The sequence below is a fragment of the Desmodus rotundus genome, chromosome 7 (genome assembly GCF_022682495.2).
Source record: "Desmodus rotundus isolate HL8 chromosome 7, HLdesRot8A.1, whole genome shotgun sequence".
In the NCBI taxonomy this organism is placed as follows: Eukaryota; Metazoa; Chordata; class Mammalia; order Chiroptera; family Phyllostomidae; genus Desmodus; species Desmodus rotundus.
This window is the reverse complement of record NC_071393.1, coordinates 98,111,744-98,385,087: the sequence shown is the minus strand read 5'-3', so window position 1 is coordinate 98,385,087 and position 273,344 is coordinate 98,111,744. Positions and strand designations below refer to the sequence as shown.

The 273,344-nt window shown below is 40.3% G+C and overlaps 3 protein-coding genes and 1 pseudogene across 8 annotated transcripts; all 4 read left to right on the top strand.

Moving 5' to 3' along the window:
* Positions 1–38: 38 nt before the first annotated feature.
* On the top strand, positions 39–39,749 carry L2HGDH (L-2-hydroxyglutarate dehydrogenase). Of its 3 annotated transcripts, none has more exons than XM_045201350.3 (10): positions 39–242; positions 3,726–3,841; positions 4,491–4,642; positions 11,113–11,244; positions 15,179–15,341; positions 16,542–16,576; positions 22,842–23,009; positions 23,902–24,059; positions 25,178–25,309; positions 37,701–39,749. In XM_045201350.3, exons 1-10 carry the CDS (start codon positions 103–105, stop codon positions 37,894–37,896), a joined length of 1,392 nt encoding a protein of 463 aa, XP_045057285.2. In that variant the 5' UTR covers positions 39–102; the 3' UTR covers positions 37,897–39,749. The 3 variants fall into 3 exon arrangements, with proteins under 3 accessions (XP_045057285.2, XP_053784754.1, XP_071078091.1); XM_053928779.2 differs by lacking the exon at positions 37,701–39,749 and adding an exon at positions 25,847–25,964; XM_071221990.1 differs by lacking the exons at positions 3,726–3,841; positions 4,491–4,642 and having other exon boundaries at positions 113–242.
* Positions 39,750–45,607: 5,858 nt separating this feature from the next.
* SOS2 (SOS Ras/Rho guanine nucleotide exchange factor 2) lies at positions 45,608–155,327 on the top strand. Of its 3 annotated transcripts, XM_053927616.1 has the most exons (23): positions 45,608–46,310; positions 80,625–80,750; positions 83,070–83,201; positions 84,442–84,606; positions 91,667–91,870; positions 95,908–96,051; positions 98,572–98,682; positions 106,295–106,393; positions 117,622–117,749; positions 118,202–118,857; positions 119,232–119,313; positions 121,773–121,895; positions 125,852–125,955; positions 128,071–128,293; positions 131,091–131,210; positions 131,366–131,528; positions 140,755–140,872; positions 141,865–142,037; positions 144,563–144,679; positions 146,240–146,501; positions 147,007–147,048; positions 152,166–152,275; positions 153,613–155,327. In XM_053927616.1, the coding sequence occupies exons 1-23, from the start codon at positions 46,224–46,226 to the stop codon at positions 154,120–154,122; spliced, it is 3,999 nt and encodes a 1,332-aa protein (XP_053783591.1). In that variant the 5' UTR covers positions 45,608–46,223; the 3' UTR covers positions 154,123–155,327. The 3 variants fall into 3 exon arrangements, with proteins under 3 accessions (XP_053783591.1, XP_053783592.1, XP_053783593.1); XM_053927617.1 differs by lacking the exon at positions 147,007–147,048; XM_053927618.2 differs by lacking the exon at positions 152,166–152,275 and having other exon boundaries at positions 153,613–153,777.
* Positions 74,687–75,932, top strand: LOC112310994 (NKAP-like protein; annotated as a pseudogene).
* A 122-nt stretch (positions 155,328–155,449) lies between the features above and the next one.
* Positions 155,450–163,609, top strand: VCPKMT (valosin containing protein lysine methyltransferase). Of its 2 annotated transcripts, XM_024567422.3 has the most exons (6): positions 155,450–156,220; positions 156,309–156,419; positions 156,588–156,660; positions 157,437–157,556; positions 158,567–158,671; positions 161,951–163,609. In XM_024567422.3, exons 1-6 carry the CDS (start codon positions 155,805–155,807, stop codon positions 161,963–161,965), a joined length of 840 nt encoding a protein of 279 aa, XP_024423190.2. In that variant the 5' UTR covers positions 155,450–155,804; the 3' UTR covers positions 161,966–163,609. The 2 variants fall into 2 exon arrangements, with proteins under 2 accessions (XP_024423190.2, XP_045057272.2); XM_045201337.2 differs by lacking the exon at positions 158,567–158,671.
* Positions 163,610–273,344: the final 109,735 nt, after the last annotated feature.

The following is a 273,344-nucleotide window of genomic DNA, read 5'->3' as shown; positions in this document are numbered from 1 at the left end:
GCTAGAGAGCGCGCGGTGGGGGGGGCGGGAGGGGGCCCAGTAGTGTCCTGCTCTAGTGACCCCTCTGGGGCTGAGGCTGGGGCAGGGGAGGGGTTGCAGGCGATGGTTCCCTCGCTGCGTTACCTGGGCAGTGCCTGCGGACGGGCCCGCGGGGGTTTCCCCGGGGGCTTCTCCGCGGCGTGCGGGCCGGCGCTGGGGAGGCCCCGGCCGCTGTGCCAGTGTGGCCGCAAAGCCAGCACTAGGTGAGTAGCCGCTGGCCCGCCCCCGCCACCTGTGCAGCATCTTCTCCCAAAGGTGCCCGGTGCTGGATCTATGCCCCTGTTCTACTGCCCTGTCCCAGGCGTGAGAAGTCGGAATCCTGTGGAGCACGGGCACCAACCTCGGATCCCCAGAACTACCTGCGGGATTTATTTGTTGTGTTTGTAGGCGGGAAGAAAAGAATAACAGAGCAGTCTTGAGTAGAGGTCTACAGTCTGTCTTTGAAAACAGGCCCTCCACTTCCTATTTAACTCTGGGCGGGTTAACTAAAGCTCCCTAAAGGCTCATTTGTGAATGGGAAACTCATCTCCCCCGCAGGTGATCGTTTTGAGCGTTAAATGACCTAGCACACTATAAGCAATCGAATACACTCTTTGTTAGCTGGCATTGCTGGTGTTACTTGGAAAATCTCAAACCAGTCTTAAATCAGTTCCAGGCGGACACTGCATAGAGTTACCTCAGGGAGAAGCAGCTCAGTTGCTAATTAAAGCCTGCAGAATTCAGCGTCCTGTGATTTAAGGTTTAGAGGTCACCCTGGAAACCACTGTATTTCTCTGCTTTCTGTAAAGATGATGGTTTATGCGAAGCTTTAAAGCTGGGAAGTTTGGCTGTTTCTAGAACTAGAGGGTGACTGGAGCTTAGCTTCAGAGATGGTGTGGAATGGCACCAGGAGAGGGGCTGCATCACGGCAGGGTTTTTATTTTAACTACACATTGCATTTTATTCTAAGAGCGTTGGAGGCTTTTAAAAGGGTTTTTTAAGAAGAGTAGTAATTAAATGCTGATGTTTCAAAAATTTACTCTGGTTGCCGTGTGTTAGCGTATTGGAGGGGGATTAGAATGGAATAGGATTTGTAATTCATCATGGGGTATGTAGACAATTCTTTTGGGAAACTTTTCTTAAGAAAAATAGGGTTAGTGAAGGTTCTGTTTATACTTTGTATTTTGAAATAATTATAGATTCATAGAATATTGCAACAAAGTAGAGATCTTATGTACTTTTCACCCAGTTTACCCCCATGATAACATCTTACAGAATTATAGTGCCATATCAAAACCAGGAAATTGACGTTGGCTCAAGCCATAGACCTTGTTCAGATTTCATCATTTTATATGCACTCATTTCCATGTGTGTGTTTTCATTCAATTTAATCGTGCGTTAACTTGTGTAACTACCACCATAATTCAGAAACAGAGATGTTCCATCAGTACAAAGATATCCCTTGTGTTACCTACTGTGTTACATTAACATCCCATTTCTATACCCTTCCTAACGACTTCCTAACCTGTGGCAATCACTGATCTATTCCCCTAAAAGCTCTGTTATTTTGTCATTTTGAGAAAGTTCTATAACTGGAATCACACAGTATGTTATCTTCAGAGATTGTCTTTCTTTTACACAGCATAACGTCCTTGAGGTCCATCTAAGGGGTTACCTATGTGGATATTGGATTCCTCGTAATTGTTGAGTAGCATTACATGATGATATACATGTATCACAGTTTAACCATTCACCAGTTGAAGGATATCTGGGCCATTTTCAGTTTTGGCTATGAATAAAGCTACTATAAACATTTATGTACAGGTCTTTCTATGAACATAATTTTTCCTTTCTCTGGTATAAATGCAGTCACGAAGACCTGTTGTAAGCACATGTTTAGTTTTCTGTTGTAAATGAAGACTTTATTTATTTATTTTTAGAGAGGGGAAAGGAAGGAGAAAGAGAGGGAAACAGCAATATGTGGTTGCTTCTCATGCGCCCCCTACTGGGGACCTGGCCCACAACCGAGGCATGTGCTTGGGAATCAAACTAGTGACTCTCTGGTTCACAAGCCGGCGCTCAATCCACTGAGCCACACCAGCCAGGGTACGTGTCTAGTTTTTTAAGAAACTGCCATATTCTTTTTCCAGAGTGACTGTACTATTTCACATTCCTACCAGTAATATGTGAGTGATCCATTTCCTCTCCATCCTCACCAGTATTTGGTGTTAATCACTTTTTGTTTTGAATTTTAGTCATTCTGATTGAGCATAGTGATATCACATTATAGTTTCAATTTGCATTTCTCTAATGATTAATGGTATTGACTATCATTTCATGTACTTATTTGCCATCTGTATATCCTGTTTGATGACATGTTTGTTCATATCTTTTGTCCATTTTCTAAAATAGGCTTGTTTGTTTTGAGAGTTCTTAACAGATATTCTAGATAGAGTACTTTGTCAGATATGTGGTTTGCAAGTATTTCCCCCTGGTTTGTTGGTTTTTTCTTATCCTCTTAACAGGATCTTTTGAGAATAAAAGTTTTTAATTTGATGAAGGCCAGTTTATCAACTTTTTTCTTTTATGGATCATGTTTTTGGTGTAAACTCTTCACCTAGCCCTACATCCCAAAGATTTTTTTCCCTGCGTCTTCTTCCAAAAGTTTTATAGTGAATATTTGATGACATAGAACATTTTTGTTAAAATTTTTAGTTAGAATAATGGTATTGTGTGTGTGTGTGTGTGTTGAAGAGGCCTTTTAGAAATAACACTAAAATATTTACAGACGATGTTTTGGATTTACATCAAAATAATATAATATTGGAGGGGTGACATAGGTGAGGTGTGGAAGAAACAAAAGTGGCCATGTTTCTATAAAACCGATTTGTTGACCATAAGGTTAGTGTTAAAGGGAATCTTTTACATTCCTCATTGCGAAGTTAGACTACACAAGCCCTTTCTAATTTTTGAAATAGTTGTGTAATCGGGGTTTGTTGTGGCTAAAATTGTGGTTTTGAACCTATTTCTGGATCATCTCACTGTTTATTCTCAACAGAAAAAAATGATAAGTTCTTGCACACTAAGGCATTAAAGACAATGTGTTAGCTTGTCCTCAAGAATATTGCACTTGAATTTAAAAGAACAGGTGGTGGAGAAGAGTGTGATGCTTAACACATGCAGCCAGCCCGGGCAGAGTGCTGTGGAGGTTTAGAGCAGCTTGGTCCACTAGCCACCCTGCCTGCTCGGTGTAGATGATTATAGTACTGACCAGCCATGCGTGTAACTTTTAAAGGTTTCTTCATGAGTGAGAAGCCAAGTAGCACAAAATCCAATAAATATTTGTTTTAAAAGATTTTATTCATTTCTTTTTAGAGAGAGGAGAAGGGAGGGAGAAAGAAAGAAAGAAAGACAGAGAGAGAGAGGAACATTTATGTGCAAGAGATGCATCAATCATGCCTCTCACCCTCCCCTAACTGGGGACCTGGCGTGCAATCCAGGCATGTGCCCTGACTGGGAATCAGACCAGCAACCTTTCAACTTGCAGGCTGGTGGCTCAATCAGCTGATCCACACCAGCTAGGGCAAATATTTGTTTTTAATGATTATAAATTAAGTTTAATTAATTGTCCATAGATGATGAAAATTTTGCATGTGAAGTTTCGTGAGGTCTACTGTAAACATGCTAAAGGTGACTTTCTCTTAAAGCTCATTTGATGTAGTCATCATCGGTGGCGGAATTGTGGGGCTTGCCTCCGCCAGAGCCCTCATCCTGCGACATCCTGCACTTTCCATTGGTGTTCTGGAAAAGGAGAAAGATTTAGGTATGTATGTTATCAGTGTTGCCCTTTGGGCTTAACTTGCTCATTTTGTCTATTCTACATCTGTTATATTGAGTGTTGATATTAGTCCACTAGTTTGAGTTCCCCATAAAGCAGATTCTGGGGCTAGGACTTGGTTGTAGGTGATTTATTTGAGAGGTTACCTAGGAGACAGGAGTGAGGCGGTGGGGGTAGTAAATGGGAGGAGGAAAAACCACATGAAGGTACATTATTAAAGTTACTAATATGAGCTTGATTCCACTGGGACCTCTGAGAAACTACATAAGCACTTCCCAGGATCATCCTTATTTTCCCATTAGCACCTGTCTCTGCTGGTTGAGGATTGCCCCTGAGGATGTTGCGTTCTCCTTCCCCACGTTAGAAGAGGCTCAGGGGCAGAATGCAGAGAGTTATAGTGGGTCCTTGAAGTGGTTTGCTGGTAGTGAGAGGCACGTGTGTGACTGAAATCAAAGATGGGCTGGAGGGATGTGACACAGGCTCCGGGGATGGCTGCGAGAGGAAGTTACCAGTACTCCAACTGTCAGAATTTTTAAAAATGTGGTCTCTGATAGCTTCAACTATGTTCGTTTCCCCAGTTCTTAGGTTTTGTAAGTCATGTACTTTCTCCCATCCTGTTTCTCTTGTTTGATAGCTATTCACCAGACTGGACATAACAGTGGTGTCATACATAGTGGAATTTATTATAAACCTGAATCTCTGAAAGCTAAATTATGCGTACAAGGCTCAGCCCTCATCTATGAGTACTGTAACCAAAAGGGAATTTCTTACAAGCAATGTGGCAAGGTATGGTATTTTTACTAGGATCTTGACTTATTTATAATAAGTAGCATTTTCTTAATGATGTTTAATGTCGAATTAAAAATATGTGGTTTTTGCCCTGGCTGGTGTGGCTCAGTGGATTGAGTGTCGGCCTGTGGGTGGAAAGGTTGCCAGTTCAATTCCTGGTCAGGGCATATGCCTGGGTTGCGGGCCAGGTCTTCAGTGGGGGTATGGGAGAAGCAACCGATTGATGTTTCTGCCCTTCTATTTTCCTTCTCTTCCCCTCCCTCTAAAAATAAATAAATAAAATCTTTTTAAAAAAAGAATTTAGATTTATTTTTTTTAAAAATACCTGGCTTTTCTTTATGTAAACGTTATTTGCAAAATCTATTAGGGCATAACTTTTTTTAAAAAGGTGGTATGACTAACTCCACATAATTTTTAAAGTAACAGCTTTATTGATATAACATATATACCATACAATTCACCCTTTTAAAGTATACAATTCAATTTTTAGTGTTGTCACAGAATTATGTAGCTACTACCACTGTCTAATTTTAGAACATATTCATTCTCCCCAAAAGAAACCTTATACTCGTTAATAGTCATTCCCCATTCCCCCTACTTTCTAGTCTTACTTCTCCCCAGGCCCTGGCAACCACTAATATACTGTGGATTTGCCTATTCCAGACATTTCACGTAAGTGGAATCACACAATGTGTTGTCTTTTGTGACTGGCTTCTTTCACTTAGCATAATATTTTCCAGGTTCATTCATCTTGTAGCATGAATCAGTATGTCATCCTTTTTATATTTCATTGTGTAGGTATATGAAATTTTGTTTATCTATTGATCAGTTGATGGAAATTTGGGTTGTTTCTGCCTTTTCGCTATTATAAATAACACTGCTTGGAATTTATGAACAGGTTTTTGTACAGACCTGTTTTCATTTCTGTGGGGCATATACCTAGGAGTGGAATTGCTGGGTCATATGGTAACTCCATGTTTAAAATTTGAGGAGCTGCCAAACTGTTTCTCAAAGTGCTGCACTGTTTTACATTCCCACTAACAATGAGGATTCTAATATCTCTACATCCTCACCAACACTTGTTATTGTCCCTCTCTTTTATTTTAGCCATCCTAGAGGATGTGAAGTGGTATATCATTGTGGTTTTGATTTACATTTTCCTAGTTATTAATGATGTTGAGCATCTTTTCATATGCTTAGTGGCCATTTATCTTCTTTGGAAAAAATGTCTTTTGCACACTTTAAATTGGGTAATTTGTCTTTTTATTGTTGATTGTATGTGTCTTTTATATATTCCGGATACAGCCTCTTATTAGCTATAAGATATTTACTAAAATACTGATAACATATTAAAATATTTTTTAGAAGTTTTTTGGGTTTTTTTTTAAAGATTTTTTTCATTCATTTTCAGAGAGAGGGGAGGGGAAGACAAGGAGAGAAGTGTGGTTGCCTCTGGCTCACCCCATCCTGGGGGACCTGGCCTGCAACCCAGGCATGTGCCCTGACCGTGAATCTAACCAGAGACCCTTTGGTTCCCAGTCCAAGCTCAATCCACTGAGCTACACCAGCCAGGGCAATATTTTTTATTTTTAAAAATAAAATAGTAGAGCCCTGGCTAGTGTGGCTGAGTTGGTTGGAATGTCATCTGTAGATGGAAGGGGTCGCACATGTATTCTGATCTGGACACATACCTGGATTGCAGGTTTGAGCCCAAGTTGGGGCGTGTACAGGAGGCAACCAATCATTGATGTCTCTCTCACTCTCTCTCTCTCTTTCTCCCTTCCTGTCCCTCTAAAATCAATAAATATATTATCAGGTGAGGATTAAACAAAAAAGAAATGAAAATAGTAGTAATGGTAATGGTAATTTAAAAATATTACTAAAATTGTTCTCTCATTCTGTAGATTTTCTTTTTTTAATTTCTTGATGGTATCCTTTGAAGCCCAGAAGTTTTTAGTTTTTATGAAATCAGTTTATCTCTTTATTTTGTTTTTAGTGTCCTTCCTAAGAAATCACTGCCTAACTTTTTAATGAAAAATTACTCCTATGTTTTCTTCGAAGATTTTTATTATAGCCTTAGTTCTGACATTTAGGTCTATCTTCACTCCCCCCCCCCCCCCCCGCAAATGAATTAGTTTAATTCCAGGTGATATAGAACTTAGGGTAGAACAAAGACTGAAGAGTAGACTTTGGTGGGATTCTAGGCTGGGTTTGCTCTGACCTCCCAGCTGAGATAGAAATGGCTGAGTGATAACTAAAGAAAAGATGAGCCCCAGTATGATTTTTTTTTAAACAAATTTTATTCTTAAATGTACAACAGGCTGCTAGACAATACTTCATTCTAGCTGTAGGTGGCAACAGATGTTATGGTAGAAAATCCAGAGGTTTAAACAGGAATGGAATGAAGGATCACCATTGCCTCAGGCACAAGGAACAGCTTATTTTCTGCCAGAATTCTTAATTTCAAGTGTGGAATCTTCCCAAATGCGGACTTTCTTCCTCACAGCCTTTGCTTTTAGCTCGAGTTTCTTCTGCACCTTTTTGTTGTTGTTTCTGCTTTAATGCCTTACCTTCTTCATCCATTTACTTGGCCTGCTTCTTGGACTGCTTCAGGGCCTTCTTAACCCCTTACCACCAGCCTACTGCCCTTTCCAGACCCTGCCACGTTTAGGGTACTCAATTCTATTCCATTGATATATTTCTATCTTTATGCCAGTACTGCACTACCTTGATTATTGTAATTTTTCTTCTTTGTTTTCTTTTTTTTTGAAATCAGGAAATGTGAGTCCTCCAACTTGTTCTTCTTTTTTCAAGATTGTTTTGCCTATTCTGGGTCCCTTTAATTTCCATATGAATATCAGGGTCAGTTTGTCAGTTGCTCTAAAAAGGCAGCTGGGATTTTGGTAGAGATTATATTGAATCTATAGATCAATTTGGAGAGTATTGCCACTTAACAATATTAAATCTTTCAATGAACATGGATGTCTTTGCATTGACTTAGATCTTCTGTAATTTTTTTCAACAATATTTTGTATTTTTCAGTGTACAGGTCTTGCATTTCTTTTGTTAATTTTATTCTTTGGTATTAGTCTAATTGGTTTTTTGTGTGTGTTTGTATTACTTAGGATTTTCTATATGTAGGATCATGTCATCTGTCAATAAGATAGCTTAACTTTTTCAATTTGGATGCCTTTTATATTTTTTACCATGGGTAGAATCTCTAACACAATGTTGAAAGTGAAAGCAGTGAAAATGGACAACCTTGTGTTTTTCCTTATCTTAGGGAAAAAGCATTCAATCTTTCACTATTAAGTATGGTGCTAGTATGGGTTTTTTGTAGATGCCTTTTATCAGATTGAGGAATTCCTTTCTATTCCCAGTATTTTTTTTTTAACCATAAAAGAGTATTGGATTTTTTTCAAATGCCTTTTCTGTTTCTTTTTTTTTTATTATTAAAGATTTTATTTATTTATTTTTAGAGAAAGGGGAAGGGAGGGAGAAAGAGAAGGAGAGAAACATCATTGTGTGGTTGCCTCTCGCGCAACCCCAACCAGGGACCTGGTCCGCAACCCAGGCATGTGCCCTGACTGGGAATCGAAACAGTGACCTTTCGGTTCGAAGGCTGGCACTTAATCCACTGAGCCACACCAGCCAGGGCCCTTTTCTGTTTCTATTGAACTAATCATGTAGTTTTTGTCTTTTATTCTATTAATTGGATATACTACATGAAATGACTTTTGGCTGTTAAATTGATCTTGCGTTCCTGCAATAAATTTCACTTGGTCACGGTATATAATCCTTTTTATATATTACTGCATTCAGTTTACTAATTTTGTTCAGGACTTTTATATTTATAAGAGTCCAATATTTATAAGAGATATTGGCCTGCAGTTTTATTTTCTTTTGATGTCTTTGATTTGGGTATCGGGCTAATACTGGCTTCATTAAATTAGAAAGTGTTCCATCTTCTTTTGTTTTTTGGAAGAGTTTATGAAGAATTGGTATTAATTCTTATTTAAACATGTAGAAGCATTTATTAGTAGAGTCCCTGGGCATGATCTTTTCTTTGTGGGAAGTTTTAAAGTTCTATTTACGTGTTATGCATCTATTCAGATTCTCTTTTTGAGTCAGTTTCAGGAGTTTATGTCTTCTTATAAATTTGTCCATTTCACATAGATTATTTAATTTGTTGGCATGCACTTTTTCATAATATTCCCTTGTAAGTCTTTTCCTTATAATTTTTAAGAATAAAATTCATCATCATCATTAAAGATGTCATGAAGATTTTTTTAATGATATGGGAAAATGGTTCTGACATGGTGTTAAGGCAAAAAAATATATAAAACTGTATTTATAGATTTCATGGTGGAGTTGTAAGAGTTCTTTATAAATTCTGGATACTAGACCCTTGTGAGCTATGCAATTTGCAAATGTTTTTCCCATTCAGTGGATTGTCTTTTTACTTTCTTGATAGTGTCCTTTGATTCCACTTTTGTTTTTAAGGTTAATCATTTGTTGATTCAAATAAACTTTACATCTTGATTAAAAGTAGTATCTCATGAAATTGTCTTGACTCCTTGCTATGAAAGAGTGATTTGTGAATTCTAATTTACCCATGAATATGTGTCTGTGCCCTCCTTTGATGAGAGCTGTTAAGTAAGGAGGAAACTACTTCAAACAGATACTTTGCCCAGAAATAAGTAGACAAAAATTCTTGAGTAAAGTTGTTAAAATTACTTCTTTTTTTCTCTGGAACAGAATGCATTAGTAAATACTTTGTAATGTACTTTATTTTGAAACTTAAAAGTCGGTGTTCATGCTGCCTGCCTCTATCAGAACCAATAAGTGAGACAAAGATTGAATCTTTATGGGCACTTTATTCAGATGCCTGCAATCTGTGAAGATGGCGTGTTATGTACGCTCAAAAACCATCTTAACATCTCATTTCAAGCCGACCTTTTTTTTTTTTAAACTATTATAAATAAAACTGTTAGAAGTACAGGCTTTTGCATGAACACAAATTTTCATTTGGGATGGAACTGGAGAGCATTATGCTAAGTGAAATAAGCCAGACGGTGAGGGACAAATACCATATGATTTTACCTTTAACTGGAACATAATCAATAGAAGAAAAAAGGAAACAAAATATAACCAGAGACATTGAAGTTAAGGAGAGGGGATTAAAGCCGACCTTTTTATAAGGAGAAGGAAGCGTTGGTAAGGACTTAGGAAAAAAAGGTTAACTGGATAAGAGTTACAGCCCTGCTGTGATTTTTGCTAGTATTTCTTTTTGTGTTGATCAACACTTCTGCATCACTGGGCGTTCCTCCCTGGAACTCAATGGCTCGGATACCATCTCCAGTGCTTGTAGACCCCTGGGGCACAAAGGTTGAATTGCTTGTCAGAGTTGCATGGTCATGCATTCCAGTTCCTGTAATAACAGCTTTCCACATGCATTAATCACTTAATCCTGTCAATTATGACTGAAGCCAAAATCTTTAACTCTTGAGTTCACCTATTATTTCCCTACCTTTACTTTTTAATCATCTTATTTCTATAAGATTAGTTTTATTATTAAAGAAATACAAACTAAAACAACCACATTTTCCAACTGGAGCTACACTAGCATTTTTTAAAGAAAACATTTCTCTGTCCTTTAGAGTTACCATTGGTCCCCAATTATTTTTCCAGGGGAGTATCAACACCTGTAAGACATGAAATGAAAGTTTGTTCTGTATAGGTTCCCATCCCACTTTCCTTCTAGTTGGCTTTCTGGGGATCCTGTCTTCCAAATCTTGAGTGACACCTAATCTCTGGGCTCAAAGGAATGTAGCAAACCAGTGGGGGAGAGGTCTCTAATACAAGCAAGGTCATTAATCATAGCTAAGGTCTGACTTAAGTGATGTACGTACTTCTTTATCTTTGCTTCTTGATCTACATACAATTCCAGGAAATACAATGGATAGTTTTCTGTTAGTGATATCCCATTATACTGAATACTAGATGTTTTTCTGATATATTGGTATTTTACATTCTTTTATAGATATAAGGAAGCCATTCTGTTTTGTTATCTCTGTGGGTTTTTTGTTTGTTTGTTTGTTTGTCTCATTTTTTAATGGAAAGATTAAGCAGCCAGTGCTTCTGTCCCCTCTGGGACTGAGGGAGTGGTAGTGATCAGATTTGCTTATGGCCACGATGCATGTGCAACTGAGAGCAGAAGTGGACATTGAGGCTGCACCTCATCTTTAAGGAAAATTTGTTTTAATGCAGTTTTCTTAAGAGAACTTTTTTTTTTTTTGATGGAGGAGGAAATGAAATCATGAAGGAAGGTTGAAGTAGATACATGAAGAAAAAACAATTAAAAAAATCAACCCAATTTGAGTGGTAATAATTTGTGGTTTTCTAGTCACCTTATCTTTTATAGCTGATGGTATCTTTAACTCTATCCATATCATCATTTTTTGAAGCTTATAGTAGCTGTTGAACAAGAAGAAATTCCCAGACTTAAAGCCCTATATGAGAGAGGCCTGCAGAATGGTGTCCAGGGGCTGAGGCTGATCCAGCAGGAGGATATAAAAAAGAAGGAGCCATATTGTAGGGTAAGTGATTCACTAACTCCACACACATGCTCACAGGGGCATTTTCATTTAGGGCTCAGTCTTGTGACATGGAGGCTGGGAGTGAATTTGTAGGAGGCAGGAATTGCATAGAAACAGATAATGTTGTCACAAAAGCAGTGTGCTGACAGACACAAGAGGGCATTGCCACAGACTGGATACCTGATTTCTTCTTTCCCTAAGTCATTGTAAGAAGTCTCCAAACCTGCAGAGAATTTTTATGAGTTTATTTGAGCCAAACTGATGGCATACACCAGGGAGCAAGATTTCAAATGCACTGGAGAATAAGAGTTTTGCAGCTTTTATGCATTTGAAATGAAGGAGGGAACATAAGGAAAAGTACATGAAGGTGGGAGAAAGCAAGGTGGGGATTGGATTACAGGATAGCTAGCAAAATTATGTGCTCTTTTGAAAGTGATTACAGCTTATTTCTGTGGTGTGTTAACCTAAATGCACAGAAGCAATGGTCAGGGCTTGTTTAAGGCAAAGATAAACCTTTTACTAAAGAAGTTATATGCCTGGGGCATGACTACCCATGATGACCTGCCCAGTTAGGGATTTATGATTAGATTACCCTGTGAGGTTACTTTCCATAGAACCCTCCTTTTCACCCGCACCTCTAAGAAAATACCAGGTCTGAAGAACATAAGCAAAGGCAAGAGGAAGGCTGAAACCATATGACATGGTTGGAAAGCAGTGAGTGGTGAGGTATGGTTGGATCACAGGGTGTGTAGCAAATATAAAAAGTGAGACTATAAAGGCAGGACTAGGCTCACATAAAGGGTCTGATATTCATGCTAATAACTTTGAAGTCTTTCCAGTAGGTACAGGAGCCAATGAAAATTTTTGAGGAGGGTGGCTACAATATCCAGTCTGTATTTCAGGAAGATAAGGCTGGCATGAGTGTGAAGGGTGGGTTGTATCATATCTTGCTTAAAACATGCTATCCTTATATTCATGAAAGAGACATGAATAATAATACCCTGCGTATCAACTTTCTTTGACAGCCTTTCAGAAGCTGTCACTCCAACCCCCAGTTCCACTGACTGTTCCAGTGAATGGCTCTATCTCCTGTCCCTTTTCCCCCACCCTTTTATTGACAATATGTAATAGCTGGACTCCAGGTACCTGTCTTAGAGAGTCTGACTTTGAACTTACTGCCAGGCAGTGCTTATCAGAAACTTTTAGTTTAGTCTGAGAGTCTCGAAGGTGAATCCCCACTTTAAAGATGAATGAGTAGTGTAATGTAACTTATAAAAGGGATATATCCTGCTCTCCTCTAAAGCCTCTGCAGAAGTGATCTACTTTATATAAGGCCACATTGTAATGATCAGTGCCTATGTAGGGATGACAATATACAGTAGAAAATATGGTCTGGTTATTCCATAAAGGTGTCTTGAATAAATTCCTCCTTTCTCTCCCAACCTCACCACTATTACCAGGAACGGTGGGCAAAATTTGCATAGTACAGGGTTACTTTTATTTCTTCCAGGACCTCCAGAAAGAAAAAATGTGTTAGGGTAGCTCTAAAGGGCATTTTGGACCAGATTCCTTTAAGTAGAACGTTAAGTTCTTGGAGCATCTTGGAAATTTTTAAACTGCCTCTGTGAACTTTGACTTTGCAGGATGGCTCTTGACCGCTCTCTTTCTGGGCAGATCCTGACTGCTTCTTATGACGTTAGCTGTGCTGGTCTGTCTGCCATCTCTTTAATTGGTCAACCATATGTTCATCTGTGCCTCTATTCTCCTGACTGACTTCTAACTCTTGGAGTTTGCTGGCTTGCTTCCCTGGTTCTTTTCTAGCTATCCGACTTGCTGTGGACTTGGATCTCAAGCTCTGGCCTGCTAAAGCTGGAAAGTGCATTCCCAGCACCTGCCTGAGGGCTGGCTGGTCCACCAACCCCATCCTGGGCCAGGGCACTGGATTGTTTAGCAGCAGTGACTCACTCCACTTTCCCCCAACATACACATATGGTGGGCTCACCAGCATTTCATGAAGAGGGGCAAAGCCAAGACTAGAGAGGGAAAGAAAAGAAGAGAAACCTTTTAGGGGAGGTCAAGAGGGGGTAAAAATCTAGTATGTTTAAAGACAACCCTCAAAAGTTCATTGATTCAGTGCCTAACTGAGTGCCTGCTGTGTGTCAGGCATTCTGCTGGGTAATAGGAATATAAAACGAATAAGGATATTTAGGATTCAAAAAAACTATTGATATGGAGCACTTTTACAGCACGTTTTTATCCCTCTGTTATACTTGTCACACTGTTTTATGCTAGGTGATGAAGTTTTGTGACTAAACTCTTGGTATTATCCTAATTTAGAGTCCAAGGTTATTGTACACAAAATACTATTTATAGATTGAAATTGAATTATAGCTACTGACCTGTGAATTTAGGGATTGTCAGGCCATATTAAGGGCTAATATAAAATCTTATGTATATTTACTATATCAAAAAAAAAGGAGTGATTTCTTGTACATGGACAAATGCTTTCATATTCTGGAAGCAGACTGCCAGGAAAATGGTGAAGTTTCCCAAATGTTGCTTTCAGTTTGTGAAAAGAGGCTGTTGGGTGTTTTGTGAGCCTTTACCCCTAGTGGGGTCTGGCCATGGGGCGGCATTGATCAGAAGTGGGTAGCAAAGTCAAAAGCTTTGAAAGGATAAGCAGGTAAATGTATTGGGGGAGGAGCAGGGCACTGAATACAAGAATCAAATATTTAAAGTAATATTATCAAACATTATTTTAAAAGCACAACAATGACAGCGCCGTGCTGGCCAAAGAGATGGCTGCATTTACCAGTTGCATCCACCTTCTGGGCTTTAGTTACTCTGGGAACCTGGCGACCCTGTTAGGGGAGATTTCTTGGGAAAACCAGTGTACTCATATACACAATAAGGCAAGAAAAAATGGTACTATTGCCAGGGATTCCCCAAAGTGTAGTCAGTATTTAGTATGTGAAATTCTTTTCTTATCCTTTTTTTCAGAATTAGAAAAGGATATATTTATTCCAAAAAGTTCAGTAAGTGTGCTTGTAGATCATTCATATGTAGAGTTTGAACATATCTTGGCAAACAAACAACAATAAAGCCCACGCTGTTAATTTCTCATATTATCTGAAGAGAAAGTTTGAATTAACCACATGCAATCTCCATTCAATATTTGCAGCCTTGAAAGTAGAGTCTGCAGCAAATCAGAGCAATGCTCTGCAACATACGAATAATTCTGGGTTTGCACTGAGAGTGTATGACATGTGATCCACCACTGGGAAAATCTCAGTGGAGTTTATTTAAAACATTTGTTTGGTGATACAGAATTCAACTCAGAATCAGATAGGATGAGGGATGAATAAAACTGAAAATCTGGGTGTAGCAGCTGGAAGAGCCTGGCAAAATGAACTCCATTAAAGAGAATTATTACCTGATTATAGAGACTTTCTTATTTAATATTATTTCTTATATATGTTAGACATTACACACACACACACTCAAATTCCAATGTAGGCACCAATGGAGCAAACTCCTATTTATTTTTTAAAAGATTATTTATTTTTAGAGAGAGGGGAAGGGAGGGAGAAAGGGAGAGAAACATTGATGTGAGAGAGAAACATCAGTTAGTTGCCTCTTACATGCACCTCGGTCAGGGACCAAACCCACAACCCAGGCATGTGCCCTGACCGGGAATTGAACCAGCAACCTTTTTCTTTGCAGAACGACACCCATTGGTGAGCCACATTGGTCAGGGCAAGCCTTTATTTTATTTTTCTTTTAAACTATCAGATTTTTTTGTCAAGAAAGGATAATATGTGTTACCCATCAAAATAAACAGTAAAAAAAATCAGTGCAAAATAAAATTTATTGAACAAACTGTCCTTAATGATTTTAATTGTATTGTCTTGACTTTTTCGTAATCTTGTCCCAGGGTCTAATGGCTATTGATTGCCCATATACCGGCATTGTGGACTATCGTCAGGTGGCTTTGTCATTTGCCCAGGATTTCCAAGAAGCAGGTGGCTCTATCTTGACCAATTTTGAAGTTGAAGATATTGAAATGGCTAGAGAAAGTTCTTCAAAAAGTGAAGATGGTAAGCCATCCTTGTCTTTTCTTTTGAATTGACATGTATTGACTTCTAAACAAATTTGGGACAGTTTTTGGCTGAGCTCGTGCTGGCGGAAGTCCACCAGGAGCTGGGCTAAAGTAGGGTACAGAGGTGGAGGCAGGTGCAGAGGGTAAATTGGACATGGACGAACTGGGACTTCCAGTGAGTCTCTTGTTGCTAGAACTGGGCACTGATCAGACACTTCTGACTGGTGCTAAAACCTGAGCTACCAAGGCTGTTTATATAAAATTAGCCCCCAAACACTTCTTTAGCCTGTAGATTAGAGTCAGAATCCCTTGGGGGTATTTGTTAAAAACGCAGACTTCAGCATTACCTAGTGATGCTTCATGACTGAATCAGACTGTCTGGGGACAGGCATGACTTGGCCATTCTGAACTACCCCTTTGGGGGAAATTCTCTTAAAAGTCTAAATGAATCCATTTGTAAATTTTAAAATTTGCTTTTGGGAAATGTGAGTGAGGAGGAAGGTAGTGCTGCATGTATTCTCCCTGGACTGCTTTCTTTAGGAGATCTTGGCCACCTGAATGGTTCTCCCCGTGTCCTACTAAATTCTAAGGTGATGAGAAAAATTGTTTAATAAGGTTGTAATAGGTAGGTAGCGTAGTCAATCAAATTTATTTATGGTACAACAGATTTACCTGTTGTATGTATGCTTTATAAGACTTTGAGATCCCTTGTATCTAATTGGAAACTAATTTTATATCATTTAGTATTGGAGATCATTGTGTTGTGATAACTCTTGCTTCTCTTCACCACCTAGAATCTACAAAGATTCAGTAACCAACATTTGGACAGGTGTCATAGCATTGGTCCTGTGGGAAAATACATACTGAGTTACGATGATCCATTTTATAGCATGGTTTCTAGGTTTGTAGTTCAGAGAAAAGCTGGGGCTGCTTATGTTGGAGCTGAAGTCAGGAAAGCTTTATAAGTACTTATTAAGTGAATTCATATCAAATAATCTAAAAAACATACCAGAGTTTTATATATTGTCAAATATGAACTAGTTTTATCTTGTTACTTGGTAAAAGCTTCGGAATGAAATGTGGGAAGTAATCATGGCTGTGACAGAAGAAATTCATTTAAATTTGTTACTAGTATATTTCAGATACTGTAGGTCTTCTTTTACGAAAGAGCAATATTTCACTAATTTCTTTTTTTCAGGGATGAAATATCCAATTGTTATAAGGAATACAAAGGTAAAGAGTCTTTTTTTTAAAGATTTTATTTATTTTTAGAGAGGGCAAGGAAGGGAGAAAGAGAGGGAGAGAAGCATCAATGTGTGGTTGCCTCTCACACGCCCCCTCCTGGGGACCTGGCCCGCAACCCAGGCATGTGCCCTGACTGGGAATAGAACCAGTGACCCTTCGCAGGCTGGTGCTCAATCCACTGAGCCACACCAGTCAGAGCCAAAGATAAAGATTCTTAAGACTATTTCCATCTATTTTATTTACTTTCATCCCTTCTCCTTTCTTAAAAAGATGAATTAACCACAGTGCTATATTTTATGTTACTGAATGTAGTTTGTCTAATATAAAGTTATTCTGAGAGAAATTCTTTGAGAGCAATCTAACAGTTTTCATTCTAGGAAGGGTTTCACCTTGGCAATGTATTCATATAGTGATAGTGCTGGCAAAGAACAGGATTATACGTACCTGGAGTGTTTCATTTTAAGGCAAAACTGATAGATATTTTATTTTTCTACTTGCTTATCTACCCTTTTAACTCTCTACTAATGAGAAAACTTGGGTGGGGTGGCACAGGTTGTACAGGGGGAGATGGACTGTTTTCCTTTATCTTCACAAAATCTAACACAGGAACTGTTGAATGGCGTAAAAGTATTGCATTGGCTGTGTGTTCTCTGAATGATCAGAGTTCAATCAGGAAAGCAGAGGCATTAATGAGTGCAGTAGGATTTATTATAGGAATTCGGCCTTACGCAATTGTGAAACGATCTGGGGAAGCAAAGGTTCAGACGGAGAGTTGGTAGACCAAAGGCGTTTCTAACCAGTCTGAGAAGCCAAGTGTATCCAGTTGAAGTAGAACTGCAAATGAGAAGCTCTTGAGGAGACGTGAGGATGGCCTTGCCTCTGTTCACACCCAAATAGTAGGCTAGGGTGGTGGTTAGTTAGTAGGATCAGTATGTGGGAAGTAGAGCCGGATGTGGAGCATAAATTCACTTAGCAGTGGGTGTTGGTCACCACCTTGGACTAGAATGACCTTCAAAGAATAGTGGCTGCTGCTTTGCTTCTGCCTACCAGATCCTATGCAGTCCCTGTTTTGGTCAACTTTAAGTTGGAACCATACAGGGATGGGGTTTCTGTCAATTATAGTTCCCAGTTTAACTAAATTGACATGGGATAAACCCTCACAGTCCATCCCTTTTCTACTTGGCATCCATTCCCAACCCTTATAACCACATTTCATTTCCAAATAAAGACAGTAGTAAAGCAGTGCTTCCACCTACAAAGTTCAACTATTTTTCATACAGCTGAAGACATGCTTACCACCGTAACAGAATACCATAGGCTTAAACAACAGAAATTTATTTTGTCACAGTTCCGGAGGCTAGGAGTCTAAGATCGAGGTGCCACCAGGGTTGATTTCTGGTGAGAGCTCTCTTGGCTTGTAGATGGCTGCCTTCTCACTGGGTCCTCACATGGTCTCTTCTCTGTGCGTGCTCAGGTGGAGCAGGAGAGAGGGAGAAAGAAAAGAAGAGCAGAGGAAGAGAGAAAATGAAAATGTGAGCATGCACAATTTTTGGTGTCTCTTTCTCTTACAAGAGCACCAGTCCTATCAGATTAGGGCTTTCCTCTTGTGACCTCATTTAACCGTAATTACCTCCCTAAAGGCTCCATCTCCAAATGTAGTCACATTGGGAGTGAAGGCTTCAACATAAGATTTTTTTTGTGGAAGGAGGGACACAATTCATTTTATCACAATGAGGAAAAAGAAGGAATTATGTAATTATAGACAAATATATTTATTTCACAGTAAGGGAGACATAACTACTATATTTCTCACAACTACTACATTCCTCATTTATGTCACCAATTATGTGGTCATAGCTGATATTGATAATGTTCTTCTACTATCCATTCTATGGTCCCTTGACCCTTGGCAAGCATCTCAGCTGGTCAGGGTTCCTAGTTTGGTGCGGTAACTCAAACTTTTATTCCTGAACTGTCTCTGCCATCAGCAGCCCTGCCTGTTTTGTGTTGTGGTGGTTTCCGTTAACTTTCATAACAATATATGGGGACACTAAGAGAGAGCCCAGGAGATCTATATTCCAGATATACGCTTTATCATCCCCAAGCTCTCTGTGTGGAGCAACTCGATTTCTCCTTGCAAGTCAGGATCAGTTACCCCCATTCAGTACACTAATCTTCTCTGCCTGCTGATTCACTGGCATGAGGAACCCAAAGTGGCTATGTGTGACAGTATCAACCTCTAGCATAATGGAACAATTGCTTATTTTCTAATGGAAGCATTTTTCCCTTGGGAACTAAGACTTCTAAACCATTGGAGCCCAAAGTTGTAGGGCTAGGAAGCAGAAATTTGGATTAGGAGCAGAAACTACTGGATTATTGTAAGGAGCTCCTTCCATTTCTACCTCTTGATTTCTAGAGCTGTGAATCCTGGCTGTGGGAGAAACAACACCATATAGTTGTTACTGATTTAGAGCATCTAGGACATCCTAGAAGACATTGCCCAAGCCCTGCAAGGTGGTGTTGCCAGCCAGCTAGTACTGTTATTGAGTCTTCAAAAGTCCATTCCACTTTGTCACCCAGCAGCTTCAGGATGATGGGGGAAATGATAAAAATCAGTGAATTCCATAAGCATGAGCCTATTGTTATACGTCATTTACTATAAAATAAGCTCTCTGACCAGAAGTAATGCTTCTGGATAAAATACCATAGTGTTGAGTAAGGCATCCTGTAAGTACACAGATGGTGGTTGACGCAGAAGCATTGTGAGCAAGGAAGACATCTATATCCAGAGCAAGTGTCTGTTCCAGTGAGGACTAAGTGCTGCCCATCCCCCTTTTTTAATCCTCACCAGAGGACATGCTTATTGATTTTAGAGAGAAGGGAAGGGAGGGAGAAAAGAAAGGGAGAAAAACATTGATGTTATAGAGACTCATCAATTCGTTGTCTTTCACGTGTACCCTGACCAGGGATCAAACCCACAACCCAGTATGTGCCCTGACAGGGAATCGAACCTGCAAGTTTTAGGTTTATGGGATGACGCTCCAACCAACTGAGCCACACCAGTCCTCCCCCTGCCTTTTTTAAAAGTTGTATTGGTCCAGGGATCATATCGGTGTCTCCACTGACCTATGCTGTTGGGAGAGGGAGTGTTCAGCAGTGGCTATGGCCAAATCAGCCTTAGTAAGTCCATCTTACTGAGCCTACATGTCACTTCCATCCTTGCTGCCATAACCATTTTCATTTGTGAAGCCATTAGGTAAGGACAGAGGTGGCTGGGGAAAAAGGCTAATATTCGTACAGCAGCTCATCTTGTCTACTGATTATCAAAATCATCTTCTGCCCTAGTTACTCTTCAGTGAGCATTCATATAGAATTTAAATATCTTTACCCTCTCCCTGTTTGGAGAGGTCCATTCATGTACCTCTTCTCCAGAGCTCCCTTACCTGACCATCCAGCCAAACCATTAGTCGTTGCACATGAAACTGCAGATGCACACTCCTAGCCATCTCTCTTTCTAGGTGACATGAACACCCAGCGTAGTGTTCAAAGTGCTGCCTGCTGGGAGCATTTCCCTCCACCACAGTCCTCCAGGGACACTCCCAAGTGGGGCTCTGGTGCTGCTGCTGTTTACTTCCCAGTGGTGCCAGAGTGTCGTGCAGAACCGTTTGTAAACCAGGCCTCTATTTTTTCTTCCTTGGCCAGCTGATTATAGAGAACTTCCCATTGGGCCACAGGGGCAAGTTGAGAGGGAAGAGGTAATTTAGTAGGAATAGGGGTCGTGGGAATTTGAGCCACTTGCCTCTGCAGCTTATTTGTGCCTGCAGGACCTATACGATCCTGATCTTGTATATTCTACTTCCTCTTGGTGACAGAGTGCTGCGTACACACCCAATTTTGTGGCTTGGTGAGTCGGACAATACCCTCTTAATAATGGGTAGTTCACATGGTAACTTGATAGCCTGTGGTCAATGTTGAGGCAAAGCCAGAAGCACTTTCTCAAAAGGAAGATAGTTATCTGCAGAGGATGGTATAACTTTCCTCCAAAATCCTAAAGTTCTGTGCTCTGATTTCATGTATAGGAACCTACCAAAGTCTCCATAAAACATCACTGTCTGCCACAGACACTTTGATTACCATCAGGTCTGCTGGCAGAGCAACCAGGGTCTCCATTGAAAGAAGGATTAAAAGTCTGTTTCTGCCCCTCCCTCAGTAAGGGGTATTTTCATGAAAGTATGGCATCATATGATGGAGGATGTGCAGGGGCCTATGAGATACCAGTGGACATGTGCTTCACCCACAGTTGCTATCGCCATTGCCTTTCATTTTGGCATTTTCGTGTAGTATAGTGAAATGATCATTTTAAAATGAAAGTCAACACATCAAGTTGAACATCTCTGCTTTTATGAGGTTAAAAGGAATTTTAAAAATAAACTTCAGGGGAGAGGAATTGGAAACTCAAATTTACAGATTGCATATAGGAGAAAAGTCTGTTTCACTTATGAAAAAGCAATAGAAATGCATAGTTTATTTTTTTTTAAAAATGTATTTGGAATAAATGTACCATTCAGTATTGACCTAAATTTCCATTTTGGATGTGAAGTTAATATATTACTGAATTTAATTATTTTTCATATATAGCATAAGATGATTTCAGAGAGCTGTGACAGTTTTTAATCATTTCTTTCTTTGGAACTCTTCCGTGAGTTTTTTAAAGAGAACTGTTAGGTTATTAGCATGCTGGTAATATTTTGCAAATTCCCTTATTACATTTATCATATGGCTTATCTACATTTTATGTTCTAAGAATAAATGCATTGTTGACATTTCAGGTAGAAACTAGTAAATTTATATCACATAAAAATATTAATATGTCTTGTACTTCTGGTATATAACTCTAGATGAACAGGAAAGATATTAACCAGTTTAGAAGAAGTCATGTTTGTTGTTCTTGTTGTTGTTGACATAACCCTTTGACTTCAAGGGTCTAGAAACTATTATGGTTTAGTCTAGCTAATTTGAATGCACTGCAAAGAAGTTTCATCTGATTTTTTCAGAAGTGTGACTTGAACTCTTGAAGAAAGGCTTACCTTTGTACCTAGGCAAGAAGAAGATGCATACAAAGATAGAATAAGGCTGAATCACCAAGGGCTGAAAAGAAAGAATGCTGAGATAAGTGAGAACTCTGAGGCTTCAGAAATAGATCAGCTGGGGAGGAAATCTAAGAACAAGAAGTTACCTGGAGCAAGGAGAGCCTAGTTGTTTACTCTGTAAGAAGTAAAGAGATGGCAATTGGAGTATGGTGGTGAATCGGGTTAAATGAAATTATTTAGGAAATAGGGTGGTAAATTGGCTCACCCTAGCAGGGTTAACGTAAAACTATGTAGATGATAATTACAAAATAAAGTTTATGGGAAAATACTACAACCTAAGATTAGCAGTCTTCTAGTTGTTAAAGGAAACTTTGACTGTGGTATGTGTTCTCAGTAAATGTGGATTGATTGAATGGTGTTTGAAAGTAGCCTCAGTTTGCAAAGCAGATATTGATTAGGAAGGAGAAATTGGTTGGTGATGGTTTAAGCTGTAGTGTAAAACAACCTGAGAGTAAAAGAGTAATTACTCATAGATAAGACAGGAGAAACTGCCTGAAATACAGAGGAGGCCAAATTGGTCGGGACCATCTAAATGAAGTTTGCTTGGCCCTGGCCAGGTGGCTCAGTGGGTTAGAGTGTCGTCCTGATGCGCCAAGGTTGCAGGTTCAATCCCCGCCAGGGCACATACAAGAAGCAACCAATGAGTGCATAAATAAGTGGAACAACAAATTGATGTCTCCCCCTCCCTCTCTTTCTCTAAAAATCAATAAAAAATAAAAATATTAAGTGAAGTTTGCTTCTTCATGCAACAAATAGTTAAGTTCCATGGTCTTAGTAAAGGAAGTGTGTGTGTGTGTGTGTGTGTGTGTGTGTGTCTTTTTAGGTATCCTCACTAGGTAGGTCAACCACTGAATCCCTAAATTAAAGTATGAAATTTAAGGTGACATCCTCTTGCATGCCACTACTCTTAAATTTCTAGCTGCCACCTAAATGCTGAACAATTTATTTTGCTGTACATATATTTAATTTCCTCTTTTATAAGGAATAAAAAGAAAAAAGTCCCTTTCTGTATCTTTATTGTCTTCTACATCTGCTTTTCTGCCCTTGACCTAGTCTTCTGCAGTCTGTTTCCTATAAATCACTGTTCTTTTCTTTTGCGCTAGGGAGAGGAAGTTCAATGTCAGTATGTTGTAACATGTGCAGGACTTTATTCAGACCGTATTTCTGAGTTGAGTGGCTGCAATCCTGATCCTCAAATTGTACCATTCCGGGGAGATTACTTGCTCTTAAAGCCAGAAAAATGCTATCTTGTGAAAGGAAATATTTATCCGGTAGGTATGATGCTTTTGCTTTCTCATCCTTCTCAAAATGACTGTGGGCAGAAAGAATGAAACAAGAACTTTTTTCTGGGTCAGAAGTGAAAGATATTTTGAAGGGCTTTTTGTGCAAGCATTTTACCTCTTTCTCTTATGGTTAAATTCTTAAATTTTTATTCTGATGTCGTAGTCATTAAATTATACTTAATTGCCCACAAGTACATGTCTTTAGAAAGCAAGAGTGTACCATAGGAAGGGCTGTCAAGAAAGAACACAATTCTTCCTCCTGTCTGGTTGAGGAGCCCTCATGAGAGAACTTTCCCTTTTTCCAGACCCCTAACCCTCTTTCTCAGTGCATTATGAATAGGTGCAGAAAAGGGGTTGTGGCCACTCTGTAGTTTTGTGATGTAGAGGACAACGCCCTTTAGATGAAGAATTCATTCTCTATGGAACTACTAGATTGAACCAGATGAAATTACCATTATCAGCCACTTAACGTTTTTGACCTTTCCAAAACATCCGTTTCACGTGCTCCAACCCAAAACATTCCAACTTTACAGAAACCTGTGCTACAAATGTGTGTTTTTCTGGCAGCTCTGATTTTACCTGCCAGCCACATACATCCCTAGATGGGGGCGAGGAATAACATGAAGTAGGGCTTTTTTTTTCTTTTACTCAGAAAGAAAAATAGATGGGAGTATGTGTTAGTGTCAGTAGTTAATCAGTGTTTCCTATGTGGCATTTCTAGGCAGAAGCATGTAAGTGGAAAAGTATATCTCAGTACAGGTCAAAATAACACAAATTAAATGCATGGGAAGAAAGTGATTTATATTACCAGTTGAATATTTGAATGCATAACAAATGCAGTATGAAATGAGGCTAACAGTTTGCTGTGTGAAATCTGTAGGTCCCAGATAGCCGGTTTCCTTTCCTAGGAGTTCACTTCACACCAAGGATGGACGGCAGTGTTTGGCTAGGGCCTAATGCAGTCCTCGCCTTTAAACGAGAGGGCTACAAACCCTTTGACTTCAGTGCCAGAGATATTACAGATACAATTACCAAGAGGTAACTTTATTTACCTAAAAAATGATTTTGTGTGTTTATATTTTTAATGTGGGAAATTTTGTCTGTCTTGATATTCTATTTGTTGGGTAAATCCTCACATTTGGGATTAATATATTGATTTTTTTAATTAATCCAAATTAAGAGCTTTGTGGAATAAACATAATGTTTTAACTACTTCAAGAAAATTCTGATGATCCAGGGTGAAGTCTTGGTTAAAAAGAACAAGATCAGCCACATATCTGACAATCCAAACCTTGATTTGTTAGCCTTCTAATTGTGTTTGAAAAAATAAAGTTCCTCTCAAAATTAGTAGATGGTATACTTTGATTAAGTCATTTCAAGCTGATCACCACCATCATTTTGAATAACACCGGAGAAATTGGTGATAACCAAAGTTGTTTCCTTTTTGGAAAACTAACAATGTGTTGACCTGGGATACAGATTCTTTACTATTATAAGAACTCAGTGAGGTTGTTTTGGTTTTTTTGTTTTGTTTTGTTTTGTTTTGGTCCTTTTAGCAGTGTTCTTTCCAGAGAGTTTCGCATCAAAGTTACTAGAAAGCTTTTTAAGCTATACTAGAGTTTTACTTTCTACAGATTCTGAAACAGAAGGTTTAGGATGAGTTTTTTGAGTATGTGTGCTTTTAAAAATACATATATATATATATATAGGCTCCACAGAGTCTCACTTGAGAATCACTACTAAAGTATCTTACCTCTGGCTGATTAAAAAAAAAGGTAGGATAAATATCTATTTCACTTCTCTAATACCCTGATTTAAAGATCTGCTAATGCTTTTTAGGTGTGTTTTGAAAGCATGTAACATTTGTATGAGAAAGCCGTTTTGTTGGCAGGCTTTATAGAATTCTAGTTTGAAACTATCATTCCCTGGTAATTTGAGTTTGAAAGGTGTTTACCGCTGGACTTTGGAAGATATCCCTTTGCTGAAGTTTCCTTCTTACATTGGCCAAAGTTGATTTTCTTTTAATATGTGGTTATTCTGTCTTTGCCTAAATTTCTGAGATGCCCCCTACCCAGATATAATAGTTTGGAAGGGTTTTTAATAGTAAGAAAGAATTCCTTTCTCTCATATAAAAATTTTATTTTCTTTGCTTTCAGTGGCTTGATTAAACTGGTGTTCCAGAATTTCTCCTATGGAGTCAATGAAATGTATAGAGCTTGTTTTCTCAGTGCAACAGTGAAGCATCTTCAAAAGTTCATCCCTGAAATTACTACCAATGATATACTTAGGTAAGGAAAAGCCATAAAGATTACAAATACAGTCATGAGTTAGGTGGACTTGGGAGGGGGATCTGACTTCATGGTTCATAGGTACTCTTTAGTCAGGGTGTCCACTGAATCTTTGTGTGTTCTCTCGTTTCCAACAAGTTGTTGAGTGCCCTTTGCAGTGTGTGAGTTGGCATTGCTGCATCATGCCTTAGCGCTTGAACTACATCTACCATTTATAATTACCTAGACTACCTTACAGCGTTAAACTGAAATCTCCATCGCAGCTGTGTTGCCACCTTTGCCTTTGTGTCTAGCTGTCACTCATGATAAAAACATCTTGTCTGAAATTTAAAATCTCCCTGGCCTCCGGCTCTTAGGATTGCAAAGTCTTTTGACTTTACTTTTGTGTATAAGATCAAGGATCACCATATTAAAGAATTAGATAATAAACACATTAAAACATTCTCTTTTGATTGATTCTTAAAACCTTTTAGAAACACACTTCTGTTCTCGGCATCTTACCTTGCTGCTTCTCTACTGCTTTTTTTCTTTTTTCAGTCCTACTCCACCCAGGAACTCTAGTTGCAGGACAGAAGTCAGAAGTAGTGTGGTAACCATCAGCCTGAGTCCTTGTTACAGAGGTAACAAGGAAGTGGGGTAAAGGAAGGATTACTTAAAAAAAATTTTTTTTTTCTTAATGGTAAAAGGCTGTCTGGACTTGATCTGTAAGTTGTTCTAAATATTACCCAAGCCTATTTCCTTTTCCCTTTGGTGATAATTTTAGGGTGTTCACCATTTTCCCTGAACAAGCCATTTGTTATGCCTAAGCAGGCTTAGTACCTTTGAGGTACTCTCTGTGCATGAATCCATCCCATGAATCTCTAGAGACCTAAGTGTCTGTTGCCTCAGTAACAGCTGCTGAACTTGTCCGGTGTAAAATGTGGTGTAAAATGTCAGCAGCTTAACTCCGTATCTGGAAAGAGAGCAATAATCATGTCAGCTGTCTCCCTTAGGGGAGCGTCCTGGTCTAAATCTGACTAATATATCATTCTCAGATCAGCTTCTTTGAATCCTTAGAAGGACTATTAAAGCCCAGTTAATGTTTTTACTCTTATCTCTCTCACCCCTCTATTTACCTTCTGAAATGGAAGTGATAAAAATATCTAGGCTTTATTTTCTTTCATTCACCTATAAATAAAGGCTTTTATTTTTCAGTGGTCTGCTTTAGCAGACCTGTTATGTTTTATATCTGAAAATAGATTGGTCAAATCTGGTGTCTGTTACTCCTATTAATATTCCTTGGAAAATATGTGGGGATAGTGAAATCTGTGTATAAACAATTGCAGTGAATTCACTGCTCATATTCGCTTACCATCCCCTTTTGTAGAAGCCTGAAAACTCTTTAGATCAGTGGGTTTCATATGGTAGAACTGGACTGGGGCTTGGGGGTTTTGGTGAACACTCCTTTGTCCCTGCATGTAAGGGTGTTGGTTTCGGTTACCAGTTTCATTAGCACTTGGCAGAGAAGGGTACACAGAACTGTAGGCAGGTGCATTTGGGGATAAATTCAACCCAATCACAGATGAGTTTCTCTTTGGAGATAAAGAAACTGAACACATTTAGCAATTCCATTTACTCCTTCCCTTTTATTCCATTCATATAGCTAGTAAATGTGGGAAATTATCAATAACAAGAAGGAAGTTGTAGAAGATAAGTTTGGTACCATTTACATAAGTTTGACAATACCCTATATTATTATGGATCTCACATGTAATGTGAAAATAAAAACAAGTATAGTGATAAACACCTAATTCAGGAGAGTGGTTACCTGTGGGGAGAGAAGGGAATGAGATCCAGAGAGTTCTACAGAGGGCTATTATCATATTTATAATGCTTTATTTCTTAAGCTGTTTGGTAAGAAAATAGGTGCTCATTATATTATTCTCTGTACCTTTCACATGCCTGAAAATATTAAATAATAATAACAAAAATGATCAATAAGATTTTCCCACATTTTGAAACCCAATTCTTGCCTATTTTGCAACCCACTGTAGTAAAACCATTGATGTTCTATCATTAGTATTCAGACAGAAGCATATTAACTAGTTCTAGATAGTAAAAGAGAAATGAAGCAGCACTTTTAGTAGGATATTTTTAGCTCAGGATGATGTTCTTAAATTGTAGTAATCACCAATAGATTTCCAGCTTGACTTCTCATTGCCTAACCAGAACATCGTGGGCAGTAACTTGCTGGTGAACATTAAATTAGAATGTGAAGTTATAATCTGTCAAGTATATTTACTAGGTATATACACTTCTCATTGTTAAATCATGATCTCTAGGGTTCTTAATCTTAGCTCTAAAGTCCTTTAATTTGTTCTGCAATTAATTTTGTATGGTAATCCAACAGCAGTTTGTATCTGCAAGCATTCTAGGGATGTAAAACATGAAGACATATATGCCAAGTTCTCTTTTTTCCCTACTCTTCACTTTGAAGTTTCTTATTTGGAGGATTCTAGAGTGAACTTTTAGGCAAGATGTTTTCATCATGAATGATAGCTAAAGACTGTACTGCGTCATTGTGAAATGCAAAGGTGAAAGCCAAGTATTCCTACAGTAAAGGTGGTCTAGATCAGGGTTTGTCGGTCTTGGCACTATTGACATTTTGGGCCAAATAATTCTTTGTCATGGGAGACTGTCTACTTCATTGTAGGGTGTTCAGCAGCATCCCTGACCTGTCCTGACTAGATAGATGCCAGCACTACTCCGTTGGTTATGACAACCAGAAATGTCTCCAGACACTGCCAAATGTCCTCTAGGGGGCAGAATCTTACTTGGTTGAGGACCACTAATCTAGGGAATTTGGTGACCCTCACACCAGAAAATACTAAGAGAGTCTGGAAAAAAGATAATAATATTTTGAAATGCATATAGCTGAGCATGCAAGAAAGGAATGGGCACCCCAGGAGCAAAAATGAAGCAGAAATTGAAAACCCAAATACTACAAAGAATTGGTGCTGATGCTGTCCTGCACGGGTGAGGAGGATTTGCTGATTTTTATACAAATATAACTGAGTTTTATTTTTAATTGCTTTTTGGATTTACATAGAGTAAAATAATGCAGGTATTAAGTGTTCAGTGAATTTTGACAATTGTATAAACCAGTGATTTTCAACCAGTGTGCAACAAGAAGCATACTGGTGTGCCTCAAGAATATTTAAAACATGTAATACCTGACTATTTAGTTATGGGCACTGACCTCTTTTCCCTTAGATTGTCAAGTAAAAAAATGATAACAGCCAACACAATAATGGCCATATGGTGTGAATAAATCAAAATTATACCTATTATTTTTGTTGGGTTGGCAAAAACATATTTTTTGGTGTGCTGAAGAATTTTAGTAATTAGCTTATATGTACCATGAGATGAAAAAGGTTGAAAATTGCTAGTATAAACTCATGTGTCAGCCACACAAAGCAAGATATAAAACATTAGGGACTTGTATTTTAATGGTCACTCAAGTGCTAGAAAGTAAGAGATAAAAAGTCGGAACTGAGACCCCTGTGTTCATCCAGAGACTCCTCAAGGGCTAACATACTCAGTGAAAAGGGAGTTTTAAAAAACTCCTCTTGGTACCAGGAAGTCCTAAGGAATTTTGTCTGTCCTGGGCTTGAGGGAAGGAATATGGGAATTTGGTAGTGCGGGAGATGGGAGAACCTTCTAAAAATCTAGAACTACTCAGCTTGATCTAGGAACTTTATGCTGGGAAATTAATTTTAAAAGTAGGTCCAGACTTTTTCAGATTTTGCTTCAAACTACTTCTCCATCTCTCACTTTAAACACACGAGAGAGAGAGAGAGAGAGAGAGAGAGAGGGAGAGAGAGAAAGAGAAAGAGAGGTGGGGGGGGAGGGGGGAAGGGAGAGGGAGCGAGAGAAAATCAGGGTAATTTGACCATACTGAATATTGATGATACTAAGCAATGATTAGTTTTTAAAATTATTTTAAGAATTCTTTTAAAAGAAATACACATTGAAATGAAATGATATGTCATCTGTGATTTGCTTTAAAATAACCCAGTAGAAAGAGGTGGACAGTAGGTGGGTATATAAATAAAACAAGATTGGATGTTTTGAATATTATTGAACTGGGTAATATATATATAGAAGTTCATTATACTGATCATTTTATTTTTGTACATGTTTTAAAAATCCACTTAAAAATAGTGTTCCTACTTCCAGCCAAGATGGAGGCATAGGTAGATACACTTTGCCTCTTTGCACAACCAAAAGAAGGACAACAACAAATTTAAAAACAAAAAATAACCAGAACTGCCAGAAAATAGAACTGCATAGAAGTCTGACAACCAAGGAGTTAAGAAGAAACGTTCATTCAGACTAGTAGGAGGGGCAGAGATGGGCAGCCTGGGTAGAGAGGACACCCCAGAGAGGATGTGCAGCATGGTAGTGGCTGGTGGACCAGGCGGTCCCACATTTGCGTGTGGATGAACCAGGAGGAACAACTAGTGCCCAAGATGGACCGTGCAACCCAGGGTTCCAGCATGGGGAAATAAAGCTTCAAAACCTCTGGCTGTAAAAACCTATGGGGGTTGTGGTGGCGAGAGAAACTCCCAGCCTCACAGAAGAGTTTGTTGGAGAGACCCATGGGGTCCTAGAATGTACACAAACTCACCCACCCAGGAATCAGCACCAGAAGGGCCCAATTTGCTTGTGGGTAGCGGAGGAAGTGACTGAAAGTGGGTGAGAGCCAAGCAAGCAGCATTGTTCCTTCTCGGACCACTCCCCCACATCAGAGCCACAACTCAGTGAGTGGATTACCCTGAGCTGATGAATATCTAAGGATCTGCCCCTTACAGGCATGTGGAAACAAAGAAATATGGCCCAAATGAAAGAACAGATCAAAGCTCCAGAAAAAATACAACTAAGTGGTAGCCAACCTATAAGATAAAACACTGGTAATCAGGATGCTCACAGGAGTGATTGAGGAGTGGTTGAGTATGGTCGTAAAATAGAGGAACAAGTGAAGGCCATGAAAAGTGAAATAAAGGAAAATGTACAGGAAACCAACAGTGAAAGTAAGGAAACTGGGACACAAATCAACTATTTGGAGTAGACAGAAGAAATAAACATTCAACCAGAACAGAATGAAGAGTCAAGAATTCAAAAAAAAATGAGAGGCTTAGGAACCTCCAGGACAACTTTAAACATTCCAACATCCAAATCGTAGGGGTACCAGAAGGAAAAGAGGAAGAGCAAGAAATTGAAAACTTATTTGGAAACATAATGAAGGAGAACTTCCCAATTTGGCAAAGGAAATAGACTTCCAGGAAGTCCAGGAAGCTCAGAGTCCCAAAGAAGTTGGACCCAAGGAAGCACACACCAAGCCACATCATACTGACATTACCCAAGATTAGAGATAAGGAGAAAATCTTAAAAGCAGCAAGAGAAAAGGAGACAGTTACCTACAAAGCAGCAAGTTCCCATAAGACTGACAGCTGATTTCTCAAAAGAAACCTTGCAGACAAGAAGGGGCTGGAAAGAAGTATTCAAAGTTGTGAAAGGTGAGGACCTGCATCCAAGATTACTCTATCCAGCAAAGCTGTCATTTAGGATGGAAGGGCAGATAAAGTGCTTCCCAGATAAGGGCAAGGTAAAGGAGTTCATCATCACCAGCCCTTATTATATGAAATGTTAAAGGGACTTATCTAAGAAAAAGAATATGATAAAAAATATGAAAAGTAAAATGACAACAAACTCACAACAACTGAACCTAAAAAATAAAACAAAACAAAAATAAACTAAGCAAACAACTAGAACTGGAACAGAATCACAGAAATGGAGATCACACGGAGGGTTATCAGTGGGGAGGAGGAGAATGGGAGAAAAGGTACAGGGAATAAGAAGCAGAATAGATAGGCACAAAATAGTCAAGGGGCAGTTAAGAATAGTATAGGAAATAGAAAAGCCAAAGAACTTATATGTACAACCCATGGACATGAACTGTGGAGGGTGGGAAATGCTGGAGGGTGATGGGGGCAGTGCAGAGAGGAGGGGGATAAAAGAAAAAAATTGGGACAACTGTAATAGCAAAATCAATAAAATATACCTAAATTTTTTTTAAGTGTTTCTAAGATGATAATACCTGGAACACCTGATAGAAGCAAATGTTAAACCTCTGTGCAGGAACAAAACCTCAACCCAACCCCCACAGTATTCCCCCAGATCAAGTCCTGCTGAACAGAAACTCACCCTCAAAAGTTAGGAACCACCACAAGTGAAAGTAAACAGATAGAATGAATACCAGAATTAGACCCCTTATAGCTTTGGATAATAGTAATATTAGAAACCATAAGGTAAATATGCTTCAGTGAATTAAAAACAAAAAGGAATGGAGCCATAGCTGGTGTAGCTCAATGGATTGAGCATGGGCCTGTGAACCAAAGGGTGGCAGTTCGCTTCCCAGTCAGAGCATATGCCTTGGGTGTGGGCCAGGTCCCCAGCAAGAGGCGCATGACAGGCAACCACATGTTGATGTTTCTCTCCCTTTCTTTCTCCTTCCCTTCCCCTCTCTCTAAAAATGAATAAATACAGTCTTTAAAAAAAAACAAGAAGGAATGGAAAACATGAATAAGACCAAAAAATACCCTAGATAAATTTGGAAACCAACTAATTAGAATTTCTAGAAATGAAAAATGTAGTTCTTAAATTTTAACTGTTACTACTACTACTACTACTACTACTACTACTACTACTACTATTAGTCCTCACCCAAGGATATGATTATTGACTTTAATGAAAGGAAGGGAGGGAGAGAGAAACATTGATGTGAGAAAGAAACATCAATTAGTTGCCTCCCATTTGCGCTGCAACTGGGGATGGGAGAGAACGGCAGCCTAGGCACCTGCCCTGACCAGAATCAAACCGACAACCTTTTGGTGCTTGGGACGATTCTCCAACCAACTGAGCCACCCCGCCAGGGCTAGTTCTTAAATTTTAAAACTCAGATGTCTAAGATAACTGGTGAGACCCTAAGAGAAAATTAGTAAATTAAAATCTGAAGAATTTAGAGAATGATGTTGCAAGATAAAAATGTATCATGGACATTAAAAGACATGGAGAAGAAAATGAGAAAGTTCTAGCCTACATCTCATAGAAGTTCCAGAGAAATTGAGAAGAGTACTTTGAAGAGTATTTGAGAATTTTCTAGAGCTGGCAGAAAGACAAAATTCAGGATGCATGGGGAGTTTCATCTGAATAAATAAAGCTAAATGCAAGAATGGAAATAAATTATATAACTTCCAAGTCAGTAAAGGAGGAAAAAAGACTATAGAAAACTCAGTAAGTCAAGAAATGAGATGGAAAGACCACAGTAATATGGTAGAAATCAAACATATCAGTAATTACAATAAATGTAAATATACTTAATAGTTAATACGGAGATTGTCAGGTTGGATTTAAAAAAATCCATCTATGTGCTATGCAAATGCTTATTAGAAGAAAGATGAGTACTGGGTTCATTTCAAATAAAATACACCGCAAGGCAAAAGTTATTATTAGAGATAAAGAGGGTCACCATAAACATTGCATACAATATGAAGCACAGAAAACAAAAACTGACAACTGCAAGCACAAATCTGCAAATCCATAACTGTGGTGGATGGTTTTAAGGCATGTCTATTGCTAGAAAAGATCAAACAGATAAAATACAGATTTGAATAACACTTGATTTAGTGGATTCATAGAACTCCCCTACCTCTATTACAGAATACTAGTGTTATTCAAACCCTCAGCAAACAGTTACAAAGCTCAAAAAGTTCTAAGCCCTAAACCAAGTTCTCAACAAAATTCAAAAATTGATCTTAGAAAAACCAAGTTCTCTTGTCACAATCCAGTTAGGTTGAAGACTAGCAGCCAAAATATCCTTTTATGTTTCAGAGTTAAGATGGAATGGTTTACTTTCTCCATTCCACCATTCCCAATTTAAATATGCTCATGTGAACTTCTACTTTTAGATGATCAGATTCCGTGGTGAATTTCATAAAATACTAAATTGGCCTATTTGGAACTTGCCAAAGGTGTTAGTTGTAGCCTGTCATAGCTGTTTTCTAGCCCACAGGATAATAATGCCTGCCGCAAAACAATAAAGTAATAATTACAGTGCTTCTCAGATGAATGAAGCCATTAGTTATATGTTCACCTGTTGTTTCTGGATATATTTAAAGTGTAGGATGTATATTCTTATTAAATTTAGCTACCAATGTAGTAAAATACATGGCTATAAAAAGCACTAAACAATTAAATGTAGTTAAATCCACATGTTAAATTTGCTGAATTATTTGTTCTTTCAAGCTATTAAAATAGAACTTAAAAAAATAGATGTTAAAAATTTCTAGTCTTACTGGATACTTACTGTGTACAAGGAACACGTCTAAACATGGGGTGGTGCAGGGGTGTTGTGCCAGATGCTGTCCTAGCACTCAAGACATTTACGGTTTTCTTACCTGAAATTTCGAGGGGAAATGCCTATATGTAATCATGCAAAGAAAAACCCTCAAGTTGTATTAAGTGCTGACTAGGGAATTGAAGAATTTGGTATCTTAAACATTTCATGTTAAATAGTTACTTTAGTTTGAATGAAAGTGAGATCCTTAGAAAAACTTAATATTGTATAGTTTTTTACACTTTGGATTATAGATCTTGAACACTTGGACAGGAATGTAGGGGACATTGAGTACATAATTGGTGTTTGTAAGCAGAATTAAAAAGTAGATACATTTTTTAACTGTAGTTAATCACTGTTAACTTCTATTTGTTCAAAAGGAGTAAGGGGAATGTACTAACATAACCTCATATGAAGGAAAGTTTTACTTTGTACACTCAAGTCATGCCACTGTGTATCCTTTACATGTTGGCCTTCTGTCAGATAAAAGGGGAGGGACAAGTAACTCAGAGGTACTCTCAATAGAAACAGCAGCATTGTCCAAGAAAAGAGGGGAGAAATGCTGCTTTGGTGAGCAGAGATAAGCCACAAATACAGAATGCGCAAAATGGCTGATACACTGATATGTATCCTTAGCCAAAGAAGTTTCAGCTTCTGTCCCATTCTGTCTTGTGTTCTACATGTTGTATCTGATTCTTACTTGGAAATCCTTACAGCTCAAAAATCTCTTGTCCAGATTCCCTGCAGGTGTCCGTAGGGCGGGTTACTTACCTTTATTGTAGAACCTTTTACCCTTGTTGTAATCTTTATTTACCTTTCTACAAATGAACTTCAGGTAAGCTACTTAATCACTCTGTGTTTTGTCACTGTTAAATGTAAACTATATCAGCCTGTTAGAGTTGTTGTAAGGATTAAATGAGAGAATTCCTAACACAGAATAAGCACTTGGTAAGTAATAGCTATTACTATTATCATCTCTTCTCAGACAGGCAGAGGTCTTAGAGGGCAGTGCTCCCATATTGTTCTTTGTATAATATCACCCTCAAGTACTTACCTGCATTGGCCCAGGACCAATAAAAATGTTTAATGTTGTCTCCTGGTATCTTGAGGTTTGGCGGTGTGTATAATAAGGCAGTTGTTTTCAAACTGTTTTCTTGAGCAGATTCACTGAAGATGCTTTTGGATTCCAAAAATTTTTTATTCACATTTCATCTGTAAATTTTTTAACTGTTTTCAAAATTAAAAAAGTCTAATATGTAAACTCAGGTGTTATAAAACAGAACTTTTAGTAGTAAAGGCTCTTACTGTATTAACATACTTTCAAGTTAATTTGTTGTTGTTTTTATCCCGTATTCTGTTTAATTAATTGAAGGTTATCCTGATATTGAAGACTAAACTGTTAAAAATTAAAACAAACTGCAAAACAAGAACTTGCTGCCACTTGTAAATATTTTTCTTCATAAATTTTAATAGTGTACAATCAAAGCAAAACACAAATAAAATTCTGTAGTGGATATAGGAATGTAGCTGCCCTAATTTTATTGCTTTGTGTTAATCAGAAGAGTCTTATTATTTCCATTGGTTGATTTTATAATAAATTCATTTTATAAATTTAAGTAAAAATATGTTTATTCCAATTAAATATAGATATATGTGCTACTTTTGGAAAGAACAGATATTTATAAGTAACTTACCCATTTGTATATTCATTTGATAAGCATTTACTGGCACTGTTTTGTGGCAGGCATTATGCTGTAGGCTGAGGATGTTTTTTTTTTTTAAATGTATTACCAATATTTTTTTTCTTTTTTTTAAAATATATTTATTGATTATGCTATTACAGTTGTCCCATTTTCCCCCCCTCACTCCACTCCATCCTGCCCACCCTCTCCCTCCCACATTCCCCCCCAATAGTTCATGTCCACGGGTCATACTTATAAGTTCTTTGGCTTCTACATTTCCCTCCCCCTGTCTATTTTCCACCTATCATCTATGCTACTTATTCTCTTTACCTTTCCCCCCCCCTCCCCCTCCCACTCCCCTATTGACAACCCTCCATGTGATCTCCATCTCTATGGTTCTGTTCCTGTTCTAGTTGTTTGCCTAGTTTGCTCTTGTTCTTGTTTTAGGTGTGGTCGTTAATAACTGTGAGTTTGCTGTCATTTTTACTGTTCCTATTTTTTATCTTCTTTTTCTTAGATAAATACCTTTAACACTTCATATAATAAGGGCTTGGTGATGATGAACTTCTTTAACTTGACCTTATCTGAGAAGTACTTTATCTTCCCTTCCATTCTAAATGATAGCTTTGCTGGATACAGTAATCTTGGATGTAGGCCCTTGCCTTTCATGACTTGGAATACTTCTTGCCAGCCCCTTCTTGCCTGTAAAGTCTCTTTGGAGAAATCAGCTGACAATCTTATGGGAAGTCCTTTGTAGGTAACCGTCTCCTTTTCTCTTGCTGCTTCTAAGATTCTCTCCTTCTCTTTAATCTTAGGTAATGTAATTATGATGTGCCTTGGTGTGTTTCTCCTTGGGTCCAGCTTCTTTGGGACTCTCTGAGCTTCCTGGACTTCCTGGAAGTCTATTTCCTTTGCCAGATTAGGGAAGTTCTCCTTCATTATTTGTTCAAATAAGTTTTCAATTTTTTGTTCTTCCTCTTTTCCTTCTGGCACCCCTATAATTCGGATGTTGGAACGTTTCAAGATGTCCTGGAGGTTCCTAAGCCTCTCCTCATTTTTCCGAATTCTTGTTTCTTCATTCTTTTCTGGTTGGATGTTTCTTTCTTCCTTCTGGTCCACACCATTGATTTGAGTCCCAGTTTCCTTCGCATCACTATTGGTTCCCTGTACATTTTCCTTTGTTTCTCTTAGCATAGGCTTCATTTTTTCATCTGGTTTTTGAACAGGTTCAACCAATTCTGTGAGCATCTTGATAACCAGTGTTTTGAACTGTGCATCTGATAGGTTGGCTATCTCTTCCTCGCTTAGTTGTATTTTTTCTGGAGCTTTGAAGTGTTCTGTCATTTGGGCCATTTTTTTTTTTGTCTTGGCGCTTCTGTTACTTTAAGGGGTGGAGCCTTAGGTGTTCACCAGGGCGGGGTAACGCTGGTCGCTGTGCTGTGATGCTGTACGTGGGGGAGGGGCCAAGAGGGAGCAATGGCACCCGCTCCACTCTCCACCGGATTTTAGTCTTTCACTCTGCTACCCACAATCAAACTGGGCCCCTCTGGTGCTGGTTCCCGAGTGGGTGGGTTTGTGCACGCCCTAGGCCCCTGTGGGTCTCTCCAACGACCTCTCCTGTGAGGCTGAGAGTCTCTCCTGCTGCCATCCCAACCCCCACGGGCTCTTTCAATCAGAGGTTTGAGGCTTTATTTCCCTGCACTGGAGCCCTGGGTTGCGTGGTCTGCGTTGATCCCCACCGTTTGTCTGGTTTATCTGTGCGCGAATGTGGGGCTGCCGGGTGCTACCCGCCGCTCTGCTTGCCCCGCTCTCTGCCACTCTGAGTCCGGCCCTCTCAGTTTATCTGCGCAAACGTGGGGTCGCAGGGTCTGCCAGTGGTCAGACTGCCTGCCCTGTTGGTCCCACACTCTGCCAGTCTTGGTCCCCTCATGGCAACACGAGTCCTCTCCACCCTGGCTGTCCGTCTCCGCCCCTCCTACCGGTCTGGATGAATGTTTATTTTTTATTTCCTTGGTGTCGGGCTTCCTTGCTGTTCGATTTTCTGTCAGTTCTGGTTGTGCGAGGAGGCACAGTGTCTACCTACGCCTCCATCTTAGTTCTCTTTGAGGATGTATGTTTTACAGGCTATAACTGATAAACCTTTTTGGTTTCCATGTGATTACGCATTCAGAAATCTAAATTGCTCTTTATTGCTTTAAGAATACTTTGAGACCACTGCCTTGTAAAGTGTCTTATTTCTGCCAGGCAGTTGACTGCACTCTTGGTTTTGCAGAGGCCCAGCCGGAGTAAGAGCCCAAGCTCTGGATCGAGATGGAAATCTGGTAGAAGATTTTGTATTTGATGGAGGAGTTGGGATTATTGGAAATCGCATTCTTCATGTGAGAAATGCACCTTCCCCGGCTGCTACTTCTTCCCTTGCAATTTCTGGAATGATTGCAGATGAAGTCCAACAAAGATTTAAATTGTAACTAATGGAAGAGCTAGCTATGCATTTTAATCTCCGCATTCAGCAACATCCACAAGAATGTACTAATTACATTCTTTTAATTTAAGAAACATGGTTTGAAAATAGCATTTTTAGATATTACATGTGATAACCATTGAATCGTTAAGCTTGTGTAAAATAAAGATAATTTGCTAAAGTCCATGCTCTTTTGCTTTGTGAGTAAAGAGGAAAGATACAGTTGTATCTGTCCTGAATCCCTCTCTTTGTTAATGACCTGTCCTCACCAACCATAATCTAGAGATTTGGCTCTTAGAATTTTGGGGAATAATGGCATAAAAATTGCCTATTCCCTTAATTTTTTGGCTTTGTAATATCTAAACTTTTTGTCTCTCGTAGACAAGAAAATATACTGTAGGTTGTAGGCCTTTTAATTTTGAAGTCTTAGAAAAGCCCACATTTAGAGCCACAATATTTGTATTTGGGAATTAATTGATTTTGAAAAATACGTGAAATTTCACATTTTTAAAGTATTAGTTTGAGTACAATTCCACTGAGCTATAATATTTGGAGAGAAACTCAAAGCCTTTTGTATTCCCATTCTCTTTATAACTGACTTGGTATGGTGTCATCACTAAAAGAAAACAGCAGTACACTGTGAATGGTTGTTGCCAACTCGTCAATTCTCTGTGGTTGAGAAACTAAAAGAACATAGAACTGATAGGTTTTTACGAGAGCAGTTTTAGAATCCTGGCATTGATACACAGAACTCTGTAATTCAAAAAATTATTTACCTCTTATATCTCTACTCTTCAGTTACACCAGGGTTCTCATATGTTAGCCAAGATCACAAATGATTCATGCTGACTTGGTTTTCCAGGGATCCTATAAACTTTTATGAGGATATTTCTTCATTTTTGGAAATTACCTAACTCTGAGGCATTCACTTTTGTAAACCGCAAAAGTGCCTTACATTCACATGTACTTCATGGGTATTTTAAATTGTTGGCCAGTGCCATACTGTATATTATATGCTGTATATATGTGTGTGGTATCTGTTGAAATGATTCTTGCAATTCAGAAAGTTGGAAAATAGAAATATAAATGAAAATAAGGCAGCCTACTGATTGGGAAAACTTTTCTTACAGAACCACCATTTAAATGAGATATTTTCTTCCATTCCCTCACATGTACTCTCTCAGGAATAATCATGCTCTCTTTGTTTTTTTCTTTCCTTTTATAACTCCAAAGATGTGTGATGGATGAGTTAGAAGTTATGTGCATTTTGGCCGATAGAAAAAGCTTTTCTGTTTTTTCCTTTTCACTTCAAGCATTGTGATTACTTTGATTGAACTACCTCATCCATTAATTTGAAAGGATATACATCATCCATTCATGTTCATGAAATAGCACAACCCAGGTAAACAGACTAGGCAATTATTCAAAACTTGAAATGGGCATATTTAAAGCATTCAGAAAGCACTCACAAAACAGGCCCTAATGGTTCTTCATAACAACTGATTCCTTCAAGAAAAATGGGATATTTTTCTGTTGCATTATAAGACTGTTAAGAAATGGAAAATATTACAATTCTCTATTTCATTAACAGTAAGATTGCATATGCACTAAGCTGTGAAAGAAAAATTACAAAACTGTCCTAATTAAAGCAACCCTTATTCCATGTGGGACTATGCTATACCTCCCAAAAATGCAAGTGAAAATATTGAAAGTGTTTCTGAATGTGTAGTATGTTCTATTTGTAAAACATTTTCGTATTTATGTCAATAGGGTTTTATTGTGTGATACCAATATATTTAAAAGTTTTGTGTATTTCTGAGAGAAGAAAATGTATATTAATATTAAAATATTTTAATGAGCCATGGTGTTGTGAACATAATTTTTAGTTTCATAAAAAGTGATTCAAATGCTTTGTTTGTAAAACTTGAACTATCATAGCTTTAGATAGCAGCCAATCTTTAAAAAAATTTTCTGTATTTGTGTATAATATAGAAATGAGGAAAAGTAGTTTACATTTGGGTAAATAGTGGAGCAGCTCTCCACTTACAAAAGGCTATCTAATAGTAGTGGCAATATCTGGCTGACTTCAGTGTCATCTTCATACGCCAGAGCACCAGGGGACACTATTTCTGTTCGATAGCAGAATGTACGGGTATGTAGCTTATAAACACAACACTTTCCAGGGGCTTGGGGGGAGAGGGAGTTCAATAAATAAGTCAATCTTTTGGAAATTTATCAAAAATTACAGTTCTTGGGAAGACATTTTTGGTATGCTATTTCTAACAGGGGGTTGGGCTTCTGGGCATGAGCCTCCCATCACAGGGCACATGATTCTGAGTACCCGCTCCAACTTCTTTATGGCAGGTACTGTAAGAGAACCAAAGTTAGCTACAGCAACCAACCTTGAAAGTGAGTGACAACGACATTTAGTGTTTCCTGTGGTGTTGCTTTGGTTTGCTACTCACTGGCGGCACTTGTAGCTTTAAATAAATTGAGGAAGAGAGTACACAGGAGAAATGTTGAGTAAGACCTCGAAATGGTTTCAGTGGGAGAATATTAGTGGTAACATTTTAACTGCCTTTTAAAATCTGAGATGTGTTTGGGTCATTCAAGTTATCTCCCAAAAGTCATCCTAAATTTTACAAAGAAAATTACTATCTATCAAATTACTATGATAGCATATTAATTTTAACTCAAATTTATGATTGAGTTTTAGTTATACATACATAGGCTCTCCTTACAGTATCAGTGTGTTTAATAGTTGCATTTTTAACATTTGAAGCAGGTGCTTATGATGAGGTTAGAAATTTTTCATTTATTTTTTAAAGTATATTTTATTGATTATGCTATCAGAGTTGTCCCATTTTTTGCTCCCCTTTATTACCCTCTGCCCTGTGCTCCCCTCCCCCCATTATTTCCCCACATTAGTTCATGTCCATGGGTCATACATATAAGTTCTTTGGCTTCTCCATTTCCATACTATTCTTAACCTCCCCTTGTCTATCTTGTACCTACCATTTATGCTTTTATAAAAAAAATTATTTATGTTTAGAGAGAGGGGAAGGTAAGGAGAAGGAGGGAGAGAAACATTGATGTGTGGTTGCTTCTGCAACCCAGGCATGTGCCCTGAGTGGGAATCAAACCAGCAACCCTTTAGTTTATAGGGCTGTACTTAATCCACTGAGCTACACCAGCCAGGGTCCAGTTATGCTGCTTATTCCCTGTACCTTTTCCCTTCTTCTCCTTCCTCCTCCTCCCTGCTGCTAACCCTCCATGTGATCTCCATTTCTGTGATTCTGTTCCTATTCTAGTTGTTTGCTTAGTTCGTTTTTGTTTTTCTAGGTTCCATTGTTGATAGTTGTGAGTTTGTTGTCATTTTACTGTTTGTATTGTTGATCTTCTTTTTCTTAGATAAGGCCCTTTAACATTTAATATAACAAAGGCTTAGTGATGATGAACTCCTTTACCTTGACCTTATGTGGGAAGCACTTTATCTGCCCTTCCATCCTAAATGACAGCTTTGCTGGATAGAGTAATCTTGGATGCAGGTCCTCACCTTTCACAACTTTGAGTACTTCTTTCCAGCCCCTTCTTGCCTGTAAGGTTTCTTTTGAGAAATCAGCTGTCAGTCTTATGGGAAGTCCTTTGTAGGTAACTGTCTCCTTTTCTCTTGCTGCTTTTAAGATTTTCTCCTTATCTCTAATCTTGGGTAATGTAAGTATGATGTGGCTTGGTGTGTGTTTCCTTGGGTCCAACTTCTTTGGGACTCTGGACTTCCTGGAATTTTATTTCCTTTGCCAGATTGGGAAGTTCTCCTTCATTATGTTTCCAAATAAGTTTTCAATTTCTTGCTCTTCCTCTTTTCCTTCTGGTACCCCTATGATTTGGATGTTGGAATGTTTAAAGTTGTCCTGGAGGTTCCTAAGCCTCTCATTTTCTTGATTCTTCATTCTGTTCTGGTTGAATGTTTATTTCTTCTGTCTACTCCAAATCGTTGATTTGTGTCCCAGTTTCCTTACTTTCACTGTTGGTTTCCTGTACATTTTCCTTTATTTCACTTTTTATGGCCTTCACTTGTTCCTCTATTTTACGACCATACTCAACCACTCCTCAATCACTCCTGTGAGCATCCTGATTACCAGTGTTTTGAACTGTGCATCTGATAGGTTGGCTACCTCTTCACCACTTAGTTGTATTTTTTTCTTGAGCTTTGATCTGTTCTTTCATTTGGGCCATATTTTTTTTGTTTCCATGTGCCTGTAAGGGATAGAGCCTTAGGTATTCACCAGGGTGGGGCAACGCTCCTTGCTGCGTGTGGTGCTATGTGGGGGAGGGAGGCAGTCCGAGAGGGAACAGTGCTGCTTGCTTGGCTCTCACCCACTTTCAGTCACTTCCTCCGCCACCCACAAGCAAATTGGGCCCTTCTGGTGCTGATTCCTGGGTGGGTGAGTTTGTGTATGCTCCAGGACCCCATGGGTCTCTCCAACGAACTCTCCTGTGAGGCTAGGAGTTTATCCTCCCTCCTCAACCCTGCACAGTTTTTTTCAGTCAGAGATTTTGAGGCTTTATTTCCCCACGCTGGAGCCCTGGGCTGTGCGGTCTGTCTCACTCCCCAATTGTTCCTGCCAGTTAATCTGCACGCAAATGTGGGACCACCTGCTTTACCAGCTGCAGCCTCACCCGCCCTGGCCCTCCAGCCACTGCCTTGCCATGAGTCCCCTCCACCCTGGCTGCCCTTCTCTGTTCCTCCTACAGGTCTGGATGAATGTTTCTTCTTAAGTCCTTTGTTGTCAGACTTCCATACAGTTCGATTTTCTGGCAATTCTGGTAATTTTTTGTTTTTAAATTTATTGTTCTTTTGGTTGTGCGAGGAGGCAAAGTGTATATACATGCCTCCATCTTGGCTGGAAGTCTCCAAGAGTTTTAGAAATTTTTCATTTAAAAATACCTTTTAATTAATGTTTTGAATAAGTACAACATTCATATGGTTGAAAAGTCATAAATAGGTTCAAGTGAAAAGTCCTCTCTCCTCCAGCCATGCGGTCCTCATCCCAGAGGCAACAAGAATTGTCACTATCTTGTGCAACTTTGCAGATATTATATTTATATATAATAAAATACACGGCCTACATTTTTACATAAGTGGTAGCATACTCTGAGTACTATATTACACATCTTGTTTGTTTCATTTTATAGTGTACCTTTGAGAGTGTTCATCTCAAGTAGCCTGAACACAGTGACCTGATTCTTTTAAAATGACTTTATAGGTTCAATTTTATGGATTTACTGTGTTTTTGTTGTTGTTGAACCGGTCTCTTACAGCTGATTATTTAAATATTTTATTTCTAGGGTGTTTTTGTTTTGTTTTTGCTGTAACAATACTGCAATAAATAACCTTGTGCTGTCATTTTACATTTGAGCAACTTACCGATAGGACATATTCCTAGAATTTGTTGGGTCAGAGGGTATGTGCCTTTGCCACTTTCACAGGTATTAAGTTGCCTTTGATGGAGGTTGAACCAGTTTACAGTCTCATCAATAATATATTGGAGTACATGCTTCCCCCAAATCTGACCAACACAGTGTATAATCAAACTTTACGATCAGTGCTATTCAAATAGGTAAAAACAATAATAGTATAATTTAAATTTGCATTTTTCATAATATGACTGAAGTTGAGCATCTTTACTGTGTTTGAGACATTTATATTTCCTTGCCTGTGAGCTATCTTTTCCTATCCTTTATCCTTTGTTTCTTCCTGAGTTTTAGTCTCTCTAATTTATAGGAGCTCCTTTAGATATTAGGGAAACTAACTCTTTAGGAAATGAGTTGCAAATACTTTTTCCAGTTTGTCATGTTATTTGACCTTTGGCTTAGCTTGTAGTGTTTTTTTCCCACACATCTAAAAAAATACAATGTATCAATCTTCTCGATTTTATATCATAGTAGAAAGGTCTTTTGCACTCAAAAGTTATAAATAAATTATTCTATAGTTTTATTTTTTACATTTAAATCCTTGACACATCTGGAATCTATCCTAGTTAGAGTGTGGGGGTATGGATCCAACGTTTTTTTCTAGATGGCCCATTTGTCTGGCCGAGAAAATTTTTATTGGTGTCATTTCTTGGATTATTCTCCACAAGCATGTGGATCACATTCTGTTCTTTGCCCAGAGATCACAACTGAGATGCCTGTGGAGACGAGGCAGGTTACATAAAAGGGTGAAGAGTGCCAGGTGGGGAACATAGCCAAATGGAAATGGGATGGCACATTTTTCTGAAGAGGGCAGCCACTACTCACCGCCTGCTGATTATTCCCTTGAAAGAATGCAGCCGTGTCCAGTGTTGCCAGATCTTTGTCAAGATACACGGAGACTCCAGATATACGAAGTCTCTTGATTTTTAAATGTTAACAATTTTAAGAATTTAAAGATAGCCTGGGCTAAAGAAAATGTGTCTTCAAGCCAGATTTGGCCTAGAGATTTCCAATATTCTTGGCCAAGAATGAAATGTCCATAACAACTTGACTCTCCTGTAAGAAAATACAATCACAGTCTAGTAGTTTGCTTAGGAGTCTATGGCTGGAGTTAGGGAAGAGAGAAAAGCAAAGACACTCTATGTCAGCCTAAGTCTTTGCCCTCACTGATGCAAACATTAATTGGAGAAATACACACATTTCACTTTTATCCCCAGGACATGGGAATGTGGGTGTCATCATTTATTAGAAGACATTCTGGGTTTAGTAGATACATGGATTAGAAAAGTGATCTTTTACATTTTCCAACCCTGCATTCTGATCTTTGCAAAATGACAGAATGGTTGGTGTGTGTTTTAGGGGGAGGTAATTGCTCAGCTACTGATCTTTGAACTAAAGTGTGGCAGACTTATTTTTTGCACCTTTCCTCTTTCCCTTCCCTGCTGCTGACAATCTATTATAATCCATATGTTCAGCATCTATAGTGGGATGAAATTTATGTTAATAAGAAAAGTTTCTAGAGTCGATGCCTCTACAACTCAGAAAAGCTTATGGTTGGGATCTTTTGGGGGTTGCTATTGAGTATCGCTGGGCCACAGAGGTGGATCCAGGTTTTGTGGTACCTGACACCTACACAATTTGGAGAACACCATTAAGAAAACAACTCAGAAATATCTTTGGAAAGTTTCACAAAAACGATATGATTTTGTGAACACACAGGAGACAGTGCAAAGGAAGGACCTTTAAGTTCAAGCCTCATTAATGCCATTGTTATCTGCCTTTTCTAACCCTACTGTGGACGAAGGGCTTACGACGCCTCACCTCCTTCTGTCCCCACAACACCCCTCTATGATGTAGTTACTATCTCCTATATACCGAATAGCCACGTGAAACACAAATACGTTAACTACGCTTCTTCCTCTCCACATCCTCACACTGCTTTCCACGAGCTAAGTCCTGGGGCTGGACGTGCTGGAGGAGTGGCAGCATGTCAGGACTGTCTTGGGAAGGTCGAGAGGAGTGAGAGTCTGTAAAACGCAGTCACTAAGTCGGAGAGTCTGTCTCCAACAGGATTCCAGCAAATCCAGGGGAGACAGACTCCTGCTGCCGGGCGCCCGAGGCTCCCACCCCGCCCGGCTGGCGTCTCTGCCTGCTCCGCGCTGCGCATGCTCCCTGCTGGCCGCCTGTGGTGACCCGGTCTAATGGGCGCGGGGCGGAGGGGGCGGGCCGAGCAGCGACTGCTGAGTCCCAGAGCTTGGTGGCGGCAGTGGGGCGCTGTTCGCAGCTGCTAAAGGGGTGTCTGTGGTGGCCACCCCTGTGTGCGCCGCAGTGTGGCTCGCTCGTGCTGAGTCTGTCCCCAGGGCCCTCTGGAGGTGACTCGGGTGGGCCGGGCCCAGTGGCGTCGCCGCTTGGAGGGTGGGGATGAGGAGTAGAGCCACCGCCGCCTGTCTCCGCCTGCGGCAGCCTTAGCGGACTCGGGGTGGGGGCGAGCCCAGCCGTACCCCGCCGAACTGCGAACCCAGACAAAGGAGGAGGAGCGGCCCGAGGCTCGATTGGCGCCTCCGGGACAGAAAGCCGCAGCCTCGGTCACAGCCGGGGTCTCCCGGGCCGCAGAGCTTCCTCTGCGGACGCAGCGCAGGACAAGGCCACCCCGGCCGAGGAAACCGCCCCCGGAGCCCCCGCCCGCCCGCTCGCCGGCGCCGCCTCCCAGCCGCCCCGGCCGTAGCTGCGGCCCGGGCGGGAGGCGGCGGCGGCCGGCGAGGCGAGGCGAGGCGGCCCGCGCCCTGCCTGTAAGGCCACCGGCACGGCCCGGCTCGGCCCGCGGGCAGCCCTCCATGAAGAGGCGCTGCCGCCGGGGCCATGCAGCAGGCGCCGCAGCCCTACGAGTTCTTCAGCGAGGAGAACAGCCCGAAATGGCGGGGACTGTTGGTCTCGGCCCTGAGGAAGGTCAGTGCCAGTGCCCGGGCGGCTACGGGGGCTGAGGGAAGTGCAGGGGCGGTTGCGGGCTCCGGGGGCCGAGCCCGGCGGCAGGCTGGCGGGGTGCCCGGCCCGCGGCCCCTCCAGGGTTCTAACGGGGAGCAGCGCGCCCTGCCAGCTCTCGGGTCCGGCGGGCCGAGCTGTTTCTTTCTGGCGACAGGGGGTCTCATGATTGCCTGTTGCATCCAGAAGAACGTTTTCTCAAGGTTGGGTTTTTGTTTGTTGTTTGTTTGTTTGTTTGTTGGCTGGCCCGGAAGGAGGGTTTTGTTATGATCATAAAACTGAATTTGATGTTGCAGTCATTTCGTCAGGCAACTTCCGCCGTTGACCAATTTGTTGTCCTCAAGGCTGGCTTGGGGCAAGAGCAAGTCCCGCTGGCATTTACAGAGTTTCTAAAGCAAAAGCTCGGTAATTACTTTAAATCAAGTTCGTTGGGGGTGTTCTCCCGGGCCATTCATTTGCTTGTGAAGGGCGTCTGCTCACCTAAAGGGTAGCACTCTGTTGTAACACAAATGTGTTTGACATGTGCGAAATGTCAGGGAGCGATCCTCTCCCATTTACAGTATTTGAGGTAACTGAAGTGCCTCTTCACTTCCTGAAAAAGGTGTCCTTGTTTACAAGAGGTTTCCCCTATAAAATTTGGTCAGATTCTGTACTGAGTAAAATTTAGAACTTGGAATCATTTTAAGAGGACAAAAATGTAACTCATTAAAAAAAAAAAAAAACCTTTTAAGTTGGGTGCGTCGCTAGGGTGCATCTCTCCTAACGAAGCTGTCAGTCTTCCTCAGTGAATTTAGGTAATAATCGTACTACCATGTTTATAATGAACGCTTTTGTAAAGTCAAGACCAATGTAAAGACTTTGGGTGCAGGGTATGATATCATGCCTGCTGAACATGGGCTTTCTATGCCATCGATGCAAACTTAGTCCCTTCTGCCTTTTGTGCAAAACAAGCAAGAATAAATTTTTAAATAATAAAGAAAAATAAACATTTAAAAGATTGCGCTTGAAAACTAAGTCTTTATGCATTAAATTTCTATAAATGAAAGGTGATACATTTTAAAGGTAAACCCATTTTCCTCATGCATTCAGAGTTTCAGATTTTTGCTTCTTAAATAATTCTTACAAGGAGATATTGCCCCCTTGGGCCAAGTCATGTCTTTTTGAAGAACTTGGTGGAAGTGACTAAGGGCAGGCAGCTAGACAGCTATCATTTCACTGGTACACTAGGTGTTAAAGTATTAAATTGACCTTCCTTCCATGGGCAGCCCTATTCTATAAGGAGAGGGAAAGAAATGGAAAGTGTGTTGAGTGGTGATTATGAACTCTGGCCTTCTTTTCCTTTCCAAAAGAAGGAAATGTTTAGATAGTAATTGACCCTTCAACCACACAGAATTGTGAATGCAATTATCCCAGTAGGTCTGTATTGTTGGCTGTGTGATGCAGGTGTCTACCTATTAGCACTTTCTGGTAGCAAATAGTATTTGAGTATGTGTTGTATAACCTACTCAGTAGGTAGCTTTGACCCTAATAATCCTTAATGCAAAGAAACAAATTTATTTCTTCAGGTTCAGCTGGAAACAAAGATAGGACTAGCATCCAATCCTAGTCCATTGCTTGGAGACTATTATGTTGCGTTTATGTGTTCTTTTTTCCTGGAACTCTGGTGCTATGTAGATCCGTATTGTTATTCCACAGTTTTTTAATATCCTTTGCTAATGGAATAAATGCATCTTAGAAGATTTGGTCTTTTGAGGTGAATTCAAACAACAATTTCTATTTAATTTATTAATTTATTATTATACAATTGAGGTATAGTCCCACAGAAGACTCATTTCTTAAATATTTTTGGAAAATTTTTGGTGTTAGTAATTTGAATTATGTCTAGTTTTGTGGTATTTGGGTATTTGTGGTATTGCAACATGCAGGTTTATAGTGCCTGATAAGAGTTGTAACTCTTAAGGAGCTCAAGGTTCACTCTTTGCTGGATGTGTTAAAATCTGGTATGTACCTGTCACCCATGCCTTTGCACAATGAGAATTCCTGCCATTTCTGGAGAGGCTCTGTCTTGACAAGTATCTGGAACTTGCTTCCTTCCTCCAGCTGACCAGATAGTTACAAAGACTACTTTAAGTATTAGAAGCAACAATAGACTAACAGGATTTTTCTCCTCCAGTTCGTGCTGCTGTTGAACATGTGGTATACTCTACCTTCATTTAACAGTTGTTGAACACATTTTAGGTACTTGACACCATACTAGATCCTAAGAATACAAAGATGAGTAAAAGCAAAGGCCCTGATCTGAAGGTATTTACCATCTAGACTGAAATTTTAAACTTTGAAGTTCTGGTTTATATAAATGAGAACAATGATGAGCTCAGAGTTCTGTAGGGAATATCTATATGTGTGTAGGAAAGAAGCAATGTAGTTTAATTGGCCCTATGAGGGTAGTCCACATGGGTTTCTTGGTGCAAGCTCTAAAGCTGTAAAGCTGTAATGATTTTGAGAAAGATAAAATCTTGACACTCACCAGATACAGGAGAGGGGTGGGGGGCAAAAAGTTGTTCATATGGAAAATAATACAATAATTGATGAATAATGATACAAGAATAAACTTTTGTGTACTCACAACTATAAAACTACTCTTGCCCCACCCTGTATAAATGAACATGTCAGTGATTTTGAGTCAGCTCACTACTTAATGAGGAAACGCATAAGATGTTAAAGCCACTTCATCTGAAAATTTGAGGAGGTGGATATTTATAGGCTACTTAATAGAGGAATATTGAGGTAAGATCATTGGTTTAAACACAGAATTAGTTAATATCCTACAGAAACATAAACAGTAAGTTCTTGGTTATCTTTCCAGTGATTAGCATTTGCATCTGTACCAGACAAAAATGTCTCTAAATTAATCTTACAGATTTGTAAAAGAGCCCAGTGAATAGAGAGCAATCAAAGATTCAAGCACAGCCCTCGCTGGTGTGGCTCAGTGGATTGAGTGCTGGCCTGTGAACCTAAAGGTTGCTCCTTCAATTCCCAGTCAGGGCACATGCCTGGGTTTTGGGCCAGGTCCCCAGTTGAGGGCATGTGAGAGGCAATTGAGGTTCAAGCATAGCACTGCACTGAAGAACACCTAGTAATCTCTTTTTTGTTTATTGTCCAATTTATGCTAATATTTGTGAAAACCAAAAAAGTTTTCCTGTGTGTGTGTATATTTGGCAGAGTCTCCATTGTTGACTTTGAAAATGCAAGGGATTTTTTTTAAACCAACATTAAGCATTCATTTCGTTATGTAGAACCACAAACATTGGTGGGAAAATAATTTTGGAAATAGAAATGTGTTCTTTAACTTTTTGTTTTGTTTCATTTTGTTTTTTAACTTTTAAAACAGAAGTTTACCTTGAACATTTAAATACATGCAGAACTACAAAAGGGTAAAACAGAGAAAATGATACTACTAATGGATAAATACATGCATTGTTAACATTACTAATAAATTACGTATCTAACCTAAAAGAGCCAGAAACATAAATGCCTTCACCACTAATCCCCAAGAGCATTGATGCTATCATGTTACTTGGGTGAAAAAAGAGCATGGGATATATATTTGTAAATGCAGCTTATTACCTGTGTTTTTGGCACTTTGTGTATATGCTATTTGATTGTATGCTGAGAAAAGTCAATGTAAGTAATCTACTTGTGGGAAACATGCCTTATGTCATTTTATTAGGTTTTTTAGTTCCTGAAATTTCCCTTGTAGATGTTTTTTCTATAAAGTGTTCTTCAGCAGGCTAGCCGAGGAAAAGAAATGATCTGTTGACCTATTCTGTGTATCCGTAGTTACAGATGTCATAGAGAGCTGGAACAAATTGGTTGAATTGCTTTGCTCCTGAGCCTAATTTAATTCAGGTTAAATATCGACTCCCTACCCCAACCATTAGTTTGCCCTTAGATATTTGTCTAAAATTTAAGAGGTGTGAGAGAATGTCTTGAGTTAATTAATAGCAGGCAAGGAAAAAGAGGGTGGGAAGTTTCAATTTCAGAAATCTGAAAGATTCCAGTGTTTCTGCCTTTGTATTAATGTCTCTTGGAACTGTCTTAGAAGATTGCACTGGGTTTTTCCTGGGGCCTAGAAGAAAAGTGTGGGGCTTTGAGAAAATAAAATGGATGTCACTGACATGAGAGGGTCAAGGAAGTAACATTGTGCTGAATTCTGGAGGATATATTCGGATACGTATTGAGTGTCTCCTATATGTGCTAGGCATTATTCTTGAAACTGAGGTTGTAGCAAGGCCCCTGCTCTCATAAAACCTTCATTCTAAATAGCTGTGACAGAGAGGCCTGAGAAAGATAGAAAATAAAGAAGTAAAGAATTATTTGAAAGATGAACAGGAATTAACAAAGCAAAGGAAGGAGGAGACAGGGTTTGTGGCCAGGAGAAAGGTAGGAATGTGACTTGTTTTAAAGAACAAGATCAAGTCAAAAGGAGATAAAGCTAGTTTGGGAGATGATAGGAAGACCAGGTTAAGGAAGTGTCCTGTAGGGTTATTTATATAACAAAGTAATTCTATTAACTTGATCAAAAACTGCTTTTTGAAAAGATCACGCCAGTTGAAAGCTAGAAACGAATGGGGATCCTAGGGTTTTGTGGCCTGTTCTGGATTTCCTAAAGCCACGGACTGTAACAGTAGAACTCCAGGGAGTCATTTGGAATTATTCCAAACTAAGGATGACCAAAAATGACCCAAGGGGTACTGGATGAGCATTAGGGATGCATTTTAACTTGCTGCATTTAGCTCCCTGTCAGCCATGATTTAGTAGTCTTTTTCTAATTTCATTTTAATTTTGGTATGGTATATTTGGAGCAATACTATTCCATTAAAGTGTTTTATGCTGAGTGCAAAGCATTACCTGTGTTACCACTTGACATAAATCAACTATATGTCTTTTATATTAATAATGACCTCTCTTTCAAGGGAACAGCAGTTTGATTATATCCTCTGTTAGCCTGCATATTTGAATCAGTGAAGGAATTTTAATGGAACTAATGGATTTAGCATTATCCCATGTAGTCACGTTAAAAATTAACAACCTAAATTTTTTCTTCTTTTACATAAAACATGATAGTTAAGTAGAAAGCTTTTGAAATATATAGTGTTCCACACTTCACATTTTAATGTGTAGAGATGAAGCAACACAGTGAAAATAAATTAAGATTTAGATGTGAGCACTACTGTTGTGTCTTCCAAGTAAAGTTTTTAGTACCCCAGTTTTCTTATCAAATCACTTTGTAAATTCAAATACTATACCTTACTGACATAGACTTAGCAGCATTTGACAGTTGATCTCTTCCCCCTTGAAATCCTTTCCTTATATGGTTTCTAAGACACCAAACTCTGCTGATTTTTCTCCCTCTCTGGCTGTTTCTTGTAGGTCTTCTGTGTTGATTCCTTCTTATCTCCCCAACTATATCATCTTAACTTCCCCAGAGCTTAGTTTTTGGACTTCCATTTCTATTTACTTCTACTTCTTTTTAGAGATCCTACCAGGCCTCATTGTTTCACATGTAATCAGTATCTGATGATTGCCAGTTTATATTTTTGGCTCAGCCCTCTCCTGAGCTTGGATATTCAACTTCTTTTTTGATATGTCCACATTGATATATAACAGGCATCTCAGCAGATACCGAACTCCTCTTCCCTCCAAAACTTACTCTTTTTGTGGTATTTCCCACATCAGTAAATTGTTACTCCATCATTCTAGTTGCCTAAAATAAAAATCTTGAGTTATTCTTGAATTCTATTTTTCAAAACCTGTATCTAACCTGTCAGCAAATTGCTTTAGCTCTACTTCACACAATAGCTATATTCAGTCACCATTTCTTACTCTTCCACTTCTACCACCTAGGACCAAGTCATCACCACTCCTCTGAAGTATTAAGATAGCCTCTTAACTGGTTTCCTCTCTTCGGCCTTTGCCCCATTCAGTCTTTTCTCAGCACAGGAGAGGTAAGTGAGATCATGCAATTCCTTTGTTCAAAACTCTTGTTAATGCTTCTCAGAACAAGTCAAAGTTCTCAGTGGCCTTCTTGGCCCTCTATAGTCTAGTGCTGCCTTCCTCTCCCTTTTCCTCACTGATCTCATTTATTACTGTCCGGTTTTTTTCTTCTTTTTTTTGCTTTACTCCTGCTCTGCACTGACTTCCCTGTATCTGCAACACATAGGCATGTTATGTAGTCTTAGGGCTTTTGTACTTGCTGTTTTTTTAAGCCTAGAACAACCTTCTTGCAAAAAAAAAAAATGAGCAGCCCTTTAACCTTCTTTGTCTTCAGGCAAGCAACCATCATCTTCTTGAAGAAGCCTTCTCTTGCAGCCTGTCTAAAACTGCTAAGTCTCCTCCTTCCTGGACATTCCTGTGTGGATGATCAGAACATGACTCAATCCAAGTTTATTATCATCTTCCGTAAACCTGCATCTCCAGGATAAGTGATATGCTCAGTTCTCAAGTCAGAAACCTCGTCATCATCCTTCCCTCTCTTTCATACCAGGCTTACAACTAATCAACCCTGCATCTTGATTCTTTTTCCTAAAAGGAGTTTTCTAACTTTTTTGCTATGTATCCCCAAAAGAATTTTGAAAATTTCACACATTTTTATGTTGACATCTAAAAATTTTCATCTTTAAGCTCAGATAGTTACAGAGGATATAATTTTGTTCTTGATGTTTAAAATAGTTCATCAGTCTTTTAAATGTATCCAATGAAATCTAAATACCCTAACAATTTGATACCATTCATCCTTTTAAAAATATGCATAACAAAGTACTTTTTTAACAGTTGGAGATTTTACATTGTTCTTTTTTTCTATGAACTTTTCATTCCATTTTTCCTACATAATTATATTCTAATATAATATTTTTGTGTTCAAAACTCTTTGATCAATCCTTCCTTTGTATTTATACTTTGCAACAACAAAAAAATTCTATTAAATTTTAAAAATTCCCCAATGACTATAAAGTTTTAAACCTTTCTTTTGGGTTGAATTATTAGTAGGACATAGTTGATCAAAAGAACATAAACGTCATGAATTTTGAAAAATAATCATAAAGCTTTATTGAAAATGCATTATTCAGTGTCATCTATGTAGCTGTTTTGCATTATGTTTATATTAGTTCATGTTTTATGGGTGAAGATTACTTATTGCTAGAATGAGATAGGGTCTTGCTGTCATGAATCAGGCAGGATTCAGCATCAATTCTATTCCTGTTTCCCATATCTGTAGATGTAATCCCTGAGAACCCTTGTTGACATAAATAGAAGAAAAAAATTAAAGCAATCAAAGTCATTTTTAAAACTTTCTTCAAATTATATGCCAAAATTTATGTTGTGATCTGTCAAAAAATTATTTTTAATGCACTATCAGCTAGCAACTGAGTTAGGTTCTCCTTCAGTTTTGTTTAAAGAAAAAGTTGGAAACCACCTGATTTGCAAAATGATTTGTTCCCCAGTCTTTAGAGTTACTCACTTTTTCTTTCTACTTTTTTAAATACTCACCTGTGGATACATTTATTGATTTTAGAAAGAGAGAAAGGGAGAGAGGAAAAAAAACACACATCAATCGGTTGCTTCCTGTACAGTCCCAATTGGTGATGGAACCTGCAACCTTTTTGGCATACAGGACAATGCTCCAACTGAGCCACCTGGCCAGGGCTAGAGTTACTTTTTCATTTTCTCGTTTTTCCAGGACTTGTCAAATGACTGATAATTATAAATATTACTTTCCAATATATCTAAGAAAGACAAGGAAATAAAACAGTATTAACTTCACTATACCTTAGTCATGGCAATATTTGTTGGTAAAATATATTTTACCTTATCACATTCTTTAAATATATTTTCATTAAATCCTTGGAGCTATAGATCTAGCTCATTATATTAGTTTTCTTTTGCTGCATAACAAATTATCAAAAACTTAGTGGCTTCATATACCACATTTATTTTTCTCACAGTTTCTATAAGTTGCAAGCCCAGACATAGCCCAACTGGATTTCTCTCCTTGGGGTCTCACAAGGATGAAATCAAGATTTTGGCTGGGGTTGCAGTCTTATCTGAGGCTTGGTGTCTTCTTTCAAGCTTACGTGGTTATTGGCAGAATTGATTTCCTTATATTTGCATGTCTTAGCCCTCAGCTCCTATTGGCTGCCACAATTTTTTGTCACATGACTGACTCTCCCTATAACTGTCAGTTTGCTTCTTCCAGGTCAACAGGAATGCATCTGCTGCTGTTTCTTGTCTCACACTTCTAGACCCTTTTGAAAGGACTCACCTGATTTAGGTCACATCCCCTGAGGATAATCTCCCTTTTGAATAACCAAAATCAACTGATTAGGGAACCTTAGTCACCTTTGCAATATAGGGTAACCTGATCACAGGAGTGATATTCCATTGTGTTCACAGGTGCTGCCCTCACTCAAGGGGACAGATATATACCAGGGGTGGAAAGCTTGGGGGCCACCTTAGAATTCTGCCTACCATATTCATTTTATGGAAGATAACCACCTCATGACCTAATTGTCAGGGTCAGTTTTAATTGTCAAGCCAACCAGCCTAATCATATTTATCTTCTTTCAGACAAAGTCTGGCTTAATTTTTCAGTTCAAATGAATGTATTAATACATTCATTTGGTGGGTGTCACATGCCCACCATCTCACTTCCGAAATCTAATTGTAAGATAGAAAGGTAGATGAGATATGAAAACTTGCTTTGAATTTTTCCTCCTGAATGAAATAAGATAATGTTGCCTTTAATATTTCTTAAAGATGCTTTCTTTTTTTTTGTTCTCATGAGCTTTTCCTCTTTGTAGGATGCCTTTTTTAACAAAAGGCTAGGGCAGAAATGTTCAACCTTTTTAATCTCATGGCACACAAACTAATGACTGCAATTCTGAAGCACACTAAAATATATTTGTAGTTTTTGTCCATTTGACAAAAAATAGGTATAATTTTGATTCATTCACACTAGATGGTTATTGTTGTGTTGGCTGTTGTCATTTTTTAATTTGATAGTCTAAGGGAAAAGAGGCCAGTGCCCCTGACTAAATAGTCAGGTATTGCATGTTTTAAAAATTCTTTAGGCACACCAGTATGCCTCTTGCAGCACACGGTTGAAAATTGCTGGGCTAGGGGATGGAAGAAGCAAGGTACTTAAATGAAAAATATTTATAATTATCTCTTTGTTTAGTGTCCCAGAATTTCTGTTTCTTTATTTTATTGCACCCCAGGGCAACACAGCATAGCGAGATTTAGGTAAGTAAGACATCTGCCTTTCTTCAGTAAAGTGGGAGGAGGGCAGTTATGAAGGAGAACCTGCATTACTCCTTGAGTGCAGGTAGCTTGTCAGGCAGATCTTTAAGAAAGAGTACACATGGTAGTTTGATAGCAGGCTAAAGGATGTGGATATTTGGCCCAATGAGTCTTAAACTTTGACTGAATAAAACATATTTAATAGTAATAATAGTAATAATTTCCCAGTTCACAGGGGGAAAAGCCAATATTTATTTTTAATTTTATTTTTTTCTCATAAGCTTTTCTGAAGTCTGTGGTCCCTGCTGTAGCTTACTTGCTAGTGTGTAGTGGAATACATGAACAAGAGATGGAGAGGTTTTGCAGGAAAAACAGCTTATGGTACTTTTTGTTTTCTCTTACAAGCATGGGCCTATAGTTTAAAATTTTGTAGTCATTTATACTAACATATCTCTCCTTACTATGATGAAATATAAGTATCTTAATATTTCATGTTCTGCTAAGAGCACTGTGACTTCCAAATGTTCTGCCCCTGGAACAAGTTGGGAACCATTGATCTAACCATTGATCTAACTTTCTTGGCTTTATAGGCTAGTGGCCTGCTTGTATGGGAAGGTGCTTGCAGATCACATGCCATTTCATGCCAATCAAGGAAAATTTTAATGACAAAAATTTTAGCTTTAGCTGATAGACTTTTCTACATGTTTTAATTATTTTATGGTAAGACCTCACTTAATATTAAGCTAATTAGAATGAGATTCCTGGCCTGTGATTTATTTTAAATAAACCTACGATACATTGAAAACCTATCAAGAAAGCACCTAATTAAGAACACTGAATCTAAATGAGAAGTGAGTATTAATAGACAGTGGGAATGGAGGAACATGGAATAGGAATCTCCTCATTTATAATGTTTTATGAGGTAACTAAGTCTCCAGGTATATATCTAGTGAAGTAAAAACAAATATATGGAGTGCTTAATTTTTCCCAGTCTCCAGTTTTCAGCCAGGCCAAGAAATCTGTTTGCTACTGTGAATTTATTTATTTAGCAAGTATTTACAGAGTGCTTTCTTTATGCACACATAGTAGATACGAGGTTACCTGTGTGTTACGAAAAAGGGGTGGGCAAATAGGAAAAAACCTTATAAGAAATGATTCCTGACCTTAGTGAATTTACAGTATACAACTGTGGTCTCAATTCTTGATTATATACCTTGATCAGAAGACTGCTACCTTAGATTATATTTTTATATTATTTTAACAACTTTATTGGAAATATAATTGACATACAAAAAACTGCACATATTTAAAATGTACAGTTTACGTTTTATGTATTATACATTAGTGAAACCATCACAATAAAGACAGTGAGTATATCCTTAAGCACCATAAGTTTTCTCATGACTCTGTGATTTTCCCTCCTTTTCCTCCCCATTCGTCATCTCCAAGCAATCACTGATTTACTTTCTATCACTGTAGATTGCACTTTCTAAAGTTGTGTAATAATGGAATCATCCAGTATATACTCTATTGTGGCGCCTTTCACTCAACATAATTATTTTCAAATTCACTCATGTTGTCACATATATCAGCAGGTCATTCCTTTTTATTGCTTATAGTATTCCATTGTGTATTTATACTACTGTTTGCTTATCCATTCACCTGTTGATGTGCAGTAGGTTTTCAGATCTTGGCTGTTACAAATGAAGCTGCAGTAAACATTTGTATACAAGTATTTGGATGGCCATATGTTTCCTTTTCTTTTGAATGATTGCCAGAGAGTGGCTGACTCAGATAGTAGGTGTATGTTTTAATTAACTATCAAACTCTTTTCCATTCAAACTGTGGTACAATTTTACATTCCCATCAGCAATGTGAGAATTCTAGTTCTTTTGCCAACACTTCGTATTTAATTTAATTTTAACTACTCTAATAGATGTGTACTGGTATCTTGTGGTTTTAGTTTGCATTTGCCAGATGATTAATAATGTAAGTATATTTATGTTCTTATTTACCATCCATATATTATCTTTGGTGAAGGGTTCAGATCTTTTGCCCATTTTTGTTGTTTTTTAAAAGTATATTTTATTATGCTACTACAGTTGTCCTATTTTACTGCTGCCACACCACGTCCTCTCTGCCCCAGCTCCCCATCTCTGCCCCTCCTACCTGTCTGGATGAATATTTCTTCTTTAAATCCTTAGATGTTGGACTTTCATACAGGTCGATTTTCTGGCAGTTCTGGTTGTACTTTCTTTTGAGGTTAGTTGTGATCCTTCTCATGGTTGTGCGAGGAGGCAAAGCATGTCTACCTATACCTCCAACTTGGCCAGAAACTGTATTTTTCTTATTGTTGAGTTCTGATAGTTCTTTATCTGTCTGAATACAAATCCTTTATCAGATATATGCTCTACAAGGATTTTCTTCTATAACTTTTTGTTTTCTTAATGTTATTTTTGAAGAGCAGGTTTTAAATTTTTATGGAGTTTATCTATTTGCTTTTGTAGAGACTGTGCCTTTAGTGTCATATCTAAGAAATCTTTAGTTAATCCAGGATTACAAAAAATTTCTCCTATTTTTTCTTATAGAAGTTTCATAGTTCTAGGTTTTACATTTTGATTTATAATATATTGAGTTAATTTTTATATATGGTGAGAATTTTGTATGTTATGTTTTTGCATATGGATATCTGTTTTTTCTACCACTATTTCTTTAAAAAGGCTATCCTTTCTCCTTTGAGCCTTTATCAAAATCATTTGTCTATATATGTGATTTTATTTCTGTATTCTCTATTCTGTTCCATTTATCTTTCTGCCTATCTTTACATCAGTCCAATAATGTTTTGATTATGGTAGCTTTATAAAAAATTTTGAAATCAGCTAGTTTTAGCTCTCCAGCTTTGTTCTTTTTCAGAGTTGTTTTGGTTATTCCAGGACCTTTGTATTCCCATAACAAAGTTAAAAATCTACATATTGGGGTGGGGTGGAGGGCTGGGGAGAAAAGGCACACAACTGTAATTGAATAACAATAAAAAATTAAAATTAAAAAAATAAAGGGAGAATTGACGATAAAAAATATCTACACATCAATTTCTCAAAAAAGCTGCTAGAATTTTGGAATTGTGTTGAATTTATAGATAATTTCAGAGGAATTGGCATCTTAACAATATTGAGTCTAATAACCTATAAAGTATATCTTTTTAGTTAGGTCTTTTAAATTTTTTATCAGCAATATTTTGTAGCTGTTAGTGTATATCTTTAGAATTAAATTTGTTTTTTTTTTTCTTTTTTTGTCCTTTCTCAAGAACACTGGCTAATCTAGGTTCTTTGTATTTTTCTACAAATTTTAGGATTAACCCATCAATTTCTATATTAAAAACCTTGCTTTTTTCTTTTTAAGTTGAATTTTAACTCTTTCATATCAAACAAAACTTCCAGTATTCTTAACATTTGCAGCCGTGCAGAAATCTTGGCAATGGAATGGAGACTTTGGCATAAATAAATGCCACACTGTGTAGCCAAAGGGATTTATTTCTACGTTGTGCCAGAAACTCAAATGTTAGTTGATTAAACAAATAAACTGGCAGGAATTTTTATTTGATTATAAATATCAAGAACTTAAAAATATGAAATAGAAAATAATATTTTGAAATTTGTCAAATCTAAAGTTTCTTTGGGGAAAAATAATTTAAAGTTTAATGCTTTTTTATGTGCCTATGCCTGGGCCTATGGTATGACTATTTTGTTAACAGTGTATGTGTAAGGAAATACCTCTGGCAATTTGAAAACATGATGTAACTAAAATACAGGTCTGACTTGTTAATCTAGTATTAAAGACTGAAAATTATTTTAATTGCTCTTTTTCTGACTAGTCCAGAAAATTACGATAGGTGAGCTTGTTCTAATGTGGCAGTTTTATGTTTACTGTATCTGAAGGTGCTGAGATAGTCAATACTGTCAAGGTGCAAAGTATGATTATATTTTATTGTCATCTTGATGTCCTATTAGTACTTATGGGTAAGATTTTAACATTCTATATATGTTTTTATGAATTTTCATATTTGCAATTATTTTAAGAAGTTTAGCATATGAAACTTTAATGTTCAATGTTGAGGTTCCTTAACAGGTTATTTACTAAAATCATAATCACAGAGGAAAAAAAATCCATCCCTATTAGAAATTATGGGGGGTTTTTTTACTTAATTTTTTAGAGTATATTTTATTGATTATGCTATTACAGTTGTCCCATTTTTTTTCCTCCTGTTGATTGCCCTCTGCCTAGTACCTCCATTCTCCCAGCATTCCTGCCCCCCCTTAGTTCATATCCATGGGTTGTGCATATAAGTTCTTTGGCTTTTCCATTTCCTATACTGTTATTAACCTCCCCCTGTCTAATTTGTATCTACCAATTTTGCTTCTTAATGCCTGTACCTTTCCCCCCATCCTTCCCCTTCCCCCTCCCAGCTGATAATCTCCAAATGACCTCTCTCTATATGATTCTGTACCGGTTCTAGTCGTTTGCTTACTTTGTTTTTTAGATTCAGTTGTTGAGAGTCCTGAGTTTGTTGTCATTTTATTGTTCATAGTTTTGATCTTCTTTTTCTTAAATAAGTCTCTTTAACCTTTCATATAATAATGGCTTGGTGATGATGAATTTCTTTAGCTTTACCTTACCTGGGAAGCACTTTATCTGTCCTTCCATTCTAAATGATAGTTTTGCTGGTTAGAGTAATCTTGGATATAGGTCCTTGCTTTTTATCACTTTGAATACTTCTTTCCAGCCCCTTCTTGCCTGTAAGGTTTCTTTTGAGAAATGAGCTGATACTCTTATGGGAACTCCTTTGTAGGTAACTGTCTCCTTTTCTCTTGCTGCTTTTAAGATTCTTTCCTTATCTTTAACCTTTGACATTTTCATTATCATGTGTCGTGGTGTGTTCCTCTTTGGGTCCAACTTGTTTGGGACTCTCTGTGCTTCCTGGACTTCCTGGAAGTCTGTTTCCTTCACCAGATTGGGAAAGTTTTCTTTCATTATTTTTTCAAGTAAGTTTTCAATTTCTTGTTCTTCTTCTTCTTCTTCTGGCTCTTCTGTGATTCAGATGTTGGCACTTTTGGAGATGTCCCAGAGGTTCCTAAGCCTCTCCTCATTTTTTGAATTCTTGTTTCTTCATTCTGTTATGGTGAATGTTTATTTTTTTCCTTTTTTTTCCATATCATTGATTTAAGTCCCAATTTCCTTCCCTTTACCATTGGCTTCCTGTATATTTTTCTTTATTTCCCTTTGTATAGCCTTCATTGCTTCCCTTATTTTGCAGCTGTATTCAATCATTTCTGTGAGCATCCTGATTACCAGTGTTTTCAACTCTGCATTGATAGGTGGTCTGTCTCCTTGTCACTTAGTTCTTTTTCTGGTGTCTTGATCTGTGCTTTAATTTCGGCCATATTTCTTTTCCTGGGCACTCCTGTTATGTTGCAAGGAGCGGAGCCTTAAGAATTCACCAGGGCGGGGCAATCCACTTAGCTGTGTTGTGGCACTGTATGTGAAGGGCAGGATCAGAGAGGGAACAATACTGCTTGCTTGGCCCTTGCCCACTTTCACTCACTTCCCCTGCTACCCATAAACAAATTGTGCCCTTTGAAGTGCTGCCCTGGTGTTGATTCCCGGTGGGTGGGCTTGTGTACATTCTAGGACCCTGTGGGCCCTTCCAACAGACTCTTCTGTGAGACTGGCAGTTTCTCCCACCACTGCAACCCCCACAGGTTTTTATAGCCAGAGGTTTTGAGGCTAACCTCCTGACACTGGAACCCTGGGTTGAGTGGTCAGTCTCACTACCCATTTGTTCCTCCTGGTTTATCCGAACACGAATGTTAACTGCCGGGTCCACTAGCTACTGCTTTGCTGCGCATTCTCTCCTCTGCGGCTGCCTGTCTCAGCCCCTCCTACTAGTCTGGATGAATATTTCTTCTTTAACTCCTTGGTCGTTGGACTTTCATACAGTTCAATTTTCTGGCAGTTCTGGTTGTTTTTTGTTTTTAAATTGGTTGTTATCCTTCTTTGGTTGTGTGAGGAAGTGAAGCATATCTAATTATGCCTCCATCTTTGCCAGACCAGTTAGACATTATCTTAATTCTCATGCACGTCATCACTGAGTAGGGCCCTTGGCTCTTATGGAAGGATGTTAGAAGAAATAGCCCTTTGATTTTATATAAAAAAGGAAAGATTTTTATTGTGTTAATCTAATAGAAATATATCATAAGTATAGTTGTTTTCTCTTGTCATGTTAATGTTCAAGGTGTAAGAGGAAATATTTCTCTCCCCCATATCTATTTTGAATTTATAAGAAAACATATTATAAAGCCTGACTTTTTGGATGTTGGTTCTATATGAATTTCTAACTGCCTTACTTAAATTCTTCTTATCCAGACTTCTTAAAAAAATAGTCTTTACTTATTGTCTCAAGTTTCATGTGTTCGTCCTCTTTCCCACTTCCTTATTTTAAATTGTTTTTTATAAATTAGTTTGTATTTTGTCAAAATTATTTATGCATATAAAAAGATAACTAGGTTCATAAGGCTTGTTATGAAAAAAGTACCTTCTCCCTATTCATAAAATTTTCTGCTTTCTATAATCTTTTTATTTTTCACAGTATTTGTTTCAGTATTCCATATCAGTAAGGACAAAAAGTGCTTACATCACTACTTCTTGGTTTTTCTGTTGTATGCATTATTTGTTGACTTCCCAGCATGGAAGGTAAGGATTTAATATTCTCTAATACACATATACATTGCTTTTTCCAACCATACATATATGCTTCCTGCCTTCCCCCTCACCCCATGGTCACACCTTAATTTTGGTTGGATCAGTATTCAAAGTTTACATTATTATGACTGCAGGTACTATTTTTTAATTAAACCACTTTTTTTCCTACCTAACCTTTGGTTTTTACTGGAGTTAATAATTGTATTGTTTTCTTGTTTGTGTAGTTTTCTATGTACTTATTAATTCAACTCAAACTCTCTACCAGTTATTTAGATATCCTCTCAAGATTTTTAGAACCATCATATACTCTTATCAATTTCATCTTCTTGAGGCATTTCCTCCAAGAGCCTTGTGATCTGCTTCAATTTGGACTGGTGACCTTTTTGCCTGTTACACAGCTCTCGTGATTTCTCTTCACTGCATCCTGGGTGTTCCTTTGGCCTTTCACTATATTGGTTCCTTTGTTTCCCTTACCCCATATTTTTCTCTGTCTTGATTTATACTCTTGTTTTAGTGTGAAACAAACTATACAAGCTTGATGAGAGAGCATACACGGGATAAAATTTGTGAACTTGTTTTGTCTAAGCATGTGTTCATTTTACTGTAACAGTTGACTTGTTAGCATCTATGTTGGAAATCATTGCCATCTAGCTTCTAGTGTTACTGTTGAAATCTGGTGCTATTCTAATATCTGCTTCTTTGTATATGACCCATTTTCTCCCTTTATCCTAACCTTGTAGGATATTCTCCTTGTCTCTGGGGTTCTAACAATTTAATTTAATTCATTGAGCTGGGGACTAGGAGAGCCCTTGTGACTTAACTTATTCATAACATCACACCTTGATTTTCTTTTGTTTTTTTAAATATATTTTCTTGATTATGCTATTACAGTTGTCCCATTTTTTTCTCCTCTTTATTCCTTTCCTCCCTGTACCATCCCCCACCACCATTCCCCTAACTTTAGTTCATGTCCATGGGTCGTACATAAAAGTTCTTTGGCTTCTCTATTTCCCATAGTATTCTTAACCTCCTCCTGTCTATTTTGTACCTACCATTTATGCTTCTTATTCCCTGTACCTTTCTCCCCATTCTCCCCTCTCCCCCTCGCCACTGATAACTCTCCTATGATCTCCATTTTGGTGATCCTGTTCCTGTTCTAGTTGTTTGCCTAGTTTGTTTTTGTTTTTGTTTTTTTTAGGTTGAGTTGTTGATAGTTGTGAGTTTGTTGTCATTTTACTGTTTGTATTTTTGATCTTATTTTTCTTAGATAAGTCCCTTTAACATTTCATATAATAAGGGCTTGGTGATGATGAACTCTTTTAACTTGACCTTATCTGAGAAGCACTTTATCTGCCCTCCCATTCTAAATGATTGCTTTGCTGGATAGAGTAATCTCGGATGTAGCTCTTTGCTTTTCATGACTTTGAATACTCCTTTCTAGCCTCTTCTTGCCTGCAAGGTTTCTTTTGAGAAATCAGCTGACAGTCTTATGGGAACTCCTTTGTAGGTAACTGTCTCCTTTTCTTTTGCTGCTTTTAAGATTCTCTCCCTGTCTTTAATCTTGTAATGTAAGTATGATGTGGCTTGGTGTGTGCTTTCTTGGGTCCAACTTCTTTGGGACTCTGAGTTTCCTGGACTTCCTGGAAGTCTATTTCCTTTTCCAGATTGGGGCAGTTCTCCTTCATTGTGTTTCCAAACGAGTTTTCAGTTTCTTGCTCTTCCTCTTCTCCTTCTGGTGCCCCTATGATTTGGATGTTGGAATGTTTAAAGTTGTCCTGGAGGTTCCTAAGCCTCTCCTCATTTTTTTTGAATTCTTGATTCTTCATTCTCTTCCAGTTTATTTCTTCTGTCTACTCTAAATCATTGATTTGAGTCCCAGTTTCCTTCCCTTCACTGTTGGTTCCCTGTATATTTTTCTTTATTTCACTTTGCATAGCCTTCACTTCTTCCTCTATTTTGTGACCATACTCAACCAATTCTGTGAGCGTCCTGATTACCAGTGTTTTGAACTCTGCATCTGATAGGTTGGCTGTCTCGTCATCACTTAGTTCTATTTTTGGAGTTTTGATCTGTTCTTTCATTTGGGCCATATTTTGTAGTCTTAGTACCCCTGTGATGTTGTAAAGGGCAGAGCCTTAGGTGTTTGCCAGGGTGGGGCAGTTCATGTTGCTGTGTTGTGGTCCTGTATGTGGGAGAGGGGTCCCAGAGGAAACAATGCCACTTGGTCGGCTCTGGGCCCACTTTCCCTCCCTTCCCCCACTACCCACAAGCAAATTGGGCCCTTCTCATGCTAATTCCTGGGTGGGTGAGTTTGTATATGTTCTAGGACCGTGTGGGTCTCTCCAATGAAATCTCCTGTGAGGCTGGGAGTTTCTCCCACTGCTGCAACCCCTATAGGTTTTTACAGCCAGAGGTTTTGAGGCTTTATTTCCCCATGCTGGGACTCTGGGTGAAGTGGTCTGTCTCACAGCCCACTTGTTCCTCCTGGTTTATCCGCACACAAATGTAGGACCACCTGATCCGCCAGCTGCTGCCTTGCTTTGCCTTGAGTCCTCTCCGCCCTGGCTGCCCGTCTCTGCCACTCCTACCAGTCTGGGTGAATGTTTTTTTCTGTAACTCCTTTGTTGTCGGAGTTCCATACAGTTCAATTTTCTGGCAGTTCTGGTTATTTTTTGTTTTTTTAATTTGTTGTTGTCTTTCTTTTTGTTGTGTGAGGAGGCAATGTTTAGCTATCTACACCTCCATCTTGTCCAAAAGTCCTTCAATATTATCTTGTTTTATATCATAAGGACTTTAGTAAATCTATTTTTAATAGATCCAAAACCCAGCTAGAATTGATTTTTATGTAAAGTGTGAATAAGTGTTGAGGTTCATTCTTCTCCATGTGGGTATCCAGTTGTTTACTATTCATTCACTTCCTCCACCTTCCCACAACATGCCTCCCCACAAGTGTTCTGTAGTGCCACCTTTGTTGTAATAACTGTGGACTTCTCTACTCTCCCTTCTGTTCCATTTGTTTATCTATTATTATTTTTATTATTATTTATCCTCACCTGAGACATTCTTAGAGGGGAAGGGCAGAAGAGAGAGGGAGAGAAACATTGATGTGAGAGAAACTTGATTTAGTTGCCCCCTGCATTATCCTTGATGGGGAATCCAACCCATGACCCTTTGGTTTATGGGAGGATACTCCACTCAACTGAGCCACACCAGCCAGGGCTGTTTGTCTATTCTTTTTTTAATTTTTTTATTTATTTATTTTTTTTTATTGTTATTCAATTACAGTTGTATGCCTTTTCTCCCCATCCCTCCACCCCACCCCAGCTGAACCCACCTCCCTCCCCCTTCTCCACCCTCCCCCTTGGTTTTGTCCATGTGTCCTTTATAGTAGTTCCTGTAATCCCCTCTACCCACTGTCCCCGCCCCCACCCCCCCACCCCCGCCCTGGCTATTGTTAGATTGTTCTTAACTTCAATGACTCTGGTTATATTTTGTTTGCTTTTTCCTTCTATTGCTTATGTTCCAGTTAAAGGTGAGATCATATGGTATTTGTCCCTCACTTCCTGGCTTATTTCACTTAACATAATGCTCTCCAGTTTCATCCATGCTGTTGCAAAGGGTATAAGCTCCTTCTTTCTCTCTGCTGCGTAGAATTCCATTGTGTGAATATACCATAGTTTTTGGATCCACTCGTTTGCTGATGGGCACTTAGGTTGCTTCCAGTACTTGGCCATTGTAAATTGTGCTGCTATAAACATTGGGGTGCACAGATTCTTTTGGATTGGTGTTTCAGTGTTCTTAGGGTATAATCCCAGCAGCGGAATTACTGGGTCAAAGGGCAGTTCCATTTTTAGTTTTCTGAGGAAATTCCATACTGTTTTCCACAGTGGCCTCACCAGTCTGCATTCCCACCAACAGTGCACGAGGGTTCCCTTTTCTCCACATCCTCTCCAACATTTGTTTGTGGATTTGTTTATGTTGGCCATTCTGACTGGTGTGAGATGATACCTCATTGTGGTTTTAATTTGCATCTCTCTGATGGCTAGTGATGCTGAGCATCTTTTCATATGTCTCTGGGCCCTCTGTATGTCTTCCTTGGACAAGTGTCTGTTCAAGTCCTTTGCCCATTTTTTAATTGGGTTGTTTGTCGTCCTGGAGTGGAGTCGTGTGAGTTCTTTATATATTTTGGAGATCAGGCCCTTGTCTGAGGTATCATTGGCAAATATGTTTTCCCATACTGTTGGTTCTCTTTGTAATTTGGTGCTGTTTTCTTTAGCCCTGCAGAAGCTTTTTATTTTGATGAGGTCCCATTTGTTTATTCTTTCCTTTATGTCCCTTGCTTTAGGGGATGTGTCTGTGAGGATGTTGCTGCGTGGAATGTCTGAGATTTTCCTGCCAATGTTTTCCTCAAGGACTTTTATGGTGTTACGACTTATATTTAAGTCTTTTATCCATCTTGAGTTTATTTTCGTGTATGGTGTAAGTTGGTGATCGAGTTTCATTTTTTTGCACGTAGCTGTCCAGATCTCCCAACACCATCTGTTGAAGAGACTGTTTTTGCTCCATTTTATGCTCCTGCCTCCTTTGTCAAATATTAATTGATCGTATAGGTTTGAGTTTATTTCTGGGCTCTCTATTCTGTTCCATTGGTTTATGTGCCTGTTTTTATGCCAGTACCAGGCTGTTTTGATTACAGTGGCCTTGTAATACAGTTTGATATCAGGTATTGTGATCCCTCCTGCTTTGTTCTTCTTTCTCAAAATTGCTGCTGCTATTCGAGGTCGTTTATGGTTCCATATGAATTTCTGCAATGTTTGTTCTATATCTGTGAAATATGTCATGGGTACTCTAATAGGGATTGCATTGAATCTATAAATTGCTTTGGGTAGTATGGCCATTTTGATGATGTTAATTCTTCCAATCCATGAACATGGTACATGCTTCCATTTGTTTGTATCTTCCTTAATTTCTTTCTTTAGTGTTGTGTAGTTTTCTGAGTACAGGTCTTTTACCTCCTTGGTTAGGTTTATTCCTAGGTACTTTATTTTTCTTGTTGCTATATCGAATGGGATTTTTTTCCTGATTTCTGTTTCTGCAGTTTCGTTGTTGGTGTACAGGAATGCCTTTGATTTCTGGGTATTGACTCTGTATCCAGCTATTTTGCCAAATTCATTTATTAGGTCGAGTAGTTTTTGAGTGGAGTCTATAGGGTTTTCCATGTACACTATCATGTCATCTGCAAACAGTGACAGTTTCATTTCCTCCTTTCCAATTTGGATGCCTTTTATTGCTTTTTCTTGTCTGATTGCTGTGGCTAGGACTTCCAATACTATGTTGAATAGGAGTGGTGAGAGAGGGCATCCTTGTCTAGTTCCTGATCTTAGTGGGAAAGCTCTAAGTTTTTGTCCATTGAGTGTGATGTTGGCTGTAGGTCTCTCATATATGGCCTTAATTATGTTGAGGACTGCTCCCTTTATTCCCACTTTGCTGAGTGTTTTTATCAGAAATGGATGCTGTATCTGATCGAACGCTTTTTCTGCATCTATTGATATGATCATGTGATTTTTGTCTTTGCTGTTGTTGATGTGATGTATTATGTTTATTGATTTGCGAATATTGTACCATCCTTGCATCCCTGGGATGAATCCCACTTGGTCATGGTGGATGATCTTTTTAATATATTGCTGGATGCAGTTTGCTAATATTTTGTTGAGAATTTTAGCGTCTATGTTCATCAGCGATATTGACCTGAAGTTTTCTTTCTTCATTGTGTCTTTATCTGGTTTTGGGATTGGGATGATGTTGGCTTCATAAAAAGAGTTTGGGAGTCTTCCATCAGTTTGGATTTTTTCGAATAGTCTGTGAAGGATAGGGGTTAGTTCTTCCTTAAATGCTTTGTAGAAATCTCCTGTGAAGCCATCTGGTCCAGGGCTTTTGTGTGATGGGAGTTTCTTGATGACTACTTCAATTTCCTTTGCTGATATTGGTCTGTTCAGGTTTTCTGCTTCTTCTTCATTCAGTTTTGGAAGATTATATTTTTCTAGAAATGTGTCCATTTCATCTAGGTTTTCAAATTTCTTAGCATACAGGTCTTCATAGTAATTTCTTACGATCCTTTGTATTTCTGTGGTGTCAGTTGTAATCTCTCCACTTTTATTTCTAATTCTGTTTATTTGGATCCTCTCTCTTTTCTTCTTGGTAAGCCTACTTAAAGGCTTGTCGATTTTGTTTATCTTTTCAAAGAACCAGCTTCTGGATTCATTGATCCTTACAATTGTGCTTTTAGTCTCTATGTCATTTAGTTCTGCTCTGATCTTGGTTATTTCCTTCCTTCTCTTTGCTCTGGGGTGTCTTTGTTGTTGTTCCTCCAGTTCTTGTAGGCATAGGGTTAGGTTGTTTGTTTGAACTGTTTCTAACTTCTTAAGGTAGGCCTGTATTGCTATGAACTTCCCTCTCAGGACTGCCTTTGCTGTGTCCCATAGGTTTTGGGTTGTTGTGAGTTCGTTTTCATTTGTTTCCAGGAAGTTTTTGATTTCTTCCCTAATCTCGTTCTTGACCCATTCATTGTTCAATAGCATGCTATTCAGTCTCCATGTTTTTGAGTGTTTTGGGTTTTTACCCTTGGGGTTGGTTTCTAGTTTCATTCCCTTGTGGTCAGAGAAGATGCTTGATATGATTTCAATTTTCTTGAATTTGTTGAGGCTTGCTTTGTGTCCTATCATGTGGTCTATCTTTGAAAAAGTTCCATGGACACTTGAAAAGAATGTGTATTTTGCTTCTTTGGGATGAAAAGCTCTGTATATATCAGTTAAGTCCATTTTCTCTAGGGTATTGTTAAGTGACACAATATCATTGTTGATCTTTTGTTTGGAAGACCTGTCCATTTTTGATAGTGGGGTGTTAAAATCCCCTACTATAATTGTGTTGCTGTCAATATCTTTCTTGAAGTCCTCCAAGATTTTCTTTATGTATTTGGGTGCTCCTATGTTGGGTGCATATATATTTATAATGTTTATGTCTTCTTGGTGGATTCTTCCTTTGAGTATTATGAAGTGACCTTCTGGATCTCTCTTTATGGCCCTTCTTTGGAAGTCTATTTTGTCTGATATGAGTATTGCTACCCCTGCTTTTTTTTCCTGTCCGTTTGCTTGGAAAATTTGTTTCCAGCCCTTCACTTTCAGTCTGTGTAAGTCTTTTGTCCTGAGATGGGTTTCTTGTAGGCAGCATATGTGTGGGTCATGTTTTCTTATCCATTCAGCTGTTCTATGTCTTTTGATTGGAGCATTTAATCCATTTACGTTTAAGGTTATTATCGATAGGTAGTTATTCATTGCCATTATTTCCTACCTGTGTTCCTCTGTCTTTCTCTTTTCCTTCCTTTCCTTAAAGCAGTCCCTTTAGCATCTCTTGCAGAACTGGTTTGGTGGAGCTGTATTCTTTTAGACTTCTTTTGTCTGGGAAACTCTTTATTTGGTCTTCTATCTTAATTGAGAGCCTTGCTGGGTAAAGTAGTCTTGGTTGCAGGCCTCTGGTTCTCAGTACTTGGAATATTTTTTGCCATTCTCTTCTGGCTTGGAGCGTTTCCATTGAGAAGTCAGTTGCTAACCTTATTGGGGCTCCCTTGTATGTTACTTCCTTTTTCTCCCTTGCTGCCTTTAAGATCCTCTCTTTGTCTTGGAAATTTGCCATTTTAATTATGATGTGTCTTGCGGTGGGTCTCTTTGGATTCCTCTTGCTTGGGACTCTCTGTGATTCCTGGATTTGGGTGATTTTTTCTCTCCTCAGATTAGGGAAATTTTCCATCATTACTTTTTCAAACAGGTTTTCTATCCCTTGCTCTTCTTCTTCTCCTTCTGGTATTCCTATTATACGGATATTGTTACGTTTCATGTTGTCCTGCATTTCCCTTATTGCCTCTTCATTCTTTCTGAGCCTCTTTTCCTTTTCTTGCTTCTTCTGGGTGTTTTTTTCTACTTTATCCTCCAGCTCGCTGATCCGATCCTCTGCTTCATCAAGTCTGCTTTTCATTCCTTCTACTGTGTTCTTCAATTCAGAAATTGTATTCTTCATTTCCTCTTGGCTCTTATTGATATTTTCTATTTCCTTTTTCATGTTTATATAGTTTGCAGTGAGTTCATTGTAGTTTCCTTGTAGTTTCTGGTAGTTCTCTTTGAGCTCAGAGAGCTCAGTGAGCTTCCTGATGACCATTGCTTTGAACTCCGTATCTGATAGTTGAGTTGCCTCTTTTTCGGTTAGTATTCTTTCTGAGACTTCCTCCTTTCCTTTCATTTGGGAATTGTTTCTTTGTCTTCCTATTGTTTGTGAGGCTCTTCTTGTTGGCCTCTGCTTCTTAAATTGCTTTGTTCTGACTCCCTGGATTTATGATATGAACTTCTATGGTAGAATGCCAATGGGATTCGGTGGTGCTGTCTCCTTACTCTCCTGTGCTCACTGGTCTTGAGCTGACGTTTATGTGTTTAACACGGTCTAACTCGTCTTTTCAGCACTCCAGGTTTTGTTGTCTCACCTGTGGGAAAAAGAGAAAGGGGGGGAGAAAGAAAAAAAAAACACAAAAAAACCAAAACAAAGATGGGAAGGAGGGACAAAGGAAATAGGAAAGGAGGAAAGGAAGGAAGCGGGGAAGAAGGAATAAAGAAAGATCGGAGGCAAGATAAGAAGGAATTTTAACAAAAATTAAAACATAGAAATAGATAAAAGAAGGCAGAAAGAAGACATAAAAATGGTAAAGGATGGGAGGAAGAAGGAATGAAAAAAAAAGAAAAAAAGGAGAGAGGAAGAAGGAATTCAGGGGGAAAGGAAAAAAAAGAAAAAAGATAAAAAAAAAAAGAAAAAAAATCTTCTGTTGGCTTTAAACCGGTCAGGTTATATCTGCTGGTGTCCTGTCTGTGCAACAGGAGGGGGTGGGGAAGGATTGGATTCACTTTTCTCCCTTCCTGGGTCACACTCTTCGCTGTTTTGTAGGTGTGGTCCCTGGCAGTCAATCAGGCTGTTGATCAGCCACTCCAGCAGCTTTGTTCTTGGGACACGCAAGCGGCAGCTCCCGCCGCTTCGGCTTGGTACACGTGCGCGCGCAGCAGGGGAATCCAGCCGCTTTGGGTTTGTGACGTATTTTGTGCCCTGAGCGCGCAGCCGGCCGACCAATCGAGCCCCCGGGCTTGGGACGCTAGCGCGCAGGCGGCAGGTTCAGCCGCCTTGGAGTTAGGACACTCGCCAGCAGCTTTGTGTTTGGAAAACGCGCACCCAGCCGGCCCTGCGCTTGGTGAGCGCGCAACCCGCTGCGCCTGAGGTTCTCTGCTTGGGGGCCCGATCCAGCCGCCCTGGGCTTGAGTCTCTCGAGTGGGCGGGGCCGCCCTGGGACTGAATCACACGGCACTCGGTTCCGAGGTTTTGGGCCTGTGGGTGGAGCAGCTAGCCTCAGCTCCAAATGATCTCGGAGGTTTCAGGTGTGGGCGCCCCTCCGGGGTTTCATGTATGGGCCCCGTTCGCTAATCTGCGCGCGTGCGTGCGTGCGACCGGACCTCAGGTGAGCGCCGTCACTCCGGTGCTGTTTATCCCCCTCGCAGTCCAGGGGCGGAGGGGGGGGGGGGCGCCAGTGGCCTCGGTTACTACCGAGAGTTCTCTAACTAGCCCCTGAGTGTCTCTATTTTCTTTTTCTTTTTGAGAAATTCCTCCTTTTCAAGCTCCCCTGGTCCAATCAAGCACCTGGCTGCTCACAGCGCAGCCTGGCCCTCTCTCAAGACTCCTGCAGCCACCCCTGCGCCAGGGCTGGCGCTTCTGCCGCCCTTGTACCGCGCGTTCCCGGGTCCGGGGGACCTTATTGTCCTTGAGCACTGTTCTTACCGTCAGATCTTTCAATGTCCTCTATCTTTGGTCTCTAATCTTCGTATATGCTGGAGTACTGTTGGCTGTTCGCTCTGCTCCTCAGATCAGCTAGGTATTTCCCTGGCGCTGAGGGGAAGTGGATTCCGCTCCCACCTATGTTGCCGCCATCTTCCGAATCCCCTTGTCTATTCTTATACAAGAATCACATCATTAATTACTGTAGCTTTGTAATAAATCCCAGTAACAATTGCTGGAAATATTTGTACTTGTTTAAGACATGTGACTGATTTTCTTAGTCTTTTGCATTTCTATATAAGTTTTGACATTATCTTGTCAATTTCAGCAAAATAACCTGTTTGGGTTTTTATTTTCCAGTCAGTAAAAAGGAGACTTGATTGAGGCCCCAGGGTCATGGGGTTCAGGCAGAAGGCTGCCCTGTTGACCTGAGGAGGTGGTGGAGGACCCTTATTTAACCTTCTTGGGGTGCAGGTTGTTGGTGTGACCGAGTGCAACAGTTGACAGTGCAGCAGCAGTGTGCAGCTGGGCGTAACACCTTGTGTTAGAACTGAGGCAGATCATCTTGTCCCAGTTGTACTTCCAGGCAAGCTGGCAGAGGGAGGGCTTGATGATGCTACCCCACAGATGAAGCACCAAGTGCAGGGTGGACTCTTTCTGAATGTTATAGTCAGAGAGAATGCAGCCATCCTGTTGCTATTTGCCTGCAAAAATCAGATGTTGCTGGCAGGTTGGATGCCTTCCTTGTCTTGGATTTTAGCTTTGATGGTCTCAGTGGTGTCACTGGACTCAAACTCAAGGGTGATGGTCTTGCCAGTCAGGGACTTCACAAATATCTGCATCTTTGAGTCTGCTGGGGAGTCTGCTGTCATGCCTTGTTGAGAAGAAAGAGAATCTGTTTGGTTTTGACTGTGATTGTATTAACTTTATGGGTAAGTTTGAGGCGAATTGATATATTTACAATATTAAGTTTAGTAATTCATGAACATGTTATATTTCAATTGTTTAGGTCATTAATTTTTCTCAGAGTCTATAATTTTCTTGCTAGGGTTCTTAAACTTCATTTGTAAGATTTATTCCAAAGTATATGATACATTTTAAAAATTCTGTTATAAATGATATTTTTAAATTTTATTTTCTGACTGTGTTGCTGTTACATAGAATACAGTTTCACTCATTATGAATTCAAGTAATTTATCTGTATAATATTTTGATTTTCCTTCATGGATATATTAGTCTGGTGTCTCCACATAAACAGAATCAATCAATTTCCCCCCCTAGTTCTATTCCCCCTGCCATTCAAATGTTAATCTAACCTAGAAATACCCTTACAGATACACACAGAAAAAATGTTTAACCAAATATCTGGGAACTCTCTGGCCTAGAAGTTGACACATAAAATTAACAGTGGGCAATCAAATCATCTATAAATTTGTTTCTAATTTTTATTTCTTTGTCTTGCTATACTGCATTAGCTAAGATCTCCAGTATAATGTGGAATAGAAATGATACAATTATTTTTCCTGATCTAAAAAGGAAAGTCCTCAATGTTTTACCATTAACTATTACACCTTTTTTTGTAGATAGACTTTATCAGATTAAGTTAGTTCATTAAGAGGTTTTACTATGAAAAAATGTTGAATTTTTTAGATGCTTTTTGTGCATCTATCGAGATCAGCATATTATTTTTTCTTTTATTATGTTAACAAGGTAAATTACTTTGTTTAATTTTCTAACATTAAACCAAGTTTACATTCCTGGGATGAACCTAACTTAGTCATGTTATATAATTCTTAAAAAATATATATTATGGAATTTAGTTAGCTGATACTGTGTTTTGGCTTTTGTTTTTTAGGTTCATGAGTAAAAATAATGGCCTATAATTTTTGTTTTTAATTTTGAGTTTTTATATCAAGGCTGGCTTCAAAATAAGTTGGGAAGTCTGTCTTGTTCTTTTTCTGTTCTCTGGGAAAGTTTGCTGAACATTATTGCACTTCTTCCTTAATAAACTAATTAGGGCCATATACTGAGCTATAAAAGCAAGTTAACAAATTTCACATACTAAAAATCAAAATAAGAAAGTATCTTTTCTGACCACAGTGATATAATTCTAGAAATCAATTTTTAAAAAGGTAACTTTTTAAGCCTCACAGAAGATCATGCTTATTGATTTTAGAGAGAGGGGAAGGGAGGGAGAGAGAGAGAAGGAGAGAAGCATAGATTGGTTGCCTTTTGTATGCACCGGACCTGGGACCCAACCTGCAATATCTGCCAGTGCCCTGGCCAGGAGTCATCCTTTCCATTTATGGTCAAGCTCCAACCAACTGAGCCACACTGGGAAAGGTTAAAAGGTAACTTTTAAAAATCCATTATATGATGCCACCAGTGCCCAGGTTCTGCTATTCTGAGGATACCCCAGACTCCCCGAGATGGCGATGACGATACTGCTCTCTGAGGAGCAGCTGTTGTGTTACTTTCCAGCTGCAAGGACCTGAGGCTCCCATGGTGTGGGCCCATGCATCTTATCCCAGTAGTTGTTCTGGGTCTGCAGAGTGTCCTCATCACTAGCCCCTGGCTCTGCAGCTACGCCTTCTCATCTTATTCTATCTTCTGTGGTGGATAGTGCTATCATTACCACCACTATGCAGCCGACCAGCAGTGGGTGGAAGACTAGGAGATGTAGAAGGAGAGCTACCAACAGAGGAGGCTGAAAGAGAGGAAAGGATTAGGGACTCAACAGTTCCTGAGATGTGGGGGCTGTCTCCAGAGTATCCTGAGAGCTGGGATCTGATGAACACAACTCATTTGAAGATGAGATAAAACACTCAGAAGACCAGCAGTTGAGATTCCAGCTCCAAAGAAAAAAGGAAAAAGACCAGTTGTTCAAAAAACAAAACAAAAAGAAAAAGAGGAAAAGTCTAATAGGAAATATAGCAAATATTATGATAATAGTGATAGTAATTCAGACTTTGACACTGATTTTAGCTCTGTTGATGGGAAGCAGGAAGCCAAAAAGAGCCAAGAACAAAGAGAAGAAAAAGAAACAGGGGATTAGGGGAGGGGGGGGGGTCAAGAAAAAAAGAATAAGAAAACTAAAAAAGAGCCCAGTGACTCAAGGTATAAGGATTCTGAAGGGGAATTGCCAAAAGGTATCTGGATTGAGCACTCAGAGATTGCAGATACCATGGATCTAACAGGGCCAGAAGCACCTATAATACAGACCTCTCAAGGTGAGAAACCTCTGAGCTATGGCCATGTTCTGCTCCCAGGTGAAGCTGCAGCTTTGGCTGGGTATGTAAAAACTGGAAAGCATATCCCAGGAAGAGGTGAAATTGGGCTGATGAGTGAAGAGATTGCTACATTTGAATGCTCAGGGTATGCTATGAGTGGTAACAGGCATCACAGAATGGAGGCTGTATGACTACATAAAGAGAACCAGATCTGCAGTGCAGATGAGAGGAGAGTCTTTGCATCCTTTAACCAAGAAGAGAGAAGAGAGAGAATAACATTCTGGCCACTTTCCAAGAGATGGTGTACAGAAAGACAAAAGGGAAAGATGACAAATAAAGACTTTTGTTCTACAGAAGGACTTTGAACAACAGTTTTATATGACCAAAGTAGTATTAAAATGCTTTATGGCATACTGTACCTACTATGTTAGTAAGTCCTACAAGAAGAAGCTGCTTTTTGATATCTCTTTAGCCATTTATTTTTCATTTTTAACATATGCACATGGTTTTAAAAATACTTAAACACTACAGGAGAGTCAGTAAAATGTGAGTCGTTCACCCAAGTCCCTGATCTTCTCGCCAAAGAAATCTATTTTGGTGTCTTCTATATCTGTCCATGAGTTCTTTGTACATACAAGCGTATTGTTGCAGAATAAACATTGGAGCTATGAAAAAATAAAATAATTAAAATCCCATATGTTTAGAAATTAAGAAGAATGCTTGTAAATTTTAAAGGTCAAAGAAGAAACCATACTGGAAATTAGAAACTTTTTAAAATGGGTGACTACAAAATATTCCATATCAAATTCTGTGTGTTTTTTTTACAAAAGTAATTCTTAAAGAAAATATACATATAAAAAAAGAAAGGTTGAAAATACTGATGAAGTATCTGTCTCAAGAAGTTAGAAAAAATAAATAGAAAGCAGAAGAAAATATGAAGATGAAGCAGATATAAATGAAATATACAATAAACATAAAATAGAGAGGATCAACAGAGCCAAAAGTTTGTTCTTGAAAAGTTTAATAAAATACAGTTGCTAAATCTCTGAGAGACTTATCAAGAAAAAGAATGAACACACAAATATTAGGAATGAAAGAAGGGGCATCACTAAAGATATTATAGACTTAGAAAATATAAGAGGCTATAATGAGAAATTTTATGATAAATTTTGAAAATTTAGATGCAGTGGTCAATATCATGCTATTTTCTTTTGGGAAGGTTTTTAATTACTTAATGAGTTTTTAAGTAATATAAGACTTTAAATTTTTGATTAATTTTTATGTCAATGGCACTTGTATCCTTCTACTACCATGGCATAAGGTTACAGTAGTACTTTTCTCAATTATTCTTAAAAACAGATACTTACATGACATCTACTATACACTAGCCACTATGTTTTACCATATTATTCTTCATATCCAGTTTGACTGGATTATTTTTTAGGACAAAACTAGGTTCTAACTTTAAGAAATTTAACAATAGGCCTCCGGTCAAGATAGTAGAGTAGCTAAATGGGGTACTCACATCCTACTGCAACCACATCACAATTACAACTAAACTTCAAAATAACTATTATTCAGAACTGCCTGAAATCTAGTTAAACGGAAGCTCTATAACTAAGGATATAAAGAAGAGACTGGTACGAGGGCCAGAGATGTAGAATGGGCTGGTCCCATACCTACATGTGGTGGTTAAAAATCAGGAGGGATAGCTGTGCTACACAGGTCCTCCCTGAGGAACAAGAAATCCCAACCACACACCAGGCCTCTTACACAGCCTAGGATTCCAGTGCTGGGAAGAGAAGTCCCCATAACTTCTGGTTGTGAAAACCAGTGGGGATTGTGGCTGAGTGAGATAAAGGCTGTTGGAATACCAGGTGTGCCTCTTAGGACTTACTCTCGCTAAGCTCCAGCACTGGGACAACAATTTAAAAGGCACCAGGGACTTGTGGGGAGGAACTGAATTGTCTGGCTTTGGGGTGAGAGTTGGAGAGGCAGCTTTCTCCTAAGCCAGAAGGGCTGGCAGAGGTCATTGTTCTTCTCTGAACCCTTCCCAAACAGAGCCAGCAGGCAGGCACCATATGTGAATCTCCATCAACCTGGCTAACACTGTTCACCCAGCAATTCCCTGAGACCCCATCCACATGAAGCTGTTTTTAGTGGCTTTCCTATATGAATGACCTGTTTTGGCTCATGCTTTGGACTTTCCTGAAATCTCTCAAAGGTTTACAAACCCCAAACAAGCAGCATCTGGCCACAGTGTGCCTCATACCTCTTGCTAAGTGGCTCCCCACCCAGCTCTAGCAACAGTCAGCCTCATTTCTCAGCTTGTCCTCTCCTGGGCATCTCCATGCCCAGCACAAGTAGTGGCCATCTGAATCCCTTTGTACCTCATACTGGGTGGCCCCAGGCAGGCCCCTAGGCAGGCAACAGTCAGTGGCTGATCTTGGCCTGCACCTCCCTGGAGGACCCAGAGCCAGCAGATTGGGTGGACAACTTCAGACCACATCAGAGCATTACCCAACCACCTCCATGAGGGACATACTCAAGGGATGAACTCATTGCTGCTCCATGAGGATGGCCTTGCAAAGCAGTTCCTTCTCAGTAATTGCAGCCAGGACATACAGCCAATTGGCCTGTGGGTTAATCCCTCCCATTGACACGCCACAGCATTCAAGGCTCAACTAGAACAACAGGAGGGTGCGCACAGCCCTACAGCTTTGGTGACTGGGGAGGCTGTTCCACTGGGCCATACAGGGCACCTACTACATAAGGCTACTCTAGCAAGACTGGGATATGTAGCAGCTGTACCTAATACATAGAAACAAACATAGGCAGGCAGCCAAAATGAGACAAACATGTTCCAAATGAAAGAACAGAACACAACTTCAGAAAAATACTAAATAAAATGGAGACAAGCAATCTAACAGATGTAGAGTTCAAAACACTGTTACAAGGATGCTCAATATACTTAGGGGAAGAGTAGATAGATTTAATGAGAACCTCAACAAAGAGATAGGAAACTTAAAAATGGAGATAGAACATAAAATAGAACCAGATAGAAATGAAGAACATAGTGTAGGGAGTCAACAGTAGCGTAGACACAACAGAGGGTCATATCATCAATTTGGAAAATAAGAAAACATAAAACAATCAGAATAGCAAAAAGAAAAGAGAATTTTAAAAATTAGAATAATTTAAGGAGTCTCTGGGACAATTCAAGCATACTAACATTTGCATCATGGGAGTGCCAGAACAAGAGGAGAGTGTAAGGAATTGAAAACTTCTTTGAAAAAATAATGACTGAAAAATTCCCTAACCTGGTGAAGGAAATGGACATATTAATGTAAGAAGCACAGAGAGTCCCAAACAAGATGAACCCAAAGAGGGTCCATGTCAAAGACACATCATCATTAAAATGCCAAAGATTAAAAACAAAGAATATTAAAAGCAGTTAGTTACTTACAATGGTGTTCCCATAAGACTGTCAGCTTATTTCTTAACAGAAACTTTACAGGTTAGAACGGATTGGCACGAAATATTCAAAGTGATGAAAAGTAAAGACTTATAGCCAGGATTACTCTACCCAGCAAAGCTATCATTTAGAATCAAAGGACAGATAAAGAGCTTCCCAGACCAGAAAAAGCTAAAGGAGTTCATCCGTCGAACCAGTATTACAAGAAATGTTAAAGGGTCTTTTTTAAGAAGAAGAAGAAAAAAGATAAAAATATGAATAACAATTGACAATAACTATATGCCTATGAACAATTCCTTTAAATGTAAATGGATTAAATGCTCCAGTCAGACATAGGGTAGCTGAATGGACAAAACAAGACGTTACATATGCTGCCTACAAGAGACTCACTTCAGATCAAAAGACACACAGACGGAAAGTAAAGGGATAGGAAAAGGTATCTCATGAAAATGGAAATGAAACAAAACAGTACAAAACTAGGGGTGCAATACAAATGGCAGAAAAATAGACTTTAAAGCAAAGATTATAATAAGAGACAACGAAAGACCCAGCAATTCCACTTCTTGGTATTTATCCAAAGAAACTCAGACAAAACATGGAAGCAACCTAAGTGTCCCTCATTAGATGAATGGATAGAGAAGTGATACATATATACAATGAAATATGATTCAGCCATATAAAAAAGGAATGAAATCTTGCCATTTGCAACAACATGGATGGACCTAGAGGATATTGTGCAGTGAAATAAGTCAGACAGAGAAAGAAAAATGCCATATGATTTCACTTATATATGGAATCTAAAAAACAAAATAAATGAATAAGCAGGCTAGAAACAGACTCTAGATACAGACAAACTTTTGACAGGGCCAAATTGGAGGACAGTTGGGGGAATGGGAGAAAAAGGTGAAGGAATTAAGAAGTATAAATTGGTGGTAAAAAATAGTCCTGGGGATAATAAAGTACAGCATAGGGAATATAGTCAATAATATTGTAGTAACTATGTATGGTGTCAGATGGGTAGTAGTTTTATCAGGGTGATCACTTCTCAAGTTATATAAATGTATAATTGCAGAATTGTACATCTGAAACTAATATAATATTGTATATCAACTATAATTGAAAAATAAAAAGTTATTAAAGGGCAAAAAAAAAAAGGTGATATCTAACAACAAAGAGCTCAGCAAAGCTACGTGGTGGCAATAAGGAAGAAGTGCATACCACTGTAAAAGAAAGTGGACTAGCATCTACTTCATAGACCAGGTCCATAATTTGTAAAGTGTTATGGTTATTTAGAGATACCACTGTTGCTGGGATTTCTGAGCTAGTAGTGTTCAGGGACTTTCAGTAGATATATTAGTTAACTTCAGGGTATTTGTGATTCCTCTGAAATTGTATAGAATATTGTATGTGTATATGATCTTTTTGGTGATAAGGAGGAGAACAATAGATTTTCATACAATCCCAGAAAGCTTAGGAATACTACTCTGCAGGTTAAGAAAAGTTTACAAAAGCCACCAAATACAGGTATTTTGTGTGTGTGTGTGTGATTTATGTCTCTATTTGAGTATACCATGCTAGTAAATTATATAGATATGATTCTCTTACTTTTATTCAATAAATATTATTTTGCCTGTATGTTAACTAAGAACTTTGTTTTTAAAGGTTCAGGAACAAGTACATCCCAATCTCTCAGCTAATGAAGAATCTCTCTATTATATCGAAGAGCTGATTTTTCAGCTACTTAATAAATTATGCATGGCCCAACCAAGGACTGTTCAAGATGTGGAGGTAAAACTATTTTGTTATTTCAAAAACACACCGAACAACTATGCAAATTAATTTTTTAATCCAAATATATATCATAGTTAATTACTGTGGAAACTAATGCCATTGAAATCATATGTGGATTATATGGTCAGTTCACTTTAAACAAACATCAAGACAATTCAGTGGGGAAAGGAAAGTTTGTCAGCAAAAAAAAAAAAAATGCTAGAACAACTGGATAAATTTATGGGGCAAAAAAATGCTTGAAACCTATCTCACACAAAAATTAATTCACGATGGATCATGGTCTTAAACATAAAAGCTGACACTATAAATTTTCTAGAAGAAAATGCAGAATATGTTCATAACCTGAGGTTAAGCAAGTATTTTCTATAGAGGACTCAAAGACAGTAAGTATTAAAGAATAAAATTGATGAGGAAAAAAATATGTACGTCACAGACTGGGAGAAAATGTTTGCAATTCCTTACAAAGAATTTGTATACAGAGTATGTTAAGACTCCTACAAATCAATAATAAAAAGATAGCTTACTTTTATCCCAGAGGGGCAAAAGTCTTAAACAGACATTTAATAAAAGAAGATCTACTAATGGCCAGTAAACACGTGAAAAGATGTTTAAGCTCACAACTCATGAACAAAATAGAAATTAAAACCACAATGAGATACTATTTCATAAAAGGGATAAAATTAAAGACTGAAAAAACCAAATGTTAATGAGATGTAGAGCAACTAGAACTATTTATGCTGATAATGGGAGTGGAAATTATATAACCACTTTGGAAAATTGTTGGCAGTTCCTTATAAAGTTAAATATGTATCTAGCTTATGAACCAGCAATTTTACTCCTAGGTACTTAACCCTAAGTAAATGAAAATTATGTTTACAAAAAGACTTATACATAAATATCCAAGTAGTTTTATTCATGATAGCCAAAAATTAGAAACAATCCAGATTTCTATCAACAAGAAAATGGGTAAACAAATTGTGATAGATTTATAAAATGGAATACTACTCAGTAATAAAATAAAAGAATGAACTATTGATATACACAGTAACATACCTACAGTTCACAGACATTACACAGAGCAAAAAAATCCAGACCCCAGGGAATACATATTGTATGATACCATTTAGATGAAGTTCAGAAACAGCCAAAATTAATGGTGATAGAAATCAAGATGGTGCGTGGTTGCCTTTGAGGGGTGGAATATTCTATATCTTGATTAGTAAAGCATTTTTCAAAATTCATTGAGTTGTATACTTCAGATCTGTGCATTTTGCTGTATATAAATACTGCCTCAATAAAGGACTATTATAAATCTTACACACTACTAAAAGATCATGTGTGATGCATTGCTAAAATACGGTTTTGGTTCACTAACATGGGAGTATATTTAGATTTTTAGTAGTATCTGTCATTATAGCTTTTTGAAATTAACTTTTGCACTAGACTGCTTATCTTACCTTTCCTTTGAAAATTGTTTCTATAATAAGGCAATAGCTTCCAGTATGAAGGAAAATCTTAATTTGGAGTAATTGAGCTATTATGAGTTCTAGAGACTCTGGGAATTAAAGCATTTGTTTTCCTATTCTCTGCTGTAAGAATTGGTCCTTAAATAAATATAATAAAAGCATACTTTTCAGTAGCTAAATAATCTCAAAGCTGAATATAATTAAATAAGAAATGCTGCTCAATTGGAGTTTGATTCACTTATCATTACTTCCCTTATTCATGCCAATTACCAGTTCAGTTTAAGGTTAGATGAATCATAAATCATAATTTAAAAGGCTTGGATTTTTTTTGCCAAGAGATACATTTCCTTCATTGGAAGCTCTGCCACCCAGTTGATCCTCTAAGAGGTACATGATCTCTCTTCTTTTTAAAATTCTTCTCTATATTTGAAGCTCCAAGATTAGGAAAAGGGGAGTGACTGTATAATAATTATTAATAATGAATTAACTTTTGCTAGGTAAAGAATTTTAACCCTAGAAATCTTACTGTAAAACCAGTGATAGAGTATTTTATGCTAGCTTTAATCTTTCCTAACATTATTACTTTTTAAAATGTGTTTCATTTTAATTATGCTTACATTTAAAGCTTTTGTTTAAATTTCACCTTTTTATTCACCCATGGGAATTATGTTGAAGAATCTTTATAAAAAATTTTTTAACAAATCCCATTGATTTTTAAAAATTTAACTTATTACAGGAATCAGAACTTTATGTTACTATTACCTGCTACCATTAAAAATGGTGGTACAGTTATATGAATTTTCTACTTAGAGCACTTCTATTAACAATAGTACTGCTATGATCTGAACAGGAACGAGTCCAAAAGACCTTTCCTCATCCAATTGATAAATGGGCTATAGCTGATGCACAGTCGGCCATAGAGAAACGAAAACGAAGAAATCCTCTCTTACTGCCTGTGGACAAAATCCATCCTTCACTGAAGGTAATAAAAAAAGTTAAACATTGGGGAAGTTCTTTATAAATAGTACTTATCTATAGTATTGGTGTATATATAGTATGGTCTATGTTATTGTATATATGCACTTGGTTGTGTGTATATTTGTAGTTATACATACATTTCATACTATGTGTACAAAATGAAAATAAGTATACTGTGATAAAATCAGATTGCCTTTCAAATAATATTAAAAGTTAATAATACCTCCCTCCCCCACCTCTACCCTCCCCCTTGATTTTGTCCTTGTGTCCTTATATAGTATTGCTCCTATAGACCCTGGCTGGGGTGGGGTGGAGGGATGGGGAGAAAATGCAGACAATTGTAACTGAATAAAAATTAAAAAAAAAAAAAAAAAGAATAGCTATCATATAAGGAATGGAAATCAGTAGGTACTAGAAGAATAGAAGGGCACAAGAGTAAAGTGTGCTGTGATGTGGAAATAATAAAGTGGGCATCAAAAAGAAAAAAGTTAATAATAAGCAATAATGCATCTTTGTGGCATCTTCTGATGACTACTACCCCTGACTGATTTTCAACCTTTTGTTGATTCAGAAAACATATAGTGAGGGGATGGGGAATGGGTAGAAGTGGCAGAGGGTATAGGGAGGATAAATGGTCATGGAAAAATATAATTAAAAATAAAAATTATTTGAAAAAACAATGTCAAAATGTGATTTCAGAATTTTTTTTAATTAATCTGTATTTACCACACGTATTTGTATATACATTGGAAAGTAGACTAGGGAATATTTTTCAGTCTATAGAAAATACTTGGTGTACATAGATTTGAATACCCCTTGGTAGCAATTTTAAGATCCTCCCTTCCCCATACATATATCTTCTCAATAGAAACCATTGTAACTTGGGGATATTGGTTTAATCAAGGTCCTTGAAGATAGCAGATACTTGTCAAATGGGTTTTGGATAATGTATTAATTAAGAGGTTTTTGGTGAAGTCCAGCCCAAGATTTCCTCTTAGAATGAACTGTCTCTTTTTGTTTGATACTAAAAGCAGATTTGTTAGATTGGGGTGTCTCTGTTTGAAGAAAGCCCCTGGTACTGGGGCCAGTAACTCATTTTATATCTTATGGTACCTGTAAATTTTGACATTTGGTTTATAGGAAGTTCTTTATAAGTGAGAATGTTAAATGAAATTTTAAGTGTTTAACTGGTACTTGATAGTGCCATTTTTTTTTAGAATTAAATTATTTATTTTTTTCCACAGGAAGTTTTAGGGTACAAAGTGGACTACCATGTGTCCTTATATATTGTGGCTGTACTAGAGTATATCTCAGCTGATATTTTGAAATTAGCTGGTAATTATGTTTTTAATATTCGACATTATGAAATATCTCAGCAGGACATTAAAGTGTCAATGTGTGCAGATAAGGTAAGTGTTAAAAGGTATTTAAACTTAACTTGAATAATAGTGACTACATGTTATGTCTACCTCCCTCTTTTTTATGATTATATTAGTAATTTTTGTAAGTCTTGGTTTTGGAACACAGAAAAATGCTGACTTTACAAACTAACCATGATATTTCCAGATTTTTTCATCATGTGACGGGATGAGAATCTCTGTTTTTTCCAACAAAAATCCCTTCTGTACAGGAAAGAACATGGAGAACCTCAAACCAGTTCAAGAAAAGTAGTTTGAGTTTGTCTTTATTTGAGTTTTATATTTTTAGAAAGAGAATATAGAGTGTTCAGATACTTTTAAGCTTAAGAACTAATTTTGAAAAGCATACTTGGGTTTCATAGAATAGTTTAGTGGGGCTCGGGAAGACAGAAAAAGACTGCAATGCCAAAGTTACTTCCTTTTGGTAATTTGTCACGCTTATCTTCTTTTTTCCTGGCTGTAAGCTACTAAGGAAAGAAATTGAATCTTTATTGTTTCCCCCTTGTCCTTTTCTTTCCTTTTTACTTTCCCTCCTTTTTTCTTACTTTTTAAATCAATATTTTTGAGTACCTGTTATAGGCTAGTCACTGTTCTGAGCATTGAAGATAAACCAGTGAACAAGTCAGCAAACACTGTGTTAAAAGAAAGTTATTTTAGTGGGAAATAAAAATAATGTAAACAACTAATTGTAGCACAATGTAATTAAAACTATTAAGAGGATAAGAGGTGTAGGGATGACTGGGAACACTTCACAAAGATACCACCCAAACTAGACTTCTAAGGGTGAATGACCCTCAGAATCTGGCACAGCCCAGCGGGTCTCTACTTCAACTGTACATCAGAATTACCAGAAAGCTTTTGAAGAATCCTGATGTATCTAGCCCCCAAAGATTCTAATTTACTTAGCCTGGATTGGGCCTCCAAGCCTCAGTATTTTCAAATTTTTTGAAAGTAAACCAGGTGATTCTGATGAGCAGTTATGATTGAGATCCATTGTACTGTGCCATAGTCTCAAAAATGATTAATTTCATAGTAAAAATTCTTTCTTATTTCTATTTTGACTTCTAAAATTATGGTTACATTTTTTACTTTGTTTTTGTTATCTCAGACTTTTAGTAAAATTGCCTGTGCCTTGAACCACTTAAGAATAAGTTGCCAACATAGTTTAGTATCCTACAGACAAAAAACATTTTCCTACATAACAATAGTATGACAATTAAAATCCAAGAAATTTATGTTGATGCATTATACCATTTAATCCTCTGATCCCATTCAAGTTTTGCCAGTTGTCCCAATGATGTCCTTTATAACAGAACGATCCAGTCCAGAATCATGTATTGCATTTAGTTGTCATGAATGTTTTTCTCTCTCTTCAGTCTGAAACAGTTCCTCATTTTTCCCTTAACTTTCACTACCTTGACAGTTTTTTGTATTACACAAATTATTTTTTTAAATATCCTTTTTTTTTTGATGTTTCTTCTGGATTAGATTCAGGTTATGGATCTATGGCAGGAATATCATGGAAGTAGTACTGTGTTCTCATTGTATTTTTTCACATAGCGCACGATTTCATTGTTTCTATTACTGGTGATGTTCACTTTGATCACTCGATTAAGGGGTTGTCTGTTAGGCTTCTCTACTTTGAAGTACTCTTTTTCTCTTTTGTAATTATAAATAAATATTTTGTGGAATATTTTGAGACTGTAAATACATTGTTCCCCATCTCACTTTAAGTTTATTCATTTGTTTATTTTAATGTGGACTCATGGATTCTTATTTTATTCAGTGGGCCCTACTCTATTACTTTATTATTTAAATACTCAAATTGTCCCAGATTTGGCCAGTGGGAGCTTTTTCAAGTTGGCTTCTCTGTCCCTGTCATTCTTTGAGCACTCTCTTTTGTTTATTGTTTTTTTAAAAAAATACTTTATTTATTTAATTTTTTAGAATGAGAGGAAGGGGGGTAAGAGTGGGAGAGAAACAACAATGTGTGGTTGCCTCTCACATGCCCCTACTGGGGACCTGGCCCACAACCCAGACATGTGCCTAGAAATCAAACTGGGAATCAAACCAGTGACCCCTTGGTTTGCAGGCTGGCACTCTATCCACTGAGCCACACCAGCCAGGACCAAGCACTTTCTTTTGACACAAGACTAGGTTCAACTTGTTCTTTACTTACTGCTCAAGCCTGGAATTGGTTGTTTTCTAAGATACCCTGGTTCCTTTTAGTGGTGAGTGATATTTAGAAACCAAGATCTGGGTGCTAGATGAGCTCATTGCTATTTGAGCATCATTGCTCTGCTCTCTTAGAGGCCAGAGTTAGGGCAAATATATATATATATATTTGTGTGTATATATTGTATATGCATGAACGTATTTATTTATTATGAGTTCACAGATCTCTCTGAACCAAATCCAATATCACAGGTTTATTTTAGCATCCCCTTTTTCATGTTAGTAGTTTCCTTCTCTGAAAGGAAGAAACCTGGCTCACATTTTTCTTTTTGTTATTTTAAAGATTTTATTTATTTATTTTTAGATAGAGAGAAGGGAGGGAGAAAAAGAGGGAGAGAAACATGGATGTAAGCATCGATCAGTTGTCTCTCATAGGCACCCTGACCAAGGACTGAACCCACAACTCAGGCATGTACCCCGACTGAGAATTGAACCTTTCATTTTCCCTGATGATGCCCAGCCAACTAAACCATACTGGTCAGGGCCTATTTTTCTTAATATATTTTCCTATTTGATCAATTCTCCTATGTAACCAGCCTCCCGGCAGCCTTCTCTTCTACTTGTGTAAGCACCCTCCTTAGCCCTATTATGGCTTGGAAACCTTTCTTCCTTTTATATACACTTTCCTTACTCCCTCACTCAAGCTCTGACAATACTGTGTTGGGCTCCTGCTTTGGACCATATTCTCTAGCACCCTTCATCAAGCTGCCTTGTCATGTGGATGGTTTCTTTACCCCAACTGATCTCTAACCTTCTGTGTTAGGTGTGCCTCTCTCTACAGACACCCTCCTTACTCCACTCAGAGTCTGTCACACTGAGATGGACAACCCTAGCTTTTCTCCACCCCCACCTTACAGGGAGTCTTACCTTATTTTCTCCATTTCCTCCTCCCCTGCCCATTAGCCTTGGACAGAATTGTTGAGGAACTGTGGGAAGGAAAGACTTATACCATGTTTGAAGTTCACCTTTTCCATGACTCTTTTTAAAGGTAAAAGCAATTAAATTCTAGGCAATTACAGTTTCAGAATTACAAGAGGCCAAATCCTCACAATAAACCGACAATTCATCACATAGCTTCTGTTTGGGCACTGGCAAATTCATTTCTTAAACACCGTTCATCCATTTTTATAAAATCCTAATTAGGTGAAATGTCTTTCTCATACAAAGTTAAAGTAGATTTCTCTGGTGGTTTTTTTTTTTTTTTTTTTTAGAGATTTTTATTTATTTATTTTTAGAGAGGGGAAGTGAAGGAGAAAGAGAGGGAGAGAAACGTCAGTGTGTGCTTGCCTCTCATGCACCCCCCTACTGGGGACCTGGCCCACAACCCAAGCATGTGCCCTGACTGGGAATCAAACCGGCAATCATTTGATTTGCAGGCCGGCACTCAATCCACTGAGCCATACCAGCCAGGGCTTCTGTTAACTCTCATTCATTAATTCTAATTTTTTCTCCTAAATTACATTAAATAAGACCAAACTGTTTTTCAGAATAAGTTACATGATGTATTTTTATTTACTAAATCTTTACGTTTTGAGACTTTAAAAAATAGTCTTCAGATGACATGATTTTTAGATCTCACTATTATTTTACTTTTAGCCTGTAATTTCTAAAACTAAAGATAACAATCTGGATTTGGTTTGACCAACACAGATTACAGTGAAATGCCTTCCTTTATCCTATGTTGTTATTATATAATTTCAGCATTTTTTGGGGGGGGGTGAGGGTACCCATGTCACTCTGCTTACTTACTGAGTTTGCAGATGTCTAAGCTCCCTAGGGCTTTTCACATGTGATACTAGTTATTATGCTATGTCTTCGATTTCTTACAACTGCTGTTGATTTTTTTCATGTAAGTTTGAGCTCATATCTGTCCCTTGAGCATCTTATACTGTTATTGAGACTATACGTCAACATATCAAGATACAAAAATCTAATTTTGTCATTCAGCATTTTCAGTATCCTTCCCAGCTTTTTAAAATGTGTACAAATGGGAGAAACAGTTTTAGTTGAAAATATTAAAAATATTGAAAAAACAGTATATGAGAAATGAAATTTTTCATGTTATTAGAGGTGTGCTGCTAGGAATAAATTACCACTTTTTAAACTGCGGCCTTTTGGTCAGCTACTGTTTTGTTGACCATTGAGTTCAACAAACTATCTGTAAAGGACCAGAGGGTAAACATTTTAGTCTCTATTGCACCTACTCATCTTTGCCATCATAGCACCATAAACAAATGAGTATGGGCTGTGTTCTAGTAAAACTATTGTGGTGGGTGCAATATGGCTTATGGGCTATAATTTGCCCATCTCTTTCTACCATGATCCTAAGTTTGTTATTTGAGACTGTCATATGCTTGGCTTAAAATTAAGATGGCTTTATTTCTGGGTCTAGTCATGTGAATGGAGTAATGAGATTAGTATGAGATGGTGTGATCTCAGTAAACTAAACTGATTTCTAGTGATCTCTGGTTCAAGAGCTCACAACCCATCTTGTTTAGTAAACTATTTGAATAAATGATTTCTAGGGATCTGTATAAATTACCAGGCAAGGTCATATAATTTGCCAGTCAGGGAACTTGAGAATTAACCTTTTTTTCTTTATATTTAAAAATAAAAGCAACATTTGACTATATGAGGTATTCTGGCACACCGGAGTTGCTTAGAATAGATGATCACAGGAAAGAATTATATAACTCAACCCCTACTATAATTGTCACTATTAAGGAAAATAATATTCAGACTGCAAAAATAGACATATGTGCTTAGGAGGAAAATGGATGTCTAAGAGAGACAAGAGAATCTAAGAAAGGCAAGAGAATAAGGTAGCACAGAGCTACTCTGAAGTTTACTTCTCCAGGCCTAGATGTAATAGGAGTTGAATTCTGTGGTTTTTTTCTTTCATAGTAATAACATTAATCCATCTGTTCCAAAAACTGGCCCTACTTCTTTGAACATGACCAAAAACAAAAATCTTTTTATTATCCTAATGTTTTTTTGATCCTTAACTCATCTGCAGTTTAGCCTCCATTATAACTCTTAATAGTTTATAAACATGTACAATACATGTGTGCTTTTTAAGTGAATATCTTTTGTGTGCTTACTGTCTGTCAAATGCTATAGATTTGAACATGAAATCATGGTCCTTAATCCTTAGAAATTTCAATACAAGTATTTATACTGGAAAGAGAGAAGATTGCTACTGGAGGACCTAAGCCAGTGGAAAAGATTCTGATAGTGGAGCCAGAGAGAGTGGGAAAAACTATACAAAGAAAATTATACTTGAGCTGAGTGATGAAAATGGCTAGGTATTTGTCAGATAAATAAATGTGATACTTGGAAAGGAAATAAGAAAAGACATTCCAGATTACGGAGAATACAAGAAACTGACCAGATTTAGGAAATATTTCTGAATTAATATTGACAGGTTGGGGACTGATTTAATATAGAAGTTGGAGGAGTGGTAAGTCTACGGTAATGACAGGTTTTCTAGTTACGATGATCAAGTAGGTGGTGGTATTATTAGTGATCATGAGGTGGAGTATACCTATTTGGAGGTATAGAGGTTCAGTCAGATAGGGAGATAAGTAGCAAGTCCTTTGTAATACTTGTTTAGTGTCCAGAGAGATGCTGAGGCTAGAGATAAACACTTAAGGAGTCATTATCATTGAGATAGTAATTGGAAATCATCTAAGAAGATGAGTTCACACAGGAGGAAGTGTAGTAGATGTAACTGACCACATTTACATATTTCTGAGTTAGATTCAACAAGATCAGAAGGGCAGTATTTATTTTGTTAATTGCTGTATTTTATTTAAAACTGTCAGTTTCTAGTGATCATTAAATAAGAACAATTTCAGAATCAATGATTATCTCATAGTGTCTTGTCAGAATTTCCTCTTATCTCTTTGAAGTCGTTTTCTTTTGGAGCTTCCTTTTTGGGATTATGCCTTTTTTTAACTGAACTCTAAGAAAGTAGTTTTTATTCAGTCTTGAATGTATAATTATGTGGGTACAATTTTTCTTTATTGACTGTGTTTAATTACGAAAACTATGGTCACCTTTTTCATAATTGCTTTTCATTTACAACTGGCTGTTGCCTGTTGTTTGACTCACGTCCATACTAGGAATCTTTACTATTTTCTGAAAAGGGGAAATTGTTGCTATAGCAATTTAAGCATCTGTGGGTTGCTTGGTTTTAACAAATAAATTTAATAGCAGTTGTTAATGTAGTAAATAAGCTTCAGAAAAGTATCATATTTTTAGTCTATCATGTGCCTGTACTATAGTATTGTGTTGTTTCATATTTTTGTCCCTTGAACTCATCTAAGTGCATAAAACCATCTTTATAGGTAGGACAGGGAACTACTATTTTGAATGTCTTACTATTTGGCAGACATAGTAGTGTGCATTTTATGTATATTACCTCTTTGGATTCTTTTATCAGTTCCATGTTATATATAGGAGTCTGACTTTTAAAATAATAATCTGTAATCACAGGTAAATACATAGTTAAACTAGAATTTTGGCTTGGATTGTTCTCCAAAGCTATGCTCTTTTTCCTATCAATGTGTGTGTGTGTGTGAGAGAGATACACACACACACACATATGTATATTTCACTATTAGGTTTATCTTATTCCAGAAATACTTCTTTTTCTACATCAACTTTTCATATTTCCCTTGTTTTGAATTTTTCCATATATATTAGCCTGTAATACACACAGTTCTTACTGTTTAGTATGTTTAATTGCAAGTACTTTGAAATGGCTTTGTAAAAGTAGGGGAAATAAATTATGCATTATTGGTTTATTTCTCAGGTTTTGATGGATATGTTTGATCAGGATGACATAGGTTTGGTTTCTCTCTGTGAAGATGAACCTAGTTCTTCAGGTGAATTAAACTATTACGACCTTGTCAGAACTGAAATTGCAGAAGAAAGACAGTATCTGCGGGAACTAAATATGATCATGAAAGTGTTTCGAGAAGCCTTTCTTTCTGACAAAAAGCTGTTTAAACCTTCTGTAAGTACCTTTTTGGGTTTGAAATTCTGTCTACCTCTAAGTCAAATAGCAGCCAAAAATCATTAATAGTAACTTTATATACTTTATGAGTATACAAAACAAGAATGTTGTTTTATATAGTTTTTGTGGGCTTTTTAATTATGTGAATGTTGTACTAATGTAGTATGGTGACAATGAAAGTTAGACACAAAATGAGAAGGGATTACACTGAAATGAAATCTTTTTCTGTTATGCAGTAGCTAAGATTTATAGTCATTCATTTGAAGGCAGTGAAAAAGGTGTATGGTCTAGAAAAGACATGCTTTATACTCTTTTGGTAGGTACTTTAAGGAAGTAGTTTAAGGTTTTAACAGTGGAACTTTATAAGAATAAAAATTTATGCCGAGTATCACATAAACAAAGGCAGAGTTGCTCTGTTGGAAAACAGGGTGGGAGTGGGGAGAGTAGTATGGGAATCTGGAGAGCTTTGTCCATATTTTTATATCTGTAGCTTTGAAAGTCAACTCTAAAGAATCTAGCTAGACAAATATTCTTTTTTCTTTTTTTAAATACTCACCTGAGGATATGTTTATTGATTTTTTTGTTTTGTTTTAGAGGGAGAGTGAGATATTGATGTAGGAGAGAAACATTAATTGGTTGCCTCCCATGTGTGGCCCCAACCTAGATCGAACCTGCAGCCTAGGTATGTGCCCGGAACAGGAATTGAACCTGCAACCTTTTGGTGTATGGGACGATGCTCCAACCAACTCAAACCACCTGGCCAGGGTGACAAATACTCTTTTTTAAAAGAGATTTTTTCCTACATACTAATCATGAAATATATGAGAAAAAGAAGTGAAGACAATTCCATTGCAATTGCAGTGAAAAGGGTAAAATACTGGTGAATAAATGTAACAAAGAAAGTGAAGGACCTATATACATTGAAAACTACAAGACACTGTTGTGTGCAATTGAAGACACAAAGACATGGAAAGATATTCTGTGTTCATTGATTAGAAGAATGAACATAGTTAAAATGGCCATGTTACCTAAAGCAATGTACAGATTTAATGTAATCCCCATTAAATCCCAATGGTATTTTTCAAAAAAACAGATTGAAAAAAATCAAATTTGAAAAAAAATTTATAGTACTATGTTAAGTAAAATATTATTAAAATTAAAAAAATCAAAATTATATGGAATCATGAAGAACACCAAATAGCCAAAGCCATCCTGAGAAAACAACAAAATCAGAGGTATCATACCCCTTGGTTTCAAATTATACTACAGAGCTACAATAATCAAAACAGTATGGTATTAAGCCAAAACCATACAATGGAGAAAGTAAAGCCTCTTCAATGGTATTGGGAAAATTGAATAGCCACATACAAAAGAATGAAGCTAGACTGTCTTTGATACCATATATAAAAAACTTAAAAATTGATTAAAGACTTACTAAAAGGCCTGAAATGATAAAATATGTAGAAGAAAACATCGGTGCTAAACTTAGGGACCTTGATCTCAGAGAGACTTTTCTGAACTTTATCCCAAAGGCAAGGGAAGTAAAAGCAAAAATAAATGGGAGTACATCAAAATAAAAAGCTTATGTACAATAAAAGTAACAATAAACAAAACAAAAAGACAGCCTTGGCCAGGTGGCTCAGTAGGTTGGAGTGTTGTCTCATATACCACAAAAAGATTGTGGGTTCGATCCCCAGTCAGGGTGCCTATGGGAGGCAAGCAATCGATGTTTCTCACATTGATGTTTCTCTCTCTTTCTCCCTCTCTCTCTCTCTCTCTCCCTCTTTCTCTCCACCCCCTCCTTTTCTCTCTCACTCAAATCAATAAATGTATTCTCAGGCTAGGATTTAAAAAAAGAAAAGACAACCAACTGAATGGGAGATGTTTGTAAATGATACCTCCAAAAAGGAACTAATATCCAAAATATATAAAGAACTCATATAACTCAGCACTAAAAAACAAACAATTTAAAAATGGACAGGGCCCCTTTCCCATCTTGCAAGATGGTGGGTGAAAAAGCTGAGAAGCCAATACTAAGGAGAAGAAACCTGAAGCCAAGAAGACTGATGCTGGCAGCAAAATCAAGAAGGGTAACCTCAAGGCCAAGACCCCTAAGAAGGGGAAGCCCCACAGCAGCCGAAACCCTGTTCTAGTTGGAAGAATTGGTAGTTGGTAGATACCTGATTGACTAGGTATTTCTGAAAGGCCATTTGCAAGAGGAAGTATTCAGCAGCTAAATCCAAGATTGACAAGAAAAAGGAGAAAGTTCTTGCTACTGTCACAAAACCAGTTGTGGTGACAAGAATGGTGCTACCTGAGGGGTTAAACTTTACAAAATGCCTAGATCTTATCCTGCTGAAGGTGTGCCTTGAAAGCTGTTGAATCATAGCAAGAAACCCTTTAGTCAGCATGTGAGAAAACTGCGGGTCAGCATCACTCCCAGGGACCATTGTGATCATCCTCACTGGGTACCACCGAGGCAAGAGGGTGGTTTTCCTGAAGCAGATGAGCAGTGCCTTGCTACTTGTGACTGTACATCTGTCCCTGAATCAAGTTCCTCTATGTAGAACACATCAGAAATTTGTTATCACCACCTCCACGAGTGGTGTAAAAATCCCCAAACATTTCACTAATCCTTATTACTTCAAGAAGCTGTGCAAGCCCCAGACACCAAGAGGGCAAGATCTGCGACACAGAAAGAGAGATATGAGATCATAGAGCAGCACAAGGTTAATCAGAAAGCCTAGGACTTGCAAATTCTGCCAACAAAGTTATTTTTCAGTTCCAGGGCTACCTCCACTCTGTTTGCTTTCATAAAAGGGATTTATCCTCACAAATTGGTGTTCTACTTTTCTTATGAAGAACTTAATTAAATGCCTGACCTGTTTTAAAAAATAAATTTAAAAAAATTAAAAATGGGCAGAGGACCTGAACTTGTCCCAAGAAGACATACAAATGGCCAACAGATACACGAAAAGACACTCAACTTCACTACCTGGGAGAGAAATGCAAATCAAAGCCACAATGAAATAGCACCTCATACCTGCCAGAATGGCTCTGATCAATAAGACAAGAAATAAATGTTAGAGAGGATGTAGAGAAAAAGTAACCCTTATACATTACTGGTGGGAGTATAAATTGGTAGTCAGTATGGAAAATTAAGAACAGATGTACCATATGATCCAGCTATCTCTCTTCTGAGTATCTACCCCCCAAATTTGAAACATTTATTTGTAAGGGTATTTGTACCCACTCCAGTATTCATTGCAGCATTATTCACAGCAGCCAGGACATTGAAACAACCGAAGCATCCTTCGATAGATGATTGGATGAGGAAGATGTACATATATGCAATGGGATATTACTCAGCCATGAAAAAATGAAATCTTTGCAATAACATGAATGGACTTAGAAGGTATTATGCTAAGTGAAATAAGTCAGACAGAGAAAGACATAATATCATATGATTTCGCTTACATGTGGAAATCTGAAACACAAACAATGAAACAGAAACAAACATAGATACAAAGAACAAATTGATAATCACCAGATGGGAGGGGGCTGGGTATGAGTGAAAAAGGTGAAAGGGATTAAGAAGCACTTATTGCCAGTTATAAAAATACCCATGGAGATGTAAAGTACAACATAAGGAATATAGTCAATAATATTATAATTACTATGCACGGTGTCAGATGGGTACTAGACTTATTGGGGTACATACTTCTTAAGGTATATAAATGTCTAGTCATGGGGTTGTATACCTGAAACTAAATAATAATTTATGTCAACTGTAATTGAAAAAGAAATTTTTAAAAAACTATTGAGAGTCTATATTTTCAATACATTTATTGTGTATAATCTAAAAGACTTCAAATGTCCCTTATTTGTGGTTGACTTTATTATGTTTTAGAATATATTATATATCTTGGAATGCATTAGTATGTGATTGGGTGAAAATACACTCTTAACACTTATATCACTTTAGTAACTTTTAAACAAAATTCTCAACCTCACATCTTAACCTTTTTGTTTTTCAGGACATTGAAAAGATTTTCAGTAATATTTCAGATATACATGAGTTGACAGTAAAACTTTTAGGGTTGATTGAAGACACAGTTGAAATGACTGATGAAAGTAGTCCTCATCCCTTAGCTGGCAGCTGTTTTGAAGATTTGGCAGAAGTAAGTTTGTGAAACTACTTTATTTTCATTTGAGTCTTAAAGGATGTATTAAGAAATTTAGTAAGATATTCTTTGTGAAAATTAGAAGATCCTGTTGGCTGCTAATAAAAAATACCAATAGCAAAGTGCAATTTCACTGTATTTATAATGACACTTGATAGTATGTTTATGATAATAATCATAGCAAAAGTTAATAGAATAGTAAACTTCAAGATTTTTTTTTAATGGCAGGTGCATTTGATGTAAAAGAAATGGTATTGACCATAGCTGTTTAACTTTTGTGGATTTTAGTCTTAATTTCAAAAATTGAAAAGGAAGTTTGTATTTCAGTTTTGTTTCCAAAGTGAAAATCATTTTGTTGTCTTAAATGGTTATAAAAATAATGTAACTCATTGTAAAAATAGTCACAAAGAGACAAATATAAATAAAATGAAAATCACTTCATTTTGCAATACCTACAGATGTTATCCTTATAACATACAACATTTTCTGCACACACATACAAACCTCTGTGTAGTTACAAAAATAGGATCTTACTCTTTTATTACCTGCTCTTTTTTTTTCAGTGAATATATCACAAACATTTTCCAGGTCGATAAATGTACTTCAATTTTTAAAGTCTGAAGAGTACCATGTTATTATGGTGACACCATAACATTTTACTTATATGCTATCATTAAGCATGTTTGTTGTTTCTGTTTTTGTTATTGTCATAATACTGCAACAAACATATTCGTAGTATGCTTTTATAGTGTAGTAAATATTTTAGGATATATTCCTAGGAAAAGAATTTTAGTACTGAAGACTTGGTAAGTTTTTAGAACTTTGAAACATTTTTCCACATCTTCACTAACTCAGAGATTATGCCATTAATTTTTGACAGTCTAGTGGTAAAGCAACCCCAGTATCTGACTGTTCTTTAATTTTGCTTTAAAAAAAAAACAACTAATGATGTTGAACATCTTGTCATACTCATTGGCCATTTTTATTTCTTTTGGAGAACAAGATTTTAAAAGTATATCTTTAGAGTTCATGTAAGTTTCCTAATGTTATAACATCTGGTTACATTTTTCTGAAAATATAGCTTACATTTGTTACATCTGTGTTGTAGACAATGAAACTGATAGTATAGAAATATTTAGTTACTGATGCCTAACCAAAATGTTTAACTTTGGTTCTTATTAGAAAGTTTTTATATTATGATAACTTGACTCTTAAAGATATCATGTTTCAAAAACAATGTATTTTCTAATTTTTATTTTGTTTTTTATTATTTCAAAATACATATAACAGACTTTGCCATTTTAACCCATTTTTAAGTATACCACTATCTATTTCCAAACCTTTTTCCCAACCCCCAACAGAAATTCTACTCATTAAACAGTTCCTTATTCTTCCCTCCCTCCAATCATGAGTAACCTCTAATCTACTTTCTATCTCTATGAATTTGCGCATTCTACTGTAGATATTTGATATAATTAGAATCGTACAGTATTTATTTTTCTGTGTCTGCTTATTATACTTAGCATAAAGTTTTTGAGGTTCATCCATGTCATAGCATGTATCAGAACTTCATCTCTTTCTATGGCTGAGTAATAGTCCATTGTATGTATGTATTATGTTTTGTTTACCCAGTTATTTGATGGACTCTTGTATTTTTTCCACCTTTCGGCTATTGTGAGTAATGCTGCAATGAACATTGACACATAAGTATCTGAGTCCCTGTTTTCAGTTCTTTGGGGTATATGCCTATGAGTGGAATTGCTGGGTCATATATGGGTCATAATTCATTGTTTTGCTTTTTGAGAAACTGCCAAAAATATTTTCCGCAGAGCAATACCATTTTACATTACCATATGCAGTGGATGAGGATTCCAGTTTCTCTACATTCTTGCCAATACTTGTTATTTCTGGAAAATATAATGTATTTTTTAAATATAAAAATGAAATAAACCTCTTAGTTCTAACTAAACATTGCAGATATTGATTATTATCAAATAATAGGAAATTAAATATAAAAATTGGACCAAATATGTATAGTTTCTTCTCTGTTACTTTACATTAGTTTTTGCTTTCTTTTTCTAATTTTTATCCAAAAGAGCAGTATCATAACAAAAGTGTTTTTTCCTTTATTTGAAAGTATCCTAAGTAAATGAGTAAACTTATTTCAACCTAAGAAAGCCTAACTGAAATTTCAAATCTCAGCCTTCTTTTACTAATGAATATACTTTTCACTTATTGGAGGTAAATGTGCATAAGCATTTTAATAATTAAACAGAAAGTCAGTGACCTATTTTGAGATCAGTAACTTTTTGTGATCAATAGCTCAAGGTCATTACATACATTTTAGAAAATTTTCCAGTTACAGCCATAGTTATTATTTGTCCCTGCAAAGTAGATGGCACAAAGTTCTGAAATCTAGTGAGGACTTGAATAAAAATTTGCCTTTAGATAATCTGTTCCATATTAGTAGAAAAGATGATCTTTTAAACTTAACATGTTTTCTTTTTTAAAATATAGGAGCAAGCATTTGATCCTTACGAAACATTATCACAGGACATTCTTTCACCAAAATTTAATGAACATTTCAGTAAGTTGATGGCCAGACCTGCAGTGGCTCAATACTTTCAGGTAAACTTAAATTGAATGTTATTATTATTTTTTTTAAATAAAGCAACCAAAGAACTCATTTACCATTTTATACCTCAAATACTTGGGATTCTAGATTCCGTTTACAAAGCAACTGAGGAAAATTTTCACCAGTCTTTCAAAATCTGTTAATTCTAAGCCTATTTAGATTGAAAAAAATAATTTGTCTTTAAAGTAGAAATCTTTTATAGAATGCCATTACAAATACTGATTGACCAGAGAAATCTGGCAAATTCTAGATCTGGTATTACGGAGATGAATATGGAGAGCTATTTCAGGTTCTTATTTTCAGCAAGATAGAACTGAAATCATCAAGAGTGGAGAATATCCTCGTGTATACTCATACTGATTTCTCTATCAGGCCTGTAATTTAAAGGAGATAAATATATTAATGGGAAGTATACAAGTTAATTGGCTCATTAATACAGTTACATAAAATGACAATAATGGAAAAAGACAAATAAAATTTATGTTTTTTACTTTTTCAATACTAAATGAAGGTTATCTTGGTATTGATGATCCTTGACTACTTATTGCTGTAGAATTTCCTAAATCTAGACATATGAATACTGTATGGTCAAATATTTATCATCCTAAAACAAGCAGTAAACCTTGTTGTTTTCTTTTTTGTTGTTTTTCCTATTTGTAGCCAATTGTCTTTATATTACTTTTTACTATTCTTCATTAAACTGCTATCATTTGTGTGTTAATCAGGATATAACACTAAAAACTGCCCTGACAATGAACTTAACCACCAAATCCAGTGAATATTTTGATTTCATATTTATGTCTGTAGTATTTGTTAGTCCCTTTCTTGTCATTTTGGCTCCCATGATACTTTCTCTTGATTTTCATCTCTCATTTCTTCTGTCTCCTCAGTCTCCTTCTATGATCATCCCCTGATTTTCTGTCCCTCTGATGCTCTCCTAGAATTACTTTATTCATACCCTTTGCTTTAGCTACTGCCTTATGCTGATGACTTCATATTTGCATTTTCAAGCCTTAACTCTCTTGAGCAGTGGATGTGTGTGTACACTTTTCATACAACCAGCTGCCCTAATTCACTTAGATATCCCACAGGCACTTCAAATATATAAATGTTCAAAACTGAACTTATCCTCTTTCCCTGCCTTCTTTACTGTGAATTCCCATTATTATCTTCTACTTTTATAAAAAACTTGTCAACGTGGAATAAAAATTACATCTAATTCTCAAAATTTACTTCAACAAAGGAATAATTTTTAAGTTAATCTTATATAATAGATACAAACCATAAAGTAAAAGTTTGTTAAATAGGACAATTTGCCTATAAGATCTTTGCATACTCATTAAAAGTGCTCACATTTCTTGTTTTGTTCTTTTATTAGTAATTCTTACTGTGGGATTTGAGTGTCTAGGGCCCAATTATTTAAGCCACTGCCCCAGATACTCAGTGAAGTTGAAAGAGTTAGATAAAACCCCTTTTCAAGCCAAACTTACTTGTACTGTGTTAACTTTAAAAAGCTGAAGTAATGCTTCATTTAAAAAATAATAAAAATTCTTTAGAATTTGTATAGTACACCTTAAGAATATGAGCTTTAGCCCAATTAAGAGTTGTCAAGTCTCTCTGCTGCCTATCAGCATGGATGGAACTGGAGAGCATTATGCTAAGTGAAATAAGCCAGGAGGGAAGGGACAAATACCATATGATCTCACCTTTAACTGGAACATAATCAACAAAAGACAAAAGCAAACAAAATATAACCAGAGACATTGAAGTTAAGAGCAATCTAACAATAGCCAGAGGAGAGTAGGGAGGGGACAGTGGGGAGAGGGGTTTTCAGGAACTACTATAAAGGACACATGTACAAAACCAAGGGGGAGGGTGGAGGTGGGGGAGGGAGGTGGGTTTGGCTGGGGTGGGGTGGAGGGGTGGGGAGAAAATGCAGACAACTGTAATTGAACAACAATTAAAAAAAATGTTAAAAAGAAAAAAAAGAATGCTCTCGGAGAACCAAGATGGCGGCGTAGGTAGACACACTGCGCCTTCTCGCACAACCAGAAAATCCAACAGCAAGGAAGTCCGACACCAAGGAGATAAAAAATAAACATACATCCAGACCAGTAGGAGGGGCGGAGACGGGCAGCCGGGGCGGAGAGGACTCACTTTGCGGTGGCGGGAGGAGACTGGCAGAGTGTGGGATGAACAGGGCAGGCAGTCTGACCACTAGCAGACCCCGCAGCCCCACATTTGCACACAGATAAACCAAGAGGGCCGGACTCAGAGTGGCAGAGAACGGGGCAGGCAGAGCAGCGGGTAGCACCCCGTGGTCCCACATTCGCGCATAGATAAACCTGGACGAACAGCGGGGGAGCAAAAGCAGACCACGCAACCCAGGGCTCCAGCGCAGGGAAATAAAGCCTCAAACCTCTGATTGAAAACGCCGGTGGGGGTTGGGGTAGCAGCAGGAGAAACTTCCAGCCTCACAGGAGAGGTCGCTGGAGAGACCCACAGGGGCCTAGGGCGTGCACAAGCCCACCCACTCGGGAACCAGCACCAGAGGGGCCCAATTTGATTGTGGGTAGCGGAGGGAGTGACTGAAATCCGGCAGAGTGGAGCGGGTGCCATTGCTCCCTCTTGGCCCCTCCCCCACGTACAGCGTCACAGCGCAGCGACCAGTGTTACCCTGCCCCGGGGAACACCTAAAGCTCCACCCCTTTAAGTAACAGATGCACCAAGACAAAAAAAAAATGGCCCAAATGACAGAACACTTCAAAGCTCTAGAAATAATTCAACTAAGCAGTGAACAGATAGCCAACCTATCAGATGCACAGTTCAAAACACTGGTAATCAAGAAGCTCACAGAATTGGTTGAATTTGGTTGAAAACCAGATGAAAAAATGAAGGCTATGCTAAGAGAAACAAAGGAAAATGTACAGGGAACCAATAGTGAGGCGAAGGAAACTGGGAGTCAAGTCAATGGTGTGGACCAGAAGGAAGAAAGAAACATCCAACCAGAAAAGAATGAAGAAACAAGAATTCGGAAAAATGAGGAGAGGTTTAGGAACCTCCAGAACATCTTTAAACGTTCCAACATCTGAATTATAGGGGTGCCAGAAGGAAAAGAGGAAGAACAAAAAATTGAAAACTTATTTGAACAAATAATGAAGGAGAACTTCCCCAATCTGGCAAAGGAAATAGACTTCCAGGAAGTCCAGGAAGCTCAGAGAGTCCCAAAGAAGCTGGACCCAAGGAGAAACACATGAAGGCACATCATAATTACATTACCTAAGATTAAAGAGAAGGAGAGAATCTTAGAAGCAGCAAGAGAAAAGGAGACGGTTACCTACAAAGGACTTCCCATAAGATTGTCAGCTGATTTCTCCAAAGAGACTTTACAGGCAAGAAGGGGCTGGCAAGAAGTATTCCAGGTCATGAAAGGCAAGGACCTACATCCAAGATTGCTCTATCCAGCAAAGCTATCATTTAGAATGGAAGGGAAGATAAAGTGCTTCTCAGATAAGATCAAGTTAAAGGAGTTCATCATCACCAAGCCCTTATTATATGAAATGTTAAAGGGACTTATCTAAGAAAAAGAAGATAAAAAATATGAACAGTAAGAATGACAGCAAACTCATAGTTATTAACGACCACACCTAAAACAAAAGCAAACTAAGCAAACAACTAGAACAGGAACGGAAGCACAGAAATGGAGCTCACATGGAGGGTTATCAACATGGGAGTGGGAGGAGGAGAGGGGAGGAAAGGTACAGAGAATAAGTAGCATAAATGATAGGTGGAAAATAGACAGGGGGAGGGTAAGAATAGTGTAGGAAATGTAGAAGCCAAAGAACTTATAAGTATGACCCATGGACATGAACTATAGGGGGGAATGTGGGAGGTAGGGGGTGGGCAGGATGAAGTGGAGTGAGGGGGGGGGAAATGGGACAACTGTAACAGCATAATCAATAAATATATTTTTAAAAAAAGAAAAAAAAACCCTAAATCAGAATCACTATCTTGTAACTAAAGAAAGAAAAGTCACGCTAATTTTTGTGAATGCAATGGAATAATAAATAAATGGGAGATGGCTCCATTAAAAAAAAAAAAAGAGTTGTGAAGTCTATTGAACAAATTACAATTTAATTTCAGTTAACAATATGTGAGAATTATGGGAGTGTTTACCTGTGAGGATATATTTTAAAAACAGCATATCATATTCTTTCTTCATGTTATATATTGCTGTTGTTCATATTTAACTGAAGAGAAATACAAATTTAAATAAATCAACCTTAATGACATTTAAAATCAACACAAGTGACTTTTAAATTCCTCATAAATTTTAGAAAATCATTTATTTTACAGTCTATTAGTTTTCAGAACTGGGTATGTGTAACCCTGGCCATACATGAAGATCTTACAGGTGACATAAGGGCACAGATAACTTTTAGGGAATCAGTTTCTGATCTGCCTGCCACCTTATTTATATTCTCTTTTCCGATTTCTCTTACACATTACCTATCACCATTTTGAATTTGCCATTATGCATTGATCCTAGGTGTAAGAATTTTCAGGGCACCAGTCAGAAAAAAGGTATTGCCCCTGAAATAGAGTTCTAAATAGGGTTCCTGGACCCAGTTCCAACATAGGGGGGTGCTTCACTTCCACCAACAAATAAATCTCAGACATCAACAAGAATTCAGCTCAGTTCTGACATGATCTACTGGAGATAGGGTCAGATTCCACAGGTTTAGGGTTCAGTCCTACAATACTGTGCCCTCCCACTCCCTCACCCCTGTACACATACACAACCCACACACTCTTCAGATGCCAGCAGCAAGCCCAGGGTCTTACCTTATCTGGCCAACTGGCTATTTGGGAGTTTCCAACAACTCCCTCCTTGGGTTCTGTATGCTAAAATGGCTCACAGAACTCAGAGAAACATTTTACTTACTAGATTACTGGTTTATTATAAAAGGATATTAAGGAAAAGGGTATTAAGGGGTACGAGTCAACAGCCAGATGAACAGATACACAGGGTGAGGTTCTGAACAAGAGAACTTGTCTTCATGGGACTTGGGGCCTCAGTATGGTGGCACGTGGAAGCATTCTGTTTCCCCAATGTGGAAGCTTTCCAGAAAGACCAACAGGTTCTCCTGGGTTTTTATGAAGGCTTCATTATGTGTTTTAGGTTGACTAAGTCACTGGCCAATGGATATTGAATGTAAATCTCCAGCCCCTCATCCCTCCCCTGAGGTCAGGCCAGGTGGTAGAGCTGAAATTTCCAAAGCTCTAATCACAGGGTTGGTTCTCCTGGCAACCAGCCTCCTGGTCTAAAAGTCACCTTTAACATGACCAAAAAGTCACCTTCTTTTTTCACTCTCTAAACTTAAAAAATTCCTAGGGTTTCAGGGGCTTTGAGCTTGGAACTGTAGATAAAGACCAAATATCTTATAAATCACAATATCACAAGTTCATTGAGAGCAAAGCAAAGAGTTCCAAGAGAAATCTTTTATTGTTAAAAACTCTTGGTAGTTGAAATGGCTTGTCATATCTAAGAATTAAGTGAGATGGTTGTAACAGCACAAATACTAACTTTTTAAAAAGTACTTCACCAATCATTGGACGGTGGAGTAAAAGAGAGGAAGACTTGTAAATTTAAAGTTCTCATACCTGGATGTTAGGTTCTTCCAGATGCTTCTTGTACTTAAGACTGTGACATTAATGTGTATTTGCATGTAAGAAATGTGTATTTTGCAGAAATTAAATACAATCTGTTTATTTTGACAGTGAAGATTGCCTTGTCAATTAAGTTATATGACAGACATTTTTCATAAATTATAGCTACATCTGAAACTTATGTAATCATTGTTTGTTGAAATGTGTTTAAATTTTATCTGCAATATACATGCAACACCCTGTTACTGAACACAAAAGGGGGTTCAGCTGCCTCCTGTCACAAAAGGAAAACTCTAGAGCACCCAGTGGGATGGTGAGAAAGGAAAGGTTTTTATTCAGATGCTAAGCCATCTGGGAGAATGGGGACTTAAGTCTTGAAAATCATCTCCTCCACAAAACGCAGATAAAACCTAGCCACCCTCAGCAAGACCAAAACAAAAGCCAGTGCCCAGAGATCCTGCTTTATTTTAAAGTACTGTCTTTTGGAACCCAAGGTGACAGCTAAGAGTCATCCAGGTAGCTTAACTTGTCCCCAGATGCTGTCTGTCTTCAGGTTTCCTCCTGGTAGCTGCATGTGGAGCCAGCATGGCCATCACCATGCAGCTACTAGGGCCTTGTGCTACTGGGCCAGAGAGCTCATGAATACACCAACAAATTCTTTAACAAGTCAGAGTCGGGGACTCCCTCCTGGAGTCCATGGAGAGGACAGGCCAGTGCACCATCCAAGTGCAGGTTCCAAGCCGTGAACAACAAGCGAGAGAGAATTTCTTTGTTTCCCTGGATTTGTATAAGCTTTGTGTGTGGGATGGACCAGGCGCTTTCTTGAAATGACAGTCAACTTCCCAAACTTTTGTGAGCTTTGTTGGGGGTCTGCCTCCCAACCAATCCCATCATTTCCAAGGCTAGACTAACAGGTTCTTTGGTCCAGCACCTCCCGCTGCCACCATCTTGACTTCTATTGTGCATGTGCCTGCCTTGCCCTAGTCTTACCACAGTCTAGTACCATAAGGGGATAGGAGGGCTTTTTCCTCTTCCCAATTATCTTGCTAGCCTTGCACATGCTCAATGTAAGAACTTCCTCCCGCCACCATCTTGGTGGTCAACTCTGCTAATTCTGTGCCTTCCATGCTATAGTCTCCACCTGCAGTGAGTTGCCCACACTTGGGGCCCACCAGTAGAGCAAATAACCCTAGAAACCAAGCATGGTCTCTCAGGCAGCACTGAGTGTGACCACAGTGGAAGGGCAGGACATCAGCCAGGAGCAGGAACTCTGCAATAGGGATGGAACATCCGCAAGGCACATGCTTGGTTACCTGGGCAATACAACCTCATGCTCAGAAGCAAAACACAATGTTGTTGCCATGGTCCTGGGAAGTTTGTGAAGGCATTGACTGACTGCACACCATGCCCTCAGTGCTCAAACATCCAGCTTCTGTCCCTGAGGGGTATGGCTTAGTGCACAAGCTGCCAGGCTCTATTCCCATGGCCTACCTCTATCTCCCCCAGTGGCTTCTCCCACTTTCTACCCTCATACCACTCCCAGTGGTCTGGACAGGCTGTCCATTGGTATCAATCCCCCCAAAATATTCTTTGTAACTACTTAAAGCATTTGAAACGGTGACATAAACGTGTGTGAGAAAGTTCATAGCTTTTCAAAATTCCTGTAAAGTATGTAGAACCCCAAAACTTTGAAGAACAGCTGACTATTGTGAAAGTTATTTTAGCCATATAAGAGATGTAGAAATGTATGTATTTAATAATTTTAAGGAGTAAAAAGAAAAAAACTTGATTGACAGCACTTTGATTTTAATATAGAGCATGTTTGCCATTATAGTTTTGATAAGTATCTGCTATTTTTGAAAGCTATTCTTTTCAACACTGCTGTTATATATCCTTGATATCAGAGATATAATATTATACCATTTTGTTTTGCAGTCCATTGCTGATGGTTTTAGAGAGGCAGTTCGCTATGTCCTTCCACGCCTTATGCTGGTGCCAGTGTATCACTGTTGGCACTATTTTGAATTGTTAAAGGTAAGATGAAAGCTTTCTGAACCAAAAGCATTGCATTTATGAGGCTTAAAATCTAGTTTTTGATGTGATCATATTATTTTAAAGTACTTTTTATTTATAAATTAAAGTGTCTTAAATGTCTACCTTCTTTCCACAGACTGTGGAGGAAAGCTTGTATTTCTTACTTATCTTCATATTATTTCCAAATGGCAGATAGAAACAGGAAACTGTATCTTTATCTGTCATCTTATAATATAGAACCTCAAAGTACTAACATTTACTTTCTAAAAAATTTACTTTCTAAAATTAATTTTTGGAGGCACACAGGAATAGTGGTTTAACTTTTATTTTAATTAAGTAATAAGTTTTATGCTTAATGTTCCAAATTTCCATCTTGCTTTAATTTATTGAGGAAAGCACTGTTAAAGTTGACATATTTTTTTCATGCAGAGTAGCATTCTTCCTTTCTCAGCTAGGACCCAAACAACATTAAAAAAAAATATGGTAAAACTTGAACTCTTTTCGGAGATCAGTGAACATAAAAATGTATTGAATTCTTTAAGGTTCTAATAAACGGTATAAGCTTTTTTATGATAATAAAAGTATGTAATAAAACATAATACCACTTCCGGTCAAGATGGCAGCATAAGTAAACATGGCTCACCACCTCACCCAACCACAACAAAATTATAAGTAAACTGTAGAATAACCATCATTCAGAAGCATCAGAAGTTGAGCTGAATGGAAGTCCTACAACTACAGAACTGAAGAAGAAATCACATAGAGACTAGTAGGAGGGGTGGAGACATGGAACAAGCTGGTCCCACATCCATGTGAGGTGGATATAAATCAGGAGGGTTATCTCAGGAGTGAGGAGTCCCAGCCCCAACCAGGCCTCCCAGCTCAGGGTTCAAGTGCCAGGAAGATAAGTTCCACAACTTATGGCTGCAAAAACCAGAGGGCATTGAGGCTGTGGAAGACAGAAGTGCTAGACTCCTGGGCAGATCCTCGTAAAGAGCCCACCAAGCACAGACTTACTCAGACTCACTCCCTCTGAGCTCCAGTGTGCGTAGAGCAGATTGAAAGGCATCAGAGACATACAGAGAGGAAATGAAGTGTCAGGCATCAGGGCAAGAGCTGAGGGGAAGCTTTATTCCAGACAGACATGCTGGAAGAGGTCATTGTTCCTTTTCCAATCCCACCCCCCCCCCCCCCACAGAGACAGCAGGTGGGCGCCATATCTGAGACTCCATCAACCTGGCTCACACTGTTTGCCCCACCTTAGTGATTCCCTGAGGCCCCACCTCACCCAGCTTTCAGGCCCACCCAAGCTGTTTCTAGTGGCTCTTCCATATGAGTGGTGTGTCATGGCCCATGCTTCAGATTTTCCTAATTTCTTTGAAACAAGCATCATTTGGCTTCAGCAAGCCCCATCCCTCTTCCTAAGTGGCCCTAGGCCTGGTACCAGCAACAAATGGCTTTGATTCACGGCTTGGCCTCTCATGAATACCTCCAAGCCCAGTGCAAGTAGATAATGCTGTGTGACCCCAGACAGAACACAAGCAGTGGATGACTTTGACATGCCAACAGCAATCAAGGCTTAACTACAAGAGAAGTATATACATAGCCCACACAGTGGATGCACCTTAAGTACCCAGCTGAGGTAATAAAGGAGGCTATGCCACTGGACCATACAGGACACCCACTATACCTACTACCTTAAGCCACTCTATCAAGCCTAGGAAACACAGCACCTCTACCAAATACATAAAAACAAACACAAGGAGGCTGCCAAAATGAGACAAAGAAACATAACCCTAATGAGAGAACAAAACAAGACTCCAGATTAAGAACTAAACAAAATGGAGATAAGCAATCAGATGCAGCGTTCAAAACACTGGTTTATAAGGATACTCAAGGAACTTAGTAGTGAGAACCTCAACAGCATAAAAAGATCCAGTGAGAAAAAAAAAAAAAGATGCAGTCAGAAATGAGGTGTACACTAATTGAAATAAAGAACAATTTACAGGGAATTAACAGTAGAGTGGATGAAGCTGAGAATCAAATCAGTGATTTGGAACATAAGGAATCAAAAAACACCCAAGCAAAACAGCAAGATAAAAAAAAAGGAATCCAAAAAAAATGAGGACAGTGTAAGGAACTTCTTGGACAACTTCAGGCATACCAACATTCACATTGTGGGGGTGCCAGAAGGAGAAGAGAGAGAGCAAGAAATTGGACATCTATTTGAAAAAATAGTGGAAGAAAACTAACCTGATTTGATGAAGGAAATATACATACAAGTCCAGGAAGCACAAAGAGTCCCAAACAAGATGGATACAAAGAGGCCCACATCAAGACACATCATAATTAAAATGCCAAAGGTTAAAGATAAAGAGAGAATCTTAAAAGCAGCAAGAGAGAAGCAGTTAGTTGCTTACAAGGGAATTCCCATAAGACTGTCAGCTGATTTCTCAAACGTTGCAGGCAAAAAAGGACTGGTAAGAAATATTCAAAGTATTGAAAAAAGGACCTATGACCAAGATTACTCTGTCCTACAAAGCTGTCACTTAGAATTAAAGGACAGATAAAGAGCTTCCCAGACAAGAAGCCAAAGGAGTTTATCATCAGCAAACCAGTATGACAGGAAATTTTAAATGGTCTTCTTTAAGAAGAGGATCAAAAATATGAACAATAAAATGGCAATAAATATATATCTTTCAACAATTGAATCTAAAAAACAAAATAAACTAGCAGAACAGAAACAGAATCAGAGAGAGAAAGTTTTGATGGTTGCCAGATGGGAGGGGGCCTGGGGTGATGGGTGAAGAAGTGAGGTGATTAAGAAGTACAAATAGGTAGTTACAGAATAGCTATGGGGTTGTAATGTACAGTGTAGGGAATAGAGTAGCCAAAGAATATATATGCAGGATCCATGGACATGGGCAATGGTGCGAGGATTACATGAGGGAGTAGTGGGGCTGGATGGAGGGAAGCAAAGGGGAGAAAACTGGGACAACTGTAATAGCATAAACAATAAAATGTAGTTAAAAATATAATACAAATGTGAATGTGTTATATAATAAATAAATATAGCATGTAAACACATCAGAGGTAAACCACTACCCTGACTTTAATGGCACTTTCTTTCTTGCTTTTGTTTCCAGTTTAATCACCTATGCATATATCACTAAAATGTATATATGTGTGTATGTGTGTATCTATGTATACAAATATGTATGTGTATATATATAAACATATATATATGGCCTGTTCATGAATTTTATATAAATTAGATCAAATTTCGTATATTATTTTCCATCTTATATCTTCTTTCAAAGTTATATGTGTAAGATTTATCAATGTTATTTTATGTTCTAGTTTAATTTTCTTTCAGTTTAAATAAACCATGAATTGTTTATTCTTTTCTGGTTGCTCAACAGTGTTTTGCTATTACCGATAACACTTGCTATGGATCTTCTTGAAAAATCTCATGGTACACATGTGCATTTCTCTAGAGAAATAAAATGGGCATAGAATTCAGGCATAGAATTGCTTGGTCACAGGGTATACATCTTTTCCAATTTAATAGATAATGCCAAGCAGTTTCCAAAGTGTATTGTACAGTTTTTACACTCCGGCCAGAATGCATGCATGTCTCTTTATGCATATTTTCGTCCTTTTAAATTTCTGTCATCTGGTGTATTTGTAATCATCTGTCATGGTTTTAATCTGTATATCCTTCATTATTAATGAACTTGGGTAATAGTATGTTTATTGGCCTTTTGAATAATCTTTTGTGTAGTTATTTAAGTCTTTTATCATTTTAAGTATTTTATATGGTTTGTCTTTGCATTCCACTTTTCTGTTTGTTCTTGTTATTGTGTATTAATTAAGCCTGAGTATATTCCATGTTTATTCTGAGGGTTATAGTGCCACTGATGAATGATGGGTGATTTCCCTTTATTATTCATTATTTGAAGTTGTAAAGCAATGCTGCCTAGTTATAAAAGAGAATATGCTGCCTTTGCGCAGGCATCAGAGTTCCAGTGTTTCTTTTTCCACTTTAGGTTTCATATCCATGTTCCCTTAATATTTAAGATCCCAGATGGGTATAGGAAGAGGTGAAGATTTTCTGGGGACTCTCCATGCCTATTTCTCTACATCATATCTACTGATCTTCACTGATTCCAGCTAACATCTAAGGATTTTTGCCTCCTTTCAGATTATTTTCCTTTTCAATAGTACAATAATTTCAACATATTTTGCTCAGTAAAATTTTCTTCTCCGACTTTTTTTATTGCTCTTTTATAAGCAAGCCATCTTTTTGCTTGAGGATTTTGTACCTCTCTTTTGAGTATAGTAGGTTGCTGGCTCAGAGAATCTGTTCAGACTTTATCTAACTCATTAGTATTAATATTAAAATAAAAGCCAGAATAACTCTATATGTTGTAGGCATCCTAGGCAAGGTATTTATTTGATGATTTCTAATGAATGCCTACCTCAAGAATTATTTTTTTATGACATCTTATAACCCATAATGTGTGGTGTTGGATCTCACTAGCTTTTGTGCATAAATAGATGAGCAACTTGGTTGTGTATATTTCCATGGAGACTAATGGATCCATAAAGAACTCAGAGGAAAAATTGCAGGTTTCCTATGAATAATACATTGGCAGCTCTAGATGTATATTTGGACTCCTAAAAACTTTTAGGTAATATTCATGTTAAATTGGATGTCCTATCTATAGTGCAATAGTTGCCAATATTTTCCAACATTTAAAAATCCTGGTTTGATTCTATAATTGAAGATTTTTATTTCTCCCAATCTGGATGTTTAGTTCTTAAAATCCATATGCTTTTGCTTTGGCCAGGAGGCTCAGTTGGTTGGAGCATTGTCCAGTACACGAAAAGGTTGTGGGTTCAATCCCTGGTCGGGGCACATATAGGAAGCAACTGATTGATGTTTCTCTCTCACATCAATGTTTCTCTTTCTCTCTCTCCCCCTTCCCCCATTCCTCTCTCTCTAAAATAAATAAAACCATATTCTCAGGTGAGGATAAAAAAATCCCCAAGGTCTGCATCTAAGATCAAGATACCAACTATGATGGCCTGACTCATCCTGAGGCCATAGCTACTTTTATCACCAGTTAATCATTGGACTCCAAGTAGTCTTAGCCATTGTGATTGGGACTAGTATTTGGTCAGTTAATTAAAATAAAGCAAAGAATCGTAAAATTGACTCATGTATTTTATTTTAATAAAAACACGCACAAACCCCTACAAATGAACATTTGTATGTATTTATATGCTAATCTGTTGACAGGGTAAAATCTTTTCTTTGAATATGAATCTTTGTGGCTTAAGTTGCAAAAATATTTTCTATGATTTCTATTTTCCTTTTCTTTTAGATGATAAATGAACTTGAAGGTACTTGTAAAGCAATCTTAGAACAGAAACCTAGGGTTTTATTATTCTTTCAAATCTTTTACATTTGTTGTTCCTATATCTTCTTAGAGAGACTTGCCTTTAAAATTATTCAATTGTTTCCACATATGTATCATTTTTTATACTTCTATTGCTTTGACTTAAAGAATGTATAATTAAATTACATTACTAGAACATAAGCACAACTGCCATAAACATTTGGGAACACTGCTGATTCTTGGTAAGCACGTGACTTAATTAGTAGGATCCAGAGGGCTTAGATATTTTAGAGAGTGGCCCATTTATTGATATTTATAGCACTTATTGTCCTGTGGGAATCACCCTATATGTTATACGGTGGAAATGATCCATAGTAGGAAATATATGTAACATTATGACTGTACATACATACACACACACACACACAACAAAGTTTCATGCAGTGTACTCTGATATAGTCTATTCCATTTCCTTTTACAAATTATTGTGATACACTAATAGATTATAACATGCAGTTCGAAAAACGCAGACTAATTCTAGATAGAAGCTAAGTGGATTACCATGTGGGCAAATGAAAATGATTTTTTATTTTTTATCTGTTCTGATTGTGATACTATTGGTTTTATAAAGTATTTTATTTATTTTTAATTATAAAAATACAAAACATGAAATTTAATATCTTAATCATTTTAAGTGTACAGTTCAGTAGTGCTAAGTATATTATTATGCAGCCAGTGTTGTCTTACACTTGGGTTGCTTCTACTTTTTGGCTATTGTAAATAATGCTACTGGGAATATGAGTATATAAATATTTCCTTGAGACTTTGCTTTCAGTTTTTTTGGATATATACCCAGAAGTACAATTACTGGATCATCTGATAATTATATTTTTGATAATTTGGGGGTAAACTACTGTATTCTGTAGCAGCTGTACCATTTTACATCCCCACTAACAAGGTACAGGGTGCCAGTTTCTCCACATCCCTGCCAACACTTGTTATTTTCTGGTAGTGGCCATCCTAATGGGTGTGAGGTGGTATCTCATTGTAGTTTTGATTTTCACTTCCCTAATTTTTAGTGATGGTATCTTCTCCTGTGCTTGTTGGGTATTTGTGTACCTTCTTTGGAGAAATGTCTATTCACGTCCTTTGCCCATTTTTCATTTGGGTTGTTTGTTTTTATTGTTGTGTTATAGGAGTTCTTTATGTATTCTGGATATTAATACCTTATCACATATATCATTTGCAAATATTTTGTCCTATTCTGTAGATTGCCTTTTTGTGATAGTGTTCGGGATCAAGTACTCATCCAAAAGAAATTTCATTTCATGTTACACTCACTTTGGGATGAACACCATAAGAAAAAAGTCTGGACCAGTGTGACTTAAGACTTTTACATTCCCTTGGAAATAGTAAACACAATCCTGGAGCACTTTTTAATTTAAATATTTGCTTCAGTCATATACCAAGGGAGATTTATGTGTGGACATATTATTTAAATATTATTCAAGTTTTACTTCCCAGAATCAGAATTTATGATAAATAGAAAAATAACTGTATAATGAAAAATGATAGGACATCATATATAGTTTGCCTGAAATTATTTTAGAGTACATTGTTGGATTATTCTTATTTGTAGCAATACTTTAAAGTTTATTTTATAGGTAAGATTTGTTGTTGTTGTTCTTTTCAAATTTAATCCCCTTGGGGTTAATTATGAACTACTTTCATTTTCTGTTTTTTCTCAAAGAAATTTTAGGTTTTTTCTTAACATATATTTCAATTTTTATGTGAGAGGAAAAAAGAAAAAACATTTTATTATTTATAAGTAACTTTATAATATACTTCTTACATTTTGGGAAAAAAATCTATGTTTATCCTTCTGTTATTAAGAACATACCTACTCTCATATTAGAATTGATTCATTCAAAGACAACATTCTTTTGCTCTCTAAATCTCTTGTCATTCCTTGGAAATTTAGTAATGGAAAGAATAAAATTTCTCCTCTCAGGAGAACTTAATCTTACTTTAGCTTAAAGCTTAACAGGAAGACCTAGTATTAATAACTTTAGTAAGGTTCATTGGGAAAGATAAGCCAGTATTTCAAATATGAGACAATTGTGTTTTTAGGTAATATTTTTTTACTGCTTACTAAAAACATAGAAAAAAGTTACAAAAGTAGTGTAGTGAGCTCTCTTCACCTAGATTTACTAATTGTTAACAGGTAATATTTGCTTTGTCACCATCTTTGTGTTGCTGTGTGTGTGTATGTGAGTAAGTGTATTCATAACATCAGCATCTTGAGGTAAAATCTATTAAAAGAAATGCTCTGACTCTTGAGAAGGTTATGAAGAATATCTTACAGCGTAATATTTACTCTTTCAGTACTGACACATCACTCAAGGACATCTGAAGAAAGATACTGCTTTTTTAATTTTAATCCTCACCCAAGGATATATCCATTGATTTTTTTTTTAAGAGAGAGATTAAGGGAGAGAGAGAGAGACATTGATGTGAGGGAGAAACATCGATTGGTTGCCTCCCTAATGTACTCCTACCAGAATCAACCCTGCAACCTATGTATGTTCCCTGACTGGGAATCAAACCCAGAAAATTTTCATGTACAGGACAACACTCCAACCGAGCCAACCGACCAGGGCAAGAAAAGTAGTAAGTTTTAATGAGTTGAATTTCCCACCAAATTACTAAAATTCAATTTTTATGACTATTGAGAGAAATTTATTGTTACCAAAAAAAAGATTGATCACATATATTATTTCATATTTCCACTGAACTAACTACAAGTATAATGAATTAGAGACAAAATTTTAATTTATTAAAATTTCCCTTGCTTTAGTCACACAGATATCTATAGTAGATACAGCACTTCAAAGGAATTCAAGAGAAGCATGCTAAGTGTTTAAGTGAAGTCTTGCAGAGTTAAGAAAACTTACATGAAGTGCAAAATCTTGGACAGGATGCACTTATAGACAACTAAGGAGAATAATGATTATCAGTTAAACGAGGAGTATATTCAGTCAAGTTCATAAGATGTTACACATAAATAAAAGTTCACTGCTACTTTATTGCTTAGTTTAAGTGCATATTCCAAGGGCATTTATTCTCTTTGACCTCTTTTCCAAAACACACTTAATTATTAGTGATAATTCATTTCTTAAACTATGTAATTATCTAGTTTGTTTTTAACACAGAGGGTATTCTCCTTCAACTCCTGGTCACCAGGCTTAGGCATAGGCCAGTACTGCATAATTGCCATTTGCATTAATTGTCTGGTGTTATTGTAGAGAGACAGTGTGGTACTAGCAGAAAACTTGGACCCTGCTGTCTGTTCCCGGGTTTGAATACAGACTCTCCTACTCATCTTGGGTGAATTACTTAACCTCTCTGTGCCTCAAGTTTTTCGTCTGTAACATGTATAATAATAGTACCTTCTTACAGAGTTATAGCAAAGATTAAATAAACTAATGCATTAAAGAGCATGCATAGAATAAGAACTCAGTAAATATTCATGATTGTTATTTGTCAAAACACTTAAAATTATAAGTATTTATGCAATAGTCATTTGTTCTAATTACCTTTTCGGTCCTTGGATTTACCTTTGGGTAAATCTCACTGCAGAAAATGCAAGAAATATTTAGCAAATTATTGGACTAAGGTTATACCAAATAGAGACATCATTTTATACTTATATCACCAGAAAATCCTGTGCTTTAAATAGCCTGAAGTTTTATTTCCCTTTGATGGCCTGTAATGCTTCCATGGATATTTAGAAATGACATGGTCATTTATGTGGAAGAGTTTGAGTAGCCCGAAGAGCAAGTAGACAGTAGAAATTTAGTATCCTTATACACCTAAATTGAAAAGCAGTTCTCACTTTGGTAGAATGTCATTATTAGTGATAATTTGGAAGTTTGAATCAACAAAAGCAGTGAGATTAAAAAACTCATAATTATTTTATATTATCAATATCCTTAGTTACTAATTATTATTAGTAACTAAGGATTATTTTAGGGTGCCATTAAGAATCTTTCTGTAAGAAATCTTTATAACAGCATAAGTGATTTGGTCATAATTTTCACCTTTAGAAATTAGAATGATCAAGTGCTGATCCTTTTTTAAACTTCCTGTGATATTTTATATTTTGTTTCTTTCTCCTTCATCTTCTCAACTTTCATATCTTAATCTAGATATTAAGGTTTTACTTTTAATGATAGTCACTCATTTATATTGCAAATCTTTTGACAGAAATACTGCTGCAAATAATGAAAAATACCAAATGGCTCTGTGCTCCATATAGAGAATAATTTCTAAGACATAGAAATGAAAGGCAATGGACTTAGTACTCAATTCTGTTCCTTGCTAAGAAAGGGGAACCATTGCTGAATGGTTTTCAGCTTGCTCTTGGAATAGAAGTAAAATCTGTCACAAAATTTCTAGTAAGATAATTTAAGATCATGAAGTAGATTTAAATTTTAAAAAATTTTCTAAAAGAAGCGATTATAATTTTCATGGGATCTTGTATAAATGTGTATTTGTATCCATATGCTTTCTATATCTATATAGTGCTCCACTTTGAATTCTTACGTCAAACAAATTAATTCATTCAAGCTGAATTACCTTTTTTAGAAAAAAACTTTTTTAAGATTTTATTTATTTGTCTTTAGAGAGAGGAGAGGGAGGAAGAAAAAGAGAGGGAGAGAAACATCAACTGGTTGCCTCTTGCAAGCCCCCAACTGGGGACCTGACCTGCAAACCAGGCATGTGCCTTGACCTGGAATCGAACAAGTGACCTTTTGGTTCCTAGGCCAATGCTCAATCCACTGAGCTACACCAGCTTGGGCTGAATTATTTATTATAAGGTAAATTTTCTTCCATTTTGAGGGTGAGATACAAGAGAAATTTTTGGATAAATAAAGTCAGAGTTGTGAAGATTAATAATGCAGTTTATAAATCTTATTTCTAAGGGTTAGTAAGGTAGAATATTAACTTTTGTGGTTTCTTGATATTTACTAAAATGGTTGAATTTTATGTTGTAAAAAATATCACTTGAAGTTTTTGTAAGATGCTATTTTCAGAAAAGTTTACAAAGGATTGAAGTGCTAAAGTTAGCAACTGATTGTTGTATAACAAAGATACTCAAGCTTTTGGAAATCTCTAAAACTTAAGAATGTAATTATTAAAGAATATGAAATAACCCTGGCCAGTGTGGCTCACTTGGTTGGAGAGTTGTCCCATAAACCACAAGGTTGCAGTTTCAATTCCTGGTCAGGGCACATGCGTAGGTTGTGGGTTTGATCCCAGTCAGGGTGCTTTTAAGAAGCAACCGATTGATATTTCTCTCTTATATCAGTGTTTCTCTCCCTTTCTCTCTCCTTCCCTTCCCCTCTCTCTAAAATCAATAAGCATGTCCTTGTGTGAGGATTTAAAAAAAAAGAATATGAAATAATTGGTGTGTTTATCTCATTTTCTCTACTAATAGTTATTCACAAATAAAAGTCACTTTTAAGTTTCGTATTTTGCATGTTTTAACTATTTTCATATATCTGGAAAATGTCCAAATGGTCATTACAGTTGCTTCTTTTTTTCCCTGACTACTATGGTTAAAGGACTCTATATCTGTATTGTAGAAAGAGGGTTGGTTTGAGGGATCAGGAGGTATTCATAATTACATAAAATTATAGCTGTTTTTATTAAGTATATTTAAGATTCATTTAGAGTTATAATGTTGCTGCTTCCTCTAATTATGAGAAAGGTAAAGGATTGAACAATGCAGGTTTAATTTTTCTTTCTGGGTTTTCCTAGCAATTGAAAGCATGTAGTGAAGAACAAGAAGACAGAGAATGTTTGAATCAAGCAATTACTGCTCTCATGAATCTCCAAGGTAGTATGGACCGAATTTACAAGCAATATTCACCTCGACGCAGACCTGGGTAATTCCAAACTGTCGAAAATATGAATGCCTCTGCATACTTCACTTACATCTGATGCCTGGTTTTCTCAAGAAGTATTATTTATAGTGATAGTTGCATTCTTGCAAGTTATACTTCTGTTTTACATTTTTATTTTGGTCTTGTAGTCTTCTAAAATTGGCGTTATAATATTGATAAGATATATGTAATAAAATTTTAAAAGACATTTAATAATTTTGTATAACTTCTATAAGGAATAGGATTATTTGCCATTTAATTGTTATGGCAATAGGAATGAATATAGAGCCTCTAGAACTTCTCTCTCACACTAATGAGGCATGTAGTGGCAAAGTGAGTAGAAGAAAGTAAATGCTGCATGCAAAATCTAGAATTTGGTCATTTAATATTTTTGTCACTTGATTTGTTGTTTAGCTGTTGAATAAGCTAAATTTGTCTTGGTATTTCTTTTTTAGGGATCCTGTTTGCCCTTTTTATAACCGTCAATTAAGAAGCAAGCACTTGGCTATTAAAAAAATGAATGAAATTCAGAAAAACATAGATGGATGGGAAGGCAAAGATATTGGACAGTGTTGTAATGAATTTATTATGGAAGGTCCATTGACAAGAATTGGTGCTAAACACGAACGGCATATTTTCCTCTTTGATGGCTTAATGATTAGCTGCAAACCCAATCATAGCCAGTCACGCCTTCCAGGTTATAGTAGTGCAGAATACAGATTAAAAGAAAAATTTGTCATGAGAAAAACACAAATATGTGATAAAGAAGATAGTTGTGAGTACAAACATGCATTTGAATTGATATCCAAAGATGAAAACAGCATAATATTTGCTGCTAAGTCTGCAGAAGAGAAAACTAATTGGATGGCAGCACTTATTTCTCTTCATTATCGTAGCACTCTGGATCGAATGCTAGATTCAGTATTATTGAAAGAAGAAAATGAGCAACCACTGAGATTACCAAGTCCTGAAGTGTATCGTTTTGTGGTAAAAGACTCTGAGGAAAACATTGTTTTTGAAGACAACTTGCAAAGTAGAAGTGGAATCCCTATTATTAAAGGAGGAACGGTGGTGAAGTTAATTGAAAGGTTGACATATCATATGTATGCAGGTACGTGAAACTCATCACGAGTGATTATCTAGGGCCGAGGAGCTAAAAGCTTTCATGAATATTCAAAAACATTTGAGGCCTAGGAAAAATGATTGCCTCTAAAATATGAAAGAATACTGCAGAATCAAAAGTAATAAATAACTAATTAAACATGTCTAAAATATAATGTTAACTTTATTAACAATTCAATATTCATAAAAATTGTATGTTCATAAATCTCAAATTTGAATTAATCCTCATTTGTCAAGAAATATTGATATTGGCAGGAAGAGCCACAGTGGGAGAAACCAGAATAAAAACGAAAGGGAAGTAAGGCCTCCAAAATATGCTGAATAAACTAAACATGCAACCTATTTTATGCTCTACCTTTGCAGATCCCAATTTTGTTCGTACTTTCCTTACTACATATCGTTCATTTTGTAAACCACAGGAACTGCTAAGCTTACTGATTGAACGGTAAGAAAACTTTTTATTTCACTTATATTAACACTATGTAAAAAGTTAAGTTTTGTATCTTGTGAAGTACTTGATACCTATTATGTACTGAAGTAGTTTTTGAGCATAATTTATTTGGCATTAAATTAGCAGTATTTCTGTTCACTTTAAACAGTGTGCTGAAACTGAAATCCCTATTTTTAACAGAACTTAGCAATATTTATAGTGGTAATCATAAAGACCCAGTTTTAGAAAGGATAGAAAACTATGTATCTTAATGTGTTGGGAACCATCCTACCTGGTTTCAGAAACTGTAACCCCTCCTGGCTAAGGCTGAGTAAAAAGACCTTGGGACCAGAAGCCCCTTAGGAGACAAAGCTTATCTTCCCTGGTAGGGCCACCACCTCTGCCCCCTTTCACCTCACCCTGCTTGGCCCTGGGCGGATGACCAGTTAGCCAATGACAGGTAAGATTCCTCAAAGGAGGGGCAACCTAAGACAGGCACAATTGCAAAGGGACCCTCAGGGAAGGACTTGGGGGGCTATCAAAAAAGGGGGTGATGGACCCTCACCCCTTGGCTTTGACATAGCCTGAGTCCTCATTCTCTCTGCAAGAAGTCTCCTAATCTCTTGGCTGCCTTACTTCCCCTCCCTGACAATGCCTCCTGAACAATGCCTCCCCTTAAGGCATTATTAAGGCATGTTCCCTCCTTAAGGGAAACAATGCTGGAGGTGGGTGCAGCCTTGTGCTGGAAAGGACAGGTTCCCTAGGGCAATCAGGCCTAAGAAAGAATGCATAAAATCCTATGAAACCTACTTTACTAATACCTTCAATTTAAATAAGGGTCCAAGCATGAAATGGGTTTGTTCCCCAAAGTTTTATGGCCCTTTAACTTATCTGACCCTGACTCTAAATAAGCCCTCATAGTTCTTTGAGTGTTCTCTATTGTTTGATCACTTCTACCTGATGATGATTGATGAGCTTTATATGTATACACCCTGTATTCCTATGCAAATTAAACCCAATAAAAGCCTGTCCAGGCAAGGGACAGGCCAACCCTCTCTTTCACTGAGAGAGTGGCCATGACATCCCTTTTCCTCCACAGGGTTTCTGTAGTCTGTGTGAATTTGTCTCATCTCATCCATAATGCCACGGACACTGCGGGCCAGTGTCGGTGTCATTAATGAAATTTTTTTTCTGTACGATAAAACAATGCTTCCTTAAAAGAGACTTTTTTACATTTAAAACAAACTTTTTATTATGAAATATTTCAAAATATATGCAAGAGTAAACAGGAAAATACAACTCCATTTATCAGTCATCTTAACTTTAGTAATTATTAACTCATATGTCATCTGTTTTCCTACCACTTCAACATCCTAACCCCAGGATTAGGGTGGTCTTCTGTATCCATGTGTTTGTCATCCTTATCCATGTCTGTATTTTAGGATATGCAGGGCTAACTAAGGGACCCCAGCATCAGTGGATTTGGGTATCTGCTGGGGTCCTGGAACCAATCCACTTTGGATTCTGAGAACAACTGTATTTTGCAGTAAATCCTAGACAATGTATTTTATCTGTAAATATTTCCAGTTGTATTTCTAAAAGATAAGTACTCTTATTAAAAACATAATCAAATATTATTTTTAGAACTAAAAAATTGACATTTTTTATTATGATTAATTTTAAAAAGTAAGTTTTAAATCGACTTTTTCTCTTATACTTAGTATATTAGTGGCATTTTAAATGCTTTATAAGTAAAAATGTAGTATCTGGACTCCAAAATAATATTTTATTCACATTTAAAAACTTAATACCAAAATTTTATCTTGACCTCTATCATTATGTTGTTCTATGAAACAAAGTTTACCAGACTGAGTCAGTGTAATGAGCTGTGAAGATTTATTCACTTGTATTTTGTGTACAAAATTAGGAAAGCACACATTAGACTTTTATTTTAGTCATATTTTCTGTGGTTGGGCTAAGTTGTTTTTCTTTTTTTTAACTTAGATTTTTACTTTATGTACTTAGGTATATTCTTTAAATATTGTTTAAAATTCAGTTTGGACCTTCTCTTTGGATTTATATTCATTTATTTCAGAAAATTTATGTCTACTTACATTTAAAAAATATTAAGGATAGATTATTAAATTAGCCATCTCTGTTACATTCTTTAAAGAGGTTATACTCATTAAAGATTTTTTTCTTGGGTCTTTTCCATTGATCTTTTCTGTGTTAAGTGCTAATTATTAAACTTAGTTTTGATAAAAGTGAGACTATAAAACTTTATTACTATATAGCTGAAGGGCAATTTTTTGTAGTATATAATGCTTTAATAGAAGTTATCACTAATTGTACTTCTCATGTAGATGGTAGGAAGGAAGGTTGCTTAATTAAAATATTTTTCCTGCAGTATTTGGAATTCTTTTCACTTACGTAAAAACAATGAAAAATTTCTCTCATTTTGCTTTTCTTCTTAGATTTGAAATTCCAGAGCCAGAACCTACTGAAGCAGATAAATTGGCAGCAGAGAAAGGCGAACAACCAATTAGTGCAGACCTTAAAAGATTTCGCAAGGAATATGTCCAACCAGTACAACTTAGGTTTGGCTTGAATATTATATTGTTTATATGCCATTTAATTTTTAATATATGGTTAGCACAGAAGTTCTTACATCTTAATTCAGGTATTGTTATTGTTGTTAACCTTCCAGCAGTTAGGTTAAACTTCCAAAGTTCTTTCCATGTGAAGCTACTCTTAAATACCCTGAAGAATTTTAATTATTAAAATATGTGTTATTTGCATCAGATATCTGGCATGTTATATGCTTACAGACCAGGGTATCTATTAAGTAAAATTTATAAAATTGCATTTGAGTTTGCCTCCTGTCAACTAGCACCCCCCTCCCCCCCGTTTTCTTCATGTCTCATTGTAATTAATAATCTTGGGCTTATTGATTTGCTATACTGATTTTACCATATGTCTATTCATTTATCATTCTTCTCTTGGTCCATTAATCTAATTTGGGGAATATATTTCAAAGTACACTTCTCCTTAAATACTTTAATTTGCATATCATTAATGGTATTTGTTTATTATTCTTTTGTTCTAAATTGTGTATACAGTGTACTTGGTTGAATTTTAATAAATACATCTCTATAATCCAAACTCCTTTCAAGATATAAAATGTTATCATCACCCCAGAAAATCCCCTTATGCCCATTCTAATCAATTTTTGTTCTCATTGCCCAAAGCAGTATTTGTCTTCCTACATAGATTAATTTTATCTATTTTAGAATTTCATATAAATGGATTCTTATATACTCTTTAGTGTCCAACTACTTTCACTGAACATGTTTTTGAGTATGTTGTTGGTTATATCAGTGATTTGTTGTATTTTATTGCTGAGGTGGTATTCTATTATGTGAATATACCACAGTTTATTTATTAATTTTCCCACTGAAGGACACCGGGGTTCTCTTTAGTTTTTGATTATTATGAATATAACTGCTTTGAACTTTATTTTACAAGTTTTTTTGTGAATATGTTTTTTCATATAGTACCTTGGGTAAATAACTTAGAGTGGAATGGTAGGGTTATAGAATAGGTGTATATTTAATTTTAAAAGAAGCTGTAAAATCTTTTCCCAAAGTGATCATACTATGTTATGCTCTTATCAGCAGTGTATGAGAGTTATAGTTGACATCCTCATCAACATTTAATGATGTCAACCTTTAGTCCCCAGCCACATCAGTGGGGTGTAGTGGTATCTCTCTGTGGTTTTATTTTATTATTTTTCTGATGACTAATGATGTTGAGAACTTTTTATTGTCTCTCATTGGCTATTCATACTTATTTTGTGAAGAATCTATTCAAGTCTTCTATTTTTTGAGTTTTTTTACTTATTATTGAGTTGTTGTAGTGTATTGAGTAGGATTAGATTCCAGTCTTTTGTCAAATAATTGTTTTACAAATGTCATCTCCTAATCTTTGGCTTGCCTATTACTTTTCTTAATAATACCTTTTGATGAGCTGGCATTTTTAATTTTGATGGAATTTAATTATGAGATTTTATGAGATTTTTTTCCTCTTACATGATAATTTTTAAATTATTCTGGATGCTGTAGAAACTAAGAAGGAGAGGAAATTGAAGCAGTTATTTGAATTGACCTAGTGTAAAACAGTTTTGTGATACCTTGAAATATTCTCTAAGCCACAGAGCTAACCAGGCACTCAATGAATGACTAAGGTGCTTTTAGTTCAAAGAGCATGGGAAGATTTGGAATTTAAAGGATTTTCATATTCTTCGATATAAACTATTGTCTGTTAGTTAGCAGGGGGAAGAAAGCTAACCTTGAAAAAAACAAGTGTTGGTGAGGATGTGAAGAAAAGGGAACCTTCTTGAACTGTTGATAGGATGCAGATTGGTGCAGCCACTGTGTAAAGCAGAATGGAGTTACTTCAAAAAATTAAAAACTGAACTGCCTTATGACTCAGCAATTCCAGATCTGGGAATATATCTGAAGAAACTTGAAACACTAATTCATAAGGATATATGCACCCCTAAGTTCACTGCAGTATTATTTAGAGTAGACAGTATTTGGAAGCAGCCCAAGTGCCCATTAGTAGATGAGTGGATAAAACAGCTGTGGAATAATACTCGGCACTAAATAAGAAGGAAATCTTACTCTTTGTGACAGCATGGATGGACCTGGAGAACATTATGCTAAGTGAAATAAGCCAGTCAGAGAAAGACATGTACCATATGATTTCACTCATGTGGAATCTAATTAACAAAATAAACTAACAAACAAAATAGAAACAGATTTGTAAATAGAGAACAGACTGACATCTGTTGGAGAGGAGTGAGTTGTGGAGCTGGGGTGAAACATGTGAAGCGATTGAGAAAAAAGAAAAACCTCATAGACATAGACAACAATATGGCAATTACCAGAGGGAAAATGGGGTGAGGGGAGGTAGAAGAGGGTATGGAGTAGATAGATGGTGATGGAAGGATACTTAACCTGGGGTGGTGAATGCACAGTACAATATACAGATGATGTATTATAGGACTGTACACCTGAAACCTATGTACTTTTATTAACCAGTGTCATTACTACTAAGTTCAATAAAAAGTAGAAATAGTCACTTACTAAAATAATGAAGGAAAATGCTAATCTAATTAATTTACGGCATAAGTCTCTGGTGGAGAGTGGAATGTTGTATTTGTATGGATTGATTAAATCTCTGCTTGGAAGGTTATAAGTAATATACTTATGGTACTGCAAAATAAAATAGCACTTTCCAAAATATTTTTTGTCTTTTGAAATAAAATAAGGGAATATGGATATACCTGTCAATTATATAGAAATTTAATGATAGCACTTGAATTTAGAACCAAATAAAATAAATTTTAGTTGGTTTTCCATCTTATGTGAAAAACATAAAAATTTAGATATTAAATCCTTTTTAATATAAGCACTTAAAAATAGTTTTTGTATAATATAGAGAAAGAACGTACATATCAATAAAGGAAAGGTACTTTTCCAGAACAGAAGTGGGTAATTAAGTATAGTTTGTATGCTTATAAAATTATTTTAAGTACTATAATTTTTAAATAATAAACATTCTGGAGATTTCCTATATTCCTATCATTGAAGCACTTAAGATATTAATTAAATACAAATAATAGATTCTTAAGTGTTATAAATGGCCTTGTTTATGAGGTCTGTCCAGGAGAAGTGCAGCCATTGTTAATATAACAAGAACAGTTTGCGTGACGTCGCTGTAATCTGACAGCCAAGGAGAGTGGACTGGAATGCACATGTGTGAACAATGATGACTTCACTGTACTAGTCACTGGAGGTTGTAGACACCTGTGAGTGAGCATAAGTAGTGTGTGGCTGTCACATTCAAACTGAACGAGTAGAGCAACAAACGAATCTATCAGTTTTTGCATTAAGCTTGTACATTCCTCTGTGGAAACTCTTTGGATTCAGAGGCTTTAGGGAATGATGCAATGAGTGTAACACAAATAAAAGTGTGGTACTACAAATGTTTCAAAGATCTTCAAGAATCTGTTGAAAGTGATCCACGTACTGGAAGGTCTGCAGAGTTTTTTTGCGAAACATCAAATCACCCAGATGACTCAGACCCCCTACAACCCAAATTTGGCACCATGCAACTTCTGGTTCTTCCCAAAACTGAAATCACGTTTGAAAGGGAAATTATTTCAGACCATTGATGAGATTCAGGAAAATATGACAGGGCAGCTGATGGCGATTCCAACAAAGGATTTTACAGAGTGTTTTGAACAGTGGAAGAGACACTGGGAGAACTGTATGAGGTCCCAATGTGCCTACTTTGAAGGGGGACTGAGGCATCATTGTCCTATGTACAATGTTTGTATCTTCAATAAATGTCTATTTTTCATATGCACAACTGGATACTTTCTGGACAGACCTTGTATAAAACTGTCACCATGGTATTAGAGAAGTAAAAGAAGTGTAATTGAATGCTTAGGTTTTACTAAAATTTGTTTTTCCCTCCATTTTACCAGGATCCTAAATGTATTTCGGCACTGGGTTGAACACCATTTCTATGACTTTGAAAGAGATTTGGAGTTGCTTGAAAAGCTAGAATCCTTCATTTCAAGTGTAAGAGGTATATTGTTTAAAGGTTTGATTGAATCTTATGTTGCAGATGAATTTATTTTAAAATTTATGTGACTTTTAATTTAAGAACCTAAACTAGTTTTCATTTTTTAAAAAATAACATTTGGAATGACTTTTGTAGACTCTAAGGAGCTCATGTATGGTTAGAGCCAGCTGAAGTCTTAGAACCTTACCTTTTCAAGTTTTATAAGAGAACCTTTTTTTTTTATTAAAAATTTTATTGTTATTCAATTACAGTTCAATGTATTTTCTCCCCACCCCTTCACCCCACCCCAGCCAAACCCACCTCCCTCCCCCACCTCCGCCCTCCCCCTTCATTGTGTCCATGTGTCCTTTATAGTACCTGAAAACCCCTCTGCCCACTATCCCCTCCTCACTCCCCTCTAGCTATTGTTAGATTGTTCTTAACTTCAATGTCTCTGGATATATTTTGTTTGCTTTTTTTCTTTTGTTGATTATGTTCCAGTTAAGGGTGAGATCATATAGTATTTGTCCCTCACTGCCTGGCTTATTTCACTTAGCATAATGCTCTCCAGTTCCATCCATGCTGTCCCAAAGGGTAGGAGCTCCTTCTTTCTCTCTGCTGTGTAGAATTCCATTGCGTAAATGTACTATAGTTTTTTTATCCACTCATTTGCTGATGGAGAGCGCTGTGCTAAGTGAAATAAGCCAGGCAGTGAGGGACAAATACCATATGATCTCACCTTTAATGAGAACCTTTCTTTTAAAGAAAGTCAAAAGTCCTCTTTAAGAAATTTAAGCCTTTCAATTTTATCTCATGTTAGTGTTGCCATTCCTTCAACTAATTAAATATTTGTATAATTTTATCTTTCTTTATTCTCTTTAACCTTATTCTTTAGTTTTGAATAGTTAACAGCTTTTAAAATAAAGTTTACTTCTTCCAGGAAAGTTCTTAGTGTATTTTTGGTACCTGCAAGACAGGAGTTTCCTACCTGAAGTTACAAAACACAGCCCATGAAATGAAACTCTAGGCCGAGAGCATTTAAACAAATGTGTCATCAAATGTATATTATTCAATTAAGAACATTTCTGTTTTATCTGATAGTATAAGGCATTAATTAAGAATACTATAACTGAGCCTAGCTTACTTCATCTACTTGTTCTTTAAGGGGAATTTTACTTAAAATAGAGAATATGATTGCTTTGTTTCAATTTTGAGATGTTTAAGATACATTTTTTCTTGTGTGCTTTAAAATTGTTTATAGTACTAAATTAATTTAAATAATATTGTTAATGGGGACATTCGATTTTATGTGATCTAAGAACTTTCTAAAGTATACATGCATATTAGAATAAAACAAGTAAATCATGCTAATGTCTATGGTTAATGTGTAAAGGCCTTTCCTATACACATAACTCAGGATTATGAAATAATTGATGTGTGCAAGTTTTTTGTATGGAAGTATTACACCTAATAAGTGAACAAGGAGTGTTAGAACTAGAATATTACCATTTCTCAACTCCTAGTAACATCACAAAAAGAGAAGAAACTGGACATTATTAACCTCCTTTAGAAATATTCTTGCAAGTATTCATATCAAAAATTGATCCTGAATCAGATCGAGTCTCTGTCTGATTTACAGAAAATACAGGGACAGAGAAACATGACAGTGACACCACAGGGACACAATTGGCAAGATTCACATTTGGGGAACACCACAGAGTAAAAAATAAATTAAAAGCAAAATGAGAGACTAAAGGAGACTTGAGACATACTGGCTTTGTGCAATGTGTAGATCTCATTCAAATCCTATCACAAACCAACTATAAGAAAACATTTATGAGCCAATCAGGACAATTTAAACACTAATATTTTATGATATTAAGAAGTTATTATAATTTTTATATGTGGTAATGGTATTATTTTTTAATATTTACATATTTTAAAATGAAATGATATTATATTTTAGGTTAGTTTTGAAATGACTAAAGACATAGAAGGGAGGGCATGAGTGTGGTTAGATGAAACAAAAAAACGCCATTGAGTTGATCATTGTTGAAGCTGGGTAAAGGTTAAAGATTATATAAAGAGTTATAGTTATCTATCAAATAAAAGACATTTTTGCTTTGTGTCTTTTTCTAGGGAAAGCCATGAAGAAATGGGTAGAGTCAATTGCTAAGATCATCAAGAGAAAGAAACAAGCTCAGGCAAATGGAATAAGCCATAATATTACCTTTGAAAGTCCACCTCCACCAATTGAATGGCATATCAGCAAACCAGGACAGTTTGAAACATTTGATCTCATGACACTTCATCCAATAGAAATTGCACGTCAGCTGACACTTTTGGAATCTGATCTCTACAGGTACACAATTAACAATAACATGCTGTTCTGTTTCTAAGAACCTTGAACATACCTCTGTTTTCAGGACATTTAGCAAGTCATTCATGAGTGCTTAAAAATACCTCATCCATTCTTGTGGGTATGGTACAAAGTTCATAGCACAGTTTTTAACTAGTCTGTTCTGCAGGTGAAAGTCTTAAAACATACTGCTATTTAGGCCTAGATTTGGTAATAGCAATCCTTCACAAGAGCAGTGTCAGTGAGGGGACTAATGCAATAGAACAGCAACCACTTTCAAGGCAGTCCCTGAACTCCCACTCCTACTACTTTTCTCAGATTGCTTTATTGAATTGTTTCAACTAAGTCACTCATATGGATGCTAGGCTCTTGGCAGCTAAGTAGGTAGAATGTTGAACAATACAAGCTTTCTTCTTTTTTCTTTTTCTTTTCAATTCTACATAATCAAATTTAACTTTGGAGCTTGACTAGGTTAGGTTTATTAGACAAATGAATAACAGAATTGTTAGAGAAATAAAGATTTCTTATCTTTTAAGGAGTCTCAAATACTTTAGCTTTTTGAAGTCAATATTAACTTTAAAGAAAAGTTATTTCTGAAATAGTATGATGACAAACCATACTTTCAAACCATTTTCTCTCATTTGTAAGTGTCACTGGAAATGTGATTGGCTATTTATTTTAATCTGTATCCCATCATCTGTCTTTATATATTAAGTATTCTTACCATCGCCTTATGTCCATGCAGATCACCCTTCACAACCTAGCAATTTAGTTTCATGGCTTCGTCACTCCCGAAGTCATTCTCTACTCCAAAATAGACACCTCCTTTGGTCATATTCTGAATCTTTTTATCATATCAAATATTCTTATTCCCAAGTTACTAATTCAAGCATCTCATTGATTCCTAAAACATCTTCTCTCCTTTCTGCTTGCTTTATCAACTTTTTCCTCTGTCATCTTCCTTTAAATTACTATCCTTTCCCAGTGCATAGCCCCTTTCTGTCCTCTCTTCCCTCCTAATTTAAGCTTTCATCTCATTTACAATCCAGGTTCCTGTGAAGAGTATAGGCCACATAGGTAACACTACCCCCAATGTCCACCTTCTACCCCCATCAAAAACAAAAACCAAAAACCCTACCACTATTATCCCAACAAAAATGTTTTTGCATTCACGAACCTCTTTTAAAATATAATACCTTTAAGAAGTTATCCTGGTTAGCAACCAGGTTTTACTGCAGGTGTTACACAGAGAACAGTAAGAATATGTAAAGTTTAGGGCTAATAGAGAATGTAGGAAGGCACCTTCTCCATTAGCAGTAGTTATAAAACTTTGCCTTCTTTAGAATTGAGCCTCTGCTCTGGCTGTGCTTCAGAATTTAGCACACATGTCAGAGGTTATCAACATCTAGTTTAGAGTATCATGTTATAGTTTAAGTAATTTGGAGTTCAGGTGGTTTTTGTTTATATTGTGGGATTTGTGATAGGAAGGAATGAAAGAACTTGTTACTTGAGATACCAAAGCAAATAGTACTGAATCATGTTTTTCTTCATATAGTGACTATTATATGAATGGACATCAGAAAGAAAAAAGCACTTAGTTTTATGTGGACTTGCATTTAGAACATAGAAATACCCTTGTTTAATGATACTTGTATTATGGAAGATGGGTAACATATATAAAACATTGCCACTGCAAATTCCTGGTGAAATAATAGAACTACTTTAAGACAATTTATTTTGAAAACTATTAGCAAGTACCCATTTGTACTCACACTTACTGATTAAAAACATTTTAAAAAATTAATAACCTAATCTGTAGGACATTGATAACAATGCCCTGGTCAGTTTATCCTGACTCACTGTATATAATGATTTAATCTGCTCCTTTGTTTGACATTTTAATTAAATATTTCAGGTATTCCAAAAACATGTAGAAAACAATATATGAGGGCTCACGAACAACAAAAGCATCATGAATAAAGTTGAAATCCTTTGTGTAATGGTCCCCAAACACATTCCTCTTCTTTCTCCCAAGTAATACCACTATCTTGTATTTGGTATTTACTATTCCTGTTTATGTCTTTATAATTTATGTACATATAAGCATTCATAAACAATATATAGTATTGTTTTGCATATTTTAAAACTATTTATGTATCATCCTGTAACTTATTTTTTACTTAAATTGTTTCTGGCACTTAATTCAAGTTAATAAATACAGTTCTAGTTTGCTTATTTTAACTGTTACGTGGTGTTCAGCTGTATGAATACTCCATAATTTCTGTAGTGTCTTGATGATGAGCCTCTAGATTGTTTGGGACTTTTCACGCTTGCAAACAGCACTTCACGGAATATCCCTATAAATGTGTTCTTATATCCAGCTATATCTAGAGTATATATCCAGGTATAGAATTGTTGGGTGTCTAGTATGTATATCTTTAGTATTATGAGATATTGACAAATTGCTTTACAAAGTAGTTCTCAATTTTTAGTTGTATGTCAGTGTTTGAAATTTCTTGTTTTTTTCACATTTTTACCCATCTGGTATGACACTTTTGTTAGTTTAACAGGAATGAAATGGGATTTAATTGTGGTTTAATATTCTTTTCTCTGAGTAAGAGATTAAGTTTTTCGTTTGTTTTTGTTTTTTATGTTTGGGTCTCTGTGAATTACCTCTTCTATGTTTTTCCATTTATCTTTTGGGTTAATTGTGTTTTTCTTACTAATTGTTAAGAGACCTTTAAATAATTTTGATAATAATCCTTTGTAGGTTAAATTGCATTGATTTTTGGTTCCACAGGAAAGTTCAACCTTCTGAACTTGTAGGGAGTGTATGGACCAAAGAAGATAAAGAAATAAATTCTCCAAATTTATTAAAAATGATTCGTCATACTACAAATCTTACACTCTGGTTTGAAAAGTAAGTTTTTACTTACTCTGTCTCATTTTTAATAATTATAATATTAAGTCATATATGAGCTAAAATCTTTGCTGAAAATATGTTTCTTCTTTTCTACATAAGGTGAGGAAAAAGAAATTGCTTTCTAAGTCATGAATTGTTTATTTTTATTTTAGGTGCATTGTGGAAGCAGAAAATTTTGAGGAACGGGTGGCAGTACTAAGTAGAATTATAGAAATTCTGCAAGTTTTTCAAGATTTGAATAATTTCAATGGTGTATTGGAGATAGTCAGTGCAGTAAATTCAGTGTCAGTATACAGACTGGATCATACCTTTGAGGTAAGTTTTAGGCTTAAATATTTCATTATTTGGGCAAGGAATAAAATTAATATAAAAAGATTCCTTCTACCACTGATGTTTTAGAGTAAATCCTTTCTTAAACCCATCCTATTCCCTTAAATGCAAGTGATATCAAGATACTAGAAAATACATCAATATACACTAGTAAGCCTAGAGTTCATAAAAGAATATGGGACTTCTGACTTTTTAATTAATATGTTCACCCAAAATGTAATAAAGTTCCAAATGGATTTTTGAATAGCACATTGGTTGATAGTTCCAAATAATGACAAAGGATTTTAAATATAAGCGTACAAATTAATCACCTTTGGTAGACAGTCAAAGAAGGAATAACATGGAGAGAACCCTTTCTAAAACCCAAATTTAGCCCTGGCTCAGGTAGCTCCATGGATTGAGAGTGGGCCTGTGAACCAAAGGGTCGCTGCTTTGACTCCCAGTGAGGGCACATGCCTGGGTTGCGGACCAGGTCCCCAGTAGGGGCCACGTGAGGGGTAACCACACATTGATGTTTCTCTCTCCCTCTTTCTCCCTTCCTTTCCCTCTCTCTAAAAATAAATAAATAAAATCTTTTTAAAAACCCCAAATTTATTGTTTTTTAAATTAAATAGTAGTATATGTTTAGTGTTTATTATAGAAAATTCAGAAGATACAGAAAGTTTAGAAGGATATTTCACATGTTTTTAATAATAAAATTGAGGTTACATTATACATAGATTTTTATCATGAACATTATCATGAACATTTTCTTTTTTAATTAGCTTATCTTGAAAAATAAATTTTTAATGTCTGAGTGGCTTTCTATCCAATGGATAAACCATAATTTATTTTATACTCTATTGTGGGACAATTAAGTAATTTCTGATTTTTTAAAAATATATTTTACCCTGGCTGTTACAGCTCAGTGGATTGAGCACAGGCCTGCTAACCAAAAGGTCCCAGTCAGGGCACATGCCTGGGTTGCAGGCCAGTTCCCCAGTACGGGGCATGTGAGAGGCAACCATACATTGATGTTTCTCTCCCTCTCTTTCTCCTGCCCTTCCTCTCTCTCTAAAAATAAATAAATAAAATCTTTAAACACACACACACACAAAACTTTTTAAAAAATGGTTAAGCCCTGGCTGGTGTGGTTCAGTGGATTGAGTGCTGGCCTTTGAACCAAAAATGGTTAAAATGTGAATGAAAAAAAATTTTTTTAATATATTTCATTGATTATTCTATTATAGTTGTCCATTTTTTTCTCCACTTTATTCCCCTCTACCCTTGTACCCCCCTCCCACCAGCATTTCAACCCCCTTAGTTCATATTCATGGGTCCTACATATAAGTTCTATGGCTTCTCCGTTTCCTCTACTATTCTTAACCTCCCCCTGTCTTATTTTGTACCTACCATTTATGCTTATTAATTCCTGTACCTGTTTCCCCATTCTCCCCCTCTGCCTTCCCACTGATAATCTTCCATATGATCTCCATTTCTGTGATTCTGTTCCTGTTCTAGTTGTTTGCTTAGTTTGTTTTTGTTTTTCTTAGGTTCAGTTGCTGATAGTTGTGAATTTGTTGCCATGTTGCTATTCATATTTTTGATCATCTTTTTCTTAGATAAAGCCCTTTAACATTTTATATAATAAGGGCTTGGTGATGATGAACTGCTTTAACTTGACCTTATCTGGGAAGCACTTTATCTGCCCTTCCATTCTAAATGATAGCTTTGCTGGATACAGTAATCTTGGATGCAGGCCCTTGCCTTTCATGACTTAAAATACTTCTTTCCAGCCCCTTCTTGCCTGTAAGGTTTCTTTTGAGAAATCAGCTGATAGTCTTGTGGGAACTCCTTTGTAGGTAATTGTCTCCTTTTCTCTTGCTGCCTTTAAGATTCTCTCCTTCTGTTTAGTCTTGGGTAATGTAAGTATGATGTGGCTTGGTGTGTGCTTTCTTGGGTCCAGCTTCTTTGGGACTCTCTGAGCTTCCTGGACTTCCTGGAAGTCTATTTCCTTTGCCAGATTGGAGAAGTTCTTTTCAAGTAAGTTTTCAATATTTTGCTCTTCCTCTTCTTCTGGCACACCTATGATTTGGATGTTGGAATGTTTAAAGTTGTTCGGGAGGTTCCTAAGCCTCTCTTCATTTTTTTGAATTCTTGATTCTTCATTCTCTTCCAGTTGAATGTTTATTTCTTCTTTCTACTCCAAATCATTGAATTTGAGTCCCAGTTTCCTTCCCTTCACTGTTGGTTCCTTGTATATTTTTCTTTATTTCACTTTGCATAGCCTTCATTTCTTCCTCTGTTTTGCAACCATACTCAACCATTTCTGTGAGCATCCTGATTATCAGTGTTTTGAACTCTGCATCTGATAGGTTGGCTATCTCTTCACCACTTAGTTTTATTTTTTCTGGAGCTTTGATCTGTTCTTTCATTTGGGCCATATTTCTTTGTTTCCACGTGCCTGTAAGGGGCAGATCCTTAGGTATTCACCAGTTCAGGGTAATCCACTCACTGCGTTGTGGCTCTGATGTGGGGGAGTGGTCCGAGAGGGAACAGTGCTGCTTGCTTGGCTCTCTGCTGCCTTTCAGTCACTTCCCCTGCTACCCACAAGCAAATTGGGCCCTTCTCTTGCTGATTCCTGGGTGGGTAAGTTTGTGTACATTCCAGGACCTTGTGGGTCTCTCCAACAAACTCTCCTGTGTGGCTGGGAGTTTCTCCTACTGCCACAACCCCCACAGGTTTTTAGAGCCTGAGGTTTTGAGTCTTTATTTCCCCACACTGGAACCATGGGTTTCATGGTCTGTCTCGCTCCCCAGTTGTTCCTCCCGGTTTATATGCATGCAAATGTGGGACCACCAGGTCTGCTAGCTGCCAATTTGCCCACCCTGTCCTCCAGCTGCTGCCTTGCTGCATCCTCTCCACCCCAGCTGCCTGCCTCAGCTCCTCCTACCAGTCTGAATGAATGTTTCTTCTTTAACTCCTTGGTTGTCGGACATCCATACAGTTCACTTTTCTGGCAGTTCTGGTTATTTTTTGTTTTTAAATTTTTTATACTTTGTTGTGCGAGGAGGCAAAGTATATCTACCTATGCCTTCATCTTGGCTGGAAGTCTATTTATGGGGGGGGGGTTGCTGTAATAAATAATTTAACATGTAACATCCATATACAGAAATCTTTGTAAGAATTTGATTATTTCCCTGCAATAAATTTCTAGAGATAGAATACCTGGGTCAGAGTATTTGTACATTTTAAGACTTTTGATACTATCATCAAAGTGCTTTCTAGCAAGATACAATAAATTCCCTGGGCATTACCTTATTAAAAACTTACTCACAGCCCTGGCTGGTGTAGCGCAGTGGATTGAACCAAACCAAAGGGTTGCTGGTTTGATTCCCAGTCAGGTCACTTGCCTGGGTTGCAGGCCATGCATGTCCCCAGTAGAGTGTGTGCAAGAGGCAACCACACATGGAGTTTCTCTCCCTCTCTTTCTCCTTCCCTTCCCTTCTCTCTAAAAATAAATAAATAAAACCTTTAAAAAAAAAAAAACTTACTTACAGATTTCATTGTCCAGAAAAAACCTCATTTTTTAAAATTCGTGTTTATAAAAATAAGTAGTAAGGTTGGATATTTTAAAATGTATTTATTGGCCATTTTAATTTCTTCTTTATAATTTATCTGTTTATATCTGTTTTTTTAAATTGTATGTTTGCCTTTTATTGATTTTTATCAACTTTTTAATATATTAAAGATATTAACATTAGGTCAAATATTGCTCAAATAGCCTTTACTATTTGTCTTTATTTTATCTGCTTTTTCAATGAAATCATTTTTACATAATGGTTTTATATGTGGATGTTTTATCATTTTATTTAATTAAATATATCAACCTCTGCATTTATGAATTTTTCCTTTGCTTTTGTACCTAGAAAGTCTTTTTTTTTATGCCTAAGTGTAGGATAACATGTTAGAAGCACAGCCATGCAAATAATTGCCTTTGGCAATGTGAATTTTTACAATCTTTCTGGAAAGTGATCTGGCGTTATATGTTAAAATTAAAATACACATACTCTTAGGTCCAGAAATAAAAGCACCAAACTATAAAGTTAATGTACAAAAATGTGATTTCTGCAGCATTAATTGTAGTAACAGAAAACTAGAAATCCTGTATGTTGAAGAATACAGTAAGAGAATAATTGAATACATTATTCTACACCTATAATGTAGAATATTGTTTAGCTATAGAAAAAAATTGAACAAGGATCTATGTGTATGTCTTGGAAGAATATTTGTGATATTTTAGGGGGAAAGTCATTTTAAAAAACAACAGAATAATGAGTACAATATGACTTCATTTTGATGTAACAAAACAGAACAAACAGCCCTGGCCAGTGTGGCTCCGTTGGTTGGAGCTTTGCCCTGTAACCAAAAGGTTGCAGATTTGATTCCTGGTCAGGGTACATACCGAGGTTGTAGGTTTGATACCCATTCGGGGTGCTTATGGGAGGCAATAAATCAGTGTTCTCTCTCTCACATCAGTATTTCTCTCTCTCTAAAAGCAATAAAAAATGTCCTTGGGTGAGGATTAAAAAAAAAGAACAAACACTAAACATCTAAGTTGTATGAGCATTGAGAAGAGTGAGGATACATACACTTTTCTTAACATTGGTTCTTTCAGTGGGTTGTGATTAGGGGATGTAGAGGATAAATGGCTTTCATGTATGCATTTTTCTTCCTGGGTGTTTTCATTTTTTTCATTTGTATGAACTTTTACTGGGTGAAGGGGGGCAAAGGGGGAAAATGTGGAAAACTGTAATAGCATAATCAATAAAATATACTATATTTTACCATTTATAATTCACACATTTTTGCCCACATTTTTGAGGGAAAAATAAGGATGCCCAGTATACGTGGGTAGTACTAAATTCTGCATCTGTATAAATGTTTTTAATTATTTATGTTTATGCATTAAAAGTGTAACTCTAGAAAGCAATAACGATATCCATATGCAAAATAATACCCTGGAATATGAGAATTAGTTTTGTTTCTAAATATAAATAAATAAGTAATTGAATAAAAAGTTAAAATGAAAGAATTTTTTCCCTGAAAGTTTGGGCCAAAACTATGGGTGCACATTATACGTGGGAGTGCATCATACACAGCAAAATATAGCATTTTTAAAAAAAGATATTACCAGTCAAATAGTGCCAAATATTATCTATTTAATACATCAATTTCAGTTATGATTTTGAAATATTCTGTAGTATATTCATTTTAAAAGGTTGAGCTTTAGTTTCTTAAAATATTGTTTACAGAACAATATTTCTGAAAATATGTATAAGGTATAAAGAATAAAAATACAAAGCACACCTGTATACCTGACATCTAGTTTAAGAACTTCTACCAATTCAGTTTTATTTCTTTCCTCTTCAGAGCTAACTACCATTCTGAATTTAATTCTTATCATTCTCTTACTTTTTTCTATAGTTTTACAAGTTATATCTCCAAACATATTATTATTTCACTTTGCATATTTCTTAATTGTATATGAATTTAATTTTTTAAAGACTTTTTACTCAGTATTATATTCCTAAAATTCCTCCATGTTGTTTCTTTTAGCTATAATTTATTCTTTTTCATAGCTGTATCATAGTATAGGAATAAATTTACCAAAATTTATTTACTTATTTATTAATTAGTTAATGATCATTTGGATTGTTTCCAAGGTGGAGTTATTATAAGTAATATGGCCATGAACATTTTCTACATATAATCTGATACACATACATCCAGAAAGTATCCAGCCATGCAATATGAGGAATAGAGACATTTATTAAAGAAGATACAAGAAACATTGTACATAAGACAATGACACCTCAGTCCCCTTCAAAGTAAGCACCTTGGGACCTCACACAGTTTTCTCACCATCTCTTCTACTGTTTAAAACATTCTGCAAAATCCTTTGCTGGAATTGCCATCAGCTGCCCCATTGTATTTTCCTGAATCTCATTGACAGTCTGAAGCCTCTTCCCTTTCAAAAGGGATTTCAGTTTTGGGAAAAGTCAGAAATCATAGGGCGCCAAATCTAGGCTGTCAAGGAACTGAATGTCCTGGGTGATTTGATATTTTGCCAAAAAATCTACGTGAGATGTGATGAATGAGCAGGTGCATTGTCGTGATGAAGCTATCAATCAATCACCAGTTGCCCATAGCTGTGGCCATTTTTGTTGTATCTTTCAACCAATGAAGAACATTGAGGTAGTACTCCTTATTTGGCCTGGAGGTGTGTACCCATGAAGGATAACACCTTCCCAACCAAAAAAACCACAGCAAACATGGTCTTGATCTTGCCGTGACTTTGCTGTGCCTTCTTTGAGTGTGGAGAACCAAACTTCCACTGGGACAACTGGGCCTTTGTTTCCAGATCATAGCCATAGACCCATAATTCATCTGTGGTTATGATCTTTTGTAGGGAGTCTGGTTCATTGGTAGCAGTTGAATCAAGTCATTAGCAACTGTAGCACAATATTCTTCCTGCTCTGGTAGCTGAAGCCTGAAACAAATTTTGCCATGGCCAAGTTCATGCCAAGATCCTGCATCAAAATCTGGGACACAGTAGTTTTTGGAATCCCTAGATCAGCTTCTAGTTCTTGAACTGTCAGTCACAAATCTTTGTTGAATGCAGCCTGTACACATTCAACATTCTCAGGTGTTCTGCTTGTTGCAGGCCTCCCAGAACGTGTATCACTTTCAACAGATTCTTGACCATCTTTGAAGTGTTTGTGCCACACTTGTATTTGTGCTGCACTCATTGTATTGTCCCCCAAAACCTTCTGAATCATCCAAATAATTTCCATGGAGGATTGTTCCAGCTTAACGCAAAATTTGATGGAGATTCGTTGCCCTACTTGCTCAGTCATTTTGAATGTGACAATCACACAGACAATATACTCAGTGGCCTCTACCACCCCCACTGACTAGTGCAGTGAAGTCGTCATTGTTCATGCATGTGCATTCCAGTCAACTCTTCTTGGCTGCCAGGTTATAGCCATGTTGTACAAACCATTCTTGTTATATTTAAAATGGCTGGACTTTTTCTGGACAGGCCCTCTATATGCACAAATTTCTCTAATTTATATATATAGAAGTATAATTACTGATGATAGGATGTGAATAGCTTCAGCTTTGCTAGATATTGCCAAATTTTTTTCCCAAGTGATTGTACCAGTTTATATATCCTCTTACCAGAAATGTATGAGTTCAGGTTGTTTCACATTTTCACCAACACTTATTATTTTCAATTCTTTTAATTTTTCCAGTCTTGTGGTTTTTTGGTTTATAATTTCCTGATTCCTAATGAATTTCAACCTATTTTTTAAAAGATTTTATTTATTTTATTTTTAGAGAAGGGAAGGGAGGAAGAAAGAGAGGGAGAGAAATATCAATGTGTGGTTGCCTCTTATGTGGCCCCCACTGGGGACCTGGCCTGCAACCCAGGCATGTTCCCTGACTGGGAATCGAACTGGCGACCCTTTGGTTCGCAGCCTGCGCTCAGTCCAATGAGCTACACCAGACAGGGCTTTGAACCTATTTTTAAATGTTTATTCTTTGTATTTCTTCTTGTGGAAATTATTTGACTTTTTTTTTGTTGTCCTTTTTATGAATCTCTATATGTTCTCTGATATACTGGATTCTAATCCTTTGTCGGTTATGTGTGTTGTAAATAACTTTTTCCAGATTGACGCTTCCCTTTTCACCTTTTTTATGATATTGTGTAATGAACAAAAATTTGTAATGTAGTCACATTTACTCCTCTTTTCCTTTGTAATTTGTGCCTTTTGGTTTCTTGTTTAACAGATTCTCCTATTATGTTAATGTTTCGTCTTTCACATTAAGTAAATTCTTAATCCAGCTGGAAATAAGTTTTGAGTATGGGGTATGGTGGGAGTCTGATTTCATTCTTGTTCCATCTGTCTAGCCAACTGCTCTCACATACTTATTGCAAGTGTATTCTTTCCCAATTGATATATAGTACCAGTTGTGTTGTAAATTCAGTGTCCATAAATATGTGGACTTGTTTCTTGTTTCTCTACTGTGTTTCTTTGATGTTATTCCTGCACTAGTGCCACATGTCTAAAGTACCATAACTTTATACTATTTCTTGATATAGTAGGGCAAGTCCCCACCAACCTTACTCTTTATCAAGAGTTACTGCTCTTGACCCTTTGTCCTTTTATATAAATTTTAGCATCAGTTTAAGTTTCATTTTTTAAAAAGTTGGGATTTTGATAGGACTTGTATTTCTCTAAAATCAGTTAGTGAAGAGTTGACATTTTTATAATGAGTCTTCCCAGCCAAGATATGAATATGGTTTCTATTTCCATTTATTTATTAATTTAATAAGATTTATTGTTTTCTTTTTTAACATTTTATTTATTGATTTTAGAGAGAAAGAGAGGAAGGCAGGGAGAGAAAGAGAAACATTGATTTGTTATTCCACTTATATATGCATTCATTGGTTGCTTCTTGTATGTGCCTCGACTGGATTATCGAACCCACAACCTTGGCACACCGCAATGACACTCTAACAAACTTAGCTACCTGCCCAGGGCCAGTTTATGGCTTTCTTGGTGGATCTGACACCTCTTTGTTTAGACTTGTAATAGGTTAAAGGAAATGCGTTGAATGGTTCTCCACAAGTGTAATGTTTGCATTGTGTGTGTGTTATCAGGTTAAAAATAATTAATTAATTTTAATAAGAAAATAGAATAATAAAATATAAAAGAAATGATTCTGCTTACTTGACTTATTAAAATTTCGTTTAGTTCTCTCCCTGCCACAACCTTCTCCTCCTTACCAAAACCTTGCCTTCTCCCCAAAGGATCTTTTAATGGAAAAATATTTGAATGCTAAAGGATTATATTTCTCTCCTAAAGCTATAACTTGAAACTCTAGGTTAATCAGATTTATAAATAAAGAGGTCCTGAGAAAGAATTTTTTATTGCTTAGTCCTCTGACTTACATTAGAAAAAAACTAGGTTTTTAAGTTTTATATTTATAGTATCAGAGGGGAAATCATTTCAGGCAAGTACAGAAAGGAATACTACTTATCTCTTAATTTAGAAATTGTTTTCTCAAATATTTTCAAAATTCTATAAAATTCAAAGCTATGCATTCATAAAATATGATTAAATTGTAAAAATAAATTATACTCAATTTATATATTTGCAAGGCATTGCAGGAAAGAAAAAGGAGAATTTTGGATGAAGCTGTGGAATTAAGTCAGGATCACTTTAAAAAATACCTAGCAAAACTTAAGTCAATCAATCCACCTTGTGTGCCTTTTTTTGGTAAGTTACTAAATATGGGTTTATATGGGGGGAGAGTTTGTTATACAAAAAGGACACTATCCTTTAGAGGCAGATCATTCTCATTTTATCTCTGAGAACATCTATTTTTATTAGCTGTCTATTAATAAATAAAACTTAAACTTGCTATTTCCTTACCTACAAAATGAATATTATGATAATTACCTCATAGTCGAGTTTTAAGGAGTTCTGTGAGGTCTCTTCCATAATAGCACATATCTCATTCTTGAGGGCTCCATCCTTGTGACTTAAGCACCTCCCAAAAGCCCCACTTCCTGATACCATCACCTTGGGCATTAGGATTTCACCATACAAATTTTGAACATTCCAACTATAGCATGCATGCATGTGCACACATGTACACCCTGTTGTGATAACAAAAAATGTCTCCAGACATTCCCAAATATCCCCTGGGGAACAAAATTGCCCCCAGTGAGAACTACTGATTTAAATGAATCAGTAATTATGCATGAAAAAAGAACTAAAAACTTTCTTACTGTCCCAGAATGAGGAATAATTCTTTTTTTTATCTAAATTATGGGCTTTGGGACACAGAAATAGCTTATAAATCTATAGTCTTATTAATCAGAATTGACCTAAAATTTATTGATCAGTAATTATTTAAGATTATTAGCATTAGATATGTATAACCAAATATTAAAATGGTTAGAATAGATTTAATACTTAAAATTTAGACTTTGTGAATGAATCCTCCCTTTTATTTTAGGCTATTCATGTAAGAAATGACAAATTAAGCTTTTTCAAAACCCTAATATTCTTTTTCTTTTAAATTGTTTTCATGTTAAATTCTTAATGTAGAATTAATTATAATTATTAATTACCAGAGACTTACCAACATTTTAGGAGTAAGTTGCTAGATTATAGAATGTCTTTCAACTTTTTAAAATAGATTGTTTTCCCAAATGGTTAAGTAACCAATTTTATAACTTTTCTTCCAATACTTTTTTAACTAGGAATATATTTAACAAATATTCTGAAGACTGAAGAAGGGAATAATGATTTTTTAAAAAAGAAAGGGAAGGATTTAATCAATTTCAGTAAGAGGAGGAAAGTGGCTGAAATTACTGGAGAAATTCAGCAGTATCAGAATCAACCTTACTGTTTACGGATAGAACCAGAAATAAGGGTAAATATTTTCTTTGCTTATCTTTAAAAGAGAACATGTTAAATCTTCTGCCATCTCTAAAAAATATCATAACCACATATTATGCTATATTTTTCTATGAAAATAACATAATCAGTAAATAATCTATAGGTGAAAGTGTCATATTAGATATTCTGCTCTAACAATCTGAAGTTATTAATATTATTAGGTATTTTGGCTTGAAAGTATTGCTTCTTTGTATAACTGGTTTAGGTAACACTTGCAAAAAATATATGACAAAATAGAACGTAAGAAGCTTTCTGATGTTCATGCAGTAAAAAAAATCCACTAGTGCTATCATTGATAGCCATTTTAGACATTTTATGTGCCAACAAAACATTAAGTAATTAATCCCTTTGTAAGAATACTGGGTTTAAATGGGAAGTTGCTCATAGAATGGTATGTGTATATACATAGCTGAAAAGGATTTTTTAAACATTCTATCAATTGATGTTCCATTTTGAGCAATAATTCATAATACTGATTCTGTGGTACTATAAGATGTGGAATACCTTCTAAATTGGAATAAATTATAATAATTTATGTTAAATGAATTTTATTGTATTGTACTTATTTGAAATGCAGAATATAAAATAACGGTCGATCAGAATCAGTTCACTTGTCTCATTAAAAGTTGTGTTAAACTTCCTGTAGTCTGCAGGTTGGGCATATTGAGTGAAAAGGCCACCATTACTCCTACCTCTTAAATTATAAAGTGGTAACTGTTCTTTGTTCCCAGTTCAAAACAAAGTACCCTAAAGTCCTAAGAAAGAAGGACCTAAAGTTTAAAATATACCATTATGAAAATGTAAACAAATACCAGCTGTAAAGAATATCGTGATAAGCTACTGTTCATCCCATTCCCTCATCATTGGGTCAGCCATCTTTGATGTGGAACTTCATAGGGCTAAGAAAATATGTTCTTGAAATCCAGATTAGAGTTCACAATATATTTCCCTCCCAGAAATAATGTTACATTGTAGTTGGTTATACTTGAAATAGTATTGTTAGCATTCTTATCTCAGTAACTTCTAATAGGTTTTTGTCACTTGGACTAGACTTCCTGCCATCTTTTTTTTTTTAATTTTTATTGTTATTCAATTATAGTTGTATGCCTTTTCTCCCCATCCCTCCACCCCACCCCAGCTGAACCCAATTCCTTTGGGGATGAGGAGGGGTGGCATGGAGAGAATGCTTTCTTTATGATTGAGTCAAAGTAAATTTCAAATGTTAATAAAATAGCTATTCACTTTTCAAACCATAGTTAACCAAGCTAAATTGTGTTAAAAAGTAGAGCAAACAATGAAAAAACAAGAATACTGCTGTTATAAGTTCATAAAAGTTTTTAAATTACTGTTGGTTCATGTGATTTAACATAGTTAACCTAACTTGTTTCAATGTAATGTAATTTTATTGAAATTGAAAGAATGCCTGAAAAGTGGAAGAATTTTACAGTAGAAATTTTATAGCTCATTTTGCTTACTGCTAAAGATAAAACCCAGTACTTGTTTTTATATATGATTCTAACTAAACCACTTTAAAATTAAATAAAGCTAAATCCAGTAATTTGCTTCTAAGAATGTTTCGAAGGAAATCATCAGAAATGAACAGAAAAATTTATGTACAAGGAGGTAATAATAACAATAATTATTATGATAGCAAAAAATTAGAAGGCACCTATATGGATAGCTACCTGTACGGAGATTTGTAAAATAAATTTTGGAACATCCATCTGATGAAATACTATAGCGCTAATATTTATATTTTATAAAGTAAACCACATGAAAAAATAATAGAATATATTGAATATAAATTTTAAAAGGTCAAAAATAGCTGCAGCATATCCTAATTTTGCAGAAAAATATGTAATATATAAATATCCATGCATATATTCACACACACAGTTAAGGATAGTCTAATAGTGAAATGTTAACAGTGAGATCTCTAGTTAAATGAGATTACTATTTGTCTTTTTGCAGTTTACTAAATCATCTAAGTTTTTTACCTAAAAATTTAAATTTAAGCTTAGAAAATATCTCCTAAAGAAAAAAGTTTGTTTTGCTAGATAAGTTTGTTTATAATTGTTCTTGAAATTGCTTTTGAATAGACCTTAGTCCAGTTTATCTCTACTCTTTTTCTGATTGTCAAAGTTTCATTGTGAATTATAACTATACTTCTGTTGTAAACATTTTGATAGCTAACTGGTAATGATCATTTTGTTGTAATAATGAGTAGGAATAATATTAACTGAGGGATACTGAGCCATTATGTGGTAGGTAATAAGTGAAAATCTGTTCATCTTCTTAACAGAACTCTTAAGACTAGAATATATAACTTCCACAGAAATTAACAATATTACTCAAAAGTAGAAAAGTTGGAATCAGCAATCCTTGTGGACTTTTCAGACATTATGATCTCTTAATTTGTTGATAATTTTTTATATTAAACTAATAAAATAAATGTTGTAATAATATCTAAAACATATACTTATGAATATTTAATTCCAGAGGTTCTTTGAAAACCTTAACCCCATGGGAAGTGCTTCTGAAAAAGAGTTTACAGATTATTTGTTCAACAAGTCACTAGAAATTGAACCCCGAAACTGCAAACAGCCACCTCGATTTGTAAGTTTATTACCATTTTAGAAAAAGTGTTTTTTAAACAAAATTATCTTTAACAACCTGTTTCCATTAAAATTGTAATTTACTTGAATAGCTGTTTTTATGTGTTTTGTCTTGCAGCACTATACTATTTCTAAATTTACATATACTGTGGGGGAAACGTTAGTCTTTTGATAAAATCTGGTTTATCTTTTATCTTAGTATCACTTATTTACCTGTTCAGTTTTTATCCTTCCTGATGTAACTGTGAGAAAGTGAGAACCTAAATGACAGGTAGCTGGATGGAACAGGAAACAAAAAGACCTGAGAAGGAGTAAGCAGTTGTGTCATGGTTCTTCTGGCTTGACCATGACTCCTTCCACTAGAGCACCATGGTCTTTGGTTGTCACTAGAACCCACCTGTATTGCTAAAATCCTTTTTGCCGCAATTCCTAGTTACTCCTGGGATTTGCAGTGACAGCAGAAATAGTGGAAGACTAATTCTTATTAGTTAAAAGTGAAGCCAAATGTGAAAGGAAATAAAACACACCAGTTTTGGGCCAAGCAGTATGCTTATAGTTTCATATTATCTCATTTCCACAACACTTGTATGATATACATCTTACTCTAATTTTACAAATATAAAAACTGGGGCTCAAAGGAATTAAAGAACTTGTTCAAGGCTGCATAGCTAAGATATTGACATAGTTGAGATTTTAACTTAAGTTATTTGAATCTGAGTTTCATGGCTTTTCATTAGATTACCACTATGAGAATTTCAAAAAGGGAGTGGATGTTGAGGTGGGGGACAACAATAGCAGTTTCTCTAAACACTTTAAGTGGTGGTATCTGATTGATGTTTGTCGCAAGAACTGTTGTTTCTCTCCCTTTCTTTCTCATCCCTCTTCCCCTCTATCTAAAAATAAATAATAAAAAATAAATATCAAGTGCTGTTATGTAGGTTCGTCATTTACTATTAGGAAAAAAAAAGCAAGGTCTCTTTTTTTTCTGAAGCACTTATTATAATGTGTTGCATACATTAAGTCCATTGTAAATATTTGTAAAATTGATATCAGTGATTTGAAGAAGTTTAGGTTTGAGTATTTAGAGAACAAAAAGTTATTCACACAGATTTTTAAGAATTTTATTTATGTAGTATAAAAGGCAGTTCACTTATATTCAAGTCCATCTTAAAATTAAGCCAATCAAATACTGAAGTTTTCTTTTTTAATTGACTTTATTGGGTTGACATTGATTAATAAAACCATTCAGGTTTACATACTATATACTACATCATGTGCTCATCGCCCAAAGTAGTCTCTTACCATGCCCATTTATCCCTCATTTGCCCACTTCCACCTCACCTGCCCTCAATCCCCATTCCCCCTGGTTATCACCATGCTGTTGTCCATGTCTATGTGTCATATATCCAAAGTATGCTACTAGAATATTACTGGCTGTTTTTGCAAATTGAGATTTCATTGTACTCTTGTAACTATATCCTAAGAATTACTAAAGTAGCACTAAGTCATAAAAATAAACTACATCCAAATTAATAATGATAATTATGTTTGCTTTTCCTAGCCCAGGAAATCAACTTTCTCCTTAAAATCTCCTGGAATAAGGCCTAATACAGGCCGACATGGCTCTACCTCAGGCACTTTAAGAGGTCATCCAACACCATTAGAAAGAGAACCATGTAAAATAAGCTTTAGTCGGATTGCTGAAACTGAGCTTGAATCAACAGTGTCGGCACCAACCTCTCCAAATACACCATCTACTCCACCAGTATCTGCTTCTTCAGACCTTAGCGTGTTTTTAGATGTGGATCTCAACAGTTCTTGTGGTATGTATTTGATGTAAACCATTTGGTAAAGAAAGGAATCTTGTGTTTAAGATAATTCTCATCATTTTAATTAGGAAACTGTAGAACTCTTTTTAAACTGTTAGCGTGGAAAGCGACAGTGAAATGTGAAAATTGTGATTAACACAAGGAAATAAAACGTCATTTGTGCATTGTCTATGCATATTATTTTCTTATGTATTCATTCAACAAAGATTTATTTAGTACCTTTTGGGCACCACTACTACTCTAACAAGAGCAATAGACAATAAGAAAACAAGCAGATAAGTTCTGTGAAGGAAATTGAAAAAGACTGATAGAGAGGAAACTAATGCTAATAAAGGAGAAACATTCCAGCTACAAAGAGTACTGGGTTCATTTCTTTAAAAACAAACATGGCAAAAGATGATGATGAAGTTCTGTACTCTGTGTTATTTATGCAGGTATATTTTAAAAATAAAAACCATACATATCTTCCTTTTCAAATTAATTTTTCTCATTCCAATAGGCAGCAATAGCATCTTTGCTCCAGTTCTGTTGCCACATTCAAGTAAGTAAGAATTTGAGTTGATTCTAATGAAATGACTATAAAGATAATGAAGTTGATTAAATTTGTATATGAGTATTTTAGGTTTAGCAACATTTAAAAATTTAATATGTGAGTGAAATTCTTATAATAAATTGAATTATTTGCTTACAACTGTGTACTATTTAAACTTTACTGTAGTTTGTTTTCATCGTTTTATAACCTGTCTATGTTCTAGGGGCTGTGTGACCACTGAACAAATATTTAGCATCTGTAAGCTTGTTAGCGATCAAATGAGGTAACTATGTAGAGCATCTACCACATTACTTGGCCCAGAATGGGGAGTGATTTTATATCAGTTACCTCTTCTTTTCCCTACCCCTCCCAACTCATTTTCCTATAAGTATAATATACTAAATGTTAATTAGGTTCCCAAGCTAGCCCTTGATTACTTATTTTTTCACATGATCTTTCATAGCAGTATTTTAAATAAAACACTATTCTGCCACTCTTTATTTTTTTTAATCCTCACCTGAGGATATTTTTATTGATTTTAGAGAGAGAGGAAAAGGAGGGAGAAATTGATGTGAGAAACATTGATCAGGTGTATGCTATGTATGTCCTGACTGGGGATTGAACCTGCAACCTGGGCTTGTGCTGTGACCAGGAATCGAACCTACAACCTTTTGGTGTACAGACAGTGTTCCAACCAACTGAGCCACCTCTCCAGGGCTCTGCTGTTCTTAATTATTTCATAATTTATGACACATGTTGTCATCCTTCCTTCTATAGTCATTTGTTTAAAACAATATAACTCAGGAAGGACATAGCAGCTTTGGGGATAATTCTCCCAATCTGGAGGACTTCTGCTTCTATCATAGTAATGTTTATGATTTAGATAGTAGCAAGAGGGTACCTGTCTTATGAGAAAAGTAAGTTTATTCTTTTAAATGTTTCATTTCAAACTTTATTTTAATTTTTTAAAAAGCAAATAATGCTAAAACACTTGAAATTAACAGCAGTTCCCTATCGTAGACTACTGTCCCCACATCTGAAGTTTAGATTCTCCAGAGAAGAAAACTCCTAGTCTCCTACAGTGGTGGAAATTAAGTAGATGCTTAGCCTCACAAGGTGGAGAATGGGGGATTGGGGTTCTAATTGTACCTTATGTAGATTTAATCAGATTTTCTGTTTTCATGCCCATGCTTTCCATTGTACCAAGTGCCTTCAACTTCTGATCCCTCTTTTGGTTCTGTGGGGGCAAATTTGCTGCTGATTGTAGCTATCACTGACTGTAGACATGTGGGTTTCATCTTACTCCATTTGTCCCTTTTGTATACATTGTAGTCTATTACCTTCGTGCTTTGATGTTTCCTGGATTCATTGAAGTTTGTGTATTTTATTAATTTCCTGGCTTTGTGGTAGAAATGTTTTTATTGTGCATATTAGTTTCTCTTGCTGCTGTAATAAAGTACCACAATCCAAGTGGCTTAAAAGAGCACAGTTCTAGAGGCTGGAAGTCCAAAGATCAAGGTGTTGGCAAGGCCATGCTCTTCTGAAACCTGTAGGGGAGAATTTTTCCTGGCCTTTTCTACCTTCTGGCATTTGCTGGCAATCCTTGACATCCATTGGTTTGTAGATGCATTGCTTCAGTCTCTGCCTCTGTTGTCACATGGCCATCTTCTCCCTGTGTGTCTCCTTGTCTCTTTTCTCCTAATAAAAGACACCAGTCATAATACATTAGGGCCTGCTTTCATACTAACTTGATTATATATGTTTTTAATAAGACTATATTTTCAAATTAGGTCACATTTATAAGTACTGGGAGTTAGGGTTTAACATACAGTTTTGGGGGGGACAAAATTCAATCCATAACACTGTGCCATTTTAGAACCAGGAGTATTTTGGATGGTAGTATTTTGGAGCCAGGAGTATATTATTTTAGATGGTAGTAAAGCATATTTCCCAAATGACAGAGAAAATTGTTTTGAAATTTAATAGAAAAAATTGAGAATAACTGCCTAAAATTCTGACTACCCTAAAATAAATCATGAAATAAATAAAATATTTATAGTAAGTATGAAAAGTTCTCACATGTAAGAAAACAGCAAGAGTGAATTAACAATGGGCATGAATAAATTGTTCACATCAAAGTATTGAGTAAGACTCTGTTAAAAGATTCTTTCATACATTACTTAAACCTTATAAATTTGTATATTAATGTGACCCTTTTGGACAGAAATCTGAAAACAGCATATCAAACCATAAAAATGTTCAGCCTTTGGTCTTACTCAACAAAAAATTGAGTACTTTGTACTAGTCACTGCTAAGTACTAGGGATTCAGTGGGAAACAAGAAAGACAAAGTCTCGGCCTTTGTTTATACAAAATATTATCTTTTTGGAAAAGAAGTAACATACATGAAATCACAATGTTCATCCATTCTCTTGGTTTTTCTACTTTACTATTAGCTCCTTAGTCTCTCTTACTGGTTTCTCTTCATTTTCCTAACCTATTAACATTGGAAAGCCCTAAGACTCAGTCCCTGGACCTCTTTTCATCACTTGATTGTCTCATTCAGTTTTGTATCATTTATATGATGATAATTCCTCAATTATTTTTTCTCTACCTAGAACCTCTCTCTCGACCTTTTAGACTCAGATATTCAGTGAGCTATTTGACGCATCTCTATTTGGATACCTAATAGAAATCTCAAAGTTAACTCCTTCCAAATTGAGCTTGTTTACATCCCTTCCAAAGTTGTTCTTCCAGCTGCATCATCATCTCAGTTCTAAATGCATTTGTGTAATCACTTTAGGCCAAAAATATTCGAGTTTTTACATCTCTCTTTTTTTCATACCCTAAATGTGATCCATCCACAAATCTTCTTTACCCTCAATATATTTAGAATCTAACCACTTCTCGCCATCTCTACTGTTGCCACCCTAGTCTGCGCCACCATGATCTCTTGCCTTCCCACTCTCCACACTTCAGTCTGTTTTAAATACAGCAGTGAAGTCCTTTGAGAATGTTAGTTACACTTGTCTCACTTATGCTTGAAGCCCTCCAGTGGCTTTCCAGCTCAGAATAAAAGCCAAAATCCCCCCAAAGGACTCATAAGGCAATTCGGCTTCCTTTGATATGTCAGAGTTCATCACCTACCACCCTCCCCCATCACTTACTCTGCTCCAGCTACTCTGCCTCCTGAACACAATAGACATATTCCCACATCAGGACATTTGCTCTTGCCATTCCCTCTGCTCATGTTCTCTTCACCCATATTGCCTCATGGCATTCTCCCTTGCCTCCTTCAGGCTTTGGCTCAGTGTTACCTGAGTTGGGCCTTCCCTAATCACCCTATTTAAAATTGCTTCCCTTTTACCTATTCTTATCCCCCTTCCCTACCTAATATTTCTTCTAATTTATAGTCATTACACTTTTACTTAATTACTATGTCTATTCCCCATTCCCAACCTAGAGTATAAGCTCCATAAGCACATGAATTTTTGTCTGTTGTTGTAAACTATCATATTGCTAGTGCTTAGAATAGTGCCTGACAGTATAGAAGGTGCCTTGTAAATATCTGTTGAATGGATACATGGATGAGTGGCAAAAAACTGGAAGTAACTTACATGGCTAACTAAACATTACAGAAATTATTTAGTAAATTATTCTACATTCCCTAGTGTGAAATACTATTTTAAATGCTTGCAAAATCTGTAATCTTGTAGGGAAATACTCCTGATAGAAAATAAAATTCTGTTCATACTTCAGCAAGGGTTACTGGGTGCCCACTATGGAGAAGTGTAACACAGTTACTAAGTGTTCTAACTATAGGGTCAGACCCAGATTCAAAAACTTTCACAGCTGGCCCACCATCTTTCAGATACTTCCTGCTTCCTTGCGTGTTTATGTTTCTGTAAGGAAGAGAAGACCCAAGACCAGGTTTCTTTTTACTCTTCATTTGTCCAGATTCCCTCAGTCATAAGAGTTGTGGCAGGAGCAATAAAGGCTACTTTCCTTCATTCACTCAAGAAGGAAAGGGAGGTATAGAGACAGACTGAATGTTTTCCAAAAGAGCAAGGAACTTCCTTTTCATTAGCCCCTAGAAAATCTTTCAGATTTCACTAGTCTGAATTAGGTCATGTGCCTACAGCTAACACTCTGGCTGAAGGAATGGGATTACTCTGATTGATTTGATCTAACCCCATCTCTGGAGTTAAGGAATAGGTCAGCTTTCACAACAGACCCTAATGGCATGTTTTTTGTTTCTACTCTTGGCACCCTGAGCCAACAAGATTTCCTGGGGTGACTGCAGCCACATGATTAGGACAGCAATTTTTGACATAGAGTAATAAATTTAACATCTTTACTTGGATGTCCCATAGCAGTTCACATACAATGTGTTTAAATTAAACTCATCAACTTCTTCTCAACTAGCTCCTATAAACCCAATCTCAGTATAATAATAAATAAGACATGGTCACTGACTTCATAATTGTGTGTGAAAAGAGATGTCAAATAGGGAATTAGCCCATAACTATAGGTATGTTTAATCATATGAAAAAATAAATGAAAATAGTTCTTATTCTCTGTCTGGTTGGCATGTTTGGTGTTAAATTTCCATTAATGCGGTTATATTACATGTCAATTATCAATAAGAGATTTTCAAAGAGTTATGTGCAACAGCACATAATTTATGGTCTGCTGTGTAGAGGTTTTATTACTGGTGTAGAAATGTATTCAATACTAGCTGCTTCAAAAATGCATGGTCTCTTTATGAATCATCTTTCTCTAGAAGTTACTGCAAATACAAATATGTTTGTTTTGTCTGTTTCAGATTTTAAAAAGGCTTTCAGGGAGCAGAATGTCCTCATTAATCTTAACTAAGTAGAATGCTGTTAGTTAGCTTAGTACCTGCTATGTACCAGGCAGTATCATTATGCTAAGTGCTAGGGATACAAAAATAAATGCACACTGCCCTCAAAAAAGCTTACAGGTTAATGGAGAGGTTAGATAAACCAATAGTCAGCAATAATACAGTCTGGCAGATGCCATAGCAGAGGTAATTGCAAATTGAAATTAAATTTGTGTAATGGTTGCACTGTGAATTATGGTTAAACTGATCTTTTTAACTCGCAGAATCTTTCTTCAGTTCGTGTGGTAGTTTACATAAACTAAGTGAAGAGCCACTGATTCCTCCTCCACTTCCTCCTCGAAAAAAGTTTGATCATGATGCTTCAAATTCCAAGGTAGTCAATCGGACTTAGGGTTTGCCTTACTCATCTCTTTCAAAGTTGTAAATCTTTAAAACTGTTCATTCTTATAAAGAGTCTCAGAATCTGGTGACCCTTTATGGTTTTTAAATATTTAGGTGGTTTTATTTGAAAAATACTTTTTAAAAAATATATTATTTATTTATTTTTAGAGAGAGGAGAAGGGAGGGAGAAAGAGAGGGAGAGAAACTTCAGTGTGCAAGAGAAACAGTGTCCATTGGTTGCCTCTCACATGCCCCCAACTGGGGACCTGGCCCACAACCCAGGCATGTGTCCTGACTGGGAATCAAACCAGTGACCTTTTGGTTCACAGGCCAGCATTCAATCTACTGAGCTGCACTATCCAGGGCTATTTGAAAAAGAAGTAATCATTTAATCCTAATTCTTTTTCTTTTTAAAGATTTTATTTATTTATTTATGTATTTATTTATTTATTTATTTAGAGGGGAGGGGAAGGAAAAAGAGAGGGAGAGAAACACCAATGTGTGGTTTCCTCTTGTACGCCCCATGCTGGGGACCTGTCCCATAACTCAGGCATGTGCCCTAGACTGGGAATTGAATTGGTGACCCTTTGATTTGCAGGCTGGTACTCAATCCACTGAGCTACACCAAGCCAGGACTTTTTATTTTTTAAATCCTCGTAATACTTTTTCTTTAAAAATGGCTGAGCAGATTCACAGATACTCAGAAGTACATTTTCCTTCCTGTAGAGATAGATATAACTTTATTATTCAAAGCATTCTTCAAACTTTAGAGTGTTTCGCAATCACCTGGAAGCCTTGTTAAAACCAGATTGCCAGAGTTTCTGATTTAGTAGGTCAGGGACAGGGCCCAATAATTTGCATTTCTAACAAGTTCCCCACTGTTGCTCATACTGCTGGACCCTGGATCACACTTTTCAAAACGTGACTCTAAGCCTCACTGGGAAAAGTAGAAGAGGATGGCCAGAAACTAGTAGCTGGATATTAAGTCCTCTCAACATCCTGTTCTTCCATGGCTACAATACCACATATTCTTTTCATTCATTTGCCTATTATTATAATTAAAGTACATAAATTTATGAAATGTATATACAAAGCAAGATAACCTAAGGCATTATGTTCTAAGATTTCAATTAAAACATCTCATATATAAAACTGGGCCTTGCATTAAACTGGGAGTAATTTATTCATAAATCTGATCACAAAATCAAATTAACCTATTTTGAATCTCTGGATTTAATTTGACACATAGGAATTTTTCATTCTTTTAAAAACTTTCTGTTACAGATTTTTCAGTAGAACAGAAGTATAATTTAATTGCTTTTTTTAAAGGGAAATATGAAATCTGATGATGACCCCCCTGCTATTCCACCAAGACAACCTCCTCCTCCAAAGGTAAAACCCAGAGTTCCTGCTCCTACTGGTGCATTTGATGGGCCACTGCATAGTCCACCTCCACCGCCACCAAGAGATCCTCTTCCTGATAGCCCTCCACCGGTTCCCCTTCGGCCTCCGGAACACTTTATAAACTGTCCATTTAATCTTCAGCCGCCTCCACTGGGACATCTTCACAGAGATCCAGACTGGTTCAGAGACATTAGCACTTGTCCAAATTCGCCAAACACTCCTCCTAGCACACCCTCTCCGAGGGTACCACGTCGATGCTCTGTGCTCAGTTCTAGTCACAGTAATGTTGTTCATCCCCAAGCTCCCCCTGTTCCACCAAGGCAGAATTCAAGCCCTCACCTACCAAAACTGCCACCAAAGACTTACAAACGGGAGCTTTCACACACCCCATTGTATAGACTGCCTTTGCTAGAAAATGCAGAAACTCCTCAATGATCTTAGCCATATGTAGTCATTGACACTGGAATGATATTTGTAAAGTTCTTTTTTTAATTTATTTTAAAAAAGGCATAGTATTTTAGTACTTTTTACAAATAATGCTCTTAAACATGCTACTGATCAAATAAGCTTTTAAAAATTGGAAAAATAAAAATATAAAAGTCCTTTGCCATTATCCTCAGGTGATCAGTAGCATTGCCTTGTCTTGGATCCTCAGTGCTGCCAAATGGCCAGTATAAAGAATTTATATTTGCACTGTAGACTCTGCTAAAAATATGGTTTAAAGTGACATTGATTGCACTGAAAAGGGATAGTGCATTTGTGGAATTTTTTGGATTTGAGTAATAACTGCCTTTTTAAGGCAATAAATTTACACAAATATAGGGGTGTGTGGTGTTACACTGATTTTTAAACCTCTTTGACTATCTTCCAGTTTTTACATTTAGGAGAATTGTAACACCCACTGTTCTTAAACTCTTTAATGCCATGTCTTAAATGCCATAATTTGCTGCTGAAGACAAAAATGAAAAATAGAATGAAAAGAACAGAATGCACTGTGTTTATTATTTTGTCAAAATGTCAACAAAAAGACTACTTAACCCAGTCTTAGAGGAGAAAAGGGCATGGATCTTATTCAGATGTGCCTTTTGTTTTTGCAGACTATGATGTCTTTAGCAAATGAGTTACCTATTGTTTTGGAAAACAAACAATATGCTATGTATGTACAGTTTTGTTTATATTGTATATTTAAAGATAATGCTAATAACCTATATAAATTTAAATGACTCGAGGCCTATAATACATCTGCAACTTTACTAATTAATAAATTCAAAGGAGAAGTTTCCTATGGCATAGGAATCAACTGCCTTGCCTTTAAAACCTAGTAACTTTGTCTATAAATCTTGTGTTAACTAAAATTTTCTTAAAGATTTTTTTTAGATTGGTAATATTTAAACCAGCAAATACTTAAAGCTTTATTAAACTTTTTAATCAGAGAAGTGAGTAAACCTTTACTTGCCATTTGGACTCCTTTGTTCAAAGTGATAACAAAAAAAAAGTGTGTTTTGCTGATAGTGCCGTAGCAGCAGTTGTAAGGTAGCCAGAAGCCACGTTGTTTATTTACTGGTCTGTGGCCTTTTACTGTGCTTTGTATCAGAGTTCTTAACAAGATCAATAAATCACCCCAGTCTTAATTTTTAAAAGGCTTTTAAAAGATGTGTTTTCAGTATAAGGAACAACGGGGGAGACTATTGAATTCTGTGGAAATATTTGTACATATGTTATTTCCAATATTTTTGTAATTTCAATTATGTAATCCCAAAGCATTTAAGTGATGTAAAGCTTAGAGGGATAACTGTCTTCACTGCTAAACGCAATGAGCAAGCCTCTAGCAGCCATTTTTATGAATTTAGGTGAAAAAGTAGGAGCATACTGGCAACTTTTGATAAGCCCTTGGTAAAATCTTGGAAACTGCCTGGATGTGAGGCCCATAACTGCCGTGTGAGTCAATCTCCAACCAGGTAAAAACATCGAGGTTGGCTTGGCTTTGTTTTTAAAGAGCATATTATTGTACTCTCTCTGTCTGGGAAAATGATTTAAACCAGACTTGTAATTTAGGGTAGAGGGAGGCAGTCCAGCGCACGGAGGAAGCAGTGGCCAGCCCTCGGCCACGCCCGATAATGCTGCCTTCCGGGCTTTGTGCCTTGCTCCGGAGTTGGGGAGTCAACTGCGCCACTAGGAGGCGCCGGGCTCTTCGCAAGGCCGTGCTTCAGGGTGATGCGCGTGGGTGTGACGTCACTGCGTGCGCCGCCTCCTGTTGCCGGGCAGCGATGGAGGTTACTCTGGAGTCCTCCGTCGACGACCCAATGCGGAACTTCGTGCGGATTTTGGAGAAGACAGATGGCACGGTGCTGCGGCTGCAGCAGTATGGCTCCGGTGGCGTGGGTTGTGTAGTTTGGGACGCTGCCATTGTTCTTTCTAAATACCTGGAAACGCCCGGGTTTTCCGGCGATGGGGCCCACGCGCTGACCCGGCGGTCGGTGCTGGAGCTGGGCTCCGGCACCGGGGCAGTGGGGCTCATGGCCGCTACCCTCGGGTAAGAGCTGGCGGGAGGGGCGCTACTTTAGGAAACATTACTGGTTTCCCACCCTTCTGCCTACGCCTCAGTCGTCGTTATTTTATAGGGCAGATGTTGTAGTTACCGATCTTGAGGAATTGCAAGACTTGCTGAAGCTGAATATTAACATGAACAAGCATCTTGTCACTGGTTCTGTTCAAGCCAAGGTACTGAAATGGTTTGTATGGCCTTTTGGCTTGTTTTAATAACCATTTGTAGTTTGCTTTAAATTGTGTTTTGCTAAAAGCATGGTTAATAGGAAGGGGATCTTCCGGGTCTTGTTTTTAAAATAAGAAATTTTAAATTATTAAAGCAACAGTTAAAATATTTGGTTGACATTTTTAAGGGGGGAAGAAATAGAAGACTTTACTTCTCCGCCAGACTACATACTGATGGCCGACTGCATATACTACGAAGAGGTAAATATTCAATGAGAAGTCTCTTTAGAAGATGTACCGTATTACCTGGATTCTAGAGCACACATTTTAAGATACCTGAATGCAGGATATGTCACCAGGGACTACGTATATACATTCGTAACATACAGGTCTATGAATCATGTTGAGAAAAGTGTCAAGTGCGTTTTACTAGAGGCTTTTGTAAAGTTTTTAAAGGATTTTTGCTATTAGGATCTGTTAAAAAAAAAAAAAACTTTTTTTAACCTAGCTGTTGCTGGTGAACATATAAAGCATGACATTGAGAATTGCGTTGTAACAAAGTCATTTATTAGATTCAGAATGATTTTAAAATTTAAAATCATTCAGTTAAAAATTATCAGTTTGTATAGCAGACATCACTTGTTTTTTTAAAATTATGAGTATTGAGTCAACTTACGTTCAGGTTAGATCAGACTTGCTTTTGTAGGTAAATTGCTGATTATTTAAATTCCTAGTTAAATTAGATTAAATAAAATTAAATTTTTAATAGTGAAGTTATTTCCACTTGTTTTCCCATGGGAACTCGAAAATGAAGTTACACGACTCTTTTCTTTGGAAACTGAAGTCAATACAACGGTTAAGAGGAGTTTACTAATCATTAGTTACAGAGTCTTTATGTTCTTTAGTGGATTGATTCAAAGATGGATAAATTGTAGGGGAGGTATAATTACACCCTCTACCTTCCCTAGACATTTTTACAATAAAAATATGTATTTTTTAAAGTCACAAACAAAAATTGTATTCTGTTTTTTGAACAGTCTTTGGAGCCGCTGTTGAAAACTCTAAAAGATCTCAGCGGACCTGAGACTTGTATTATATGTTGTTATGAACAGCGAACAATGGGAAAAAATCCAGAAATCGAGAAAAAATATTTTGAGGTGGGTACTCTACTAGATCGATCTTTGTAGTGATTACCCTTCAGGGAGGCTCTGTGTGGCTGTGTTCAAGTATAGTAAGGTGATTTTGAGTTGGGAAAACATTCTGCTTTTAAGAACCCAAGGAGGATTCTTCAAAGCCCACCATTTTGCTAAGCCCTTCCCTTTTTTCATCTTTTCTGAGCCTTTATCTTTTTTTATTTTCTAATGAGTTGATCTAGTATACACAGAACAATATAAAATAATAGTGGTAATGATTCCCTTGTATTTTCTGAGAAAGTTTGCAATGTTTCTTTATTAGAAAAGAACGTACTAATGATGTATATATTACTTTTGGAGAATATATCATAGAAAATGGAATGTGATGTTTTTACTTCTGTTTTCCTCTGCGTTTTTGTGAAAACTTCAACCAAGATATCTTACCTGTTTTCAGGGTCTGATATTGTTTTGTTTTTTAAAATAAAAACTTATAGGAGTTTGCCAAAGTAGTACATAGAGTCCCATGTATCTTTCACCTATCTTCCCCCAGTGGTCACCCAACCCCTTTGTATGGACACAAATCCATCATATAACAAGTGACGACTCTTGAGGGTACATACACAGAACCCTGCAGTTTTATCCACTGAAAGGACTTCAGTTAAATGAGAAAGCAAATATGTGACTCTGCCTCAGATACATGCTGAAATTGGGTTTTTTTTTAATGTTTTCCTTGAATGTTAGGAATATTAATGAACTTCTGAAACTTTATCATTGAAAGTTTTATATTGTTAAACAGTTTCAATTGAGTTTAAAAAATGTAAAATATACATGTATCAAGTGCTCAGCTCAATTTTTCATGTGTATATACCCAAATAACCACTACCCAATGTAAGGATATGGAACATTTTTATGACCACAAAAGGCTCCCCATGTTCCCCCTTCCTAGTCAGTACCACAGATAACCACTATTCTGACTTCTGTCACTACGGTACAGTTCATACTGAATTTGAAGTATATCTCTTTTAAATTTATAGCTCCTTCAACTAGACTTTGACTTTGAAAAAATTCCTTTGGAAAAACATGATGAAGAATATCGAAGTGAAGATATTCATATTTTATACATCAGAAAGAAAAAATCGGTAAATACATTCCTGGCTCTTTATCCTCTGAAGGAGGTTTCTTTAGCTGGATGCTGTCTCTGAGCTTATGTGTGATGTAGGTGTTGATTTTGATGTAGGGAAATAGCTATGATGATTCACTGAACTCAGGCATTAACTCAATATTAAGGTCACTTTTATCTGGCCTTGGGTTCTTCCTCTAAAATAAGGCAGGCTCCTTCTGTAAAAGTCCTTTCCAGCTATAAATTATATAGCTTTATAATTGGGCATTACCTCAGTCAAGTAACTTAGCTATTTATAAGTTTATGCTATAGGGTTGGCCAAAAAGTTCATTAGGTTTTTTTCCTATAAGATGGCTCTAGTAGCACTTAGTTGTTTTTAACTTCATTTGAAACAATTTTATTAGATTGTATTGTGACAGCTGTCATATCAGCATGCATTTAAAAAACTTACAAAAATTGGTGAATTTTTGTGCAACCACTTTAATATTGAATAAAATAAACAATATGTTGGCATATTATGCTTTATTATTTCAAGAAAGGTAAAAACACAACTGAAACGCAAAAAAAAAAAAAAGATGTGTGCAGTGTATGGAGAAGGTGCTGTGTGGCTGATCAAAAGTGTCAGAAGTGGTTTGCAAAGTTTCATGCTATAGTTTTCTCGCTGGATGATGCTCCATGGTTGGGTAGACCAGTTGAGGTGGATAGTGGTCAAATCGATACATTAATTGGGAACAATCAACGTTACACCATGCAGGAGATAACCAACATACTCAAAATACCCAAATAAATATGAAAAATGTGCCTTTTATTTTACAGAAAAAACTACACGGACTTTTTGGTCAACCCAATATTTCTTTGAGATTTTTAAGTGCCAGCTCTGACCTTTGTGAACTTTTCCAACCATTCAAAAAATTTTAATAGTCAAAGTAAAATATAACAACCCTTCCTTGGTAGTCCAGTGGCTAAGATTGGCTACTTTCACTACTGCAGCTCAGGTTCAGTTCTTGGTAAGGGAAGTTAATATGTTGAAACACTATGTTATACACCTGAAACTGATATAATATTTATATCATCTACACTTTAATAAAAAATTTTTAAAAGTAAAATAAAACAAGGCAAATCTGTCCAATAATGAAAAATGCACTCAGTTAAATAGAATTTATCTTATGCTCTATTACTGCTTCCTTTACTTGTTACAACATTATATTTTATGCAAGTTGCCTCTGTGATACCTCGAGTTTGAGTCTGTAGAAAGGAAGAATTGTATCCATTTTTTTCTCCAAGCACCTTTTGTATATGTAGCTGGTTGGTATAAGGTAGGGGCATGATTAATTTTATGAATTAAGGATGTTAAACACTTTCTTCTGTTATCTTTGATTGAATTTGTGATGAAGTTTTCTAATTATTGCAAGTTTTATCCAAAAGCAGATAACTTGTAATTTGGGGAATCAAGATTAGATGTTAGGACTGTAAGGTAAAAGAAGTGGTGGGATTAGTAATTCAGATCAACCAGCTTTTGTGTGGCATGATGCTGGAGATAGAAAGATTAAAAAATGGCTTATGACTTAAGCAAACCAGTTTTAGCTGAAGTTGCATAGTTTTAAAAGTAGAATTTTTTTTTGAGGCATAAAGATTTTGTTCTCTAAATATATAAGGCTTTATTTTGGCAAAGAATCTTTTTTTTTTTTTCTTAAGATTTTATTTAGAGGGGATGGGAGGGAGAAAGAAAAGGAGAGAAACATCATTGTATGGTTGCCTCTCATGCACCCCTACTGGGGACCTGGCTTGCTGCCCAGGCATGTGCCCTGACTGGGAATTGATTCGGTGACCTTTTGGTTCTCAGGCCAGCACTCAATCCACATCAGCCAGGGTCTTTTTTTAAATTGATATAATTCATGTACCATAAAATTCACCCTTCTAGAAAGTGTACAGTTCAGTGGTTTTTAGTATATTCCCAGAGTTGCACACCATGACCACTTTTTCTAATTTTAGACATTTTCATTGTCCCAGAAAGAAACCCCATACCTGTAAGCAGTCACTTCCTGTTCCTGCCTCAGCCCCTACTTTGTGGTTACCAATTTATTCTGTCTCTGTGGATTTGCCTAATCTGAACATTCCATATACAGATATCCCTTGCTTTCCGAAAGTTCACATTCTGCCATTTTGCTTTTATGAAAGAGACCTACCTTAGTATGGTAATGGCTTCTGTAAAAGAGAAAATTCTCTTTGGATTTCTTTTGGTTAGTGAAAATGGATACTAAGGTAGGTCTTTCATAAAAGCAAAGTGGCATCATGTAAAAGCAGGGATACTCTCCACTTTATGCCATTTCAGTTAGTGAAAGGCTGCACAGGAATTCACGGTGAGGCGGGGGTTGCGGGGAGACACTTGTAAATGAAATCGTACACTGTGTGGCTTTCTGGGTCTGGCTTTCAGCACAGTGTTTTTAAGGTTCGGCCATGCTGTAGCACACTTTGTCACTGAACTCCCTTTTTATAGTTGAATTATATTTCTTGGTATGGATATTCTACACCTTATCCATCCATTTATGAGTTAATAAGCCTTTTAGTATTTTTCACTTTTGGGTTCTAATGAGTAATGTTGCTATGAATATTCATGTAAACATTTTTGTGTGACATATGTTTTCATGTCTAATGAGTATATTCCTAGAATAGTATTGCTAGGTCATATGGAACCTCTGTGTTTAACTTTTTGGGGAATTACCAAACTCTATTCCAAAACTAGTGTAACATTTTACATTTCTACTAGCAGTGTGTGAGAGTTCCAGTTCTCCGTATCCTCACCAGTACTTGTCATTGTCCATCTTTTTGATTATAGCCATCTTATTTGATACGAAATGGTATTTCATAATGGTTTTGTTTTCATTTCCTTCATGATTAATTTTGTTGAGTTTCTTTTCACATACTTAACTGGCCATTTGTATATATTTATAGAAATTATAGTTGAAAAGTTTTTTTATATATTCTGGATACTAGACCCTTACCAGATGCATAACTTCCAAATACGTTCTCCCATTCTGTAAATTCTTTTCGTTGTTTTGGTAGTATGTCCTTAAGCACAGAGGTGTTTAATTTGGGGCTTAAGATCATGTCAAATGTATGTTTTTCTTTGGTTGCTTGTGTTTTAGATATCAGCAAAGAATCATCTCAACATTATGCATGACTGTTCATTTGAATTTAGCCGTTACTAGGCATATTAACTAGTATTAAATACCCAGTAAATACTTCATTTGTAATAATAAGAATTCAGTCTGTAAAGTTTCCTTTTTTTTTCTTTTAGAAATTTCCATCGTGAAATCTTTAATCATCTTACCCAAGCCTCTAACAACCTGGGTAAGCTAAAGATGTGAATGGAGCATGTGAATATAGCATGGGAAGATTGTGTTCACAGATTTTTCCAGCATGTCCTTAAAGATCTGATATTTAGACGACAACCATCATGGGCTGCAGCAAAACGAAAAATGACCACCTGCCCACCTGCTAACTGGCCTGAAATCCAACTTAGTTTACTTTTAGCTCAGCATCAAGTTCTGCTTAAGAGAAACATTGTGTATTAGTCATTCCTCAAATAAAAATAGGTATTGGAGTCAGCCTAAAGTTGGCCAAAGATAAACAGTGAAGCAGCATGGTTGACTTGGTTTATTTTCAGGAAGTTAGAGATAAATTTTATTTAATTTCTAAAGAGAAATATCTATTGCTATATAATTAAATTTAAATTCAAACCAATAAATTTTAGTTTGTCTTCAAAATAGGTAAATCTAAAAGTTTTTCCTTTTAACATAATTATGCAGTGGTTTTTATCATATGTGTCTTCCTCATTGATTTTTTGATAGCTTTAATACTTAAATGTTCTTGTTCATTAAAAAAACTGAAAATGTTTTGTATACTTACATTGGCCAAAGTTTTAATCTTTTCTTCTACCATACATGTCTACGTGAGTTAGATAATAAATTATACTGTAGTGAGTTTGTAAATGAAATCAGGAGATTATGAGGGGCAGGAAGCTATCATTAAAAATTTTTTCATATGAGAATGAGTAAGAATAAAAAGCCCATTTTCAGGCTCTTGCACTTACGTGGCTCATGAATCTTTCTAATGTTTTGGGGTGGCCAAAAAGTCCGTTATGTTTTTTCCGTAAAATAAAAGACACATTTTTCACTTCCACCAATAACTATTGATTTGGATATTTTGAGTATGTCGGCTATCTCCCGCTATTAGCTTCTAGTGGATAGAGGCCAGGGATGCTGCTAAACATGGTCCAGTGCATAAGACAGCCCCACAGCAAATAATTATTTGGCCAAAATGTCAGTAGTACCAAGAAACTTGGCACAGCACTTTTTTGATATATTCAATCAGTCATGGCATCTCCATATACTGCACAGATCTCTTTTTGCATTTCAGTTGCATTTTTACCTTTCTTGAAATAAGAAAGCATAATATGCCAAAAATGCTTTATATTTTCTTCCATCTTCAATATTAAAATGGCTGCACAAAAATTCACCAGTTTTAATTTTTTTTAAATGCACACTAATAATGATAGCTGTCACAGTACAATCTTAACAAAATTGTTTCAAAGAAGTGACACCTAAGCACTACTAGAGCTGTCTATGGTAAAAAACATAACAGACTTTTTGGCCAACCCAATATATCTTCCCAGAAAAAGTGGCTAAAAATCACTGGTTTTAACTTGTTTACATGAAACAGGGAAACATTTTTGAATAACCACAAATGTACTTCTGTATACATTTAGCAAATGATTTTGATTCTGTGTAGTCTTTTTATGTTACCATGATAATCATTTGCTCACAGACTGATCTGTCTAGAACTTGTCTCACCAGTTCCAAAGAGTAATAGTAAACGATAAAATAATGGTACTTACAGGCATTGGTGCTAGAGAGGTTGCACATTTTATGTGTTAAAATAAACTTTCTTTTTGAGATCCTGTGACTTTGTGAATGTTTCACGAATCACTTTGAAGGAAATGAACATCTAAAGCAGATAACTGCTTTCCAGAAGAGCAAAACAACCTTTAGAGAAATTAAGGAACAAAGTCAAGAGAATAGTTCTTTCCTTCAGGCTTACTTCAATCTTTAGTTTCTTTTGCTGTTCTTTTTCAAATACTCCGTTCATCCTGCCCTTAGCATTTTATTAATGAATTTACTAAGCAGTTATTATAACCTAAATATGTGATAACTTGTTACAGAGAGCACCAACTACTATTAGTGAAGTCTTAGGACAAATGACCGCTTTCTAGCTTGTTCCATAATATTACGGAACTTGTAAAACTAAGTTTGTTATTGACCCGCTGTCATAGCCTCCCAGATTCCTCAGATCCTTTTTCACCCTCCTCCCCTTTTCACTGTACTTGTGATAGATAGTCTACCTGTGGGTCTTTGGCCTAAAGTGCCCCTTGACATTCCTGTGTAAAACATCAGCTCCCTTACCTTGCACAGGATCACCTTACACCCCAAAACTTCCTGGAGGAGTCAGTCTGAGGTCAGCCTTCATTCAACTTCACCAGAATCACACCTTTGTGTGTGCTTCCCTCCCTGTCCTATTCCCAGTCCCTTACTTGACTTAACATCTCCTTAATGAGTTACTTGCATACATTCACCGCTTTCTGGGGAACTGACCTAAGTTATTGACTGCAGAGTTAAGTAGTTTGTAACAGCAAGTCAAGTTGGATTTTTTCCTATTCTGGAATAAGGCCAAAGTGGAGATTAAAAGTTACCAGGTCCCCACATTCTACTTATTCAGGGAACTACTTATTAATGGTTAGGACCAGTGAGCCCTGCAGGGCTTACTGTGAGGTCCCAGTTCACATAACATGCCTTATCACTGATAACCATTTCCCACAAGGCCCGGGAGGCCTGGGATGGGAGAGGTCTTTTGCAGGAGTGCAGTGTAGAAGAAGGGGATTTAGTTTAGTCCTTCGGGCTAACCAAGGTGCATCTGTGCTTAGAAACCATGGGAGGGAGGCCTGAGAATAATTCAAGATTCTTGAAAAAAGGAGGACAGACCAGCATTTTCCCCACCTGGGTGGATTTGTGTTTACCCAGCATGTCAGCACATTTGTTGTTTTATCCAAAGCATAGGAATGGAGTTGGAGAGGTAATGGGACTGCCAGGCATAGAGGTATTGAAGATGGATCCTGCCAGCCTGAGAGTTGATACATGAATTGGGAGCTAGAGAACTGCAGCAACTAGAGGTTAAAAGGCAGGTGCAACAGATGAGTATGGTGCAATGCCTCTTAGCTGGGAGTCAGCCAGAATATAACTAACTCTCAAATCTCTAAGGACAGCCAGTGCAGGGTAGAACTGCTCAGGGATGAGCCTCTGGCTTTTCACACTAGTGGGGGGTTGCACTACACAGTGAAATCCCTGGGGCACTTATCAGAATACAGAGCCAATTAGGGATCCCCCACAATAAGGCAGTGCTTCTCAAACTAGACTACGCATGGCGTCACCTGGAAAGTTAAAAGCAAACAAAAGCCATGTTCAGGCTCCATCCCAGTCCAATTATATCAGAGACATGGTATTTTGTTAAAGGGCTCCAGATGGTTTTAATGTGTAGCCTAAATTGAGAGCTACTGTAGTGAGGAAATCTAGCATCTGCTTCCCAGAGAGAACAGAGCAAAGGGAGGAGAAATACGAAAAACTATCCTTGATTACAGTGGGCCTGTACTCATAGGGAGGTAAAGACCTTTGAATCCAATGTGGAAGCTATGAAATAGATTTTAAAATAAACAGGACTGAACTTTAGAAACTGTGATTATTTGAAAATTCAGAGAATCTGGCCAAGATGGTAAAGGTGATACTACTGAGACAATAGTAAGAAGCTAGGAAAATTCCTTGGCAAGTGGAATAGGGAAACAGCTGAACAGTCTGGCTGAGCAATTTACAGCCAGATACAAAAGGTCACCTCCCTGGAGGTAACATCTAGGCCTCAGTTGTATTTCAGCTCCAGGCCCAGATAAGCAGCAAAACTAGGTGGGTTATGCAAGGACCAGCTGCAATGACCTCCTGCCCTGGCACTGACCAGCCAATAAAGACCAGAACACTAAAAGGACACACTTGGAAAACTGCCAAATACTCTGCTAGAACCTCTTCAACAGCACCCCGCCCCCCACTCTCACACACACCTATCCTAAGACAAAGGACCCAGCCAACTGGACGCTCTCCTTCTGGGGAGCAGCCAGAACCCTAACCTTTCCCCTCCTCTTCCCTCACTTCCTCCTCCACAGGCACCCATTTCCTAAACTCAAAGGGTCCCCATGAGACTTGCAATCAGGGGAGAAATGGGCAGCAACAGCTTGTCCCAGGCTAATCCCCTGAACCTGTCCCCAAAGTCCCCTTTTCTCTGACTCCCAGTGAGCTAAGGCAGCCCAGCCCAGGCTCTCCTGTTGCTTCTTCTAAGCCTAACCCCTTCCTTGTTCCACTGTCCCCAGTTTTAATAAAGGTACCCTCATAGCACCTGGAGTCGTGAAATCTTTCCTACATAAAGTCGAGAACCCACACACTACAGCCGGCCCTAGGCAGACCCACTTAGGGCCGGGCCCCTGCCTGGTAACACTACTCAAGTGGAAAGGGGAATTCAACAGCTGGGAAAAGATAACCGTCAACAGGTATAGTCACCAATGATTTGGGTCTCCTCTATATGCCAGTTATAATGAAAGATCTTTGAGGCTACATAGCTCTGATTCTTAATCTGCTATAGTTCATGACCAAGGGCCCATAGATCATGTGTTTGGTAAACTTGGGAGTGAAGTTATTTTAATTCTTTTAGGAAGTACTGTGTTAATAATCCAAAATGATTGGTAGTGGGATATTTTACACAGCATACCTTTTAAATTTTTCTTACCCTTTTCCTTGAAAGTTTTCTTCTTACATGATCCCAGATACAATATTAAACTCAGACTACAGATGGATTCATTTAAAGAATGAGGGTCATAGAACTATGACTTGTTGTTCTAAAGGTTCCCTGTAGATGGCAATGCTTGACTTCATCTTTAAATAGTTTATAGAAAGGAAGTTGTTAAAATAGAATATTCTGAAGTGGAATCATACTTGCATTCTAAAGGTGAATTTAATTGGATTTTAAAGAACCTACCTACCTGTTATGAGTTGCTTTCAGAATATAACATGATTGTCTTAGTCTGTGTGGGCTGCTATAACAAATTACCATAGATGGGATGGCTTATAGGCAACAGAAGTTCATTTCTCACAGTTCTGGGAGCTGGGAAGTCCAAGAGCAAGGTGCCCACTTCCTCATAAGCAGCTGTTCTCAATGTAACCTCTCAATGTAGCAGAAGGGATGAGTGATCTCCCTGGGGTTCCTTCCTTTTATAGGGCACTAGTTCCATTTAAGAGAGCTTCAGCCTCCTGATTGCTTCACCTCCCAGAGGCCCCACCTTCAAATACCATCACATTGGACGAATATGAATTGGGGGGACAGGGGGGGGACACAAACATTTAGACCATAAAAATAGTATAAGTGAAACTGGATTTCTTTTCTTATAAAATTATTTCATTTATCTTTTTTGTCCATTGCATTCTGATAATGCCTTTTGAATTTTTGAATGTCATTCATAAAGCTACATAAATTGCAATTTATAAGCCTCTTTTCTGCAATCTTCTATGAGAGAGACAGGCAGACATTTAAGAGGCTAAATTCAAGTTCAGAAAATTCACCTTGAAAGTATCTTTTATATAATGCATGGTTTTACATCCAAGGTACTTGAAACTTTGTGGAAGATACCAGTGTATCTTCCTCACTGGAGTTGTTAGTAGCTTTTACATCCAAACTAAAGCTCTGTCTGTGCTATACCACACTCCGGTAAGCTGTGTGCAGCTATTTGACTTTCAGTCTTTCTTTAGCAAGGAACATCAGAATTTGAAAGAGTTGTTGATTCATTGGTAATAAACATTGTAAAAGTAGAATACTCCATTTCCATGCCATAGAGACCTTCATGAGAATATGAATATGGGGAAAAAATTGGCAACAAAATTTTACTGAAAATTAATCAAGGAAAAACAAAGTTTCCACTTTACATAATATTTTGGGTAGGAAAGCAGTAAATTCTCAAATGATTTTCACCAGTTAGGTTAAAACTGTTAAGTCATTTAACAGGTTAAACTGTTGTGGTCATTTAAGACATTGTCTTAGTCTTTTGTGTTGGTAGAATTCTGTGAAGATCTAGTGTGTCCATCGATTGTGAGTTACATTTTATGTAATTCATTATTAATAACAAGGTAGTTTTCAAAATAGTAGACTTTAAAAATATTAGAGCAGATTATTTCAGTGAATAATCTTCCCCCTGCGTTCTGAAAGCAAAGTGTTGTCAGAGAACACGCCCTCTGGCACTGGATTATCTGAGTTTGAATCCCAGTTCTGCCATTGCTAGCTGTGTGACCTTGAGGAAGTGACCTGAACTCCGTGTGCCTCAGTTTCTTCAAACGTAAGGTGAGGATCATGATAGCATCTACCTCACAGTTTGCCATAGGGATTAAATCAGTGTAGTACATGCAGCGCATGTAGGTACCTGAGCGTGAGTGTTCTGTAACTGTTGTGATTATAGTAGGGCTGGAGTTACTTACATGTGGGGACTGGGGACACGTGACCGATGCAAGTCGGTTTTTATCTGTGCTGCAGTGCCAAATCTGGTCATCTGGCTGACAGTATAGGGCCCATGTAAATATCACTCCTCCATCACAATGGGAGGACATTGAGAACAATTTCAGAAGAAAATATGGTGGGGAAAAAACCTTTGCTCTTCATTTTTATTGTTCTAAAATTAAGTTCCTTGAGCATTCAAAGGCCAATAGACACAGAAATCCTCATTTGTAAACACGGGAGTTTGGGCTTGCTGGCTGGAGCTGCAAGATTAACATTCCATTGCCCTGGATCCTTTGGCAACTCTTCCTTCTTCCGCTCTTATCTCTGTTAAACTGAGACCAGTTAGGCAGCAGGTTCTTATCTCTGTTAAAATGAGACCAGTTAGGCAGCAAGTAATTAAAGTGCTCTAGCAGGTCATTTTTTGAAGTCTGGGGCTTGATGTATCTGTATAAATATTTTCAGAAGCTAGATGTATTAACTCTAAGAGCAAGATGACTCTAAAATGCTTCGGTAGCAGTTGCTTTCTGGATAAATGATCTTGTACCATATAATAAGTATCTGTGATGGGCTGCAGGAGCTTAGCGTAATGAATCCCTCAGACCGTGTACCAACGGACAGGAATGAGTCGGAACCTTGAATCGTATCTGCTTCTCCATGAGCCAGTATAAAGGGGCACATGTGCTTAACTGTTATATTAAACTCTCAAGGCCTTTTTGTTTTCAATTGATGGAAAAGATTGTGAAGATTGTCATGGACACTAAATAGTTGCTCTTAATTTTTAGAAACATGTATTACCTATAATACAGTAACATTTTCATGAAGAGTAAGTTCACACTTTAATATTCACAAAGTTGAAAACAAGGCTATTTCTGCCATGCGAAACAAAGTGAGGGCTTTTGAGAAAGTGCTCTAGATGCAATTCTCAGCGGCTTCCGTATTTCAGGAGTTAGCACGTTGCCTTCGCATCATTAGCTCTAATGAAGTACCACTGGCAGTCTGTTAAACCCTTGATGGGTCAGTGCTTTTAAAACACTCTTGGTGTAAAGTTTTAAAGGTTAATTTTCATTTCCCTTTGTTATTCTGTTGAGTCCAGGCATCAGCAGTCTGAGTTCCAGGTCTCCATGTTGCCTCATTATTGCTTTGATAAATCATTGTCAGAGTTATGTGCCTACAGTACAAACAGTCCCATGAATCTACATGCAGTACCCAACCTTGTTTGTTCAGGAATGTGTCCCGAAGACCCGCTTGCACTGTGTCCGCGGTACAGCTGCACGTCGGGGCGCTCCAAATATAAGTGGCGTGTTTTATCCAAAACTCAGATGAGAAGCTTTACATTTGCATTCAGAATGAGTATAAAGCGTAATCTTGTGGCATATCATTCACGTTGAACACAGGCCTGGTTTCCTGAAATTTAAAAACAGGAAAAACAAGTTTCCCACTCCCACAAATAATAGATGTTTAACCAGAGAGTGTCTTTGGATTTCGGTGCCATTTATGAATGTAGGTACAATGATGTGCCTTTAAAATAATTATTCTTCCTAAATCTTGTCACAAGGATTTTTTTTTTTTTTAATTCTGTTGTTCAGAACTCTCTTTTCACTCTCAGGCATGTATTTGACACCACCAGTCTGTTAACCCGAGAGTCAGCGGAAGAGGAGAGAACATCAGAGGCTCAGTGTGGCTAGCAGAGACCAGATTCCTAGTTTGCCCTGGAAAGTAGCCCCAGTTCAGTTCTCAGTCCTGTCACCTTCTCTTTATGCATCCAAGCTTGAACACTGTTTTTCTCTTAAGGAGAAAATGGCTCACTTGATTACTACATAATCTAGCTTTATGTCTCAGGTGAGTTAAACTCTGAATGTTAGTGTCCCTTTGTGTAAAAGGAGAGCGCTCTCTACTGGAGAGCACTGTAGTGATGGTTAAATTACATAACATAAGGGGATAAGAGCAGGGAAGACGGCATCTCCACAGCATAAGCCCCAGCTGTTCACTCTGAGGATTCAGAAAGGTAAATTCATATAAATTAGAGAGGTACAAAGTCTCCTTAAGTAAACAACACATAATGTGGCCCAGGAAAAACAAACAAAAGCCTCCTTGTCAAAAAGGAGGGATTCCCAGTTTAGCAACGTGCCTGTCATTTACTTTTATCTCCCACCATGACTTCTTCACCTCCTATTTAGACTCTCTGTTCATCACAGGAAGGGAGTAAGACGTTGCAGGGAGGAAGATCCTGTAAAACGTTAATAAGATACAAGGCATTACTGAGGTGGTCCTTCCCAGCAGAACATAATACCAAAGCAAAACAAAACAGAGAAATAGCCCACCACACCGCAGACTAGAGGAGGGCGCAGAGGGCAGGAGCAGAACTTAGCAGAGAAGTTCCTGGAGATGCCTCAGAAGACTGCAGAGGTGACAGCAAATGACATACGTCTTGTTGCTGTTGAACTTTTTCCACACTTAACCACGCTGTCTTCCCTTCTGCTTTTACCAAATCCACCATCCATGACTTCTCTGAAACAATAAATTTGTTTACTCTTTCAGTTTAGTCAACAGATAACTATACTAGGGGTCCAGGATACACACTGATACTCTGTTAGGGGCAAACAAATCGGTAAAATGAAATCCATAACCCGAAGCTGCTCACTCATCCATAATGTGAAAGATATATGCACAAATAATTGCAACTCTGGGAGAAGTACAATGATACAGGGATCAATTAGCCACGGCAGCAGTACAAAGGAGGGTACTAGTTAACTCTGCCTGGGTTGATAGGGAAGATTTCATGAGAGGACCATTAATTTGATTTTTAAAGGATGGGTTGGAGCCCATCGGGCAACCTGTCCGGGGTTCTAGACAAATACCTGCAGCTGCATCAAGCATGATGGTTGTTGGAACATAGGGTGTGTGCAGCCACCGACTGGTAGGCAGGCGTGCAGGGGAAAGACATGGCGAGTCTATACTGTATTCAAGAGTGTAAGTTGGATTCTGTAGGCAGTGAGAAGATATATTCAATAGAGAAGTCATTTGCTCAAATCATCTTAGAAAGATTCCGACGGTCTGGATGATGGACTGGAGGGGAGCAAAACATGAGGCAAAGAAATCAGGAAGGCAGTGTTAACAATGGCCCAGGCAAGAGAGATTGGGTTGGGAGGACCTGAACTCAGGGAGCAGCAGTGAGAATGGGATGAGATGGAGTTGAAGCCATTGTGGACCTAGATTGGACAAGAAATAATGGGGTAGGTACCCGTGGAGAATCCTAGAAGAATCAAGGCCTGCACAGTCCGTACGGAAGGGGGCCCCCAAAACTGGAATTATCTTCTGGAGGGGGGGCCCCCTGTAGTATAGGCTTCCCCCACTGGGTGAGTGTTCTGGGAACCCATCTGTACCAGTGTACCAGCTAGCATTGTTGTGAGAGGCTGCATTCAGCTTCAGTTAATTTTTTTGAAGACTCTTTCAACACACTTGTCCATTTCATGGTGGGTGATTTACGAGTGCACCTGCCCACACCACGCTGCCTGTTCAGCAGTTTTTGACCAAAAACAGCATGACCCTCGTGCCCTACCCTCCCTATTCATCTGACCTCACCCCAAGCAACTATTTTTTTGGTTTCCCTGGATGGAAAAAGTCCTCAAAGGGAAATGTTTTGCCAGTGTAGAAGAGGTGAAACAAAAAATGGCAGAAGCACTAAAAGGCATCAGAGTTCAAAACTGTTGTGAGCAGTGGAAACGGGTCTCTATAGGTGCAGTGCATCAGATGGAGAGTACTTTGAAGATGACTGAGGTTTAAACATGTAAGAATAAATACACATTTTTATAAATAAATTCCAGTTTTTGGGGTCCCCCCCTTATACAGTGCCTTTGTGCACATCAGAAAGGGTTCCTTTTTTAAAAAAATACTTTCTGTTGGAAAAATGTTTCAATATACTAATTTTATTAGAACTAGAGATTTTATTGCCACCTGCCAGAAAATTGTCATGTATACAAATTGTGCCACTCTGGAATAAGGGTTATAATTTTAAGTTTTTGCTTTAACTTCGGAGCAACAATGAAATCTACAATGGGAATCACTCCCCTTTTCAGTGGAGTTCTTTTCGGTGCACAGCCTGAACACCCTGGTTAGATAGAATGTGACGGGCAGCTAAATCGATAGGTTTAGGGACAGGGGATAAGGTGGGTAGCAGACAGTGAGGTCTTACAGATCACCCTGCATGTATAGAATGAGAATAAAAACCCAAGATAAGAACCTGAGAAATACCAAAATTCCAGGAATAGTTGGGAAAAAGGGAAACAATAAATATTTGAAAATGTCTTCTCTCTTGGCTTCAGGGACAAGCAGTTCTCAAATATGTTGATGGTCACATAAATCCCATTCGTGTACTCCACACACTGACTCCTCCACCTTGCCTTTCATGTGCCAGGTTCATGTTTTGTACATCTGTCCCCAAATCAACATGGTGATACTGCCTGCCAGTCAACAGTTCAGTTGTCTGCAGAACGGTGGTGCTTGGACTGTTATTCTAATACTTGGTCTGAGGAACAGGAGAAGACCCGAAAAGAATATGTTATGACTAGTGATAAAAAGCTCAGTTCTCAAATTAATACAACTTAGACCAGGGGGAAAGTAATTGGTGCTAAGAAAGTCATGAGTCCTTAGCCTCAATGGCTACTCGTTGGATTTAGTTTGTGAGTTTGTGTAAAGGAACAAGGAGAATATGAAATGAAGAATACAGAACCAACACTGGAAATTAATATTGAATATGGGAGTCTAATTATTCTTTTTGGGGATATGACTCCCCTCCTGTTAGACTTAAGTAGGTTCAGCTTCCTCCCTCTGCCCAGTGATTAGTTGCTTAACTCCTTTTCCTTCTCTGTTGCCTACTTCCCAATTCCCCAGAGTTCTGTCCTTTGACAGCTCACCTCCGCATACTTTCCTTCATAGATCTTGAAATTTTTGTGTTTCCAACTATAGGCCTCTGGATTTTCCCTCTTGAGACCTCTGTCTCTGACTCCTCACCTGAGCTCTGCCCTCACCTCTTCACCTGCCTGCCTGCTGTCTTCCTCTGCTTGCCTCACTAGCTTGATGTCCCTTTCTGAGCAAAATCTCTGCCAAATAGACTCTTCTGCCTTGCCTTAGAGTTTTACTAATGGCATCATCCTCTCACCATCTTTAATCCCTTCTGCCTCTACATGAAATCAGTGTATCGCACAGTCCCCCATCCGAGGGACTCAGAGTCTTCCTCTCCTTTCTGGTTTTACTGCTGTCGCCTCAGGTTGGGCCTCATTAACTCTAATTTATGCTCCTGTAAGCATCTCCCGCTTCCAGTGTCCCTCTACACACATCTGTGCAAACAATGGTGGCAGAGCACTCTCCTGGCTTGGGAGTTCCAAACTCTTCATCATCCTGCTCGAAAACCTCCCCAGAGCCTGCCAAGTTAAGTAGAAACTCCCACATTGGTATTCAATACCCTTTTCAATGTATCTTCTTTTGCTTCCCCCTTGCTGTCTTACCAAAGTGGATTTTTCTGGATACACAGTGTGTTTTGCTGCCTGTCTGAGCTCATGATCTTTTCATGTAGGGGGCAATTGTGTCTGTGACTTCTGTCCACCATCAGACCTTCTCCCAACTGTCTGCTAAAGACCAAATTTCTGTCTAAACCCCTTGCACTGACCCCTCTGCCAGCCCAAGACCAAGCCCAGCCAAACAGCCTCATGCCCCCAGCCTCAGTTTAGGGGCAGGTGTCACATGACCCAAGTTAACCTCACAGAACCCTCGTGGGTAAGAGGCACTTCTTTTCTGAGTAACTAATGCTAAGGATAAAATAAGCTTTGAGCTGCCTGAGAATAAAGGTCAGCACAGAGGAAAGCCAGGTTTAGAGGCAAATAGAGAAATGGGTTCACTGTCCTGATGATTCAGTTTGACTCCTGAAACCAGCCGTGCCTGAAGCCAGCTGCACCCGCCGGACTCTCTCTCCAGTTGTGTAACGCGGTTAACTCCGTTCTGCTGGCTTGGGGCTGGGCTTTTCTTCCCTGTGGTGGAGCAGGTCCTAACTGGTAGAGCCTTCAAATCTTTCTGCCCTACTTCTGCCCTATCTTAAGATCCTTTCAACCGCTGCTTTCCCCAGGAAGTAATCTGCTTGTTAAGTCTCCACTGTGTCCGTAATACCGCCAAATCATCTTAGCAATGGATTTACAAGCTTCCTAGAACAGTGCTGATTGCTGATACTGTGGAAATCTCAATCTATCAAACTACAAAAGTAAACATCATAAAATGAGTCAGAAAGTATAAGTGAAGGAACAAACCTTTTGCAGGAGTGATTTAACTGTGTTTAAAAAAAAAAAAAAAAAAGCAAAGCCACCACGTTGGCACCCAGAAGATGTTCACTCCGCCACCTCTTTATCCCCATCTCAGGATTTAGAGGGAATAGTTCAAGAGTTGAGAACATGAATCACTTAGGAGAGCAGGTAGATTCCAGCGCCGAACTAATCCCAATGGCCAGAGCAGTGACTGGAAGGTGGAGGGAGGTTATAATATCTATTAGGAAAGGGTCTTGGGCAGGTGAGGCCTGCAGCCTGGAGAGCAAGATTAGGAATGGAAGGTGTCATCTAAAAGAAGGTTAAACTTCCATGCTACCTACTTTAGTGTGGAGTTTTAATTTAACAGCCTCTTTTATTGTAATTCCCTTGAGTTATACAGCTTTCAGAACAGTTTGACACCTGGGTATAGCCTACATGTGATGACAGGAAATGAAGAGGCCAGTATAAAAAACATACTTGCCCACATTCACCCTCTGGGGGTGCCCCCAGGAAGGAGGTGGCGTCCTCTGCATGGGGACGGGTCTGGAACGACCAGTCATAGCTCACGGAATGGACAGTGCAGAGCTGGAGAGCCAGGGAGAGCACCACCCTGGGGGCCACTCAGAGAGATGCAAGATAAAACCTCCTTCTCCCCAGGATGTACCGGAGCGGGTCTTTGGGGGCAGAGCTGACTAACCGGTGGTGTGCAGATGTTATAGACACAATACACATTTTACTTGTCTTTAGATGTCATGGTCCAGAACAGCTGAGGTATTTGAAAAGATTGAAGTAAGCCTCATTTTCTTTTATATCACAAGGTCTGAAACGCAATACAATTTATACTCACACCACGTTATTCCAAATAAATTGGTATGGTAGTTTTAAAAAACTATGATTTCTTATATGGGATAAATGAGGTCCTTACATTGTGATTATACTGCATCCTGAAACCAAATTGGGGGGAAAAAAAGACCATGAATTTCAAAAGTTTCCAGAATGTTCCCTGACTCATAAGGGCTAATTTATGAAAAACATAAAACAACGATTCACCTCTTTTTCCCACAATAGAGTCCAGTTTTATTTAAAGGCAGCTGTGCCCTGGCTGGTGTGGCTCAGAGGGTTGGGCATTGTCCCACAAACTGAAAGGTCACCAGTTCAATTCCTTGTCAGGGCACATTCCTGGGTTGCAGGTTTGGTCCCTAGTCCGGGCACAGATGGAAGGCAGCCAATTGGTGTTTCTCTCTCACATCAATGTTTCTCTCTTTCTCCTTCTCCCTCACTTTCCCTCTCTGTAAATAAAAAATAAATTTAATTTTTAAAAAATTTAAAGGCTGTTTTGATGATTGACAGATGATTGGCTGCAATTATAGGAGAATTAAATTGCTGACCAATAGGAAACCAGATTAAATATTGCAGTTGCATATGGATGGGCTCAAAACTGATATAAACGCTACCTTACGTGATCTTGTTTAAATGTTTAAACATGATTAAGGCTAACATAAGAACTAAGCTAATATTGCCACTTAGCAATTCAGAGCTTTATGTGTAGATAAAGATCTCTGCCCAGACCTATGAAATGTGAGCAGAGGAGATGATGATGATGATGGTGTGTGTGTGTGTGTGTGTGTGTGTGTGTAAAGAAGGGTAATAAAGGCTGTAAGTAGGTTTGTAATTAATTGATATGGGGCTGGAGAAGTTCTTTGGCTTTATTTTTCTTAGTAATGTCTCTTGAGCACAGGCATAACTTGCCAAATAGCCTGGAAAAATGTGACCATTATTGTGCAGCAAAAAGAAGGGCATTGTTTGCTGTCCTTCCATGGGGACTGTGGCAAGGAGAGTGGGAGTCTATAAAGAGAGAGCCCAAGACTCTGGCCTAATCAGTCTCCCCAGGTTGGGAGGGGGTGAAGTGGCCCCAGCTCGTGACCCTCCAGAGACACTTGTCCCACCACAGGAGAGTTCGCATGACGCTAACTCTTCCATGAGGTCCCACGGCATTTTGCTACCATCTTTCCAAATAATCATTGCCAGCTATTGAGCCTGACCAGGAGAGTGGCCATGTAAAGCCCCCCCTTAGTCACTCTGTCCCTCTTTTTTTTAGTTATTATTTTTTCAAATATTCTGTTTGTGGCTTATTCAGTCATTACTTGTGCATATATTGGCACTTATTATCTTTTTTTTCCCAATTACAGTTTATATTCAATATTATTTTGTGATGCAGATTCCAGCCCGCCGGTCCTGTGGCTGCAATGGACAAATTCACATGGACGACAGAAGTCCTGTGGAGAAAAAGGGACGGCATGGCCACTCTCTAAGAGAGAGAGGGCCAGAGAGCCAACCCCTGCCTGGACAGGCTTTTATTGCTTTTCTGGGTACATTACATCTAGGATGGTCCTCACTTACTATGCACAGGTTCTGTAGGTGATTACCTTTTACAGATAACAAAGGAAAGAATGTTGCTAATTACTTCAAAGAGAAGGATATTACAGATCAAGGAGAAAAGTGGCTGAACTGGTTACACTCCATACTTGGGAGGTTTAGCACAGACTTTAGGAAGTTAAAGATACTCAGTAAACATTTGCTGCCTCAATCCAGGGTGAGGGAGTTTTAGCAAAAGCAAGTCTCATAGCAGTCTAGGTACAATGCAGGCATGATTTCCCTGGAGAACCTGTCCATGGGAGTGGGTCCTGTGTGCCAGACCTCACTCCCCACTGGCTTTTCCAAGTGGGGGCTGGGCTACATTTCCCACACACGGAACAGTTCCCTATAATTTTGTATTAGTTTCAGGTGTACAGCATATTGGTTAGACAATCATATACTTACAAAGTGTTCCCCCTGATATTTCCAGTATCCACCTGGCACCATACATGGTTACTACAATATTATTGACTATGTTTCCTACGCTGTACTTTACATCCCCATGACTACTTTGTAACTGCCAATTTGTACTTCTCAACCCCTTTACCCAGAACCCCAACCCTTCTCCCCTCTGACAACTATCAGCCTGTTCTCTGTATCTGTGAGTCTGTTTCTGTTTTGTTTGTTCATTTATATTGTTCTTCAGGTTCTGCGTAAAAGTGAAGTCATATAATATTTGTCTTTCTCTGACTGACTGATTTCACTTAGCATAATATCCTCTAGGTCCATCCATGCTGTTGCAAATTATAAGATTTCATTCTTTTTTATGGCCAAGTAGTATTTCATTGTATATATGTTCCACAGCCTTTTTATCCACTCATCTATTGAGGGACACTTGGGTTGCTTCCATATCTTGGCTATTGTATATTATACTGCAATGAACACAGGGTTGCATATATTCTTTCAAATTAGTATTTTGGGTTTCTTTGGCTATATCCCAGAAACAATCACTGGGTCATAATAAGGCAGTTCCATTATTAATTTTTGGGAAACCTCTATACTGTTTTCCATTGTGAGTGCACCAGTCTGCATTCCCACCAGCAATGCCCGAGGGTTCCTTTTCTCTACATCCTTGCCACCTGTCCCTCTCTCGAGTAAAGATGTGCCTTACCACCACTTGCTGGAAACTCCCTGGACTATGTAGAATCCAGAGGGTGAAGGCTGAACTCCTCTGCTGTTGACTAGCAGATCCCTCGGTGTGAGTTTATTTCTTCATCTACAAGATGAGGATGACAATGGTGATGGTAACATTTGTTCTGTCCACCCTCAGAGTTCTTGAGATGCTCAAATAGGCAAATGGATGTGAGAGCCAAGTGTCAGCTTGAAAACTGGATAGAAGTATGAGTTATTACTGGTTTTGGTGCAGTTAACAAAAGGCTTGATTCCTTCTTCCCTTTTCTCAGCCAGGAGTGCTCCATTCAGGCTGAAAGGAGTCAGTTCTCCAGGAGTGCTAGCTTGCCCAGTTCACAGTGCCGTCTGTGGATCTCGAATGAGCAGGGGTACTTAGCCAGAGGTCCATAGAAGGGAGTGGAGATTATGAATCAGACCTTCTTCCTTTCAGACCCTAGGTGATTTGGGGCCAAGTCTTATCAGTCTTCCCCCTCATTCTTTTTCTTCATAGAAGATAACCAGATTCCTCTAGAGCAGTGATGTCTGACGGGTATGCTGCCGGAATTCTTAAAATGTGCAATACTTATTTAGTCAGGGGCACTGACCTCTTTTCTCTTAGGTTGTCGAATAAAAAGACAACAACAGCCAACACAACAATAGCCATTGGTGTGAGTGAATCAAAATTATGCCTGTTTTTTTATCCGATTGGCAAAAACCATATTTTTTGCTGTGCTACAGAATTTTAGTAACTAGTTTATGTGTGCCACGAGATGACAGAGGTTGAAAGTCGCTGCTCTAGAGTCACCCTCTCTCCTCATTTGCATTCAGTGGTGACCAGCGAATTGTGAGTTGCTTGGTGTCTTGTAAGGGAGCCAGTTCCTAAAAGGAGTGAGTGCTATAGAACAGAGCCCAGGCCATGCCAAGCATTTTAAAAATGGTTATTCTTCTTCCTCTTTTTCCTCCTTCTAATTATTATTATTATTATTATTATTATTATTACTATTACTATTACTACTAGTACTACTACTACTACTACTACTACATAGAGGATTGGCCTGGTTTTGCAAATGTATTTACTTTGGCTCCTCAAAACTATTAAGTGAAAGCACTCTTCAGCTCAACACTGTGTCGTCTTTGTTCTAGAAAGAACTTTGGGCTGCAGGTCTGCCCAGGCAGGCGGCAAATGCTGCTTTGGTTTGTGGGAGGGGCCTGATTTGAAGCAGCCCAGCCCATGGGAAGCTCTGCTGTGGAGACTGAGGTGGGCCCTGGTCACCTGGCTTTCAGGTGCCTGGGTTGTTCAGAGCCTGGTCCTTGGACAGGGCTCTCCCAGGGCTGAACCTCGGGGGAAGGCTTGGCTGCCCTGAGGGTTCCTCCCAGCTGCCAACTTTGCAGAGAGAGGAAGTCCTGTGGCTGCCCCCGCAGGGCTTGGTCCTGAAGGTGGCAGAGATCGTTGTGCAGAGGGTGGAAAATCACCCTGAGACTGCTGCGCACACGCCATGTCTTCAAGCCTCACCCTGCGTTTATAGCTGAGGAAGCCAGGTACACGGTCAGGGAAAGCCGCCAGGTTCTGACTTTCATCCTCCAAACAGCGAGGAAGCCGCCCATACCCTACACCCGTTCACGGTCTCCTCCGCGTTGCTCTTTGCACGGAGCCCATCTGTCCACTGACACCTTTGTCCTTCTAAGGACACAGTCGTTTTCAACAAAAGAGGTCCCAAAATACTACATGCATTCATTTTAGGTGAACCCCCAGTGGCGGCACAGCAGTTGGGTTCCCCATAGGTCCTGGCCTTATTGATTGGCACTCAAGTACTCACTGGGCAAAATCAGGAAGGTGTTCACGTAGCTCGGTGGCCTCCCCAGAGGCCTCCATTTAAAAGGATTCTGTCCTGTTCACAACCTAGCATTGGTGACATTTTTCATGTTTCTGTTTTTTCTGGGTAACTCAGTCCCCTCCTAGAGACAAGAACAGCATCATCTTTGCATCCTGCGCGATCCTTGCATTTATTGCTCAAGAAATATTACATTTTTCATTTCAGCAATTAATCCAACTACCTTTCCTTGAGCACCTACAATGTGTGGGGTAGGTCCTATAGGGGATACAAAAACGAGTAGATGTGAATGCAAAGCGAGGCAATAGAGAGGAGAAAGTGAGAGTTGTAGCTTATGTCACAGAGGTTAGTGGGAGTAAGGAGAGAGGGTTCAGAGAAGGCTTGTAGAAAGAGGGGAGATGGAGGCTGGAGGGAAAGGGGAGGGAGTTCCAGGGGGAGGATTAGATAGTTACAGGCTGAGGTGTGGAGGAGCCCCGGGAGAAGTCACGAGATCCAGGGCACAGGCTGATGGACTGATTCTGGATAAAAGGAGGACTAATGGGAAGAGGGGAGGGAGGAAGGGAGGGAGATGTAGCTAAATCTGGGTGCAGATGTGGGGGAGAGCGAAGTACACCACTAATGTCCTTGGGTTTTCACTATTGAATGAAGGAAGGGACCTGGGCCTCTACATTAAGGAGCTTATGCTGCTAAGGATCTGTTGCTGGGGTAACTTGCAAGTGGCATTTGTGACAGAAAAATGGCCATGTGGCCTGATTGGGGAAAATTTGGGGAAAGCGGGGAGAACAAAATGCAAAGTTGGAGGACAGGAATTATCTCTTGGGTTATCTTTCCTTCCCTTCTCTACCCTCACGTTATGTACCAAGATCTGGAGTCCCCCAGGGAAGCAAGCCACCCAACTGGCCTTCTCCAGGTTCAGAAATCCCCCCTCTTCCTGTCTTCCCTTAGACTGCCCCTCACTGGCTTCCTGCCACTAACTCACTGCTGCTATTGTTTTAGTAGGTGGTCACAGCTTTGGGTGCAGTGTGATATTCTTGGGGGAGGTGGTCCCATTAGATTTCGGTCACCCAGGCTTTACATCAGCTCTGAATCAATATGCTTAATTGTTACTTCTCAGGGAGACAGTTCAACAAGATATCAATCCACCATATGGCCAACTTGTCAAATTTACCAAAATGACCAGTTAACTGAAAGCTTGTTTCAAGTACTCGTTCATGTGAGTATGAATATATTTGTGCATATATTTTCTCAAATATAGTGACTATAAGTATATTCCTTATGCACAGGCAATGATTCTAAAGATGTCCAATAAATAGGGGTCTATTTTATTGTAAATATAAAATATTATATATATACATCAACATATTTGTTTTAGGCTGAATTGTGTCTCTCTAAAATTTAGATGTTGAAGCCCTAACTTCCAGGACCTCAGAATGTGGCTATATTTGGACATGGGGTCTTTAAAGGGGCAATTAAATTAAAATGAGGTCATTAGAGTGGACCTGAACCTCGTTATGACTGGTGACCTTATAAGAAGAGGAGATTAGGTGGGACACAGCAAGGCACACAGGGAAGATGATATAAAGGCACTGGGAGAAGGAGGCCAAGTACAAGCCAAGGAGAGAGGCTGCAGAGGAAACCAACCCTGCCGACACCTTCATTCCAGACCTCTGCCATTTTACTACAAGAAAGCAAATTTCTGTTGCTTAAGCCACCGGTCTACGGTACTCTATGATGGCACCCCTAGCAAACTAACACAGTCTTACAGTTATACTTTAAAATATGAGATATATTTCATCATTATTTTAAGGAATGTTTCATTTGTCAAAAGGTTTGCATCATAGAGTAATTTAATTTAGACTTTTCATAAATATATTTAAGAAGATAATCATTTAACATATTAAAAGTCTTAACAGCCTTGGCCTGATGGCTCAGACTGTAGAGTGTCATCCCGTACACCAAAAGGTCGCAGGTTCAATTCCTGGTCAGGGCTCATGCCTAGGTTGTGGGTTCGATCCTCATCGGGGCCATACAGGAAGCAACTGATCCATGTTTCTCTCTCTCTCTCTCTCTCTCTCTCTCTCTTTCCCCCCCTCCCTCTCTCAAGTGAATAAACATTTCTTTGGGTGAGGAGTTTCAAAAAAACTTCTTAACATTAAAATATTTATTCAAATTTATCGACTCTTTTCAGGAAGAACATGTTTCTTAAAACAAGATGCTGATGAATGTGGAAGATAGGTTGTTGATTTCCAGCAAATCCAGCTGCTCCCCCGTTCACGGGTGCGATTAGACTGTCCCCCTGCATGAAGGGGCCGGTGGTGCAGGACGTAGGGGATCTGAGGTAGGAGACTCTCCCTACTCTCTCTGAGTGCGCCCCAGGCATGTGTTCGATGCCTCTCCAAATGTGATTTTCTGAATTCTCCCCGCAAGCATGGGAGATAGACAGGCATCCCACGGTTATAGAGCTAGTCCCTGGGGAGAACATTCCCTAGTTCTAACAGACCTAGGTACAAGTCCCAGCTCTGCTGCATCCGGTTGTGTGACCTAAGGCAGGTGGCATAACTCCTCTATGCCTCAGTTCCTTTCTTTGTAAAGTGGGGACAATACTACTCTCTACCACAGGGGGCTGTGGGATGATTGAAGAAATAATGAGTGTTTGGCACAGAACCTGGCCCATCTGAAGTCCTCGGATGTTAACTCTTACTATGAATTTAGGAAATGCGATAGGTAATGTCTCACCAGATGCTCACAAAGTGCTGTAGTTGAGAGAAGTTGGGGAACTCAGCTGGGGCCTCCAGCCTTTTGCTCTGTTTGGGCCGTCAGCTGATTGGCGGTGCCCACTCACACCAGGGAGGGAAAGCTACTTTAATCCAAGTCCGCTAACTTAAATGTTAACCTCATCCGAAAACACACCCACAGAAACGTCCAGAATAATGTTGGACCAAAGATCTGGGCATCGTGGCCCTGCCAACTTGACACATGCAATTAGCTAATACAGTGTCTGTGCTCAGCTCCATGAAGAATTTTCGGAGACAGCTTATGTGTGGCCCTGAACGAACCCCTGCTCCCCAAGTGCTTGGACAAGGTGGAAAGGGCTGTGGTGTAAGGTCGGATCTTCGAGCCCAGCTGTCCCACCCCTTCTCCTTCAAAGGAAAATGCTGTAATGAAACGACGTGCTTTGTTTCATTTTCAGTCTATTTACCTGTATCAGGCTGATAGGGTTGTAGGTGAATTTTTTCCTCTTGTCATTTCTTTTGATATGGTTGCAATGTTTTAATTAACTGCATATATTAGCTAATGCTAGCATGCACCTTAATGAACCAGGGGGAAATGTTTTAAATCTTCTCTTTAATTATGGTACTTATTTAAGATTTGCTAAACATTGCTCATTTAAAAAGATCAATTTTATTGAGGTAGAACGGCTGACTTCAAAACAGATTTTTGTTTTTTAATCCTTTTGTTGTTGTTGTTTTTTAAGGATGTGTTTTTATTGATTTTTTAGAAAGGGAGGAAGGGAGGGGGAGGGAGAGTGAGAGAGAGAGAGAGAGAGAGAGAGAGACATTGACTGGTTGCCTCCTCTATGCACCCCACTGGGGATCAAACTTGCAACCTAGGTGTGTGCCCTGACCAGGGATCGAACCTACAAACTTTTTGGTGTACAGAACCACTCTCCAACAAACAGAGCCACCTGGCCAGGACAAAAAGAGATTTTTGAAACACCTTGTAACTCTGTAGAAATGGTATAAAACAAAAAGCTAAATTTTGCATAAACTGAAATATCACCACCTTGAATGTGAGAGAAAGAACACTCCTTGGAGACTGGTTTAAATCGCAGGGGCAAAAATCAGCCTCCTAAGAGTTAAAATTACTAAGCACAAATCATAAGGCAACAGCTCTGTGGGCAGTCTTTAGATTACTATAATTACTAGGTAAGCTTGCTAAGGTGAGTAAGTAGAAATTCTCACCTAATAAACGATGCAAATAATAATACTGTGGGAATACTCAGCTGGCCAGACAGCTGCAAGATGTCCAAGGAGGGACTCCAATAAAAACTAAACACCTTACATTTAATATGACACTCTAAGACTTTAAAAGATCTTTCATTTACATCAATCTTATTTGATTTGAGCTCTACAAGCCACCCATGCTGCAGGTAGGCCAGATATCATGCTTCTCAGTGAGACTCAGAGAGGCTTCTAGGTTACGTGGCTACAGAGTGTCAGGGAACAGTCCCCCGGGGGAGCAGTGGTTAGGGCCAGGGCTGTGCATAAATGGCACTGTCTATTTTGAATTAGAGACTTTACATCATATGAATGTGCAGGCCTGCTCAGAATGGGCGAAGGCAGAAGAAAAACAGAGAGGAGATGAGCATTGAACACAATTTACAGATGACTGCCTTTCTTGCCAACGAAAAACAGTCTCCCCAACCTCGAGGCGTGGAAGTGGAGGAGGGTGAGGGAAGGAGCGATGCCGGTGACGGGTGCGCTCCCCGAGAGAGATGGGAGTCGCACCGTCACAGCTGTGAAGAATGAATCATGTCTTTCCATCAAGTTCTCCCACAGACTTTCCGGGAAACTTGTCAGTGAGGATACAATAGAGATGACTGCCCTTTTTGGTAGCTTAGCATTTTCTGGAGGGAACAGTGTGATTTGGGGATTAAATGGCAAATGAAAATGAAAATGAAAGATGTGTAATGGCTGTGGTGGGCTGTGTTCACCTTTTCAGGAGGTCAGCACAGCCAGCCCAGTGGAAAGAGAAAATGTCAGATTTGGTTACAAAAGTGTGAAGGAGTGACGATTTTAGTCCTACCTTTCAGGCCGGGAGCGGCTCTCCTCTTCAAATTAGCTACAAAGAGCATCACTATAGCACCTCTCAGTTCACAAGTATTTCCATGTGCATGGTTATGTTAAAACCTCACTGAAGCATACTGATGGCCCTTGTCTTCTAGATGACATAGCTTAAGGCCAGAGCTAAGGGCACACATTGGCACTCAAAGCCCACACTCTGCCCACTCCGTCAGTCTGTGGGCAGGAGCAACTGGCTGGTGTGATTTCTTATTGACCAACCATTTCATCTTGCCTGGGGCTGGAGGGTTTTCCAGGCCATGGGGGAGTCCTGGGCAAATGGAGACAATTGGTCATCCTATTTCTCATGTTGCCAGAAGTCCTCATGGGAGATTCTTCAAGACCCACACTGAGGGCTAAAAATTTTTAGGAAGACACAGCTATGTATGTATGGGATTTGCAAATAATTTCCTTCTACTCAAATAATATTTGCAGACATTTAAAATCTTAACTTCCTGCTAGTGTCCAAAGATTGTCCTTTTGATTATTTTTTCCTCTTACTTCCTTGTTGTTGTCTCAAATCTCCAAGGAGTGATGGAGGGATGGAAATCAGAAAAAAAAAAAAAAATTAGTAAAGAAAGACACTGGCTCCTAGTTTTTAAATGTGGTCTCGGTAGCAGTGTGTGGAGGGCTGAGCGGTAGTAGTGGTTCTCACACTTCAGTGCCGTGGTGGGCAGCCCGCAAGATGGCCCCCGAGGAGTCCTGCCTCTTGGTACTCATGGTCTTGTGTAATTCTCCTGTTTGGAGTGTAATTCTCTTCCTTTGGGTTTGTCTTGGGGAGTCTCCTTCCCCATCCTACCCCACACCCCGATGCCTAGCTCTGGGAAAAGCCAGCAGCCATGTGGACCTGAAGCCTACCTGCTAAAGGCCATGTGAGTGAGCTGGGAGGCACATTCTCCAGGACCAGCAGAGTCGTGAGGTGATCGCTGCCCAAACCAACACCCCAACTGCAGCATCACAGGAGACCCTGAGCCAGGGTCAAAAAGCTACTACCTCAGTCCCCAATCCTGACCCATACCAACTATGAGGTTATAAATGTTGGTTGTGTCCAGTCTCTGTATTTTAGGGTAATTCGTTCAGAAGCAAAAGATAACCAATACCAGCGTGTATCAGAATCACCTAGATAACAACTTGATAAGATGTTTATTTCTGGGTCCAGCCTCTAGGGATTTTATTCAGTAGATGTGGCCTAAAGGCTTTGCCTTTTTTACCAGGAGTCCCAGGAGAATCAGAGGTGCGCAGATTTCTGCCTGAGAGCACGTGGTGAGCAGAAACGCTCCCTGGGAAGGCCTAGCGAAAGCAAAGACTGCAAGTTGGGGTGTGGTGACCAAGTAAAACACAGGACACCAGCTGTCTTTGAACTTAGATAGTAAATAAAAAATGTTTTAGTATAAGTATGCTCCATGCAGTATTTAGGACTATTTATACTGGAATATAAAATCGTGAAGTCAAATGTAACTGGATGTGCTATACTTTTATTGGGTAAACACCATCCAAAGGGAAGGTCCAGCTGGGAGTCAAGTGGTGTCTTCCTTTGCAGATGGCAGGACTTTCATCCCTGAGGGGCTGGTGAGGGGGCTGCAGGTGGTCCGGCTGGGTCCTGCCCCTCTCCCACCCCACAGGCAGGCCACAGACTGAGGGCTCCTGAACTGTCTCGTTGGAGGGTTCTGAGGGAGCTGCTTAGGAAGTCCTCCCACACAGCCCAGCCTGTGTGGATGCTGCTGCCACGCATTGGCACTGGGAGCTTGTTCCTTTGGGAGCTGTAGGCACCAGAGCAGTGACTGAACGCCGCTGTGCTCCCACATCCCCCCAGGAGCTCAGGACAATGTGCGCGTTTCCCGTTCTGACTCTGCCTGGGTCTCTGCTGCGTTCTGTTTGGAGCAGCTCTCAGCCCTGTGAAGAGGATGGTTCCAAAGACAGTCCTTAGTGAGTGAGGTTTTAAGAACTCAGGCTCTTGCTTCTTTTGGACATGCTTTCTTGTCACAGGGAACAGTCTTTAATTTTGATGTGTTTATTTTCAGTTGTGAATATCTTCAAAGAGATGAAGAATGAATGAGAATACGTGTGTGTGTGTGTGTGTGTGTGTGTGTGTGTGTGAGAGAGAGAGAGGGGTGGGGAGAGGGAGAGGGATTGGCTGGGGGAACTGAAATGCTTAAGGGAGGGATTGAAGTAAAAGGCTCAGAAAATGTGCAGCTACCATGGAATCCAAGACTTAAATATGTGCTTTGAAACCAGACACCAAAAGTGAGCTCACATCGCTCTGTGCTCTGGTTCAGCCTTGCGCAGTGGCCTGACGCAGGCTGAACACCCATAGGAGAGGAACTCAGCCGAATCTCTCTCCTGAGTGAAACTGTAGAGGGGTCTGAGTTTTTAGGAGGAAGGATGGAGGTTTGGAATCAAAGTACGGAATCTCTCTCTGCCCCGGAGACTCAAGGGCTCTAGGAGAACTTGGGTGCTGCCTCATAAAACCAGCTTGGCTAAAACAACACATTTGGAAAGTAGAAATCCAAGGATGGTGGTGCCATTTCGTATCTCGTAGGTCAGGAGAATCCCACAGGAATCGCAGTTCTAGGTCCCCACCCCAAATGCGGCTGACTTGGAAGGCTTGAGAATACAGTGGCTCTAGATTTATAGGATGGTGTAGACTGGAAGGCACCTTAGTAATCCAGGCCAGGTTTCCCTTTTACAGAAGAATCTCGACTTCCACGTTGGCCTTCACTTTGGCCTCGCTGTGTGTTTGAAAAATTAATAAACCTCAAAGGTTTATTGTGAGCCTTTGCTGCACCGATGTGTATAAAGCACTGGCACTTAGCACTCCATAAATGGGAGCTGTTGTTATGGTTTCACCACGTCTGTGTGCTTATGTGTGCCGTGGCAATGTTAGGGTCAGAGGGGAGTGTGTTAGTATAATTAAAAAAAAACCATCCAGCTTCCTGAGGTGAGGTTCATATCTACTTAGAGTCTTTGGGACTGGAAAGTACCACTAGACCAATTAATTCAATCCCTTTGTTTTAGAGATGATGAAATGCAGGTCCAGACAGGTAAGGGCTTGCTCAGGATCCCACAGCTGCCTCCTCTTCTGGAATCCCATATTCTGACTACAGTGGGGGAACTGCTGTGCTTTTGGCCCAGAAACTCCACTGAGATGGTGTCTCATTTCCACAGCGGCAGCTGGGAGTTTCTCGAATTCCAGCCCAAGGGCTCCGTTGGGTCCTTTCAGACACCACCGCCACTGAGTGCACCTAAACTTTATGTAAATGAATGAAAGTGCTACATTTTCCACTCCTGAGAAAAGAGCTAATAATTAAATACAAAAGCAAGTCTGGGTTTGAAATTAATGACTATGGGATTCTGAAATGATTTTGAAATTAAATGAATAGTTTACATGAATTTGCATTGCAGTGGAAATCATTGCTTAAGAAAAACTGCTCTGTCACACTTAGGAGACAATGATCATGTCTGTTGTTTAAGTCGTGGCCTCTGGGAGCTCAGAGAGGGAAGGTAGCAATGAGGGGGTGAAGCTTTTAATGCTTACTATGCAGAAATATGAAGTCTGTCCACATAATATTCAACCACATAATATGAAAAACAGACATTTATTGAAGAAGATACAAGATACAAGAAACATTGTACACAAGACAATAACATCTCAGTCCCCATCAGAGTAGAAACTTTGGCAATTGGAATTCTCCCAATCGCCATCAGCTGCCCCACTCTATTTTCCTGAATTTCATCGATGGTCTGAAATCTCTTCCCTTACAAAGGTGATTTTAGTTTTGGGAAAAGCCAGAAGTTGCAGGGTACCAAATCTGGGCTGTAGTGGGGCTGAGTCACCTGGATGATTTGATGTTTCACCAAAAAACTCTGCATGAGACGTGGCTGCGTGGGCGGGTGTGTTGTCGTGATGAAGCTGTCAATCACCAGTTGCCCGTAGTTGTGGCTTTCTGAATCATCCAAATAGTTTCCATGTGTGAATGTTCAAGCTTAATGCAAAATTTGATGCAGGTTTGTTGCTCTACTCAATCATTTTGAATGCAGTGGCCACACAGTACACATGCTCACTCAACAGCATCTACTGTCCCCACTGCCTAGTACAGTGAAGTCGTCATCGTTCACACATGCGTATTCCAGTCCACTCTCCTTGGCTGCCAGGTTACATTGATGTCATGCAAACTGTTCAAGTTATATTAACAATGGTTGGACTTTTCCCAGACAGACCTCATATAACTGGTTTTCTGAAATAGTCTAGTTTTTAAGGATGTAATAGCATCAGTTAAGTGCTTGGTGTGTATTTTACCTATATTGTTCAATCTTCAGGACAACCTTAGGAGATAGGTACTAGAATTATCCCCCTTTTATAGATGAGAACACTCAGATGAGAGAGTAACTCATTCAAGGTCAAATAGCTAATAAATGGCATCACCAGACAGAATCTTGGGATCTGACTGCAGAGCCTTGCTCCTACCCACAATTCTCTATGGCCCTGAGAGAGGGTACCAAACCTAAGAGATTAGAACTGTTTGGACACTCCTCATGAACATACACTTGTCATCACAGTACTCTTCCAAGGTTAAGTGTGTGGAGCTGAATCCCCTGACCCTAATGCCTTAGTCTGGCTGCCCCTACAATACTATTGGTGTGGAAATTCCTGAAAACACAGGTGGGCTTTTTTATTTTATAATCTCCAGTATTCATCCTTTACTTTCTGGTGCTAGATAAAAATCAGAACCAGCTCTGCTCTTCAGTCCACAAACGGTGTAATGAGCCAGCACCAGACTCAGTATTATCGACTTCTTAAAAGGTTGCTTGTATGAACCCAACCCCAAGAACCCACCAAAAGCAGCTTAAAGGGAGCAGGATAATTCAGTGAGGAGGATAATGAAGGGACCCAAAAGCAGCAAATCTAGTTTCTCCTGAGGTTATAATGAGGGACCGAGTTCCTTAATCTCCTTCCTCCTCATTTCAATTCAGAGATGATGGCACCACAGCTTCTTAGAACAAATTAAATTATATAATGAGTCTCAGAAATCTATAATAAACTCAATAGCAAATAAATACATAGAGAAGAGGCACCTTGGTAATTTAGTTTGAATAAATGAATGAATGCTTCGGTACCCTTTTATATGCAAGGAAGCATACCACACACTACACATGCAACACACACTTACAGACTCCTCTGTGCTCTTGTTTTTTTTACATATCTTAACATATCTTCTAGCACATTCCATATTCAATATAATCACAATGATTTATCACATCTTTCTCATGACTTCATAGAATTCCATTGCTTGAATGTATTAGAATTTATTTAACCATCATCTATTAAAGAATATTTAATTGTATCTAGTTTTGTTTTCTTACAAATAATAAATAAATATTTACGCACAAGTGTGTATTTTTGTTGTGGCTTGGTTTTTGTTGTTGCTGTTATCATTATTATCCATGGGGGAAAATCCTAGAAGTGGAACTGTTAGGTCAAAGGATGTTTGTATTTTAAATTTTCATTGATATTTGCAAATTATCCTACAAAGAAATTTTAAGTGCTGAGTCTGGTGCCCTTGTCATTGGACTAGATTTTCATATAAAGTACAGCTTTGCTGTGTGGTATAACAAGTAAGTCAGATGATGACAAATATATGAGATAAGTGGGTGCATTTGTGAAAGTGTTTTGAATTGCGTGGGCAGCGGCGGGGAGGGAGCCGAGGGACCCCTGGCAGTGGCGTTCTCATGGCAAAGGAGAAGAATCAGGCGTGGTTTTCACGTCTGGTAACTGGCAAATGGTCAGCCGCTGGCGCAGTGTATTTGCCGTATTAACCTGGGACCTCCTAACAGCGTAGTCCTCTGATCTGCACCCAGGTTGCTAAAGGGAATACGTCTCTGTCATTCAAACGTGTATACTTTCCCGATTACATCAGGTAGCACATAGAACTTACTCTGTAAAAGGTACCTTCCCCTCTGAAAAGTGCATCTTAAGGCATGCATTCCTGGGTCAGGTTATGCTAAAGTTACTTGACTTTTTTTATCCAGGTCACCTGAGAATCCAGCAATTCTTTTGACTTGTGGCTTCTACAAATTCCCACCTAAGCTGGGGGATTTGGAGTGTAAGTGATGAACACCCTGGCACTTTCTGGCCTTACCTGAAGTTGTAAGGCAGTAGAGAAACAAGACTGACTGCAGACTTGCCGGGGAAGAGGATTAAAGCTATGAGCCACAGTAAGTGCTGTAGATTAGATATGAACTTCCAGGTGTAAGTTCTACCTTCCTCCTTCATTACTAAGGATGGTTAACCTAGTCTGTATCTGGGATGATTTTACTACATCCTCTCAAGGCAACAGCAGGTGACACCTAGCCTCATAGAAAATCCTGTTTAGATGCTAGAAAATAAATTTCCTGCTGTGCCAGGCCCACATCATTCTATTAACAAAATGTGCTGAGTACCGACCTCATGTTCCGTCCTCAGCCAGGCACTACAGGAGACAGAAAAGAAATATCCAGCCGTTGGACCCAGGCAACTTGGAGCAGAAAAAGTGGATGCAAAAAGTTGCTGGGAACCTGTTACAGCAACTCAGGAAGGAGATGGTGAAGGCCTGGACTGGGGTGTGCTTGCAAAGGCAGCACAGTTGGGAGTCGCCAGAGAAAATAAAGGAGGCTGAACATGACAGTGGAGTGCAGGGAGCACAGGGTGGGTTCTGATCTGTCTCCACCTGATAGCCAGCCGCATGGCCTCAAGGGCCGGAATGGTTCTGAGCCCCTGCTTTTCACCTGTAATATTAGAACAGTAATACTGTCCCCCACCTCACTGGTTTATTGAGAAGATCAGTGAGTTAGCACATGACACAAAGCTCTCTCAACATGGGGAGTGCTCAAGGATGTCCGTTCCCTCCACTTACTCATCTCTGCACCCCACCTCCTGCCTTGGGGTGAGAGATGCCTAAAGAGGAAAGAGAGGAAGAGAGTGCCAAACAGTGACATCTATTTGGTGCCATTCAGCACATGGAAAAAGAAACGAGAAGGGGAAGGTAGGGTTGATTTTTGAAATTTGGAATTTGAAGCGACGGTAGGCGAGTCATGCTGCTGGCTGAAACCCGAGGGCTGAGAGGTGGCGATGAGGACAGGGCAGCAGGAGTCCCGAGCGGGGACACTGGGGTCATTCAAACCACAGGAGTCTGGATACCTAGAAGAGGCAGCAGCAGCCGCGGCTGAGATGGACAGGCAGCCCTGAGGCCTTTGGGCTCAGTCATGAAGCTGGTATCACATCACTGACCAAACCACAAGAGCCCAGGGAAAACTCGGCACTTACCTGAAGGTAACACCAGCCCCCCCGCTGCTCTGGTTACCGGTTTTCATTCATTTTTTGAGTTGACAAGAGCAAGGAGGCTGGTGTCAGAACCCACAGACAAGAGCAAGCAGAACCCACTGCTTCTGCTTTCCTTGTCTGTGGGTCCCCTGGATTGGTAAGTCCCGGAAATACATGTATTTTATTTGACTGTGTGTTGGCAAATAGGCTTCCTGCTGAGCTAGGGCCAGAAACAAACAAACAAAAGTCATCTATTCACAGTTACTGAGTTCTTCCCAGGGTGCCCGGCATGTAGCAGGCTCTTTGTGTTTGTAGAACGGGCATTGAAGGAAGTCACCAGAAACTGAGAGAGAAAAGAAGTGACCAGACCATCCCCATGAGCAAGTGGCAATAAACTGGCTGGCATGATGCTGAATCTCTATTAGACCACTGGTCTCAGGTAACGGTCTCCCAGCCCCCTACTTCCTTGCAGACGGTCCGGTGAGGTCATACTCAGCAGTAGCTGATCCCAACAGAAGGGCAGCACCTCCAGGATGGGAGGACTACCCCTTGCTGGTTCTGTGAGCTTGGGGAGTCACTTAGCCTCAGCCTCCTCCTTTGTGCAACAGCACAGAAGTATCACAGCTTTCTGTCAAAGTTTGAGCACACGTGAAAGCACTTTGCTTTAATGTAGAACTCTGGAGGTAAGGGGTCAGCGCTGTGTTCCAGGCCCAGCACGTCTGCCCTCAGGGAACGGAGGTTGTCAGGCAGGTTCTCTGCTCAGAGTGAGCATTAGGGAGGGCAGCTGTGAGAAAGTGGACCTTGTTTCCCATCTGTACTGGTTTGAATTGCAGCCCCCAAAAGACAAAGTCCTAATCCCCAGTACCTGTGGATGTAACCTTTATTGGAAATAGAATCTTTGTGGATGTAATGAAGTGAAGGATCTTGAGATGAGATCATCCTGGGTCCAGGGTGGGCTCTAAATGCAATGCCTGGTGTCTTTATAAGAGAAAGGAGAAGGAAATTTGAGACAGAGCGGGAGGCCCTGTGAAGACAGAGGCAGAGATTGGAACAACGTGTCTACAGGTGGAGGAACTCCCAGGGTTGCCAGCAGACACTAGAAGCTGGAGAGAAGTGTGGAACAGACCTTCCTCCGGAGGAACCAACCCTGGCAATGACCTTGATCTCAGACTCCTGTCCTCCACAACTGTGAAAAAGGAGATTTTTGTTGTTTTAAGTCATTAAGTTTTGTCCTAATTCATTATGGCAGCCCTAGGAAATTAATACACCACTCAAGTTGAGAAGCATTGGTAAGAGGGGCTGCCAGTCTGTTGGGTCACTTTGGCTGTTCAACCAGGCCCACTGTCCTTGAGGACCACAGTGTCCCTTCACTGTCCACACCCCCTTTGTCAGCTTTTGCTGAGTAGCAGCATCGTATTTTGATATCGGTGTTCCCCTTCTCAGAACCTAGTTCTGCACCTCATGAAGTGGTTTTCAAACATGGCTGTTCATTACAATTACCTGGGGAGCCTCTGGAGACCCCATGGCTAGGCTGCAACACATACATATTAAGCCAGAATCTCCTGGGAATGGGACCTGAGGATCAGGTGAGTTTAATATGCAATCAAATTCAAAGCCAGGGGCTTATAGGCACTTGCCCCTCCCTGGCAGCCAGACCAGGAGAAGCTGGGAGGCCAGAGATGTCCTGGCTGGGCTTGGGGCCCATCCCTTGCAGCCAGGCCTGGTGTCCCTATAGGAGTGGGAGAAGAAGAAAACAGACACCGGGATCCTAAGGAGGCATTTCCTCCCTGGGGCCATGGCCTAAAGGCTCTGTATGGGGGCCTGCCCAGAGAGGGAGGCTATAGCTGGGATCCCAAAGGTCTGGGTGCAAATCCCTATTTCTGGTACTTTACTTGCTTTATGAATTTGCTCAGGTTCCCTAACCTCTTTTCGCTCTCCTTATCCATAAAGTGGAGGTAATAAAAATACCTGCCTGAAAGCAAAGCAGTGAAGGATTGAAGGAGCAAATGTGAGGAGCCTGGCGCAGGTGCTATAAATGGCAGACACTCAGTAGATGCTCGTTGCCCTCCTGCACCCCCCCACCCTCCCCACCCCTCCCCCGCACCCCCCGCAGCCATTGGTCTGCTTCCTCCTCGTTCTCTAGTCTGAACGGGCTGGCAGAAACAGAGGCAGGCACACTTGCAGCTTTCTTTTAGTTTCACCGCCAGAGCCTGGGACCCGAAGTCACACTATTTTTGCTATTTAAAGAGATCTTTAGGACTACCTCTTCGTTGTTTATTCTCCTGAGATCTCTTTTAAATAGGCATACCTATCCCCCTTTCTAAATAGTTAGAAACCATTCCTATAGTTTATTCCTTTATCGAACACTCCACTGTGTGTGTGGATACACAACAGTTTATTCAAATAGCTCCCTCCCTATTGCCAGACATTAGGGTTGTTACTAGTCTGTTGCTGTTTCGGCAACTGAGGACCTGGCCTGCAACCCAGGCATGTGTCCTGACTGGGAATCGAACCAGTGACCCTTTAGTTTGCAGGCCAGCACTCAATCCACTGAGCCACACCAGCCAGGGCCAGGGCTCCACGCTTCCTTTTCCTGGGATTGGCCTTGACAGCAGAAACGGCAGCAGAAAAGCAGCCTCTCTTTTCATTGGTGTCCTCCAAACTCATACCGGTGGTGCTCCTGTTGGGGCACCAAATTTGTAACCACAACTCTAGCTGCAAAGGAATCTGAGAATGTAGTTTTCAGCGTTCCTGTCTCTGCCACACAGGAAAGCTAGCAGAAGCACGTTGAGTGTCAGTCATTAAATCCAGCCCAGGACTTAGTTCCTTTGTTTTATAGATTAGGACATTGAGGCTCAGGAGGAGTGTGAAGATCACACAACTGGTTAATGGCTAAAAGCCTGGTGTTTGCCCCCTCTCTGTCCATGAAGTTTGTTAGCAGGAGTCCTTGTGAGCGGAAGTTTCAAGAAATCAAACACCTTAGAGAGGCAGAAGCCACTCCATGTACCATAAAGTTTTTATTTTCTCTATAAAACCAAACCAAACCAAACCCTCCAAGGTCTTCTTTTTGATGTATTTGAATCATTTAGTAGCTGTCATGGGCTGAATTGTGTCTCTCCTGTCTCCCAATTTATATGCTGAAGTCCTAACTCCCAGAATCTTAGAACGTGACTGATTAGGAGATAAGGCCTTTAAAGAGGTGATTAAGTTAAACGGAGCTCATTCGGGTGAGCTCTAATCCGATATGGCTGGTATGCGCTTAAGATTTGGGTGCAGCCGAGCACAGGAGGAAGATAACGGGAAGGCACAGGGAGAAGGCAGCCAACTACAAACCTAGGAGAGAAGCCTCAGAAGAAACCAGCCCTGCTGATACCTGATCTCAGACTTCCAACCTCCGGAAATGTAAGAAAATAAATCTCTGTTGTGTAAGCCACCCAGTACCTGACCCTTTGCGCTGGCAGCCCTAGCAAACTAATGCAGCAACTGAGGACCGGTAAGAAAAAAACCTGCAATGGTAGGAGGCTAATGGGCTCTCTGATAAGTTGGGCGTTTCTGCATACACATTGCTCCAGCTGCCTTCTCTCCTGATGCTCCTGCCAAGCCAGTCTCTTCCTGGCAGCCTCCCCTATGGGGGGATCTGTCTCAGAAAAACGCGTCCTGCCTCTTGCACAGTTTGGAAGTCTCTGGAATGGAAGTCTTCGAATGGTGACAGAAAGGCCATGGGAGCACCTGAGAGCTTTCGCCTCATTGGGCGCTCAGTGAGGACTGTCACTTACTTTTCTATCCTGCCCTCTTGGGGAACTGTGGCAATCTTACCCTCAATGTATTTCTCCCCCATTTGCATAGGAGATGAACGTGGCGTGCAAAATGTATTTTTAATGACTGAGGTCTGCATTTCATCCTATTTTCCATCTTTGCTGGGTCATTAAGTCTTTAAATTCTTCAATATTTTAAGGATTCTTATAGTTCGGTGATGTGTAGGTTTGTTCATGTTTTCATTTCCTCGGTGCTACCTTGCCCAGAGGACTGCAGTGAGGGCCCACTGCAGGGCAATCGAACGCCTGGCCCCGCCCTAGGGGGGCCCTTTCTTGGCACCAGTCTCCTGTGTTGGCCATGACTGGATCTGAGGCACATCACACCGAGGCTTAGGTCCTAACGACAGTGAGGATGGTCCAAATATCCTTGGAAATCCTTTCAGAAGTCACTCTGCTGGAGACCGTAACTCCATTTCTCACCGAGTCCAGCCGGACCAACTTTTTCTCCAGCTTTGGAACAGAATACCTAGTGTCTCTTCAGTGGAGCCCCAGGTGAAGAGCTGGCCTGTATCTAGGGGTTGTGTACATAAAGCCTTGCTAGTTCCAACACGAGAAGGAGGCAGAAACCAAGACCAATTGGGAGAAGCAGATTCATGTCCCTTCCTGAGTGGAATAGCAGGCAGAATTGCCAGCACTATTTAAATAGCTCTTGCTCTCTCTCTCTCTCTCTCTCTCTTTCTCTCTCTCAGTTTTAGTTTTGCTGAACACATGACGATTCGCAGCATGGCTGGATACAACATAGCAAATAGAGAGGGCACTGGACTGGGGTCCAGAATACCCACGTTGCAAGGTCAATTCAGCCACAGGACTAAGGGACTTAGGGGGCCATGGACTCCTCAAGCAAGTAGAAATCATTCCTTTCTCTGGGGTTTAGTTTCCTCGCTTGTAAGATATATTAGTGGGGTAGTATGATCCTGAGGGTCCCACCTGGAGCCCCTGACATTGGTGAGTTCAAGCCCAGGGCTCTTGGCTGAGAAAGACTGGCCACCCCAAACAGCCTCAATAACCCAGTGAACTAGAAAAGCACCAGGCCCCTCCCCACTCTTTCTGGAAATGCCACGGACAGAGTTAGGTGAACTAAGAACCAGAGCGAAAAGTGGGTACTCTAAGGGAATGCCTGGTAACCCACACTGCTTGCCGTCAGTGTTTCTTTAGTTCGGCAAATCTTATTTTAGCCCCTGGTGAAGACAGGACAGGGTGCTCTGTATTGGAAAGGTAAGGACAGATCAACTTCCTGATATTGTGCAACTCCCACTCTTGGTATAATTCCGAGTATTTCATCACAAATGAGAATGCTGAGTGCTTTTTGTCTTGGGGTGAAATCCACTGGGAACAATTATGGTGTCTCAGAGCACCTTTTTGCCTTTAGTTCCGAGATTCACATCTCTTCGGGGATGCGATCATTATTAGTGCTGTTCACCAGATATTTACAGTTGTACTTTACTGAGCGTATGGGAGATCATGTTTTCCTGAGCCACTAAAGGGTGGCCGTGAGACTCGCTTTGCCACTGAAATGTGCATAGCATGATGGGTTTTACTTCCACGCAAAGCCTCAGGACCCATCACACGGCTCTGCATGGTTCTTTTCCTCTGCCGTGTAACCAGCAGTACTGATGGTGAAAGCCTGCTCGCCTGTGTTCGTCAGTGAGGACAAAGTGACTTAGGTGAATAGAGACCTTACTGATCTTTGATGGACATAGAGTATGAGCAAAAACCAAAATTTTGTTGCTTTAAGCCATGGAGAATTTTAAAACTTTTATTACAAAAAATGTCAAACGTACATATATAAAAGCAGAGACAATAGCATATCGAAACTGCTATACCCATTATTAAGCTTCAACAATGATCAAGATGTAAGCCTCTGTGACTCAGACCTTGCTTGTTAATACAGCACAACCTAGACTAATCCTGCTGGAAACAGGGGAAAGGGTGTTATTTTACAGAAATACTGAATGAGTGACAAGTAGGTAAAGAGAGTGGAAACAAAATTTATGAGATCTGATTTTTTATGCCATATTCTTCTTTAGTGAGATTTTTAAAAAATATTATAAATGAGAGGCAATTGGATTTTTCTTGTAGGAGATGCTTTCAGTTTGATTTATTTTCCTCTAGAAATCTAAGCACATCTAGAAACCAGAAGCTCAAATTGCCTGGCAAGTACACTGGAATGTCCACAGAACTAAAGTTAATTACCTATGCCTTTTAAATGTTATCAAGTACCATAAATCTTTTGGAAAATGTGGTTCTCTTCATTTATAACATGCTTTAGAAAGGGCTTTCCTACTGAATTATGTCTGGAATGTGTGTGTATATGTAAACTCGTACAAATTTGAGCTTTCCTTGTTTCACGCAGTCTGATGGAATCATTGAACAAATTAAATGAAACCAATGCAATTGGGTTGGCAAAGAAGTCTGTTTAGTTTTTAAAATAAGACACATTTTTCATTTTCCCCAATAACTTTATTGATTAGGATATTTTGAGTATGTTGGCTATCTCTCAAGTGGTATAATGTTGATTGTCCTCAATTAATGTCTTGATTTGATTGCTATCAACTTCAGCTATTCTACTGACTGTTGTGGGTGGTGAGTGCTGTTGGTCTGTGCAGGCTGGTCTTGTATCTGGCAAACTTGCTGAACCTTATTAGTTATAATGTGTTTGGGTCTTTTGTTTTTTGTAAGTTGACATTCAATTTTTCTATTGCTGTGGTAAAAAACACCCCCTCACCCCACTGTACCCCCATTTAATTTCTGTGGTAGGTGAGTGGTGGGGGTTGGGGAGATGACTCACTAGAAAAGAGAAGAAAATGTTTCCTCCCCTCTACTACAGGGAGGGGTAGGGCCTCCGCAGTGCTAACACCTTGGTTCTCCACAGATTCAGAGACTTGCTAGTCAGGCCACTGCCCACTCTGACGGGAGCATGGGTGGCCTACAGTTCTCTGGTAACAGGACACGGGAGGTGAATGTCACCAGAAAGAGAAAGGGAGAAATTTAAAGAGGGGGAAGAAGACAGAGAAAAGGGGAAGACTCTGGAGGGGGACTTGGATGGTGGGGGGGTTAGCCTGGGGCCTGGGAAGTATCAGGGACAGTAGATGGAAAAAGAGTCTTCAGTTCCAGAAGAGTAGCTGGACCAGAGACCCACTATCCAGCAGTTGTCACCCAAAGAAGCCCTGGTTACCTAACGTGGGGCCTAGGGGAGGAGCTTAAGCCCCTGGGAGACAAGCATGGTCACCTCCAACCCCTCCCATCACCAGCCCACACTGACCAACTGATAGAGGCCCTGCCCCATGCCTGCCCTTGTCACCACACTTTGCTGTGACCCTAATGCCCAAAGCTTCAGGGCCCCAGGAGTTTCCCAGGGTCTGAACCTCCTTCGTCTTCAGAGCCCCCACAAGTCAGAGCTGGATCCACAAGACACAGCCAGGTTGGGGTCCCACACTTGGTCCTGACAAGAAGTTTACTGAGGGAGGGTCAGGAGTTGAGAATGTTTTCACTGGGCAGCTGGTTTACCTTATTTAATGGATAGCTGTAGCTGAGTATTAAGGTTGCTTTGGTTTGGAAACTTCTCTGCATACCGGAGAGATGGTGAAATGGGGCTGCCCTCTGCCCTGCACAGTATTGACTAGGCTGCTGCAGGCAGGATGGGGAGCCCTTGGTTTAATAGCCGTGATTGGCGACTCAGATTTCAGTCGACGGCTGAGTGACTATAAAATCAGGCAGTGAGGAGGGGGTCCCCTCCCAATCCCTCTTCAAGGCTTTGCCCTGGATGAACTGATGCCTACATTAGTGCAGCTGTTCTTTGCTGACCTCTGCCCCCATCTTTGCTCTTTTTTTTTTACCACCTTTCATGAATTCTGCACCCCAGGCATCCAGAGCCCTGACTGTGTGGAAACTCTCCTAGGAGGATTTGCTTTTTCAAAAAATAGAGACCAGGCAGGTTTGTTCATGCAGGAACACAGGCAGATGCCTCGCTTCTCACTCAGACATTAGACCCCTAAGGTCTCAGGTGGGAGTTGTGTGTGTGTGTGTGTCGGGGGGAGGGTACTGCTTGTAAGCAAGCCCTCAGGAGGCCAGGCTTTCCTTGTAAATGTATAACTCCAAAACAAGGGGGCTATTGGGGAGCAAAGAATACAGAAAAAGGGATCAATGGAAAAGGGATCTTGTCCGGTCCTCGAATACCCTGAGCCTGTCAAGATGCTTCTGAGAGCTGACAGGCAAGCCGGCAGACCCAAGGCGTCCCCCCAGGCTGGGGTGAGGCCGGAGTTTCTGGGTGTGCTCCTTGTTTCCTGTCCTGGGCTGTCTCCACATGCTGAGTGGCTATGAAACAACGGCTTGCAGTGACTCAGCTTTATAAATAGGACATTTACAGTGAAGATTATAGGAAATTCCCAGAGTCTTCTGCCGGGGTTTATTTTAGGTGTGCAGCTTACACAAGTGCAGTCCCAGCCATCCTCCTCCAGCCTCCCTCCCTCCAGTATCCTTGGACAGCCAGTCTGAGGCCCATCTCTTTTGCCCTGTGACCAGAAACCTCTGCAGGCAAGGTCCGAGAGGCACCAGGAGAGGAGACTTCCATCCGGAGCAAAGTCTGTACTCAGACTCTCCCCAGAGAGCAGCTGACACTTGTCTCACAACCCCCACACACCAAGCCCTGTGCCCAGCTCTAGCCTGAGCCATCTCGTTAACTTTCACTTACTCCCAGGAGGAAGGTGCATCATTGTTCCCATTTGGTAGATGGAGAAACTGGAATCCAAAGCCACATCTGACTCATTCTGGATCTCAAGGACAGACGCAGACTCAAGTTTTCCTGAGCACAGACTAAGAAGGCAAAAGGATCACAGTGAAGAAAGGAGAGCTGTTTTCTGGAGAGGAAGACAGGAGAAGGGTGCCAGTACCCTGGAATTTTGAGTATGTTTCCCTGCCCCCCAGTGACACATTTTTTGGCAGGGTGCTGTCTCTGGAAAGCCAGACTAGAGCTTTGAGTGGCTCTGTTCCCTATTGTAGCTGGGCTTCAAGGAGAAGCTGAGAGGGCTGCCCACACAGGGCCAGGAGGTTCTGAAACCGGGAGTGTGGGGGGTTGGGATGGGGAGGGGACTCAGGCCACTGCAGGTTCAGGAACTAAATGCTGTTCAAATATTTGCCCAGCACCTCCCAGTGAGCTTTGGAACAAGTGGCAGGAGCAGCCCTTGCTGAGTCATGAGTGGCTGAAGCATGAAACAGAAATGTGGATGCAATGCCTTTTCATGGCTCCCAGCCTCTGCTGTCCATCATCAGCCGAGGTCGCTCTCACCGAGGAGCCGGGTTCCAGGGACAGGGCTCTGCTGCTAGGCTGCTGGACAAGGTGGCCCCTTCTTGGGATGAAGCTGGCACACCCACGCCATCATCCAGTGGCTGGACTGCCAATGCTTTTCTGAGCTACAGAACTCTGTTTCCAACAGTCTGTGAGAGTTCTCCTTATAGATGCCCTCAAAGCTTCTGAAATCACCACGTTCAAAATAGAACAGCCCTGACTTGTCTTCTTACATTCTCTCTTTTAGGTAATGGCCTCATCTCATAGTCACCCTAATTAGAAAGTGCTGTGTCAGCCTGATTCCTCTGCTCCTCTCCTCCCCACCACGTATCATTGATTCTCCCTCCTGGTGTCTTTGCCTTTGTGAAGTCCCCAAGCCTCCCCTCATCGCCTGGAGTGGATAGCCAGCACCGGGGCCTGGCCACATCGCTCCCCGCCCAGCCCTTTTCTGACCCAGGGGGCACTGCATGACCCATGCTGAGCTCCTCAGAGCTCTTCCCCAGGACTTTTTGAGCTGAAGCAGACAACTGAACACTTCTTTCCTCTCTGGTTACCAGAGGGAAGGCTGGGAACCCAGAGAGTCCTGTGGCCATGTGCCCTGCTGCCTGGACAAAGCTGATCTGCAGCGAGAGAGACCTAGACCATATTGTAGAGAGAAGCTCTGGTGAATGCAGAGAGAATTCCTGAGCTGTAGTCCCTAATTCAGCCACGCTTGAGCCCAGCTCTGTCCTTCCTCCAGTCCATCCTCCTCAGAGTCACAAGAATTCTGTACCACGTTTCTAACTTTTTATTTAAAAAAAAATCAAACTACAGAGAAGTTTACAAAATGACCCAATGAACATCCTCATATCCCTCGGCCAGGCTCACCATCTGTTTGGAATGCAGCCTCGTCTGTATTCTCTCTTTTTTTCTCCTTTTATGCGGACACATTTTTGTCCTGAACTCTGAGAATAAGGTGTGGATGTCCTAACACTTTTCCCCTAAATATCACAGTATGTGCCACCTAAGAACTTGGATATTTTTCTTTATCTTTCAAGAAATTTTATAATGATGAAATATTATCTAATATATACCATATTCAATTTTTTCAAGGGAAATATGAATACAGATATGTTATATAATATTATTAGTTGCGTTTTTTCCTTTTTCAACTTAAGATCCAGTCAAGGGTGACAGACTGCACTTCCGCGTCCATCTCTTCAGTCCCTGGAGTCTGGAAGAGTACCTCCATCCTTTTTTATATTTCATGGTGTTAATAGTTTTGTAGCATATCCCTCAGTGTGGATTCATTTTTCCTCATCATTAGAATTTGGCCACATATTTTTAACAAGAATACAACAGAGGTGATGTTGGGTTCTTCTCAGGGCATTACATGAATAGGCATATGATTATCCATTTGACCCATTATTGGTATTGTTCCCGTTGTGGCTGGTTGTTCCCCAATATCCATTCTATGCATCTTCAGGAATGAAACCCCACCTCCCCTCAACAGCTGTGCACATGGCTTCTCAGAATTAAGCCTGCATTCCCCACCTTCCCTTGCAGCAAGGTGTGGCTGTGTGACTAAGTTTTGAGCAATGGGCTTTAAGGATAATGTGCAACTTCTGGAAAGGGGCCTTAAAGTATGAGGAACAGGCTGTTTTCCTTCTCTTTCCTTCTTCTTGCGACATAAAATAGCCTCCCTGCTCCATAGTGCTTCCTAATCCTCTCCTCCGATTTGTTTTTCTTTATAGCACATAAAACCATTGACGCACTATTTATTTTGCTTGTTTAGCGTATTGTCTGCCACGTCTGTAATGTAAACTCTCTAAACAGAACTGTCACATTACAGTATATTGGCACCAGTTGTTAAAATACTGAAAGATTTCTGTACCAATTGGTGACTAGCCACTACCCCAGGTCCCCATGGACCACGCCCCTACCCCCCCATGGTACCTGACAACCTTGGCTGTCCAGGCTGCCGTAAGAAAATACCATAGAATGAGTGGCTTTAACAACAGAAATTTATTTTCTCACAGTTCTGGAGGCCGAGAAGTCCGATAACAACGTGATGGTCAGTGGGGTTCCTGGAGAGAGCTGGGCACACTTCCTGGATTGCAGGTGTCTCATTGTACACACACACACACACACACACACACACACACACACACACGAGAGAGAGAGAGAGAGAGAGAGAGAGAGAGAGAGAGAGAGAGAGAGAGAAGAGATAGAGAGAATTTCCCAGTGTCCTTTTTTTAAAAATAAGGGCACTAATATCATTGGATCAGAGCCCCCCCCCCCTCCTGTCCTCACCTACCCTAATCACCTCCCAAAGGCCCCATCTCCAAATACCATCACACTAGAGATTAGGGCCTTAATGTATGAATTTGGGGGAACACAATCATTCAGTCCCTAACGCCAACTAAACAGGCACTGGCTCACACAGTAGGGATCCAGGATCCTACTTCTGCATTAGGGCCAGTGACAGCCTGGTTAATCAGTGCCCGGGCTAAGCACCTGAGGTGCTCATTAAAGATTTGTAGGGTGCGTGCATGCCAGACCCTAGGATGACACCCCTCCTTTCTGTTCTCTACCTTACACTCAAGGGGGCCTGGAGTCAGGTTTTTCAGTAAACAAACAGGAAAACAACAAGAAGCAATGCTTTGCTATTTTAAAACAAAGGATGTCTTATACTTTTTCTCAAGTTTTTTTCTGCTCCCATCCCACCCCATAGGGAGGAGGAAGTGACTCCGGGCAGAAATATAGAAGGGGGATCACCTTTTTTTCTGCCTTAGGGAGATGCTCATACACATGCACCAGGAGGCATTGTTTGTAACTCTAGAGAGATGTTTCAGTGCTCTAGTTGTCCAGCAGAAAGGAAACAGCTAAGTGAAACGTGTCCTCGCTACACTGGAAAAACGCTTACAATTTGAAAACGAGGAATCGGTCTGTGCGGACTGACGTGGAAAGGCCCTCACAGATTTGCTGTTGAGAGGAAAACAGCAAGTTGAAAATAATACCTACAGGATCTGTATATAACAAAACCTCCAGTACTTTGTTTTCTTTCTAAAACCTACCTCCTTAAAATGTTATAATGTTAGACATACAGGGAAGTTTGGAGAATAAAATAACGAACACCTGGGGACCCACCATGCAGTATTTTTAGTCAATGCTTGCTTTAATAGAAACCATTTTCACCACACAGCATCTGAAATAAATGTGTTTATTCATTTAACAAATAATTATTGAACATATACTACATATGCCTTCATCCATACACATCATCATTAAGATTGTGCGAAGGGATGTGGATATGACTGAAAAGACAGACAAGCAACCGGCCTTTGTGGAGCTTAACATTTCAGGCGGACAGAAAACAAGTAATAAAGCAAATACATTGTTACAAATGATGCTAAACGGTATGAAGAAAACAGCATAATAGGTTTGACTTACCTCGGACAGGAGCAGCAGAGCAGGATGGTCGGAGTGGCTGATCTGTGAGCTGAGACTTGAAGAACGAGAAACAACCCCTAGGAAGAGCAGACTGGGCAGAGAATCTCAGAGCCAGAGCTGGCCGTCTAATTTGCTGTGCCCAGCGCAAATAAAACTGCAGGCCCGAGGCCAGGGGTGGGGTTTCAGTCTCTCCTTCCCAGGGGCTCACCACCCCAACCCACCGCAGATGAAAGACCCTCAAAGGACGGCAACCTCTGTCCCAGGACATGCTTGATCCTTGGATCCAGTCTGGGTGACAGACCACTGTTGTCACCTGCTAAATGCCCCATGGGGCTGCCTGTCCTGACAGAGAAGGCTGCTGCCATGACAGACCACTGTTGTCACCTGCTAAATGCCCCATGGGGCTGCCTGTCCTGACAGAGAAGGCCGCTGCCATGCCCGGTCCTGAGAGTTCACACCAGGTGCCTGACTCCCACCCTCCCCACAACCAGGTCTAGCCCCTGATGTGACAGCAGCATGTGGACCTCCCCCTGCCAGTGTACCCGGCCATTGCTCATGTCAGAGGGTGGCAGTGGTTGCAGATAAGAGGTGGGAAGGGATTGGAAAGGGAGGTCAGATGGGACCTGGGGCCCTAGGGAACAGGGGAGGCATGAAGCAGGATCGCAGGTTAGCTGAGGCTCCAAGCCCAGGGCAAATGGCATGCTCCATTTCCCCATCAGACATCACTTGCAAAACACAGATTTAAAACTAATTACTAAGAAATTCAAGATGGAGACTCCAGAGCATTAACCCCCAAGCACAGGGCCCCACTTCCGAGCGCAGGGCTCTGTGTGGCTGCACTGGCCGTAGGCCCTGAAGCCGGCTGGCCCTGCTCAAAGGGACAGGAGCAGTGGGGAGCAGAAGAGGGGCAGGGGCCAGGAAATGCTGGGATCTGTGCGTCCCTGTAAAGATTTTTGATATTCTTTGTCAGAGGGAAACCACCAAAGGGTTTCAAGCATAGAATTGACAGTTTAAGGTCACGGTGGCTGTGGTGGGGAGAGGGCGTTGGGCCATAAAAGAGTGGAAATAGTGCTGACCAGTCCAGGCTAGAGATGACAACGATTTAAACTCTGGTAGAGGCCATGGAAATGGAGAGAAGTGGATGGATGGGAAATTGGGTTGGCCACAAAGTTTGTTTAGTTTTTCCTGTAAAATAAAAGACATGTTTTTCATTTTCACCAATAATTTTATTGATTTGGGTATTTTGAGCATGTTGGCTATCTCCCATGCAGTATAACATTGATTGTTCTCAATTAATGTCTCAATTTGATCGCTGTCAACTTCAACTGGCCTAGCCGTCTGTGGAGCATCGTCCAGCTCCAACATGAAACTTCATAAACCACTTTGACACGTTTGATCAATCACAACACCTTCTCCGTACACTGTACAAGTCTTTTTTTTTTTTTGCATTTCAGTTGCATTTTTACCTTTCTTCAAATAATAAAGCATAATATGCCAAATATGTTGCTTATTTTCTTTCATCTTCAGTATTAAAATGGCTACATAAAAATTCACCAATTTTTTAAAAAGATTTTATGTACTCATTTTTAGAGAGAGGGGAAGAGAGAGAGAAAGAAGAGAGAAACATCAATTGATCGCTCCTCCCACACCCCAGACTGGGGACCTGGCCTGCAACCCAGACCCATTGACCGCAGTCAAACTGTTGACATTTCGGATCTCAGGCCAGCGCTCAATCCAGTGAGCCATGCCAGCAGGGGCAAAAATTCACCAATTTTGATAAGTTTTTTTATATAGTCATGCTGATATGACAGCTGTCACAAGACAATCAAAAAAATTGTTTCAGATGAAGTTAAAGACAACTAAGCACTTACTAGAGCCAACTTACGGAAAAAAATCAAACAACCTTTTCGGCCAACCCAATATTTTTTGGACATAGGGTAAAAGAAAAGGGGGATGCAGAGGTCAAGGAAGTGGGACTCCAGGAAGAAGGAAGACACATACTGTGGAGCACAGGAGAAGGCTATACAATCAAGAGCCAAGCCTGTGCAAGGGCCATCCCAGTCCTGCCTGTACCCCGGGATCCCGGGAACCTCAGTGTTGCAAGTGATACTTGTTGGTTGAATTGTTCTTATGTCTGGATGAAGCAGGCAGAGTGAGCTGAGCTCTTCTCTGTCACCCCAGCAAGTGGTACCTCGCCCACCTGACCTTTTCCACTGAACACTAGCCCAGAGGGCTCAGCTCATCAGCGTGCAGGACAACTTGTCTGAGGAAGCCAGGGAAAGCTGCAGGTGCCTGTTCAGCAGAATGACCTTACCTTTAAAACCCACATGCATGAATGGAAACAAAGGCCAGCCCACAGCTGGACCCAGAGATGAAGAAGAGTGAAAACAGTGGTCGTACCTGTGAAATCCACCTGAACCTTGGTTATCTTGAATGCTAAGTGTAGCCTTCCTGCCTGCCTTCCTGAGCCCTTTCCTCTGTTCAGGACCTCTGCTCAGTGGGTCCTGAGCATGTGTGTGTTTGCAGAGTCGGGTGGGAGGTGGTGGTGAAGAGAGATACTACAGCTTGGCTGGCTTTCCCAGCAGAGGGCTATAGCGGGGTTTCTATTTTCATTCAAATAGCAATGTCAAAGAAACCTCAAGATCTCCTTTTTGTAAACCAGTAAGATATTTCCAACCAGGGAAGAAGCACAGAGAAATGCCGGGTGGGAGGACCGGAGGATTAAGGAGGAAGAGAAAGGCCGAGGTTTGCCGAGCTGAGTGCTTTGTGAGAGCTGACTGCCAGCTGTCCAGGCTTCTGGAGGTTGTTGGCTTCTGAAAAGAGGCCACAGGCAAGTAACGAGTCGGAGAGCATTCTTACAGGCTTTGCTAATGCGGATTCATATGCAGACTGGGAGGGAGGAAATGCAGTCCTGGTTTGACCTAACCGTTGGCCCCTCTCGAATCAATATTAAAAGCTGTCATTTTCTCCCTCCCTGGTGGCAAGGTTAGTGGAAAGAAATCCAACTATAAGTAACATCTTAAACCTATTAATTTAGTGTTGTCAGAAAGAAAAGGAGCCTGGAGAAGAAAGAAAACTCCTGCCTTTATTTCCTGTTAATTGGGTCAAGGAAAACTCCTTCAAATTACTCAGCTGTCCTCATTGTTCTCCAGCAGGTGCACAGAGCACCTCTTGGCTCCAAGTTTGCTGGGCTTGGGAGTTCCCAGGACTGTCTCTTAACTGAGCACAAACAGCATGGTGGGACCCAGCATTTCTCAACATGCCTGCAGGAAGCTAGTAACTCCAAGAAAAGATAAGTTTGAGAAGCACTGGATGCGGAAGAAGTTAAATGGGTTAGTAAAGAAACTAAACTAGAGCCTTAAATACGCTCGTGGGCAATGTGAATCTCCAAGAAAAGTGTGGAAGACCCTGTTGGTTTTCTACTCAATACCATTCATCTCCGCCCCACTTCTTCTTTGCTCAGAGAGCTTGGATTTTGTTTGGCTGTGGTACCTGTGTGTTCTGTGGGCTCCTTCTCCAGTGCCCAGGTTGGTCTAAGCCGTCCTCTCTAACAGTGATTGCTTTAGGTTTGGACATGTGCGGTGGCCCTGCTCATTGTGGTATCAGAAAAATCAGGCTTGGGGACTCCTAGAAAGGTTCTCCTCACTCTTAAATCAAAACACAAGGTGTGTACTTGCCTCTTCCTGTCTTTGGACATTACCACATGTAGACACGAGCTTGGAGCTACTGCAGAATCACTAGAAAAAAGCCAAGGACATCCAAACAGCTGATCTCAATTCCCGATGCTGTTAAAATGTTGCGTTAGCTTTTTGGGTTTGCTTCTTCACTGTTCAGGTGTTCTGTGTTTTTTAGCTAATAGCATCCCCAAAACAAAGGGGACACAAATACGCACCGCAGAAGGTCCCTCTGGACCGGCACTCACTGAGAATGCTTTGGGAAAGGCCAATGGAGTTGGGAGTCAGAGCTGCAGGGGTTTTACTTTAGGTTCTAAAAGTCACATCAGCTCCTCAGCCTCCTTGTCAATTTTGTGATGAAAGTGTGTTAACATAACTAAGCCAACATAAGCCAAGTGCCTAATACTGTGTGTGGCACATAGTAGGTGTGTCATAAATCATTATTATTAATAACATGGGGTAGGGGAGGAGAGAAATACTCCAGTTTTAAATCTCATTTCTGTCTAAGAGTTCTAACCACTCCAAGAATAAAAACCCATGTATTCCTACCCTATACCAGTTTATAACACCTTCCAGGCCTCCACTCAGCAGGTCTAAGATAAAATAAAGACTCAGTAGACGTCCTCCACAAGCACCCTGGCTCCAGGCTTCTGCTGGGTCGAGCTCCCTGGATGGCCATTGTCCCCCTGTGCATGCTACTGGCTCTGGAACACTTCACAGTGAGAACTTCCACATGTACCAGATGCCTAGAAACTCACCTAGAGGGACCTTCTGCGGTGCGTATTTGTGGATGCCAAGGGGTTGAGTTTCTCCCTGTTCAGTGCCCTGGCTGAGACTCCCAGCGGCAGCTGGCAGACAGCTGACCTGGGCTTGGCTCTCTCCCTCTCTCTTCCACAGAGACAATGTGTATGTATGTATTACATACGAAGAAAAAGCATCCCAGGATTTTTTCTTCTGCGCGTATTCACCCACGATGCCAGCTAAGGTCGTCAGTCAGTATGATGAAACCAGACAGACGGGAGCAAATTGTTCTGCCATTTTTCTAGACCTTTGAGTTGTACATCAAATCTGAGACTCCACACTTGCTTCACCCACACTTTTTCAATGTGTTGGTGAGAGTCACAAAAATCTCCCCAGCTTTGTGATCGAGCAGTGATTTCCAATTCGCAATGTAACCGTGCCTCTTCATCGCCATTAGAGACAAATGATGACTGTGGAGCACGGTCTATTATGAACTCGACCTGTCTCACTTTATTGGTGCTGTCGATGCTCTTCAGCTAATCAGCCAGGTCATTCACGGCTTTAAGGCAGCACGGAAAGATGGTGGAAACATTGGGACTTCGCTGTGTTCCGCGTGGGCCGACGAACAGCACGGAGAGGCTGCGGCTGTGTGTGTGCGCGCACCTGCGGGCAAGCGCACCGCACCCGGGAGTAGTCGGGCTCAGTAGAAATGCGGTAAGGTAGACCAGCCAGTGTTGTTATCCCCCCTTTACAGACTGAGAACTACATGTTCAGAGAGGTACCGGCACCTGCCCAGGGTGACATCAGCAGTCGGTGACAGAGCCTCTTGTGAGAACAGGCCTCTGCCTCCCAGGCCGTGTAGAGTATGTCAGGTGTTCAGCAATGAACTCGCTGTTCGAGGAGGATGCGAGAGGCAGATACATATTTTTTTTAAAACAGCACAAACATTTCTACTGCAGCCCGGGGCCTTGAATGCTCCAAGAGCATCGGACACTTGCCTCCTTGTCTCCTTCCACCTGTCCCCACCTCTGAGGGGAAAAGAGACCATGCCACATGGGCAGGTTCTCAGGAGAAAAGCAGATGGAGTGAAGAGCTGCATCACCCAAGAAGCCAGGTGAGGCAGGGGACCCAGCATGTTGGGACACCTGTGGGGCTGAGCACGTGCAGAGAAGACGGGGCAGAGATACCAAGATAGGGAATGGGACAGCGAGAAAGGGGTGTGCTCTTGACATTGGGGTACTTGGGGATTAACACTCCTCTTTGGGCAATGCTTTAAATCCGATAGTTCTCTGAGTAGGTTGAGGCCTGACTGTGAACTGTTGCACGTGCAGTGTGCAGATGCCCACTGTTCACTTAGAGGAATACTTGGCGAGTGGTGCGTGTCATTCTGGGAAGCCTTCCTGGACTGCATGCTTCTGAGTCAAGTTTTAAAGCTGTTATTCTCTGAAGTACATTGGAATCACCCGGGGTCTGAATCAGGAGGACTGGGGTGGGGCCTGTGACTCTGCATTTCTAACAAGCTCCCAGATGATGCTGATGTTCTGAGTAGCTGAGTTACAAAGAGTTACCTAATTGAGAAGTGGGGGTGGGTGGGGGAGGAGAGCGGTCATTCACAGAAGACATTCCTGGTAGCAGGCAAGATAGAGCAAAGGTCAAAGGTGAGAAGTACCAGGAAGAGCAGGGTGTGTGAAGGGGGATGGATGAGGCTAGAGACATGGGTAGGACCTCCCCTAAAGAGGGCAAGGGACCTGTGAGGAGGGTTTGGTAAAGTGAATGAAGAGCTTGGATTCATCTCACAGATCAAAGTGCTTGCGTGCCTGGTGACTAGCTAAGAATGTGAGTCTCTTGCCCCAACCTTGAATTTATTGGTTTTGTTGAGGGGATCAAATCTGCATTGTTAAAGAAGCTATCAAGGCAGTTCAGATGCAAACTAAAGTTTGACAACCCTGAGCTGGGTATTTGAAGGGTTTCAGAGTGGGAGCAGACAGATCAGGTTTGCATTTCACAGGATCCCTGGGGAATCAGGAGAACACAGGCTGGGAGCACGGATGTTGGTGAAGGGGTCGATGTGGTTGTGCAGACCAGAGAAGCTGAGGACTTGGACCAGGATCCTGGCAATGGAGTGAAGAGGAGGGTGAACTCAAGAAATATTCATTGGTGACTCCTTGGTGAGTTACTGATAGACTCCCAGTCATGGATATACGGGGGCAAGAGAGATGATGAGTTTGATTTCAGACCTGCCAAGTGTGGGGAACATCCAGGTAAAGAAGTCATTTGGACAACTGGAATTGAGAGTCTGAATTTCAGTGCAAGGACCAAGTCTGGCTACAGATTTGAAAGTCAGCAGCTTGTAGTTTATTTACCTTTAAACATCACGGTGAACTTTGTTTGGCTGAAGTGGGCTTTTCAGATTTTCCTGATTTCCATCAACAATGATGCTGATACTTGGTGTGTAAAGAGGCCAGTCCCTTCCTGGAGAATTCTGAGCTCAGAGGAAAATAAGTGCTCGCCATGGGAGGCTGGCAAGGCCTGTGAAGGCAGGAGGTTGGCCTCCTGGAATCAGCTCAGGAGAAGGAATTAACTCGGTAGGTACAGGGACCCACCGATCAAATCCATCTTCCTGCTGTGATTTGACCTTACACACGTTTTCACGCCCCAAGGGCAAATCATGACAAACGTGGTAGCATCAGCTGTCTTAAATTTCTCACTTGCTTCACTTATGGAGCAATGCACTAGGTTCCATCCAGTCCTTAAGGCACCCACAGTCAGCTGGAAGAGACAGACAGGAATTGGATGTCTATGGTGCCATGTGTGGAGTGCACAGAAATCTAAACAAGACTGAGGTTTCAGGAAAGACTTAGTGGAAAAGGTGACACCTCTTATATTTTGAAGGAGGAATAGAAGTTGGTTGGATGACAAATGAAGGTGAGGGAGAAGAAACATTTTAGTAAAAAGAAACAGCACTTGCCAGGCATGGGATCATGGGCTAGGACATAGTCAGGGGACACTGAACAATCAGAAATGGCTGGGGCAAAGGGCATGTTGGGACAGACACTGGAAATGAGCCTAAGTGGGGAGGGGGCAGAGCCTATCACGAAGGGCTGCACTGTATGCAAAGATACTAAGCTTAAAATATAGTTGCGTGCTGCATAGCAGAACCACATATGCTCTAGTGGTCCCCTAAGATTATAATGGAGCTGAGCCCTGGCTGGTGTGGCTCAGTGGATTGAGTGCTGGCCTGCAAACCAAAGGGTCGCTGGTTCGATTCCCAGTCATGGCACATGCCTGGGTTGTGGGCCACGAGTGGCAACCACACATTGCTCTTTCTCTCCCTTTCTCCCTCCCTCCCCCTCTCTCTAAAAACAAATAAATAAAATCTTTACAAAAAAAAAAGATTATAATGGAGCTGCAAGTTCCTATTGCCTAGCAATGTAGCCATGGTAATGTCTCAGTGCAACAACACATCACTCACGTGTCTGGGGTGACACAGATGTGAACAAACCTGTGCCGCTGGTCAGCAAAATACAGCACATTCAATTCGGTACGGTACCTAGTACTTTGTAATGATAACAAACGACTAAGTTACTGGGTTGTGCATTTACTGTAGCGTACTTTTTATCACTATTTTAGAGTGTAATCTTTCTGTAAAACAGTGTGCCGTGTTATGCTGGGAACAGCTTCATGCTTTCGTGTTTACCTCATCTCTTGATTACATCATTTTCTCTTGTGCTTGATTTAATCTCACGTTGTTTTATAAATTTAGTATAGCCAAAGTGTACAGTGTTTATAAAGTCCAAAGTAGTGTACACTAATGATCTAGGTCTTCACATTCACTCACCACTCACTCACCAAGAGCCACTTCCAGTCCTGCAAGCTCCACCCGTGGCAAGTGCCCTGTACTGGTGTACCATTTTTATCTCTTATACAGTATTTTTACTGTACCTTTTCTATGATTAGATATGTTTAGATACACAAATACCGTTGTGTTACAGTTGCCTACAGCATTCAGTATAGCAACATGCTCTACAGGCTTGTGGCCTGGGAGTAAGGCTATACCACGAAGCCTGGGTGTGCAGCAGGCTGTACCATCTACGTGTGTGTAAGTGCCCTCTGTGATGTTCACACAACAATGAAATCACCTCACAATGCATTTCTGAAAATGTATCCCTGTCCTTAAAGTGATTCATGAGTATAATCCCGAAAACCTCTAAGGTGCCATTTAAGGACAGATGGGTGTGGCGCGTTGGTGATCACCCAGGCGTGAAGGGGACTTGAACCAAGAGAGTACAGGCTCAGTCCTCCACACTTCCTGGTGGCCCAACCCCCAAACATACCTTCAGCTTCTTCTCCTGACAGCCACCAGCCAAACAAGCCGCCATTTCTTGGTCCGGGCTCCCGCAGGAGACCCCTCATCAGCCTTGCTTCTGTACTTCACAACCTGTTCCCCAGAAGGCAGCCGGAGTGACCTGTTAATGATGTAAGTTGTATCATGTCCCTCCTCTGTTTAAAACCTTCAATGGCGTCTCATCGACTGCTCTTGGAATAAAATCTAACCTCCTTACCACAGTGCACTTGATCTGGTCCTTCCTGCTTGTCTGACCTCATTTCCAACTGCACTCTGTCATTGTCCGCGCTCCTAACACCTGGTCCTTCTTTCCATTCTTCACAGGCGCCCAGCTCATTCCCAGTTAGAGCTTTTTGCTAATTCTTCCTCTGCCTGGGTCCTCATACAGCTATCACTTCTTGCCTTTCAAGTTATAATTTAAATACAGCTTCTTTGACAATCCCCTCAATCTACAGGAGCTACTGAGTGGTTCTCTATCAAAACACCCTGTTTCAGTTCTTTGAACAGCTTTTATTACTGTCTGGTACTTTACTGTTTATTTGTCCATATATATATGTATATATGTATGTATATATGTATATACATATGGTCTCCTTCCTCTGTAGTTGATTGTCTCCAAAAATAGCTGCCGGTGATTCCTTCTCACTGTATTCATGAGCCGGCTCACCAGTCACGAGGTAGAGTCTGTTTCCCCTTCCACTGAATCTGAACTGGCCTACGACTTCTTATCACTGGCTTTCACTGACCAAATTCAGCAGAAAGACGCTGTGCAATTCTGGGCTTCACTTTGGAGAGGCTTGTCAGATCGGCTTCCAGTTTTATTCTTGGGGGCTGGCTGCTGTGTAACAAGTGTGACTACCTGAGACCAGCATGCGGGGAGGAAGTCCATGCTTCTGTGTGGAGGATCACTGAAGGGACAGACGTGCAGTGATGGTGAATGTCACCGAGTGAACCATCTCAGCTGACCCCTAGAGCAGCAGCAGGGCTGCCCAGCCTGGCCCTGCCCCAGTTCCTGACAGAGAACTGCGAGGTCTAATAAACCCTTCTGTTTGAAGTCGAAGTGTTGGTGTTCTGTTGTACAGCAATAGGTAACTGAAACATCCTCCCACAGAAGGAAGCTTCGAGAGCTTTGCCTGGCCATACCTGGCATAGACATAGACTCACTAGATGTTCGTTGAATATGTGAGTTTGAGGAAAATGGAGTTAACCATTGATTAGAAGTCTCAATAAAGCAGAAATGCTGATGTTTGACAGTATGAATGCCGGTTACAGGGAACTGAAGTTTGAAAGTAAGATATAAAACATGCATGTGTGTGTGTGTTTAAATAAGTTCCGAGATACTGGAGTTTAACATTTCACTGCTGAGTTTTGAGGATATACAGGATAGGAACATGCCTGAAGTAGAGAGAAGACAAAGACCACTGAGGCTGAGCTGGTAAACAAACTTGATGCCAGGATATTGGCTGAGACGCCTATTAGAAAATTAAACTTTCCCAGGGCGATAGCTGTAGGGAGAGTCTCTGGAAGTTTCCACTTGAGAGCTGTGAAGAGGCCCCTGGGGGAAGGTGGTAGATATCCTTGGAAAGATCTAGTTTCAATGAAGGCATAAAGCATTCAGTGAAGAGCCTGAGAGAATAGGATGGAGAGAGAGTTCCCCATGGAACGGAGCAGGGCAGCCCTGAGGAAGGTTGTGAGGGGAGGCCGCAGTGGGAGACAAGTCTGGGGGTGGACGCAGAGAACAATGCTGCGCTGAGTCGAGCAGGACACCGATGAGGCTTTCACTCAGAGTAGAAGTGAAGGATGACCGATGAGATCATGAGGGAAGTTAACTGGCCTCAAGATTTTGGCTGACCTGGAGAGAAAAAAATTTGGTTTTCCTGCCAACCCATCCAGAAGATAAATAATGTTTGCTGTTGGCAGTAGAGTCAGCAATCTGAGACCCTTTCTCAGGATTCCAAATGAAACTGACGAAAGGATGCAGGTGGGGCGTGGTTAGGCCCAAGTTAGTAAACACCCCAGTGCCCTGCTGGCCTTGACGTGCAGCTCTGAGCAGAGAGGGGCAGAGCAGGCAGGCTGAGGCCCGGGGAGGAGCTGCAGGGCCCCCACTTCTAGACTCTGAGAAGCTTGGCTTTAGGAGAAGGATCATGGCTGATCCGAGTTAACCGTATGGGACTGGTACCCTAAAAGTCTGCAGCAAGGTAAACTGACCCTAGTCACATCTTTCCAAAGCCTTTAAAACAATAAACTGTACTATTATTCTTTCATGTTATCAAAGTAAAACATGTTTAACATAAACACTTTGTTTTCAAATCTCCAAAGCAAAGACAAGTTCTAGCCCATGCTCCTCATTCCTGTCTCTGTCTACACATAAAACAATGAGCATGAGGAACAGATAACTCCTTCACGTACTATTAAATTCCCATTTTAATAACCCAGTCACAGTCTCTCTGGGCTACTCAATTTCTTGCCCTGATTCTCAAGTCAAATGGAACTAAGCAAAGGACGGGTAATAGAACCGTAACAATGGTTTCCTTCAAGCCCTTCTGGTCTGTTATTCAAACTGAGAGGTATTTATTAAGTTCCCACTCATTTGTCAGGTCTGTTTTGATTACAGGGCACTGAAATCTGAGGTAAGCTGGCTTAGGCCACGAAGGAAATTTTGGGGTTTACACAAATTAGAAAAAAGTCTGGAGGGTCAGCTCAATCCGCGGCTTAAATGATGTTGGCAGGAATCACATTCCCCACTACTCCATCTTCTGAGTTCTCGGTTTTTTTCAGTATCAGCTTTGTCTTAGGCAAGATTTCCCCAACTGGTGACTCCAAAAAGCTCTAGGCTTATTTCCTGCCAATTTAGTACCCACAAAAAGAACACCTTTCTGAGGTATGGTTCTCACAGGTGGTCACTTGCCTATCCCTGTAGTAATCATGGTGAAGTGGATGTGATGCTCTCATTGGTCACAACTGGATCACATGTTCCCTCTTGGGGTAGACAGTCCCATCCAAGCCCCACAGTTAGGAAAGGATGGCTCCCCAAATGAAAACCACAGCTACCAGGAGCAGGGACATGGCATGCAGTGCTGATACAAAGAACAGGCAGCTGCTACAGAGGCCCGCTTCACGGCTGTGTGACACAGTTACCCGGGGCCTGGCCCTTAAAAGGACCCCGCGCGTGGTACAGTGCTCTGCTGTCACTATTTTGAAATTCTTAATAATTTTTGAGTTAGGGGCCCTACATTTTCATTTTTCACTGGATCCTACAAATTATGCAGCCGGCCTTGCTGCTACACTACTCTGTGCACTGGGAAGGCTTCCAGAAACACATAAAACCAGGTCCCTTCAGAGACAAGGAAACACAGGGCGCATTTGGGAAAAAGCACACACATTACACTTACACACAGAGAGAGCAAGGCCAGGCTTCAAGTTCAAAGGTTGAAAGGAAATAATGGAAAGTATATTCACTCCTCAATTCATTTACTCACTCACTTATTCATTTAAAACTTCACCAAGGGGATCCTGCTACTGCCAGGGAGCAGGAAGAGAAAAACTTTAGACCCTCAATGGCTGTCAAGGCCCTCAAGAAGCTCAGTCTGTTAGAGAGAGAGAGAGACGTACACAGACACCGAAAGGCAGAGTAGGGGTTGGGATAAAAGTACGAAAGCACTGGAGGCTGTGGGAGCACAGAAAAGACACCACTAACACCGCCTGGAGGAGGGGCTGGTGGTGGAGGCATATGATTGCTCCACAGAAGACAATCGTTGTGGATCATGTTAAGTTTCTTGGTTGGCAACAGACAGAGAGACTTACGGAGATGGTTCCATGGAGCAGGAGAGGTCGTGTAACATGCTTCCAGGCAGAGACTTGTGGATGAGCTCCCCAGGAGCACCAACACCCCCAGCCCCCACCCCAGCCACTGAACATCCTTCAGGTCTGACTTCGGTACCAGACCTAAGTGTCAAGATTTTTGCAGTTATCAACTCAGCACGTAAAGTATTTCTTACATCTTGGGTGGAATATAGTAAATACTTGATTTTCCAGTAAGGAGACAACATTGAAACAATCAAAGAAATTTTACCTGTTAACCCCAGGACTTTTCATTTTATATGAACCATCTTCACCCTATTTTCACCCTAGTCACCCAATAGGATGATTTAGCCTCATCTACTATTTTTTTAAATTGAGAATTTGGGCATCAGAAGACTCATATTGGCAGTGTAATTTTCCTCTAGCACATATTTGACTATTTGTCCCTGTGGAGAATCATCATAGACTTAGGCTTTTAACTGGTTGCAACTAGTTGTGATCACTTTTGTTCTCAAAAAGTTAAAATTTTCTCAAAAAAGAAAATTAACATTGTACAAAAATTAAAATTAAAGTAGGGTGCCTGCTCTCTAGGAGCTTACATTCTTTTTGGGAGAACAGGCTCTAACAGAGGGAAAACGCAGAGAACGGAAGGTGGCAGCACGCACCAGGAGCTATTCTGTCGTGGTCTTTGAATGCACTGGTTAACATGGGAGCTAAGAAGTTTCCTCTGGGGAGAAAACTTGAGTCAGCTCTGCAGCCGGATTGGGAAACCTACACGCATCTCTGGGTGGAGGGAGGGGAAGGGCACACCTAGCTGCACAAAGCTGGGGAGGAAGAAGCAGCATGACCGAGTGTCCCCCTGGACCAGCAAGTGAGGGCTAAGATCACTCATGGACCAATGTGAGACCTTAAAGCAACAAGGGAAGGCTTCAGACATCTATCACTGAGGGAAAGATCACCAGAAAACTTAGTGACTTAAAACAACCACAATCATTTCATTCTTATGGTTCACGGTTCTAGGGGTTAACTGGGATCAGCTAGGCAGTTCTTACTCAGAGTTTCTGATCTCTAATTTTCGTGGTTACAGACCAATGGTGGTTGTAGTTGGAGTCATTGCAAAAGCTGCTCTGCTTTTACGCTGGCTTTTATCTCATCTGGGGCTTTCCGCCAGAACACGCCTGTCCACGTGGCCGGGCTCCCTCACAGTATGGTGTCTGGGTCCGGAGAGCAAGGCAGGATGTGGAAGCTCCCCATTTCTGAAGGCTGGAGGCCGGCAACTGGCATGGCATCCTGGACCCACATTCTATTGGTCAGTTTCAGAGACCAGATTTGAGAGCTGACCTAGAGCACTACCTCGGCATGGAAAGTGTGTCAAAGAATTTGGGGGCTATTTTTAAAAATAGAAACACTGTTATTTGAGTTTGAAGTGTATTACATGGATTCTCTGAATTCTCACAACTATTAACACCATTTTACAAATGAGGAACGGGGCACAGAGAAAACAAGTGACTTGCTCAAGATCACAGAACAGTAGCTCCAACACCGTGTGTTTAGCTAGTACTATCTAATAGGTTCTCAATTCCTGGAGGAAAAGAGATCTTCAAGGAGCGGAGACCCTCCGTGGGAAGAGACCCAAGCACTCCTAAACCAGACACTAATGCGAATCTCACTGCACTGGCCCAGAAGGCGTCCACTCAGAGCCTGCGGCACTCAGGTTAGGTGTTACCACCTTTCCACTGGGAAGGGGTTCAGAAATAGGAAAAACACTGGTGTACGCTGACCTGCTCACGGAGAAATTTGTGAGTATTTTCTTTGTCTGGGCCTTGAAGGGCAGGTAGGATTTGAGTTGTGGAGAACAGAGAAGAATTACTAAGGTTTTCTTGTGGACACTCTCAGGTCTTCAGACTTTGGTCTTCATTTGTTTTGTCTTCCCTATGCAATATATCAGAATCTCCTGTTAAAAATAAGTCATCCTTTCCTTACATGTCTTCAGTTTGGGGACAGGTGATTTGCCAAAAAGATGTTGAATTCAACTAAAATATCTTTGTCCTACTATACACAAAACTTGTTCTTGGGTTGTGTTAGTATATGATCCCCGTACAGAACCCAGAGAACCTTCCTCGACAGGAAACCTCAGTGACTTATTCTCTGTGTGAAGGTCTGTTGAAAAGGGCAGGGAGTAATTCAGCAGGAAGAAAGTTGGAGTTTCAACTTAATTCTGGCTTGACCATGTGGTTGGAAGGTCAAAACAAAAACCTGCAATGTTAGTTTTTGTTCAAAGTTCACTTGGAGAGATTGCGTATGACTCTTTGATCTTGTAAGTCAGGGCCTGAAGGCTTCAGGGCTCTCTCAGTGTATTTTGTGGTGAGGTTGCTGGGTTTGTGAATAAAGACCTATAGTTAGAGTGTAATTTCCTGTCCTGCTTTCTGCAGCGTGGTTATGGTCTACATCACACAGTTTGTCTTGGGAGAAGGGAGATGTGTGGCTGGTTTCTAAAATCATCCTGATTGGAACCCCAAAAGAAAAAAGTTCTGAGCCACATCAAATTTTAGAGGAAATCCTGGAAAACATTGTGATGAAAAGGAACCTCCTTCCTTAAAGCCAGGGCAGTTTGTCTGTGCAACTGAGCCCTGAAGCTAAGTGAAAGGCTTAAGAGCTACTCCTGGTAGATAGGATCAACAGATGTTCACCCGTAGGAGTGGTGGAGTTTTAGCCCCTAACCCATAGAGTATCCAAGGGACCTGGGTTTCCTTCACACACATTACACTTACACACAGAGAGAGCAAGGCCAGGCTTCAAGTTCAAAGGAGACCCATCCATTTCCAGCAGGCTACTTTGACAAATTTTTTAACTCAAATAATATGTGTTTATTGTATAAAAAAGCATAAAACTGCATAAAAAGACAATTTTTTAAAAGCAACCCATAGTGCTATTATCAGAAATAATCACTGTTATTTTGGTATAGTGCCAGATATTGATGTGATTATAGGGTCCTACCTTCCGTGTCGTTCCTTGCTGTTTTTCATGTAACACTATGTCATGAAGGTTTTTCATGTTAATAAATACATTTCAATGGTATTAAGTGTTTAATATTTCTTTGCAAGGCTATATTATTATTTATATAAAGACTCTTCTATTATTGGAGATCAGTGTTTACTTTTTTTTGCTATTATAAGCAACACTATAGTGACTATTCTTAATTATTTCCTTAGGAAGTGTTCCAAAGAATGTAATTGCTAGGTCAAAGCTTATGGACGGTAATAAGGATTTTGTTACTACATTAGTCAGGGTAGGCTAAATGTTCTAACAAAATCCCCAAATATCAGTGGCTTAACGCAATAAAGATTTATTTCTCTCTTGTGTTACAATTCAGTGTAGTCATCTGGTTGTGGGTGGAGGGTGCTTTGCACAGTCCTCTGGAACCAGGACTTGTTCCCCATTTTCCAGGGCCTTGGAGTTCTCCACTGGGTCTTCTGAGCTCAGCTGAAAGACAAAGGAGAGAGAGTCCAACAGCAGAGAGGAGAGAATGGAAAATTGCACAGGTGGTTTTCGGGCCACACTTGGAAGTAACTCACATCTCTTCCTCTGTCCACCTTTCAGCTGTCCAGAACTCAGTCACATGACCACTTTCTAACTGCAAGAGCATCTGGGAACTGTAGTCTTCCTGAGTGTCCAGGGGACAGGGGGACAGAGTTTGGTGAATATGGAGCATTGTCTCTGCCCTAAATGTAAATTACCAAATTGCCAACAAACCAAGTTTCCCCAGTTTACCTTCCCACCATCAGGGTATGAGAGTTCCTACTTTCCTATGCTCTCTATTTTTGTGTTCTGTTATCTGTAGATCTGCATGTGATGTGGTTGTTTCTCTGCACAAGTAGACTCAGAGCACCTATTTTTCTCTCTGGAGATAATCTCAGTGCAATCAGGACCTAGAGAGCCTCTAGGAAGCCAGGGCTCTGCATCCCAGACTGCTTTCAGGACAGCAGTCCTATTTCCTCAGCTGGCCTGTGTTTCTGGGTCTTTCTCTGCCTGCTTTTCCCCCTCTCTCTGCTGTAGAATAAGATGTGGTGTGCATGTGTCTGCAGCCTTGGTGACCCTTGCAGGGACCCTGCACCAAGGCCTGGCCCCAGCATCATCCTGAATGTATGGCTTCTTCAGGGACAAGGGAAAAAAGATCGGAGCCCTGCATTTTCTGCACCATCTCAGTTTGTGTTCCAGCTTCCCATACATTTTCACGCACACACACACAGTCAAAGAACGAAGTTGGGAGACAAATATAGCACCCTCATGCTGACTTGGCACATTGACCTTGACTAAATTATCCAGTGCCTCATCCTTAGTACTCACCATTCCACTGGAATAATCTTTCCCCAATGAGTAAACTGTTAGGAATCATAATGGGAAGGCAATACAGCTGTGCAAAGCCTATTCTTGTCTGCCTTCAAGTGAACCCAGGTTGCTGAACACCAGCTTACATATGAGCTGTGGTTTCCTCCTCATTTTGAAATTTAGTTTCTAGAAGACAATGGTTTTGAATGGCTTCTCGTTCGTGTCTTCCTCAAGGAGTACTCGCTGTCGCCTGATGGTTGTCTGGTAGGCCTGGCCCCTTGGCAAAGCAAGGTTTCCAGTGAGGTCTTTGGCAAAACGCCTTTTTAAATTGTACTTGTTCAGCCTCTCTAGGGAACTGAGGACCTCGTCGTCAGTACAGAAGAAAATGCAAACCAAGCAAGTCACAGATTTTCCAGGCATGCCGAGTTTCTGGGCCTAAGCACAAGCATTCTGAAAAGCCTAGGATAGTGTGTATGTTTTCCTAAGAATGGACCAAGACCTTGTCTTTCCATGTTGCCCTCTCTGATCCATCCCTGAGAGGCAATAGTCTCCGAGGAGAGAGAACAGCAGAGCCTCCTGGGTGAGTGAATCACAGCAACTGTAAGCTCAGTGTATGACCTAGAAATGGAAACAGGAAGTGGCTCAGAACTATAAAGAGCACAGCCAAGGAAGGACTGCAGTAGAATTCTCCTCTGATGACAGAGTATACAATGTGCAGAGGTGGAGCTTCACATGTTTTCTTTTTCTCTGTTGCCATGACACCACCTGGCAGGGATGGGCCATCTGAATGGGGAGTGGGATATCTTCCTAGAGGTGGGATCTAGGGCTGGGGAAGCGGGTCAACTGTGGATCAGTAGCTCTCTCCAGAGTGAGCACATCTGCGGGACGTCACAGTCCCTTTCCACCTCACCTTTGCAAGTGGATTTGACTTATTGAAATACATTTTGCCAAGCCTTATAAATCTAAATTCTTAAGGCACTTCCAAGAAGAAAAAACGACTTCTGGTAGCTTTCAGCAGTTCCCAGAGGGTTCTCTGAGACCATGGGGAAAAGGCTTTCGTGCACTTGTGCCAAGAAACAAAAGTTCACCGTCATCTCAGCTGTTCTTCTCAGTGCCTCAGGACTACCTTTCCCAGGCTCCACCCCGTTCCTTACTGACAGTGGTGAGACATGGAATGCTCAGCTGTGTTTGTGTGCCAGTCCCATGCCTCTCGGCACAATGCTGGGCCCACATGTCCTAGGGGATGAATCCTGAGGATCAGAAACTGAGACAAGGCAGGGCCTGGTCACTGAGCAGGGTCCTACTCAGGGGTCAGCTCCCATCTACAAAATGCCTCCTGAGGAGCCTCTTCAGACCAGTTTCTCAAAGTGAAGACCTCAGGCCACCCACAGCAGAATGATGGGGTGGGAGTGGGAGCTGTTCAAAAGGCTGGTTCTTGGCTCCCTTTGCAGGCCTCCAGAATCTAAATTTCTCAGAGAAAGTCCCGCAAATCTGTTTCTGCAAGCACCCCGTCCCCAAGTTGGCCGGCGCAGTCAAGTTTAAGAAACTTTCTCTATACCAGTCTTGGTTTCGTTTGTTATCTTTTTCATGAAAAATAATTTGTTTCCTTTCAACCTTTTGTGACCTCTGAAAATGAATCTGAAGCAGAGGGATCCACTTACCTAAGAAACGTCACCTGTGGCTTTAATCAGCAAGTGTGGATTGTCGATTTTATCAGGGGATTTGAAGGAAGCCAATCTTTGATTTTCAGGCTGCCCATGTCTACTTTTCCATGGGTTTGTCGCCGTTAAAGGGAGCTCCTCAGCTTTTTCTTCTCTCTTCTTTTCTGCAAGAAAATGGGCCTGCTGCTCTTGGAGGTTGTGATCTTGGAGTCCTTCAGCCCAGGGGCGATGAAAGTCAACTTCTTCATGGTCTCTGACAAAGCAGAAGTGGAATCTGTAGGTGTTTCTACGGAGACAACACTGACCCTAAGGAAATGTGTGGAGAGCAGAGAAGGGAGATGTGACAAAGACGTTGGGGAAGCATTAAACACCCTCTGTCTCCTGCCTTCTCCTCAGGTCCTCTCAGAGCCCCTGCATGAGGAGTGCATTGTGTGCTGGTAAAGCAGCTCTCTTTAAAAAAGGCGGGGAAAGTCAATTTGTAAGATTTGCCTAATTCCATAGTGTAAATACACGTACCATGGCAGATGTCAAGTTACCAATGGTTCAACAATGGCTCGCCAAATTCTTGAATATTTAATAATCAAACTCTTGCAAACTAGGAGGAAACAACTCCAGCACCTCATCGTCTCAGACCTGCCCCAGGAAAATCCCCACATCATGCCCAGGGCTAATGTCACACTCGGCTTCTCAGCCAGAAGGAGAAGTGGCTGAAGTATGCTTCATTGTTATGACTAAACAGGATGGTGAACGTGGAGGGGTAGGATGCAGAGGGTGACTGTTTGTCTGCCGCATTAGAGACATGTCTTCATTTCTCAATCCTGTTCTCGTTTCCCCCAGGGCTGGGGAAGTTGGAGGGAGCTCTGTTCGCGGATCTTCTCAGGAGCTTCAAGGCAGCACTTGGCTTGAGGTCTCCCACGATCTCTCCCTCTTTCGTGCCCTCTCCTTTAAAATCCTGTGGTCCCAGGCCAGGTAAAGGAATGCTCCTTCCTTAAGTTTAAAATGGAGGGTTTGGGAGCAAGGGTTTGGGAGCCATTCTAGATTCTGGGTCCCTCCTTTTTGCTCGTGTGGTGCTCAGATAGACTTGCTTAAAAACCTGGCTTCAGCAAGACCCTCTGTCCAAGAGCTAAAGGCTGACCAGGTTGGACTGATCGTTTCCTGACTTTTTAGGGAGTCTTAAAGATGAGGAGATGTGGAGCAAGCAGTTCTCATAAAGTTGAGCGTGACCAAACTTGCCCACAGCCTGTGACGCCAGAGATCACACAATTCTTCCTTCCCCTTTAGGGCCTGGGGACGTCATTGGACCGAGGGAAGACAGTGACCTACTTTTTCTTCCCAAACACTGGGCAGCTGGTTGCGTTTTCAGATCTGAAACTCACCCACACTGCTGCAGTTTTTGTTCCCCTGCCTCCCGGGTGTGCTTCTGGCATTGCTGGTTTTGTAAAGTGGAGTTTGCTGTGGGAGTCTTCCCCTGAGAGGCTGTTCTGACAGCCCCAACCCACATCCCTCCCCACATCGACGTGGGCGCTCAGGCTGCTCAGATCCTGGCCAGTGTGCAGCACTGGAGAATCTGGTTTTGCCCTGGTCTCAGCCAGGGAAGCCGTTCGAGAGAAATCTCATTGGAAATGGGACTTGAATCTGGGGCTTCTCTAGTATTCTATTCTCACAAAGTCAGCCAGTTAACAGATATTTATTGAGGGTGCATGAAGGAGTTTCAGAACATGCCACCCCAAATTATTGATTATTTTCAGCTGAAGGCACTTGAGGAACAGCAGATACAGAAAGGCTCTCTGATTTCCCCCTTTCTACCTGAAATCAGGTCATTAATTTTCCCCTGAGAAAGGTGCCTCCCCGTGCTCCCCCACCTCCCCTGCCCCACCAGGGAGAGAAGAACGTTCTTATCACCAGAGACTGGGAGACGGTGCCAAAATGGGCCCGTGCCAACACACCCACCCACTCAAACAGCGCTTGTCTTCCTTTCACTTCCCCCAGGTATGTCCTAGTCACTGGCCCCAAATTCACTGCCCCTAGCCCAAGCCCCTTCGTCTCGTCACATCTGTATGGTGTATTGTGCTTCGTTTTTAAATGTATATAAGATTTGGGGCCTAATGGCTTCTTCGGGTCTTCATTTTCCTTTTGAAGACTCCTATGTTTATGTAAAACTATTAAGTAAAGTGTGTATACTTTTCTCAATCTTGTTAATATGTTTTGTTGTTAGGTCCAGCTACAGAACCTAAAAGGGCAGAAGGAAGTTTTTCCTCTCCTACCTACATTGACTGCAGAGATAACGGTGAGCAAGGCAGGGTCCCTGCTGACTTAGAGCTTACCGTCTCGTTCACAGGGAGGGCAGTCCTTACACAAACAACTTCAGAGAGTTCAGTAATGACTAGAGTTCAAAGTGCTTTGAAGGAGAAGTGCAGGGTGCACTGGGCTAAGAGATTGGGAGGACTCCTTGAGGAGCTGTGGTTGAAGTTGAAACCCAAGGGACCATTCAGATGTGGCGGAATATGAGGTTAGAAGGGGTGATTCTCCAGGACACAAAGCATTTATGCTTCAGAAACATTCTCTTTTCAAGGATAAGCTTAGAAATTTAAATAGTCACTTTCTTCCTTCATATACAGTACAGTGGTAGAGACCACAGTTTCCCTCCAAAATTCCTTCTTCTTTTCTTCATAACAAATCTTCAGTTTTTGCTAGTTAAACAGCTACCAAGAGAAAAGATTACACAGCCACATTACTAACTTCTGGCCAATGAGGGATAGACATAGGTAATGTATAGGGTCTCTGAGAAGCCACTTTTCTGCTACCTGGTATCTGGATGTGATGGCTGGAGGCTGAGCAGCCATCAGGGACCATGAGGAGACATGCCAGCATTCAGAGAGCAGTATATTAAGTATAGCCTGATTTCCTGATAATCACAGGACTGCCATACCAACACTGGATTGACCATCTCCAGACTTCTTTTATGTAAGGGACAAATAAAGATCAATCTTTATAAAGCCTCTATTATTTGGGGATTTTCTGTTATACAAAACCAAATATAATCCCAACTATTACACACAATTTCCTTTCAGCCTAACAAAAATATCATTTATCTGGACTACCCACAAATTACCTATTTTATAGAAAATTCTATAATAATAATATCTCTTTTTCTAAACCCCATTGTCCCCTCCCTTGTCCCCCTATCCTCCCCATGACCCCTGTGCTTCCTCTCTTTTCTGAGTCCCACACCAAAGCCAGGCCTGACCTCAGTGTTTCCACCTCCACAAGCTGACATGCTCACAGCCCAAGTGTTCTTGGGCTCCTGCTCCTTCCCGTAGTGGATGCCTGGCAAGAGTCCCGCTGCAGAGGGTAAGTCACAACAAGCCCAGGGAGACAGCCAGCCTTCGGGGTTCCTTCCCGTCCTTCCCGTCCTTCCCAAGGAGGTGTGAAGAATTAGAATGGATCAAAGACCTAAATATAAGACATGAAACAATAAATTACACAGAAGAAAACATAGGTACTAAACTTAGAGACCTTGGCCTTAGACAGGATTTTTATGAATTTGACCTCAAAGGCAAGGGAAGTACAGGCAAAAACACATGAATGGGTCTATATCAGACTAAAAGCTCTGCATAGAAAAAGCAAGTGCCAGCAAAACAAAAAAGCAGATGACTGGGATATTTGTAAACAGCGCCAACAAGGGGTTAATATTCAAAATATATAAGGAACTCATACAATTCAACACCAAACAAGCAAACAAACCAATTAAAAAATGAGCAGAGGAACCAAACAGACATTTCTCCCAAGAAGACATACAAATGGCCAACAGATATATGAAAAGACACTCAACTTTGCTAGCTATTAGGAAAATGCAAATCAAAACTACAATGAGATACTATTTCACACCTGTTAGAACAGCTATTATCAACAAGACAAGTAATAAGTGTTGGAGAGGTTGTGGAGAAAAATAAAAGCTCACTCACTGCTGATGGGAAGCCACTGGTACAGCCACTAAGGAAAACTGTATAAGAATAAGAATAATTCTTATTTTTATTAAGAATAAAGAATAAAATTACCATATGACCTAGCAACCCTCTTCTGGGTACCCTCAAAATTTGAAAACATTATTTCAGAAAGATATACGTACCCCTATGTTCATTGCAGCATTACTCAGAGTGGCCAAGACTTGGAAACACTGAAGCGCCCTTTGATAGATGATTGGATAAGATGTGGTACATGTATACAATGGAACACTACTCAGCTGTAAGAAAAGATGAAATACTGCCATTTGCCACAACCTGGATGGATCTTGAAAATAGGCTAAGCGAAATACGTCAGACAGAAAAGGTCAAGAACCATATGGTCTCACTCACATGTGGGATAGAAAACTGCAGCTCAGGGACACAGACAGCAGCACAGCGGTTACCAGAGGGAAGAAGGGTAGGGGGTGGTCAAAGGAAAAGAGGGTCACATGTGTGGTGAGGGAAGATTTGACTCTGGGTGGTGGGTATGATACAGGTCATGTATCATAGAAATGTACATTTGAAACCTATAGAATGTTATGAACCAATGTCACCTCAATAAATTAATTTTAAAAAAACTACCTTGAAAAAGAGTTATAATTGAAGAACATGTGCCAATTTGGAGAAACCACAAAAATAATTAGAGATGCTTTAACAACACCTCCCTCCACTGGGCTTTTCAAACTGTGCAGGCTTTAATCTCTCTGTTTCCCTAGCCTCTGGCTGAGTCCAGAAGGTCAAGATTCAAAGGGAGAAGGTCAATGTGTGTGGCCGATTATAAAACTCAGGGCTGGCAGAAGTGGGTGCAGACTTCTGCATGCTGGGTCAGATGAGATGAGGCCAGACATGAATTACATTTTGTCATCCCTCACACCACAAAAAAAAATATGTGGAAGTCTTAGCCCCCAGTATCTCAGAATGTGACTTTATTTGGAGATGGGGCTGCAGAGGGAATCAAGTTAAAATGAGGTCGTTGGGGTATCCTATTCCAATATGTCTTGTGTCCTTAAAAAAAGGGGACACTTGGAGACATACAAGCACAGAGGGAGAATGCCATGTTGACATGAAGGCAAAGGTGGGGTGATGTTTCTACATGCCAAAGAATGCCAAGGATTGCCAGCAAACCACCAGAAACTAGGAGAAAAACCTGGGACAGCGTCTCCCTTACATCCCTCAGAAGGAACCAGCCCCGAGGACACCTTTGTCCAGACTTCTAGCTTCCAGAACTTTGAGACAACAAATTTCTATTGTTTAAGCCACATAGTTTCTGGATTTTTGTTAGGACAGCCCCAGCAAACAGAGGGGTTTTGGGATAGCCACTGGTCTCAAACAATTTCCCTGCTGCCTCACATTGGGATATGAAGCTGAGAGCAGCGGAGTCTCCCTTGGTCATTCCTTTTAACAGAGAACCTCAGGGAATCCTCTCTCCACCTGCAGGCAGACAACAACCAGAGGCTTAGCCAGTGAGATCAAATCCTTCAGAGGAACCTTTTCTGCTCACCTCCTGGGAGTCATGGTAAGGATGCTTCCTAAGGATAAAGGGCTGATGCTAACTGGAACGGTCTATCTGTGAATATGACTGTCTGTCTATCTATCTACCTACCATATGTCTATTTATTTTCCTTTTCTTGGCAGAAAAATCAATGTTTAGATGGGTGGGAAAAGTGGTATGCAGTCTTTTCAGACCCCAACTAAAGCCTTGATCTGTTGAATGATTGTATACACAAATACAAGTGTGAAAAAAAACCCAAACACGGTGCATTGTCTCCCCTATCCCTCCAACTTTGCTTTCCACTTGGGGGATTGGAAGGCAGAAGGGATGGGGGAGGAGGGACAAAGGACTTCCAAGAGCTCTGCAGAAACAGGCCAGCAGGCCAAGTGGCCACCAGCTGCTCCTCTCATCTGCTCGCTTTCCCATCGCACAACATGACGGTCTAGGCTGAGGCCGCTTTGAGCACATGGGGCATTTTTTAAAACAAATTGAGGACTTGCTGCTGCTAAACGTCTGTGTTGCTTCTTGTCCTGTTGATGGCTTTTCATTTTTACTATTTACCCCTCACCATAACCAGGTGTTAACCCATTTTTAAGAGGCTGAATCTGAAAGTCAGCAATTTACCTGGGAGACCCAAGTGGGAGATTTGGAGACTGGGCTGTAGCAATTCTGAAAAGTCTACTCTGTGCCCAGGATCCACAGCACATCAGTTACGAAGGTCCGAGAATGAAGTTTGTGCTAAGTGGGCACAGAGACTACTTCCTTTTTCATTTGCCCAAAAATAACGCTTTGGGTTGATTTTCAAGAGTTAGTTACAAAGGACATAACATTAATAATGGGGCAAAGGTATATGGAAACTGATGGTAAGCCATTTGCAGAATATTTATGCAGATCTACACTATACCAGGAGAATGCAAACATGCACCCTTTTTTAGGGGCCTAAAGTCTCAATGGGAAGATCACACTAAACTCATGTGAAACAATTGGCAACTGATGTTTCTCTAAAATCAAAGTGGCTTTGTTCAGGACTTGCTGATAGTAAGGACAGAGACCCTTCAAACTGTCTCAAGAACATAGGGATTCATTGAAGAGTCCATGTGGTTGGCACGGGACTTAAGACAGCTCTGGGGACTGGCGAGCCTTCTCCCCTCTCTCCTAACCTCAACTTACAAATGGCTTCTACCTGGTCTGATGCTACCACGAGGCATCCTTTCAACGTTAAGTACCACCCCAAGTGGTATATTCTTTCTGTATCTAGTAGCTGTTTGGTAGTTCTTTTTATACTTGATTGGTCTGGCTCCTAGGCCTCCGTGAGTTTATATTTTGGCTATCCTTAAGTTATTTGCCATCTCCGAAGGTCCAGTCGGCTATGGCCAGGAGTAGTGGATCACAACACCATTTAAAGGGCCATAGGCAGACAGACACCAAAAATAAACCCAGTATGGGGATTATTGATTATAAAGTCACCTGAAGGTCAGGAAAAAGAGACAGCACTCTGAGCTAGAGAGAGTAGGCTTCATAGGGCATTGAGATGCCTGGGGTTTCAATATATGGCATTGGAGTCATGGGAGAGAAGAGGAAAACTGAAATGCAGGAATGAGTACTGTGGCAGATTATAGTAGTATTCACAATTGTTTGTTTCTCCTCCCTATGGAAGGGTTATACATCCCCACCCAAATGACTTGGTCCTGTGACTTTTCCAATAAAATATGAGTAAAAGGGATGTCTGTCATCCCTATGCAAAAGCTTTGATAGCTGTTGCATGGATTACCATGTGCTCTTTTCCCTTTGCATTGAGAGCAACACTGTCCCAAATGAAGAATGTTCCATCAGCTTGGCTCCCAGAGTGAAAACAACTTGGAACAGACTCAGAGCAAGTCCATGATTTATATGTAATGTAGATAAGAAGCAAACTTTATTATGTTAAGCCAGTTAGATTTTGGAGTCATTTGTTACTGCAGCATAGCCTAACCTAGACTGAGTGATACGAATATCATGAATGCGTTCAAATAAACAGGAGAGAGAGAGCTGGAGGTAAAGAGATGATGAGAAGAAGGGACATGAATTCAGATGTGCAAGAAGGAAGATTTGAAGCAAGAAAAGACCCAGAAAGAATGAGGGAATTTCAAGAGTCATTTGAAAGGAAAATGTACTAGGTTTTTGTAATAGGTTGAAATAGGGAATAAAAAAGAGTAAAGAGTAAAATACGTAAATAAAAATTGGAGCCCTTATTTTACTAGTTTACCATTGTTAGGAGTTGGAACCACTTTGAGAGGAAAATATCCTTTTTAAAAAACAGAATTAAAGGTGGAATAGCCATTTAGATAGTGTTTTCCAGTAGGCACTTGGGATTGGGGCCAGGGCTAGAGACAGAGATTTGAGAGTCATCAGAAGAAAGGTGAGAGCTGGGTCAGCGAGTTTTTTGAAATGGTCTTTTGATCTGTACATGTAACAGGCTGTGTGTTATGGAACACAGATACCATTAGGAAAGAGAAAGCAACACTGGATGGACAAAAGGAAGAAGAAGGATGAAGATCTTCCAGAAGCGTCACTCCACTGCCTTGAGGAGGCCCTAGGACAAGGAAGTCTGCCCACTCAGGAGTTCTCATTATGTAGTAGAACAGGGCTCCCAGGCAGTCCTGGGATGAGGTCTCACATGGTATGTGGCACATGGCAAGGCTTCCTCTACTGACCCTGGGTCATTGAACTATAATGTTGTAGGTCAGGCACAATCAAATGTAATAGAGATTATTATTTAGTTTTTGAACCTCATTCACATACATTGTCTCATTAATGTCTCAAAAAAAAAAAAAGAACCCAGAAATTTGTTATAATCTCCATTGTAAAGCAGATGAAACAGAGGCTGGGAGAAGTTAAGGAACTTTCTTGAGGTTAGCAGAACTCAAGTTATTAGCCTGAAGCAGAACTCATTATTTGCCCTTAATAGCACACCTCATTGCCTCTGAGATTCCACCTCAGTCTCACTTCTGAGAAGTCTCAGAATCCCAACATATACATAGGACCCCACATTTATAGACTTTGCAAGAGTTTGGCATGAGCACAGATCAAGGAAAGGACAAGGGACCATGTGAAGTGTTGATTTCCCATCTCTGAGGGTCTCTTTCTTTCCTCCAAATTTGGTAACAGTTGAGCCAGGACTATCTTAATATTAAGGGGAAAGTATGTCTTTTGCACTAACAAAGATTTCCATTAATTTTGAGGAAACTCCTAAAGTATATATTTGCATTTTCTCTCACTTGGAGAGGTCACCCAAGAACTGGCCATTACTTGAGTTTTCTATAGAATCTCTCTTTTACTGGAATGGTCTTTCCAGATCACTCAGATTCCAAAAGACTACATCCGGAAATTCCCATGGTGAGGTTCTCATGATGGTAACGGCATGTGCATAATTTCATTTAATGCTTCTTGAGAGCAGTTGCTGCTATGTGAGAAGCACAATTGCACCCATTGTTCCTGTTGGCGGAAACTGACTTCTGGCTCTAACTTCTTTATTTTCTTCTGCTTCCTGGTCTCCTTTAGGAGACCAAGGAACAGCTGGAGAGATGAGGTTGTTGGCTTACATATAATAGGTCCTGAAATTGCCTCTAGCCCTCTCCCAGCCAAGTGAACTTGGCATTATTTTGTACAGTAAGACACCATGACATTGCAGAGTGAGCACCAGCCAGCTCACCGTCTCTAACTGACCTGGGAGAGCCAATCAGGCTCACCTCTCTGGCTTGTCTGTTTCTAGGGTATTCAATTGAAATCCCTCCCAAAAGGAAGGTAACAGCTATATTCTCTTTGGATCTTTAAAATATAAAGTTAGGAAGTTTCCCTTGAATCTACACTCCAAGGGCAAAAAAAAGAAAAGGATTAACCTAGTTTAGCTGTATTTTAGGAAACAACTGCTGGGCACCAGAAAGCACATTATGCTTCTAGCTATAGGTTTTCTAGAAAAGAATACGAGACAGAGCTTATCTCTGAGCACTGGGCAGAGTGCATAGGATAGAGTTTGTTACTTAAGAACCTTACAGTTTTGGACTCTCCAATGATAAGTCCATGAAAAAGAACACTTGTGACCATATTCTGTTGAATGTATGCATTTGTAAGATGCTTTTTGTTCAGGCACCTTTCAAAGAGTTTCTTCTCTTGGTGTGTATATGGCAGATAGGGTTGGGCTGGTCCACAGTAAGAGTGAATGGGGTAGGACGAGCGGGGGGGGGGGGGGGGGACATGTTAAATGCAGGCTCTGCCTTAGCTGAAGCCTCTGAAAAACATCACATGGAAACTCAGTCCCAACGGGGAAGCCAGGATTACGGGAAATCACCTTTAGCTTAAAAGAGAGTGCCCTTAAGTGACAGAACAGCCACCAATGAGAAACTCCATTTCTACAGCTTTGTAAGGTTTATACACGATGCATGTGTCGTGGTAAGCATTTGCATGGGCCACATGCTTACAACTTCTGGAAAGGGAGCTGGTGCCTTCTAGCTGCCCACTAACTGGAACTCATTTACTTAGGCCTGGAAAGACACCCAGTCCTATACCAATGACTCACTTGCCCTAGACCTCCAGGGAAGCTTCCTTTTTCCTGGTGTGGGACAAGGCCTTGTTGAGTGGTAACCTAGGATTTTATTTCATCTCTCTGTTTTTTTTCCAAAGAAAAAACCCCAGTGTTTTCATCTCTTATGTAACAAATGACTATGAGATTTACCAGCTTAAAACAACAAACATTTATCATCTCTTAGTTTCTTAGAGTTAGGAATCCAGGAGTGGCTCAGGTGGTGGTTCTGACTCACGGTCTCCAGAGGTTGCAGTTAAGCTGTTGCCCGCGGCGGCAGTCATCTGAAGGCTCAACTGGGGAGGGATTTGCCTGCAAGCTCAGGTGGTTGTGAAGAGATCTCAGTTCCTCATTGGTTGTTGGCCAGAGACTTCAGTTCCTCACAATGTGAAGCTCTCGTCGCCTGCTTGAGTGTTTTTATGATGTGGCAGCTGGCTTCCCCCCCAAACGAGTGACCAAGAGAAAGAGAGAGAATCCAAGGCAGAATCTCAGGAGCTACATACCATCATGTCTGTTATATTCTGTTGGTCATATAGAATAATCTTGGTACAGGGAGAGAGGGGCCTATACTAGTGTACAAATACCTGAAGGCAGAGACCTTAGGAGCCATCTCAGAGGCTGGCTACCACACCCTGTTTGGGAAAGAGAAACGGGGAAGAGGGTCATGCACTAATAAGGTTAATGGTATGAACTGGCTTGTGACAGACTCATTTATTAACCAGCTGAATGTGTTTCAAAAGTCGGCACCTCTGCTCATCTCTGGGCCTCTCTTGTAAAGGCAGGTGTTTAAACTAGCATGATCTTTAAGTTCCTTAAGGTCTGTGATTCTAGTGACTCGATGCTGGTGAAGAGAGGAGTGAAGAAGGGAAGGAGTAGGAAGAGAAAGGAACGTGGGTTTTGTGAAGCAGCCCCCAAACCTGAGCTCTGAGCCCTGAGCTAGCTCCAGGTCCCAGGCCCAGAATGCCCCACAGTTCCAGGCACAGGCTGAATGCCCAAGTCCTACCATTTGCTGAGGGAGGAAATGGGAACAGGAAGCTCTAGTTTAATAGCTTATACCCTGTTTCCCTGAGGTTTTTAGATCTATTTCTGTACAAGAGCAAAACAGTGATAACTGAGGGCATTCTGAGCCTGGGGATAGGGCTCCTCTGGTTTCCAGAGCTGGTGCCAGTTTTGTCCAAATCAGTGATAATTCCTTATTGTGTAAATGTTTCTCAGAGGGGAGTACAGCCACCCCAGCACCTGTCTCCAGGGAGCAGCTTTTGAGACCATAATTGCTTATTATACATCCTGCCCAGCTATTCCAGGCCCTTCGACCCATGGGTGATGGATCCATTGGACTTCAGGGAGCATGTCACCCAGTGGGCACCTGAGAACCTTGATGTAAACGTGTCCTTGAAACTCTTTGATGGGGCCAGTCACACTTGGGGGAGCTGCCTGCAGGAAGAGCAGGGCAAGGCTACGCTTGATCAACTTATCTTCCTTTCTTTGGGTTTGGCAGAGGGAAATAGCAGCTCCTCAGAGCCAGAGATGCATGGACTTTTGCAATTTTTGAGCTGAAATACATGTTCTCAGAGATGAGTTAGCTACTTCAGTAACTGTCTTGGGCATTCTCTGAAAGCTCTCAGGCATTATGACTACCCGTGTAGTTTCTTGGCACTGTTGGTGATGCCTGAGTCATCCCAGAAAATATCCCAGGTGTTTATTCCCAAATGCTAAGATTTATTCCTCAAGTTCTGAACAGTTTCTTCTGGAAAGCTTCCAGTTTTGTACTTCTCTTAATAAAACCAGAACCTTTAACTGCTTTAGGAAGCCCTCAGGGCTGAGGGGGGAGTGCCCAAGGCTGCCAGACCATCAGGCAAGTCGTCTGTACTTTAGCAGAGCTGGGGCTGCATGTAGCCAGGAGGAGGAGCAGCTGGGTTCTGGTTGAGCCAAAGAGATGACATGCTAACTTCTCGGCAAGTTTTCCTTCTGAGAAAAGTTAAAGAAGCTCGTTTGGAAAGAGAGAGCATTATCTAAACAGTCAGGTGGTGTCAGTGGTTGCGTTCTACTACACTGAGAACATCCTAGTGTTTCAGACACAAGGTCTGGGGCTGTCTGTTGTCATTTCAATTGACTAGGGATAAATAAAAGGTGTGAATCTGTATAATGAGTTATATGGCTCTATCACTGAGACCACAGCTACCCTAGTGAAGAGCCATTTCTACCTCTGAATATATTCAGGAGACCTAGATCTCCAGGGCTGGGGCTTCTTATCTGGCTAAGCTTCTCCCAGGATTTAACACTCACCTCCTTTCTTTTTTCCCTTATCTTCTCTCCTTTCACTTGCCTTCTTCCCTTCCCTGGCCTTGTTTGGTCTCAAAAGGACATTAAATGATTCCAGCTGTGGCAGCTCAGAACATTCTTGCATCCAGAATCAAAGACTTAGAAGGGGTCTTTGTGGTTGTCTAGTTCAACCTCTTTCCTAATTCGGAAATCTTCAAAGGTCTGGCCTTTGTCACTATATGATAGGGACAACACCACAGAGCAATTCATTCTCTTTGGATGGCTGTATCCCTGAAGGATCCATCTTCATATTGACTTTCTTATACTGAAATCTGCCTCTCTGAAACTTACTCACATTGACTCTTATTTTTCTTTCTGGGACAACCTAGACTTTAGTTACTCCTCCTCTATAGCAGCCTGTTAGCTGTTTGAGGAAAATTGACCCAAAGCTTACAGTTTGGATCTGGGTTGAGTCCCATTGCTGCTATTATCGGTTGTGTGTGATTTTTGAAAAAGCCCCATACACTCATCTATGAGTAGAGATGATAGCCACTGTGCATGGTGGTCTGTTGGAGCCAGCTATTGAGTGTACCTCCTCTTAGCTCTGCATTCAGTAATCTCACATTAGTCCCATGAGCTATGGTGGGAGTATTTACACCACGGGAAGTGGAGAATGTGATGAATCAAGGTTTTTGTTGGTTTACTTTTGTTTCACCAACACACAACTGACCATACCTTAACTTAGTTGTAAGGATCAAATAAAATAGTACAAGAAATGTCCTTTGTGAACTATACAGACTATAGAAAAAATGGATGTTAGTTATTTTGAAAAACTGCTACAAAACAGTTTCAAATGAAGCACACTCCTGTGTTCACACTTTTTTTTTAATCCTCACCTGAGTACATTTTTTTTCATTTCTTCTAGAGAGAGGAAGGAGGGATGGCCAGAAAGAGAGAGACAGAGACAGAGAAAGAGAGAGAGAGAGACATCGATGTAACAGAGAAACATTGAATGGTTGCATCTCATAGGCTGCCTGACTGGGAATCAAACCTGCAAACTTTCACTGTATGGGACAACACTCCAACCAACTGAGCCACACCATTGGAGCTTGTGTTCACCCTTTTGTGTAGTCCCTTTCCACAATATATCTGGACTGTTCTTATGACTTGCTTGGTCCAGTAGAATGTGACAAAATTACTAGTCCTGGGCATTAGGAGCCTTGTAGCATCTGCTTTCACTGTCTTGCTGTCCTCAGAAGCCATGAAGCCTGGGCTGCTTCCTTGAGGATGAGAGGCCATGTGGAGAAGGAGGCTGAAAAAGCATGAGCAGAGAGGTGTGGCCATCCAACCATCCCATCTGAGGCAACAGACTGCGAGTAAAACGATGATGTTTCCTCCAGCCTCAGTCGACCGGCCAGCTGGCTGCAAGTGTATCAGAGAGCCCCGCCCACACCATTACAGCACATGGGGCAGAGAACCTCTCCAGCCCAGACTGCAGAATGATGAGCAAATGAATGGTTATTGTTGATTTAAATCACTAAATTTTAGGTATGGTTGAAACACAGTGATAGATGACTTATTACAGTTATTGTTGTATCAGGCCCCTCCATGTCTTCTCATCCAAGTTAAACTTTCCCAGATCTCTGGTTGGCATCCTGGTCTTCCCCTGGCTGAGCTCCATTCACCAGCTCTGGGAGGGACAGAGTGCTGGCTCGCAGTGCTCACGAGACATGCAGAGGCTGAGGGACGTCTGCCCTCTGTGTTCTGGATCCTAGATGATCATTGCAGCAGGAAGGGTGAGCCAGAGATTTTGGCACTTGTGCCTCATTCTGAGAGCTCATTCGAAGCCTTTGCAGTTAACTTTGCAGTTAACACCACCTCCCCCCTCCCTGGCTGTGAAACTAAGCTCTCCCAATCTAATGTCTTTTTTTTTTTTAATTCTAAGTACAAGGGTTTATATTCATCACCATTAAACTTATCTTTTCACTTTCAACTTATTATCTTGGCCTTTCAAAATCTGGACTCCGATTTGGTTTTAAAGTTTTTATGTATTTATTCTTAGAGAGAAGGGAAGGGAGGGAGAAAGAGAGGGACAGAAACATCCGTGTGTGAGACAAACATTGATCAGTTGCCTTTCGCATGAGCCCCAACTCACAACCAGCCTGCAAGCCAGGCATGTGCCTTAACTGGGAACTGATCCATCACCCTCTGGCTTTGTGGGACAATGACCAACCAAATGAACCACACCCATCAAGGCTCCAATTTGATTTTAAATTTTGCAACAGTTATAGTGTTTCCTAATGTGCACACACTCACCCCCACAGCCAAACACACATATATCCAGGTTCATGCACATCCAAATACATACAAACACACAATTGTGTTACAAAAGGCAGAAACTCATTTCAGTTTTCATAGCAACTATGATATCTTTCTAACAGTTACAGCTCTTCGCCATCAGCCTTCTGCTCTCCTTTCCAGTCTCATCTCCTTGTCACTCCCTGTGTCAGTATCAGAAAGCACAGCTCCAACTGTGAGTTAACCAAGTAAGATTTACTTTCCTCTGGCACCAAGAAGCTCAGAGGTGAGAGCCCAGGACTGGAATTGATGTCCCATGGTGTCATCGGAGATCAGGGTTCTTCTGTGCTTCTCTCCTGCCCTCCTTCACAGCATCCTCATGATTTCAAGAAGGCTGCTCTGCCCTAAGTGTTGCATATGAGATCCAGGCAGGAATCAGACAGGAAGGGAGAAGGGAGAAAGGCAAGTGGCACAGAGCCTGTTCCTTTTTATCAAGAAAACAACAGCTTTCCTGGAGGCCTTGCCTGGGAGACTTCTAGTTACATTCATTGGCCAGAACTGGCCACATGGTCACCCCCACTATTAGGGCATCTAGGAAGGTGGATGTTTGTAAATGGGCACATTGCCACCCTGAAGAAAAGAATTAAGGTTCTGTAAATATGAAAACGTGGAGAAGGAACAATGAGTTGAGAGCTAGCAGGGTTTGCCACATCCTCCCACACATACGACAAGTTGTCAACCTTGTATACCAGACACATGCCAAATTTATTTTTTAAAGGTTATAGAAAATAAGAAGTGGTAGATTACAAAACATAGTCAAAATTTCCCCCATTCTTGCATAAATAACTCCTTTCAGTGTGACTTGGACATTCTTCCCTACTGTTTAGATGAGTAGAATGTGGCAAAAGTGATGCTATGTCACTGACTCGCTCATACCTCAAGAGGCCTTTCAGCTTCTGTGTTTGCCCTCCTAGAACTCCGTGCTACATACAAAGGGCCTCAGAGGAACTCTCCTAGAGTGAGAGACCTTATATAGAGAGAAACCTAGCCAGTAGCCAGCAGAGACTACCAGATGCCAGAGTGAGGCCATCTTGGCTCACCTCCTGCTGTGGACTGGGTTGCGGGGGAGGTATGAAGTTGGCAGCAGAGACAGGAGGTGGGCACCCGGCAAGCTTTCCTTGTGGCTGGGTTCCTAACACTGTCTGCAGCCCTGGGGTTTGGGGACCCCTGCTCTGTATGACAGCAGCTATGTAAGTAGCCCCAGGAGAAACCCCCTGCTGAGCTCAGCCCAAATGGCTGACCCATAAGATCAAGAGCAAATACAATGGCAGTTGTTTTCAGACATTAAGTTGTTTTGGGGTGGACAACAAAATAGGTCATTCATTTGTGAAATGCAAGCAGAGTTGATATTTGTGATGGTGTTGAATTCCCGGATTGATTCAGATCTGGTTTTCAAACTTTGTTCCTGGGAACCATGTGTGGAGGACCACAGGGAGGCCAAATGCATAAGGCCTGTGTAGCTCTCAGAGGTACATACTAGATATGGTCGAAGTGAGAAAAGAGTGTCCTGAATGGCACTTGCCTATGAGAGCAAAAGTGAAAATTTGCCCCTAATGCTAACATTTTCTAGAGACTTCCATGTGTCATGAGCCACGCTAGATGGTTGCGTATCTCGCCAAATCCTAACAGCGCCAGAAGATAGGCCTTGTACTCCCACTCCGCAGGTAAAGAAGGTGAGGTTCAGAAAGGGGAGGTAGCTTGTGTGGGGTATCTCATCGAAAAGGCGGAGTTGTAAGAGGCTCAGAGCATGTACACAGACAGTGATCGGGAGAGTTTTCTTTTGAGCCTTCTTGTGTTATTGACATTGAACTACCGTAGTTTTTGGACTATAAGATGCACTTCCCCCCCAAATTTGGGAGGAAAATGGGGGTGTGTCTTATAGTCCAAATGTAGCTTACCTGGCTTGCTTGGGGGGAGGGACAGCGGTAGAGCGGGTTTGGTTTTTTTTTCCCCATTTTCCTCCTCTAAAACTTAGGTGTGTCTTATGGCCCCAAAAATATGATATATCTGTTTACCTTTTAAAGTTTAGTTGGTGAAATCTATCATTTTTAAAAAAGAGACCCTGAACCAGGATATCTTCCCAGAGGCCATTTCAGACCTCAGACATCTTTGGGGGACCAGAAGACAAGCAGACGCTGTAGCTAAGACTGACTCCACATGCCCCTGAGATGGTCATGTGTTACCGCCTGCCTGGGTTTCTTTCTTTGGAGACCCACTTGTCCCTCCGTAGATGTGGTACAGGGGGCTGTCAGTCACGGGGGCACCCCCCCTCCACACCACCTGTGAGCCTCCATCAGGCTCCCATCCGCCCTGACAACAGCGATTGACCCAAGGGGTGGGTACATGCTGGCCCTTCATGTTGCCTATGCAGGTCACGCTCCTAAGTCCAGGTCTCCCGTGTCCAGGATTTGCTCCCCTAGGGTCAGGCAGCAAACCTGCGAAGTCATAGCATGGGGGTACAAGCATGGACTCTGTAGCCACGCCGCCTGGGCCCAGACTCCCTTTCCACCAACTAATAGCTATGTGGCCTTGGGAAAGCCACTTAACTGATCTGTGCCTCAGTTTCTTCATTTGCAATGGGACCTCACAGACTTTTTTAAAAATAGGGGTTAAATAAATTAATATTTGTGACCTGCTAGCTAGGTCTGACCAGCTAGCTACTTTGGTGTTGGATTTAAAAGGAAACATCCTGCAGTTCTAAGACATGTGCCCAAGTGAGGCCAGCATCCTTTCCCGGGATTAATTTTCAGAAGTGGAGAAAGGAAGCTCTTTTTTCTACTGGGATTTCTAAATTAGGGCTTCAGGTGGCCATGATCTGCACCATGTGGCCGAGGCATCTCCGCTGAAAGAGAATGAGGGCAACGTGCAAAGATACGCAGAGACAAGCGGAGCAGAGAGCTGGAGAGAGTCCTGGGGGTTGAATGGCCATTTTCTGTGATTCCTGCAGTCCTTCCTTCACTTCTGTAGCTACCTATGTACCCTTCCTGCTGCACCAGACAGCCACCCCTCTTTTTATTTCTGCTTAAATTGGGTGGGTTTATTTTCTGTTTCTTGCGAATGACAGTCTTGGCTAATCTAGGTGCCTTAGATCAGGGTTTGCAAATTCCAATTCCAATGGGAACTGGGAAGTCCAGTGTTGAAAAATCATTTTTGGTGGTTGAAAAATTATTTTTGATGGCAAACGGCACGTGGAGAAATCTTTCTCTACTATAAGGAAAATAGCAGGGCAAGTGCAAGGCCAATAGCACCCTGCCACCTTGTGAGGGATGTCACAGGGTGCGGTGGAGAGTGTGGAGAATTGTCAGGCATGCACTCCATGTAACCAGCACAGACCAGTTTGCCATGACAGCCCAGTGCTCGCAATACTGTACAACACATCTGTACATGAATGTGTCCCCAGTGTTGCCAGTTATCGCCACAGAATGTGTCCAGTTCTAGGTTTGTCCCGTAGGGGGACTAGCCCAGGAGTCCAGGTCTGGGGTTCAAACTCTTCCAGAAGGTTTCTGGATTTCCCTGCTCCAACCCCCACATCAAAGCTGGCCTCTGTGGAAAGGGATTCCCTGTTGTCTGTTGGACCAGTACCCTCCTCATCAGTGTTCTAAGCTCCTCTCTTTGGCTTCTTCCCCCCACCCCCCAGCTTGTCTTTATTCATGTATTTAAGGGTGGGGTGCTGGCAGAGGAAGCCTGCCAGCCAAAAGTGCCCCCCCACCCTGGTGTTGGATGCTCCAGTTTTGCTTGGGTTTTTATAGGTCGTGTAGCAGGAACCTGGGTACCAGGGTGTGCAGACAGGGACATTAATGGCCAGCCAGGCAAGTAACAAAGAGGGAAGCTCTTCTGGAAGTCTCTGAAGAAAGGCCTGTGGAGGCAGCTTTCAAGACCTATCCTTCTGTTTAGCTGAATCCTCAGCCTGCTCTTCTGGTGCATCGCTGCTTAGAACGGGAGAGTGAGGGGAAGCAGCTACTTTAATGTGGGCAAGTATTTGGGGCTCTCCTCGCAAGGCTCTTTTCCTGCACTCTTCTTCTGGAAATTAGGAGGAGAAGCCTCTTGTGATGCTATACCTCTTGTTGGTGTAGACAGAAACAGCTCAGAGGTAATTCTCCAAGAAATACTGTGAGGGTTTTGGAAGCAGGAGTTGTTTCTATGTAAATGAAAAGTGATCTGCAGACTCCTTTCAGAATAAGATGAGATGAGAGATGAAGAAAGGGGGATGAACAGTAAATTTCACCCCCCCCACCCCCGGCCAAATTTGGAAAACAAAGAGAGAATCCAAAGGGACTCTCTTGGATACAGCCTCCAGGGCCTTCCATTGAGGACCCAGCAGCAGCTCTGTCCAAGATGCACTATAACATTTCAACCTCTTTCACCTGGTGACTCTTGGTGGAGAAGCCCAGTACCTGAGAAAAGCCAAACAGTCTTGAGCAGTCTCATCGAGACTATCGTCTTCTCATTTATCAAGCTAAAGGGTTTCTGGGATTCTAAAGGAGATTTGCGAATGCTGAGCCCAGGAGAGATTAAGGCTGCATCTGGAACCCTGTAAACTAAAGTGCCGGCCTAATTTAGAATCTAGGATATTAGCACCTGGGCATCAGGCTATTTTCTGCTACCTTCTCTCATCTTGATCTGTCTCAATCCCTCACAAAAAGCCTGACATCAGTAAGTGCTTAAATAATGTTGCTGAACTACACTGGAATAAGACTCACAGGAAATGAATTCATTCATTCCTCTGTTCATTCAATAAGTGTTTATGTGTGCTACACACTGTTCTATCGGAGTGGTTCAGGGGGCGGGGCACTACTGTGTTATACCACTCAGTACAGCACTGGACTTACGGCCCTGCTTAACTGCAGTAGGAATGCTGAGCTCTGGGAAAACTGGAAAATTGAAGGTGGGCCCAAGGGATATGAAATCTTGTTGCTGCTGAGGATACAGCTTCATCCGGGATGCAGGCACAAGTCAGGGAATTTTAACCCACTTCCTAGGGGTTTTAGAGTCTAGGTAGATGAGCCAGCCAACACTCTAGACTCTTAATTCCTTGACATCTGTCATTGCAGCAATATTCATCTGATCTGTATGAGGGTCATCCTTTCCCAGCATCTTAGCTTGCTTTCTCCTTGAACTTCAGCATCTCATTTCTTAAGCATTGCCTTCTGCCCTGCCAGCCTTCTCTGTTTTTTGAAACTATAGCAATTGCCATTCTGTTCCTTTGTTCTGCCTTAAAACTTTCCTCTACCCACTCTGACTCCACCTGACATGGGTGAGGACAGTTGAGTCATTTGGACTGTGCTCTCCCGCACACTCGATTCTTTGTGCTCCACATCTTGCCCTCACACCTACCATACATAGGGAGATGTCACACGTAGATTCCTCATTTCCAACTTCAGCTGAGTCCTCAGATCCCTTAAAATAACTAATGATACGTGGAAAGAGAAGCCTAAGATGAGGATTAGAAGGCTGAGAGGCGAAGTGATGGGAGTGGATGAACTCAGCCAGACACAGGAGAGAGGGAGAGAGAGGTGCGTGGTCAGCAATGTCAGATGCTGCAGAAGGGCCGGGTAGAATGAGAGCTGAGGAAAGGCTGTTGGAATGTATCATTGGGTCACTGATGACCTTTGGGAAGGCTGTTTCTTCAGGGGGTGAATGCAGAAAGCAGACTGCACAGGCTGAGGAGACACATGAAAAGAGACAACTTTAAAGGAATCAGGCTGGGGAAGGGAGGAGAGAGAGTTTCACAGCCCAAATACAAGTGAAGTTCAGAGTATGAGAGGCAGATGGGCCTGGAGCTGACTCCTAATTTCACCACTTGGCAGCTGTGTGAACTTGGGAATGTCACTGAACTCCTCAAAGCCTCAGTTTCCTCCTGGATAAATAGAGAGGATATCATTGGGTTAGTGTAAGGATTAATCAAGATAAGGCAGATAAATCACTATGAATCTGGAACAAAATAAGAACTGAAATCTTTATCTTCCTTGTATTCGCAGGCTCATGGGAAAAACCAGTGGAGACAGAAAAATTAAAGATTTTGGAGGGGGCCGTAATTGGTGGGATATGTCCTAGAGGAGACGGGAGAGCACGAGGTCAGCCTCCCAAAGGAGGAGGAATGATTCTTCTTCTGAACAGGAGGAAGTGAAAGGAGAAAAACGCAGATCAAATGTTGAGGGGCTTGAAGTTGCAGAAGTCTGCATTAGAAGGTTTCAACAGTTACGTGAGAATGATACGGCCCTTCTCAGCCTGCAGTTCTCCGGGCTGCCTTTTCCACATGACCAAGCAAATATCCGAGAAAAGTTGTCATGTCTATAAATTGTTTTTACAGCCTGAATATGAGTGATTTCTCGTGTGGTGTTGTTTCTACACTAACACCATCCTCCTCAGGGATCCTTCTAGTATATTAAAGAGTCTCTTAAAATGTGGATTCAGAACTAAGCTTCAACATTTCAGACACGTCCTGCCCTGCGGCAAGCCCAGGGGGCTCCCATCTTCTTCGCTAGAGGTTTGTGACTCAGTCCAAGGTTGTCTGGGTCTCTAGTGGCCAGATTAGTCCTTGGTTCATACTGAGCTTGCAGTCTACCAAAATCTCTAAGTCAGTTTCACATACAACCTCATCAAGATGGGATTCCTTCTTCTTTCACCTTTATTTTTTAAATCACTAAGTACAAAACTCTACTTTTATTCTTTTAAATTTTATTTTCATTTTGGCCCATCCTTCTAGCCTTTCAGATTTAGCTCCTCTGGCCCCAGAGGAGGAAGTTACATTTCAGACTTTGTCAGGTGACTCAGCCCCATCCACACAAAGAGTCTTTATTAGTTACAGTCAGTCACCTCTGACTTCCCTGGGGACAGCTTGGACTGTGCAGAGATACTTCTGGTTTTGAATGCCATGGGATTGAGCTGGGAGGTGGGTGCTCATCTGGGCTAAGGATATATAAGACTATTTTGGAGAAGTGGGTCCCACCCTCAGAACTGTAGACACAGCTTTCAGAAAAGGTTCTGAGTAACATCTACTTTCAAGTCCAAAACCATGCTTGAGAAATGAAACTAACTGTACAGAAACGTTGATGCAAATACATACCCTTTCTGGTAGCAAATGGAGGCAAGATTTCCAGATGGTGCCTATCGGTGCTCAATAAACATTGAATGAATATAGAATGAGTAAATGAGTCACTAAATGAATGGAACAAAAATGTGCATGATTTTGAAGGCTACAGTCTGCTGGCACAGCAAGCGTGCTGCACAGTGGGGAGGAGAGTGGCCCCGGGGAAGGGAAAGTGGCTGCCCCAGGCACAGAGGAGGACACTGGTGCCCAAAGATCAAAGAGCTGCCCTCCCGTCTGGTGGCAGAGGATTCAGCTCTGGAAATTTCCAATCTCCCCCCAGGTCTCTGGCATCTTGTTTTACTCTCCATTGGGCATTTTCTCCTGCCCTCTGTTTCCTCCTCCATCGTTTTTTCCTGGGAAGAGCTGGTGTAAAGATTAATTCAAAACAAAGCTGCTATGTTGAAAAGCCAGCTGTTTCAGTCCTACATTCCCAAGAAAGATTTGCTGTGAAACCAGTTCTCAGTAAGTTCCCCATAATTCACAGATATCACTGCTTCCATCAGTACAGATGGCAAGAGAGGGAGGGAGGGAGCTGGGAAGAAGCAAATGCAGTGGCTCTCACCTTGGAGAGAGGGGAAGTGAGGCAGAGGCTCGCCTAGAGAGAGGAGGTGCCTGGAGCTAACCGAAGGCACCACCACTGCTGTCCCCAAGGAGATTGTTCTGCCTGAGACTCCCCAAACTCTGGCCCACGGGAACTACATGGAATCCTCCCCTTTTCTTCCAGGGGACAGAATTGGGTTTGAGAGACCAGCCTGTTCACAGACACAATGACAGATGCAGAAAGCAGAATCCCCAGCTTCTCCTCTTGATTAATTTTTGCTTTGTTTTGATAATCAACATGAATTAAATAGCTCGTTAAAATAATTTTTACTAGAATTGTAAACTTGGGGGTGAAGGCTGGTGTCTTTTCCATCTCTGTGACCCACCATGGTGCTTAGAGCAGCCCCTTACACATAGTTGATGTGTAATAAACATTTCATAAAACGATAATAACAGGAAGTCCTTTTCTTACCCCCAACACTCAGGCCCATATTCCACTAATACTGACTGAGTCCCTAACAAGGGCCAATCAGCACTTTAAGTACTTTGCAAATGCTAAGCAGCGAGTGGGGAGGCTGGGGTCCTTCCCTAAACATAGTTTGTCAAGCGGTTGTGTGTGCATGGCCTCCCAAGGCACTGACAGCTCTGAGCTGCAGAAGGCACTTGGGGATCAAACAGCCCGGTGTGGAATTTCACAGTTCACTGATTCATAAATGAACCCAATGTCAAATGGTAGTGAAATATATCAAGAAACACACTCCACTTTATTTTTCCACTAAGAAAGCTGCTATTGTTTACTCTCAGCTGAGACGGGGTCAAGTAGGGACACGGCTCCTTTGCCTGCTCGCTGTCTCCCAGTGAGTTTCTTAAGATGTTTCTGCAGAGCTAATGCCATTGTAATAAGTCCAGCTGTCCTTGAGGCATTGAGATGGGATTTGAGGCCTTACTCCCTAAGGGCAGTGACCCCTGAATGGTCAGGACAGATAATGATGGGGTAGGCTTCCCCAGGTGGTCCCAGGCCATCCTCTCAGCATTTGCAACAGGAGGGTGTCTGTACTGCTGTGTCTGGAGTTAGTCATCCTTTTCCCCGGTGGCCCCATCAGCATTACCAGCAGCAGAGCTGTTCCTGTGAAGAGAGCTCTGCTGTGGCACATCATGGGGTAACCCATAGGGCAGAGACTCCTACTGCCCCCACTATTCCATTTTACCTTTCTTCCTTAGTAATGGACCCCCCGGCCACACATACACACACAGTAAAGGGTGCCTTTCCAGCTCCTTTGCCGGTTGCGTCCATGTCTGCCCAATGATGTAAGTGAAAGTGGTGTGTGGGGGTGGAAGGAGAGAGAGGGAGTAAGGGAGGGAGGAGTGAATGCATATGCCAAATGCTGAGGATGGTGAGAAGGCAAGATAAAAAGATCCTGGGTTCTTGACAACTTCAGGAAGCCTAAATCCAAACTTCATTTACATGAGAAGAAAATAGATTTCTATCTTGTTTAAACTCCTTTGGGGGTGGAGGGTGGGGCCATTAAAAACCGAATCTAATGCTCACTGGCACCTGGATAGGGAATGAGGCTGCTTGCTTGAAGACTTCTGCAAGTGGAAGGTTTACTCCAAGAAGTATTTGCCAAGTCGGCGGTGGGGGACCCAGATCGCCATTCCCCGCAGCCGCTGCCTATCAGCTTGGCGTGAGGGTTAGGGTTCAGAACAGTCTCTGGAGGGATTCTCAAGGAAAGGACCCTTGGGGAGAAAACCTACTAATGTTCTAAAATTTCTCCAAGACCAGAGCAAGTCTCTCCAAGTCTCCTTTTCAGGGGTGTGTTGCTAAAGGCACAGTAGACACAGATTACATGGTTTTGAGGGCCAGGGGGGAGTGAATGGTTTTAATAAGCAGAGAGAAAATGTAAGGCCCTATTTCACAGACCCCAGCCTCTCTACCCAGGTTTCTGTTATTCTCTTCCTCTGCCTCTTATTTTCTCTCTTTTACCTGAAGGAACACATTGTCTTTGATTGCCAGAAATCAGTTTACACTTCATCCAGCTAGCAGGCAGCTCTCTTTAAATTAAAAGTGATATAAATTCCAATTCAAATGGACTTACGCAAAAAAAAAAAAAAAAAAATCATCAGCTCATATAACCAGGGGCTTCACACACAGTTGGATTCAGGTGCTTAAACAGTGTCACCAAGAGTATCTCTCACCTTTGCTTTTTTCTGTTTGCCTCTCCCTCCCCAAGTGGTGGCAAGGTGGCCACCTGAAGCCGTAGGATCACATTGTTCCAGTTTAGCAAGCCCCGTGGAAAGCCAGACCCTCTCTGCTAACAGTGTCAGCGAAAATCCTGGGACTGACTCTTTGCTGGACTTAGGCCTGGGCCTACCCCTGAACACACTGCTGACCGGCCAGGTGGATTTCTATGCTGAGCCGAGGGCAGAGTCAGCCTCACCAGTGAGCATGGGAGGGGCAATGCTCTGAGAAAAATCAGGACAATGCTGAGCAGCCAAAACAGAGTTTTAAAGCTGTTACATCCAGGGACACGTGGATTTCATAAATCCTGCCTACAAGGCAAACTTGGTTTACTAGTTTTTGTGCTGTTCATTAGAGAGACACGTACATGGCAGAGACACAGAAAGGGAAACTAGGAGAGAGATGGGACGGAATTCGTTTGTTTCCAAGTTGAAAGCTAGAACAGTCCAGATAAGGCAAGGGAGGTGCTGAGGGTGTGGTCCCTTGCTGTACAGTGTGGCAGGCACCTTGGAGCTGTGGATAAGTGTGTCTTCTGAATCTTAATTGCTGATTTGAAATCATGGCCAAATTCCCCTGGACACAAGAGCTGGATGTAAAGAGATGATAGGCAGGAAATGAGGGAACCCAGCTCCCTGCAAAACTGGCCCAGCAAGATGTGCAGATAGATCGTACTGTACTGAGTGGTGGGGTGGGGGGGGCACAGCTGTCAGCAGCACCCCCCCCTCCCCGCCTAGGGATTGGAGGCCTCAGGGAAAGGCCTCAATGCCCCACCTCAAGGAAAAGGCCAGGCCTCACAGCCAGGAAAGCACAGCAGGTCCTTTATGTGCACACTCACATGTATACTCTGTCACTTGTCACCTTAGGAAGCAGGGGTTCCCCTTGTCATACTGCAGAGGAGGAAGTTGACAATGAGACCTGCAGTTTAGGGGACCTGCACAAGGTACAGGGATTCTTCATCACTGTGACAATATAATAATATTGTCCTTTCCCATATAATAATGACCAACACTGCCATTATGTCACCAGCACTGGCATGCTGGTCTGTGCGGAAGGGCAGGAGAATGGCCAGGGCAGCGGCACCACTGCCCCTGTCAAGTTCTGCAGTCTAGGAACACAGTGGGATCCACATGTGTATGTGCTCTCTGGGTGAATGCTGCTGGCTTCATCTGCCAGCTCAGGCCTGGACCAAATCTGAGAGGTCCATTGCTAAAAAGGGCACCTCCCTTTCCTTCTCCCAGGCATCTTGGGCACCTGCAGTTAGAAACTGGACTGGGAATTTAATTCTTTCCTTCAGCTTGGTGCTAAGAACTGAGGATCAGGATTTTGAGTTCACATCACAGCCTATTCTTATACCATTTCCTAAAATCAGTTAAGATTAGTCATCTCCCATCTTACATAAGATTAAAGTTAAGAGACTTCTGGTCAAGAGGGCAGCATGGGTAAACATAGCTCACCTCCTTGCACAACCACCAAAATTACAACTTAAATATAGAACAACCATCACTCAGAACCATCAGATCAAGTCAAATGGAACTCTGACAACTACGGAATTAAAGAAACCACATCCATCCAGACTGGTAGGAGGGTCAGAGATGTGTAACGGACTGGTCCCATATGCACCCATGTGTGGTGGATAAGAATTAGGGAAAGATATCTGGGGAATGAGGAGTCCCAGCCCCACACCTGGCCTCCAAGCCCAGGGTTCCAGTAACATAAATATAAGTACCCATAACTTTTGTCTGCAAAAACCAGCAGGGACTCAGTCAGTGGAAGACACTGCTGGAGTCCCAAACAGCTCCTCTTCAAGAACCCACACATGGACTCACCTACTGAGACTCATTCCCTCTGAGCTCCAGCACCATGGTAGCAGCTTGAAAGGCACCAGTGGCCTACAGGGAGGAAGTGAAGGGTCTGATATCAAGGTGAGATCTGGAGGACAGCTTTCTCCCAGAAAGAAAGGCCATTATCCCTCTTCTGAACCCTCCTCCCATAGAGCTACAGAGCCAGCAGGTGGGTGCCATATGTGAAACACTATCAACCTGGCTAACACTGTTTGCCCTACCTTGGAGATCCCCTGAGACTCCATGCCACCCAACTTATGGGCCCACCCAAGCTGTTAACCATGACTTTTCCATATGAATAGCTGATTTAGGCTCATGCTTCACAACTTCCTAAATCCTATCAAACAAGCAAAATCCAATCTCAGTAAGCTCTGAGCCCTGAGCCCCTGTAGTTCTTGTTAGGTGTCCCCAGGCCCAGCGCTAGCAGTAGCCAGCCTAGATTCATAGCTTGGCTTCACCTGGGCATCTCCAAGCCCAGCAAAAGTAGCAGCCATCTCAGACTGCTTTATACCTCAAGCATGGTGGCCCCGGGCAAAATACAGGTGGGAACTGACTTTGGTCTCCACCACCCAGGAAACCCCTGGGCCAGTGCACCCAGTGGACAGCTACAGAATATGTCAGAGCACCACCACCCTGCCCCTGCACAGCTGATCCTCCACAGAGGGCAGAGGTTGGTGGTCAGTGGTCACAGCCAGTCCTTGCAGCTGGATGGCCTGGGTAAATCTCTTCCATTGATCTGCCAATAGCAATCAAGCCTCAAATACAAGAGGAGGGTGTACTCAGTCCACACAAAGGGCACAACTTGTGTACCCAGCATGAGTGATGGGGAGGTGGTGCTACTATATTAGGCCACTCTACCAAGACAGGGAGTCATAGCAGCTCTACCTAATACATAGAAACACAGGGAGGCTGCTAAAATGAGGAGACAAAGAAACATGGCCCAAGTGAAAGAACATATCAAAACTCCAGAAAAAGAACTAAACAAAATGGAGAAAAACAATCTATCAGATGCAGAGTTCAAAACACTGGTTATAAGGATGCTCAAACAGCTTAGTGAGGACCTCAAGAGCATAAAAAAGATCCAGTCAGAAATGAAGGATACACTAATTGAAATAAAGAACAATTTACAGGGAAACAAGAGCAGGGTGAAGCTGAGAATCATGGATCCATGATTTGAAACATAAGGAAGCAAAAAACAACTGACCAGAACAAGAAGAAGAGAAAATACAGAAAATGAGGATAGTGTAATCAGCCTCTGGGACAACTTCAAGTATTCCAACATTTGCATCATATGGGGTTCCAGAAGGAGAACAGAAAGAGCAAGAAGTTGGAAATCTATTGGAAGAAATGATGACAGAAAACTTCCTTAATTTGGCGAAGAAAATAGACATGCAAGTCCAGGAAGCACAGAGAGTCCCAAACAAGGTGGATGCAAAGAGGCCCACTCCAAGACACATCATAATTAAAGTGCCAAAAGTGAAAAATAAAGAGAGAATCTTAGAAGCAGCAAGAGAAAAGAACTTAGTTGCCTATAGAGGAGTTCCCATAAGACTGCTAGCTGATTTCTCAAAAGAAACTTTGCAGACTAGAAGAGATTGGCAAGAAATATTGAAAGCCACGAAAAGCAGGGACCTACAGCCAAGATTGCTCTACCCAGCAAAGCTATCATTTAGAATCGAAAGTTAGATGAAGAGCTTCCTAGACAAGAAAAAACTAAAGAAGTTCATCATCACCAAACCATTATTATATGGAATGTTAAAAGGACTTATTTAAGAAAAAGAAAAAGAAAAAGCCCTGGCTGGGGCAACTGTAATAGCATAATCAATAAAATATAATTTAAAAATAAGTAAATAAATAAAATATTATAGTTAAGATTGCAGTCATTAAAAATCAGGACTTTGGACCCTCTGAGGACCAACCTGGAAGAAAGAAGATATGTTCTCATAGAATAAACCATTATTTTTAAAAATCAAGACCAGAAATCTTTCACCACTTAAATTTTAAAGACTAATAAAATCTCAGCCACAGGGTTAAACATAACAAACAACACACAGTAAAAAAATATTAAAGATATTATAACACAAAAGCATCTAAAGCAACACCAGAAATTTGCTGAGGCCCCCTTTTAATTAATCCAACTTGAACATATGGCTTTGGTTACATGTGGTTCCAGGCCAGAGGCATGAAAGCCAAGGGTCGTGGGAGAACCAGTGAGAAAAACTGCCAATGCAGGCCATGGAGTGAGCCCCTCCCCACCCCATGCTGACACCCCAGGTTCTGGGACTCCCACCTTGGAGTGCACACAACACCCATCCTATCACTTCACTCCTACACCGACCCCGCTCTTTTAACCCTTGCAAGATCGTGAGCTCCTTCATAGCATGAATATTGCCTTAACCATTTTAGAATCCATGGTGTGCTTGTGGAGAGAATGAATGAATGAATGAACATAAATGAATGGAAGGAGACAGGGAGGAAAGGCAGCTCTCATCAAGGAAATTTGCTCTTTCCTAGAAAATTCTTAATGATCCTGGAGAGAATTGGCAGGACAAAAAGTAATAAAACTCTTTTATTAGTACTTAAATTACTAGAAAAGATGAGAGGGTTTTTAAACAATTTTATTAGAAAGAGCAGATTCACTAGGTTCCCTCCAGCTTGCGGGATTTTTGGGGGGCCCATATGGATAAGAAGGTAAGGGCTGTAAACTAAATGATGGTTCTAAATGGTAACCCAGGACAAGTCACATGGCTCAGCCTATTGGAAGGAATGGGAGCAGTTGAACTTGTGCAGAGCCTGACAGAGCCCGGGACGCAGTTCAGGAACTAAGAGGTTTTTCAAGATTGTCTTCGTAATAAAGTTCTAAACTGTAGAGAATTTTTATGGGTTTATTTGGGCCAAAATTGTGGACAATTGCCTAGAAGCGAGATCTCAAATGCTCCAGAGAATAACAGTTTATTTTATGCCTTTGAAATTGAGGAGGAGACATAAGGAAGATGACAGGAAGGTGGGAGGAAGAAGGCAGGGATTGGGTTACAGGATAGCTAAGATTATGTGCTCTTTGAGGGTGGTTACCTCATTTCAAAGGTGTGTTAACCTAGATGCAGAAGAACAATGGACAGGGCTTGTTTAAGGCAAAGATAAACCTTTTGCTAAAGCAGTTACATGCCTGGGGCATGATTACCCACTAAAACCTACCCATTTAGGAATTAATGATCAGCTCACCCTGTGAGGTTACTTTCTGTAGAACCCATTTTTTTCATCCATTTGATCAAACACAGCTTTCGAAAAAAAAGACACTCCATCTCCTGGCCAGCTCAGCAGCAGCGGACGCCATCAATCCTTGCCTTCTGCTACTAGGGCAACTCGGGTATTCCTTTTTCTGCCTCTGTTCTTCCTGCTGCTTTATGTAAGCATCTACTGCTTCAGGACCTCAAATGCCTGCCTTGTCTCAGTCTCGTTTAGTACCAAGTGTTCCCTCTAAGTCTCTTTGTCAAGTTTGCCGAGACAGAGGATCTCATTGGTATAGTTGGGCTAAGCTTTCCCTGGCCACCCAACAAGTAAGTGAGCTGCTGCTGGGGCCAAGTGCTCAGCCGAGGGTAGTGGGGTCATAGGTATGACTGTATGTCTGGCCAGAGGTTCTTTACAGAGACCGAAGGCACAGTAGGGGTCCCCAGGGCCAGAGCCCTTCACCACTGATCACAGACCTGACATAGTTAAAATGTGACAAAATGAACTATCAAGCAAAATAGAGACAGACCCACAGACAGAGTAGGCTGACAGCTGTTGGGTGAGGGGATTGGTGAGTTGAGGGGGTGGTGGTGGAAGGAATGAGAAAGAGGAAAAAGAGAAAAAAACTCATGGACACAGACAACAGTGTAAGGATTGCGGGGAGGTGGGCGGAGAAGGGTACCAGGGTGATAAGTGGGGATGGAAGGAGACCTGACATGGGGGAATGAACACACAGTGCGGCATACAGATGATGTGTTGTGGAATTGTGCACCTGCAGCATGCATTTTTAAATGATGCCTTTCTTTCCTTTTTAAAAAATTATGTATTGATTTATTTATTTAGAGAGGAAGGGACAGAGACATTGATTTGTTGTTCCACTTATTTTTGCATTCATTCGTTGGTTCTTGTATGTGCCCTGAACGGGGATCGAATCCACAACCTTGACTTATCAGGATGATGCTCTACCCAAGTAAGCTGCCCAGCCAGGGCTGAAACGTGTATAATTTTGTTAACCAGTGTCAGCCCAATAAATTCCATAAAAAGGATAAAAAATGTGACAGGGGAGGGGAACAGATTACTTGAAGCAACATGTTGCGTTTGCAGTTTTGACAGTTCTAGTGTGCTTCTGACAATCACAGAGATTTCCTTTACTCTGCAGAGTTAGGGAGCACATATCCCTAGGTCCCCCAATGTTCTAGGTATGCTCCTCCTGGGTCAGTGGGTGTGTAGTGTGCATTGCCGCTGATAGCGGATGGGGGAGGGGACTACAGAGGAAGAGGAGTATGAAGCCTTGACAAAAGATGGTATGCCAATGATTTAATTAATTCATTAATTAGGGAATCTGCAGGGTTACAACGCTAGTTTAAAAGAAGATACGAGAACAAAGATTTTGTGCACTCTGAGAACAAAAGGGAATGCTGAAGTAAGAGTGCAAAGTTAGATACAAAACTGGTTAATGTCCTGCAGAGCAACAAAACCGTAACCTTAGGATTATTTTGTTCTACCAGATAGCAATCATTTGCATCTCTACTGAACAGAAAAGCCATTTACATTTTAACAGCTTTTACACAGTATCATCTAATTTTAGAGTTGTGCTCGTTTGGACCCCATTTGATAGTAAACAGCAAGCAGAAGTTCCCTTCCCCGAGGGAGCCAGATGACCCCCAGATGGGCCTGTTAGACGTTGCTTTATTTTAATATTGAAAGAGCTTTTTGCCCTCCACCCCAAGTTTTAATAATTCTTCTTAACAGAGAGAAAAATCACGCTTTTGCTTCAATGGGTATCAAAGAAGGGAGAACAACGGTGAATGCCGGTAACATAAAGCGGAAGGAGTGGGGGCCCAGGGCTCTCCACCTGGCTTGGCAGCTGACCAGCAGTGTGGCCTTAAATCTGACGCAACTGGAACTCAGTGTCCTCATCGATAAAATGGGGCTATTGAACTGCGCACTTTGCAAGACTTTGCCCTGAGGGATACTTTCAAAATAATAATTAAAAAATGCACCACACCCTTTTCAAAAAAGGAAGCGGGAAACAGCCACAGAAGCAATGTATGTGAAACGCTCTGGGCTGGGAGGGGATCGCTGCAAGTTGACAGGCGTTGCCACTTTAGTTGAGTGTGGGGCAGGAGGCTGGTGACATCACACCTGCCTGTCAAAAGTCAATTACTCACTTCTCCCACCCGCTCTGGAGCTGCGGCTGATTGCGGACCTCTGGGCGACTCTGCGCGCCCAGCCCAGCCGCCCCTCCCTGCGGGCGGCGCCGGAAACCCGCCGAGCTCCCTCCTCCCCGCAAAGGGGGACCTGTTGCCTCCTGGGCTCAGCGCCACAATCTCCCTGGTTGACTGTATCAATGAGCCGCCCTTGTTTTGTTAAACACACACCGCAGTTTCAGGCAACACTCGCCAGTTGCCATGGGCGTTTTCTGTTTTGACAGAAGCAGGGACACACGAACCCCTTGGCTTTGAGTCGCAGGTTGTGGATGTTGGTGTCTCCGCTGCTTTATCCCGGAAGAATGGAGATCTGCACCTGCCATTCTCACTTTCCTTCTCAAGTCACCTGACATTGGCTGAGTTCCAGGTGTTTTCGCTTAAGCTTGAGCCCTGAACACCCTTTTCCCTGTCGGGTGAGGAGAGGTGGAAGCCACATCCGCTTTTCCTCTCTGTAGTAGACACCAAGTGGGACCAGACCCACAAAAGGCCAAGAATGAACTCTCTGCAGTAACACCATGCAGGCATCCCAACCAAGAGGAAGTAAGGAAGGGGGTAGGGAAGAGGGCAAACAAATAGCAATGGAGGTGTTTAAACCTGCAGAGGAGGTTTTAAAAACACAGTGCTTTTTTAAAAACACCTGTCCAACCGCTGCCTCTCAGAGGGCGAGGAAAGTGCTGTGGGCACTCGGGGCAGGACACTTCTTGGCCTAATGGAGACGGGGCTGCTTTGCAGGACGTTCAGCATCGCTACCTCCCCGTGCGTTAAATGCCGGTAACACCTCCCCATCTTTGTGCCAACCAAAGATGCCGCCACCTATGTCTAAACACTCTTTAGAGATTGAGGTGCCTCCTTAGGTTGAAAACCACTGTTAAATCCTTTCCTAACCTACATTCTAAAAGATATTAATTAGTTCCTTGAGATGTAAGTAGGCATGCTATGAAAAGAGACCATGGTCAATGTTATGTCATGGCTGGGAAATGGTGGGTTTAAAAAAAAGGAACAGAATGTCTTTAGTACAGGACTTCTCAGAGCCTTTAATATGGGATGGGCAAAAGTAGGTTTACAGTTGTAATACAAATAGATAATGAAATAATTAATAATACAAGAATAAACCGTTTCATGTGCTCACAACTGTAAACCTATACTTTTGCCCACCGCATATATAAACATGTGTTTTGAATCATTAAGATTTCCCAATCGAATTAACAATGGAATTCTTTCTTTTTGGGCCTCTCATTGGGTGGACCCTCCTTCGATAAGTCTTGACTAAGTCTTCCGTAAGTCCCCTGGGAACTTCAGTGGCCTCCACCATGTGAAGCACAGGGCTGTATGTTCAGTATGTTTTTACTGAACTGAAACCGCTTCAGAACTCTGGCAAACCAGAACGTGTGAAGCTACCAGGAAGGAGGCCAGAGCGCCGGAAACCGCTGCACAGATGACCTCACAAAGAAACCAGTGTGCTGGGGCTCCTCGAGTGCTCAGGGGGATGCGTCCTGCTCCTGAGGAGGAGCAGGCTGATGGCGCCTCTGGCTTTTATGGTTCAGGGAAACTAAAATAGGCCAGGTGGTTCAGAGAGAAGTATGTATGGACGAAATTTTTCAAATGCTGACAGATGGATTGGAGGTCTCCTTCCTGCTGGCCTGGCAGCCTCTGAGTGGAAAGCCTTGCTGGGGAGAGGCGTCCCGGCAGCTCTGGTGAGAGGCTGGAAATATAAGTCCAGGCAGATATAATGGCAGTGAGTCACAGTAAACCGACAGCCACCGTCAGGTGCTCGGGAGGGAAGCTGAAGCCAGAACATTCACTGAGCTGAGCGAGGAGCAGGACCATCTTGTTGTACAAAACACAAAGAGCAGAGTGTTCAGGTCCAGGGATCAGATTTCTCAGCATGGAAGCCCGAGCTCTGCACGGTGAGTTTCAGGCTTTGCTCAAGGTCAGGTGGACAAAAACCTGCCTATTCCCATTGAGGAGGACGCCATCCAAACACACCCGTTCCTCCCAGGGCATGGGCAGGGGGCCAGGGCTGACAGAGATCTGCCAGCTCCCATGAAAAACTGGGTGAGCAGCCAGTGGCAGAGTCCTAGCACCTCACCCACACCCTCCCAGGCTTGTAAATCTGGCTTCTGCCGTTCAAGGGTTCTCTGTGCTAGTGAAATTTCTCTCTGAGCTGTTGACTCCTAAATTTTTCCAGTTTGACCTGACTGGCTGGTGCTTGAGGCCCTGAGTTCAAGATCACAGCTCCAAAGAAAGAAGAGAAAAAACAGGCAGTCCCCACTTATGCAAGGCTGATGGGCTCTGAGGATTCTGCCTCAGCCTGCAAGGCAGCCCACAGTGGTTTCATTCCTTTTCTTTCTTTCGTTTTTTTCTTTCTTTTTTTTTTTTTTTTTTGCCTGGGCAACATTTTTGCTCACAGGTCATTATTAAACTTGGATGACAGTAAACCAATGAGTAACTGGATAATTAAAGCCACAAGTCAGGAGGCCTGGGCGGGTCCCTCCTCTGGAATCTCCAGTGGCCAGTTCCACAGGCGAATGCCTCTCGTTCTCCTCACAGCAGAAGTGCTTTTACGAATTGAAAACCTTCTGTACTGTAGTGACCTCCACCTCCTCCCAAGGTCGCTTCTCTGCTTGTCCTTTGCTCCGTCCCCTCACCCACCACCCCTGTCTACTGCAAGGAAGGAGGAAATCAAACCACACTCCCCACTGCTGCTGCCACCACAGGAACATGACAGAAGGTTTCCAACTAAAACCAAAGTTACTCAGCAGAGCTTCCTGCCAGGCTGCTGTGCTGGAGGGCATGCAGGCCTCCTTCGGCTCTTTCTGTTCTACACAAATTCTCTGTTTCAGTCGCTGGAGAGCCTCCCCACTTCCTGGGGAGAGTGGCCCAGAACTTCAAAGCAGACAAGGCTGCTGCTGAGAAGACCCTGGCTTGCTTCTGAGGCTGTGTCTCCTCCCAGTCAGAAGCACTCAGTGAATGTCTCTCCCTCATTTCTGATTCAAAATGAAGGGGAGAAAATGCAGACAATTGTAACTGAATAAAAATAAATTAATTAATTTTTTAAAAAAAGAAAATATCATGGAAAAAAAATGAAGAACTGTTGGTGTTCACAGGGTCCCCAAGGACATTTCTGTATTTCTCCCTTTAAGTGGGCCCGTGGGCTTCTACAGGAATGCCCCAACCTCCCCTCTCAGGGCTCCTTTCTGTGGTTGACACCATTTCGGTGCCTCTCCCCTCTCCGCTGCCCCGCTGGCAGGCCCTGCTTCCTCCCTCTTCTCCACTGTGCCCTCTGCCCCTCTGTTTCCCCCTGAACCCCTGTCTTAAGGAGCAGCCCCCTTCCACTGAGGAAACATGCATAAAGGAGGGGTGCAATTGGGGACGGGGTGAGCTATGTGATTTTGTATGTTATTCCAGGGTAGGTTTGTGGTTATTTTAATTTAAAAAAAATCAATGTTCCTTCCAAATCTTTGAGGACATTTGGTTCCCAGAGAGTGGGAGCCACGTTCAGCCCATGGATCCATGCTCTCACGGCACTTGTCAGGCGGTGGCTGACCCCTAGATATAAGGACCTAACATGAGAAGCAAGAGTAATTTGGATTTTTACTTTTTAACAAGAATCTCTTTCCAACAAACTGTGAAACTTTAGAGGGCAGGGGTTCTCTGACAATGAATTTTATGGTCTTGTGATGGTGCCTGGAAAAGAGTAAGTGTTCTCAGGTGATTTGTGTTTGTTGGATTCCTCACATTCCTTAAAAAAAAAAAAAAATTAAAGTCACTCTATTCTCAAGATGCTGCGTGTGACAGTGTTTAGGCCACGTGCATGTTGAGAAATTGCACATATATTGTCTACATCTCATATCACGAGGAACTAAAGTTACCAAACCTCTTGTCTCATCCACCATTTTATTATCTGTGTTTAGCAGACTCAGATATAGCAAACCAGAGGAGACTTTAGGAGACACGTGGACCGATGAGGGCATTTGAGACAAAGAAAACCAATGGAGTTCTACAGCAAAATGTAAAGTAGAAAGATGGTTGTGCTGTGAGGTGGCCCCAAGCCTCAGACCTGTCCTCGAGGCCACCCGCCTCTGGCCTTCAGGGCCAGGGAAGTTGCTCACCTTGAACCTCTCTACTGTGGTGGGACTTCTGGTTGGTCAGGCCCGAGGGAGGCGGTAAAGGAAGTGCTGTGGGTGAGTCAGTGAGGCAGAGGAAAGCACAGCACACACCCCGGGGTGGCGCAGGGACTTGGCTTAGGATAGAGGAAGATGCAGTGTGGAGCACCCCCTCTGAAGAAGTGGCTTTTGTCCCCTTGTCCCCCAAACACACACTCCAACTAAAAAATAATAATTGCGCATAACTCTGAAGGCAGGCCCACACCTGTGTGAGCATCCATACCTGTGTGTGTGTGCTGCCAGATTTCTTTGTTCCTGAGGAGAAACATAAGCTACAAACATCACATTCCTTTTCAGTGTTGAATTACTACTGAAAAGTCAAAGAAAAAAAGTGCAGTCAAACCATCTATTAACAGATACATTTAAACGAGAACAGTGCAAGTTCCTGCCAGTTGCTGATGGCCGGATGTCCAGAACAGAATTGTGTACTGTTCAGGCAGTTAATAAGTGTGATGCCAACCTCCAATTTGTTTGTTTGTGTATTTATTTTAAATATTGAAACCCTCTGGGTTATACATGGATCGCTTTCTTGAAATAGTACCAAATAATGGCATTATGGTGACAGAAAGAACTCAACCACTTCCTGGCAAGTAACAAGTATTTCATTTTGTATTACCTGTCTGAAGTTTAGAAGTCCCTTTGAAATAAACTCTAAGGAAATCTTCCCCAGTGTCCCTTGAGTTTGCTGATCTCAACAAGGGGATCTTTGGCAGGATGCTCTAGGATATACTCTGAGGAATGAGATTAAGTCCCTGTCCCTCATGCTGTCTGTTGCCAGCAAGCCATGGCACCGGGCCTGGAGGGCTGTGTGTTGGTCATAATGAGCCATCTGGCTGCCTGGCAGAAGAATCCCATGGGAACAGGTGTCTGGGATGTTACTGACATTACCACTGACCTTTGCCAAGGAGTTGGTTTGGTTTTACCCTAGAATGGCTCAGCCTAGAGGTAGGAATGGATCCTCTTGGTCCAGGATACTTTCAAGGACTAGGCTCAAAATTCGTAACCACCAAATTGAATATGTTCTTGACCAGTGGGGCCAACATTGCACCTGGGTTGTTCTGGGATCTCATCCTGCCCATCTCTCTCCCCATTCACAATGCCCTGACAAATCACGATGGCAGGGCCAACGCTTGGCTCCTGGAGGTTGTTTTCGGTTTGTTTGTTTTTTTAACATCAACCAAAGCAGGTTCATTTATTTTTAAAAATATTTTATTGATTACGCTATTATAGTTGTCTCAGTTTTTGCCCCTTTGCCCACCTCCACCCAGCACCCCCTCTCCCTCAGGCAGTCCCACACCATTGTTCATGTCCATGGGTCATACGTATAAGTTCTTTGGCTACTCCATTCCCTAACTGTACTTTACATCCCCATGGCTATTCTGTAACTACCTATTTGTGCTTCTTAATCCACTCATTCTTCAGCCATTCCCCCATACCCCACACCTCCATCTGGTAAACATCAAAATGCTCTCTACATCCATGATTCTGCCTCTGTTCTTCTTTTTGCTTAGTTTGTTTTTTAGATTCAATTGTTGATAGATTTGTATTTTTTGCCATTTTATTGTTCATAGTTTTGATCTTTTTCTTAAATAAGTTCCTTTAACATTTCATGTAATAATGGCTTGGTGATGATGAACTCCTTTAGTTTTTTCTTGTCTGGGACTCTCTTTATTTGCCCTTTGAAACTAAGTGATAGCTTTGCTGGGTAGAGTAATCTTGGCTGTAGGTCCCTGTTTGTCATGACTTTGAATATGTTTCTAGTCCAGTCTGGCCTGGGAAGTTTCTTTTGAGATATCAGCTAGCAGTCTTATGGGAACTCTCCTATAGATAACTAAATTCTTTTATCTTGCTACTTTTAAGTTTCTCTTTATCTTTAACTTTTGGCATTTTAATTATGATGTGTCTTGGAGTGGACCTCTTTGCATCCATCTTGTTTGGGACTCTCTGTGCTTCCTGGACTTGCATGTCTATTTCCTTCACCAAATTAGGGAGGTTTTCTTTCATTATTTTTCAAATAGACTTCCAATTTCTTGCTCTTTCTCTTCTCCTTCTGGAACCCCTATGATGCAAATTTTGGCACACTTGAAGTTGTACCAGAGGACCCTTACACTATCCTTATTTTTTTGGATTCTTCTTTCTTCTTCTTCTTCTGGTCAGTTGTTTTTTGCTTCCTTATATTTCAAATCATCGATTTGATTCAGGTTCATCCACTCTGCTATTGTTTCCCTGTAAATTGTTCTTTATTTTAATTAGTGTATACTTCATTTCTGACTGGATCTTTTTTATGCTCTTGAGGTCCTCACTAAGCTGTTTGAGCATCCTTATAACCAGTGTTTTGAACTCTGCACCTGATAGATTGTTTCTCTCCATTGTGTTTAGTTCTTTTTAGAGTTTTGATCTGTTCTTTCATTTGGGCCATGTTTCTTTGTCTCCTCATTTTGACAACCTCCCTGAGTTTGTTTCTATGTGTTAGGCAGAGTTACTTTGACTTTGTGTCTTTGACTTTGTGCCTGGCCTAATGCAGTAGGTGTCTTGTAGGGTCCAGTGGCACAGCCTCCCCTATCACCCAAGCTGGGTACTTGAGGTGTACCCTTTATGTGGGCTGAGTACACCCTCCTGTTGTAGTTGAGGCTTGATTGCTGTTGGCAGATCACTTGGAGGGATTTACCCAGGCTAGTCAGCTGCAAGGACTGGCTGTGACCACTAACCACCAACTTCCACCATTTGTGGAGGATCAGCTGTGCAGGGACAGGGTGGTGGTGCTCTGATATAGTCTGTAGCTGTCCACTGGGTGCACTGGCCCTGGAGTTTCCCAGGTGGTACAGACCAAGGTCAGCCCCCACCTGTATTTTGCCTGGGCTGCCCTTTCTGAGTCATAAAGCAGTCTGAGATGGCTGCTACTTGTGCTGGGCTTGAAGATTCCCAGGCAAAGCCAAGCTATGAATCTAGGCTGGCTGCTGCTAGTGTCAGGCCTGGGGCCACTTAGCAAGAAGTATGAGGTCTGGGGGCTTACTGAGATTGGCTATTGCTTGTTTGATAAGATTTAGGAAGTTGTGAAGCATGAGCCAAAATCAGCTATTCATATGGAAAAGTCATTATTAACAGCTTGGGTAGGCTCACAAGTTGGGTGGCATGGAGTCTCAGGGGATCTCCAAGGCAGGGCAAACAGTGTTAGCCAGGTTGATAGTGTTTCAGGTATGGCACCCACCTGCTGGCTCTGTAGTTCTATTGGGGGAGGGCTCAACAAAGGGACAGTGGCCTCTGCCTTCCTTTCTGTCTGAGAGAAAACTGTCCTGCAGTTCCCACATTGATGTCAGACACTTCAGTTCCTCCCTGTGTACCCCTGGTGCCTTTCAAGCTGCTACCCTGATGCCAGAGCTCAGAGGGAGTGAGTCTGAGTAAGTCCTTGTGTGGGTTCTTGAAGAGGAACTACTTGGGACTCCTGCAATGTCTTCCACCAACTCAATCCCCGCTGGTTTTTGTAGCCAGAAGCTATGGGGACTTATCTTCCTGGCACTGGAACTTTTGGCTGGGGGACCTGGTGTGGGGCTGGGACTCCTCACTCCCAAGATACCCCTCCCAAAATTTTATCCACCATATGCGGATACAACACCAGCCTGTTCCACATCTCTGCCCCTCCTACCAGTCTGGATGGATGTGGTTTCTTTAATTCCGTAGCTGTCAGACTTCCATTCAAGTCAATTTCCGATCTTTCTGAACAATGGTTGTTCTACACTTTAGTTGTAATTTTGATGTGATTGTGCGAGGTGGCAAGCGGTGTTTACCTATGCCACCATCTTGACCGGAAAATAAATGGACATTTATTTTTTTAAGAAAATGCCCTCTCCTCTCCTCCCCCCAGCACACGTGCGTGCTGCCCCCCTTCCTGCTTAGGTACCTTGCAGGCAGTGAGGGGACACCACTCCCCTGTTCTCTCTGCCACTCAGTGGGAGTCTAGACACACATTTCCGGATTCAAGTCAGCCGTGAGAGCCACTATGTAAAACATAAAAGCCTCTTCCCCATTTACTAAAGCCAAAGAATGTCAGGATTAAGCCATAATTGACACTTTCAAAAGAAGAGCTAAAGGCAGCTTTAGCCTTAGCATTCCACAGTCCTGGGACAACTGGAGACACGTGACCAAATTCAAAAGCTCACGTGAAGGAGACCTGCCTCAGTGAGGCAAGGCCTGCTTGTCAGGGTTCTTGACATGCTCCTCAGACTTGGGGCTGACTCTGTGTCTGAAACCACAGCACAGTGGTGACAAGGCCCGCATCTCCAGGAGCGAGGCAGTAGATGATCACAGTCAGGGCCCAGCACTGCTGGACCCGGAGAGCCCTATCCACAGGCTCCAAAGCTGAACCAGCCAAGAAACAGGTGTGTCCAGGAGCCCGAGCACACCTGGCAGTCCTGGAGCAGGACACTGGGCCATGCCGGCTGCTCCCTGAAGTCACACACTGACTTTCTCATGGGGGTCCACTATGAGGGCTGCCAGTTCCTCTGGACTGAATAGCATGGAATGTGCTAAAAGGGGCTCCAGAGTCAGAAAACATCAGAGCCCTGTGAGCATCTTAGATAACATCTGCTCTGGGGTTACCAATGGTGGCTGCTCTTCAGAATCACCTAGAACAGGTTCAAAATACAGGTTCCCGGGCTGCAGCTCTCATACCTCCTTCCCCCAACACACACACACACACACACACACACACACACACACACACACACACAGAGTGAGTCTCCTGAACAGGCAGGTTTGGGAACCACTGATATTGTCCAAAGTCTTCACCTCTGTTTCTGAAATATAATCCCAGATTACTTAACTTTTCCTAGGCCATGCAGCTGGCTTGACAGGACTGGGTCTCTTGAATGTAACCCAGGGCTTTTCCTACAGCACACCACCTCCTCCTGGATGCGCTCATAAAGGGGCCTCCAGACTACCCAGAGGTTCTGAATGTGAAAGAGGGTCAGAGCATAGTCTTCGTGAATGTAAAGTAACCCCAGATAATTTCCCCATATTGGCTTCCGTTGTGGTTTATGACCAGATGTCTCAGTCTCAGGTCATCTGAGCAGGAGATTCTGCTTCCAGCTCTATCATTACCACAGTTTCACTTGTTCTTTGCAAGGTGGGGAAAAGAACCGTGTATGTAAGTGTGGACTTCTCTGTGCCTCCGTTTACCTCTTTATACCATAGAGAGAAGGACTGCCACCCTTATGTCTGCTTCTTCAGTGCTCTGGAGACCGATTGAATGGCCACACAAAGGCATCTGGTGATTTGCTCCTGGGCAAAAAAATAAGCTTTCTGTACCCACACAAAGCTATTCTTGAAGTCCAGGTCACTCTTGCCACATTTTTAATAATTCGGATGTCAAAATATCATTGTGGGTTTTCTGGCTACCCTGTGTGCCCTCCAGGAAGGCCTGCCTGCCTTCTCTTGGTTTCTGGAGGCCTGGTAAAATATTTCCTGTGGGTGATCATGGGAGGAGACCCAATTTTGAAAGACTGAACACGATAAGAAATTAAATACTACTACTAATAATAAATAGCTAGCACTGAGTTGTTATTAAGTACAGGCATTCTGCCAAACACTTCATATACATTATCGTATTTAATCCTCATACAAATGAAGTGGTATGAGCATTCCCATTTACAGATGTGGAAAACGAGGCTCAAAATATTTAAAGAACTTGCCCAAGATCACATGTCTGCTAAATGACAGAGCCATGACTCAAGCCCACATACTTCAGTGTCTAGGGGCAAAGATCTGACACAGGGGGTTGATGACAGGCCACTGTCGTCATGAGCTTGACCTTTCCCGTAGCACTGCCTGATACTTCCTAGTGGATGTTACACCCTGATGCAACTGAGGCCAAGGGCAGTCGGGCACCGCAGCTGTGATGGCATGCTGGGAGGTGAACAGCTCTGTCAGTTCAGGGACTGCCTGACCCAGCCTAACCAAATTAGAGCAAGTGATGGGTGTGACATAATTTGACATGTACATTGTTAATTGAACCCCATGGGAGATGATTTTAAATAGAGACAAATAGCATGCTGTGTGAACTATTTGGGTTATGCAGCCCTTATTCCCTGACTCTTGCAGAAAGAAAGAATTGTGTCATGATAAACTGAAAAGCCCAAGAAGCTGTTCCAGGGTCAGGAGAGCGGCAAGCTAGCTGGCCTGGGGAAGACTCTCCCCAGGAGTTTCAGGAATTTCTCTCACTTCTTAGCATTTTACCTGTAAAGCCCAAATTAAGAACCACTAACTCTACCCATCTATCCCCAGAGACTTCCAGGGGGATCAGAACCCCAATCAAAAAGCCAGCCCTGGTAAGACAGCAAAACAGGCACAGTTTGAAGCCCCTACTTGTGCCCCTCACATCCTGCATTCCCTTTCTCAGGTTCACAGAACCAACAACCTCCCCAGGGGCCTTGGTGTGGGGCCCACAGAGGTTCACTGTCTCTGGGTATCCCCAATACCCAGCTCCTACTCCATTCCCTCATCACTAGCAACGCTGACCTGTCCTATTTCCTACACCCTCATACTTGCTTCTGACCTTCATAAAGAGTATGTGTGCCCCCGTGGGCTAGCCACTAATCATTATGTCTTAATATGTGCCCATCCTCTCAGGCAAGACCTTCTGGTTGTATCACACATAACCAGTATCCCAGAAAAGTTTACTGTTCAATTAATAAGTGACAGTAAGAATGGCAAAGATTCTCTAGAAATCCCATGCCTTACCACAGACCAATATTGGCATACTGGCTAGTAAAAAAGACCTTTGCTCCCAAAGGTCTTTTGAGAGCAAAAGACCTTTGCCTTCTTAAAAGTGTAAGACTTTTAAATAACACTACCTGGTAAGAATGGCCAGGAGAGATACAGGACATGGGGCAACCTCCCCACCTGCATCCCCTTTCCTCCCCTTCCTATCAAGATTCCATACTTCCCACCCATGCAGTTGGGAGGACTAACCTAGTTGCAGTTGTCTGGGTGGACCTTGGAAGTCCTCAGCCATCCAGTGGGCTCCACGTTCCTCGCCATCCTTGCCACAGATACTGGTCTGGAGATGGGCCCCTGGCCCAGATGCAAGGAGACTTTACCAAGGGTCTCTGGGATCTTGAGGTCATCAGGTGAGCCAGCCTAAGAATAAAGCCAGGGCTGTGACAGGATAGTAAGAAGCAAGGGAAATTCCTTGACAAGTGGAATAAGGGAAACTGAGGGAAAATAATTAAACAAGGCCAAATGATTTGAGCAATTTACAGGCAGCTAATGAATCACAGGGTTTTATCTTCCCTAACCAAGGACACTGAGGAGCAAATGGTTTACACATTCTACACTGTCCCAGGGCAGAATGGCCTTGGTCCTGGTCTTTCTTTGAAATGCTTTGAATATTCTGTTAAGACCCTCCCCTGAGGCCTCCCCTAGGATTTGGGTGGGCGGACCAAAGGAAGATAAAAAGCCTCAGGACAAAGAACCTTTGGGTGCTCTCACTAGAGCACACCCCAGCCTTGTATCTCTGCCGTTTTCCTCCTAAACTGGAAGGGATCCCACGAGACTTGCAAACAGGGGAGCATTGGGCAGAGGCAGCTCATCCCCAGCTTACCCCCTGAACCTGTCTCCAAGGCCTCCTTTTTCACTGACTTTATCTCTCTTGTTGCTTCTTCTACCTTAAGCCCTTCCTTGTTTCACTGTCCTCAGCTGTCATAAACATACTCTCAAAATCACCAGGACTTGTGTTGTGAAATCTTCCCTGCGTGATGTCAAGGACCCACACACTACTGGCGGGCCCAAGGCAGACCCACTCCGGGTAGGATAAACAGTACCATGATAGACTAGTACCATGCAGTCACTGGGACTTCACTGACTTCTCCAGCTACTACATACCCCTACCTGACTCTGGAGTTTTCAATGACATAAATAAAGCGTCTTTTTGGTTTAAGCTAAGTAAGTATATAATACAATATTATAACCCCTTGATTCTTTTTTATAACTGATCTCAGAGGCAGTATATTCTCATCTTAAATTACCTTTTTCTTATAGCTTACTTAACTTAAATAAACACACCAAAAAACAAAACTCCTAAATTTTCCACTCTTTAGTCAAAGCCTTCCCAAGATCCCTAGGCTTGTGCTGTCTCAGATGAATGAGGAAATAACAGTGATTTCAACAAGATAGAAACTTATTTCTCGTATCATACAAAAGAAGGCTTGAATCTGGCTGGTCTGGGGACTATGGTGTCATCAAGGTCCCAGGTTTCCTCTATCTTTTTGTTCTGCTATTGTTACATAGCTTCTATCTTCAGAGCCACTTCATGGTCCAATGTGGCAGCTGGAGCTCCAGCCAGCACATTGATCTTCCTATTCCAGGAAGGTACAGATGGAAGGAAGAAGGAGAAAAAATGAGTGTGTTCGTAGTCCAGCCCCTCTCAAGGAGTCTTCACAAAAGACCCACCCAACAACTTCTGTTTATGTCTCAATGGCCAGTCCAGCTGCAAATGTGACTGACAGATGTAGTCTTTTAGCTGGGTACACTGACACCCAGATTAAAATCTGGGCTGTGTTCCTACAGTAAAATGGGAGAGTAGACACTGGGTAGGCAACCAGCAATTTCTGCCCCACCCTACTTATCAAACAAGTTGGACTTCTTTGTTTAGTTCTGCTGCTTGGTGCCTGTTTCCAAGGAGACCTCCTGGTTCAAACTGCAATTACTCTCTTCATGGACCCTTAACATCCCAAGCTGGTTCTCTACTGCACCCTACCCAGGTAGCCCTGGCCAGCAGCTTCTGATTTATTCAGTTAGAAGCATGTTTTGAGCACCGACTGTCTTTTATTAGACAACATTAGTCTTTCATGAGAACCTTGGCTTCAGTTTAACTCATTGCACACTTGAACTTTGTCTTTGTCATGCTCCAGTTAGACCCCATTCCTACTTACCCTTCTCCATTCATTAGTCTTTCCCTAGAACTATGTGCTTTCCAACACAGGTCTGCTCTTCAAGAGTCGGTTCCTAACTTTTTTCTGGCCTTAGTGTTCTAAACCCCAGGGATGAGGCCTGTGTGGCCTAGGGCAACACGATCATGGTCAGCATCAGCACCTGAGTCAGGGCTGGGCTTCTCCAAATCTTCATGGATAACAGGGTATGATTTTGCCTGGGTGTGGGTAACTGAGGGAGGCCAGAATGATGATGTTTTTTTTAGTTCTCTCCAGTTCTTCTGACCCTTACTGTGCACTTCAGGCCTCATCGATAGCATTGCAGGGCTCAGCCATCAATGAAGAGCACATGCAAGGAAAAGTCAAACACTAATAATGAAGTGAGTTATTGCCTAGATAGAGAGGAAGCATCTGCTCCTCCCTACCTCACCTGCACAAAGCATGCAAATAATGTCTGATAACGCTAACAAAATGTGTTACTTTGAGTCCTATATAAAGAATACCTTTCAGAAGAATCTAGTTCTTTCACATGAACTTTCCCATTTTGATTGTGATAATAAACTGAAAGCTATTGTTGTAAAAAACTCAAAATTTTATTTTCTATTATGTCTTTTCAAATAAAAACATTATTAAGCAAACGAACAATTATCCCCAACTGGGTTATTTTTAAGTTCAAAATTTCAGAGGAACAGGTAAATTATGCTTTAACATTTTATTTTTATTTTATTTTTATTTTTTTAATCCTCACCCGAGGACATGCTTGTTGATGTTAGAGAAAGGGGAAGGAGGGAGAGAAGCACTGACGTGAGAGAGAAACATGGACCCGGGAACCCAACCTGCGACCTTTCCATTGATGGGACGACACCCAACCAATTGAGCCACACCGGCCAGGGCTAAATTATGCTTTAAAGCATTGCTTTAAATTTAAAACTAAACCTATGAGACCTGACTTTATAGGTTTAACCGAGAGGGCTTGATTTGGATTTAGAAAGCTTGTTAATTGATCTAATCATATTCATTCTAAACAAATGTTTGTGATGGCGCATGTTTCAGGGCCAGAGGCATTCGTCATTCTGACGGCCAAAGATAAATGGTGGAGAGTCTGAGCTATAAGAGGCTCTGTTCCTATATTGGGAGGGCAGATAAATTCCAAAAGAAGGTGTTGGCATACGTCCCCTCTGCTTTTCAATTTCCAACAACAGATGATGACATCACAATTCCAAGTATTTCCTGTGCATAACTTGGCTTAAACAGAGCTTTATTCTCCTGGGAAAACAGGCAGCATCAACTAAAAAGAGGTGTGTTTTGCTGATAAGCCAGTCTGTTCTTGGGCATCATAACACTGTCAGAAAGGCAATAATGGGAATGACTCCACTCCCCTAGGAGCGCAAATAGTCACCAGCACCCAAGGACACTGGTTGGCTCTCAGAGGATATGTCTTTTTGGTGCTGATGAAGAAATACTGAGGAGCACAGATAGTGAAACAGATAGGGCTTATCTCAGAAAGGTCATTTGAAGGAGAACTTACTGAGGAATGACATTCGCCTCTGTCGTTGAGTAGAAAACCAGCCAGGACCTGGCAGCCTGACAGCCCGGGCTCCTTTCCAGGGCTGCAGCACCCTCCAGGCAGTTGAGCAACGTGGCCCTGGCAGCAAAGAAACCCTGGACAGGCCTCTGAGGCTGGGGAGCCTGAACACTACTTCACTGGTGAGACATCACACCATCCTTGAGACACTGTTTTTACCTTGACTTTAAGTCCTCCCTCTGTTTTTTCCACTCCAGCATACCACAGCCTGACATCCTCTCCCCTCCCTGCTGCAGTATTTTGCCCAGAGGACCCTGAGCCATGAAGCGGGTGGCAGGTGGGGAGGAGAGCTGTGGTGTACCTCATTTTACACAAGGGACACGGGACCTGTACAACCAGCTGTGTGATGTTGGGCAAGTCACTTACCTTCTCTGTGCCTCAGTTGCCACAAATACATAGTGGGACTTATAGTCATATTCACCCGATAGGACTGTTAAGGAGCATTCAACAAAGTCCTGCTGTAAAGCACTGAAGAACAGCGCCGGCCCCCAGTCAGAGCTCCACAGAGGCGAGCTATCGCCACCAGTAAGAAAGTGGTGAACGATTTCTATTGCACTTTCTCCCTGGATACTCACTTCACCAAAACACATATTGGCCCCTCCCAACACAGGACAGAGATGATAAGAAAGGGAAATGTCTCAGATCCTTGAATTCTGTCAGTAGTTCTTGACCTATCAAAAGATACCTGTGTGCCCACGTGTATATATGTAGCTTCTCTTAACTATACAAAGTCTATGCTGATCGGATTCCATTTTAATCTAATGATGAAAGCTGAGTCACATTTGTTCAACTGGAAGTGCACAGGCTTCAGGAACACGTGGATAAAATGTAACTAACGTTATCTTGGTTCAAATTCCTTTTGTGTGACCCGGCTGTGTCTCATTGAACCTTTGCGGGTTTGGTTTTTTCTCAGTTACAGCGGAGAGCAGAATAAGCGCATCCAGGTCTTCGCACACCGCAATAGCCTGACGCCAAATCGGGGCTGTGGAGGCCTCATTGCGGCTTCTCTGGTCCCCGTGCAGAGCATATTTTTCATGCACACTGAAGACCGTCCATTAGTTCTTGGCAAGGAGGCTAAGTTCTCAGAGCCGCTCTCTCCAACCAGTCTCCCCTTTCTCATCCTCATAGATCCTCACTGAAGGGCAGAGGCTCTCCCCGCTTACAGGACAGAGGTGGACAACTGTGGTCAGCCTGCTCCACGACATCCCTGGACATGATCTGGGTCAATCATTAAGTTCCTAGCGCATTGCCCAGGCCAAAATCTCACCCTCCCATTCAGGGGAGAAGCATTTTTTTTTTAAATTTCAAAATCATGAAATAAGGACCTTGAAAATTAATTTGCAAACTTCTTTGCCTCTGAGGAAGGCAAGTCCGTTCACACCTGAAATTATCCCTCTATGCCTTAGGTGATGCACTGACTGAGCTGCTGAGCTCTCACAAGGCAGCTGAAAAGAACAGAAAGTGTTGCCCTGTCTGTTTCTGTGGAAATGCAGAGCGGTGATGATGTGGGCTGAGCCAGGGTGCTCAATGGAGTCCTTAGACTGGCTCCTGGGAGGAAAGTCCAGTCAGTTTCCGTTATCACACCTCCTCCCCGCTGGGTGTGGGCTCCTTGACCCCAGTGCTCTGAGCAAAGCCTCCTTCCGGGAAGGGGGTGAGCACTGTAGTGGAAGGTGTCGACGTGCTTAAGATCAATATTTACTGGCATCCAGCATTTTGGAGCAGGGTTACCATGGTAACGTTGTCAGCCCCAAATGACTGTCATGAGGTGAAAAAATCTTCTTAAAATAAATGAAAGCAGAAAAAGTTATATTTATAAACCTCTTACCAAACACCTATCTGTTCACAAAGTAGTATGTGTCCTTCAGGCTATAGAGACTCAAAGATTTGGGGGAAATTTCATGACATAAACATTTTCTTAAAAGAATTGTTATTCTCATCTCTCAAAAAATAGTCTGTAAAATAATTAATATGGATGTTTTAAATGAAGAGAGTTCTAAGGATTTATGGGCTTATACACTTAGATATTCAATGTAGTTGTGACATTAAAAGTCTGCACTGAATCACCAATGGCTCATTTGAAATACGGAAAATGGTACTTGACTAGGAGTTTTCTCCTAAGTTGTACAAATTATTTCTGGCAGGTTCAATAAATAAAGTGTCATAAGATGTGTTATGCACTGGGGAAAGACATCGGGAACGCAGACGAAGACACTTGTGCACAGTTTTTGCCAAGCTCCATCCCTCGCTTGCATTCCCTCACTAACAGAACCACAATTTTATTTAGAGCAGCAATGTGCTCAGCCAAAAATACTCAGTTTCACACCCTCCCTTGCAGTTAGAGGTGGCCACATGATGTAGTTCTGGCCAATAGTATTCAGGCAGAAGTCCCTGAGGAAGGTATTGTTGGGAGACAATTCTCCTTGGTCTCTCTTGTATCTGTTTATCTTGCAAGCAGAGGCACTATCTTTTGGTTTACATTCTCTTCCCAAAGATGGTTGCAGGGCAGAAAATCCTGGAAGAGAGACATACTGCCTCTCCAAATCTTGGAAGACAGAGATAGTGTTTTACTCCAGGGCACAAGTCAGACTTACCTACTGACCATTCTGCAAGATTTGAGTTTCTAAGTTCAGTTTCCTCTCTTGGAATGCATTCCTGCGGGCCCCTCTGTATTGCTCCCTTGGGTCTTGAGGGCAAGGAGAACTGTGACAAATAATGCTGATACTCCTGCCACTTGATGTGCTGTGGGAAATAAAGTCCTTTATCTCTGACCCAGGAGTCTCGTGACTTCTGCCAGCATCCATGAAACCACGGCAGACTAATTTTAGCTTGTTAATAGGGTGAAATTTCAGACTCTCCATAGTTCTTGACAAGATATTCCTTTCAGAATAAAAAAGTGAGATAGGAGAAAGGTCTTGCCTCTTGGCCCTTCCCCTTTCCTCCTGCCTTGAGGTACAGAGACCAATTTGGGACCATAAGGTGACAGCATGAAGACAAAGTCTACATCTGAACATGGGATGGCAGAGAAAAAAGATGAAGACCCTGGGTCCCTAACAGAGAGTTGCTGCACTAGCCCTGGATTGCATAATGAATTTCAGGATTCTGGCTCTTTGAGATAAATAAGATTCTAGCTTGGTTATGTCAATATTTTTGTTTGTTTGTTTTTTCTTTTTTTTTCTTTTTTTAAATATATTTATTGATTATGCTATTACAGTTGTCCCATCCCCCCCCACTCCACTCCATCCTGCCCACCCCCTCCCTCCCACATTCCCCCCCTATACTTCATGTCCATGGGTCATACTTATAAGTTCTTTGGCTTCTACATTTCCTACACTATTCTTACCCTCCCCCTGTCTATTTTCCACCTATTATCTATGCTACTTATTCTCTGTACCTTTCCCTCCCTCTCCCCCTCCCACTCCCCTATTGACAACTCTCCATGTGATCTCCCTCTCTATGGTTCTGTTCCTGTTCTAGTCGTTTGCCTAGTTTGCTCTTGTTTTTGTTTTAGGTATGGTCGGTAATAACTGTGAGTTTGCTGTCATTTTTACTGTTCATATTCTTTATCTTCTTTTTCTTAGGTAACTCCCTTTAACATTTCATATAATAAGGGCTTGGTGATGATGAACTTCTTTAACTTGACCTTATCTGAGAAGTACTTTATCTTCCCTTCCATTCTAAATGATAGCTTTGCTGGA

What these genes read in the sequence shown, in the direction of transcription:
- L2HGDH (XM_045201350.3), top strand. Translation starts at nt 103, where the DNA reads ATGGTTCCCTCGCTGCGTTACCTGGGCAGTGCCTGCGGACGGGCCCGC. An exon ending in AGAAGGAGCCATATTGTAGG is followed by an intron (nt 11,245 to 15,178) that starts GTAAGTGATTCA and finishes ATCTTGTCCCAG; the next exon opens with GGTCTAATGGCTATTGATTG. An exon ending in TTGTTATAAGGAATACAAAG is followed by an intron (nt 16,577 to 22,841) that starts GTAAAGAGTCTT and finishes CTTTTGCGCTAG; the next exon opens with GGAGAGGAAGTTCAATGTCA.
- SOS2 (XM_053927616.1), top strand. Translation starts at nt 46,224, where the DNA reads ATGCAGCAGGCGCCGCAGCCCTACGAGTTCTTCAGCGAGGAGAACAGC. An exon ending in CTTCATTTCAAGTGTAAGAG is followed by an intron (nt 125,956 to 128,070) that starts GTATATTGTTTA and finishes GTCTTTTTCTAG; the next exon opens with GGAAAGCCATGAAGAAATGG. An exon ending in CTTACACTCTGGTTTGAAAA is followed by an intron (nt 131,211 to 131,365) that starts GTAAGTTTTTAC and finishes TTTTTATTTTAG; the next exon opens with GTGCATTGTGGAAGCAGAAA.
- VCPKMT (XM_024567422.3), top strand. Translation starts at nt 155,805, where the DNA reads ATGCTGCCTTCCGGGCTTTGTGCCTTGCTCCGGAGTTGGGGAGTCAAC. An exon ending in CTCATGGCCGCTACCCTCGG is followed by an intron (nt 156,221 to 156,308) that starts GTAAGAGCTGGC and finishes GTTATTTTATAG; the next exon opens with GGCAGATGTTGTAGTTACCG. An exon ending in ACTGCATATACTACGAAGAG is followed by an intron (nt 156,661 to 157,436) that starts GTAAATATTCAA and finishes TTTTTTGAACAG; the next exon opens with TCTTTGGAGCCGCTGTTGAA.